Below are 288,358 nucleotides of genomic sequence, written 5' to 3'. Positions count from 1 at the left end.
CGCTGGTGGCAGTCTCTTGTTTGCATTTAGATGACATGGCAATATCACACTGCAATGAACTGTTTAAGATGTTTACAGCATATTTGCCGCTGGGACTTCACCGCAGGCATAGCAATGAAAGCAACCTCTCTGCTTTTGTGACCTTTTGGATGTTTTAGAAGAATATTAATTATCGCTGTCTTGACTGTTTAGGTCTGTATGTCGATACAGAGGAATCAATGAAGTTATACTGCTATGGGTGTAAATTTATAACGGGTTACATAGACTTCACATTCTGGCAAAGATCTTGTATTTTTTACAGAGTGATTGTTGTTTTTGGTTCTGGTTGTGTTTTTTTTCTCTGACACTTTCTTGTTTTGGGTCTTTGGAGTAATTTTTTTCTTAATTCTACCAACTGGCATCTTTACTTCCCTGTCTACCCCAGCTGTCACTTATGTTCTAATCTAGCATCATCATCCATCCATCTTTTTCCGCTTATCGGAGGTCGTGTTGTGGAGGCTGCAGCCGACACACGGAAGCCAGACTCTGCCAGGCTACTTTGTACAGCCACTCCCGGCGGATCCCAAGGTGCTCTTAGGCCAGTTGAGAGACATAATCTGTCTAAAGTGTCCTGGGTCTTTCCCAATGCCTCCTACCAGTCCTGAACATCTGCTCAGGGAAGCGTCCGGAAAGCATCGTGAAGAGATACCCGAGTCACCTCATCTCGCTCCTCTCAATGTGAAGAAACACCTTATTTAAGCAACGCGCCGGCCACCCTACGGAGAAAAATCTTTCGGCTGCTTCTACGCCCAATCTTGTCCAACTACCCAAAGTTCGTGACCATAGGTCAGGGTAGGAACGAAGATTGACCGGTAATTGAGAGCTTTGCTTTGGGCTCAGCTCACTGTTCACCACAACAGAACAGGATTAGCAGAGTCCGCATCACTGCAGATGCGGCACCAAGCCGACAGAATTGTAATCAGTTTCCTGGTTTTGAGTTGTCAGATCCTTGTGTTGGTGCCTCTAGGTCATTGTCACTTGAGGTACCTTATCTTATACCTTATACGTCTGGGCATTTCCATCATGGAAAATCTTTCTTTCTGGGGAATGTAAAACTGTACAAGCTATACCTAAGTCTTCTTTGTGTTCTTTGGTGCAGTCCACAGCCTCCAAAACAGTTACATCTATTTTGTAATCAAAGGATGCGTATTCCCACATCGTTATCCGACACTCCAGATGGGGATTTTTTTTCCAAGCCAGGTAATACAGCATTTGGGCATTTCCATGGGCCAAGCAACACAATACATATCCACTACAGACAGTTGGGTCGCCGGGTATTTCAGATTCCTTCAGGACACAGGACATTCCGAGGATACGTTGTAGACTTACCTAGGGTGCCTTGATTATCACCTGTGAAACAGGAGGACAGACATGTCTGGTTATCCTTGCTAAGACCAGAAGTACCCTGATCCACAGATAAGATCCATCTCATGTGATAAATTCCAACATGGAAAGGGTTTTGTTCTGTGCATGAGGTACCTGAGGGTATCTTAATATCTGCCTTCTATCTGCCGTAGCGCTATATTTGAAAATGCTAATCTGATGGATATGAACCCGTTTATACTAATCCTAGCAACCCAGCAAGAGAAAAGTCATTAGTAGGGCAAAGCCTTGCAAGCTCATCAAATGCGCCGTTTCCATGTCAGCCTCCACGTAATTGAAGTCCTCTGCCGTCACATGACAGACTTATGGCGCCTCCTGGGAATGTGATGCCACTTATTAACTACACTCTGTGATTTGGTGCTGTGTAAACACCCTCTGGGAGGGGGGGGGGGGTGAGTGTGTGTACAAAGGAACATGGCAGATATTTCTTCACCTACATCCGCAAAATAACATCAGAGAAGCAAAATGATGTATGTCTGGCACTCGCATGGTATAACTTTTAAATGCCACATGATAGTCATCGCAGGCATGATTTTTTTGTGTGGGGGGGGGGTTGAAGCTGAAAGGTCACATAGTGGAAAAGGCTCAATAGGTCATCTAAGGTAACCCAACATAACTTCAACAGTTGGTTAAGCGTGAAGGTGAGATGCACTGTTTCGATCGCTGTTGGCTTGTTAGTTGGGTCATGGAAAAAACTGTCCATACTGTCCCACAATACCAAGAGCTAAAAATATGGTTGCCAACCATACAAATAAGTAACAATCTAGTTTCGGGATCAGGCATTCGGGATTATAAAATCATATAACTCCGTATTTGGTATTAAATGAATTAATAACAGGCTGCACGGTGGACGAGTGGTTAGCGCGCAGACCTCACAGCTAGGAGACCCAAGTTCAATTCCACCCTCGGCCATCTCTGTGTGGAGTTTGCATGTTCTCCCCGTGCATGCGTGGGTTTTCTCCGGGTACTCCGGTTTCCTCCCACATTCCAAAAACATGCTAGGTTAATTGGTGACTCCAAATTGATGTGAGTGTGAATGGTTTGTTTATATGTGCCCTGTGATTGGCTGGCGACCAGTCCGAAGACAGCTGGACTCTAGCACCCCTCGTGAGGATAAGCGGTAGAAAATGAGTTAATAACATTTATTAATACAAAATGTGGGCGGCACGGTGGTCTAGTGGTTAGCACGCAGACCTCACAGCTAGGAGACCAGGGTTCAATTCCCACCCTCGGCCATCTCTGTGTGGAGTTTGCATGTTCTTCCCGTGCACGCGTGGGTTTTCTCCGGGTACTCCGGTTTCCTCCCACATTCCAAAAACATGCTAGGTTAATTGGCCACTCCAAATTGTCCATAGGTATGAATGTGAGTGTGAATGGTTGTTTGTTTATATGTGCCCTGTGATTGGCTGGCGACCAGTCCGAAGACAGCGGTAGAAAATGAATGAGTTAATAACATTTAACATTTTTATATGTTAATATAAATAACATTTTTTTTTTTTACCATTTTTCCACCTTTCAAGCCAAGATCTCTCCAATGGCAAGACACAGCAGTGCTGCTTCAAAGAAACCTGTGCAAATATATGACTTTACCTCGCTGTAACTGCCGATTTTTCCCCCAATAACTCATGTCACTTGGCCGCGTCCCAGGTGAGCGGTTCCGGCGTTCAGTCGGTATCACATTTCACCACAAATGTCCTCTTGCATTTGTTGACATTGCGTGACAAAGACACAGAACGGAAACAAATGCCTTTTTTTTGTTCCTACGGTGTTTACACTCGGATTATGCAAAAGTTGAATACCATTGAGGACCAAGCAAGAGAGGGGAAGCGGAATCTAAATGAGAGATGAGAGGAAAGTGAGCGAGGGGACGCAAAGATGAGAGACGCAAGAAAGCGGAGACGCTGAGAAAGAAGAACTAAGTGGAGAAGAGAGAAGGTTCTTGGCTGAGCTCGGCCCAAGACGACGTGCTGTCACCACGCATCATGGTGACAGACAGCAGACCTGCCACTTTGGGGGGGCGCGACAACAATGCATGCACATTCAGCACACACACGCACCAGCATACCATAAAAAGACACCTATGCAGCCATGTGGTCACAAAGACATGCAAATGACGAGCACCTGCGTTTTATCATAATTGGCCATACGCACCTTCATACACACAAAACGCATCATTCACGTTTATGACCTCAACACTAACAGGACCTGTGCTCGGTCCTCTGTGTGACGTGATCACATGACAGTTGAGTGTGTGTGTGTGTGCCATCTCTTTTGTGTCAGATCATGATGACACGTCTGACGTGCATGTTCCAGTTTGCCCTCCAGGGACCCTGCAGCCAGTCAGACTTAAGATCTGTGTGTGTTGGGCAATCCTGTTAGGACCCTAATCAAGTAATTAAAAAGCTAAGGGGGATTGTCATCACTTCTTCACAGGACAAGCAGTAATTACTTGGAAAATTATCGGAACAACGTCATGATGTGAGAATTGAGGAAAAATTTGGAATCTTAAACTAAAATATTGTCTGCGTGGTGGCTTCCGTGATGGGTCATTGGACACTGTTTGCAACACCTTGTGTCGTTTGTTGTTGTGTTTACCAGCCTGCAGTTCATCTTCTATTTGGCAAGAACATTAGTCAGCTTGTCAGTCACATATTTGTTCACTTCCTGTTTAGCTTGGCGAAAAACTTTCCTTTACTAATGACGTCACATTTGCTCTTGCGTTGATGAGGTAGGCTAAACTTGAACAGCTTCAGTGGTAAGCAAACTATTTCTTACAAAGAATGGTGCATTTTGGAAATGTCCATTTCCAATTCAGCCTTTCACCCAAAGACAGCTGGGATAGGCTCCAGCACCCCCCGCGACCCTTGTATAAGTATAAGTGGTAGAAAATGAATGAATAAATTTCCCATTCATTGGTCCGTTTTCACATGTCCTCTCCGCTACTCACCGCTCCTCGCCTTGCCTTCCTAACTCCAATGGGCTCAAACCCATTGACAGCCAATCGGTGTCCACTTCAGGGTGTCACTGACCATTTTTCCACCCCCAACAACTCAAACAATTGAAGCCTGATGCGTGAAAACAGATTTTATAACAAACGTGACTCGCATGCATAAGTGAGAGTAAATGACCCGAGCCCGCTAGATGATTTTATGTGACCCATAAAAGCGTGGAAATAATGCATGTCAATGGGAACCTCATATTTATTGTTAAATGTATCAATTCTTTCAATTTTGACGGGGGTGTTTGCGAACTTAAAGTGACCATTTTTACCCATCAAGTTGCCTTTTGAGATAAATTGCTGTACACAGTACGGTAGTTGTATTCTTAGATACATGCTTATTATCTAGTCCATCAGTTTGATGGTAAACACAAATTGATTTACAAATAAGTTTGCTCCAACGACCAAACGCTTTTTCTCCATGCAATATATTCTGTTTCCGAGTCTATAAAAGTAAAGTCCAGTGTTTCTGTGTGTCATAACATTGACAGGGTAAACGGCGACATCATAACAGATCAATAAAGAAATCACGCTCCTTTTATGAATAATTATATGTCATCTGTGTGCATATTTCACAGATTACACCAGAAATTCCCAGTAGCATTCCAAATGCTGATGTGTTCAGCACATCATTTATGATATGATATGAATGTCCCGAATGTCTGTTTTTCATTCATCATCTGTACGTCGATGGATGGTTTTTTTGTTCAGGTTAACAAAATGGTCACGGTCAAGGTTGGTGCTGTAAAAAACACTTTTGTCAAGGTTGCTTATGGACGGCTCACAGACCGGCCAAAGAGAAGCTCTTATTGATGTGAGAGGCTTTTGGAGGTGATTGACTCCCGAGTTGTTACTTATACGTACGTCAGCGTCGGGCGTGGAGGGGCCTTGACCAAGCTCATGGTGCTGTGTCATTACTAGTGCTCAGATTTCAGTATATAATAGTCCTTCACATTTACAGGTTCCAAAACAATCCTTGAATGTGATGCCAAAGGTTGTGGTATAGTTAAGACATTCAGCAAGGGATTGTACCTCGTGTACGTGCTGAGGTGTCGTTGTTGCCTCGTTAAGGGCAGAGTCAATTGTTGGTTCTGTTATTTTTGACTCCTGTTTCATCCACATTATCACATATCCCAGTGATGAAAATCCATGTCATAGATTCCATAGATTCTTTTGTATCTCCATTTAGACATACGTCTGTTTGTCCGTCTGCATGCAAGGGGTACGACGGTTTCCTTCCAAGTTGCATGTTTTTCATGAGTTTAATAGACCTCTGTCATGTGTATCCAAATCACATATTTTGGTCTTGAAATCATTTTTAAAAATATGAAAAAAAGTGATGTGAAATTTATGCTTTCAACCAAAAGGCGCTATTTCCACTTCAGATTTCAACCAAAAGGAGCTAAATCCCTTTCATTCATTCATTCATTTTCTACCGCTTTTTCCTCACGAGGGTCGCAGGGGTGCTGGAGCCTATCCCAGCTGTCTTCCGGCAAGAGGCGGGGTACACCCTGGACTGGTGGCCAGCCAATCACAGGGCACATATGAAGAGCTTGCAACCAAAAGGCGCTAAATCCAATTTTCACTAAGTTGTATGTTTTTCATGAGTTTAATAGACCTCTGTCATGTGTATCCAAATCACATATTTTGGTCTTGAAATCATTTTAAAAATATGAAAAAAAGTGATATGAAATTTATGCTTTCAACCAAAAGGCGCTATTTCCATTTCAGATTTCAACCAAAAGGAGCTAAATCCCTTTCTTTATTCTTTATTCTGATTGGCCCAAGTTTCCCATCTATTAATAATCTGACCAATCAGAGAGAAGAATACAATTATCATTGCACATACAGAAAGCCAGTATCAGTGCGCATCCTGTTTTGTTTGTGTACATTAAGTACACGTATGATAGTTACAGTATGTTATGCAATTCAGGAGAACACAAATTGTGTTTTTACAGTATTCTGTAACATGGAAGTTTTTTTTACGCCATAAAAGGCATGTCTCTATCTTGACACAACAACAATTCAACCATGCCAAAACAACCATTCACACTCACATTCATACCTATGGACAATTTGGAGTCGCCAATTAACCTAGCATGGTTTTGGAATGGGGGAGGAAACCGGAGTACTCGGAGAAAACCCACACAGAAATGGGATTGAACTCGTGTCTCCTAGCTGTGAGGTCTGCGCGCTAACCACTCGACCGTCGTGCAGCCCTGGTTTGAAATCATTAAGAGCAATTCCACTGTATACAAACTGGTAACATCTGGAAGTAAAAAGAACACATATGTTAATTCGTCACTTTTTTTTTTTTAGTTTTAGCCTGACAGTCTGGAGTTTACCATACTTAAAAGTAAGCCTTACAATGCATTAATAGAAAATGGACGCAGTTTTGGGGTGACATGAAAAAGCTTTTTTAATGTTATTATTCATGAATGCCAGATACAAAAATAAGGTGCTCCCTCGCCTTTACAGACTAATAGCTTTGAAAAGATGAAAAGTAGTTTTCTGTGGAGCACATCCACCATCGCTTATCATATGATTTTATAACACTGTGGATGTTTACCTTTACAGAAATAAGTTTATAATGACCTTTACCCCATAGTGCATTGGGGGACACAACACATGTTTCTATCTTTTGTAAATAAATAAGTGTATTGAACTATATTAAATAAAGCCATAATGTTTCACCCAAGAGTCCATATGACTACAATATTACACCCAACAAAGTCTCTGCGAGCATATTTTTTCTGCAAGGAACATCTGCTCCACTGCAATTTTAAATTGTACCCACTCGAACCGCCATCACCCCTTAACAGTGTCTCCTGTGTGCGTGATAGAATTCCAGTGTCAGACAATCAACCTTGGTAGACCAGCACACTAGCAGGTGTCCGTGCCCTTCTCCTATTCCCTCCATTACTTAGCTAGGGTGCTGTATCGTCTTATTCTTCCTTACCCGCAAAGGCAACAAGCGCCGTCCATCTTTATATTTAGCGTTCTCCGCCAGAATAATCCTAGCATCTGGAAACGAAGGAGAAGATGATTACCAGCACGGTGCTCCAATGATCAGTAAAATGATCCCACAGCAGCTCTCATAAACTTTTATTTCATTTCTTTTGCAAATTAGAAAATCTGGACTGCTAAAGTGTCCGTTGAGACTGCCTGACAAAACCCAACTGGGTATAGTACAGACTCCAAATGAGGACAGTGAATCAACTTTTTGTTTCCTTTGTTTTGGACTTTGTACAACAATGCGTTATGTGAGGAACAATGGCAAGGAACCAAGCACAGATATGATACGCAGGCATTGTTACCTCATGTGCATGCATCATAATTTGGGGCTCTAATTTTATGGCGCAGGGAGGCGCAGTGGTAATTTGGTTCAGCGCACCACTGTTGTAGTCCACCTTTTCAGTTTGGCGCAGTGACAATTCCTGACAAAACAGTGCAACAAAGGTGCGCTGAAAGCTCACCAGCTACGACCCGGTCTATACTTGGCGCAGGCGAAGCGCACCCCACGTAGTGGTAAATTGTCCGTTGTGGGCAACGAATAGTGGATAGATGAATAGGTTGGGTATTTCGTGGGTGGCTGATTGACGAGTGGGTAGTTCAATGAATGAATGGATGAGGACTAACGCCACAAGGAAAACACTCCACATCAAACAGAGCCAGGTGGAAGTTTCCCATCGTGAGATGCAAAGAATGAGATTCTTAAAGGGAAAGAACAATATCAGATGGTTATAGGTTATGCAGAAAACAGCCTGCATATTTTTGAAAAGGGCTGAGACAGCCAACCGGTGATCCAGAAATGCTGGAATGAGGATTCCAAAAAAAAAAAAAGAAACAGTGTATGTGATCATTTCAGGCCAGCTATCTCGACAGGGGAGCGTCCCTGCCGAGCCAGTAATCCTCTCCCTGTACAAAACAGAAAATAGAAATATCCTGAGAAATGAAGTATGTGCTGACTCCAGTGGCTCGTTGAAATCTAAGACTCTACATAGTCATCGGACCAGCCGACACTGCAGGTTTACAGTCCATTACTATTAGCTATTTTTATGTACACCTCTACAGAATCCTAGTAGCAAGTTGGTGTGTGATTGTGAGCTAATTGCGTCCTAAGACAGGTTGTACTAATAGAGATCTTGGAGCAGCTTGATTATATAACATTACATTTGGACATTTTGCCTCATCATTAGGGAGTCATATTAAATAGAGCCAGTTTGTTAAGGTCATGTATTTCCATTTGCTGACCAGTCCAAGTGTTCGAGTTCAACCTCTCCATTGCATAGTATATTTGGAAGAAAAAAAAATCAAGAATATAAACTTTGGTGACCTGCAGGGATCTTCTAATATCTAATTCTGATGTGCAAGTGAAACCATAAATCAACAACATCCTGAAACGCCACAACTTCTCTGCACTGAAATTCATCTTGGAATGGTGTGACACAAAATACAGGTATAAATGTATGCTGCACGGGGTGTGAGCGGGATACATTTTGTATTTAAATCATGGATATGATTTCCCTCAGGATCCACTTCACCCAGCAATGCTATCCAAAGCAATGTAGGATTCAAACTCTACCGCTTATCCTCGTGAGGGTCACAGGGGTTGCTGGAGCCTATTCCAGCCATCTTGGGGCGAGAGGCAGGGTACACCCAATCACGGGGCACATATAGACAAACAACCATTCACACTCACATTCATACCTATGGACAATTTGGAGTCGCCAATTAACCTAGCATGTTTTTGGAATGTGGGAAAACCCGTGTATGCACGGGGAGAACATGTAAACTCCACACAGAATTGAACTCCGGTCTTGTAGCATTACAATGTTGTAATTTTATAAAAATAAATAATACCATAAAGTTGAAAAATTAAAGAAAAATATTTTTTAATCATTGCATTAAGAAAAAACAACAAATACAGTTGTCATTTTACGAGTATAATGAGTATAACAATATAAAATCAGAATAAAGTCCTAATATCACAAGACAAAAACGTCAAAAAAAGTCTCTAATTTTACGAGAATTAATTCAGAATATTACGATACAAAAGTTGTAGTCCAACAACAAAACAAAAACTATTTTCTGAGAATAAAATTGTGAAACAAAATAATGTCTTTTTAAGTGCATATGGTGGTAATATTAAAGAACATTACTTTTATAAGTCATAATAATATAAAAAACAAAAAAGTTGAGGTGGACGAATGGTTAGCGAGCAGGCCTCACAGCTAGAAGACCTGAGTTCAGTTCCACCCTCGGCCAGCTCTGTAAAAGATAATCCACCACATTGTGCTGTACTGTCTGCCCTCCCTTGTGTAATGTGTACATTTACTTGTATTTATCATATATTATACAGTATATACAAATATTTGTAAATATGCAAATATTGTTTTGTTCTTTTTATTCCCTTTATCAGTTTTTTATTTTACAAAATTTCATTGAAAATGCATTGCATTTTATTTATGAGTGTCATTATTAGCATTAGGGCAGCATTGCGGACCGTGTTTTGGTTAGCGCACAGACCTCACAGCTAGGAGACCCGAGTTCAATTCCACCCTCGCCATCTCTGTGTACTGGTACTCCGGTTTCCTCCCACATTCCAAAAACATGCTAGGTTAATTGGCGACTCCAAATTGTCCATAGGTATGAATGTGAGTGTGAATGGTTGTTTGTTTATATGTGCACTGTGATTGGCTGGAAACCAGTCCAGGGTGTACCCCGCCTCTTGCCCGAAGACAGCTGGGATAGGCTCCAGCACCCCCTGCGACCCTTGTGAGGATAAGCGGTAGAAAATGAATGAATTATTAGCATGTTCTTCTCCCTACTACTCCCAAGAACTCTGCCATTTGCTAGATTCATCAACACATCCAGCTGGTGTAAAACGGGACTCGCTTTGTCAAGTTTATTGATTATATATTGCGGGTGTTTGCAAGGGGAAATGACCTTACACGGTGTTACACAAAGTGGCATTTTGAATGAGCCTGCAGTTGTTAAAAGTTAAATAAACAACTTTAAGTTATAGCAGAGGTACACTGACTTTTAAAGGGCACACAACAAACCACACATCATTGCTTGAAATGCTCCACTGTTGACATGCTCATTACCTCAAAACACACACACACACACACACACACAAAGTGTTAAAAATATGAAACATGTTGGTTGCTTTTACAGAGCTGCATTGCGTGAATAATCACCTCATTCAGGGAAAACTGCTCCCATTGATGACATTTTTAGTTATGAGCTTTAATATTCTATAATGTACCTTCACCCATTCATCCATTGTCTGTACCTTTGTCCTCATTGGAGTCGAACTGGAGCCTATCTCAGTTGACTTTGTGCGACCGTGGACTATTCACCAGCCAAGTACAGGGCACATGCTTTATAATGTATACTGTATGTAATGGTGGTTACTCTTTAAGGCGTCAGGGAGTAGGTTTTTGCAGCCATTACATATAGACACATTCACAGGCTGCAGAAACAGGCTTGTATTGTAGGATTGCGTCACTTCCTGTCCCCGAGCATGGACACGTTGACAGCAACACACACGTATGAGTCTTAATCATGTCTTAAATGGCTTATTTACTTTTATTATGTCAACTATGTTGGGTAATACTAGTGTCAAGGTGACTATAGGGATGCTATTTCATGTCTAAAGGGCTCTAATAACGCATAACGGTTTCCTATGATCTAATTACAGTAATAGGCCACTTATAAATAAAAAATCTTAACCCAATTAACCACTACAAACGAGCTATTGTCATACAATGAAAATGTTATTCATGTTCACACCTGAAATAAAACAGCATCAAATCTAAACGTGTGATCAGAATGCAAAGTTTCCTAAACAAAGCAAACCAGTGAGGGGGATCAAGCAATTAAAAGTGAGTGTTTACTCATGGCTCAGCTGTTTCAAGGCCTCCATGCGGAGCAGAGTTAACCAAATAATAGACTTTGAAATGCTGCTAAATCTGCAACGACATGTATAACGCGTCATTTCATTCATGAGGCATGAAACTCAAATGTACGATTATTGAACTACCCAAGGGCAACACGGTGGAAATGTGGTAAGGCATGTCTGGGTTAGAATCTGGGCTAGGGTCTCTGTGTGGCGTTTGCGTGTTTACAACCTGCAAGTTTGGTTAATTTGATGCTCTAGATGAGTGGTTCTTAATTGGTTTGTCTGCGGGACACACCATCACTATTAAATGAAAAATCGCGACCCAAATTAGGGAAAGTCAGCTCGACTAGCAAGCCTGCAGCTCACCCATCACTCAAAATGGATAAATGAGTGAACCACCCAAGAAATCAGTGATCTGTATTTGTTGGTTCATTTCTGTTGACCCATGCTGTTATGTCCAGACGTGCATCCCGTAAGCGCTCTGACCTTGAAGTTTATCATCATATGCACCTTCAAGTTTCATCTGGTCATGAGCCCTGACACCGGAGAGGGAAATGAGCCGTGGAAGAATTAGCGTGGCAGCTGTAAAGGTCAACAGAGTCACTATAAAGTAAAAGAGGACTCACGGGGAGACGGATGAGTGTTGGGTGAGCAATCTGAGGCTTTGCAGGGACCAAAGTGAAAACGAATTCCCTGTATCTCACTAAACATCTCATTTTCATGGTTATTTGTACCATTGAAACATTGCCTGTACAGTTAACAAAAGGTTGTATAACATTAGAAGTCATTATTTCTATAATATTTCCAAATTCAAACAAAGGTCTCCAGATGCCCTTTAGATTGGATTACAGGATGCAAGAAGTTAAACACAATATACACAACCAAAGAAGGGATTGAGGACTAAACAAGGGTTGTCATCTAGGGGTGCTAAATTAAAATGGGCGGTGATGGGATTAAAATGGGCTACGGCGAAGATAAAAAAACAGGAAGTTTTAAAGGATTAACAAGGAAAACAAAGAGTTAAGCAGCAAAGAGATAACGCTGACACACTTTTTTGGCTTGAGGACAAAAAGGGCCGGCCCATATGAGAATGTTCCTGCGACTATTTCTGGTCATGTGATAGCGATGTGTTTGTGACGAGCCGGCGTTCTCAGATTTTTACTCTTGGGAAATCGTTTTCCTGAACGGATGATAAAATACCGCGACCCAATAGATACAGGTGGCATAGATTAGGACTGTGCTGGGCCTGGTTGTATAACGTGTACTGTATTGTGGTTGTCATATACCATATGTAGCATTCCACTACAGCTTTTATCAACATTAGATCCCCTGAGACTGTGACTCGCCATTATTCTAGAACCGTCTCCTGAACTTTTCTGCTGCTCTACTGTCTAATTTCCAATTCCAGTTCTGCCCACCATAGTCTTGAAGCTGCCCGGTTGTCTCCAGATGGTCTTTATGTTGTCAGTGCCAACAATTTTTGGTTGCTTCCCTCTGCGGCCAAGAGAAACGTTGCCCTCGGGGCTGGCTTTGACAGGCTATGGTAAAAACATAAGCTCTTCCTCCAGCAACAACTGTCAAATCTGGACGGTTGCCAGCATTCCTGACACATCCCAGGTACCCGTTGACTCTTGACCTAGCTTAGCGTGGATACATCAGGGAGGGGAATTTGACTCCACTTCTTTGATCAACTTTAAGACGACAGTACAGTATCCATTAATCATTCATTTTCTGACAGGGTTAGAGGGGAACTGGACCATTTCCGAAGGTAGGGTCCACTCTGGACGGGTCACGAGTTGATCACATGACACAAACAAGCATTCATGGACAATTTGCATGCATGTTTTTGAAAGCGAACCTGCAGTAAAACCTCACAACCGCATTGAGGCAACTGATGAATGTTGGCTGCCTAACATGCACTCCCTCCAATTACAGGACCTTAGGGGTACCAACACAGACCCAAACGGACAGTGTGAGGAGTCAAAGTGTAATTCTTAGGGGGTTCTGGAAAGTTCAATTACATTTGTGTTGTGGTTCACCAACTAGACTGGCATCCATGCATCCAACACAGTTTCAGATCCTACTCTTTGGGTGTAATATTGCTTGCTGTCACTAAATGTGCCCTGGGATTGGCTCCAGCTTTGCGACCTTGAACATTCCTTTTTACTTGATATTTTATAAAAACATCCCCATCTTAAGATGGTCCTTTTTTTGGATCACTTTCAGGACTGGTCATAAAAAATAAAGGTCTGCTGGAGCCCTGACATTGTATTAGGTGTTGAGGTTATATGGTTTGAAAAGCGCCTGCAGCGGGAACTTTATGCGTGACATAACATGTCACTATCTCCACCAGATATGACAGACCATGTGACATTGGTGTCAAAATTGGGCTCCCCTTCTGCTTCACCTGATGATGTCCAAAAAGTCACCCTCAGCTCTGTTGTTCATTTGGGTTTGGATTTCTTCTTTTTTTAAATTCTCTAATTCATTTGTAAATAAATCAATCATTTCTTTACCCTTAGTCACCTCTTCCACACCAGCCCCACCCTTTGAGGTCACACTGTATGAGATTGATCAGTCTCATTGATCCTTCAGCATCATCGCAGGCGTGCCTACCATTTCAAGTCAGAGCGTCCGTAATCATTAATTTAGATCAGGCCATTAACCAATCATTAATCTGGGTCGCTGTTTGAAATTCTGGGGCTCCTGATTAAGTCAAGGCTGACCTTTTTGACACGAGGGTTAGCGCTGGTGACATATTATCTGACTTTCTTATTTGGCAGCTTTATGATCTCATCGCCATGTTAATGACTTAGCAAAAATATCAGGCCGTTGTTTGCGTTGTTTGTGTAATGGCGTTTTTACGAGTTTGTATGGCATCTCCAAATTGTCCATAGGTATGAATGTGAGTGTGAATGGTTGTTTGTCTATATGTGCCCTGTGATTGGCTGGCCACCAGTCCAGGGTGTACGCCTCTGACCCGAAGACAGCTGGGATAGGCTCCAGCATATCCTCTGATGAGGATAAACGGTGTAGAAAATGTTCTTGTTTTTTCTGTATTTATATACCAATGCCGGTGTTCGAGTGGTTAGCGTGCAGACCTCACAGCTAGTTCAATTCCACCCTCGGCCATCATTGTGTGGAGTTTGCATATTTGGGGACTCATCCCACATTCCAAAAACATGCTAGGTTAATTGGCGACTCCAAATTGTCCATAGGTATGAATGTGAGTGTGAATGGTTGTTTGTCTATATGTGCCCTTTGACAAGACAAGGACGGACATCAGAGTTTAAGAGTTGAGTTTCAGCTTGGTCTAGATCAGGGGTGGGCAAACTTTTTGACTCGCGGGCCGCATTACAGTCCACCTGGTATTATTGTATCTGTAAAATTGTCATGCAATCTGCTATTATTATTTATTATTTTATATTTATATTTAAATATTTTAAAAATAATAAAATATTATAGTAATTACAATAAAATTAAAATAATAATTATTATATTATTATTATGTAAAATATGCAATATAACAATAATATTATATATAATTAATATAATAATTAGCATGAATATAAGAATTATAATAATCATAATAGTTCTAATAATAATTATAATAATCTAATACTAATAATTATTATTATTATTATTATTATTATGTGCTTGTGTCCCTTTTTTCAGGAGCACTTTGTAAACAACAGACCATGTCAAAAAAGGAAATTGATAAAACCATCAAAAGGTTGCCTCAGGCCATGATGCCAGGTTGTATGTTGAGTTTAAATGAAATACTTTGGAAAGATTGGGCGGGCCGTATTCAAACACTTGGCGGGCCGGATGTGGCCCCTGGCCCGTAGTTTGCCCACCCCTGGTCTAGATTATGGCCGCAACAGGACATCGTCTACAGAGATGATTTATGACTTAATTAATTAATATGTTTTTGGAAAAAACGTGATCAAGTGAAGCTGCAAAACTCAAAACCCAAAGTGGTGATGAATTATTGTAAATTAATAAAATGCACCAAAGTGGCCCACAGTGTCTAGTTCAGGTATGGGCAGGCATACTGTACATTATGGATGACAGACACGGGTGCATTTTATAGATGACGAGAACCCGAGGCCGATTGTTATGCCATTCAGCCCTCACCTCATGTTGCGCATTATAATGCACGGCATCATGTTGTAAGGATCCCTAAAACCTGAAAGTTGAAAAGATCCCACTTCTTGCATGGCAAGCATACTGACAGGACATGTGACCCACTGAGCAGTTACTGATTTCAGGCAAGACACTGACCGCTTTTTGGATGCCCCCCCCCAATATTATTACTATCATCATTATTCTTTTTCTGATTATTACTACTAGTAGAAGTAGTAGGCTAGTATTAGCCTGCTCATTGGCTTACTTATTAGCCTGCTTTTATTATAGGAAATTTGTCAGAGATTTTTCTTGTAGGGGCTGCACGGCGGATGAGTGGTTAGCGTGCAGACCTCACAGCTTGGAGACCCGAGTTCAATCCCACCTTCGGCCATCTCTGTGTGGAGTTTGCATGTTCTCCCCGTGCATGTGTGGGTTTTCTTTGGGTATATTTCCTCCCACATTCCAAAAACATGCTAGGTTAATTGGTGACTCCAAATTGAATGCATTTTTCTTGTAAGCAAAAAATAAAAATCTATAAAAAAAAAATTAAAAATCAATAAAAAATATTTAGGCGGGTTTAAGAATATTTCAAGGGGGCTGAAGCCTCCCTAAAATAGGCCTAATGACGCCATGGTGTACATAGAAAAAGTTGTAAATATCTTAAGTTCACATCATGAAAAATTGGAGCCAACAAAAAGTGTTGCATTTGTATTTTTTATGGAGTGGGGGGGGGGGCAAGATGGGGGGTAAAGCAAGTAGAGGGTTAAATCTTGCAAATACAGCCAACCCACTGCGCTCTTGTGCCGGCACCAGTGTCACACTTGTGTTGGACTCGAACCAGGCAACATGCACTGTGGAAAATTATCATTTGTTCATGTACATATTTTTAAATACCTGTTGAGGGTGCTGCTCCGTGGATGATCATTTTTCTTTTTCTTTCGACGCCACGGAGCCAAAAATGGGGTTTCCCTCTTTTTGGAATGTGCTTAATAATGCGCAGTGGACCCGTTTTGTCTTCTCCTCCTCCGGTGGAATATGTGAATATGTCATCTGATCACACAACCTGTTCCAGACTTGAATGATGTCAATCTTTTGAGATGAAAAACGGCACTTTGGGGGATATTTTCTTGCCTGTGCGCGGCTCCTGTCTGTTGTTAGAGTCTGCGAAGGAACGCACAAGTTTGTCCAAAACTGGACCAGGATCTGGACACAGAACCGGAGCTGGGTCCGGGGGTGCAGCGGGTCTGAGCGGCTCAGAAGGGCCACACTCTGGGGGCCAAAGGAGGGGAGATGAGGATGAAGATGGGGCTATTGATGATGATGGTGAATGGCACCGGCTCTTGGCTGTGTTTACTTGTGTGCGCAATAGTCTTTCTCCCGCATGGCTCTTACTCGCACCCGCAGCCGTGTCAGGTTCTAAAACGGATCGGCCACACGGTTCGGGTCGGGGTTCTGCACGTGCAGCCTCGCTTGCTCCCGGACACCACCGGTCCGGATGTCTGGAATAACGCGGGGCGTCCAGCAGACACCAGAGATGGGCGAGTGCCGGTGGACAAACGGCTTCCTAAAAGTGTCGCTTCGGAGTTCGGCAGCCTCCGGAACAGAGGTTCCGCTCACAGCCAGCGGGGTTCGAGCAGGGGCAAAATCAATGCAAGGCAAAGGGAAGACAGCACGACGTGGGATACTCGTTTATTCTCACCCAGAGAATCCATCCTGCTCGCGTCGGAGGCTCTAAACCGAGCCGGGGTTCTTCCCTTCAATTTGTCCCTGGAGCTGGTCATGGCAGTTGGGTCGGGACTCGGCGAGCTCCCCGCCTTCTCCTTCTCCTCCCCGGGCAGCCCCGAGGACGAAGACCCGCTGTCTTTCGTGGAGAGCGTGTGTCACACCGTGGTCGTGCAGGGGGTGTCCGCCATGCTGTCGTTCCCACGGAACCGGGACGAGTTTGTTAAGTTGGAGTTCGTGTCTCAAGCGCTTCAGGTGCCGGTGGTCAGCGTTGTTCCGAGGGAGTTTAGGCGCCACAGCGAGGTAATAAAAAGTGTTGGTGTTTTGATTTGTAACTATGTCTCCATCACATTTACACCACAAGGATAATACTTAAAAAAAAAAACAGCAGTGCATCATGGGGGGGACCATTAACACTAAAATGTTGGACCATTCCATCAGGTCCTCACCACTTCAAGAGGAACAGAACTGTCCGTGGTTCTGAACCACACACACACATGTATAATGGGTCTCCTCTTCGCAGTTACACCAGCTTGGCTTATCCTAGAAAGACTGAAAAGTCTCAGAAATCCTTGGCCCATTCACCCAGAAGATTATTTTAGAGTCACTGATGTTAGTTTACAATCTCTGTGGCATTCAGTCCCAAAATGGGTTTCATGGGGTTGAGGTCAGAGCTCTCAGATTCTAATTCGTACTGTCTCTCGTATCAAACTCATCCAAGTTTGTCTTTATGTACCAGGGTACAGAAAAGCACCACGGCTGATTAATGTATTGATGTGTATGTGCTTGTATACACTCCTTATGGAGTACTGTATAACCACAACACTTTCATGAAGCTATTCAGATGAAAACAGAAAATAAAAGCATACATGACAACAGAGTTGTTAAGTGAAAATAGTAATTGTGTAGAATTGACTGAATTAAATATGTCTATAGGTTGTCATCCGACTTAAAAAATGATGTCATGCCATTAAAATACTTACTATCGCTCATTATTTAAGTCCTCCCAAAGAGCCAAACCTCTAGTGTGAAATATGGGGAATATTATCTCCCGACCAAGTGACTAATAAAGTCTTGCACATATGATTAGGTTATCTCTGCCTTATGGGGGAGTTGGGGAAAGACTGACTTTGAAACATCCTTCACTGTTGTATTAGAAGAGAGGGATAAGTACTATCATTTGCATTACACCAAGACTAGACTTCATGTCTAATGCATCGTGTGTAAATATGTAAACATGAGGTTTAGGACATTACACACACCATTACCATTCTGGTGTGTGTTTGTGTCTGTTCCACAAATTAGACAAGAAATGAAAAACTGGATGAATATACACGACCGCTCAAAATCACTTGGAAATTATTTTGGCCAGACCTGCCATCAAGTCCAGCATCCTACTTATACTCAAACTGACCCTGGTGATTGACGGGTACCATTTCGTGCAGCTGCCAGGTGATGACCAGTGAAGGGTCTTTGTCTTAAACTACACACTCTCAGATATGTGTCTTCTTGCACAGTTGTGCATCGTTTTTCTGTCCTTGTTAGACCCAGTTTGTGCTGCTCTCTGAAGGGAGTAGTTAACAGCATGGTAAGATAATTTTTTAGATAGGTTTCTAGTAATCTATTATCCTTATAAAATGATGGACTTGGATTAGCAGCCATACCAGGAGATTGATGCAGAGGACTGACAGTTGTTGATAGCAGGCCTCTATGCAAAAATGTACATCATTCTTTGAAAATAATCTGTTAAATTGTAATTGTTTGTGAAATTGATGACATTTTGTGAAATAGAAAAAAATGTTTGTGAAATGCATGTTTTTCTTGGCACGTGATCCCAAACCTTTGAGCAGTAGTGTATGATCAGACGGTTGGTCAGTGAATGAATGTATGAAAGGATGGAGAGGTGGTGAATAGATGAATGATGGATGGGCACTGGATGGATGGATAGTGTACGTGCAGAGTGGGTGAATACAATGATAGATGGTAGGATTGATGACTTGAAGCACACAGAATAGGTGAATGGTGGTTTAATGCCCGGGGATAGGTTTTGGTTGGCTAGTGGCGCAATATAGAAAGACGGGTAGAAGGACATTTGATGATACGGTAAACAGATGAATTGACTGATCCAATTCAGAGACCGTTAATATGCTTGATATGTAAAATGCTAGACTGAGCAAAAACAACTTGTGAAGTCAGTGAAAAGCTAACAGAAGGACAAGAGCTAAGGCTAAGCTACGTCCTAACCAAAAACCATGTCAGCCCTAAAAAGGCCTTAAAGATAGAACTAATACTGACTGTGACTACATTGGACAAGGAATACTCAGTGAACTGCACAAAGCAAGGAACAAACAGCAAAACGACTCAGCAGGAAATCCAATAGACAACTGAGGCTATATTCTCAGTAATACACATGACTTAAGGTCACACTAATTACCATATTTTCTGGACTATAAGCAGTTCCGGAGTATAAGTCGCACAAGGCCAAAAATGCATAATTTGGTTAAAAAAAAAAAACATACATAAGTTGCACTGGAGTAGAAGTCGCATTTTTGCGGGTAATTTATTTTACAAACTACTTGACCAAAACCGACATTACATCCTCTTGGAAGGCAAGTTCTAATAATAAAATAAAATAAAAGAATAGAGAACAGGCTGAATAGGTGTAAGATATGCTAACACAATGCTTATTCAGATACACATAAAATAAACATGAACAGAAAAGGTGTCCAGTGTTTATGTAACATAAACAGTTTTTTCATTTATAAGTTGCTCTGGTGTATAAGTCGCAGGAACAGCCAACCTATGATAAAAAGTTTGACTTATTGTCCGGAAAATACGGTACACACAAGTAACAGGTAAGTCTCCTTGAGAAGGAAACACAAACAAAACCAGGAGCTAGAATAAGAAGTATTAAAATAAATAGTATTATTTATTTTATATATATATATATATATTATATATATAATAATAAGAAAATGAAAATGTGACTTTCCAAACCTTCATTAACTTGAGGATTAAAAGGGAACCAATCAGGTCAGGCTTGTGTTTGTAGGATTGAGTTGTGTGTGTGGAGACTTGAGAGGAAAGGAAATAAATCCAGGGAAAAGTAGCTGGCACACAACATCTGGGTCAGACGGAAAGCCAGTCAGACATCAATTCTTTTGAGCTGTCAATATATCCGAAAATGACAGAGAGCCAGCTGACTCATAACTTTGAATAATGGTGGCCGGGTGGCATTCAAATTCAAAGGTTGATATGAAGCCAAACAACCGAGCCACGATTCTATATTATGCAATTGAGAAAGGATCAAGTGAGAGTAAAAAAATTTGTGATAGAAAGACACCAGTCTTAATCAATATTGACGTGTTCAGCAACTAATCAGCAGATACGGAGACGATCAATCTAAATAATTCATAGCTTGATTTGCTGGCATCGGGTAACGACATTTCCTGCAGCGTGGTAAAACAGGCGGTGTTCCTCTCACATCACTTCACGGCAGATGGATGTGTTGTGTGGAAACGAGTGGAAGAAAGCTCAGTGGCAACACAGTGGGGATTTCTAGCTGAATCTCCAAATGAATATTTCTCCAAGAGAGCAGGTAACTGCACTGAGGAGCCATCTTTTTTTTCCCCTGATTATATTCATGACATCAGCAGATTAATGCATGAGCAGAGAATATGTCGTCAAATCACCACATATTCTCTGACGTGGTCTAGTAGGTCCTGATATTTGTATCTTTATTCCGGTTAACTGTGCAGTCATCCGTTTCATACACACAGGAATGATTACACGCTTATGGAGTCACTAATGTGATTACAGCCTTTGGCATGGCAGCTCTGTGCTTTCCAGGTTGTCTCGAGTCGGGGAACTCTACACTAGCATGGATCGGAATACAGTTGTCCCTCGTTTATAGCGCTTAGCTATCATCACCTTTAAACTCATATTGGAGGCTACTGGATTTCTGAAGTACTTTACACATAACAATCCACTGAGCTAACTAGTTAGCTTCTAATTCATTTATTCTAAATGTGAGAATGGGCTTGGATGGGGAAGGAAGAGAAAGTAAGAAGCTAAAAATGTACCACTTCCACACAGAATGAGAGGGCAACTTTTTTTTCACTCATGTCGGACTCTGTGTCCATGGCTGTAAGTTAAGTAAGCTGATGTATTCAACTATGAATTAGCGAGGATCCTCATTAGAGTTGCAGAGGTATGCTGGAGCCTATCCCAGCTGTCCTTGGGTGAGAGGCGGGGTACACCCTGGGCTGGTTCAGTGAGAATGTATGAATTAATATTAATTGTGATATATTAAGGTACGACTGTACTATATATTTCATATACAGTATATTTATTTTGAAATACAAATTGATAAATTAAACACCAATCTAAGATATTTACTGTACATCCATTAAATATATACTATATACTATACTATACTATATAAATATATACTATAAAAGAGTAAGTGTAAACAAAATATTGGGAAATATGCATCTGATAGATTACTATATATTTCTCAGCTGTGACAATATTTTTTTTCAATACAAAGATCTGTTTATTTCCCTTTTGAGTGTTGTGTTTATAAGCATGTGTGTGATGAGCAGCACGGCTGACACAACCAACTGGCGCCCTTGCACAATGTGCCAAATCGTCACTGGCTATGCTAAACAGCTTATTCATCTGTTGCTATGATGTCTTCTTTGGTGTCGTGGATGATGGGGCTCTTACGAGCAACAACAACACATTGTGGGAATTTTAGCATTTATGTTATTGATCCAACACATGGCATTGTGTGAAACGATGACAAAAGCGACAACAGCCTGGCAACTGATTTCCATGCTGCTGTGGGATGGCCTTGACTTCTCCACAGAAAGTCTGGGTCTGGTCTCTGATAAATACCACTTGGTTTCAAAAGGCATTTGTGATGTCACAGAGGGGCGGACTTCCTTATATGGTTCATTGTTAGGAAGCACTTTGTGGGCATGCCTGGAGGTGGGCTGTGGGTGGAATAAATTACAACAGACCGTTTTGGCAAGAAGCACAAATCCAAGGAAATACAGCGAGAATAATAAAATCTAAAAAGTTTTCATTATTTCATTTTCTTTCGTTTATCCTCACAAGGGTCATAGGGGTGCTGGAGCCTATCCCAGCTGTCTTGGGGCGAGAGGCGGGGTACACCCTGGACTGGTGGCCAGCCAATCACAGGGCACATATAGACAAACAACCATTCACACTCACATTCATACCTATGGACAATTTGGAGTCGCCAATTAACCTAGCATGTTTTTGGAATGTGGGAGAAAACCCACTCATGCACGGGGAGAACATGGCTGAGGGTGGAATTGAACTCGGGTCTCCTAGCTGTGGGCCTGCATGCTAACCACTCGACTCCCGTGAAGCCTTAAAAAGTTTTCTGTGCGGGTTATTGTGTGTAGCTGCTCTATAGGAGCCCACAACTCAATACAAAGGGTCGTAAAATTGAGCATAATAGGTCCCCTTTAAGTGACATGGGCCAGCACTTCTTATTCTGAAGGCTCTGGGCGGATGACATTAACATGACAACACATGATTGGACATTAGTACAATTTATACAATTTCATGGATCAAATATTATTAAGACCGCACGGCGGATGAGTGGTTAGCGTGCAGGATACACAGCTAGGAGACCTGAGTTAGATTCTACCCTCGGCCATCTCTGTGTGGAGTTTGCATGTTCTCTCTGTGCATGCGTGGGTTTTCTCCGGGTACTCCGGTTTCCTCCCACATTCCAAAAACATGCTAGGTTAATTAGCCACTCCAAATTGTCCATAGGTATGAATGTGAGTGTGAATGGTTGTTTGTCTATATGTGCCCTGTGATTGGCTGGCCACCAGTCCAGGGTGAACCCAGCCTCTCGCCAAAAGACAGCTGGGATAGGCTCCAGCACCCCCATGACCCTAGTGAGGATGAATGAATATTATTAATACATTTTTGTCATGAATGTAGGTCAGTGCTTCTGAGTGTTTAGGCCAGCAGAGAAGGCTTTGCTGGCCCTGACGACATGCTTTGTTTTCTCAGTGTTTGAGATGCCGCCCCACACGTCGACACCGTCTCCACTCGTTGCAACAATCGTCATTATATTCCCATTGTCTTCTTCACATTCTGACCCCTACGATCCAACGTCTGCAAGCAACATCTGGACATATTGCTGAACAGAATGTTCCTCCACGTTTGTGTTTCATTGCAGACGTTACTGGAAGCTCCAAACAATAGTCAATAGCAACAGCAGAATAAGCTGTTTGGCGCAGCCTGTGAAGATTTGGCACATTTTAGCCACAGCAGACATATTCAGTTGTGCTGCACATCCCCGTGCAAATGGGAGTTTAATCGGAAAATAAACAGTATTTTTGGCCAAGAAGCATTGAAAATAATCTCCTCAACACACATTGCGCTGATGACCATGGTTTCAGACGTATTTAGTATAAAGTGAGTGATAATTTAGTACTTTGTTTTTATGATTTGCCATAAATACATGGAGTGTAACTTGTGATGTGAATAATGATATTCATAGGAGCAGGTAAGTGGAGGTTGAAATCCATTCTTTTCACCACCGTGTCTGGTCTCAAAGAACAAATTGAATGTCGAGGGAGAAAGTAATTCCAATGCTCAATTCGTAAGCCATTTTTTATTTCCTCCTACACTTCACCCCATCTGTTTTGGAAGCCCCATCTTCAATCGTCCATACTGTAACGTACCCCGTTTTACCATTCTATATTGCCTTCATCGACTGTAATTCAGTGTCATTTCTCCCCCAATATGTTTTTTCTCATCTCCTTGCCCCCTCGGAAATCCAAATGACCCCTTTGAACGTTTTATCTGCCTCATTACCATTTGTTTATCACTGCCATCGCCCTAATGTTACCATTTGCATTCATCACATCCAACCCTTATCTTTCCATCCATGTTCTTAATCCCGTAAAACTCACCTTTACCTCACCTGCCCCTCGCTGTTTGTATATCTTTTCCTTCCTCTTGCTAATTTATTTAAAAAGCACCCTTTATTTTTGAACAGAATGATCTTCATTTCCAAATGGCCATGCGGACGGTGGAGGCACCAGCGTCCCGTCTTCTCTACTCTTTGTTGATGATGAACGGATGGTGGGACATAAGTGTTCTTCTCTGCCAGGAATGGGACATAAGTGATTTTTTTTTCCTCATCAAGAATAACACCCGCTTCCACCTGGGTGCTCTCGTCAACCTGACAGCATCAACCTCAGCACTGCCTTCGTCGTCTTTACCAAACACAGGAGGAACGTTCACGTCGTCATCATTTTTCCACCATTTATCCTCATCTTCCGATTCAACCTCCTCCACTAAAATGGACCAGCAGCAGGTTCTCATGAGGCAGTTGGAGGCCCTGAGAGAACCTTCATCCACAATAGGAGTGGTGACGTTCGGGTGTGAGATTCGGGAGGTGCGGCGCTTGTGGACGCTGGTGACTCGGATGACTTTACCGGAATTCCACTGGATCTTGGGGGACAGCCAGAATGTGGCTGAGTTGAGAACAGAGGGGTTACCCCTTGGGCTGCTGGCTCACGGGGTCATGGCGTCTCCTTCCTTGGATCACTACGTCCATGACTCGTTGGAGCTGGTGGCACGGGCTGTGGGGAACGCAGCCCGAGAGAATCCAGGCCTGGCGCTTATTCCTGGAACTACCAATTGTATGGATATACAGCAGAGCAACGGAAGCTCAGGGGGATATTTGGCAAGGTAAGGAATTCTATCCATACACTTTGGGTTATTGCTTTGTTTACTCTGAAACATCAATGTGACGCTTCAGTCATGTCAGACAGGAATGGTTTCGCTCTTTTGTCGTTGGGATCCATTGGAGTAACGATGGCCGTTGAGTGTCATCCCCTTTGTTAGCATTCCATTCAGATGGAATGATGGTCATGGACCCACCTGGAACCAAGATGCATGCGCCTTGTTTTGTTCTTAGAGGCGAAGGGATGGAATCTTTTAGGAAGGAATGAAACTGACAGCATTGGTGGTGTCGCAGACCTCCCCGCCCATGTTCAGGGATGACTTCTCAACCTTAACATCTCTCACTGAATCATGTGAAAATGTCTTACTTTCTGTCTTACTTACACTGCCGCTCAAAAGTTTGGGATCACTTGCAAATTTCTTGTCATGTTCATGCATTTCACAAACAACTTTTTCCATTTCACAACATTTTTTATCAGTTTTACAAACAATTAAAATTCATCAGATGATTTTCAAAGAACGATCTACATTTTTAATTAGAGGCCAAATATCAACAACTGTCAGTCCTCTGCATCAATCTCCTGGTATGGCTGCTAATCCAAGGCTAAGAGATTATTAGAAAACCCATCTAAAAATCTAAACTAAAACTAAAATCTCTTACCATGCTAACCATGTTAACTACTCCCTTCAGAGAGCAGCACAAACTGGGTCTAACAAGGACAGAAAAACGATGCAAGCAAACTGTGCAAATATCATATATTAGACAATATATATATAATATAAGACAAATATTAGACAAATATAAGACAAATATCTGAGAGTGTGTAGTTTAAGACAAAGACCCCTCACAGGTCGTCAACAGTGATGCTGGACTTCATGGCATGGTTGCCAAGAAAAAGCCATATCTCAGACTGGCCAAAAAAATTACCAAGTGATCCCAAACTTTTGAGCGGTATTGTATATGAACAGAAAATTCTCACCAGAAAGAACAGATACCCCAGTTCTAAACTGAGCTAGTTGTTTAGTCAATGGTGACAATCACAATTTAAGTACCATTGATTGAACCCCCTGACGTTGTTATCTTAGCTATTTTGCTTAACTAATTAGACTGGAGCACATTGCACTAAATAGCAGTATTTAGTGCCTGTCGGGGACATACTGTGGGCACACTGGGGCTGTTAAGACCTTTTTAAAAGCTCACTTTTGTTGAAGAAGACCCCGGTGAGTGCCAAGAGTACCCATTACACTCAGGGACAAGAGCTCTTCAATGGAGCCAAAAAAAGCCCGATACATTAGCTTTAGCTGTCACGGTGTCTGGTTTTAAAGCCAAGTGGAAGCAAAAGCAGTAGCAACAAACTCGACTCTGCTGAGCTTGTTCCTGGGCAATGTTTCCATACTGATGTCTTGGTGGCTGTCACTCAATCGGGGCCAATTGCAAGTCTGGTCGGACCGTCTTCATTGGATCAATTTCTGGTCTGAATGTTCTGGTCCATCAACCAACCCAAATGTAACATGTAGTCACTTCAGTCGCTAGCTTCAGCTTTCCGTCACAGGCAATTAAACCGTACAACGTTAAACATAAAACATAAAATTACACAGTATTTGATCAGCTTTAGCGTTTCCGTACTTGGCAGAGGTCATCAGATGTTAATGGGTACATTTTAAATTGCTGGAAACGTGATTGGTCAAACAGGTCGAGGTGATGGCGAAACTAGTAATCGCACAGAAAAATGGTTGAACGCTTGGAACCATTAATCGAACTGAAGGAAGGTCAGGCCAAAGTCAATGAAAAGAGAGTGCAGAAGTACACATGGAACATTGTGGCAATGTGCTGATATACTCGTTGAATGATGATGTTTTTCTCACCATCTTCAAAGGCTCGTTCATTTCCACAGTCAAAGTACAGTAACTGCAGAAATGTATTAAATCAGGCTTGTAATCTCCACCGCTCCACTTGAAATCACTTTGATGAGAGGGTGAGTGTGATCACAAGCGTCTGCATTACAATAACCGTGTGCCTTCCCTGCTGCGATTCCGCTTAAAACAACTGAATCAGCAGAGTGATCATCTCATGGAAGGAAGGTTGTAGTAAAATCACTCTGCTTGTACAAGCCTATGAATTATTGATTGCTCTCTGGATGATTTACATATCATTAGACAAAGAACAGGCAAACTCGAGAACTGTCCTCAATGACACATGAGGACTTAATGTTGGAGTCAGAGCTCAGTTTAAACGGGAACAAAACGGGGATTTAGGTTGTGAGGGAATGAGCTGTGGAGGGTGGCCAAACCGGAGTCCGGAGGAATGGTAGTTTGCTGAGACATTGTTTATAGCCTGCACCTCAGCTTTATTTTCAATATTAATATGAATTTTTATCCTTACATTAAACATTTTTGCTCTTTGTTTATTTTTACAATTATTTTTTTATTTTGTTCTTGTAATTTTTTTCATAGTATTATTAATTTTAAAATTATTATTTTACTTTTTAAAAAATGGTTTGTTTCCCATATTTCACCTTTTTTGCTTTTAAAGCTTTCAATTTCAATACTGCTTATCCACACGAGGGTCGCAGGGGTGTTGGAGCCTATCCCAGTTGTCTTCGAGTGAGAGGCGGGGTACACCCTGGACTGGTGGCCAGCCAATCACAGGGCACATATAGACAAACAACCATTCACACTCACATTCATACCTATGGACAATTTGGAGTGGCCAATTAACCTAGCATGTTTATAGAGGAAACCGGAGTACCCGGAGAAAACCCACGAGAACATGCAAACTTCACACAGAGATGGCCGAGGGTGGGAATTGAACCCTGGTCTCCTAGGGCGCTAACCACTAGACCGCCGTGCCGCCCTATTATTATTATATATTATATATTATTATTATTTTGTTATTAGAAAGTGCTAAGGGACGATAAAAAAACAGACAAAAAACAGCTGCTCTGCATGCGCTTTAAAATAGTGTTTGTACTACTCAGGTGTTGGTGTGAAAGTCATGCATGTTACATTTGCCTTCCCGTTGATGACCATGAACTCATCAGCGGTATTAATGCTGGTTTAGCAGTTTCTTCTTGGCGGTATTACAACATTGGTTCAGTTTTGTCTGTGCTGTGCAATGCTTGTGCTTAAATACCTTGAGGTACCCTTGTGTCATCAGTGAGAAGAGACGAGATTACTTGTTGTCTATCACTCTTGCAGTGTGGGGACCTTGTTTTCCTTCTGCATCACAGCGTCGAGGTATCAGGTGTTCCAGAGGGTGGATGAGCTGCCCTGAAGGGAACTGTTGGCATCACACCGGTGTTGAAAGGAAATACTATGTGACAGATGAGCAGCACAGATGCATTAGCTGCTCACAAAATGGAAAGAAGAAAAGTCAATTTTAGGAGCACGTAAGGATAAATATTCAGGTGTGTAACATCAGATAAGCAAAGACGATTTGTTCCAGCGGTGACGTTTGGCCAATTTGTCCTGATGCTAATAGTTGAACTAAGTCCGCAGTGTTGTTAAAATGCAGACATACCAATGAAGTAATGGTGGAAAGGATGGTGGAAACTCACAGTTGAAGTAAAGCAGGAGAAGAAGAAGAAAATACAGGCTGATGTGCATGGATTTAAAGTCGACAGTCATTAACAAACAAACTGATAGGCACTTGGATGTGGATGACTAAATCAAATAACGGGCTTGGCTCTGTAAGAGAGAGATAAAGGGAAAGATAAATCTCCGGATTAGGGTGATTTTCAGAATATTATACAGTCTCTAAAAAGTACATTTGCATGGAATACTGAAGAAGGGATGGCTTGGGGCTATTTTTTGACTCTTGGGGAATTTATCTGTTTTTTTTACAGTATATAATCTCAGTAAAATAGCACGTCATGTGTCATTGATAGTAAAATCAGAAATAGGACAGTAATTACGTCCCCAATAGTCTTTGCCTTGTTGTGCTGTTTATTTGTTCAATAAAAAAAGTTCAAGATAAAATAATTAGGTAATGAAACATGGAAAATTGTATTGTATTGCATGTTACATAATAATCCGTTTGTCCTGTAGTGTGGACCTGATGCCCAAAAAAAGAGTGACTGCTAAATAACCATCCATGGGGCCAAAGAAAGTTGTCAGTGCCAACAATTTGCTAAAGAAGTTGAGAAACACAATCAAATTAAAAAAATAACTCATCACTTGGGGGGGCTGCACGGCAACCGAGTGGTTCGCACACAGACCTCACAGCTAGGAGACCCGAGTTTAATTCCACCCTCGCCCATCTCTGTGTGGAGTTTCCATGCTAGGTTAATTGGCGACTCCAAATTGTCCATAGGTATGAATGTGAGTGTGAATGGTTGTTTGTCTATATGTGCCCTGTGATTGGCTGGCCACCAGTCCAGGGTGTATCCCGCCTCTCGCCCGAAGACAGCTGGGATAGGCTCCAACACCCCCGCAACCCTCATGAGGATAAGCGTAGAAAATGAATGAACTCATCTCTTAGGTTGGGTTAACATTCCAAATTTCATACTACAGTAAAGTTATATCGATATTGTCGGGGGTCGGAAAAAATATCGATATAACCGGACTAGCCATATATCCAATCCTGCGCTGAACTGCATTAAAAGTGGGCAATAATGCACTTGACATTGTTCTATAGTATAGAACAATGTTGAGCAGCTTAAATCAATCTTTGCTTAAGGATTTCAATACCAAAGAGATGAAAAGGGCATCATAGTAACCGGATTATCATAATAACCGGGTATCGTACAAACGGAACTAATTATATCATAAAAGACTAGAAATGAAAAATAGTATCGTAATAAGCAGTAATTCGTTATAACTGATATCGATATAACGAGACTTTACTGTACTACTATTTATTTATTTTGAGTGCTAGTTTTGATGCCCAGTCTCCCAACCAGAAGAAAACAGCCATTCTGGCCAGGTTCCAGGCACTATTTGCAGGCTGCTGGAGGTCCATATCCCCTGTAGCCTCTCTGGGCGTGCTCCAGGCGTCACGCCTCACTGTTCAGGCTGAGCTCCACGCACCACGTCCAGGCACAATGAAACCCCTTCCCCTGCTAAACTTGCCCACCTTCCATGCAGCCTCACTGGGCATGCTCCAGGCAGAACACCTCACTGCTCTGGCCTGCCTCCAGGCAACATTACCGACCTGCTGAAGGCTCCTTTTCCCACACTCCCCTACCTTTCATGGGCCCTCTCAGGGCGTGCATAATAGCCTCAAAACTCACACATGGGGGTTGATTTCTGTGGGAAAAAGTGCTTATGTTTTATGAGCTTGAATGGGGACAGCTACAAAATCTCCAACAGGATAGTTGTGTTAAACTTCTTTCTATTTACCTCTCAGACCTTTTGGCTGAGCACCAAGTGCTGCGTCATTGGACGTTAATTCAGTTGGTCCTGTGGGAAGATTCATTCAAGGCACATCACTTAGCATTATGATGAAGAAATAGCCCGAAAGGGACACTGGAGTGTACGGCGAGCGAATACAGTAGCTGCAGCAGGAATGGCAAAGAGTCTTTCATCTCGGCTCCAATTTGTGGACTTTACATTTATGACACAAAGATTTATCCGACAAAACATTCCATTTGAAGTCCAGAGGAGTATTAAGGCCACACTCGACAGAAATGAGAACAAAGGGTCTCATTCAGGAACTGTTCTGAAGAACAAATTGGTTCTAAAGTCAGACAAAAGACAAGAATGTTGCATTCTGGGATGGAAAACTGCGTCACAGTAGAGTAGAGTTGGAACGACAAACTACACAAACAGTCCAATCATAATGTGTTTGTGAGACACAGATAGTACAGATTTTTTTTTTAAGTAGGACCAAATCTGTGGCGTTCTGAATTTATTTGTGGCGGGCCACCATAAATACATGACTATATGGGAAACGTTTGACGTATTTTGTCGTTTGGGAGTCCAAGACAGACCTAGTCTTTCATATTTATTTTGACAAAATCTGAGTATGTAGCCATGAGAAAATTCCTGAGCTAGAAAACGTCCTTAAAATCCTCCTGAGGGATTATTATTACCTAACAAGTTAATCGACACGGCTGCACGGTGATCGAGTGGTTAGCACAGCTAACACAGTCTCCTCACAGCTAGGAGACCTGAGTTCAATTCCACCCTCGGAAATTTCTGTGTGGAGTTTGCATGTCCTCCCTGTGCATGCGTGGGTTTTCTCCGGGTACTCCGGTTTTCTCCCACATTCCAAAAACATGCTAGGTTAATTGGCGACTTGTCCATATACTATGTATATACGTATATATACATGTACATATATATATATAAAGTAAAGTCTTGTTATATCAATATCGGTTATAACGAATTACTGCTTATTACGATACTATTTTCATTTCCCGGCAAATTTCTAGTCTTTTATGATATAATTAGTTCCGTTAGTACGATACCCGGTTATTATGATAATCCGGTTACTACGATGCCCTTTTCATCTCCCGCCAGCCAATTTGGTCTGCTTATATCGATACAAAAGCAGCTTAAATCAATCTTTGCTTAAGGATTTCAATACCAAAAAAGAACACGGCGAACGGCTGCTTCCAGTCAACTTTATTTTTCACACTTCCACCACCAGAGCGCAGCACACACACCGATTCCCGCACTTCCTGGTTCACAGGTCATGCTCAACCCGCCCCACATAGCTGGCCAAACACATGCCTGCAACAGAAGAACCAACTGACATAGCATACACACCTATTCCAACGAAGACACAAGCGTACAAATACATGTATTTAATTGTGTTGTATTCAGATATCTTTTCATCGCTTGCAATAATCACTGTTTTTCATATGTACATGCTGGCGTTCGTGGCATGTGTTTGGCCAGCTATGTGGGGGAATCGGTGTGTGTGCTGTGCTCTGGTGGTGGAAGTGTGAAAAATAAAGTTGACTGGAAGCAGCCGTTCGCCGTGTTCTTTTTTGGTATTGAAATCCTTAAGCAAAGATTGATTTAAGCTGCTCGACATTGTTCTATACTATAGAACAATGTCGAGTGCATTATTGCCCACTTTTAATGCAGTTCAGCGCAGGATCGGATATATCGACAGTCTGGTTATATTGATATTTTTTCCGACTCCCGACAATATCGATATAACGAGACTTTACTGTATATATATACATTTATATGTGCCCTGTTTGGCTGGCCACCAGTCCCGGGTGTACCCCACCTCTCGCAAAAAGACAGCTGGGATAGGCTCCAGCACCCTCCGCGTGACCCTCGTGAGGATAAACGGTGGAAAATGAATGAATGATTCGAATTAAGCGACATTGAATACCGCTTTCATACTCGTTTTGGTTTTGGTTTGTTATGAATGTGAAAAACGCCGACACCTTTGATCGGTAGGACATGGAATAGTCCATCGCATGAGAAAGGAGGTCAGCGGTTCAAATGCTTATGACAGATAATGCATTCTCACAGTAGTCTATATTGAAAAAAAAAATCAATGATCAGTTCTTATGAGATGTTTGGGGGCACCAGGAAAACAATTGCCTGTGTTTGTCAACACAATCATACTCTATATACATGCCACACATCACTGACAAATGACAGTTCATTGTTAAAATATTAATGAACAAGGTTTGTAAATGTATAGTCAGGTTGTCTGGTTAATAATAAATGAGTCCAGTCATAAATTCTATGTACTGGTGTTGTTGAATCATTTAGAAGCCTCGAACATGGAACTTCTTGTCCAAACATTAATGGTACTTATCAGCTATTGATGAAGTTTGTGTACTTTTCAGTTTCCATGCATTCTGTCAAAGATTTTGCATTATTCCTTGTACTTAAAGGGGATGACGAGTGATAAATGAAACATGTATGTACTGTATATGATTGATTTATCCTTGGGTTTGCGGGAAGAAGCTGTAGCATATACAGGGGTACAGCCTGGACTGGTGGCCAGCCAATCACAGGCCACATATAGACAAACAACCATTCACACTCACATTAATACCTATGGACAATTTGGAGTCGCTAATTAACCTAGCATGTTTTTGGAATGTACCCGGAGAAATCCCACACATGTACGGGGGAGAACATGCAAACTCTACACAGAGATGGCCGAGGGTGGGATTGGGGATTGAACTCCGGTCTCCTAGCTGTGAGGTCTGCACGCTAACCACTCTTCCACCGTGCAGCCCCATGTTGATAATATTTTTAAATATTATTGATTGAAGTCAACCACATGAAACCTTTAGTTCACTTCCAAGGGATGATAATGTAGTTTGTATTAAAGTAAGGATATATCTTAGCTGGGTGACTCCGCTTTATTGATCACCACGATATCCTTACAGTGGCATCATCATTTTTCCTGTGTTGTTTGCTAACCTTTCTAGCGGGTCTCTTTGTCACAGCTGCATCAGTCGAAGTTTGTGAGTGATAGGATTGTGCTTGTCGCTGCCATCTTTCTACACACAGGAAAGGCCAGCAACGCCGGCTTTTTTTTCTGTTCATATTTTCACATTATTTTTTAAACAACTGCTGATTTTTCAGATTTTTACTATTGTTGTTAAAATAAATGTTTAGAATGTGCAACGTGCCAATCATTGCCAATAATGATACCCTGGTTATAAAAGAAAGTTGGGTAAGTGACAAACCAAACAGCTGCCGAGAGCAGGCGTTAATTAAAAATGATCAAGATCGGAGGATATAAAAGTAAAAGATCTCACAGAGGCGGTATTCCTGTGTGAGCACACAGATGTAGCGATAAAGTACAGCAGCAAACATCTGGATAAACAGATTAGGTATCGCTATGAGACAAATGTCAGCAGGTTATCTGTATTTGGTGTTTTACCTAACAGAGACAATCCATTCACTGAGACATTTAGTACCCTCGGTGTGCCAGCTAGCTGAGTTACAAAGATAGAAAATCCTACATAATAAATGTTCCCTCTGCGGCTTGTATTGAACATGACTGTGTAAGTAAAACACTTCCCTGTTTGCTCTGGGGGTGTAAGATTGTTTTAAAGCCGCCATAAAAGCAGCTGCGCTTCCTTACTTGTGTATCTTCTGGCATCAGGAACACAGAGCTGACATGGCAGCCAATGAGGTCACACTGGTGTGAAATAGATTTGATTCACCCAGCTGTCACTCTCCAGCTTAAAATACCGGCTTCAGTTCATCGTTTTCGACGCCATCAGTCTTCCATTTATGAATCACATAGGAAATAATAAAAATGGCACTTTTATGTGGCGTGCAGGAGACGTTGACAGCAGCGACCCTGAAAAGAAAGTTACACTTTATTATTACTTGCAAACTTCTTTTGAGTTAAGTAGTATTTTTAGGACAACACATCCCCCAGCGATGGACATTAAAACCAGCGTCCATGCAAAGGGTGAAATGAAGTAGAAGAATATATTTGTACTAAAATTCCATGAGCGGGGGCATTTACACAAAAAAGAAATTGGGTTTACGACATGGAACATCACCAAATGTTTGGATTTCATGAACTGCTGTAATGTGAATTACCAGGAACAGATTGCGCCTCGGAATATTCTCAATATTCTCCGGTTCATTGTATTCTCAGGGCATGCCATCCATCACAACTGGACTGGTCCGGTTGTCTTAGAAGATGTTTCACCACTCATCCCAGTTGGCTTCATCACTCCATGCTCAAATAAGTGGGACAGACACCAGTCAGACTAGATAGGACAGCTCTCGTCTGGTTCTGGCACATAGACGAGGTGGGACACACAGCAGTCAAACTAGAAAGGACAGCTGTAGTCTAATTTAAGCAATTGGACTAGGTGGGACACACCAGTCAGACTAGATAGGACAGGTCTAGTGTAGTTTAAGGTCAAAAACTAGGTGGGACACACACCAGTCAGACTAGATAGGACAGCTCTAGTCTAGTTTAAGGTCAAAAGCCAGGTGGGACACACACCAGTCACACTAGATAGGACAGCTATAGTCTAGTTTAAGGTCAAAAACTAGGTGGGACACACACAGGTCAGACTAGATAGGACAGCTCTAGTCTAGTTTAAGGTAAAAAAACTAGGTGGGACACACACCGGTCAGACTAGATAGGACAGCTCTCGTCTGGTTCTGGGACACACAGCAGTCAAACTAAAAAGGACAGTTGTAGTCTAATTTAAGCAATTGGACTCGGTGGGACACACCAGTCAGACTAGATAGGACAGGTCTAGTGTAGTTTAAGGTCAGATACGGGGTGGGACACACACCAGTCATACTAGATAGGACAGGTCTAGTGTAGTTTAAGGTCAAAAACCAGGTGGGACACACACCAGTCACACTAGATAGGACAGCTATAGTCTAGTTTAAGGTCAAAAACTAGGTGGGACACACACCGGTCAGACTAGATAGGACAGCTCTTGTCTGGTTCTGGCACATAGACGAGGTGGGACACACAGCAGTCAAACGAGAAAGGACAGCTGTTGTCTAACTTAAGCAATTGGACTAGGTGGGACACACCAGTCAGACTAGATAGGACAGGTCTAGTGTAGTTTAAGGTCAAAAACTAGGTGGGACACACACCAGTCAGACTAGATAGGACAGCTCTAGTCTAGTTTAAGGTCAAAAACCAGGTGGGACACACACCAGTCAGACTAGATAGGACAGCTCTAGTCTAGTTTAAGGTCAAAAACCAGGTGGGACACACACCAGTCAGACTAGATAGGACAGCTCTAGTCTAGTTTAAGGTCAAAAACTAGGTGGGACACACACCGGTCAGACTAGATAGGACAGCTCTCGTCTGGTTCTGGCACATAGACGAGGTGGGACACACAGCAGTCAAACTAGAACGGACAGCTGTTGTCTAATTTAAGCAATTGGACTAGGTGGGACACACCAGTCAGACTAGATAGGACAGCTGTAGTCTAGTTTAAGGTCAGATACGGGGTGGGACACACACCAGTCAGACTAGATAGGACAGCTCTAGTCTAGTTTAAGGTCAAAAACCAGGTGGGACACACACCAGTCACACTAGATAGGACAGCTATAGTCTAGTTTAAGGTCAAAAACTAGGTGGGACACACACCGGTCAGACTAGATAGGACAGCTCTCGTCTGGTTCTGGCACATAGACGAGGTGGGACACACAGCAGTCAAACGAGAAAGGACAGCTGTTGTCTAACTTAAGCAATTGGACTAGGTGGGACACACCAGTCAGACTAGATAGGACAGGTCTAGTGTAGTTTAAGGTCAAAAACTACGTGGGACACACACCAGTCAGACTAGATAGGACAGCTCTAGTCTAGTTTAAGGTCAAAAACCAGGTGGGACACACACCAGTCAGACTAGATAGGACAGCTCTAGTCTAGTTTAAGGTCAAAAACTAGGTGGGACACACACCGGTCAGACTAGATAGGACAGCTCTCGTCTGGTTCTGGCACATAGACGAGGTGGGACACACAGCAGTCAAACTAGAACGGACAGCTGTTGTCTAATTTAAGCAATTGGACTAGGTGGGACACACCAGTCAGACTAGATAGGACAGCTGTAGTCTAGTTTAAGGTCAGATACGGGGTGGGACACACACCAGTCAGACTAGATAGGACAGCTCTAGTCTAGTTTAAGGTCAAAAACCAGGTGGGACACACACCAGTCACACTAGATAGGACAGCTATAGTCTAGTTTAAGGTCAAAAACTAGGTGGGACACACACAGGTCAGACTAGATAGGACAGCTCTAGTCTAGTTTAAGGTCAAAAACTAGGTGGGACACACACCGGTCAGACTAGATAGGACAGCTCTAGTCTGGTTCTGGGACACACAGCAGTCAAACTAGAAAGGACAGCTGTAGTCTAATTTAAGCAATTGGACTAGGTGGGACACACCCGTCAGACTAGATAGGACAGGTCTAGTGTAGTTTAAGGTCAAAAACTAGGTGGGACACACACCAGTCAGACTAGATAGGACAGCTCTAGTCTAGTTTAAGGTCAAAAACTAGGTGGGACACACACAGGTCAGACTAGATAGGACAGCTCTAGTCTAGTTTAAGGTCAAAATCTAGGTGGGACACACAGCAGTCAAACTAGAACGGACAGCTGTTGTCTAATTTAAGCAATTGGACTAGGTGGGACACACCAGTCAGACTAGATAGGACAGCTGTAGTCTAGTTTAAGGTCAAATACGGGGTGGGACACACACCAGTCAGACTAGATAGGACAGGTCTAGTCTAGTTTAAGGTCAAAGACGAGGCGGGACACACACCAGTCACACTAGATAGGACAGCTCTACTCTAGTTTAAGCTCAAAGACTAGATGGGACACACACCAGTCACACTAGATAGGCCAGCTCTAGTCTAGTTTAAGATCAAAGATGAGGTGGGACACACAAGTCAGACTAGATAGGACAGCTCTAGTGTAGTTCTGGCACATAGACTAGGTGGGGCACACGCCAGTCACACTAGATAGGACAGCTCTAGTCTAGTTTAAGCTCAAAGACAAGGTGGGACACACCAGTCAGACTAGACAGGGCAGCTCTGGTCTAGTTTAAGGTCAAAGACAAGGTGGGACACATCACTTAGACTAGATAGGACAGCTCTAGTCTGAACAGGAACAGCTTGCTAGCTCTACAATGACCTTGGGGATCCAACCCCCACTTGGAAGAATCATGAGTATCTTTTAGAAAGTAAGTTTTAGAAAATGTCCACTTTGGCCGTATTTTTCCATCATGGCCAAGTATTGCAGTCTCGTGGGAAACACCAATGCCCAGCATTCTCCTTCGTCTTCTCTACAAACTTCAGTGTAGATGTTGACCTTCACGACTGACACTCTCCTCAAAGATTAAGCTAAATAAAAAGAATAAAGAAGCTGGTGGGGAGTGAAACACCATGGCAGATAATATAGAAAAAGTTCCCATCCTTTCATCCTAAACTTCTGATGAGTGCATCTCGGAGGTGTGAACCAGCCTTTAGAGAATGGATGACTGCTTTTCTTCTCACCTCCATCACTGCGATCTTTCCACCCCGGTGGAGAAGGATGTGTTTGTGTATGCTGCCGTTCTCATGCTAAGGTGAAATGTGAAATCATCGCATTTGAGTGCTTGTGTCGTCAAGTTATTGGCCAAGTGGCGATTCAACTCAGGAGACATCCTTGTTATGTCGGCTAATGTGATGGAAAACATGACTGAGAGGGGCTGCGTTTGTGTGCGTGTCTCCTCTGGTTCCTGACACTCTTGGACAGCCAGTAGCATGGATCACTGAGAGGCATGGCGTGAGCATGGACCCGTGCTCTGTCTTATGCTGTAACACTCACTCACACACACACACTAAGGTCACTGAGATCCCACACCTCTGCTCCGCGGCAGGAAAATAATAATAATGAAAAATAATAATAAAATTATTATACTCTATGAAAAATAATAATAAAATAACAAAAGTTATCCATTCACTTGTAGAAAAAAACAGTGACTTCTCCTCATTCGGTGTGGAAGTGGTAAGGTTCAAGAAGAAATTTGTTTTTTCCACAATTCCATTTGTCACACTATTATTTCATAATTAACTGGAAATGGTGCCCATTGCTGAAACCTTTTTTTTTTTGCATAATCATTTTTATATCTTGTATATCTGTAATGTGTGATAGCGAAGGCTAACTAGTTATTTTTTGGCTGATTCCGGTTAACTATTGAGGAATTATGTGTAATGTTGCCATATTGAATTGAATTGTTCATTCATTCAATTTCAACCGCTTACGCTCAAGAGGGTCGTGGGGGTGCTGGAGCCTATCCCAGTTGTCTTGGGGCAAGAGGCGGGGTACACCCTGGACTAGTCGCCAGCCAATCACAGGGCACATATAGACAAACAACCATTCACACTCACATTCATACCTATGGACAATTTGGAGTCGCCAATTAACCTAGCATGTTTTTGGAATGTGGGAGGAAACCGGAGTACCCGGTGAAAACCCACGCGTGCACGGGGAGAACATGCAAACTCCACACAGAGATGGCCGAGGGTGGGAATTGAACCCTGGTCTCCTAGCTGTGAGGTGTGCGCGCTAACCACTAGAACGCCGTGCCGCCCTGAAAATGGTATTATACTCTATGAAAAATAATAATAAAATAACAAAAGTTATCCATTCACTTGTAGAAAAAAACAGTGAATTATCCTCATTCGGTGTGGAAGTGGTAAGGTTCAAGAAGAAATTTGTTTTTTCCACAATTCCATTTGTCACACTATTATTTCATAATTAACTGGAAATGGTGCCCATTGTTTGGTGCCCAAACCTTTTTTTTTTTTGCATAATCATTTTTATATCTTGTATATCTGTAATGTGTGATAACTATATAATATATAACTAACTAGTTATTTTTTGGCTGATTCCGGTTAACTATTGAGGAATTATGTGTAAACAACTATTCACACTCACATTCATACCTATGGACAATTTGGAGTGGCTAATTAACTTAGCATGTTTTTGGAATGTGGGAGCAAACCGGAGTACCCGGAGAAAACCCACACATTTGTTACCTGTGAACATTAAAATACTAATCATTAGTATCCACTATAGTCTTTTCAAAGTTGACTTGTGACTTAGTGCAAAAAAATGTAGTGTACTAGATACTAGATAGATATAAGCAGAAAAGCAAGTAAACATGTACTACGGGTTGTTTACTTGTATAATTTAAGTTAAAGCCCTAATCATATTTCCTTCTGTATTTCAGATTTCTTTCCAATGCGTCGTTTGAGGGCCAAAGCGGCTTCATATCGAGAGATCGTCAGAGCCAGAATGTCCTCTCAGAGGCCCATCACTACATCTGGTCCCTCCAGCTGGACCCCCTTGGCCAGCCAACCTGGACGAGGCTTGGACGTTGGCGCAGGGGGAAGGTTCTGATGGACCAGGGGGCCTGGCCGAGTCACCAGGGCTCTGGAGGGGGAGGTGACTGGCGCCGACCCACAAGGCTCCATTTACGCGTGGTGACCCTGGTTGAGCACCCGTTTGTTTTCACCCGGGAGGTGGACGGGGACGGTCTGTGTCCTGCTGGCCAGCTGTGCCTCGACCCGCTCTCCAATGACTCATCGGTTTTAGAGGGACTTTTTCAGAACCTTGCCGGGCCGAACGGCTCCATACCCACCGACTCAAAGAAATGCTGCTATGGTTACTGTATTGACTTACTGGAGAAGCTGGCCGAGGATATGGGATTCACCTTTGACCTCTACATTGTTGGAGACGGGAAGTATGGAGGCTTTAAAAACGGTCGTTGGACGGGATTGGTCGGCGACCTTCTCAGTGGTGCTGCTCACTTGGCCGTGACGTCCTTTAGCATTAATTCAGCAAGAAGCCAAGTCATTGACTTCACCTCACCCTTCTTCTCTACCAGCCTGGGAATTCTGGTGAGTTATCGTCTTTGGTTTTCCTTTTTTTCCGTTCTATCCCCTTTTGTCATTGACCGGACCTCAACTTTCGCTGGTCGATAAGTTATACTTTTACTTTTACAATAAAATTGCACAGGCAGTTTATAAACAGAAATTTGAACATGGTCCCCTTTGCAGGTCCGTACCCGTGACACCGCAGCTCCCATCGGTGCCTTCATGTGGCCTCTCCACTGGTCCATGTGGCTGGGCATCTTTGTCTCGCTCCACGTCACCGCCATCTTTCTCACGCTGTACGAGTGGCACAGTCCCTTCGGTATGACGCCACGCGGACGGAACCGAGATCGGGTCTTCTCCTTCTCCTCGGCTCTCAACGTGTGCTACGCTATTCTTTTTGGGAGAACCGTCGCCATCAAGCCCCCCAAGTGCTGGACAGGTCGTCTGCTGATGAACCTTTGGGCAATCTTCTGCCTCTTCTGCCTGTCAACCTACACTGCTAATCTGGCGGCTGTCATGGTTGGAGAGAAGACCTACGAGCAGCTGTCAGGGATCCATGACCCAAAGGTAGCGGCATTACGCAGAAAATAAACAGTACTACTTGATATTATCATAGTAGGCAGATATTTATTAGTTATGGTCAATTGTGCACACATTTATTAGTCTGTTGTATTGTGCCATGTGTTTACTTCTCATTTCTACTTTAATAATCTAGAAAGCAATACATAACCATAGAAAATCAATAAGAGACGGAAGCTGGGAAATGAGTGATATTAAAGCTCTTGGATGATACTTTAAACGTCTACTCCGTCTTTCTTGCAGTTGCACCATCCCTCTCAGGGATTCCGATTTGCTACGGTGAGAGAAAGCAGCGCTGAGGACTACGTCAAAAAGAGTTTTCCTGAGATGCACGAGTACATGCGGCGATACAACGTCCCGGCGACGCCAGACGGCATACACAACCTCAAGTAATTCCATTTTATGCATCCTCCACAAATAGAAGCCACTTTCAGGTATGCAAATATGACTTTTTTATCATGACCATAAACATTTGCTTTATTGTTTTGGGGAATAAAACATAATTGCCAAGGTGAGCACATGTGAAAGAAAAGAAGAATACTGCTGTCATTTCCTACCGTGAGTCTTCCTTCGCATTCAGCTCTCACACCAACTCCCCCCCCCCCCCCCACCCCCACTCTACCCCGCCATCGCTGTCAACCTAAGCTGCTTCGTCATTCCACCGGCGTCCTCACTGAGCAAAGCAAAAATAAAGTGAGAAATGGCAGCTGGGATACAAACAGACGTTGGAGAGAATACCATTTAAATGGATGAAACAAGATTTGATTTTTTTTTTTTCAGCTGAGCCTCTAAAATGCTGATTAGAGGGTTCAAGGAAAATGTCAACCTTAGGAAATTACAGCTCAGGAACAAGAACTGTGCATCTTAAGGATTCACACCCCATAGGTCCACACATTCTTATCAGTCACGTAATATATTAATAACATTGCGGTGTTGCTATAGGGAATTAATTCTACAGACTCAATTCTACGCTGATAGAAGAAACCCGCCATGTTAGTAATCATCGCTGCAGTAATGTATGGCTATTCTTACATTATCATCTCAATAATGAAGCCAAAACAGAGCAGTTGCATTTCTTTTTTAGTTAACCTGCCTATACGTGTCAAATGTAAAGATGTCACATTCCGATTATGTGTAAAGCGTAAAAAGAAGTGGCGCCTCCCCATTATGTAAATGTGTGGATGCAATTCGATCCGTCTGCTTCCTTGTTTGTCTTGTGTGTGTGTGTGTGTGTGTGTGTGCTGGGGGGTTAAAACACCCTGTTAACAAGAAGTAAACATGTCCTGAATATTTCCCCATCCCATCTCTTTTGGATTCCCAACACATCCCTCAACTTGCACGTCTCATTGTCAATGAGCAGCAGCTCCAATCGGAGTCCCTCCCTGATGACCGGGAATCTCACCGACCTCCCCGCGGAAGGAACTGAGCATTGCGAGGGGTTGGAACTTGGATAACCACCAATGAATTAAGAGCTAAGCCTTTTGGCTGACGTTGCTCACCGATACCGGTTTGCACATGTGATAGCATGACCGTGGACACGGGAGGCTGTGATTGGACGGACAGGAATGGAGGAGAGCTGTACCAGATGGCTTTATATCAAGTCTGGTCATTAAAAGGCAGCAATATGTGATCTTACTACATGCTGTACCTTTTACAAGTATCGCATGATATTATGAATGTACCTGTTACTACATGGTCACAGAATGTTTTTATAGATGTAGAACGCACGGAAAAGAGAAAGACGTGTTTGTCTCACATAAGCATTGTGGCTGATTGAATGAATGAATGAATTTTTAAAAGTCAAGTTTTACTTGAAGAAAGTGAGTGAGGAAGAACCTTACCACTTCCACACCAAATGAGAGGAGAACCTTTTTTTTGATTCGATTTTGGCATGTCAGGCTGCACGGCGGTCGAGTGGTTAGCGCACAGACCACACTGCAAGGAGACTCAAGTCAGTCAAGAGAATGCTATCTCTGTGTGGAATTCTCCCCGTGCATGCGTGGGTTTTCTCCGGGTACTCCGGTTTCCTCCCACATTTTTGGTGGCATAGCAAGCAATGGAAACCTTGGTTAGCGTATGCCTTGGTTAGCAAACATTCCCTCCAAAATTTTGTCTTGATTCATCTTCCGGTTAGCGTACAATGTGGCGCCTGGATAAGTGGTTAGGCCACACAACTAGGGGATCCGGGTTCGATTCCCTGCTCGGTCATGTCTGTGTGGAGTTTGCATGTTCTCCCCGTGCATGCGTGGGTTTTCTCCGGGTACTCCGGTTTCTTCCCACATTCCAAAAACATGCTAGGTTAATTGGCCACTCAATTGTCGAACAAATTGTCCATAGGTATGAATGTGAGTGTGAATGGTTGTTTGTCTACAAATATGTGCCCTGTGATTGGCTAGCGACCAGTCCAGGATGTACCCCGTCTCTCGCCCGAAGACAGCTGGGATAGACTCCAGCACCCCCGCAACCCTTGTGAGGATAAGCGGTAGAAAATGAATGAATGAATGATTTTGGCTCAATCTCCATGCAATGTGAATCACAAGATGCGAAAAATATAAAACCTTTTAAGAAAAAGATTTTTCCTCAGTCAGTCATTGCAGGTGTAACTTATTTTGCAGAACCGTTTTGCTCGGATCAACCAATCAGGACCGGTGGTCTGCCTATTTGCCAATGTTTTTGGCCATAACTGTACTGTCCATACAGACTTGGCTTTAACACCGGAATTTGTTGCCTTATGTTTGAAGGGCCGATCCCCAGAAGCTGGATGCTTTCATCATGGACAAAGCTCTGCTCGACTATGAGGTCTCCATAGATGCAGACTGCAAGACACTAACGGTTGGAAAACCATTTGCTATAGAAGGTAAAGTAACACTATTAGCTTTCATTCAAAGTATTCATTAGAGAAATACAGTTACTGTGGACTTTTCAGTCAGCAGTCTTATTCCGGCCCGAACAAATGTCTTTTTTTTAAGTATCAATTTCAATTTTTCAAAGGTGTCACTGTATGAGTGTCCAGGCGCCTCTGTGAATATCAATCAGTCAGAATTTAACAGTCTTAATCTTCTGTATTTCAAAAGCTTACACTCGTCGCAGTGTCCTGTTAATCCCTGGCCCATTTAGAGAGCGTCATTCACCCACAGTGAAATTGTTCCCGTGATGGTTCACGTCCATTACAGGCCTCAGTAGTGCCACATACCTGCGCTGCTTTTAATTACTTAATGCAGCCTCGAGTTGTCAGACTTCAAAATCACATTTTTTTGAGCCAGACAGGATGTTTTTCTAATCTTTTCAAGGGAAAAAAAACATTGCGTTATCTGGACCGCCCATCCATTTTCCTCCGCAGTCTCAGTCGGGAGGTCCATACTTCCCGGTCCCCAGCCCCTTCCTCCAGGAGGTTCAAATGTGAAAGGTACCCATCCTAAGTGACGTCACATGTAAACTGGCCAAAGCCAAAGAGTCCAGTGAGTGCAGGCCATAGTGGGACATGATAGGGAGGTGGCATCATAGGTTCCAGTCCCTAAGACCCAAGACATAGTAGCTACGGTGAAGTGATTGTATCATTGTGCGTGATATCACTCTCATTTTAATCTGTGACTGTTATCACTGAATGCCCTTTTTGTCCTGACCGTATGTGTATGTTCATCAACAGGCTACGGGATCGGGCTACCTCAGAACTCTCCACTCACCTCCAACTTCTCGGAGCTTGTTAGTCAATACAAGTCGGACGGTTTCATGGACATGCTGCATGATAAATGGTATAAAGTCGTGCCCTGCGGGAAGCGCAGCTTTGCTGTGACCGAGGTAAGAAGACATCACCTTCACCTGTAGAAGCGTTTTAAATAAGACTTACTGTTGACATAATTTGTTGATTTATATGTCGGTGGTGTTTTGTTTCTATATTCACCCGGGCACACTGTTGACGCTCTGTGAATTGGGACAGTCTGTCCCTGCGACCTGCCTTAAAGCTAGGCAATACTTAATTGCTTTCCTTCCAAATTTCCATTCAAATTTCTGCATGCTTGTTTTAATGGCAGACATGAATAATGGATTACTACTATGTGCAATCAACCAATGCATATCACACTAATGTATTAGTAGGTGCAGGATGGATATCTGGTGGCTTCCTTTCTAATTGGATTCATTCATTCATTTTATACTGCTTATCCTCACGAGAGTTGCAGGGGGTTGGGGGCGCTAGAGCCTATCCCAGCTGTCTTCAGACGAGAGGCGGGGTACACCCTGGACTAGTCGCCAGCCAATCACAGGGCACATATATGCAAACAACCATTCACACTCACATTCATACCTATGGACAATTTGGAGTGGCTAATTAACCTAGCATGTTTTTGGAATGTGGGAGGAAACCGGAGTACCTGGAGAAAACCTACACAGAGATGGCCGAGGGTGGGATTGAACTCGGGTCTCCTAGCTGTGAGGTCTGTGCGCTAACCACTGGACTGCCGTGATAAGAAGGTTATTACTATGATTTCCAGCCACAGTCAAAACAACAGCTTTTTATCATCAATAAAGGTCTTTGTACGAGTCTATTTAATTCTAAGTCTGCCCCCCCCCCTCCAGCAGTTCATCAGACTGTACATCCATAACTTTTGTCCTTAACAGTCAAATCGGCCTCTGAGGTCCATCCAGGAACTGTACCTGCCTCGGAGAAGTTAGCGCTTTTAACGGCCATCTGTGATTTGGGATCTCGTAAAGTGTCTCCTTGCTCAGAATGGGCTGCCCAACCTTATTTTGTACTGTGGATTGGAGACCTGTTGGAACTAATTGTCCCCCGCTGTCCGCAAAGGTGCCATTACGGCTTTAATTGTTGCGTTCATTTTATATGGGTTGAGATGAAGCATAACCTACGTGCTTTTAGTCATTCTATCAGAAGCAAAGGGCGGGATATGGGTTGGAACAGAACATCTCACAATCACAATGTTTTGCAAAAATAGTTGCGACATATTAGAAGAAAAGTACCAACATAAATAAATGTTTGGTCCAATGAATTGTGCTATAATTGTATTTTCTGTATGATTCCAATTGTTTTTACAAGTTTCTTCAGTTTCTTAGAAAGCACATTACATTCTTGATGTAAGGCTGTCAGCACTTGGTGGACTAATAGAGTTCCTTGCTGCAGCAAGAGTCTGGTAGAGATGGTGTCAGTAGTTGCGGACATTCAAATGGCTCCAGGTATACATTTCATTTTGATGCATCACACCCCACCCGGTTATGACTGCAAGCATTTAGCGCAATGCCATTCAATTTTACACTCCATATCTGTCAGAGGCCCGGCAGAAATGACTAGCAATGACATGTGGGGGGGGCAAGATACAGTGAAGAAAATAAGTATTTGAACACCCTGCTATTTTGCTATTTCTCCCACTTAGAAATCATGGAGGGGTCTGAAATTTTCATCGTAGGTGCATGTCCACTGTGAGAGAGATAAACTAAAAAGAAAAATCCAGAAATCACAATGCATGATTTTTTAACAATTTATTTGTGTGATACAGCTGCAAATAAGTATTTGAACACCTGAGAAAATGAATGTTAATATTTGGTACAGTAGCCTTTGTTTGCTATTACAGAGGTCAAACGTTTCCTGTAGTTTTTCACCAGGTTTGCACACACTGCAGGAGGGATCTTGGCCCACTCCTCCACACAGATCTTCTCTAGATCAGTCAGGTTTCTGGGCTGTCGCTGAGAAACACGGAGTTTGAGCTCCCTCCAAAGATTTTCGATTGGGTTCAGGTCTGGAGACTGGCTGGGCCATGCTAGAACCTTGATATGCTTCTTACGGAGCCACTCCTTGGTTTTCCTGGCTGTGTGCTTCGGGTCGTTGTCGTGTTGGAAGACCCAGCCACGACCCATCTTCAATGCTCTGACAGAGGGAAGGAGGTTGTTCCCCAAAATCTCACAATACACGGCCCCAGTCATCCTCTCTTTAATGCAGTGCACTCGTCCTGTCCCATGTGCAGAAAAACACCCCCAAAGCATGATGCTACCACCCCCATGCTTCACAGTAGGGATGGTGTTCTTCGGATTGTACTCTTCATTCTTCTTCCTCCAAACACGCTTATTGGAATTATGACCAAAAAGTTCTATTTTGGTCTCATCTGACCATAAAACTTTCTCCCATGACTCCTCTGTATCATCCAAATGGTCATATGCAAACTTAAGACGGGCCTTGACATGTGCTGGTTTAAGCAGGGGAACCTTTCGTGCCATGCATGATTTCACATCATGACGTCTTAGTGTATTACCTACAGTAACCTTGGAAACGGTGGTCCCAGCTCTTTTCAGGTCATTGACCAAGTCCTGTCGTGTAGTTCTGGGCTGATTCCTCACCTTTCTTAGAATCATTGAGACCCCACGAGGTGATATCTTGCATGGGGCTCCACTCCGATTGAGATTGACCGTCATGTTTAGCTTCTTCCATTTTCTAATGATAGCTCCAACAGTGGACCTTTTTTCACCAAGCTGCTTGGTAATTGCTCCGTAGCCCTTTCCAGCCTTGTGGAGGTGTACAATTTTGTCTCTGGTGTCTTTGGACAGCTCTTTGGTCTTCGCCATGTTACAAGTTAAAGTCTTACTGATTGTATGGGGTGGACAGGTGTCTTCATGCAGCTAACGACCTCAAACAGGTGCATCTGATTCAGGATGATACATGGAGTGCAGGTGGACTTCTAATGGGCAGACTAACAGGTCTTTCAGGGTCAGAATTCTAGATGATACACAGGTGTTCAAATACTTATTTGCAGCTGTATCACACAAATAAATTGTTAAAAAATCATGCATTGTGATTTCTGGATTTTTCTTTTTAGTTTATCTCTCTCACAGTGGACATGCACCTACGATGAAAATTTCAGACCCCTCCATGATTTCTAAGTGGGAGAAATAGCAAAATAGCAGGGTGTTCAAATACTTATTTTCTTCACTGTATATGTATAGTATGCTTGGCAAAATGAAACTCTCGCAACATGATTTAGCTGAACCGTACTTGTGTTTCATTGGAAAAAAAAACAACCTCGTTATTACGCTGAAATCTTCGTCATTTCAGCCGTTACTGTCAAAACTCTTACAGAACAGCATGGACAAGAGATTCATGTGACACAAGCGGGGAAATCCTGACTCTACCGCCACGTTTTTGACATGCTCAGCATTTTTCCAGCGTTACAACAAAGAACTGATAGATCTGCTTCAGGGATGAGGCCAATCTTTCTGCAGCCTCAGAAAGGTTGACTTGAATTAATACAATTAGTCATATTATTGCATGAACGGTCATTGAATGCGACTTAATACAATGAAACGATCCACTCTCAAATAATTGTCAGAATGACTTGCATTAGATTACAAAAAATCCACAAAAAACTTTACAAACATAGCGTGAGTGTACCTAATTTTTAAAAATCTCATTACCATCTCGCTCTCAGAATGTTCCTAGTATTCAGACAATTTCCTCCCAGCTTTTGGAATAATTGGCTCTACCTGAAAAGTCATTACAGCCAGCTTAGGGAACACTATACAGCCAATCACCAATTTAATCCATCATGTATTTACTTCCGACGTCACTTGATAATACATGGAGAACTGCTCAATGCACGGCCGTAAAAAAGATTCATACGAGGATGAGCGCGAGCAAGTGCGCCATTAAGAAAAGTGCAACCTTTGTTGATTGCTACTCTGCACTTGTGAGTGACACATTCGAGTTTGAAAACTGGGACATGAATGTTGTAGTTTTGCCTGTTTTAAAAAAAGTAGTTACAATCATTGAAATATAGTTTGTAGGTTTCCATCATTGCAGAAAGCATGAGATGAACTTGACCAAAGAGTTCATGTTAAAAACTTTAATCTTGATCATCCAGGTCATGGTAATGCGCCAAGGTTTGAAAAGACTGTTTTTCACCTGGAAGAGTGGCTGTTCCTGATCAAAAAGACATATGTTAGGGACCATCTGTCCCCAAAAGACTGTTTTTCACCTGGAAGACTGGCTGTTCCTGATCAAAACGACATATGTTAGGGAACATCTCTCCCCAAAAGACTGTTTTTCAACAGGAAGAGTGGCTATTCCTGATCAAAAAGACATATGTTAGGGAACATCTCTCCCCAAAAGACTGTTTTTCACCTGGAAGAGTGGCTGTTCCTGATCAAAACGACATATGTTAGGGACCATCTGTCCCCAAAAGACTGTTTTTCACCTGGAAGAGTGACTGTACCTGATCAAAACGACATATGTTAGGGAACATCTCTCCCCAAAAGACTTTTTTTCAACAGGAAGATTAACTATTTCCAATCAAAAAGACATATGTTAGGGAACATCTCTCCCCAAAAGACTGTTTTTCAACAGGAAGAGTGGCTATTCCTGATCAAAAAGACATATGTTAGGGAACATCTCTCCACAAAAGACTGTTTTTCAACAGAAGGAGTGGCTATTCCTGATCAAAAAGACACATGTTAGGGAACATCTCTCCCCAAAAGACTGTTTTTCAACAGGAAAGGTGACCATTCCTGATCAAAAAGACATATGTTAGGGAACATCTCTCCCCAAAAGACTGTTTTTCAACAGGAAGAGTGGCTATTCCTGATCAAAAAGACACATGTTAGGGAACATCTCTCCCCAAAAGACTGTTTTTCAACAGGAAAGGTGACCATTCCTGATCAAAAAGACATATGTTAGGGAACATCTTTCCCCAAAAGACTGTTTTTCAACAGGAAGAGTGGCTATTTCCAATCAAAAAGACATATGTTAGGGAACATCTCTCCACAAAAGACTGTTTTTCAACAGGAAGAGTGGCTATTCCTGATCAAATTGTTCAGACCACCTATTGTTATGAAGGATGATTGTTCACCAGCCACACCAGGACTGAATAAGACAAATCTTCATCCATCTTCTTCCTCTTATTCAAGGTCAGGTCGGTAGGGCAGCAACCTACGACGAGAAGCCCAGTTTCCCTCTCTCTTGGCGGACCGTGAGGTGTTTGAGAGGTATCCTAACCAAATGCCTGACTCTCCCCATCTGGTCACCCTATGGAGGAAACTCATTTAGGCTGTTTGTACCCATGATCTTGTCCTTTCGGTCACTACTAAAGCTCAGGACCATAGGTTAGGGTAGGAAGTGTAAGAATCGAGTTTTGCCTTTGGGCTCAGTTCACCACAGCTTCACCACTACAGACTGCAGATGCCGCAAAGATCTCAGTTTGATCTCACGTTCCATCGTTCCCTCACTGTCACCAGTATTTTCCATCCCACTTTATTTCTTTTCCGGCCATTGCTGCAGCACATTTATATTCCAACTGTTGAGGCTAGCCTCTCAAGTAAAAAAAGACAAGTCAGAGGGGAAGAAAAGTCATTGGGCAGCGTGACATTGTGCGTGTTCCCGGGCATCCCAGCAGCAACACTGGAACGTGTGCTGCATTTGCCAAGAGATACGTCCTTCACCTCTTTGCCACTCTCGGTCCAAAAACAGCTCATAGTGGTTGTATTACATGACACCCTGTATGACGTGGTCATGTAGAGTGAATGTACCAGTGTACTCAGTACTACGCCCTGCGGGACGCCTTGCTAGGTGGTCTGTGAGAATTTGACAGTAATGAAGATTTTCAGATTTTTGTGATATCAAACTGTTGATCTTTTCTATGTCTCTCTCTCTCTCTCTCTCTCTCTTGCTCTCTCTCTATCCAGACACTACAGATGGGAATAAAGCATTTCTCCGGTCTCTTTGTGATGCTGTGTGTGGGTGTGGCCTTATCTCTGCTGACCACCATAGCGGAACACATCGTGTACAAGCTGGTCATCCCCAGAGTCAAGGAGCCACGCTTAAAATACTGGCTGCACACCAGCCAGGTATACCGCACCCCCCACCGCCCCTCACATATCGTAGCATCCAAATGCATAATTCTATAAAATATGCGCTACTATCTGAACATTTAACTTACATGTTTTTTTTTTTCGTACAGTCATCCAAACAAATTCAAACAAATGAGTCAGCATTATGTGTACACTCCCATCATGAATTTTTTTTTAAAGTTTCAAGCATTCATCATTTAGATTTATTTTAGTGTTGTTTTATATTCTCTTTAAAATGTGTTTTGTGTTCATACCTGTTGGTATTCGATTTTCATATATCAAATGTAGTTTTTTCAGGATTTAGTGCCTTCATCATTGTCGCTAACAGTCTTATCTATTTGACTGCTGTTCTCCAGAGATTACACCGAGCCCTCAACTCTGTCTTTGCTGATGACAAGCTGCAGACTGTCACCACCGTCAAAAGGTACTTTTCTTTTATTTACAATGTATATTGGAATTGTACTTGAATGTATTAATTATTTGCAGAGTGTTGGGGATATCAGCGCATTAGGCAGGAAGCCATCTTCCTCAAACCTTCAGGATTGGACGGCTGAGATATTATTAGGCTGAGAATACTAAGTGACACCAATTAACATCCAAGTGGCAGTTAAGGGACCCATTTTAATGGGGAGCTCAATAGAAGTCAGTCTGTTGGAAGCTAATTATCAGCAAGGAAAATTGAGAGTAATAATCTCCGGTTGACATCACATAATGTTGTTTAGCGCATCTGTTGAAATATGTTACTGCCCGCTTGTTCTCTAGTTGTCAGCTGGTGGGCCGCTGGTCTTTGCCTTGTCCAAAAAAAAAAAATCGGACAAAAATAATCTTATGCCCCCCCCCATGCACACACACACATTTACAGCATGAGTAATATTTATGTCTTAAATGTCTACTATACGAGTGTAAACATGAATATAGGGGTGCTATTTTATGTCTAGAAGGCTCTAATACAATATATGGGTGATGTGGGTCCCACAGCAAAAACCCGTTGAGAACCACTGCCCTAGAATAGTCATTTTGCCATGTGGGGTATTTCCTCATGATTCAGTATCTTACCAGATAAACATGATTCGAACGTAATTTTACACTTCCAAGAGGAGGTGCTTCTGTTTTGTTCTTTCTGTGCTGCTGATCCAAAATTGTCCCGGCTTAGTTCTATTGCAAGCCTGGAGGACACTCCAAATCAAGAGGAACGTCTGAGTAATGAGGATGGATGACTCCGCCTGCATAGTTCTGCCCATTCAATCAGGCCCTTCTGCACCGTGCTCCTCCAATTGAAATGATAACCGCCAACCTGTCAGTGTCTGACAGAAGTGATGTGTTTTGTCCCCGGTGACTAAAATAAAGACTTTCAATTACATCATTGGGGCTATGAAATGTAAATATTGTTGAAAACTTGCATTTGGCCTTTTCACCATAAAAGCTTTTAGCCATTATAGCTACAGGGGTGATGATGTGCTGTGCAAGCATTTCTGTTTCATCAGCATGATCAAATTAGGAGGTATTATGAAACAAAAGAGCCTTCGGGGCATAAAGTGTATTGGCGTTAGCAACCAAAATGTGCGCACAGAACTATACATCTGAGAGAACAATTTCAATTATGCAGTCACTGACACGTCATTAAAGGGGACTTATTATGCTTTTTCAACTTTTCTGACTTATAAATGTAGTTAGAATGTTGTATTCTCTTGTTAAACGATTCCAAAGTTTCAGATAATGAGCTTTGCGCGTTTGGAAGTGAGCCATAAAAAACGTTTGTTATGGCTCAAAACGCTCCGTTTCCAAAGGCGTGGTCAAACTGCCCCTTTGTGATGTCACAGAGGGGAGGATTTCCTTATATGGGTGTGGCTCTAAGGCAGTAAAGCTTTCTGCTCTCCCTCAAGCTCTGCTCCTCTGTTGACTTGATAGCAATTTCTCGTACGGAAGTTCCTGATTTCCTACCAGCAAAAGAAATGCATTTTAATCTGTCAACGGCATTTTCACATTCATCATCTTGGAACAGATGGGATGTTTTGTCCAGCGGAGCCGACAGGATGTGTTTTTTGTTGAAGAAGAGAACCTCCTTGCTCACTTATTTATAATGTATGTGAGGGTTCAAAGTGTGCAATGTCTTCCACATGGGTCAGATTCTATATTCCGCATTTCTATCGAGTCTGCGTAGATTTACAACAAGCTGCAAAAACATGTGTAAAACCTCCGAACAAGGGTGGCATTAATATTTATGAACATCACAAATGAATGAATGAATATTTAGAGTCGGACAAACTGTCAACTCTCGTTGGAAATAATATGGTAAAAACCCCACCCACTAAGTCTGAGGGGGAAAAACCTTGGGATGACCAACTCTGAGCCCTTGTAAAACTAAATTAATTATTGCAGTTTAAATGATTAATGGAAATATAGGCGTGCATATGGGCTCCAGGCCTCGTGTTATATGGAATATTAAACCACCCAGTTCCATTTGTCTTTTTGTAAGATAATCCTTCTCACAACACAATTACTTTAGAGGCACTTGATGGATAACTTGTGTAACATAAACTGCAAAAAAACACAGTCATAAATTCATAGAATGAATTAAAAAGCCATTGTTAAGATGACTTCCAAAGACAAATAGGGAACCAAAGGCTGATTTATATAACTGTTTACTTTGAATGAATCTGCTGACCACAACCAGGGGCGTCACTTGGTTCTAAGGACGGGGGGGCTTAGCACTCCTGGAGATGCACAGGATATGAAAGAATGTAGTAGAAGACGTTCAAAAAAAATCCAAAAAACAAATAACGAACAAGAACCGGGATATAACTTTCCTACTTTTGGACAGATTTAGTAGAGATACTCAATTGTTTTAGGCCACCATTAAATTTACAGGGGGGTCTGAAGCCCCCCTAAAATAGGCCTAATGACGCCACTGACCACAACTACAAGCCGCTTATAGTGTCAAACTACACTATTTATTTTTGATTTTGCTGTGTTGTATATTACAGTAAAGTCTCGTTATATCGATATTGTCGGGAGTCGGAAAAAATATCGATATAACCGGACTATCCATATATCCGATCCTGCGCCGAACTGCATTAAAAGTGGGCAATAATGCACTCGACATTGTTCTATACTATAGAACAATGTCGAGCAGCTTAAATCAATCTTTGCTTAAGGATTTCAATACCAAAAAAGAACACGGCGAACGGCTGCTTCCAGTCAACTTTATTTTTCACACTTCCACCACCAGAGCGCAGCACACACACCGATTCCCGCACTTCCTGGTTCACAGGTCATGCTCAACCCGCCCCACATAGCTGGCCAAACACATGCCACGAACGCCAGCATGTACATATGAAAAACAGTGATTATTGCAAGCGATAAAAAGATATCTGAATACAACACAATTAAATACATGTATTTGTACGCTTGTGTCTTCGTTGGAATAGGTGTGTATGCTATGTCAGTTGGTTCTTCTGTTGCAGGCATGTGTTTGGCCAGCTATGTGGGGCGGGTTGAGCATGACCTGTGAACCAGGAAGTGCGGGAATCGGTGTGTGTGCTGCGCTCTGGTGGTGGAAGTGTGAAAAATAAAGTTGACTGGAAGCAGCCGTTCGCCGTGTTCTTTTTTGGTATTGAAATCCTTAAGCAAAGATTGATTTAAGCTGCTTTTGTATCGATATAAGCAGACCAAATTGGCTGGCGGGAGATGAAAAGGGCATCGTAGTAACCGGATTATCATAATAACCGGGTATCGTACTAACGGAACTAATTATATCATAAAAGACTAGAAATTTGCCGGGAAATGAAAATAGTATCGTAATAAGCAGTAATTCGTTATAACCGATATCGATATAACAAGACTTTACTGTAGTTGTTTTAAATGTTTTATATTAGTCAAACAATGACTTGTAGGACCGGTGGTGTGGCAGATAACACCACTGTTAAAATCCAAAAGTGTATTGTTGCATGTGGAGTATAAAAATGCTGAGCGAGCCCGGATCGTGTTGGTTTTGAATCAAGAGAGAAAGTGGTGACGATGGAAGTGACTGAGACGAAGAGGAGTCACTGTTGTGGCATCTTCAGTCACAAAGAATATTCAACCAGCTCACACGTAATTCCTCTCAGTCACATTTCAGGCCTGAAAAATTCAAAGTTATATGTCTCTTTTTTAATTTCATTGGCTCTTTTCTGCATTTGCAGCTTCCAGTGCCGCTGTTAACATTTACTGTATCCTTTGTCACTCTCAATCTCAGCCCTTAGGCTTTGGGAAGATGATGCCATAATAACATAACAATCTCATTTTATTTTTATGGGCTTCCATAAGCTGTTTATGCACGTTACCTAATCCTTTCCTGAAATATATTGACCCCAAAGGGACACTCCCCTTTTATGTTGTTAGTAGAGATGTCAGAGTGCTGGAAAAGCAAACGGGGATCTGTCCAGCAACAATTCTTTATGTTGCAAATCTGGTCAATTTTCAGGTTTGTTGGTATGAGCCATCACCAATGGTTGGCCAGCAATCCAGTACTGTGCAGTACTGTGCATCAATTAATCAAGGGGTCATTATCCACTTCCTGTTTCTCTAATGAGGCTAGTAACAGTCTCAGATGAATTATTATTATTAGGAGTCGTACCATATGTTGGAAACAAGTCCCCGTAGGTGGGACCATAAGTCTTTAATCCCAAGTCTCGAGTCAAGTCCCAACTAAACAGGTGCAAGTCCCTGTCAAGTCTTGAGTCAAGACAAGTCGAGTCAGGTCTCAAATCGTAAGCTTAATATTTATCAGTCCAATAAGATATTAAAGACATAAATAGACTCATGCTTGTGTATGTTTCCGTAAATGTGTTCCGTGCAAAGGGACCTGAGTAGAGTTTTAGCTTGGCATGGGTTACGGTGCTCAAGTCTGGTGCTTGTGTCTCACTATACGTGTACAGTGACCATGTAGAATATGTCTTATATTTGTATTGTAGTTCATTTAGCCAGTCTTATTATTATTTTAAACGTCAAATTTGCTTGGATATGCCTATTTTTGGATGGACGGATGGATGAAAAAATGCAATATTTGAAGTGCAAAGGGAAAAGGTGAATTGTAGTTCTTTGTAGTCCCTTTTTTTTCTGGGCATCGACTTAGTCTGTTTGAACAATGATGCCTTACATTTCCTTCTTTACCTGCATCTCCAGGTGCAATGAAGGAAACAACCAGTCGGCATCCTGGAATCCGTCTGAATCATCTCTCTGCAACAGGCGTAGGGTTCTTCCAAAGGAGACACAGAACGACTTGGAACGGCCATGCTCCCAGGATCTACCGCTACCGCCACCAACGTCTGCTCTTCCTCTTCATCATTCTCTTCCTTTACTGGAGAAACATCTCCCCATAGTGACCACCTCGAACGGACGCTCCAACTTGTTAGGTCGTGTGTGTAACCAAGGATTGGGGCAAGGGCATGGGAGCTCTGTACTGGGCGTGGCCCCAGGCCAGTGTCGGGGTTTGGGTGTGGGGGACTGCGGCCCTGGCCTGGGTGTGGCTCAGAGCTCACTTGTGCAGGAATTGTCAGAACTGGAGAGCCAAATCACTGTGATAAAGCAGCAGCTGCAGTCGGCCATAAGGAGGAAGCGAGAGCTAGAACAGTACCAATCGGAGAACCAACAAACAAAGCAGACTGCACTTAGTCAGGCTACTACGCACCAGTCTAACCAGTTCCCACAGTACACACAGTCCCACCAGCAGACTAACCAACACCCAAACACACTCCCGGAGTTCTGAAACATTTCCCATGCTTTATCCAGGGAAGCTTTCCTACATGTTTTGTCTTTTCCAAAACCTCGCAATGGTTCTGGAAGAGGATGACCCAGCTGGAACATTCATAGATTCTGAAGGAGAATGTTGGACTCAGATATTCCGGAAGGATTTCCAGACATGTGAATGCAATAGACAGGAAGTACGACTGGACACATTTCCTAACCAAGCACCGAGTCAGCCCCTCCTTGCTTGTTGCAGTTACTGGTGAGCTGGACCATTCTGTCACCTCCTTCCCACCTTTCATTATCTTCCTTTCCTTTCATCCCTCCTCTCTCTCACTCCTCCCTCCCGCTCTCTAAGCTTACCTCGAAAAGGGAACAGATTTGCTTTGCAGTGATGATAAGCCCGATCCTAGATATGAACACCCGTTGGTATTTAAGCCTAATGGGCTGAATCACCTGAGTCTGAGTTACGGCTCCTTGAGAATATCAATGACCTGGGCTTGAACCCAGCCGGTTAAGTCTCGGTATCCCATTGGTCTTGATGAAACCTTGTCTTTCAGGGGGACAGAGGGGGGTTACTGTCATGAGAATCAGTCAATTTTACCAAATTTTTCCAATGATCTGATGCTTTGATGCTTGGTTGGTGACCGTGAAAGAACTTTGGGAAGACGTGCGCAGATTCATGAAGAACATCTGTTTGGTAGTTTGTGGTAAATTATTGAATAAGTTGTTATTTTACGGATCACTTGTCCTGCACTTCAGTGATGCACACTTTGTTTCTTAAAGAAATCTTCACCTATAACACTAGAATTGGAGTTTGACTCCAGGATCACAGGAAATGGCTTCTTGGGCTTTTTTTCCATTAAGTACTATTTTACTGTTGGTTAAATAGTACCCCCACCAATCTGCACACAGAGCACCCTGACACAAATGAAACCATCCCTCTGTGATGAGACCCGTTTTCTGTTCAAGTTTTGAGTTCTGTCATTAAAATAATTTCTCTTGTTCCCACTTACGACGGTTTCAACATTATTTCCCCTGCAGTTTGCTCGCATTGTTGACCTTTGCACTTACAACACAGCCAACAACTCATCAGTCGATAAGTGTCCGGCTCCTGTAAGATTTATTTCCAAAGATTTTCTTTCACGGTGGCACTGATGTTCACTGACAGCTACACACGCCCTTCCGTCTAAAAACTCCATTATAATTTAAACCAAGACCTGCGGCTACATAGCCGACCCCCACGCTACAGCCGACCTTGAACTGAAATTTGGCTGTTGTGCTATCCCTCACTTCTATCGCTTGGAGAGAGCAATACAGACAAGGAGGCAGAAAAGCCAAGGACTGCGACACACACACACACACACACACACACACACACACACACTATCTGTTTCGCCAGTGTGTCTGCAGGGCAAGCAAAGGCTGTCACCATTGAAATGAACACCTGACAGAGCAGAAGGGCGAGCGCACTGGCACAGCAGCCAGCTTTTTTTCTGTGTGGATCTTTGTGCTGACGTGCGCGTCACTACAGTTGATAAGGCCTTGACGGGATGACTTAACCAAAAAGAAAACAAAAGTGCCAGGTTTTGGCAGATCTTGTTCTAATCCCCTGTCTGAGCAGCGTCCATTGAAGAAGAAAGTACCATTGGTACATGAGAAGAATAAAATCTCTTTGTCCAATTCCTCACATCTCCCTGCAAATTGTCATAACACCAAACACCATTAGCAATTCCATTTTAGGGTGTGAATTCATCAACACATGCACCTGGGTGCCATCTTTGACCCTTAGGATCTGCACAATCAGTAGAAAGTACCGTCTTTAGTACATGCATCATCACCCTTCGTCTAAACAAGCAATCAAATCAATGAGCTGCGACATCCAATCATTTGAAACATGGGAAGTTCATTTGGATCTGACATCCGAATGAAATCATTTACTCCGGAAGAGACTTCACGTCAGCTCTGACCGCTGTCTCTCCTCCAATCTGCATGACTGCATCATGACAGGGAAAAAATTCAGCTCACTCCTCTGGCTGCTGTCAATCAAAATCAAGGACTGCCCTGCACCATAGACCCCCCCCCCCCCCCCAAAAAAAAAAAAAAACAGTGAAGCTCAGCTTCTATGGAAGTGGCATTTTTCACCCGTTTATCCAATCAGGGTCTTATTTTCTTGCTGCGAGCTTCCATGACCTGACGCTAAAGTGTCAATAGCGCTCCCGTTTATTTCCAATAGCATCCGCGGTGCTGCCGAGGGAAGAGAGATCTTCAGAGAAGTCTTTCATCTGTGGTTCATTGGTTTGTAAAACAGTCCGTTTTGGCAATACAAGGAAATACAGCTGGAATAGGTGCAGATTCTGGAAGATCTTTCTATTGTGTGTAGCTGCTCTATAGGAGTCCACAACTCAATACAAAAGGCCGAAAATGAGCATAATAGATCACCTTTAAAGAAAAACAACACATGTTCTTTCGGGCTGGTAGAGAACCATTCAACAAATAAAAAATAACTGCAGTCTTTAACTCCAAAATGGGAATAACTGGAGGTTTAGCTGTACAGTATATTATACAATCACATGCAGAAACATTTCAGACTAATTCAGCTTTAAATTTAATAGAATTTGTGTTTTGTTTTGAAATATTATTTCATATTTTGTATATTTTGTTTGTTATTGAATGCCTTAAAACTGATGAACACACACAGGGTTGCTACAGACGATTTAATTTGAGAACAAACCAAGAAAATAAAATATATGCAGCATTTTAAATGAAACAGTTATTTTTTTTAACTCATCATAAAAGACATATAATCACAATGTTTAAAGAGTATAATTCAAATCATGAATATTTATAAAACATCTTGACTTCTCTCTTCATGCTGGGCGTTTTTCTTCCAATAGGAAATGGAGTCACAACATTGCATCACAATCCACTGGTGGGTGGGGGAGGGGGACCTCAAGGAGGAAAGGTGAAGCGCTTGTTAGCCTGGTTTACGTTTGGAAATAAAAACAAAAACACAGGGCTAGCCAGGCCTTTTTAGACAGACATTGGGTTCATTATGATTGGGAAGATGATTTCCCTTTTAAGCGTTGCCCCATTTGCTAGAATCATGCATTTTGGTAATGAAAAGCACAGTTTTTTGTGTGCAAAACTTATTTCATGCGATTGCTCCTCCACATGTGGCGGCCCTGATAGTGGTAGAGTTGTTGTCTCCCATCCTGAAGGTTGCTGGTTCAGTTTTGGCTGGTCCCACTACCTACCTGGCCCATAGTTTGGGATTAAAAAGGTCTGTCAACAACCCTGATTTCAATCCAATACTTCGATGAAAGTGTGAGCTTTTCGTGTTAGGGTGATCAACAAAACCATGACAGTTCCAGGTTGTGTTGTGTGGTTTTTCCTTGAACTGTTGAAGCTCCTGGCTGATTTTATTGACGACTTTAATCCTCCAATCCACCAGATTTGGCACATGAATAATAATAATAATAATAATAACTTGACCTAGGGCTGCACGGCGGAGGAGTGGTGGGGTCTCACAGCAAGGAGACCCGAGTTCAATCCCATTCTCGGCCATCTCTGTGTGGAGTTTGAATGCTATGTGTGACAAACGAAAGTGTGGAAAACACACATTTCTTGGACCTTACCACTTCCACACCGAATGAGAGGAGAATTCACTTTATTTTTCTACAAGTGAATGGATAACTTCTCCTAGATCTGCCACATGGCCTACTCTTGGTTGGGCATGGTCGGAACACCTCACCAGGGTGGTGTCCAGGAGGCATCTGGACTGGATTCCCAAGCCACCTCAACTGGCCCTTCTCAATGTGAGCTCCTCTCGGGTGACAGAAATCTCTTAGGGTGAGTTTGGCCATCCTAAGGCAGAAGCTCATTTCGGCTGCTTACATCCGCAATCTTATTCCTTCTATCACGACCCGAACCTCATGACCGTAGATTTGTAGATTAAGGTGGGAACATAAATCGACCAGTAAGACCTTGAGATTCCTCCACCTGGGACATCGTATGATTCGATTTTCATCAAAAATTTGACCCTGATTTTCATACAATCTCGTTTTTTTTGTGCAGTATAGCACGTAACTAATCCGTTAGCGCTGTACTGGATCATTCTGCCATATCCAGTGCCCAAACAAAGCGTTGCTGACTCATGTCTCTGCATTTTTTATTGATTTGACTTTATTGCCCAGCCATTGGGCCAAAGAAAGTTGCGAGTGCCAGCACTTTGATCAAAAAGTTGAGCAACACTATAGAATTCCATCTCACCAGGATGTCCCATCCATAATTGTTCATATATTTGAGTGTAGGGGCTGCTCGGCGGTCGAGTTGTTAGCACGCAGCTAGGAGACCCGAGTTCAATTCCACCCTCGGCTATCTCTGTGTGGAGTTTGCATGCGTGGGTTTTCTCCGGGTACTCCGGTTTCCTCCCACATTCCAAAAACATGCTAGGTTAATTAGCGACTCCAAATTGTCCATAGGTATGAATGTGAGTGTGAATGGTTGTTTGTCTATATGTGCCCTGTGATTGGCTGGCCACCAGTCCAGGGTGTACGCTGTGGATAAACGGTAGAAAATGAATGAATGAATATTTAAGTCTCTATCGTGTTCCTGACAAATGGGGCGACATTCAGAAGGGAATAGTAGCCTTGTATGTCAGAGTAGTCATGTTTCTTATGCTTCTATGGGATTTGGATTTGGATTGTTGTGGCACAGGCTAGCCCAGCAGATCATCTCTGAAGAGAATTTCCCGGAAAGAAAACCAAGAATCAGGACACATACATGTGGCTGATCCAGCACTCCATGAGTCCCCACTATGATACCAAAACATATCCAAGTTTACAGCAGGCAAACAGGTCCAAAAAGGATCGTAATAGTAACAGATTAACAAAAATCTTTACAAAATATGACCCGACACGGTCAATTCATACACAGCCATCATAAAAAGAACAATTCTATCTGGGATTTTTTTTTTTCTGTACAAATGACATCACAGAATGACAACATCAACATTGCTAATTTTACATAGCAAATTTTCAGACTTAGTGGGAGGGGGGGGGGGTGGGGGTAGAGACAAGGTGATCGGAGGAAAGTCACCTGACAGGATGTGATGTAACACACATGTGTGCAGGTGAAACACGGTCAGGGTAGGATAACAGCAATCGCTTATACAAAATGTGCAAAACACCATCCTCCAACGAAAAAACACAACACCTCCCATGTTGCAATGACTTGTAGGAATATGAGGAAACAATCTGTGCTTGTTTTGGAATACGTAACCCCGACGTGAACCATCCCCGCCGGGTGGGGGTTGGGGGGTGAACTAGACAGATATATCAGTGTTTGATTTTTGTTAAGCAATCGAAGCCACGCCACATGCGTCCTTATCATTGTGTCTGGAAGTGCTGTGGAGACGCAAACGTGACCCGGTGCTGCCCCCTTAGTCATGTGACCTCCGTCATTGATGCCGAGTGGTTCTGAAAATGGACGTGGGAGGAGGGAGAGAGCATGGAGAAAGATTATTGGGACAAGAGAGGGAGAATGGAAGGGGGTGAATGCAAAGAGGAAAACATCAAACAAGTGTTAGGAGTGCTCCGCCTGAGCTGCTGTTAGTGTTTCATTAGGGAGACACGGACAAGGTGCATGCATATGCTCATGCCCGTGCGTTGTTGATGAGTCATTTGTAAAGAAAGAAAGAAAAGCACTCTCTGTAAATGATGACAAATTGCCGTGGATTTCAGTGAATTAAGCGTCCACCAATAGAGCCTGAAAGCCTGGAGGGAAGGCGGCCAATTAATGAAAACAATAGATTGTGTGTTTTTCCAAGCTACCTGTGCGCTGAGGGTCTCCAGAGGACTCTCCACACGAGGGAAAGTCATCAGGGGGAGGCCGCGGTAATCTTCGCTCTTCTGTTTGGTTGTCGCACCGTGGACGCCTTTGAAGTTGTTCACAACGCAAACGCCCTGCAGTGTTGGGACACACACGTAAATGGATCGTCACACCAGTGGAGATTTTCTTCAAAAAATACGCACCAGGCAGTCTCATATGTTACACTTAAGCAGTACAGTTAAACCCCGGTTTTGGTATAATTCAGTCAATGTCGTCCTATATTGCATGCAACAAACTGTATTATTCCACTAAATCTAATACCCCCCGAAAACGCACCTACGACTGCTAAATAAATTACAATTATTATTATTATTATTCATATTTTTTGGGGTGTTTGATCAAATGTAATAAATTGTTACATTGTGAAAACAGCATCTTATTTAGGAGACACTAAGCAGTGCTTGGGCTGCACGGCAAGCAAATGGTTGGCACGCAGGCTTCACAGCTAGAAAACCCGAGTTCAATTCCACCCTGTGCGGAGTTTGCGCCGAGACCCCGTGCATGTGTGGGTTTTCTCCGGGTACTCCGGTTTCCTCCCACATTCCAAAAACATGCTAGGTTAATTGGCCACTCCAAATTGTCCATAGGTATGAATGTGAGTGTGAATGGTTGTTTGTCTATATGTGCCCTGTGATTGGCTGGCGACCAGTCCAGGGTGTACCCCGGGATAGGCTCCAGCACAACCCGCCACCGCCCCCCCCCCCCCCCCCGTGCGACCCTCGTGAGGATATTCGATAGAAAATGAATGAATAAGCAGTGCTTATGACTGTTAAGGCCTAGTTCAACATGACTTTGGACTTGACTCGATCTGCCTGTCATGACTTGAGACTTGACTTGGACTTACACGTCTTTGAGACTTGCCCCCACCTCTTACAAAACGGTCACTTTTGTTGACAGATTACATCTACACCTACAGAAAAAAACCTAACCCTAACCCTAACCCTAACCCAAAACTCATTTTCGGTAAAGCATTCATTTTGTTGTTTAGATAGTGAAAGACAATATCTTCTTCCCATTGGTGTTTCCTGTCATCCAGCCTCAAAGAGATTGCTTGTTTGGCAGTAGCATAGAAAATCCCATTAAACATCTAGCGACACTGCAGACTAGAAGATCGGAGATTTTTGTCGCCTGCATTGAAACGAACCAGGATGGACTCTTATCTTCTCGAACTTTGGCTACCAAAAGTAAACTTGAATGACTGGAGAAACACGACTTTGAACAAAACTCAAAGCAATGCAGGAATGTAACAGGATTGTATGTGAACAGTATGTTTCTCCAAAAGTGTTTCAAAGCCAGAAAATGGTACAGACGCGGAAAGCAGTTCCCATCCAAGGTATGTTTTACTATTAACATCAGTTCCTTTACCGAGTGTCATTTCCTAGCTCTACATGAAGTACATTGAACATGTTCACTGATTTATTCTCCCATTAATCAAACTCGTGTCTTCTTAACATCAGCCTTTAGCTCCATGAAATGCTTAATAGGAGCGTTCGCTGGCTGGCAGTGAACCGGCGATCTTTTCTACGTCTGAAGCGGTTGATTGGATGACTCAATTCACTCCTGTGTTGCGAGAGCCCGAATCGTAGAGGAATTTAACCCGGATTGCCTTTAAGAAGCCGTCCGTCAGACTTCATCCGTCATCAGAAGACAAGGCAAGCGATGAGCTCCATCTGAACCGCTGGTCCCACGTGGAGGTAAGAAGCAGTCCTCCTCAGTTCAAGGTCGCTAGTTGATAAGCTAGAAATAAGGAGGTTTCAAACTGCTTTTTTTGGTGTTCATCTTCCCCCTGAGATCACTGACTCGATGTACGTTCATTTTTATCGGTCAGTCATGAAAAGCTTATATTCTTGACCGGTCTCAAGGACAACCCCCCCCATATAAACTCACAAAACAAGAGACTCCAAACTACTGCACATTGTGGGCTGGTGACGTTAAAGAGACCTTTAACACATGTGACATTTGGGTCGTACCAAATCCCAGATGATGAATTTCAATCTTGTGAGTGTGCATTGTGTGTTGCAAAGCGAGGCAATCAAACAGCTTATTTTCTGCATCAGTGAAAATAGTGCTCCAACATGTCTATCGACGTTCTTACACCATTAATCTGTCTGCATGGATACATATTTGCATGATAATATCTAACATTAGCCACGTTTACATGAGGAGTTTTTCTCTTTCCCAATGACTTTTCCGAAAACACTGGTATACATGGAAAGGAATATTCCAATCTTTTGTCTACATGCGGCGCTATAATCAAACAGAATAGTCAATAGGGCATGCCCAGTAAAACGTAAACATCAACATCACATGATACCGACTGAAATAATTATGTATTGCCAGTTTTTTGTTCGTCCAGTCTTGAAATTAGTTTGGATCCAAAACACACAAACCGATTGCTCGTCTCTATTTTTAAAACTGAAGAACGTCTGGAGCTGCGTGTTACGTCATATCTGAGCATGCGCTGAAAGAACGCACCCGGGATAAATAATAAAATTCCAATCTTGCTAATATTTTATAATTAAACTCGGGAAATGAAGAGCTTGCAACCAAAAGGAGCTAAATCCCTTTCTTTATTCTTTATTCTGATTGGCCCAAGTTTCCCATCTATTGATAATCTGACCAATCAGAGAGAAGAATACAATTATCATTGCACATACAGAAAGCCAGTATCAGTGCGCATCCTGTTTTGTTTGTGTACATTAAGTACACGTATGATAGTTACAGTATGTTATGCAATTCAGGAGAACACAAATTGTGTTTTTACAGTATTCTGTAACATGGAAGTTTTTTTTACGCCATAAAAGGCATGTCTCTACCTTGACACCTCCAACTTTCATGAGAAACATTATTTTACTTGTACTAAAAAACATACAATGTAAAGAGTTTGTAATGAGATGATTTTTGTCACTGTCACCTTCATGGTGCAGTCAAATATGAGCACTGCTTTTAATAACATTTTTATTAATTTAATGAATAATAATTATTTTGTATTGTATGTTGAGAATGGCTTCTGTGTTGTAATTATTTTATTAGCATAGCACATTAAAGCACCTTACATTCTTTTACAACAATGCCATTGAAGAAGTTAAAGGTGACTTCAAATTTATTTCAGCCAAAAGGCGCTAAATCCATCATTTCAGCCAAAAGGCGCTAAATCCGAAAAAAAAATTAATTAAAAAAATTATATAAAATACATGGTGTGTGCAGGATTTTTATAGCATGCATTTTTATGACCTATATTGATAGCTCTTTCATTTGCAATATAGACTTGATGACCAAATAGATTGATATGTGCGTAATTAAAAATCATTGATTTTCTCGAAATCAGTCAAAATGGATTTAGCGCCTTTTGGTTGCAAGCTCTTCATATATAGATATATATTTTCTTTTTTAATAAAACTGGACTTGTGAATAAAGTGTTTAGATTCTGTTCCACAGATGGCGGTAATGCACACGAAAGCTGCTTGCCAACCGCCAATAAACAACAGAAGAAGAAAAACACGCCAAAGAAGAACAACTTTAAGCGGGTACAAGATACCTCAATCGGATTGGGGAAAGGGATATTCCACCCCTGGGAATCCGATTATATATTCATTTGAATTGGCACTTTTCATTCGGAATGAGGTGTATACAAAGGTTCAATTCTTTCCGTTTCAGCAAATAAATCGAATGCAATTGGAATATTTGGGTCCATGTATACGTGGCTACTGTAAAAAAACTAGCATATCCCTTCTACCTTTCACATCCTGGTCTTAGTCTGTTAACATGCATGTCCCCCCTTGACTGATAAAGTCATGAGTTCCACATCAGCGGCTAACATTCCATGTTAATTAACTTAAAGTGTAGACGTTTATTGACAGCAGGCCAAAGCAACCTCCCCCATGAGGCAAATCAGCCTGATCGTCTTTGCAGGATCTTCCTGACAGACAGCCCGACTAACAGACAGGTGCGGGTTAAAACCTTGGCAAAGAGACCAATCTAATCCCCCTGATTAAAATGATGCCGCCTGCCAGGAGGACTTCCTTTCCACTGTACTATAATGTCACTCTTCCCTGGAGGACTCCTTCCTGTAGTAGCATGACGCCCCTTAGACTGCCACCTTGCTTCTTTGTCAGCAGGGGTTCCAACTTCACCGAAAACAACTGACGTGCTTTCAGTGCAACATCGACGGAAATTGTCATTTGGTTCAATGGCCCAAAAAAACATGGCTACAAATCTCCTACATTTTCTGTGGTCCTCACCAGAAAGAGTGCGACCGCCGATCCCAGTATAAATCCAGCCACGACGTCTGAACAGTGGTTTCGGTACTCTGAGACCCGGTTGAGTCCTGTAAGGAAGGCTGAACACAGAGTCCCCAGACACAGTACAGGTTTGGCAAGGCGGCTGGACTTGGTCTTGATGGTACTGGTAATGTACATCTGGAAAAGGAGCATATTTAATATATTTGGTCATGAATGTGCTGTACATTATTATTCTTATGTGGAAATACCAAATACTAAATGTTACCATGTGAGTCTGTTATGTCTTATTAATGTAAGATGCCTTATTTTTTGTTATTATAGCTACTATTTTGGCTAATACAAGTATAAAAGGAGACTATAGGGGTGTTACTTCATGTCTGGAGGGCTCTAATCATGTTAAAAAAAAACATATTTAGAAGGTCCTACACTGGTTTTCTATGTTCTAGCTGCAAAATATTGTATTTATGAATAAGGAGTCTTACTTTGTGCCTATAAACAAATAATAATAATGGATGTAATATCACAAGAGTCATAATTAAAATGTAAAACTTTGTTAATATGTTAATAATAAAAATGTTAATATGTTAACAGGTGAGTCTGTTATGTCTTATGTCTATGTCTGTTTTTCTATGTTCTAGCCACAAAATATTCAATTTATGAATAAGGAATCTTATCATCATGTTAAAAAAACATATTTAGAAGGTCCTAGGTTCTAGGTCCTAGGTTCTAGCTGCAAAATGTTGTATTTATGGATAAGGAGTCTTACTTTGTGCCTTTAAACAAATAATAATAATGGATGTAATATCACAAGAGTCATAATTAAAAAGTAAAACTTCAAGGGTTGAAATGTTAATATGTTAACAGGTGAGTCTGTTATGTCTTATGTCTATGTCTGTTTTTCCATGTTCTAGCTACAAAATATTCAATTTATGAATAAGGAATCTTACATTGTGCCTATAAATAAATAATAATATCACAATAGTCATAATTAAAATGTAAAAAATCAAGTGTTGAAATGTTAACATGTGAGTCTGTTATGTCTTATTAATGTAAGATGCCTTATTTTCTGTTATTATAGCTACTATTTTGGGTAATGCAAGTATAAAAGGAGACTATAGGGGTGTTACTTCATGTCTGGAGGGCTCTAATCATGTTAAAAAAACATATTTAGAAGGTCCTACACTGGTTTTCTATGTTATAGCTGCAAAATATTGTATTTATGAATAAGGAGTCTTACTTTGTGCCTATAAACAAATAATAATAATAATGGATGTAATATCACAAGAGTCATAATTAAAATGTAAAACTTCAAGGGTTGAAATGTTAATATGTTAACAGGTGAGTCTGTTATGTCTTATGTCTATGTCTGTTTTTCCATGTTCTAGCTACAAAATATTCAATTTATGAATAAGGAATCTTACATTGTGCTTATAAATAAATAATATCACAATAGTCATAATTAAAATGTAAAAAATCAAGGGTTGAAATGTTAACATGTGAGTCTGTTATGTCTTATTAATGTAAGATGCCTTATTTTTTGTTATTATAGCTACTATTTTGGGTAATGCAAGTATAAAAGGAGACTATAGGGGTGTTACTTCATGTCTGGAGGGCTCTAATCATGTTAAAAAAAACATATTTAGAAGGTCCTACACTGGTTTTCTATGTTCTAGCTGCAAAATATTGTATTTATGAATAAGGAGTCTTACTTTGTGCCTATAAACAAATAATAATAATAATGGATGTAATATCACAAGAGTCATAATTAAAATGTAAAACTTTGTTAATATGTTAATAATAAAAATGTTAATATGTTAACAGGTGAGTCTGTTATGTCTTATGTCTATGTCTGTTTTTCTATGTTCTAGCCACAAAATATTCAATTTATGAATAAGGAATCTTATCATCATGTTAAAAAAACATATTTAGAAGGTCCTAGGTTCTAGGTCCTAGGTTCTAGCTGCAAAATATTGTATTTATGAATAAGGAGTCTTACTTTGTGCCTATAAACAAATAATAATAATGGATGTAATATCACAAGAGTCATAATTAAAATGTAAAACTTCAAGGGTTGAAATGTTAATATGTTAACAGGTGAGTCTGTTATGTCTTATGTCTATGTCTGTTTTTCCATGTTCTAGCTACAAAATATTCAATTTATGAATAAGGAATCTTACACTGTGCCTATAAATAAATAATAATATCACAATAGTCATAATTAAAATGTAAAAAATCAAGGGTTGAAATGTTAACATGTGAGTCTGTTATGTCTTATTAATGTAAAATGCCTTATTTTTTGTTATTATAGCTACTATTTTGGGTAATGCAAGTATAAAAGGAGACTATAGGGGTGCTACTTCATGTCTGGAGGGCTCTAATAATGTTAAAAAAAACATATTTAGAAGGTCCAAGGTTCTCGCTGCAAAATGTTGTATTTATGAATAAGGAGTCTTACTTTGTGCCTATAAACAAATAATAATAATGGATGTAATATCACAAGAGTCATAATTAAAAAGTAAAACTTCAAGGGTTGAAATGTTAATATGTTAACAGGTGAGTCTGTTATGTCTTATGTCTATGTCTGTTTTTCCATGTTCTAGCTACGAAATATTCAATTTATGAATAAGGAATCTTACATTGTGCCTATAAATAAATAATATCACAATAGTCATAATTAAAATGTAATAAATCAAGGGTTGAAATGTTAACATGTGAGTCTGTTATGTCTTATTAATGTAAGATGCCTTATTTTCTGTTATTATAGCTACTATTTTGGGTAATGCAAGTATAAAAGGAGACTATAGGGGTGTTACTTCATGTCTGGAGGGCTCTAATCATGTTAAAAAAAACATATTTAGAAGGTCCTACACTGGTTTTCTATGTTCTAGCTGCAAAATATTGTATTTATGAATAAGGAGTCTTACTTTGTGCCTATAAACAAATAATACTAATGGATGTAATATCACAAGAGTCATAATTAAAATGTAAAAAATCAAGTGTTGAAATGTTAACATGTGAGTCTGTTATGTCTTATTAATGTAAGATGCCTTATTTTCTGTTATTATAGCTACTATTTTGGGTAATGCAAGTATAAAAGGAGACTATAGGGGTGTTACTTCATATCTGGAGGGCTCTAATAATGTTAAAAAAAAACATATTTAGAAGGTCCTAGACTGTTTTTCTATGTTCCAGCGGCAAAATATTGTATTATGAATAAGGAATCTTACTTTGTGCCTATAAACAAATAATAATAATGGATGTAATATCATAATAGTCATAATTAATATGTAAAAAAATCAAGGGTTGACATGTTTTTAGCATCCATACCAAACAATAGTACAGTCTCACCGTCAGGTAAACAGCAGAATAAACACTCAGCGAGGCGTCTTTGGACGGGAAAGATCGGCGGGCGTTCTCCACAACGATGGGGTTTCCGGTGCAGATGTTGCCGTTGACGATAAACTGGTGGTTCAAACGACACTCTGTGCCCGTGTAGTTGGGTTTGCACACCGACAGGAAGTAGGGCGACAGACCTCCTGTGACCACCTGGCCGGCGTTGACAAAGATGTCTGTGGCAAACAGGCCGAATGCGAACACGCCTGCAGACACAGATAGTGTAGGCCACGTGAATAAAAGCATCGCATCGCATTAGATAATCACACTGAATGTGCGCCTTGACTTTTAGTGTAAAATTGGCCTATGTGCGCCGTGCCGTCGCCAAAATCATCATTTACACTGGAGAAACCGCCACTATTTCAACACCTTTATTTAATTAAAGTAATAACCGAGATGATATACACTCAAATAAATGTAGTTTACACCACCGGCTGTGGCGTAGTGATGTAACATCAAGCCTGCATCCCGCTGATGAAAGCCTTTTCATTTGCAGTTATTACACACTAAACAAGCAAAGGCAACATTTGCGGAAAAATAAATAAATGCTTATTAGTTCACAGCTAATAAAATCCAAACAAGTGTGGCACATTCTCAATAAAGTCTTCAACAGGCAAGGAAAAGAGTGGAATTTGATTATAAAGTTTGTAGCTAAGTTTAATACTGACTGCTGGCGTTCATCAAAAAGGACTCATTTTTGCTCCTTTTTTGTCTGCAGGATGGTTACAAATCGAAAACAATAAGGCGCTAAGGTATACGTACAAAGCTATTCCATTTCCCAGTAGATAGCAAGAAGAAACATTCTTTGGAGGTCTTTGTTTGACGATATATTTATGATGTATCACTTCTTTTTGCATTTTGAACATCTACTGAGAAGCCTCTTCAGATCTAACAGTACAGAATGTATTTTTTTTTTCACTTTTGCGACTGCCTTAGAAATTTAGACCTAGTGTATATAGTCACTCCCTGACTCACGCATCACAATCCAACAGGATTGGACATTAACCCAATTGCCTATCTCACTCCCGGTGCAACGAAAAGTAGCACAAGTGGAACACATAATGTAACTGTACCACACGGACTATGCGGGTATCCAAATGCTAATGAATGCATGCTAATTCACATGCAAAACAATACACTTTTATACAAATGTGTAACCCGCAAGGCATGCTGGGTAACCTCCTATTAGGAAACTGTGCATGTGTGCATTTTGGGGTATAAAGTGGTATTAAATGGTATTTTAAATGGTATTTTTCTGAATGCGTACTAGTGTGTAAGAGTCGATTTTCATACCCGCGTTCCATGTGTGTTTCTTGTTGTTATTTTTATTGTTGCACTGTGAGTGAGAGAGGCGTTTGGTTTACTAACTAGACATTTTTATGGCCGTCTTAATTACTTTTTTATTTTTTTTTGCATAAGAGGCAAAAAGAGTTGACGACACAACTCTCCACTAATGGATTTGACTTCAGAGCCATTTTTAGCCATAAAAACGGCCACAAGGTGGCAGAAGTGCATTTGAGTGCAAAATCACACATGACAGGAAGAAGGAAGTGAGAGAGCGCGGAGGAGAGTAGAGGCTAATTTTAACAGTAAATAATTAAGTAAATAATTCATGGTGTTTGTAGTTCATATTTTTAAACAGATGATTTCTTATTTGGCGGCACAGTGGACAAGTGGTTAGCACTCAGACCCGAGTTCAATCCCACCTTCGGCCATCTCTGTGGAGTTTGAATGTTCTCCCCGTGCAAGTATGCGTTTCCTCCCACATTCCAAAAACATGCTTTTTTTCCAACTCCCGAGAATATCGATATAACGAGACTTTACTGTATTTAGATATTTGAGCTGTCACAGAAGCAAAAAAAATAAAAGTGAAAGTTGAAATGTATCTTTTAAAAAAAAGTTGCGCTCTCTCTTTTATAGTCAGGAACTGATATTTTCCTGAAACCTCCCTATGTTCTACTGCTGAAACTGATGAAACATGGGAGTCTTCATATTTCTTTTGGTTTATGTTTACGTAGCCAAAGCCAACAACGTGTGCCTTGAAAGATCAGTCAAAATCATCTAAAATGTCCCGGATTGAATGAGTTAATACAGAATAGCCTGTAACCTTCCGTAATTGATAAGTCATCATAACAACCCGACGATGAAATAAATAACAGCGGACGGCAACAACAAGCCTGGCACACAAATGCATGCTAAATATGCGTGTTTGCACTGACACCTTCAGCTCAGTCAGTCAATCTGACCAGCGTCTGCATTCCTTTCCATGTGAAATATGACTGCTGATTATCTGAGCCGTCTCGCTCGCTATGAAATAACTCTGCTTTGTATTCTCATGCGGTGCGGGTGGCTTGTGATGATGATGCAGAGATGTAATTGTGTTTACCGGAAGATTTACTGGCAGCTTAAAAAGTTCTAGTCAGTGTTTTTATGAATGAAAGGGAACACGTATATGAATTGAAAGTATTGTTTTGTTTTTTTTTAATGCCAAAAAATCAGCTCAGGTGGCTCCCAAAGTGAAACTTTTGCTGCAGAAAAAAAGGACTCAATTTAAATCCACTCATGGTAGCAGTGGGTGGCTTGTTAGTGCTTTGAGAAAAGTAGACGAGCAAGTGACTGACTTTCTAATTTGCTTTTGCGGCAAAGCTTCCTTACTGTAGCAATGAAAATTGATTAAGGCAAGTTAATTTATGGAGCTCATTTTCGACGCAAGAGGAATCTGATTAGCATTAAATGAGTACATGTGCAAAATAGCTGGAAAAAAACATTAAAAATGCAGTACAATAAAGTGTAAAGCAATGACGTGCTACTTTTGGCAATAAATTGCTGCATCAAGAGTCAGTACATCAGTATGACTTAACTACTTAATTAGCTGTATGGAAGCAACACATCCCCGCATCCAGTAAGTGTTGCCATGGGAATTGTAATATGAAAGGTTAAGTACTGTACACCCTTCATGCTGGAACTGGATTTTTTACTGTAGAAAACACACTAACTCCTTCAATACCATTTTAGATTATTTGGACTGATCTTTCAGGGAACACAGATTATTGTGTTCTATGATTATATCAACCAAAAGAAAGATTAAACCCCCGTCTTTCATCAGAAAAAAAAAGTTTGTTTCTGTCTATTTCTGTTCTTTAATAATCAGCAGTAGAAAGTAGGTAAGTTTTAGGAAAATAGCAGCTCCTAACTATAAAAGTCAGAAAAAGTCAGCTTTCACTTAGAAATATTTTTTGTTTTGCTTTTATGACAGCTCAAATATCGAAAGAAATTTACCATCGCAAAAAAGGGCCTGTTGGACAATGTCGGCATATTGGTTTTGGGCAAAAAAAAAAGCCGATATCGGACATCCCTATTAAAAAGACACTAACTAATAAAATGCTAACTTAAGAAGATTTGCATTGGGGAGTATTTGGAAGCACAAAAATGTCTAAATGCTTTAAATGACATGGCCACTCGATGTCAGTAATGTTACATGGATGAGACAATAGCTACTGTAGGAAGTACTGTACACAAACAAGAAGTAAAAAAAATGCTAACATGCAAGTCTATATTTTCTCTTTTAATGTCTACTATATTGGTTATTACGAGTGTAAAGGTGACTATAGGGGTGTTATTTTATGTCTAAAGGACTCTAATAAAGTAAAAATGCAGGTTTTGTATGCAAATATTCCATTTATAAAAAGGAAACCTGGTTTACAGGAATGGACTGATCACGTTCGGGCCTGGAACCAATGAGCAAGGGATCACTGTACAACATTCTAAACATACAGTACGCAACATAAGTCGCTAAAACAGCTTTGTTACCTATGAAGCGTATGATGCGGCGGATAAGCGGGTTGAGGTAACAACAGTCGCCGGTTACGATGGTCTTCTCCTGGGCGAGGAGCGATTCCCTCGTAGATTTCATGGCATACATGGACACCTCCCCGACGAAAATCTAGACGCACACACGAAGAAAAGATGATGTTGTTAGAATGTAGACGAGATAACGCTGTTTCTTAACGCAGCCTTTTGTCGGCTCCATTTTGGTGGTGACATTTCATTACCTCTGATGGAAAAACTGCTGCTGGACACGCTAAATGGAATTCCTATAGTGAGGCTGCATGCAATTGTGTGTGTGTGTGTGGGGGGGGGGGTGTTGTTTTGAAGAGATGCTGCTGTGACCCTCACAATGTCCTTCACCAATGTTCCCAAGGAGTGTGTTTGTTTGTTACCATGTTGTTACAGAGAAACCACCTCAAATTGTGGCGGCTGGATTTTGAGATGGCCGAGGGTGGAATTGAACTAGGGTCTCCTAGCTGTGAGGTCTGCGCGCTAACCACTTGTTCGCCTTGCAGCCAGTAGGTCCAAAAAATATTTCCACTAAAAATATATAGGGCTTGAAAAAGTCACACATACTGTATTTGAATGGGCAGTTTTTTCCCCCCAACTCACTGGCTGCTGGGTCAATCCTCAATTGTCCATTCATCAAACCTTGATGAAGGTTCAATACCTGTTGGTGGAAATCCATTTTACATTTGACATTACATGGTGAGATGGCTCAGGTTGTAGAGTGGGTGTCTACCAACCTGATGGTTCGATCCTCAGTCAAGGATATTCTAGAATATTTCATATTACATTCCATAAAGTCCAATTGTCCATAGGTATGAATGTGAGTGTGAATGGTTGTTTGTCTATATGGGCCCTGTGATTGGCTGGCCACCAGTCCAGGGTGGACCCTGCCTCTCGCCCCAAGACAGCTGGGATAGGCTCCAGCACCCCCCCGGGACCCTCGTGAGGATAAGGGTGTCTACCAACCTGATGGTTCGATCCTCAGTTAAGGATATTCAAGAATATTTCAGCATTCCGGCTGCACGGCGAGTGGTTAGCACCCAGGCCTCACAGCTAGGAGACCTGAGTTCAATTCCACCCTTGGCCGTCTCTGTGTGGAGTTTGCATGTTTTCTCCGGGTACTCCGGTTTCCTCCCACATTCCAAAAACATGCTAGGTTAATTAGCCACTCCAAATTGTCCATAGGTATGAATGTGAGTGTGAATGGTTGTTTGTCTATATGTGCCCTGTGATTGCCTGGCCACCGGTCCAGGGTGTACCCCGCCTCTCACCCGCAGACAGCCAGCTGGGATAGGCTCCAGCACCCCCTTGTGAGTATAAGCGGTAGAAAATGAATGAATGTCAGCATTCCTATGCAACTTGTAGGGGAATTGCTTCATCTACTTGAGTCTTTGAAAGGAAAAAAGGTACAAGAAGACGGATGAAAACCCCACAATCCGGTTGTGACTGTTTGAAGGCTTCAAAGAGGTTTGAATCATGTCTACATTCATCAGCATGAAGGAGGATTAATCGGCATTTATCAAAGGTTTTTTAAACTGGCTGATTCCTGGCGTCTTGACGTACACCAACCCTCTGAAAATTATGAAACACACCATGACAGACCTGGATACACCTAAAAGGGAATTCATTCAATGGAGAATAGAGGCTAATGATTTTTATTAGCGTAGGAACTCAAATTGTGTCCCAATCAAGTGAGTTTGTACCTCTACAAAAAGAACACAGAGGAGCCTAAATCTTCCTGGTCAATGTATCTTAATAACGCTGACATCGCCATCGCAGTAATTAATAGAAGCGCAGGACCGTCATACCCTTGAAAGTCCATAAAATGCATCACCTGTGACATTAAAATGACAGATTGCAACTGCGCACCATATTCAGGCTTAGCCTTTTTATGCATATCACCTTATTCACACGCTAGGCACAACACCTTGACCGCAGGAAAACCATCATTCATAAATGTTGCATCGTTCCATCCCAAGTAGGCTCTTTATGAGCAGCACATCTAGTACACACTTACACTTACATTTGATAGGATTCTCTTTGTTATCTGATTGTGAAAAATAATCATCATAGGAATCTGCATTCCCAAAATAGAAGTGATGTGTAATTGAAAATAATATCATCACAGAATGGAACAACATCCATTTACTATCACAGCTGATGATGGTGAAACCAATCAGATGATGTTTTCTTTCGTATTTATGCAGAAGCATTTTGCTCAATTTTGCCATCGAACCAGATGAAGCTCAAACTGTGAAACAAATATTTGTCTCCCCTGAAGAAAGACAAGAAGAGCTGTGGACAGAATTATGTTATGCAACATTTGTCATTTTACATTCATTCATTCAAGGGGTGCTGGAGCCTATCCCAGATGTGACTGGTCACCAGCCAATCACAGGGCACATATAGACAAACAACCATTCACACTCACATTCATACCTATGGACAATTTGGAGTCGCCAATTAACCTAGCATGTTTTTGGAAGAACATGCAAACTCCACACAGAGATGGCCGAGGATGGAATTGAACTCGGGTCTCCTAGCTGTGAGTCCTGCATGCTAACCACTCTGTGCAGCCTGTCATCTTACAATGTTATTAAACGTAAACATTGTCAGATGTTATTATTGCACCTTTACATTGACTCACACTCACGCAACACAATCAGAGAGTTGCTCAACACTTACAGATCACTCACACAAGCTTAGCTTTCACCTCACTAAACTTTCAGTTTAGCTCCAAATGTGAAAATTGTACATAGTTGATGGTGTTATATTTTGAAATGAACAAAAACATAGGACGGTAGAGAGTGGTTAGCACGCAGGCCACACAGCTAGGAGACCCGGGTTCGATTCCCTGCTCGGGCATCTCTGTGCAGAGTTTGCATGTTCTCCCCGTGCATGCGTGGCTTTTCTCCGGGTACTCCGGTTTCCTCCCACATTCCAAAAACATGCTAGGTTAATTAGCGACTCCAAATTGTCCATAGGTATGAATGTGAGTGTGAATGGTTGTTTGTCTATACGTGCCCTGTGATTGGCTGGCCATCAGTCAGCTGGGGTAGGATCTAGCATAGTGAGGATAAGTGGCATAGAAAATGGATGTTGGTATAGTTTCTATTATGAGAGCTGTTCTCCCTATTTTAGTCGGGAACTGATATTTTCCTGAAATGTTCTACTGCTGATTACTAAAGAATGAAAAAAGGTATATGGTGTTTTTTTCTGTTGAAAGACAGGAGTCTAACCTTTCTTTTGGTAGGTTCCATGTTTATATAGCCATACAACACAATACTGTGTGTGCCTTGAAAGATCAGTCAGTCAAAAAAAACTTTTGTTGGAAAAACGTCTGGGATTGCGATGTTGGCACAAAATACATCGCGTACCTTCTTTGTGTGATTTGCTGCGTGAACACGCCGCTTCTTCCCCTCAAACAAGATCCTGCTGAGCCCATCCTGCATAAATTACAGGCTGTTTGCTAATTGGCTAACATCCCGGGCCTGCCGTCGTTAATTCCGATCGGCCGTTCGCTTGGTTTATGACGCATGAAGAGAGGAGCAAAATGCCGAGTCAACTGTAACACCTGACAAGGCACTCTCACAGGGCGCAATTAGGAAGTTGGGGAAATACACACGTGTAAAAAGGGGGGTAAAACAGGAAGTGTTGAAGCTCAACTGCTGACATGGCACTCCTCACCGATAAATAGATTTATGTCAATGTTTACATGTAAAATGAAAATCCCGAGAGAGAGGAGATAAATATAGCATGCGCACGCAGCCGTCCTATGAATGTGTGTCTAGCTTTGGAATGAAGCGAACAACAAATGACAATACGAGAACATGATTCAGAGCATTTTAGAACGGTTGTACAAAATATATTTTGTGTATTTTTTTTTTTTTTGGGGGGGGCGACCATAAAGACCTTTTATGACAACAGTATTCCTTAACATAACCCAAAAGTCCACTTCTAAAAGTAAAATGAATGAATGCCAGAAAACAGGCCGGTTAGAATGTAAGGCGCCACAGAAACCAAAGCCAACGTGCAACAACACCGACACCTGGTGGAAGAATTTTGCCACTACTGTTGAAGACACCCTGAAGCGCCTGATTGGTTCTGGTCATGTTGTATGATTAAATTCAACCCGCCGCATTCTGAGCGCTTTTAGCTTACAAATGAAAAAGGCCGGAATGAGGAGTTGCGTTTATCTATGCAAAGATGAAAATCCTTCACGTGTATATGAACATATTATATATTATACATTTTCCTCTATGCGTGTCAAATTCATTATCTCATTGCTTGTCTATTACATTCCATTACTTCCTGTTTTGGTTTTGACCAGCAATATGGTCGGATGGGAAATGCCAATCCAACTAGAGAGTTAAAAATGATCATATTTTCAGTAAAATTATTCTACATACTCGATTAGAACAGTATTGCCGTTTTCCCATTTATACAGTAAAGATAACACTGGCAGAACAGCACCCCCACCTGGCGATAAAGACGCACGTCAGGCAAAGCATAACATCAGCCATGCAGTGATGGAGTTGAATTGTTGTACATTATGGCATGTTTTCATTGTACAGAGGGAGAAATTATCATACAAATACAATAATACGCAAATTATTGTATTTTGTTTCCTGGTTTCTGCTTTGATTTTTGAGACCGCTTAATTGCGTCGTTGGGTAAAATAAATATATTTTAGGAGTAATGTGTACATTTAAGTTTTAAAGGAGCTTTAACAGTGTCATTTTACCTTTCTGGCACACATACAGTATCAATGTGTGTCAATAACAAACAGTGTCAATAACAAAACTGCAGAGACTGTGGCATTTATTAGGGGTAAGGCATCCATTATGACTTTTTTGTACATATTATCTATTTTCTCGGTATTCTATGACAATTAAATAATGATAAAAAAAACTGTTTGGCATGTATTAAGGTAAGGCATTCATTCTGACCTTTTTTGTAATTTTAGAATCATAGCACAAAATACTGTCTAATATATTAATATATTAATATAATGATGATTAAAGAAAATATGAGAAAACTGCAAAGACTATCTGCCATTTATTAGGTGTAAGGCATTCATTCTGACTTTTTTGTACATACTATCTATTTTCTAGGTATTCTATGGCAATTAAATAATGATAGACTATTTGGCATGTATTAGAGGTAAGGCATTCGTTTCTGCCTTTTTTTGGAATTTTAAAATAATAGCACAAAATATTGTCTATTTTCTAGGCATTTTTGCCATTTAAAATAATGATGATTAAAGAAAATATAATAACAAAACTGCAGAGACTATTTGGCATTTATTTGGGGTAAGGTTTGTTCTGACATTTTTCTTTATATTTTAAATTCTAATAATTTTTTATAATTTGATTTAAATTTGATTAATTGGTCGTAGTTTTTTGCAATTACAAATAATGATTAAATAATAAAATAAAATAATATATAAAAATATAAATAAATGATAAATAAATAAAATAATGAAAATGTTTTTAAAAAGCCCAAAAACATATGCTATAAAGTTAGTTTTTTTAACACAAAATGCAGATACTAATAATTAATATTTTTTAAAAATTCAAGCTTTGTCTTTAAATATAATTTTTTTTACAAACTTAACTTTAAAATATCAAAGTGGCCTCCCAGTATCAATACATTCAATATGAGCAGTCATATATGCACAGAATAAATGCCTGTAAAAGAGTAACAATGACTTCAATGTGACTTACAATAGCAGTTGGAGCAGCAGCCACCACACAGTACAAGATGAGGGGGGGTACGAAGCTGGATTCGTCCGTCCCGGGGTACGGCTTCATCAGCTCAGCATCATTACAGAAGAATCCCTGCACGTGCACGCTGAAAAGGTCCGTGCACTCCATGTAGTAGGCCAGCAGCACCGTGCCGGACATGATGACGAGCTGGAAGAAGAACATGTCGGATGTGGAACTTTAAAAGTCTTTCATCATTCACTGTTTTTAAAAAAAAAAGTTCATCTCACGAGACCAGATCTTTTCCTGGTCTTTCCTCTGCTCAGCCGCGCTCCTCTAGCAGATTTTAACACACAACAAGCCAATAAATCCTCAGAAATCATCTCTCTCTCGCTCTCTTTCTCAAGCTAACTCACCAGCAGCATCACTTACCACCACCTCTCCTCCTCCTCCTGCACCCCCTCATCCTTTTCATCCCTCCAACGTCAAGCTTTTGTCTCTGTTCTTTTTCCCTTTCCAGAATCAGCTGCAGGCAACCCAGCTTCTTTTTTTAAAGTGTGGTATCTAAAGTGCATGATGCGGAGAATCTCTCTTTTTGTTATTTTTATTTTTTGTGTGCATTTTTTATAATTCTGCCGCTAATGTGCTGAAATAGCAGTGGCAATCTGCTACGCTGTTATATCAAAGGAGGCTGAAATCAAAGGATTTGGTTTACAATATAAATATACGTGGTGGGAGATATCTTAGTCACACTGTAATGCAGCCAAGTATATCATAAGGCTTGCACGTAAACATGCAAAGCTTTTTTAGAAATATGAACATATTGGCTCCTCCGCCATGTTTCTAAATAGCATTCATCAACCAGGCACCGCCTCCACATTTCAAACTGGCCAATCGTGAAATGAGAAATTCACCCAGAAGAAGCCATCACAGGAAGTGGCATTGGCACTTGGTGGGTGGCTCGCAGAAGTGCTTGAAATTACCCCAAACAATAAAACTTCATTCATATGAAACACAACAAAGGTAAGACAAGATTCGTCATTAATCTTCAAAGTTTAATGTAGACTTATTGACAGATGTTGGTCTCTGCCTGTTTCTGACCTTTGTCCATTGAAGTGCCTGTGGTTTGAATTCTCCTTAAGTTGGTGTTGTTGAGCTTTCAGCTGACGTTTGTGGCAATACCGAGCTGTCCCGTGGTCAAATATGGCAGATGATCTAACTAAACAAACTAAAATACTCATGCAAAGCAGATAAAGAGTTGTAATTGTGAATTCGGTACTGTATTCTCCGTTGGCCACTAGGCGTCGCTGTTCGGTGACACAGGAACTATACACCTCACTCGGGGAACACATTTACTGTAACACACTGCCCTAGCAGTTTTATTTATGTCTTAAATGGGTTATTTACACGTCTTCTGTCGACTATATTGGGTAATAAGAGTGTAAAGGCACAAAGAGGTACGTATCTGTCAGTCGATGTAGCTATATTTTTATATATTATTATCGTATTTGTGCAATAATGGTTTGAAAATTATAGCCATTGTTTTGCTTATTCAAGTCAGCCACTGCAATACTGGTTTGTAACGCCGGGTGTCGCCAAATCCCTTCTGTACTATCATTTCAGGTTTAACATGACAAAACGTCATCAATAGTAAACTTGATAATCCTTACAAAACTTCCCAAATTTGATTTCTTAAACATATATCGAAATCGAAATTAAGAATATTTACTGAGGCAGGCCATACTTGTTAAGCATCATTACATTTCCCAAATTCTACATTTGTATTGGAGGCATATGAACTTGTTATGGCTAGTTAATCAAACTGCTGTGTAATGTTTTAGTATTTGTCATGGTGTCTGAAGCAGACTGAACAAAATAACCAGCAGGGTGCAGACTGAGACTGCAAGAAGGAATGATTGTTGGCACATGTACAGTTTCCCACAGATGGCCATGCTGATACAGTACGTGTGTGTGTGTGTCGCACAAAATTACCGTCAATACGGCCATGGATGTTGGCTTCTGCATTACTTTCGTTATTCATCTTGACTATATAACCAAGTCATACAATTCTGCACTACGGTACAGTATATGCAAACATACCATTGTCACATGTAGGTCAGTGTACCAAAATAATCAGTGTTGTCGCACCACTGAAGCGCGACTAACTGCAGGACTCTTTGTGTTGCTTGTTTCCACTCCACATCAGCACACAACACTGTGTTACCTTCCTTTTCTTCACTAAATATGTTGCTGCTTGTGTCGCCGCACAATGTCACACCATATGCACAGCAGTCACAACTATTGTGTCCTCATCCATAAACACAAGGTGTCTCCTTGAAAACGGTACTGCTTGGTGGGTACCTGGATTATTGTACCAAAATACCTTCAGCCAGGGGTGTACAAAGTGTGGCGCTCAGGCCAATTGTCACCAAATTGAACAAAAAACAGCAACAATGGGGAAAAATAAACAAAAGGCTATGTCCCACATGATAGAGGGAAAAAGCTATCCTCTATTTCCGTGTGGAAGTGGTAAGTTTTGGGCTTCTTAAGATGAGAAGAAATAAGTTCAAGCATAACTGGTTAGCTTCTAAGCTTGCAAGCTCAAATCCCTGCAGAGTTGTACAATTTAATATTTATGATATATTTATAATATAAATAAATATATTTATATTTATAATATATTTAATATTTATTTATTTAATTTAATGTCAGTGTACAGGAAGCGGAGTCTACCCCAGACACCCCTGATCAGTGGGTCATTTAGAATTGAACTAATTTGCATGTTTTTAGTCTACACTGATGACCTTTCAATAAAAAAAATTCCATCTCATGCCATATATGCATTCATGAATGGCGGCCTACCACAGATTTGGACCGCCACAGATATATTTGCCGTTATTCTATAAGAACACATTTCAAGATGATTTAACAATGAAGGTGGACAACTCAATCCAGCCTGGACAGACACCTTCTGGAGAGAATGTCTGAGGAGGGGGTGGGAGAGGACAGAGAATATGAATGTCAGACTCACATGCCTAGACACACAAGGTTATTTGAATTAGGTGATAAGCATTTGGAGGACTTTTTTTCATTTCCTCCCCCTGTGAGGGCCAGAGACGATAAAGGGCAGAGTCACATGTCTAGACACCCCAGGCTATTTGAATTCCCTGGTCTTAGTGGACACTTTAGGAGTCTCTAACATGAAACCACATACAGTAAAGTCTCGTTATATCGATATTCTCGGGAGTCGGAAAAAATACCGATATAACCGGACTATCCATATATCCGATCCTGCGCCGAACTGCATTAAAAGTGGGCGGATCTTTGATATGGCATGTAATTTTCTCCTTGAGTTCATGGATTGCGTATCTAGCATGCTTTTGTACTACAATACATTTTGTACTACAGTACATAAAAATAAACTTACGCTGTAGTGATTACCGGTTACCGGGACATAATTCACCCCAGAACTATCGATAGGGAAGGTGTTGCCACCCGGAGGGGTAGGCGCGAGGGACGGGTGTTTTCCGCTTTGTGTGCTGCACTCTGGTGGTGGAAGTGTGAAAAATAAAGTTGACTGGAAGCAGCCGTTCGCCGTGTTCTTTTTTGGTATTGAAATCCTTAAGCAAAGATTGATTTAAGCTGCTTTTGTATCGATATAAGCAGACCAAATTGGCTGGCGGGAGATGAAAAGGGCATCGTAGTAACCGGATTATCATAATAACCGGGTATCGTACTAACGGAACTAATTATATCATAAAAGACTAGAAATATGCCGGGAAATGAAAATAGTATCGTAATAAGTAGTAATTCGTTTTAACCGATATCGATATAACAAGACTTTACTGTATATACAAATAGATGGCAGTCCAGTAGGTACAAAGTTACTGCAGCAAGACACTACCCACCTGGTGCAGCCATCTACCAGTACTGCACTTCATAGTTCTAGTTGAAAAATACTGTTCCTTGCAAGTTGCTGTGTTTATATGCAGACCACAATCTTTCCACCGGAGGCCTGCGCTTGACTGCGCTGCCAAATGCAATCAGCATATGAAATGCATGACCTGCTGTAAGAACCAAACATAAAGTAGAAATTATGGCGTAACTTTCCGAGCTCACCAAACAATATAACAGCTCCTCGACTTGAATTATTGATCGGTTGTAATGCGGTTTTAGAGCTAACTGGAGAGAATTGACTGAGAAGGAAATAATCATTAGTGTTTATTATGTTCAAGGTCATGATTGGGCTTGAGTCTACACCACGGAGCGGCCAGCAGTCAATCATAAACACCGCCATTCACACCGGCACCGTCACTTATCTGTGTTAGTCCACAGATAAACCTTTTTTCTGCAGTCCCCCGGGTGGTCACGTTGAGAGCAGCCAACAGTGAGTCACACCTCCCTCCCGGAGGAGAGATTTAATTTTGGGAGAAATAAAAGATGAGAACATGATTGATGGCTTTGCATCACAGAGGCTGCATGCATCCCGGTAGAGATGACTGATAAGGAACGGAGCTATCCCCGAGTCTTTTCTAGCCAATAGTTATAAAGGGCCTGCTGCTGCTATTTTAGGGGCTTTGGTAGGACTTTCAGCACAGAACCTGAATTTTATTCAGCCTAAAACTGCACCAAAAGTGATATCATATGTTGTGGAGTTGCAGCATCACCTCTTTGTACACTTCCTCCTTTTAATTAGTGACTCCCTCTTCCTTCCACCTCACTTCATTACACCTTTATCATTCTACTTTTCTACTCTCATCACACCTCCCTCGTAATTCCGGCTGAACAGCTGTTTTTTTAAAGAGTTTCAATGATTAAGAAAAAAAAACAATGCTTCAGAGGTTGATGATAGGAAGGAAGTGACAAATGGCCACGAGCTGTCAACACTGCCTCTGGGGTTCAACTTCACAGGCCAGCTGCTCCGCTTGGGATAGAGAGGGGTTTCTGTGTCTAAAAACGTCCCGATGTGTCGCCGTGTAGCTTGGGTGAGCAAAATAAACCCACATGCGGCGATACATGGGAGGATACGGCGTGGGAAGTCCTGGTCAGAGCATCGCTGATAATAAAGTGATGATAAAGAATCTTGAAGATGTCCACTGCTCTGTCTGACTATTTATCCACCTGGAGCAGAAATAAGTACATCCCGCTTATGTCGACAACCCATCGAAGTCAGGGGTGTCCAAACTTTTTCCGGAAAAATTAAAGGATGAAAGGTTCACTTTGATATCTGGAAAATATACACAACTTTTTTATATTTTTATAATATACATAATTTTATTATTACATATACTAAAATAAAAAAAATATTCTCATAAAACTCAACTTTTTTCACTTAATATTTATTTTTTATTCTCCTAAAATCCCTGCGGATTTTTCCATTTTGGCTGCTGTTGGTTGTTTTTTTTTTAGTTTTCTTGTTAAATGAAATTATATTATATATACAAGACAAAAATGACTTTTAGGAATTTATCAGAGTAAATACCCTCGTTATTTTGATGCCGTGGGTCATGCATCCGTTCAATAACTCCAGCGACTCTTATTCCTTACCACACTTTTAACGTTTGTATGAATATTAGCGTCTACACTTGAAATCATTTGCAGCTTAGTCAGAGGATGCTGTCACTTATCGACCCCACTCTCATTAAACACGCTAACGATACAAATGACATGATTAGCTGATGAAGTTCTCATACTAAACTCAAGCCAAGATGCTAGAAAACTGCTAAATATGCACAAAGGCCATTTTATAGAAGCAGCAGTGTTTTTTTGTTTTTTTTAAGTCAACGCCAGCTGGAGAGCTGTCACACTTAGAGCTGTCACACTTAGTAAATCTGAATTGACAGTAATGGGAATTTAATGGAATCTTTTATACAATGATCAAGGTGACGATTTCAAAGCTGTGTTTGTGCCCGTTTTTATTTGGTTCCTTCCGAACTTTGTGGGAATAACTTGGTGAAGGTCCACGACTGTGCTTGGATGAGTTGGTCAAACATAAGAACCCTGACCTAAACCCATCCGATACTTTTGGGATGAACTAAACTGGAGATAGTGACCCAGTGTTCTCTCTGAGATCCAACTCCAGTGACATCTGACTTCTTCTGGATCTTCTCAGAAGAATGAAAACTGGTGGTTGCAAATAGGAGAGCAACACTATGGCCGCGATGGATTCAGTCTGAGCCCGGGGGAACATTCTCTGACACTGTCCCTGCTCATCCTAAACCTGTATTGGGTTTGGGGTTGGTGGGAGGAGCCTTGTGTCAAAATCAGATATTTTTGGGAGCACGTGGTCCGGAACAGAACACCATTTAAAAAATGGGGTTCTACTGTACAGTGTTTCCTCATTTATGGCGGGAGATAACTATTATAGGCTGCAAAACATATTTATCTCGTATTTAAATATTCAAAAAACTTCAAACCTCAGTTTGAATTTTAACAATCAACCTACAAGGTTGGATACAATAAATTATTAAATGGCTCTCGTGTATTACAGCGTATACAGCGCAGTGTATACAGCGTTTTTGTATCCTTGTTAAAACAGAACGCTGCAGTAATGCTGCTTCGAAGAAAGCAATTCGTTTTTTTTGTTATTGACCATAATACTGTTTTGTTGATCAACTTTTATAGTACATTGTAGTTGTCTCCAATTGTGCAATCCCACAGCGACTAATCAATCCTGTCAATTTCTACTCTTTTCTTAATGTCAAGTATGGCGTAGTGATGGGATCAATGAAATGACACGTCTTTATTTTCACTTTGTGAGTTCTTTTTTGTTGTGTTCCTATTGTTTTCTATTATGAGAGCTGGTGGTTATCAAATACACGAGAACCCCGGTCGTAAAAGGAGAAATAATTTTAGGAGCATAAAAATGATATATATGTTCATTACTTGGATTATATTTATCGGAAAAACAGAATCTCATCAAAATAGTCACAGCGCTGGGCACATTTTCACCCCCTTTAGTTGCTTTCTCAGGAGTGTGAGGCAATGCCGAGGTGTCATGTGATGTGTTGTGTTACATAACGCGTGCAAACGGCATGAGCTCTGCTCAACTATGGAGGACCAAAACTGCCAAAATAATAAATAAATAAATATGAAAATAAAAACAAAAATGAAAAAAAAATTTAAATACAAAAAAATAAATATAAATGGAAATAAAAACAAAAATAAAAAAATATATACATAAATAAATAAATAAAAGCAAAACTAAATACAAAAATAAAAAACAAGATTCAAAAATTAAAAATAAATACAAAAATAAATGTAGAAATAAATACAAAATAAATATATAAATAGAATTACATATCAATAAATAAATAAAAGCACTCTGTCACCTCTTGCTGTGGCCGTTTGCAGGCATACCTAGTCAATTTTCGCACTCATATGTCGATCAACCAATAGGCGAACAGTTCAACCCAAGACACACTTAGGACCGCCCCCTCATTTGAATAGTTTTTCCTTCTGCATTTCAAGCTGACATTGTCTGCAGCATGAAATAAATACATATGAGAGCAGAGTGCTTTTATTTATTTCTACATTTATTTTTGTATTTATTTTTAATTTTTGAATGTTGTTTTTTATTTTTGTATTTATTTTTGCTTTTATTTATTTATGTATATATTTTTTTATTTTTGTTTTTATTTCCATTTACATTAATTTTTTTGTATTTAATTTTTTTTTTCATTTTTGTTTTTATTTCCACTTTTATTTATTTATTTATTTATTATTTTGGCAGTTTTGGTCCTCCATACTCGACATGCAAGGGGCCGCCTTGTGAACAGGAAAAGAAATAAAAATTTACAAGAAGGGCCGCATTAAGTACCACGTCAAGAGTGTCGGAAAGCCAGAGGTCAGTTGAGAAGAATCCCTGAGCTAAAATAGACAAACTACGCTCATTCAGGGAAGCAACATCAAATGTTTTTTTTTGGGGGGGGGCAGAAAGAAGAAGCAGGGAGTCCTGAGACATCCCCCCTGATTAAAGACCTTCCGCTAACAAGGTAATTAAATATGAAGGAAGGCACACACACACACATTTAGCCTTCCACTCATCCCAACACTTCACGCTCCAGTTAGCCGTTAACAAGTTACCGCACAAGGTCATTTTGCTCATGTTTAAACTTCCTCTCACACACCTCACGTGCACCACAATAAAAAACCCCAGCCAACACGTGCATACGACTCACCTCTACGAAGATGAAACACGGGATGATGGAGTAACTGCGCAGGATGTGGTTGGACGCCATCTTGCCTCCCCGTCCGGAGACTTCCCCTCTTAGGATTCACGGCGTCTCACTCTGTCAAAGACGCCCAACATCACATATCAGAGCTCATTTTATTATCAAGTCGGATATGCACCAACGTAGGTAGTAGTGCGCAAAGCTACCTTTCATATCGCCCGCAGCTTGAAAGCGTTGATAAATATTCTAGATCAGGGGTCGGGAACCTTTTTGGCGAAGAGAGCCATGAAGGCCAGATATTTTAAAATGTGTATCTGTGAGAGCCATATACATTTTTTTAAACATTGAATGCAATAAAATGTGTGCATTTTTATGTAAGACCAACAGTTTTAGATATAATGGGCTCTAATTACGTAGACCAGGCACACTACCCCACGCCAATGGGGTGTGGCCAGCACACTTTCGTGAGCAGCGCAGTGTCTAATAATAAATCAAATACTTGTTGCCATTAATACAACTTCTGCTGCTGCATAGTTTTGCACCGTACTCCGTAGACGTATTTCATTCTTTTGGCCATCTTCGTCAGAAGGCTTGGTTCTGCAGCTTTAGCTATTTGACTAAAGGAGGAAAGTTTACATTTACATGTTTTTTTGACATCTCAATGACCGAGGTAGACTACAGCATTACTCAGTAATAATCGAGTTTTGGTGTTTGACCTGGAAAAAATCAGGAAAGATAGATATGGTTGGCCGTATTGCAGTAGAAAATAGATGGACGAATTAAAATGCATAAAAAAGTTGTTGATTTTTAATATTATTTTTAACAGTCATTTCTGTTTACTTTAAAATGTTAGCAAAAATTAATTTTTATTGTGGTAAGAAATGCTTGAGAGCCAGATACAGTCATCAAAAGAGCCCTACCTGGCTCCCGAGCCATAGGTTCCCTACCTCTGTTATAGATGATTACATTGCAGAGACTCAGTCAGGACAACCGCCTTGCCTGTTGCAGGGCTCACCCAACTATTTTGAAGTGTAACAGATGGCGGTAAACGCTGCATTGTGGTTAGCGACGGTTTACGTCACACAGACATGCACACATTATGTGTGGAGGCAATATGTCAAAACGTGTAATAACATCTGGAGGGGCTGATAAAATAGCACTTTAGCACTTTTGAATTACTTGAACACTTTAGCACACAAGCACTTTGTCTCCTCAAGTCAAGTGCACGTTTTTCCTCCTTCTTTACCTCATCCAATACCAAAGTGGCAGTTACAGTGCATCCGGAAAGTATTCACAGCACTTCACTTTTTCTACATTTTGTCATGTTACAGCCTCATTCCAAACTGTATTAATTTAATCTCTTACCTCAAAATTCTACACAAAATACTCCATTATGACAATGTGAAAAAAGTTTTTTTTGACATGTTTTGAATTTATTAAAAATAGAAAACAAACAAATCACATTTACATAAGTATTCACAGCCTTTGCCATGAAGCTCAAAATTGAGCTCAGGCGCATCTTTTTTCCACTGATCATCCTTGAGATCTTTCTACAGCTTAATTGGAGTCCACCTGCAGTAAATTCAGTTGATTGGACATGATTTGGAAATATAATAACTGTCTATATAAGGTCCCACAGTTGACTGTGCATGTCAGAGCACAAACACCAAGCATGAAGTCAAAAGAACTGTCTGTAGACCTGCGAGACAGGATTGTCTTGAGGCACAAATCTGGGGAAGGATACAGAAACATTTCTGCTGCTTTGAAGGTCCCAATGAGCACAGTGGCCTCCATTATTCCTAAATGGAAGACGTTTGGAACCACCAGGACTCTTCCTAGAGCTGGCCGGCCTTCTAAACTGAGCGATCGGGGAAGAAGGGCCTTAGTCAGGGAGGTGACCAAGGCCCCGATGGTCACTCTGTCAGAGCTCCAGCGTTCCTCTGTGGAGAGAGGAGAGCCTTCCAGAAGGACAACCATCTCTGCAGCAATCCACCAATCAGGCCTGTATGGTAGAGTGGCCAGACGGAAGCCACTCCTTAGTAAAAGGAACATGGCAGCCCGTCTGGAATTTGCCAAAAAGCACCTGAATGACTCTCAGACCATGAGAAACAAAATTCTCTGGTCTGATGAGACAAAGATTGAACTCTTTGGTGTGAATGCCAGGCGCCATGTTTGGAGGAAACCAGGCACTGCTCATCACCAGGCCAATACCATCCCTACAGTGAAGCATGGTGGTGGCAGCATCATGCTGTGGGGATGTTTTTCAGCAGCAGGAACTGGCAGACTAGTCAGGATAGAAGGAAAAATGAATGCAGCAATATATAGAGATATCCTGGATGAAAACCTGCTCCAGAGCGCTCTTGACCTCAGTAGACTGGTCATGTACCTTGACCATATAGACAGTAGACATTAGCACACAGCCAAGATCTCAAAAGATTGGCTTCAGAACCACTCCGTGAATGTCCTGGAGTGGCCCAGCCAGAGTCCAGACTTGAATCCGATCGAACATCTCTGGAGAGATGTGAAAATGGCTGTGCACAGACGTCTCCCATCCAACCTGATGGAGCTTGAGACTTATTGCAAAGAAGAATGGGCAAAACTGCCTAAAGATAGGTGTGCTAAACTTGTGGGATCATATTCAAAAAGACTTGAGGCTGTAATTGCTGCCAAAGGTGGATCAACAAAGTATTAAGCAAAGGCTGTGAATACTTATGTAAATGTGATTTTTTTGTTTTCTATTTTTAATAAATTCAAAACATGTCAAAAAAATCACATTTTTTCACATTGTCATAATGGAGTATTTTGTGTAGAATTTTGAGGTAAGAGATTAATTTAATACAGTTTGGAATGAGGCTGTAACATGACAAAATGTAGAAAAAGTGAAGCGCTGTGAATACTTTCCGGATGCACTGTATATTGATGATGGTATTTCAGCAAAAAAAAAAATTGTGTCAAAGGGGAAGTTATACTTGAAATGTATATTTTCTCCCTTTTTTAGTTGGGAACTGATATTTTCCTGAAACTTACATATGTTCTACTGCTGATTAACAAAGAACGGAAAAAGGTAGAAACCTTTCTAGAGTCTAATCCCTCTGTTGTTAGGTTCCACCTTTTTATATAGCCATAGGACACAATATTCTGTGTGCATTGAAAGATGAGTACAAATCTTCTAAAATGGCAGATACTGAAGGGTTTGCGATGGCTGGGATTGAATGAGTTCTAATTAAATGGTATTATTATTATTATTATTGTACTTAACATGGACCAATTAGCCCCTGGCTATAATCTTGATTATTCATGTTGAATAATTGAATCTATAAATCTACAGGCTAAAAGCTTACAAAACTGATTAGTGTTGCAATATCATATCTTGAAATCAACGTTGATCAATTTAGGGGAGGGGCGTCCAAAGTGTAGTTCAGCCTCGGCTCATGGCACATTCTTAAAAATATTATTCATTCTTTTATTCTCAACCGCTTATCCTCAGGAGAGTCGCGGGGGTGCTGGAGCCTATCCCAGCTATCTTCCGGCGAGAGACGGGGTACACCCTGTGACTGGCCGCCAGCCAGTCACAGGGCACATATAGACAAACAACCATTCACACTCACATTCATACTTATGGACAATTTGGAGTCGGCAATAAACCTAGCATGCACAAGGAGAACATGCAACTCCACAGGGTGGAATCAAACTCGGGTCTCCTAGCTGTGTGGCCTGCGTGCTAACCACTCGTCCAAAAATATGATTTACTAAAGTAATTTTTGAAGAACATCATTTCAGTAGAATGAAGTTCAAACATGTAAGAGACTTAAAAAAAATATTCTGAAAAACAAAACATCAAATAAAGTTGCAATTTTTGGAAAAGAAGATTGCAAAAAAAAAATTGGGAGTGAAAATGTTTAGGGAATTAAGAAATGAAAACAAGTAAGAAAAGAATTTAAGAATGATGGATACTATGATAGTGTGACTCTTTCCTAAGGGAAAATGTCTCTGTACACACATTTTGTTGTAAAATGACAACATATTGCTGCTTAGCAGCGCATTATCGTGTCTATTAAATGACATAAGAAGGCAGGGATGACCTTGAAAACCACAAGAGGCCTCCCCGAACATCTGTCCGCTCACATTTGAGCTGCTTATCCTCGCTCTCAGTGGTACAAAAGAACAAACAGAGCAGCTCAAATATCCTTTCAGCTGAGCTAATTTCCTTCTGGGGAATCTCAAAAGCTCCCAGGGACAGCTGGGAAATGTCGTCTCTCTGTTTGGCCTGAGGTCAGCCTCCGTGGTTACCTCTCACCACTGAGGTAATGGCTTCCCTCCCATGCCATCACCCTAAAAAAAGAACTGAAGTCCACTAGCGGGGGAGGACTTTGTCGCTGTAGCAAACGGGCAAAGTAATGGATCCAAATAGACCAGGGGTCGGCAACCTTTACTATGAAAAGAGCCATTTTACCCAATGCCCACTGAAGAAAAATAGCCTGGAGCCGCAAAACATATAGTATGTTTAAAACAACATTGGAGGGAATTTGGGGGTATCAAAGTAGTTCAGATAAGAAAAGACGAGTTGGAGTACTCTTGCTAGTTTTGGAGATAAACTTACATAAATGTATGTGTAAACTACTGTAAACGTAAAAACAAGTTCCCATGCCGCTGTTTTTAAATTATCTCGAATTTATTTTTTAGATTTGTAGGTAAGTATTACTTGTTTTTCTTCATGTACTGAACTGGATAGCAGTCAGAACTCACTCAGGATGCATTCATGGTCTCAGACAAAGTTGGATTTTTTAAAACTCATTACAAAAGACGTGCATTTTCCCCACTCGGGTGTTAAAAATATTCAAGCATCGCAAAGGGAGCCACAATAAAGAGGCTGAAGAGCCACATGCGGCTCTGGAGCCGCAGGTTGCTGACCCCTGAAATAGACCGAGGTGTTCTCTCATAGCTTGTCACAGCATGAGGCAAGAGTCAAATTTACATCACGCATCAATGTATTTACATTATTGACTATTATCATTATTAATAATATGTCGTACATAGGTGCAACCTCAAAGCCACACACATGTGTAGCCGAGTCATAGAAAAACTGTATTTTTTTTACGTTTTTGTACGCCCCAGTTACGATTTTTTTGTTTATTGTCTCAATTTTAGTACAATATTGCACGTAACAAATTAGTTCTGTGTCGATCCACAAAATCAAGTGCCCAAATAAAGCACCCTATGCATTTCTGACTCACTGTCAATGTATTTTTCATTGAGCGTGTCTGGAAAAACAACCCGCCACGGGGACAAAGAAAGTTGTGAGTTCCAGCAATTTGCATCATTTGCATGTAAAACTGTAATTACTCTTTCTTTTTGTTCATATTTTTTTGGTGTAGAATGGATTAATTGGATAAAAATTGCCTTGGTCAAATCAATAACAAAAATAAATATACCACTGTATTAAACATCCATTTTTGTAAAGGAAATCAACAGAAAGACTAAAATGAGGAGAGAATTCTAAACACGCAATGGCAAGCCGTTGTGTATAAAAGATAATCAAGATGAGACAACTTTGTTGTGTATCCTTAAAGGACTTCTTTGTGCTCTGTTGCCATATAGAAAATTAAATTAACTTGACCTTCGAGGGAGGGTGGGAGGTTAAATAGGGGGATGGGGCGCCCCCTGAATATAATAGTAGGGGTATATTCTCAGTTATCCCAGTTAGGTTATTGTTAACCTACTTTGGAAGAAATAGAGTTCCTACAGTGATTGGGGTATTGCCAAATCGATTTAAACAGCATCAGACTGAAAACAACAATTTGTTCAATTACATTGCCACCACTACAAAACCCAAACGGTAAAGGTGTCTGCGAACAACACACAACTGAAAGTGTTCTACAAATTGAGTCATTAGACGCAGACAAGGCAGTGAAGATGATGAGCCTTAATCAGTCCTTAAGTGCCTGTCCCATCTCATTGCAACGTTCCATCCGCACCCATCAAGCTGACACTGGATGGCGGCAACCTGACCGTCACGCTCACATCTGTCTGGAGGCCTCATTCACCAAACGCACAGGACACAAACGTCTGCTGATGTCAGCGTAGCAAACACCAGCGGTTACAAAACATGACAATGTGACGACTTGGAGTCGTTTGTCGTGTGGCGGCGCGAGGCTTCCCGATCAAGAGCGCTTCAGCTGTAACCGAGCGATGGTTTTCCACACCATCTCCCATTTCACTAAAACAGCAAGCGTCCTCCTCAAATGACATGTAAATTGAATTGCTTGCTGCAAATCCTCAAAAAATGCTGCAGCTAGACATTCATTGGATTCGTCTCAGCGCACTTCAACTGCGGAATCAGCCTCTAGTGGCTTAGTGTCTCTCATATAATGGTAGGTAGGAGTGTCTCTACCGTGGGGGGGACAAATGTTTTCCTTAGTCAATATACAGATATTTTTGTGTCCTCACCTCACAAAGATTTTTGGTCGAAAAATTTGTTTTATTAAATATATATACAGCAAAGTCTCGTTATATCGATATCGGTTATACTACTTATTATGATACTATTTTCATTTCCCGGCAAATTTCTAGTCTTTTATGATATAATTAGTTCCGTTAGTACGATATCCGGTTATTATGATAATCCGGTTACTACGATGCCCTTTTCATCTCCCGCCAGCCAATTTGGTCTGCTTATATCGATACAAAAGCAGCTTAAATCAATCTTTGCTTAAGGATTTCAATACCAAAAAAGAACACGGCGAACGGCTGCTTCCAGTCAACTTTATTTTTCACACTTCCACCACCAGAGTGCAGCACACACACCGATTCCCGCACTTCCTGGTTCACAGGTCATGCTCAACCCGCCCCACATAGCTGGCCAAACACATGCCTGCAACAGAAGAACCAACTGACATAGCATACACACCTATTCCAACGAAGACACAAGCGTACAAATACATGTATTTAATTGTGTTGTATTCAGATATCTTTTTATCGCTTGCAATAATCACTGTTTTTCATATGTACATGCTGGCATTCGTGGCATGTGTTTGGCCAGCTATGTGGGGCGGGTTGAGCATGACCTGTGAACCAGGAAGTGCGGGAATCGGTGTGTGTGCTGCGCTCTGGTGGTGGAAGTGTGAAAAATAAAGTTGACTGGAAGCAGCCGTTCGCCGTGTTCTTTTTTGGTATTGAAATCCTTAAGCAAAGATTGATTTAAGCTGCTCGACATTGTTCTATTCTATGGAACAATGTCGAGTGCATTATTGCCCACTTTTAATGCAGTTCGGCGCAGGATCGGATATATCGACAGTCCGGTTATATCGATATTTTTTCCGACTCCCGACAATATCGATATAACGAGACTTTACTGTATTACGATGCTCTCTGACGTGAAATAAGGCATGTTTTTTGGTTTAAAAACGCTGTGCCAAAATTTTGCCTCGGTTTATATACATTTTCTGGTTAGCTTACAATATGGCACAGGTTTTGTGTTATTAACATACCGCATGAGTCTAATTCATCAGTTAGCAGCCAATTAGCTTGCTAACAACGTTGGAAACAGGAGCCGGAAGTCAGTTCCCGTGGTTGACTTTGCTCTATCCCAATGCCACAAGTCTTTACTTTTGATCATGGCTACAAAATAACCCACCACGGAGCCAAAGAAAGTTTGTCAGTTTTGGTTTCAGTCAGACCTTCTGGAACAGACTAATGATGCTAACCAAGGTTCCACTGTACATTCCACTTCCAACAGACGACACATAAAAAAACATTTTCTGACGATGCAAATACCCCAAGGGCAAAAATACTGTCATAGGTACCACTGCCATAGGTACATTTCCGACTTCCCACTATGCATCCCAACAACACAGAACTATGAAGTGAAGACGGACGTGAAGTATTAGGTCAGCACTTGCCACTTGTGTGAAAAACAGGATTGGATATATGGATAGTCCGGTTATATCGATATTTTTTCCAACTCCCGAGAATATCGATATAACGAGACTTTACTGTATTTATTGATAGTGATATTGCTTTTTTTGTGGTTAGCATGTAGGCCACACAATCAGGATATCGGGAAGACTAATGTGTTTACTAATGTAAATGGTTGTCTATATGCGTCGCCCTAAGACAGCTGGGATAGGCTCCAGCATACCCGCGACCCTCATCAGGATAAGTGGCAAAGAACATGAATGGATGGATGGATGTCACTTTTGCTTTGGCAGTCCTTGAACGCAACATGGTTGCGTGCTGCAGAGCAAAAGTGACATTTTAACAGCATGGCGACTGTGGCAGCTGCCACAGCTTCATAAATTCATTTGTTCAGCAATCCTCCTACATTATCATGCATTAGTGGTGAGTACCTCTCTATTTTATACTTCCACGTGCGTTTAATACGTGTGTGAGGTGTATTTATAATAATACAAATAATGGATTTGATTTTTATAGCACATGATTCGCACCTCCAAACATTTGTACGCCCAAAAGCACAATGGCAGTGACTGGGTGGAGGGAGCGACTCCCAATTTGTGCCAATTAGTTATCCCTTCATTCATTTTCTACCACTTATCCTCACGAGTGTCGGGGGGGTTCTGGAGCCTTTCCCAGCTTTCTTCGGGCGAGAGGCAGGGTACACCCTGGACTGGTCACCAGCCAATCACAGGGCACATATAGACAAACAACCATTCACACTCACATTCATACCTATGGACAATTTGGAGTCGCCAATTAACCTAGCATGTTTTTGGTATGTGGGAGGAAACATGGGGAGAACATGCAAACTCCACACAGAGATGGCCGAGGGTGGAATCGAACTCGGGTCTCCTAGCTGTGAGGCATGCGTGCTAACCACTCGTGCAGCCCCAATTAGTTATTATTATTATTATTAGTTATCTACTACATTACATAATATGGGTATAAAGGTGACTATAGGGGTGTTATTTCATATCTACAAGGCTCTAATGTTAAAAAATACATTTTAGAAGGTCAGAAACAGGTTTTCTATGCTTTAACTATGAAAGTACTCTATGATTAATTTAATTGAGTCCTACTTTGTGGAAATTCACTTATTGCGGTCAAATCTGGAACCATTGGACTGCTATTTCTAAAATGTGTGTACTTTTTACAACAAATGCAACCATTTGTATGGTTTTTAATATGTGAAATCATGCAGAGAATATTAAAAACTGTGCTTTGACTGGAGGCGTGTGACATATTATTCAAATCAGGGAATTTACAGGGGGGGTCTTTAATTATTGTGAATGAATTTACCGAAATCCAATCATATCTTACACACAAGAGCAGCCTTCCAGTGCTGATGAGGTCACAAAGTGGACCAATTGAACTTCTTGACATGATGTCTTCTTTTCTTCGACTAACCTCCGGACATCACAAGGATTAAAACCAAGAGGCATTTTTCTTCCGACTGCCAGAGCAGAAAGGTGATCAGACAGCCCCCCCCCCCCCCCCCCTCAGGCAAGCTCATCAAACCTGAAGCCTTGAGACTTGTCACATTTCATCACTTTCGTCCTCTCGGCTCAGCCAAGCTGTGACGACTTTGTCAAAACGTCGCTGCCTCCCTGTCAGAGCCGGCGAAGAACTAGCTGTAAAATATTGAGCGTGGAAATATCTGATTGAACGCCTTCTCCTCTCTCGCTGACGTCCTCTCCCAGTGAAGATAAACTGCTACAACGGCAAAGTCTCTCGCAGACACCAGTCATTGATGTTGGTAACGTGGATACAATTCATTTATTCCATTATTCTCACGCTACCTTACAAATGTTATTTATTCTCCAGGCTTTACATTAAATGTGAAAATCATAAAACGGGAGAGAAATGTCCACAAGTCATATTCCATTCCTCATTTGCACTTCACACACTCTAATGCAGACAGAACTGTCCCATGGCTGCCTCTCTTGCCAATGGAGCATCTTTGCTGCTAAAAATAGCATGTTTCATTCCTCCCTTGTGTCGCTCTCTTAGGGCTGAATCATGTTTGAGGTTTAGGCTGTTTCTCACGTCACAAGGCAAAATAAAAGTTTGCTAACTAACATGCCTTCACAGCAGATCAGCACAACATACGTCAATGTGGGCTGTTTTGGCCGAGATTCCAAAGTAAACAATCATACCAAACTCTACCATTACATAGAATTATGTTTTGTACAAAATGCTGCAACGTGATCTATTCTCTCCAGCTCAAGTCCAACTAGCATTAAATACGTATCTGTAATCCAGGTTGGGGCATAATATTCAATTAACATTGAAAAGCACCCGCTTTGCAAAATTAAATATTCTTACTTGAGTGAGGAGCTTAACCTTGGAGAAAGCGAACAAAAGCCCCTTGACTCGCGGTGAATATCATCTGCCTTATTAGCACTCAATCTGGCCGACCTATCAAGACAGCATTGTGGGATTATACCGCACATTAACTTTTGAACTAATTGATCACGAGACTCGCTCGAGGAATAGTTACAACGCGGGAGAATAGCCGCACTCGTGTCAATTGCTTAACTGTCACGACCATCATTAAAGATGGAGATGGCATGCCAAAACAACATCAGCAAACTCGACGATCTTCTCCGTCAGGATGCATGACATGTTCACAGGATACAAAGTGCTAGCAGTTAGCCTCGTGAGGCAACATAGGCACAGAAGCGGTGGTGTGCTTTTTGCGCCTTCACAGACAGTGTCGCTTGCTATATTGCAAAAGAAATACATTCAATACGGCATACATTTTATGCCATATAATTGTGATGTTTGAATTTTGAATTGTTCTACGTATGCATGTAAAACAATAAACATGCATTTTTCTGCTTTCTGGAACGGATTAATTGAATTAACTTGAATTTAATAGTAATGTGTTCTGAAATGTTTCTATATCACAGAATATATCATGACATATATTGTTATTGTAAAAGGCTGCAATGTATATCACAATATGGATTCTCTATCGCTATTGTGTGGGTGTGAAAGCAAGATTGTAAAGTGCTTTGCATAGCATTTCAGGAGACATAAAGGCACCACATGAAAAATGCATTGCAACATTGTCTAACAGGTGCAGTAAAGTGGTCATAAATAACGTTGCCCACAATCTCAAATCGAATGCATCACAAAAAAAATCTAACTATACTTTTGATTTAGGATGCTTTGTGAACCGGTGAAGTGGCACATATGATAATTTAATAGTCCAACTGAGGGACAAAGCTATAAATATTGATGTTCGGCTGGATATTAGTCAGTCAAAAGTTGCAAAAGTGGCATAACTCGGAAAGGCTGGAGGTTATAGTTTTCCATGCCAACAAATATCACTGGTAAACAGCTGGAAGCTGCAAGTACATTTGCATAATGTGTAATAAAAATATTTAAAGTGGGCAAAATGCATTTCCTCAAGCACTGCAAGTACAGTTATTTATGTATTTCCCCCATTTTGAAAAGCCTCAGTAGGCGCAGATTATCAGATTAATTACTATGTAACCTCACTAGTTTATATTTAGGTAGATCTATAGTTAAAATCCGCCAATCAAGCCCTCAGCTACAGTACTTGACAGCTCAACAACAAAACAACCAACCTAATGTACATTTGGACACATGTTCAGTCGGCTGTGTTGACTTTTTGTTATTAAGGGACAAAAAAAAATCTAAATCCCCTGTTAAAACATAACCGAGATGAATTAATTTTCTACAAGTCTGGGAAAGGTTATAAAGCCATTTCTAAAGATTTAGGACTCCAGCAAACCACAGTGAGAGCCATTATCAACAAAAGGCGAAAACATGGAACTGTGGCGAACCTTTCCAGGAGTCGCCGGCCAACCCAAATTACCCCAAAAGCGCAGCGACGACGCATCCAAAGAGGTCGCAAAAGACCCCACAACAACATCATAAGAACTGATTGAACTGGTGATTCTCATTGGACTTAGTTAAGGTCAGTGTTGGGTAACCTCTGGACAAAGCACTGAGATCTTGCATGAACTGCACGACTGTAATAATAATAATAATAATAATAATAAGGTCTGATGTTGTTACTGGATATTGGGCATTTATTGTTGGACTAGTCAAACCATGCATATGATGAGTGTTAATTATCAGGCTGCAGTGATTATTACTTGCGTTTAAGATGAAATATACCTCTGAGCTCTGTCCATAGACCAACATTGACATTCTGGCTCATTATAAACGGAAGTTCGGGCTGTAAAGCTTAGCTAAAGATTTTGGCAAGCTTCAAAACAAGCAAATAATCCACGATAAAAGCATGAAATCTATCAAGCTTGAAAAGCTCCAGCCAGCCACACAGTACTATTTGCTGACTTCCTTTTCCTCTCAGAAAACCAATAAAAAGTGGGGGGGTCCATTCACCGCAAGAGCAGTCCTTATCTCACCTTAGGGCCCATCACTCCCCTGAGGGATCACAGTGACAGATCTATTACCCAATCAGGGAACCCCCCTCCTCCCGGCCCCAAAAACTGCCCACCCCCACACACACATGTCTAGAGGTAATCAAATACCTGCTATCACTAAATCATTTGTGAGTGTGATGTAGTGTGTGTGTCTGTGTGAGTGTGATCAATAACTAGTCTCTACCGTAGGAGTCCAGGATGCTTTACATATCACATGTGAGGTCAGAGGTCACGCCTTCCTGCAGTGAGCGTCTGGCCTTTTATAGCAACACAATCTGAAGTAAACATGCGGAATATTTTTGATAATATTAGACAGATTAAAGCCATTATACATGAATACACTTACTGTATCTATATGTACCGTGCCCCCTCCCACCCCTTACCCCTGGCCGCTGCCGCCCTGCGCTTTCGTGTCCCGTCCCATCACTTCTACACTGCTGTATTTCCCCGACTTTATGGATTATTTCCAGCTTCTTTTCCTGCCATATGTCCTTGTAGCAGCGCACCGAATCCATGACCCCCTCCAGCCTTGATGATCAGTATTGGCGGGTATGTGTCCTCTTTCTGAACTTTTGATGACGTATTCTTGGTTGCTTGTATTGCTTGATGAAAATGAGCTCCCATATGTTTATTATTGTGGTTATACTTTGCGGCGGTATACAATACTGCGAAATGTTTCTAATATTTACAAGTACAAACACTAAAGCAGGGGTCGGGAACCTTTTTGGCGAAGAGAGCCATGAAGGCCAGATATTTTAAAATGTGTATCTGTGAGAGCCATATACATTTTTTTAAACATTGAATGCAATAAAATGTGTGCATTTTTATGTAAGACCAACAGTTTTAGATATAATGGGCTCTAATTACGTAGACCAGGCACACTACCCCACGCCAATGGGGTGTGGCCAGCACACTTTCGTGAGCAGCGCAGTGTCTAATAATAAATCAAATACTTGTTGCCATTAATACAACTTCTGCTGCTGCATAATTTTGCACTATACTCAGTATATTTCATTCTTTTGGCCATCTTTGCCAGAAGGCTTGGTTCTGCAGCTTTAGCTATTTGACTATTTGACTAAAGGAGAAAAGTTTATATTTACATGTTGACATCTCAATGACCGAGGTAGATTACAGCATTAATCAGTAATAATCGAATTTTGGTGTTTGACCTGAAAAATATCAGGAAAGATAGATATGGTTGGCCGTATTGCAGTAGAAAATAGATGGACGAATTAAAATGCATAAGAAAGTTGTTGATTTTTAATATTATTTTTAACAGTCATTTCTGTGATGTTTACTTAAAATGTTTACATAAATTTTTATTGTGGTAAGAAATGCTTGAGAGCCAGATACAGTCATCAAAAGAGCCCTACCTGGCTCCCGAGCCATAGGTTCCCTACCTCTGCACTAAAGCTCTTACCGCCACCCAATGCTGTTATTTTGCACCATACCAATGTTTAAATGTGATATTCTAGGTTTCCTGGCCCCTGATCCTGCAGCAGTGCATTTTTTAAAAAAAACACAAGAGGTGCACATGTGCATCAATTTTAAGAGAAGATGGCATTCCTGCACTTTGTAATCATTGCATTGTTGTGAAAATGCAAACGAGGGTGATGCCCTGAATGAATTCCAAGGTTACAGCTCATGGATTCATCTTAACAAGCATGAGATTTCATGCTGCTTGAGAAGGGGGAGTCAGCCTTTTAGTGTTGGGGGGTGCACATTTGTTTTAGCATACGGGAGACAACATTTACTGTGCAAGAAAGGGGATACATTTGCACCAAATCCCTGTGAGAAGATGCGCACACAGTGGCGTATAAAATGACAAATAATGCTAATGTTGAGGGCGTGTTTGGCCACGCATGCACGGCCGCTGTTGCTGGTGGAGAGACAGGTGTCTGCCTCCTAAACACCAGCTTCCATTCTTTGCAATCATTTCAACACCATTTACCGAACACCGTCTACTTCCTGGGCCTCAAGCCGGTTGCATGCATTGCGTTTTTTTTATTGAAATGAGAGCACAACTTGCCTCAGAAGCAGACAATAGCACCACATCAACCCTTGTGTGTGTGTGTGTGTGCTGATTTCTCCCCCACAGCACGCACGGCATCTTACACACACACACTCACTCAGAGGCACACACACTTACCGCGATGGGATGGAGCAATATTCCAGAAAAAAGACGAATCCATGAACGAAAAGGATGAAAAGGTGAGAGGAGCAGTCTTGCTACTACTACTACTACAATTCCACGGGCGGCTCTGCGTGGATATGAGGGGCATCACGCGGCGTGGATGAGGACGGATACTGTGCTTCGTCGGAGGGCGGGGACAAGACGCGTAGTCGACTCCAGTGGAGCGTGTTTAACTGGCTGGAGGGACCTTGTGTTCCGTGCAAGCGGGCTGTTCGTATTCCCAGCCAGGCTGCAATTTACGGCACCCGGGACGTACGGGAGTCGTTTTCTTTTTTCTTTTTTTTTATTCATCTGTGTCAAGTCTTTCAGCGCACATGGAAACCCAATGAAGACGCACGGTTGAAGTACTCGTTTTCGGCACACGGTGGCAGCAGGGGCGTGGGGAGACGCTTGAAACGGCGCTTACTCTACGGAAGTTGCGCTTCCATGAGGCAATCCATGGTGGTGATGGTAAACTCCATTCCTTTCACTGACTTGACTTCTAATGAGTCACAAAGAGAAGTGAACCGGGTTTTCTTCAGCCCAAAACCCTGCATGTGTGTAACAAGTTCCCCCTCGGTACTCAATTCACCCGGCACAGTGCAGGCACAGACACAGGAACATATTCACCAAAGCGTCTGATATCATTTATCCCCAATTCATCAATGTATTATTAACTAATGAATAAGACGGTGTCTGATATCATTTATCCCCAATTCATCCATGTATTATTAACTAATGAATAAGACGGTGTCTGATATCATTTATCCCCAATTCATCCATGTATTATTAACTAATGAATAAGACGGTGTCTGATATCATTTATCCCCAATTCATCCATGTATTATTAACTAATGAATAAGACGGTGTCTGATATCATTTATCCCCAATTCATCCATGTATTATTAACTAACGAATAAGACGGTGTCTGATATCATTTATCCCCAATTCATCCATGCATTATTAACTAACGAATAAGACGGTGTCTGATATCATTTATCCCCAATTAATTCATGTATTATTAACTAACGAATAAGACGGTGTCTGATATCATTTATCCCCAATTCATCAATGTATTATTAACTAACGAATAAGACGGTGTCTGATATCATTTATCCCCAATTCATCCATGTATTATTAACTAATGAATAAGACGGTGTCTGATATCATTTATCCCCAATTCATCCATGTATTATTAACTAATGAATAAGACGGTGTCTGATATCATTTATCCCCAATTCATCCATGTATTATTAACTAATGAATAAGACGGTGTCTGATATCATTTATCCCCAATTCATCCATGTATTATTAACTAACGAATAAGACGGTGTCTGATATCATTTATCCCCAATTCATCCATGTATTATTAACTAACGAATAAGACGGTGTCTGATATCATTTATCCCCAATTAATTCATGTATTATTAACTAACGAATAAGACGGTGTCTGATATCATTTATCCCCAATTAATTCATGTATTATTAACTAACGAATAAGACGGTGTCTGATATCATTTATCCCCAATTCATCAATGTATTATTAACTAACGAATAAGACGGTGTCTGATATCATTTATCCCCAATTCATCCATGTATTATTAACTAACGAATAAGACGGTGTCTGATATCATTTATCCCCAATTCATCCATGTATTATTAACTAATGAATAAGACGGTGTCTGATATCATTTATCCCCAATTCATCCATGTATTATTAACTAATGAATAAGACGGTGTCTGATATCATTTATCCCCAATTCATCCATGTATTATTAACTAATGAATAAGACGGTGTCTGATATCATTTATCCCCAATTCATCCATGTATTATTAACTAATGAATAAGACGGTGTCTGATATCATTTATCCCCAATTCATCCATGTATTATTAACTAATGAATAAGACGGTGTCTGATATCATTTATCCCCAATTCATCCATGTATTATTAACTAACGAATAAGACGGTGTCTGATATCATTTATCCCCAATTCATCCATGTATTATTAACTAACGAATAAGACGGTGTCTGATATCATTTATCCCCAATTCATCCATGTATTATTAACTAACGAATAAGACGGTGTCTGATATCATTTATCCCCAATTCATCCATGTATTATTAACTAACGAATAAGACGGTGTCTGATATCATTTATCCCCAATTCATCCATGTATTATTAACTAACGAATAAGACGGTGTCTGATATCATTTATCCCCAATTCATCCATGTATTATTAACTAACGAATAAGACGGTGTCTGATATCATTTATCCCCAATTCATCAATGTATTATTAACTAACGAATAAGACGGTGTCTGATATCATTTATCCCCAATTCATCCATGTATTATTAACTAACGAATAAGACGGTGTCTGATATCATTTATCCCCAATTCATCCATGTATTATTAACTAACGAATAAGACGGTGTCTGATATCATTTATCCCCAATTCATCCATGTATTATTAACTAACGAATAAGACGGTGTCTGATATCAATTATCCCCAATTCATCAATGTATTATTAACTAACGAATAAGACGGTGTCTGATATCATTTATCCCCAATTCATCAATGTATTATTAACTAACGAATAAGACGGTGTCTGATATCATTTATCCCCAATTCATCAATGTATTATTAACTAACGAATAAGACGGTGTCTGATATCATTTATCCCCAATTCATCCATGTATTATTAACTAATGAATAAGACGGTGTCTGATATCATTTATCCCCAATTCATCCATGTATTAACTAATGAATAAGACGGTGTCTGATATCATTTATCCCCAATTCATCCATGTATTATTAACTAATGAATAAGACGGTGTCTGATATCATTTATCCCCAATTCATCCATGTATTATTAACTAATGAATAAGACGGTGTCTGATATCATTTATCCCCAATTCATCCATGTATTATTAACTAATGAATAAGACGGTGTCTGATATCATTTATCCCCAATTCATCCATGTATTATTAACTAATGAATAAGACGGTGTCTGATATCATTTATCCCCAATTCATCCATGTATTATTAACTAACGAATAAGACGGTGTCTGATATCATTTATCCCCAATTCATCCATGTATTATTAACTAACGAATAAGACGGTGTCTGATATCATTTATCCCCAATTCATCCATGTATTATTAACTCACGAATAAGACGGTGTCTGATATCATTTATCCCCAATTCATCCATGTATTATTAACTCACGAATGAGACGGTGTCTGATATCATTTATCCCCAATTCATCCATGTATTATTAACTAACGAATGAGACGGTGTCTGATATCATTTATCCCCAATTCATCCATGTATTATTAACTAACGAATGAGACGGTGTCTGATATCATTTATCCCCAATTCATCCATGTATTATTAACTAACGAATGAGACGGTGTCTGATATCATTTATCCCCAATTCATCCATGTATTATTAACTAACGAATAAGACGGTGTCTGATATCATTTATCCCCAATTCATCCATGTATTATTAACTAACGAATAAGACGGTGTCTGATATCATTTATCCCCAATTCATCCATGTATTATTAACTAACGAATAAGACGGTGTCTGATATCATTTATCCCCAATTCATCCATGTATTATTAACTAACGAATAAGACGGTGTCTGATATCATTTATCCCCAATTCATCCATGTATTATTAACTAACGAATAAGACGGTGTCTGATATCATTTATCCCCAATTCATCCATGTATTATTAACTAACGAATAAGACGGTGTCTGATATCATTTATCCCCAATTCATCCATGTATTATTAACTAACGAATAAGACGGTGTCTGATATCATTTATCCCCAATTCATCCATGTATTATTAACTAACGAATAAGACGGTGTCTGATATCATTTATCCCCAATTCATCAATGTATTATTAACTAACGAATAAGACGGTGTCTGATATCATTTATCCCCAATTCATCCATGTATTATTAACTAACGAATAAGACGGTGTCTGATATCATTTATCCCCAATTCATCCATGTATTATTAACTAACGAATAAGACGGTGTCTGATATCATTTATCCCCAATTCATCCATGTATTATTAACTAACGAATAAGACGGTGTCTGATATCATTTATCCCCAATTCATCCATGTATTATTAACTAACGAATAAGACGGTGTCTGATATCATTTATCCCCAATTCATCCATGTATTATTAACTAACGAATAAGACGGTGTCTGATATCAATTATCCCCAATTCATCAATGTATTATTAACTAACGAATAAGACGGTGTCTGATATCAATTATCCCCAATTCATCAATGTATTATTAACTAACGAATAAGACGGTGTCTGATATCATTTATCCCCAATTCATCCATGTATTATTAACTAACGAATAAGACGGTGTCTGATATCATTTATCCCCAATTCATCCATGTATTATTAACTAACGAATAAGACGGTGTCTGATATCATTTATCCCCAATTCATCCATGTATTATTAACTAACGAATAAGACGGTGTCTGATATCAATTATCCCCAATTCATCAATGTATTATTAACTAACGAATAAGACGGTGTCTGATATCATTTATCCCCAATTCATCCATGTATTATTAACTAATGAATAAGACGGTGTCTGATATCATTTATCCCCAATTCATCAATGTATTATTAACTAATGAATAAGACGGTGTCTGATATCATTTATCCCCAATTCATCCATGTATTATTAACTAATGAATAAGACGGTGTCTGATATCATTTATCCCCAATTCATCCATGTATTAACTAATGAATAAGACGGTGTCTGATATCATTTATCCCCAATTCATCCATGTATTATTAACTAATGAATAAGACGGTGTCTGATATCATTTATCCCCAATTCATCCATGTATTATTAACTAATGAATAAGACGGTGTCTGATATCATTTATCCCCAATTCATCCATGTATTATTAACTAATGAATAAGACGGTGTCTGATATCATTTATCCCCAATTCATCCATGTATTATTAACTAACGAATAAGACGGTGTCTGATATCATTTATCCCCAATTCATCCATGTATTATTAACTAACGAATAAGACGGTGTCTGATATCATTTATCCCCAATTCATCCATGTATTATTAACTCACGAATAAGACGGTGTCTGATATCATTTATCCCCAATTCATCCATGTATTATTAACTAACGAATAAGACGGTGTCTGATATCATTTATCCCCAATTCATTCATGTATTATTAACTAACGAATAAGACGGTGTCTGATATCATTTATCCCCAATTCATTCATGTATTATTAACTAACGAATGAGACGGTGTCTGATATCATTTATCCCCAATTCATTCATGTATTATTAACTAACGAATGAGACGGTGTCTGATATCATTTATCCCCAATTCATCCATGTATTATTAACTAATGAATGAGACGGTGTCTGATATCATTTATCCCCAATTCATCCATGTATTATTAACTAATGAATGAGACGGTGTCTGATATCATTTATCCCCAATTCATTCATGTATTATCAACTAATGAATGAGACGGTGTCTGATATCATTTATCCCCAATTCATTCATGTATTATCAACTAATGAATAAGACGGTGTCTGATATCATTTATCCCCAATTCATCCATGTATTATCAACTAATGAATAAGACGGTGTCTGATATCATTTATCCCCAATTCATCCATGTATTATCAACTAATGAATAAGACGGTGTCTGATATCATTTATCCCCAATTCATCCATGTATTATTAACTAATGAATAAGACGGTGTCTGATATCATTTATCCCCAATTCATTCATGTATTAACTAACGAATAAGACGGTGTCTGATATCATTTATCCCCAATTCATCCATGTATTATTAACTAATGAATAAGACGGTGTCTGATATCATTTATCCCCAATTCATCCATGTATTATTAACTAACGAATAAGACGGTGTCTGATATCATTTATCCCCAATTCATTCATGTATTAACTAATGAATAAGACGGTGTCTGATATCATTTATCCCCAATTCATTCATGTATTAACTAATGAATAAGACGGTGTCTGATATCATTTATCCCCAATTCATCCATGTATTATTAACTAATGAATAAGACAGTGTCTGATATCATTTATCCCCAATTCATCCATGTATTATTAACTAATGAATAAGACGGTGTCTGATATCATTTATCCTGAATTAATTCATTTGTCAATATTCAATTATTACTACAGTGTCTGATATCATTTATCTTGAATTAATTCATTTGTCAATATTCAATTATTACTACAGTGTCTGATATCATCCATCCCATCCATTTTCAATTGCGCTTATCCTCACGATGGCCGCGGGTATGCTGGAGCCTATCCCAGCTGATCTGATACTATTTATACTGACTCACAAATGCGATCCAGAGTGTATCCTACAATAAACCACCTCCGCCTTTACTGAAATGTACTTTTCAAAAGCGACGTTGGCATGTAACCTCCCTGAATCCAGTTTTTCATTTATTTAAAGCGATGTGTTATGTTTCTTTTCAAAGTATACACAAACAAAAATCAATACAGCGGCATACTATGACGCAATTCTTTATGAAAAATTGTGACTGTGTGAATGGGGCTGTAATAATAACATCCAAAGTGGGGCAGAGAGACACATGGCCGTAAGACCGGGGTTGCCTGTAGCTGCTACAAGAAGCAAGTGAAGGAAAGCATTGGTGTGTTCAGTGATCTAGATACAAGAAAGCACGCTACATTACACTGCCCTCCTTCAAAATCTTCTGCTTTTTCCTGCCGTCTGAGGCCTTCTGTCACATTAACCAAACTGAGCTGAAAAACTCTGGCATGAATGTAAAACTTTGACATTTCCTGACAGGAAATGATTGTTGGTTTGATCGGATTTAGGAGAGAAACTGGCGTCATTTAGTTTATATTTGTTGGAGCTGTACTTTTGTAGCATTCCTGCAGGGCGGGGTCTCCTTTTGCAATAATTCATTTGCAAATATTTTGATGGCACCCTCAGCACAATGTATTTATTCAACACGACACATGTATTATTCCTTTTGTATAAGTGGCGAGCAATTGTGCAAAAAAGCTTGACGACTGAAGCGTTCATGTCCAAATAGATCAGTAGGTATTAGAAGAAAAACATTTAAACCTAATAGCATTTCTTCACATGCACAACAGCCGACTTGATGCATTTTTCTGTGTTTCCTCCGGATGCAAAAATAAAGGTCAACTGCGCTCATGCGGGGGTTTGAGAGCTTTATTTAAAAGAGAAAAGCCACATGGGTGTCGTCCAAGTAGATGACAGAGTTCCATGAACACAAACCCACTTGAATGGCGACACAGAAGAGCAATGTGGGTTTTTTTGGTAGCTTGGCAGACCCCCGCTTTGATACAAAACCTGTGTCCTACAACATTATTAGAGCCCTCCAGACATGAAATAACACCCCTATAGTCACCTGTATACGCCCACAACCCAACAGTAAGTTCTATTTGTTTGTCATTTCTCATTTAATCTAGTTTTCTGCAGGTAAATCTATAATTACTCTCTATAAAATGTATTTTTTGAGTGTCTGGGATGGAATTATTTGATTTACAAATGTCCCCATTGGCTACACATACGACTACTGTACTCATCCAGGAGTCATTTTATTATCAGAAACTTTTGCACACCATATATATTGTATTGTGTGGTGAAGTCACACAGAGTAATATGAGCTTACACCTCATCTTAGAGCCCGTCATCCCAGAAACTGGAAGCCTGGCAGTAGTCTCTTAATCTGCCGACAAAGCTTCACTCAGACTCAACAGCTTGGTGTCGACTTCCCCTAATGTGTATGATGAAGAGTATGGAAAATGAAAAACACAAGGAGAGATTAATGCAGGACTAGTTTGATAATCTTGATAATGGGATCTGTCGAAGCGTTTAAAATGTGTTGCTGAAAGTGTCTAATAGAGGATCTTTACATAGTTAATAAGGATTTAGAGCAGTGGATTACCTCGGCTCATTCAGAAGAATATGTGTGTGAGGTCAAATGAACTTGACAGCCTTTACCACTTATGCAGATGAATGCCTTTCATGCATCATGTGACCTTTTTTGAATCAATTTTCTCCCATCTGAGCAGGTTTCTCAGGTGAGCTCTCCTCACACTGCACTGTGTTTGCGTAGGATGTTGAACATGTGTTTGAAGATGAGCTGCTATCCGAGTACTGATAGAGCACGTCGGGGCTCGGTGGGGGAACACAGGCTCATTATTTGAGAAGAGTATTGATCAGACGGTGTTTGGTTTCTCAGTGGCTCTTGAGCTTTGAGTGCCACGTTTCCATGGCGACGGAACAGACTGACCGTGAAAAGCCGGCCTTGGCTGTGATGAGCGTTGCTGAAGAGACTTGCAGATGCTTGCTCACACACACACACACACACACACACACACATGTCATCATGGACTCTATCTTCAAGCTATTTGCATGGCAGAGATGAATTGAATGCAATCAGCAAGAGATTATGCATGAATATTGGTTATCATTTAGTCCAGTGATGATCTCTGGGTCACTGTCTGACTTTGACTGTCTGGCCCTTACATGCTGGAAGTGTCCCAAGTTAGCCTCGGGCTCAGCATGTGTAAGGTAAAACACTGGACACTATTTATAAGGTGTGGGACAAAACTCCCATTTCACATTATATTCACTCTAGTCACTGTACAATAAGTACACAAAAATAAAGTAGTTACTGAGGAACTAATAAAAACTAATGACTAAGGCGCATATACTTAGAGTAGTTATTGAGGAATCAATGAAGAGGAACTAATGAGTAAGGCACATACATTTAGAGTAGTTACTGAGGAACTGAGTAGAGTAGTTACTGAGGAAATCAGGCACAACGTTACTGAGTTCCTGAGGAACTAATGAAGAACTGATGATTAAGACACATGAATTTAGAATAGTTACCGAGGAACTGGGGTAGTTACTGAGGAACTAATGAAGAATTGATGACTAAGGCACATACATTTAGATTAGTTGCTGAGAAACTGAGTAGAGTAGTTACTGAGGAAGTAAGGCACACCTTTAGAGTAGTTACTGAGGAACTAATGAAGAATTGATGACTAAGGCACATACAGTTAGATTAGTTGCTGAGAAACTGAGTAGAGTAGTTACTGAGGAAATAAGGCACACCTTTAGAGTAGTTACTGAGGAACTAATGAAGAATTGATGACTAAGGCACATACATTTAGATTAGTTGCTGAGAAACTGAGTAGAGTAGTTACTGAGGAAATAAGGCACACCTTTAGAGTAGTTACTGAGGAACTAATGAAGAATTGATGACTAAGGCACATACATTTAGATTAGTTGCTGAGAAACTGAGTAGAGTAGTTACTGAGGAAATAAGGCACACCTTTTAGAGTAGTTACTGAGGAACTAATTAAGAATTGATGACTAAGGCACATACATTTAGATTAGTTGCTGAGAAACTGAGTAGAGTAGTTACTGAGGAACTTAGGCACACCTTTAGAGTAGTTACTGAGAAACTAATGAAGAACTGATGACTAAGGCACATAAATTAAGAGTAGTTACTGAGAAACTGAGTAGAGTAGTTACTTAGGAAACAAGGCACAGCGTTAAAGTAGTTACTGAGGAGCTAATGAAGAACTGATTACTAAGACACATAAATTTAGAGTAGTTACAGAGGAACTGAGTGTAGTAGTTACCGAGGAACTAAGGCACAAAGTTAGAGTAGTTACTGTGTGATGAATATGTGATGAATACTAATGAATAATTTATGACTAAGGCACATACATTTAGAGTAGTTGCCAGGGAACTGAGTGGAGTAGTTACTGAGGAACTAAGGCACAGAGCTAGAGTAGTTACTGGGGAACTAATGAAGAATTGATGACTAAGACACGTGCATTTAGAGTAGTTACTAAGGTACTAAGTAGACTTGTTACTGAGGAACTAGGGCACATACATTTAGAATAGTTACAGAGGAACTAACGAGTAGAGTAGTTCCTCATTAGTTCCTTAGTCACTAAGAAACTAATAAGAACTTATGAGTAGTGGTTAAGGTCTCATTACTGTAATTTTGTGTACCTTATTGTGAAGTGTTAGCATATATTTTATCATTATTTATTCATCATTCATCATTTATTCATTATTTTATTGTTATCGTTCACAGTAAGATATTACTGGAAGAGACATTTTTGACCATAAAAATTGTGTGGTTGTGTAATTCCACGCTGTTCAGGGAGGAGCCTATCCCAGCTCACAAGCGCTGGATTGGTTGCTAGCCAATCACAGGGTAAACATTATAGCATTATTCTTATTTATCTCAAATCGAATGATTTTAGTCTTCATCATGTTCCCAACTGTGTTCTTCTGATTTAAGCTCACAAACTAAAAAGTACTTCATCCATGTCTTTGTTTTGTAGGTAATCGTGCCGATATGCTGCTATAAATATCTTGGCTGCAAGGTTGCCTTAGCAACCAACAAACTGATGCCAGGGGTGGGAACGCTCAGATCCTTTAGAAAAGCAGATTCAGAGAAGGGATGATGAAAAGAAGAAAGAATGTAAGGCTATAAGAGAAAAAAAGGTGTGTCAGAAACAGCAATCCTTAAATACCAAATTGCGATCACATGATGTCGTGTTGTTGTTGTCATTTGTTATTGTTGCTAGGAGCACTGACTTAGTCAAGTCCTCCTTGGCCTTTACTCTGAATTTAGAATAATTACATCTATAAGGCTCACATGTTTTCACATCTTTGTAGCTGTCTCCCTTGAGTCTTGAAATACGAGCGTTAGAAGGCCGCCTTCCATGAACAGCATCCTTTCAGAGGCAAAAATATCAATACATTTTTTCATTCATTTCCGTACCACCTCTCAATAGACTGACGCAGAAAGACGCAGGGTTCTGACCTCTAGCCTCCATCTGTCGTCCACTATCAGCCTCACACAACTGCCATCCTCCTTGACACGTAGCATAGCCTACCCCGTGTGCATAGACACTCAGGCTGACATAAAGCTTAACACAATCACAGGGGAGGAAGGGGATTAGGTCACTGTCGGGATGCAAAGGGTGCAGGAGGGCAGGAGTGATGCGGTGGATTGATGTTTAAATGATTGGGAGACATCAGAGAGGACGGGTTAAAGGCAGGGTTGGATTACGGAGCGGCTGGGGGGGATATATAGAGGGATGATGGGAACTTGAAGACTTGGTGTGTTGAGGGAGGAGGTGGGCTTAAGGGAGCACTGCGATGGGGGTGCAGGAGAGGATTAGTTAGACCAGACAAAAGCCCGCTACCATATATTTCTTCTGCTCCAACCTTTGTTTCTCAGAGCACTTTTGTTTTTCTAATGTAGGAATCTCCACCCAAACAATCATAGGGGACATATGAATACCAACACTGACAATTTCGACAATTATCCTAACGTTGGTGTTGATGTTTTGGTTAGAGTCAGACCTTCTGGAACAGCCTAATGACGCTAACCAAAGTTCCACTTTACTGCACAGTATATGGATAATACAGTAAAGTCTCGTTATATCAATATCGGTTAAAACGAATTACTACTTATTACGATACTATTTTCATTTCCCGGCAAATTTCTAGTCTGTTATGATATAATTAGTTCCGTTAGTACGATACCCGGTTATTATGATAATCCGGTTACTATGATGCCCTTTTCATCTCCCGCCAGCCAATTTGGTCTGCTTATATCGATACAAAAGCAGCTTAAATCAATCTTTGCTTAAGGATTTCAATACCAAAAAAGAACACGGCGAACGGCTGCTTCCAGTCAACTTTATTTTTCACACTTCCACCACCAGAGTGCAGCACACACAGCGGAAAACACCCGTCCCTCGCGCCTACCCCTCCGTGTGGCAACACCTTCCCTATCGATAGTTCCGGGGTGAATTATGTCCCGGTAACCGGTAATCACTACAGCGTAAGTTTATTTTTATTTACTGTAGTACAAAATGTATTGTAGTACAAAAGCATGCTAAATACGCAATCCATGAACTCAAGGAGAAAATTACATGCCATATCAAAGATCCGCCCACTTTTAATGCAGTTCGGCGCAGGATCGGATATATGGATAGTCCGGTTATATCGGTATTTTTTCCGACTCCTGAGAATATCGATATAACGAGACTTTACTGTATATCAGGCTGTAGTACCCCAGATGAGTTCACATTTCAGATGATATCAGAAGTAAATTATCATATTTTCTGGATTATAAGTCATTAGGTAAAAAAAAAAAAAACATACATAAGTCGCACTGGAGTGTAAGTCGCATTTTTTGTGTTAATTTATTTTACTGCTACTTGGCCAAAACAGACATTACATGACGGGTGCATTTGTGTTCTGTCGTTCTCAGTTGTCTTTGTAAGCTAACGTCTACTGTTTAAATATTGAATTGTTAAGGAGTTGGAGATATTGGTGTGAAAGTCTAGATTGCCCTCTTGTGGCTGTCTGTGAAATATATATTTTTATTTATAAGTCGCTTTGGAGTATAAGTCGCAGGAACAGCCAACCTATGAAAATAAGTGCGACTTATAGTCCGGAAAATACGGTATGCTTCTTCACTAGGAGAAAAGATGTTGTTTGAGGATGCATTCAGGGTTGAATTGCTTACCTGGTATAATTGACCCGAGGCAAATTGGTTTTAATCTGCAGCAAAACTACTTCTCATGAGCAGCTGATTTGGTTTGTAATCCGAGTTCAGTTTCTGTGTTCATTTTCCTGCATTAAGGGCGAAGGGTTGATGAAATATTGATTAAACTGTAGCAAAGGGTGCTAGCGTCTCGTTCTCCATAATAGCGGATACACATTAAATGTCTTTTAGGACTACAAAAATGTGCATCATGCTCTAAAATACTGATTTCTAGCATGTTGTTTAACCTTGTGAGGACGAATATGCATATCGGAAACTATTTCATAAAAAGTCAAATTCATATGCATGCCTGCCAGTGCCGTCTCGGGATATTGTATGCATGGGACATACACAAAAAGGTGAGTGTGTCAGCCTATTTGTGTGATTAAATCAGCAATGTGAGGTGGAGGAGGCGACATTCATCTCCATTAGGGCTAAATGCTTATGGAGGCAACGTGACTCAACACACACACACACACACACACACACACACACAGCAGAGTTGCTCAAGGCAGTCCGGCGTCAAACAGAGAATGATGCAAACAGAAGTTTTGTGAGCTTATTTTTGCATGTGAAAACTACTGCAATTTATACGAGTATTGCAGTATGAAAAAAGATGCTGCCCTCTGTGATAAATCATGTATATTCACATGTGTAGGAATTAATAATACAAAATGACAAGCCTGTGTTCGCTTCTCTTCCGCTTCTCCCTCTACAAGCTTCCTCTCTCACTCTCTGATTTTGTCTTCTCCCCGCCCCTTGCAGTCTTTTTACAGGTCAGTGAACACAGCACGGGGAAATGTAAATTCAAATCTAATGCACTCTCATCCTGAAATTTCTTGTAAGATCCTCAATGCTAGCACAGTAGAATAAAATTGTAATAAATCATTGATTGTATTCACAAAAGGGCAATATTTTTATGAGTTGATGACCGCAGCAAAGGTCAAAATGTCAAAATCAGCCCAACGTTTACATCATTTATATCGTGAAATGGTGTGAACGTGACACGTACTGTATGTCTTTGTGTTCACTCATGCAACTTCATGCTGCTAATGAGAGCCCTGTTGCAATTAAAGGAGACAAATGCCAGGGTGGCATCACGTATCATAAATACAAGAAAAAGACATATGCTGTACAAATGTTTGTTTTTTGTCTTATTTGTCTTTTATGACCATGTTTTAGGTCTGGGAGCGGCACACCCAGGATGAGTTTTATTATTTGGGCAAAAGGGAACGGTCATTTGCCCCACCCCCAACCCGATTCTGATTTTTCCCGCAAGTGTCGCCAGTCACATATTATTTGACTTTAACCCATTACCTCTATGTGTAGTATTATTAGTAGTATTAAGGGAAAAGAAGTGGTTTTCTGGCAAAATACTGAATAACATTTTCATTGTGGGCTACGTGAGTGGTTAGTGCGCAGGCCTCACAGCTAGGAGACCCGAGTTCAATTCCACCCTCGGCCATCTCTGTGTGGAGTTTGCATGTTTTCTCCGGGGACAAAAACATTCATTAAATCATTCATTCATTTTGTACCGCTTATCCTCATGAGGGTTGCAAAAGGTGCTGGAGCCTATCCCAGTTGTCTTCGTGCAAGAGGCGGGGTACACCCTGGACTGGTCACCAGCCAATCACAGGGCATATATAGACAAACAACCATTCACACTCACATTCATACCTATGGACAATTTGGAGTGGCTAATTAACCTAGCATGTTTTTGGAATCTGGGAGGAAATCTTGAAGTGGACACGAACAACAAAATGATACACTAATTAATCTCTCAACCAAGGCTTTGCTGTTTTCCACTTTTTCCCTGGTGAAAAGCTTCTTTTTAGCCTTAATTGAACAGAAAAACAGCTTAATGAACTGTACTTAAAATTCTGGTCAGCCCTGGAACACAAAGGGATCAAAAATGGTGCTTAGATTATATACCACCAGTCAAGCGACTTGGACTTGAGTCAGACTCGAGTCACAATCTGATTACTTTGGACTCCACTTGACATTATCATCAAAGACTTGCAACCGGACTTGGACTTTGACTTCAGTCTGATGACCTTCAGATTTTCTGTGAATGTGTTGGGTAAAATGTGTTTCCATTCATATATTCATTTTCTACCGCTTTCTACCCAGCTGTCTTCGGATGAGAGGCGGTGTACACCCCAGACTAGTTGGCAGCCAATCACAGGGCACATATAGACAAACAACCATTCACACTCACATTCATACCTGTGGTCAATTAACCTAGCATGTTTTTGGAATGTGGGAGGAAACCGGAGTACCCGGAGAAAACCCACGCATGCAAACTCCACACAGAGATGGCCGAGGGTGGGATTGAACTCGGGTCTGCTAGGTGCTCGCCTCTTGCCCGAAGGCAACTGGAATAGGCTCCAGCATTCCCGTAACCCTCATGAGGATAAGTGGTAGAAAATGAATGAATGTTGTCGACCTTTTCATTATGCTTTTTATTTACTGCTGGGCCTTATAGTCTGGGAAATAATAAACTCAGCACTCGTGGAGTCTCTAGCACAACCGTTGCTTTCACAGATGATACCAGCAGATAAACACTGACAACCAAAAGGGACTTTATACTTGACTTGTGGTTCACACAAACATGCACACAAAACATCTCAAGGGAATGGTGTATTTAAGTGTTGATCAGACCACTCACAATGCTATTTTATTTGTCTTCACGTCAATGTGTGTGTGTGTGTGTGTGTGTGTGTGTGTGTGTGTGTGTGTGTGTGTAGGCATGCAGTGGTGTGCTGCTCTCCATTTTAATGGCAATTCCGACAGAGCCTTTCCCGTCTCCTCGTCACCATGGCAACCAAGCGGGTAAGCGGCCACGTTTGTCCCGGGGGCCCTGGCCTTCTTTTGCGTGCTACAGCTGCACACACACACACACACACACACTTAAACACATTCCAGGACACACATATTTACCCCACCAGACATGCAGAAACCCCTATAATGAATTTATTAAAGACGACATTGGCATTTATACACACACAGCTTCATACTGTATGCACTCACGGCCCCTCCAACATTCGTGCACAGAGCTTTTCCCAATCCTCCCCCCTCCTCTTCCAAAGCAGGGATTTCTGAGTCAGTCGATTTAAGGGTCTTCCCAGCGAATAGGAATCCCCCTACTCAGATTTATTCACCCATCCATGTCTGCTTAATTAAGCTTGTCTTTGTTTCTAACCCAGCTTGTAGGTCAATGAGTAAGGATTAAATATTAAAATGTGTCTTTTTGAACAGTCTGGAGGACCAATCAGCATCTGCTATGATTCCAACATCACCTCATCTCACCTCAAACACCAAAAACCTAGCCCGGCAGGGGTGCCAAGTTGTTTCATGTTTTATTTGTTTTAATGACCTGCACTGACAAGACGGATGTCATCATTATATTTCTTGGATGCGGGTGAATTTTTTATCACCACGTATTTGCTGAGCTGAAATGGCTTGCTCAGCTGCACTGCTTCTCCGATGTTTGAATCCGTTGGGATAAAGGAAGTCACTGGAAAGCATGTGTTTAATAATTGAATGCGCCACCCTCTGTGTCAGAAAACATATACAGTACATAATAATGATAACAAAAAGCAATTATTATGTAAAGTTCCACACGCGGCTTTGCTTTACTACATGATCACAATGTATGATGAATAGAAATAATAGAAATATTGCCCTCATTAGGTGGTTAAAATTATTTCCCATGTGCAATGCTGAAATGATAGCGACATATTTTGTTTACAAATGCATGGGAACCCGGACTGCACCTTTATGACATAGAGCAGGGGTGGGCAAACTTTTTGACTCGCGGGCCGCATTGATATGACAAAATTTACGGGGGGGGGGGGGGGGGGGGCAGACTATATATTTTACACGTAACAGTCCACCTGGTATTATTGTATCTGTAAAATTGTCATGCAATCTGCTATTATTATTTTATATTTATATTTAAATATTTTAAAAATAATAAAATATTATAATAATTACAATAAAATTAAAATAATAATTATTATATTATTATTATGTAAAATATGCAAATATAACAATAATATTATATATAATTAATATAATAATTATAATAATCATAATAGTTCTAATAATAATTATAATAATCTAATAATAATAATTATTATTATTATTATTATTATTATTATGTGCTTGTGTCCCTTTTTTCAGGAGCACTTTGTAAACAACAGACCATGTCAAAAAAGGAAATTGATAAAACCATCAAAAGGTTGGCTCAGGCCATGATGCCAGGTTGTATGTTGAGTTTAAATGAAATACTTTGGAAAGATTGGGCGGGCCGTATTCAAACACTTGGCGGGCCGGATGTGGCCCCCGGGCCGTAGTTTGCCCACCCCTGACCTAGAGCGATCAAACATTATGATATTTGCTGTTCACATTGACAAGCTACAGTATAATGCGCGCTATATCATGTTTTGCTGTTTCATGGATTTACTATGGCATATTATTAGTGAAAAATATTGAAATACACGTTATACTGTATGTAGTATTGTGGTCAGTAGGCATCAGTAATGTTATGAGACATTACTTTTCACACTGCACATCGACCAACATGCCATGGCTGAGAGAGTGGAAAAAAAGACCCTCCTCTTCGGTGTGGAAGTGGTAAATTTTCGGCTTCTTCTGTATTTTTTTCAGTACCTTGCTATGCTAGCAGAGGCCGTCTGGGATGTCCCTGCAGGCATCCCGTAGCCTGTGCAATATAATGTAAACAAAGAATAATAGGAGTGTAAAAGTGACAATTTTATGTTATGTTAAAGCACTAATAATGTTAAAATTTGTATTTAAAAATATTCAATTTATTAATATTGAATCCTACTTCGGTGGTGTCTGCAACTCAGACAGACAGCACACTCTAGTGGTTACACCCTGAAAGTACACCAGCATGCTGATTTTTAATGGAAAAGGTTCAGTATTGGTTATGTATGTAGGTAATATATCATTTAAATAATATAATATGTGAGCCTGAATCATGCATCACGAATGCAGTTTTTGTTTTTGTGTGTGTGTACCGGATCGCATTACATTGTGCAGTTTTACCATAAACCTGAAGTTGGGACTATACAAGCGAGGGTATTTTCCGCTATGTTATAAAAGTCCACAAGAGAGCAGTGTGCTGCATTTTTAAACAGTGTCATCAACTACATTGTTCTTATTGTTCAACTGTCCAGATTGTATGAAACTATAACAATATGACCTTGATGAGCCTTGATCTAAGGCTCTAAGATCATAATGATTTGAATATGTCTTCAAATTAATGCATTCATGTGAGCAGTGGCATCCTTAGGCCAATTTTAGGGGGCCTTCAGCCCCCCTAAATAATTTGATATTTTTTATATTAATAAAAAAAATATTGATTTTTAAAAAAAAAAATTACAAATAAAATCTCTGACAAATTTCATATAATAAAGCAGGCTAATAAGCAAGGCTTAGTAGCTAATACTAGCCTGCTAGTACTAGTAGTAGTAATAATAAGAAGAATCAGAAGAAGAATAATGATGATAATAATAATAATAATAGGCTAATTAATAATAAGAAGAATCAGAAGAATCATGATAATAATAATAATAGGCTAATTAATAATAAAATAGTGATTATTATATCATTGATCGCTGTCCTCTGGACAGAATGGTTGCTGAGCGGTTTTGCAGTGTACATTGTGTGTACTTCTATGCCGGAGACCGATTATGCTCATTTTTCGACCCTTTGTATTCACTTGTGGACTCTTATAGAGCAGCTACACACAATAACCCGTACAGAAAACATTTTATATTTTGCAGAATCTGCACTTATTCCAGCTGTATATCCTTAGATTTGTGCTTCCCGCCCAAACGGTCGTATATATAGTCGTATATCCTGCACCTTGGTATGGACTCTTGCTGTGAAAATGTTTTACACTAAGATGGACGCTCCAAGTGTGGTGCAGGATCCATGCAGAGGCTGTAAATCCTCAGCAGATAATGTGTGCCGATTCTTTTAAGTGGCTACATCTGGAAGAGCTTGCCACATTCTTGCGGCTTTAAATGTTTCCTGTTGTTCATGCAGCTGGTATCCCTTTTGGATTGGATGTATGTATTATTTGTCAATAAACACTCCATATGTCATGTGTATGTTTAGGTTGTAGTACAGAGGGTGCAGGATTTGCAGCAATGGAGTGTTTTGTGCACATGCAAATACAAGTGACCCTGCTACCTCTCTTATGCACACACACACACACATCCAGTGTGCTCCCTCCATCCCTTCCAAGGCAGGGCGATGCAGGAGCTGCGGCAGCATCTCTGACACAAAGCGTGACGAACACAGACACCGAAAAGGCAGGAGGAGGAAAGGACGAAGAGAGACAACTCTGTCAAAAAAAGGAAGGCGGCGCACGGGAGAAGGAGAGGAGGGTGAGAGGGTGGAAATGGAGACGAGAAGAAGAGCAGAGCGTGTTGCAGCCATGATGTCGGACACACCTTTGCAGAGGAACGGCACGGCAACAGTACGGTGAGTAGTACTTTTCATCCCGTATTTCTATGCCTCCTTGTCTCCTCTCCTTGCATGTACCACTCCATCCCTTTCCCTTCCATCTGACAGGGGTTGTCATGGGAACAGGAGCCCCGTCATGGTGGGGCTGCTGCTCAGTCATGACTGGAGAGGAGAGGAGACACGCGGGACACAGAGTACACTCCCTCTGCAGAGCACTGTGCATCTAGCAAAAGGGCGAGAACATTAATGTCATCATCTGAATTAATATGATATGTCATACAGTGGAGCGTGTGTGCACGTGAGTGAGCATGTGTCATGTTGCACGTTCAGCATTCAGGCTGCAGGCTGCAGGCCCGGTCCAGCCATATTGTATCAGCAAAGTCAATTTTACTGCAGACCTCTCCATGTAATGTGTATTTGTGTTTTGTGCATATTTACATTTTCCTCTGCTGTACTATTACTATTAGTTGGCGAGTTTATACAAAAATACTCCCGCAAAACTTTGTCAGAGGCGGTTGAGCTAAGATAGGTAATCCCTAGTGAGATAATTAATTTCCCAGTAAATTATATATGATATACTTTTGGTGGTGATCCAATATGGGATCGTGCAGCCTTGATGGAGCTGAGTGATTTTCTAATACAACCTGACAGCGGAGGTGTGTTGTCTGTAACAGAACTGGTCTATAACCAAAACTTTACCAACTCGGGGGCCACTTGAAAATCAAAAAAATGTCCACGGCCCACCTTTGTCCTATAAACACTACATAGACGAAATGTTGCGTTCTCAGAGCACTTAATTATTATCATTATTATTATTATTATAAAGATTCAGGATTTAAACGAAAGTAGGGGGATAAAGGAAGCCCAAACTTTTAATCTAATTAATTCTCATACTTTTCATAACTGCATTCAAGACTGGCATGATGACCAGAGAGTGGCGTTCCAATCATAAACTGTATAAGGTTCCTAAAATATTGTGACAGGTCAATAACACTCAATAGGTTATTACTTACATATATAAATATTTTTTTAAATCGGGCAATAAACATTTTACAATAAAATTATTTCTTTAATCATATTTTTAATGACCTCTAATGGCCCACCTGCAGTACTACCACGGCCCACCAGGGGGCCGCGACCCACACTTTGGGAATCACTGATCTATAATATCAAAAGACAAAAGAGAAGTGATCACAATAGTTGGACTTCAGAATCAAATAAATAAAAATATCTGGTGATGCCCGTCAAGTCTGATGTCTAACCCCTCAAGACTCCAAAACCATGTCAGCAGTTCTTGCAAATCCACGCAGCCCTTTAGCTGCTACGTCAGTGTTCATCTCGACAGCTTTGCAACCTAAATGTATGCTAAAATATGAGCATTTTATCTGAATTTTTCAGTTTAAAAAAGCAGGATTACCTTGTTGAAATGTCACAACGATCTGATTTCAAAAGGTGAACACTGTCGCTTTAAGAGACTGGTGCATTGTGGGTTGTTTGTAGCATCCACCATTTTAAACTAACCCGACTAGCAGTTTAAGTTAATGTTAAGTTTCAGAAAGTTACGCTCTAAATATGTTTTTACTACAACCCAAGCAATCAGGTGTAAAATATGTTCAAGTTGGCAAGTCAAAAATGTTGGAAGTGGTTCAAAATATTTGAAGCAGTGTTTTCCTAAAACATTCACTTTCTTCAGCTGAGGCCAAAAGGAGATGGCGTGTGAAGCGGAAAAATCTGTTATTATAGAACAGAATTCAACAATCCCTCATTTATTGCGGTTAATTGGCAATAAAAAAAGTGAATTTCCACAAAGTAGCAAGCATTTTCATAATTAGAGCAAAGAAAAGTTAGGATTATAGGAGCCTTGTAGACATGACGTAATATTCCTATAGTCACCTTTACACTCATATCACGCCATATAGTCGACATAAGAGATGTAATCAGACTTGTGTTCCTGTTGCTGTAAATATGTTCCGGTGCTGAATGGAGGGCAAACAGGAAGTGACATCATGGTTTTAGAGTTGAGTTTTGAGCTTGTGCTTAAGTGTAGGTTATGACCGCAACATGTGTTCGGGGTTATTATCCCTGTTGTGACATAATTCAAACCTGCAATAAAAGCTGTTGTTTTTGCTGTCAAGGGGGGATTTATATGTACAGATGACATTTTGTTTTACTTTTTTTTTTTTTTTCAGTTAACAGTGTCAGAATTAAGACACTGAATCTGTAATTGCGCCAAATGGGCTACCTGGCGCCTCACAGATGGCAGCCTCAGCTGACAGTGGCAGAAATCCCAAGATGTTTTACACCGACTGGTCTCTTCATTAGGTACCCAAGCACCACCTAATGAGATTCATTGCAAGGGACCGGATATAATATGCTTACAAAGATTATTTTACTCACTTTTGGTTGTCAGGTATTAGTTATTATTCATTATTCCGGAAACTAATGTTTTTGGTCAACAAAAATTAGTGGAAAACTACCGTAATTTTTTTGTGTATAAGCTGCTTTGAACCCTGCAGTTTAGACAACGGTGCGGCTAATTTATCGTTATGTTCTAATGCACGGAGATCACAAACAGATTCTTTTAGCCCTAACCTACACAATTTGCTAGCGGTAAGCTTGCATGCATTGTCAGCCGAAAATGATACAAAAAAAACAAACTAAACGCTTCCAGATTTGTTTCAACGTTCTGATTGTCATCCATTCTAGTGTTCAAGCAGAGAAGAAGACATGCAGGCGGTGTCACGTGTAAACAAGCAGACCTCCCTGATGAATGAAATATGCATGTGAGTCAAGCTTAGGCAGTCCCATTAGCAGAAAGAGTAGCTTCTTGAAGTTAAGCAATTCACTCACGCACATGCAAACTTTTCTAATTTACTTTTTTGGTTGATATTTACTATTTCCTCTTGTCTCTGCACACTCTGTGTATGTTGTTATTTTCTTCTGTGTGTGTGTTATCCTGTTTCTGGTTCCACATCTGGAGGCCATTACTTCTGGGTCGGGATTGAGGGTGGGCGGAGCTGGGCTGACTCTGCAGTGAGGTCATTGTGTCGTCGTGGCGATGCAGAGGAACAATGATGCTGTTGTCTCCGGAGGTGGGCAACTAATGTAACTGACGCCAGAACGAAGGGCGTGCGAGGGGGAAGGGATGGTAGCAGCATTTTAGGAGGTGAAGACGAAGTGGGATTGACCGTATCGCAACATGTGCTGTGAGGAATTAACACTGAAAATGGCTGCGATAAGTAGACGAAGCATGTGGATAATGACAGCGTGCGCTGTCCAACTTGGAGTTATGGTGTGATTGGTGTTAATCCAGGTCTCTGAGACAAGCCAGACCCAAGTATTTCACTGGTGCTGGCTCTAAAGGCCGACAGCTGCACAACTCAGTCTGGTATTGGGGCGCTATGAGTCTGAAGTGCATGTCTCAGTATGCAGACACATCATCACGTTCTCATAATTGGAATGCTGAACATGTTCTAGAGACTTTCTCTCACAAATAGCATGTAGCAGAATCATTGAAATAGATGCTTTCTTATCTTTTAAGCACAAAAAAAGGCCAGGTTGTGTGGTTGGGGTGCACCAATCTGATAACGGCAACAACGGAAAAAAACATTAAAATTCTTCAATACAAGAAGTCCATTCGTATGGAGTCCACATGTGCTAGCAAAGTACCAAGGAGAGCGATGTCGGCTTTGTGGCAGCATTTTTTGTTACAGTTGGAGAAAAACTTGTAATGCACAAGTTTCCTGTGGTGGCACAGAACTGGAGAAGTACAGTAAAGTCTTGTTATATCGATATCGGTTATAACGAATTACTACTTATTACGATACTATTTTCATTTCCCGGCAAATTTCTAGTCTTTTATGATATAATTAGTTCCGTTAGTACGATACCCGGTTATTATGATAATCCGGTTACTACGATGCCCTTTTCATCTCCCGCCAGCCAATTTGGTCTGCTTATATCGATACAAAAGCAGCTTAAATCAATCTTTGCTTAAGGATTTCAATACCAAAAAAGAACACGGCGAACGGCTGCTTCCAGTCAACTTTATTTTTCACACTTCCACCACCAGAGTGCAGCACACACAGCGGAAAACACCCGTCCCTCGCGCCTACCCCTCCGGGTGGCAACACCTTCCCTATCGATAGTTCCGGGGTGAATTATGTCCCGGTAACCGGTAATCACTACAGCGTAAGTTTATTTTTATTTACTGTAGTACAAAATGTATTGTAGTACAAAAGCATGCTAGATACGCAATCCATGAACTCAAGGAGAAAATTACATGCCATATCAAAGATCCGCCCACTTTTAATGCAGTTCGGCGCAGGATCGGATATATGGATAGTCCGGTTATATCGGTATTTTTTCCGACTCCCGAGAATATCGATATAACGAGACTTTACTGTATAATATAAACAACATCAAACAGCATGAAGACCACGTAGGCAAAGAAACAAACCTCTGCCTCCCTCAAACCCCTCAAACAACCAATGCTCTTCAAAACCTATGCAAATTGCAAACAGTTCCCTTGATGCTTACTTAGAATGCAGATTCAGGAAGTAGTGAATTGGAGTAGAAAAGTGGACAATAATATCATGTTTTGACGTCTGATGCAGGGATTTTGTTTGAATCTGACAAACCTTAAGAAAGTTTGATCAAGTTTATATAATTACTAGTTGGACTGTTTGGACCGTGGCAGCTGTTTTAAAAAAGCATATCATGTTTCACACATCGGAGGTAGCGCAGTGTAGCTGGAATTGCAAGGTTTATAGTATGCCATTGTAGCCATCAGTATAAATAGCCCATGTTACAATGTGGACATCTGTGACTTGCGGAATTGCGGTCTATTTTTTTTCCTCTTTAAATTTGGTGGGTGCGTCTTAAATTCAGGTATGCGCAATAGTCCGGAATTTATGGTAAATAGTGTGGGATTTCCGATCATCGAGTATGCAACTTTTTCCGGTCAATTAATCCGATCCTTAAAAAGCGGCACACAGATTAATTGCGGTGTTTATACATGCGTGCATACATGTTTATACAACCAAATTCCATGCTAATATGCATAAAGGTTAATAATAAGCTAATGCTAATTCCATGCTCCATAATTGAAGTTTTCGTGTAAACATAGTGACTGATATAACCGTGTATCATGGTGGACCACTTCACCACAACATCCAGTGTCTGCACAATACACATGGCATTGGAAAATTGGGGAAAAAAGTCGGAAATTTAGGCGCTGGTTGTCTTTACAGTTGAATAAATATTCAAATTCAAATGATCTTATATGGTTAATGCAGTCCATTCTAGTGTATCTTTGTATTTTTGCTTTATTAGAGCGCAACAGCCGCCCAGTCGCAAACTCTCCAGCCGCAGTTTTACTTTGGTTCCCTCACAGAGTTACTCAGCGGTTGTTATGTCTGAGTGTGTTTGCATGAAGGTGCGTGTGTATGTGTGTGTTTGACATGCTTCTGTATTCCCCAGAGAGTTTACCGGCGCTGCTGTTATTTCTCCTTATAAGGACGTTTTCCTGTGGAAAGAGGGAGGGAAAATAGGACCAGTGAGTATGTTGGGGGTACGAACAAGGGTAGGAAAAGAAAGTGAGGGGTGGAAAGGGTTGGGAGGAGACGCAGGTAGGCATCAAGGAGGAAAGGACTGTATCGTTTTGGGGAAAGGTGAGACCTAAAGCATTTTGATCTACTGTTTAAGCAGATCTGTGATCTTTCCACCAACCTCATCAGACTAGATGTCAGAAGATTTAAGAATGAGGTTTTGTTTCTCAGCTTCCATGAACCTTTCTGGCACATTTATTGAAAATAGAAATTGGCGGCCCAGCTTTGGACGGGGCACGTAAAAATGATGTCACCCATATGACTACTACTGATGAGGGTGTGGGATAAGGAAATGGTTCTGCTTGTTGTTACGAGTACAAGGGAACTGTTGAAATTGAGATGATTCATGCTAGTACCAGCATTGATTTAGTTGGCTGCTCATTAACTGATGGCCTTGATCTATCATTGAATTACGGTAGAACATCAAAAGTTGAAAGGAGCTGGTCATTGCTCAACCTCTGATTTGTTCTTTTTTTTTATAATTGAACATGTTTCGAAATGTTAATTTATACCGACTGACTTGAACCAGGCTGCACGGTGTTCGAGTGGTTAGCCCTCGGCCATCTCTGTGTGGAGTTTGCATGTTCTCCCCATGCATTCCTTAGGTCCATAGGTATGAATGTGAGTGTGAATGGTTGTTTGTCTATATGTGCCCTGTTATTGGGTGGCGACCAGTCCAGGGTGTACCCCGCCTCTCGCCTAAAGACAGCTGGGATAGGCTCCAGCACCCCCGCGACCCTCGTGAGGATAAGCGGTAGAAATTTAATGAACGAATAAATGACTTGAGCCAAGGAGTGACCTTTTCCACTGACAGCTGTATGAAGGCAACCGGTTGATCAATGGATTCAGTCATGTGGAATGAGATCGGGAGCTTGGTGAACTTACCAGTTACTTGACTGTTTTTATGTTAATTTAGCATATTCATCCTCCCAGGTACGGTCCTTATGCTGTTGTGTAGCTGAATGATTGTTAATGTGTTACGTTAACATACCGGACATGTCTTCAGCCTGTTGTTCTGATTTTTTCTGGTTCTGGGTCTTGAATTTAGTGAAATTAATTTCTAAATAAATGTGACTTTTAGTCCACTGCAACTTGCATTTTTTTCCTGTGGGACTTTTTGAATGGGTTGCCCAAAAAAGCCAAAGAAAAAGAAAAAAAAAACATAAAGTCAGAATGAGTCATTCGATGCATTTTCACACGCCAAATTATAGGACTTGGATGTTCCACTCTAATCACTTAGTCATTCCAATGGGGATTTGGGAAGCCATTTTCACCTCAGTCTCTCTCTCTGTGTTGAATGCAACTTGTATTCGTACCACATACGGAAAGTTTAGCGTTGACTTTTTCCAGTCGTGGGAGCCAGGAGCGATGCCAGGAGATGGCAACCAGATTAATGAGGTTGTATTTGGTTTCCTCTCCGACAAGAACCACATGTCTAAACCACTCAGCTTTAAAGATACTATGGACTCTCAAAATCGGATCTACTGATGCGACAATATCGGTTCAGAGACATCCGGTGGAACTTTTTCCCACTTTGTGTTTACTCTCCCTCCCGTCTCAATCCCTGCTTGACGCTGTCACTTCCCTCCCTCTCTCAGCTGCTCCTCCCAGCTGTTTAATCACACATGGCGCTTGCCTAAAAAAGAGAGAGGGAGGGAAGCAAGGGGCGAATGGGAGGAGAGAGGGCAATCCAAAAGAGAGAGTCTCTGATAGAGACGGAGAGTGGGAGACACATGGCCAGTGAATGAGAGATCTTTGCTAGCTGCTTGGATTACTCCTGAGGAAGGACCTCACTGGGATACCTTCCCCACTCTCCTCAGCTCCCCAAAACTCCACATCCAGACCTCTGGCATTCAGAACCCCAGCTCTCCCGAAGTCTCACCTCTCGTTCTCCTTTCACCCTCCCCATCTCCCCTCTCCCCTGCTTTCCCCTCTCAGGATGTCGTGTGAGGAGGCTCAGCTCCACAAAGAGAGGCTGCAGGCCTTGGCGGTAAGTCAAAGTGTCTTCAAATGGTCTCCTCTTTTTTTTTTTTTGTGTCGCTTCGGACGTCTGTCCATTTGTGATTCAGAGCTAATGGACAAGACAGACTGATGAGGGCTTTCATCGTGTCTCACCTTTCATCTACCTGTGCGTTTATTCATGACACCATTGATGGAGCACCTTTGAGGTCCTACAGTCTTCATCTCATTAGACCTTTATGCGCATTCATGTTTCTTTTGCTTCATTTTGATGCAATTATCCATTCTAAAAAGCAGCAGGGGGAAAAGTATGTGCTTGACGGTTAGCTTTCTGTCAAAAGTTAGACTTACAGGTTCCGGGTATTGAGGTTAGGATTACATTTGGGGTTAAGGTGAAGCTGTTTTTTTTCACTCGTCATTTTCAAAACGTCATCATAAAACACTCGCTGGCATTAAAAACATGTAAACACACTCGTACAACCTGAGTTGCAATCACACAGCTACACTAGTATGCTCTGCTAAACTAAGCTAGGTGGGCTAGCTTAGTTGGGTCTTTCAGGTCACCGTCTCATCATTAGTTAAGAAGGGGTTTGGGTGGTGTGGTCCGCTGAGAAAATACCCAACACAAACGCTCCTTCTCCTCATTATGACAGCGTTTTATTCACATCATGGCAATTTCTGTTTTTATTGGCTAATTCCGTCTGTGATTCTGTTCATTGGGCCCTCCATGTTTTCATAAATGCTTCTGACTTTCTCACACAGCATTGCATTGATGTTTTACATGGAAGCGAAGCATAATTTCATTTAAATTTGCCTTGCGTCCATCAGTCAGACTTGGTTCAGCAAATGTATACCTTTTTAGTGTCAACATAGATTGTAGGCACCTGGTTTATTACATCATCTTGGCCATGCAGACAGTCTTTGCTTATTTTTAAAAATAAAGTGATTGACGGGGTTGTGGTCTGAATGTTCAGTCCCTAGCTTTATAAAGCTTGTTTTCATTGCTTGTTGTGAGGCAGACTTTCAATAGTATACAATAGAACACAGAGACTGTAGGATTTTTTGAATCAAAGTGAATGAAAGGGATTTTGGGGTTCAATGAAATAGTGAACCTGAGCTGGATTCTTACATCTTTTCTTAGTCGACCAATTGGGCGGGGGGGGGGCTGCTTCTCCACGTTATGTTTGAGTCATCTGGGGATGGCTGATAGGACGTCGGACCAACAGTCAGTCTCGGGGTTCCGTGCCTGTGACTAAATTTGGCGCCAGCAATAACCACAGCATACCACACACACTCAAAAGTCACAGGAACACACACACACATCCCCATAGCTCCCAAGTAAAGGGGAACAGCAGCGGCGGTGGCAGATGGAGAAACTATTTTGGCCACAGCCGTACCAGGCCTCGTTTATGTACACCAGCAAGGCACTTTACGAAACCAAGTGGAAAGTTCCCACTGGTGAAAAAGACGTGGACAAACCCTTTATAGTTTAGCGTGATGTGCGGGGCCAAGAAAAACGTACAATTTCTGCAACGTGCGCAGTTGTTGTAAACTTTCCCCTACAAAGATTATGCCGTGTAGTCATCATCGAAATATCCTATATGAGGTTCAACTCCAGGAGACAAAACCTTCATTCTGATGTAGGATCCTGGTAAATCATTTGAGCTTCTCAGCCTCGTCTCTCAAAGACAAAAACAGCACTAATGGCTCTCGAGCAAACCCACCAGAGGGTTACGATTACTCCGCTGACAACTCTCTGAGGTAGCTAAGTACTCTGTAAGCCTTAAAGTGTGCTAAGCATCGCACGTCCAATATAAATACAGGAGAGGCCAGATAAGAATGACTGAAAGATAATACTAACAAACTACAAGCGTGCACACCGACTCATAATAATAGAATAAACGGTTCAATACTGTGTGCATTGAAATCTCATTATTGTCTTTTTTAATAAAAATAATATGCTTAACTTCGGCCTGGGGCTGCACCGCGAACCTCGTGAGGATAATCGGTAAAAATGAATGAATGAATGAACTTCTGCCTGACTAAGCATCAGTCCAACCTCCCAGGGAGCTTTACAATGTCTACGCTCAGCAGCTGACAAGCAAGTGATTACATCAATAATTCATACTCACAGATTTCATTTTCATTCATATGAGTGTCCGTTTTCACTGCCTCTTCAGCCAACGGGAAGTCTTGAGACCAATCACCTCTGTAGCTGACATTCTTGATTGGTCCTTGGTATAAAACGTTTGTGTTCCTTGTCGTATTCCTATCGTTTTAAGTGAAAACCAAAGGTTTTATATATTATTTCACATTGATGACATAATACCCATCACTACGATATCATTGCTGTGACTTGAAAGTACCATAAGTAGGCCATCACAACAAACGCTTGTTCACATTCTAGGATATTACTAGAACACTAAATAGAGTTGTAAATACAGAGAACTGGCTTCCTCGGCTGTAGGCTGAACCTCACAGTTTGAATTTGAGAATTTCCAGAAGAACTGTAAATGACTCAAACATTGTCAGGGCTACGTTGAGGGCATTGATCATTCATTGCAACAGAGGATGCACTGTGTTATGTTTGTTCATCTGTCTGATAGTGATTACAGCCTATCAGATGCCAGCGATGCTGGTTTCTGTGGTTACTAATTGGTCAGATTAAGTTGATGTCATGCTTTTAGATTCAGGCCTGTAATCGGCATGTTCCGAACATGTTATTATAGTAGTTGGGGGAGTATAGTCAGGGTTTCCTAAAAGACTGATTACATGTGTGGGTGAGTGTGTGTTTGTATGTGCATGCGTATATGTGTGGTTGAAGATCGGCCAATGAATGGCGAGCGCTACGGCTTTCAAAATAGCCACCAGCCACGGGACAAGGAGCAGCATGGAGGACTAAACTGCAAAAACACACTCCTAGCCTGGTCACTTTGGTGACACATTGAGGACACATTTACACAGATGACCTCAGCACTTTGGACTTTTAGCTTCCCTTAAACACACGTCACAATCATCTTTCCAGTTCACAGTGTACATGGTTTTGGGGGGCGGAAGAGAGGGGTTGACATCCGGAGGCATCAACCACCAGACAGGAACCTTGACGGATCAAAGTTTTAGATAAAGTAACGAACTTCTGTAGGACTCATATTTGCAGACCTGTAAAAATAATGAAGCCTTAACTACTAAAGCACCCGGCTTCAACCACAGATTGCTCCCAGTCTGACTAAGTTGTGATTGTAACGGATGGCGGACGTTTTCTGGATCCACTTAGTGGGGTCTTACAGCGGGAAGTGAGTGGGACAGGGTGAGAGGAGTGTGGGGGGGTGCAATAGTTAGACATTGGCATGTGTTGAGATTTGTGGCTGCTGTGGCGTAATGGACTGCTTCAAAAGCAGTAAATAGAGTTGGGGGGGCTGGGCTGTCGATGGTCTACCTACTTATGGACAGTAGTTCCTGATCATAAATATCATATTTTACTATACTGTGTATTAGAAAAGGACAGGAAATGGACACAATTGCGGGATCTAACATATTTTGTTTACATTTTGTTGTGGCGTAGAACTGCGCTATGGATACGTCGTTTGGCTATATGTGCTCTGTGATTGATCGGTAACCAGTCCAGGGTATACCCCGCTTGTATACCCCAGCTGAGTGTGCCCAAACATAGCAGTCAAACCTTGGTTTTCTACGTCCCAGTTTGTACTGTACTGTATTGTTCCGTGAAATTTTGAGCCAAAACAAAGCAAAAAAATGCAGCAGCAGATGCTTGCCAATGACAAAGCATGGATTTGGGCTCATTTGGTCAAAGTCTGTCGGAGGACTTTGCCGAAATACGGGCCCAGGTCAGTAGGTTTGCGTTTGGTGTGTTTTGGTCACAGCAGAACAAGCATGGTAATGAGATGTTTGGTTTATGGGCAGTTTATGAATGTGTCTATGGGGGAGTGCATGCTTGGGGCAAAGTCACTGGATAGGCGTGGCTGTTTTTTAGGCAGTGGGGGTTCTGGGGGCACGACAGGCATTACGTGCCATCTAAAATTAGCAGCAGCTGCTTTGGGCCTAGTGAATGGTCATGTCTGTGAATGTGATTGGGTAGCACCGACATGACACATGCAGGAGACGATGGAATGTTGATCAAAATGAGCCTGATTGCTTTGAAGGTATTTTGATGGTATTTGAGTATACGGACAGAAAGAAGGGATCCTGCCTTGTTTTGTTTTTTTACAATATGTCCTATGATGTCCGAAGGTCTGACATCAGGAAATAAGATCTTGTTGATAAGTGATACATTGTGAACATGCAAATTTCCACCTGAAACCAAAGTTAAGGTCCATTCTGTTAAAGCACTTATCATTACAATACACCGTTGATCTTACTGTTGTGTTATCTAGTGTTTGGTAGCGGTGTCAGATTGTGACCAATACACCATTTTCCAGGAAAAGAAAGAAGCATGTGTGTGTTTACAGAGATATACAGGGTCAGGCAAAATGATCTGACACATTTGTAAGTTAAATAAAAGGCAAATAGAGTAAAGAAAAGTACATATAATGCCATTCTGTTTCATTATGTTTTAAAAATTAAATCAGTTCTGGCAAGGTGGGAGGTCAGTCGGTCGGTTGATTTTCATTTCAATACAGATCCAGTAGAAGTTGGTAACCCATAACAAGATGGTGATTCCAGCTAGTACGGGATCATGTCTACCAACATTGAAGTCCAAACAGAACGCTGGTTGTGTTGCAGTTACAGATTTGTTTGTTTTGATAAACGTTCCCACAATGAAAGCGCGATGCTCACCAGTCCAATTCATGGCAGAAATGTTATTTAACCTACAAATGTGTCAGGTCGTTCTGCCTGACCCTATACATGCTCCTGTGTTCCCCACCATAGACTTGATGAGTGTAGACGACACCTGCTGCTATCGGATGACCATGGAATGCAAGGCATTTCAGTCGTGTGCTAGGTTTGCATTTACTGACGCCGTTTGCTAAAAAGTTACCAGGTTCATCTTTGTACAGGTTAGGTTACTCAACAAAGTTGCATGTAAATTTCCCCACTGAGGGACGAATAAATGTATATTTCATCTAATCATAAGAGGTTATTATATTGTGCAGGTATTTGCTATGTAGGTCCATCCTGGGCTATGCACTTTCAGAGTACAATTCGCTGAATGGGAAGATGATCTTCATCAGGGAGATGTTTCTTTTGGGTGGTTTGGAATGTGCAGAATGTGAAGCATCTGGCTTGTACCTCTCATCTCTTCACAAGGGAAGCATCAGCAGAACTTTATATCACATTTCCCAAGCTCATCGTGGCCGTGAGGGAATGTTACATGGACATGTTTCACTGACAAACAGTCCAATTCATATGTATGTTCAACTTTGGTTGACTTGAAAATTGACTTGTGATTTGTTCACATTTGGAACCACAATTTCCCAAAAGGAGCATTTTAATAATCAACTCTGTGGTCAAAATGTCCAATCTCAAAGACATTAGGTAACATTTAGGTAACACGTTAATAGGGATACAGTAAAGTCTCGTTATATCGATATCGGTTATAACGAATTACTACTTATTACGATACTATTTTCATTTCCCGGCAAATTTCTAGTCTTTTATGATATAATTAGTTCCGTTAGTACAATACCCGGTTATTATGATAATCCGGTTACTACGATGCCCTTTTCATCTCCCGCCAGCCAATTTGGTCTGCTTATATCGATACAAAAGCAGCTTAAATCAATCTTTGCTTAAGGATTTCAATACCAAAAAAGAACACGGCGAACGGCTGCTTCCAGTCAACTTTATTTTTCACACTTCCACCACCAGAGCGCAGCACACACACCGATTCCTGCAATTCCTGGTTCACAGGTCATGCTCAACCCGCCCCACAGAGCTGGCCAAACACATGCCTGCAACAGAAGAACCAACTGACATAGCATACACACCTATTCCAACGAAGACACAAGCGTACAAATACATGTATTTAATTGTGTTGTATTCAGATATCTTTTTATCGCTTGCAATAATCACTGTTTTTCATATGTACATGCTGCAGTTGGTTCTTCTGTTGCAGGCATGTGTTTGGCCAGCTATGTGGGGCGGGTTGAGCATGACCTGTGAACCAGGAAGTGCGGGAATCGGTGTGTGTGCTGTGCTCTGGTGGTGGAAGTGTGAAAAATAAAGTTGACTGGAAGCAGCCGTTCGCCGTGTTCTTTTTTGGTATTGAAATCCTTAAGCAAAGATTGATTTAAGCATTATTGCCCACTTTTAATGCAGTTCGGCGCAGGATCGGATATATGGATAGTCCAGTTATATCGGTATTATTTCAGACTCCCGAGAATATCGATATAACGAGACTACTGTATTTTAAAAATATGTATTGTTCTATGCATTTAGGCCTCTTGTCCACATACTAGTTGTACATTATACATGCAGCAAAAATATAAATACCATCAGATTATCTGTGGTGCGATCCACCTCTGAGGTGTTAGAGCTTCCTCTGTATAACAAATCATTAGGTCAAGTAAATCATGATTTAGTCTAAGCACCTTACTTTGCTCCTCTTAAAGGTTTATTGATTGTTGTCTGTTGCTGTCTCATTAATGTATGAATGAGACAGTCAATATACTTCCATGCCAGCATGCACTATTGTAATTATATGAATTATATGAATGAGAGTGTGAATGAAACATTGTAATAGCTCTTAGGGGGTAGCCGATTGACTACTTTGGATTAGCATCCTCTGAAAAATGGAAATTAAGTTATGATAATATACAGTAGAAAAAAATCATTCGATTCATAAAGTGTGTCAACAGTAGCAGAGTAAAAAAAAAAAAAAGAAAAAGTGATGATCTGTGTATGAGAGCCATATAGCTGCGAGCCAGCCAAGTTTGGCCCGTGAGTCAGAGTGTGGGAAGCCATTAATGTGTCTTCAAGAATGTCAACATATTTTCCTGAGGAGGAGGATGATGATGTGCTCTCTGGAGGAAACTACTGTGAATTTTATTTGAATCCGATATCCTCAGCGTGATGGGTCATGATTGCATTTGTTAAAGCATCCACCGTGTGTAAAAAAATGAAGTGTAATCCAGATGTTCCGATGAACAGAGTAGCTGACGGCAAGGCTGAACATCTGTACATTAAGAAATGTTTGACTCCAGAGATCTCCATAAAAGCACGAGAAGCCACCTGAGCAAACAGTTTGGTCTGATGTTAAGTCTGGATGAGTCTCCCAACTGAATGTTTTGACATACAGTAGAAATGCTGCTATTTCTGCTACTGTGCTAACCACTAAACAGATTTTCCCCCCTTTGAGGTGTGTGTGTGTGTGTGTGTGTGTGTGTTTTATTTGGTGTGAGGTGAAGATTATATTGCATTGTACAGCAGCCAATGAAGAAGCAGTGTCAACTTTTCCGACAAGACAACCCTCCTGTGCTCCCCAAATCGCTCATTGCACATGCTTCCATTCCATTACATCAGTGGTGTCCAAAGTGTGGCCCGGGGGCCATTTTCGGCCCCACATCTGTTTTTTTTAATGACCCAAGAAAAAAGGAAAAATTACATTATGGGAATAAAGTCAAAACGTCATGGGAAGGAAGTCATAAAAGAAATTGGGGGGGGGCAAAGTTTGGAATGATTCCACCCTCGGGCAACTCTGTGTGGAGTTTGCATGTTCTCCCCGTGCATGCGTGGGTTTTCGCCGGGTATACCGGTTTCCTCCCACATTCCAAAAACATGCTAGGTTAATTGGCAACTCCAAATTGTCCATAGGTATGAATGTGAGTGTGAATGGTTGTTTGTCTATATGTGCCCTGTGTTTGGCTGGCGACCAGTCCGAGGTGTACCCCGCTTCTCGCCCGAAGACAGCTGGGATAGGCTTTATTTTTATTTTTTTACTGTTTTTACTGTTGGTAAAAGGGTGAAAGGGGACAAACATATATGTCAGTGGAATAACAAAACGTTCAATTTAAGGAGAAAATGAAAGGTTGGGAATAGCAGACTCAGCAGTGAATGTTTTTTTTGTGTGTGTCTTTTCTGGTCTCATCGCCAGGACTCTGGCTCTCTGTCTCTTAAGCTGTTTTCTGCATCAGTTGTCTGTTTATTGTCATTATGATACTTTCTCCCATTCGGTTCCAGTTATTTGGAAGATGAGTCAACATTTATGCACATTTTAAGGGTTTCACCCGCTTCCAGTGTTATTTAAAGTAAGCCGGAAGTGTGCGAGTGTGAGCGAGACATCCACAGTATCCCATGCCCTTCTGCCCCACGCGGGGCAATGCTGTGTTGTTTACATTCCCATGCATGTCAAAGTAAAACCAAGGACATGGAACTTCACGTTGCCTTTGTTGAGTCCGTTACCCAACAAATCCCTCACCCTCATCCACGTCCCGGTTCAAGGTCGACCCCTATTGAGAGAGCTAAAGCGGCTCATTCCTCTTAAAATACTCATGAATCCTCATCCCCTGCCCTCCTTGGCAAGTGCTGACCTAATACTTCACGTCCGTTTTTACTTCATAGTTCTGTGTTTTTGGGATGCATAGTGGGAAGTCGGAAATGTACCTATGGCAGTGGTACCTATGACAGTATTTTTGCCCTTGGGGTATTTGCATCGTCAGAAAATGTCTTTTTATGTGTTGGAAGTGGAATGTACAGTGGAACCTTGGTTAGCATCATTAGTCTGTTCCAGAAGGTCTGACTGAAACCGAAACTGACAAACCTTCTTTGGCTCCGTAGTGGGTTATTTTGTAGCCATGATCAAAAGTAAAGACTTGTGGCGTTGGGATAGAGCACAGTCAACCACGGGAACTGACTTCCGGCTCCTGTTTCCAACGTTGTTAGCAAGCTAATTGGCTGCTAACTGATGAATTAGACTCATGCGGTATGTTAATAACACATAACCTGTGCCATTGTAAGCTAACCAGAAATTTTATATAAACCGAGGCAAAATTTTGGCACAGCGTTTTTAAACCAAAAAACATGCCTTATTTCACGTCAGAGAGCATCGTAATACAGTAAAGTCTCGTTATATCGATATTGTCGGGAGTCGGAAAAAATATCGATATAACCAGACTGTCGATATATCCGATCCTGCGCCGAACTGCATTAAAAGTGGGCAATAATGCACTCGACATTGTTCTATAGTATAGAACAATGTCGAGCAGCTTAAATCAATCTTTGCTTAAGGATTTCAATACCAAAAAAGAACACAGCGAACGGCTGCTTCCAGTCAACTTTATTTTTCACACTTCCACCACCAGAGCACAGCACACACACCGATTCCCGCACTTCCTGGTTCACAGGTCATGCTCAACCCGCCCCACATAGCTGGCCAAACACATGCCTGCAACAGAAGAACCAACTGCATTCGTGGTTTCTCTCGTGTGTATAGAATCTATACACACGAGAGAAACCACGAACGCCAGCATGTACATATGAAAAACAGTGATTATTGCAAGCGATAAAAAGATATCTGAATACAACACAATTAAATACATGTATTTGTACGCTTGTGTCTTCGTTGGAATAGGTGTGTATGCTATGTCAGTTGGTTCTTCTGTTGCAGGCATGTGTTTGGCCAGCTATGTGGGGCAGGTTGAGCATGACCTGTGAACCAGGAAGTGCGGGAATCGGTGTGTGTGCTGCGCTCTGGTGGTGGAAGTGTGAAAAATAAAGTTGACTGGAAGCAGCCGTTCGCCGTGTTCTTTTTTGGTATTGAAATCCTTAAGCAAAGATTGATTTAAGCTGCTTTTGTATCGATATAAGCAGACCAAATTGGCTGGCGGGAGATGAAAAGGGCATCGTAGTAACCGGATTATCATAATAACCGGGTATCGTACTAACGGAACTAATTATATCATAAAAGACTAGAAATTTGCCGGGAAATGAAAATAGTATCGTAATAAGCAGTACTTCGATATAACCGATATCGATAAAACGAGACTTTACTGTAATTGTAAGATGAAGTGTAACATGTTACGGCGCTGCATCATTTATTCTGCTATATTTGCCAACCGTGTTTTTCTTTTACACTTGACTCGTATATATTTATTATCACTCATGTTCCTCTTTTTTTTCATGCAGGAGAAGCGAAAACGTCAAACTGAAATCGAAGACAAGAGAGGCCAGCTGGATGAGTTGGTTTTACAGCTGCAGCATGTCAAGGTTAGTTTTTGTACACGCGTTATGTGATGCTTTCAAGGCCATTAAATCATCCATAAACACACACAAATAAGGGAGCAGAGAACAGACAACAGTGTGATAGTGGAACATAAACACGTGACAGGTTATTAGTGTTAAAAGTAAAGTGAAGAGGAGTTATTTATATTGAGTTCTTGAACCCTTTAAGAGGTCACTTGATCTTAGGGACACCAAATGGGAATACCTTCTTAACATGTTTAATACTTAATAATGCTGTGTTGGGACACCATCGTATCAATATTATGCAGCTATGTGCCAAACTCTATTATGATTTTGAAGAAACATGCTGCTGAGATGTAGAATGTGTGGGAAAGTGGCACTGTTTCTTGTTTGGCCTATAAATACCCAGCCGGCTTTACTATCCGAAATAAAAATACATTCCTTTCTCTAATGAAAGACCTTTAAACACTTGGCATGAAAAAGTATTGTATTAAATAGGTTTGATTCGTGACTACTGTTGTTTTCCAGCATTAAACACCCACTTAATGGAAACACTGACACAGAATTGGTCATTAAAGCCATGCGTACCTTATGTTGGAGGCCATTAAAGTGTCATGCTCGGTGCAATAGAGCCCTTCAGGCTGAAACACATGTACTTGGTAATTTGGTCGGGCATTGGACGAAAAGTGAAACACTATATTAAGTTCATAACTGGACTATTTTCCAGCAACATGAGCTCTGTGCAAAAGGGGCACGTTCCAAAACATTGCCACACACATGACCGTGATCCGTGATGATTGACTACAACTCATGTAAAGGTTCTATTCGACCATTTGGATGGCGATGACTGCCGTATATGCATGATTGAACACTCTCTTGAACACAACACCCCCCCTAGAGTCAGAACACTGCTCTGTTTAGTTTTCACGCGTACGGCACCAGCAGACCTGATGTAATCAGCATCTGCTCACATAGCCCTATTAAATGGCCATTACCTCTGAAGGCCACGCAGCCAAGCAGCATGAAGCAGGCTTTGTAGTCTGCTCTCTAGGGGGCCTGGTGCCCTGACAGAGGAAATGGGACACTAGAACCCAGTGATGTGATAAGGACAGCTGGCCTGTATGGTCATGGACTCTGACCATTGACTCACTGGTCTGCAAGCAAGTAAACGTCATAGCGAATTTCTTAGTCAAATATACCCTGCAGATGCAGATGTATATTAGTGCGATAAGTTGAAGCTTAAGTAAAGGCGATTGGGGCCTTAAACTGTCTGGCTGCTTGGAATGGCTGGAGGTCAGGGCTCAGCAGGAAGTGGGAGGTTTGTCAAACAGCACGAGAAAGTGTAAAGGGCAAAGTCAATCACAGAGGAAGCAATTTGTTGCTTAAAAACACTACTTGGGCTGCACGGTGGAGTCTGGACTCTGGCTGGGCCACTCCAGGACATTCACGGAGTGGTTCTGAAGCCAATCTTTTGAGATCTTGGCTGTGTGCTAATGTCTACTGTCTATATGGTCAAGGTACATGACCAGTCTACTGAGGTCAAGAGCGCTCTGGAGCAGGTTTTCATCCAGGATATCTCTATATATTGCTGCATTCATTTTTCCTTCTATCCTGACTAGTCTGCCAGTTCCTGCTGCTGAAAAACATCCCCACAGCATGATGCTGCCACCACCATGCTTCACTGTAGGGATGGTATTGGCCTGGTGATGAGCAGTGCCTGGTTTCCTCCAAACATGGCGCCTGGCATTCACACCAAAGAGTTCAATCTTTGTCTCAATTAAACTGTAGAAAGATCTCAAGGATGATCAGTGGAAAAAAGATGCACCTGAGCTCAATTTTGAGCTTCATGGCAAAGGCTGTGAATACTTATGTAAATGTGATTTCTTAGTTTTCTATTTTTAATAAATTCAAAAAAAGTCAAAAAAAAAATTTTTCGCATTGTCATAATGGAGTATTTTGTGTAGAATTTTGAGGTAAGAGATTAAATTAATGCAATTTGGAATGAGGCTGTAACATGACAAAATGTGGAAAAAGTGAAACGCTGTGAATACTTTCCGGATGCACTGTATATACGCATAGTCTTACTGGCTTGTACAGACACAAACCCGTAAAACTACTTGGCATTTGCTGTGTAATTCAAACATCAAAAGCGACTATCACACACAGCAGATGTGGTGTATGTGCGGTTTTGCGTGGTTATCTGGAAGGAAAGCAACCACACACAAACAAACAAATAGCCCAGCTGTCACATTCTGACAGCAGGTGGTGAAATATCTGGGAATCATTTATACAGAGCTCCTTGTGTGGTGTGTTCTGCCCGCATGTGTACCGTTTGTACTGTATGTGTTCTGTGAGCGTGGACATTCACAGACAAGCAACTGACTGTGTGACAATAAACAGCCAGAGTTGAAGCAAAGTGATAACAACACAGAGACCTGGACACTCCAGTGAAAACTGGCAGCTTTGGTTGTCCCTCTTTAAAGTAGTACAGTGTTGTTCAGTAGTTTTAAATAAGATCCTTGAGTAGGCATAAACCTGCCTCTGATTCGGGAATTTAAAGACCTTTAATGCTAATAAGCCATTGTTCACATTGCGATAAATGTATTTGCCCCACGCTATTATGACTTACCTCTCTAATGTCAAAAAGCCACCTTGGTTTTTATCGATTGCAGCTCCTGTGTCTGCTTGAAGAGAATCTCCACATTTAGCAACATCATCACCTGAGATATCTGTGTTTGCAGTCCAAAGCCATGCGGGAGCGATGGCTCCTCCAGGGAATGGGAGCGCAAGAAGAGGAGGCACGGAGGAAGCAGTTGGAGCTGGATGAAGAGCACGGGAAGAAGATGGAAGACATGATTCAGAGGTATTGCTGTCTCTTCTTGTGGGTTGTAGCACATTTCTTGGTTCACTTGGATTAAGCAGAAATTGATAATAATAACATATCTTGGGCGGCAGTGGCTCACAAAGTAGAGAAGGTTGTCCGGAAACCAGAAGATTGGCGGTTCGATCCTTGCTCTTGACACCCACTCACTGTCGTTGTGTACTTGGGCAAGACACTTCACCAACCTTGCCTCCAGTGCTGCCCACACTGGTGTATGAATGCGAATTAATGTTTGGTGGTGGTTGGAGAGGCTGTCGGTGCGAATTGGCAGCCATGTTTCCGCCAGACTACCACAAGGCACCTGTGACTACAGATGTAGAATACCACCAGTGTACAAGTGGTGAGCGAATAATGGGTTCACTGACTTGAATCAATTATTACCATATTTTTGGTAAGCCAAGTCTTAGTTAGGTGTGTGTCACAAAGCCTCTCCCTCTAGTCTTACGTACTGTCTTTAGTTCTGCGAGCCAAGGTCACATGTGCCCACCGTATGACTCACAAAAAATATGAGAACATTGTGATTGGTCTTCCTATTACAGCTATGCAAACTGTTCAACAATGGGTCTGCGTGTACACTTTCATGACATCCGTCTTACATCAGTCTGTTATTTGAAGTATCACACCACGCTCTTAAAATAGAAAGCTAATTTTGTATTACCACGTGTGGCACAGTACAAACGCAGTTGTTAAAAAGCCAAGTACAAACGCACACATATACTGTAAAGAAAATAGCCTCTGGGTATTTGGGTTCTTAAAACCCAAGCCACACAAGCTGAAGGAAAGAGACCACTGCAGGGAGAGTTGCCAAAAAAGATGATGCAAGACAGGCAAGTGAAAGTGGGAGGTCGTTGGCGATGCAGCCAGAGACGATGTGATTCCGTGTGCACTTCCTGCTTTTGTGTCTTCGGGAGGAGCTTCCTGATTCCTGTCAAGCATCCCCAGATGAAGTTGGTGCATATGAGATCACTGGTGAACTCACCTCTGACGGAGTGAAAATGGAAACTGATGGGATTAGCTTCGTATAGCAGGCCATTCCAAATCAAACAAAATTCCAAACACCAATTCTTACCAATAAACCCTGCAGCGAGACAAAGCATTGCATTGCGATATTTAATCGTTCAGGTGCTTGAGGGATGGATGTCATAACAAACTCAGCGCTCATTTCCACACCCATCAATGTCTTCATGAAGGAGCTTCTGTTAGCCAACAGCTACTAAGCTTATCATCGGTGCTGAAATAACAGAAAGGTCACCCGTGGACACAGACGCCAGGATAGCGTTGGCGCTAAAAGGTAAACAGAGCAGCTGTGAATGGTCAAAGCACTGTGGAGGTACTGTAGATTGTCGCTTCATCCACCTGAATAGACTTGTTGTTGTGCTTTTCTTCAAGAGGAGATGTTGACGTTTGTGGTTTATTTGACTTTCATTAGGAAAAATCACAAGGATAACAGTAATTGTGCTACGGCCACGTGTGTTTTAGAATGCCTTCAACGCTGATTTATGAGGCGTCACAGGACGGCTGGAGACAGAGTAGTCAAAACATACAGCACACGAAAATGCACAGGTTTATAACCCCCGCGTGATACGCTGTTACAGGACGGAAAATGCAAAAGTTCAATTGATAGAATAACAGAACTTATCAAACAATACATATTGAGAGAAACATTGAACCTAATCTTGAACTTAATATTTGATTGCATTAAATTTACTGTAATTTTAGTCGAATAAACTAAAACTAAATCAGCTTAGATTCCTGGGTTTTACGGGTACAGTAAAGTCTTGTTATATCGATATCGGTTAAAATGAATGACTACTTATTACGATACTATTTTCATTTCCCGGCAAATTTCTAGTCTTTTATGATATAATTAGCTCCGTTAGTACGATACCCGGTTATTATGATAATCCGGTTACTACGATGCCCTTTTCATCTCCCGCCAGCCAATTTGGTCTGCTTATATCGATACAAAAGCAGCTTAAATCAATCTTTGCTTAAGGATTTCAATACCAAAAAAGAACACGGCGAACGGCTGCTTCCAGTCAACTTTATTTTTCACACTTCCACCACCAGAGTGCAGCACACACAGCGGAAAACACCCGTCCCTCGCGCCTACCCCTCCGGGTGGCAACACCTTCCCTATCGATAGTTCCGGGGTGAATTATGTTCCGGGGTGAATTATGTCCCGGTAACCGGTAATCACAGCGTAAGTTTATTTTTATTTACTGTAGTACAAAATGTATTGTAGTACAAAAGCATGCTAGATACGCAATCCATGAACTCAAGGAGAAAATTACATGCCATATCAAAGATCCGCCCACTTTTAATGCAGTTCGGCGCAGGATCGGATATATGGATAGTCCGGTTATATCGGTATTTTTTCCAACTCCCGAGAATATCGATATAACGAGACTTTACTGTATATTACTATTTAGAAATAGTATTTTTTTTGTGCTGCACAGCGGGCGAGTGGCTAGCACGCAGGCCTCACAGCTAGTTCAATTCCACCCTCAACCATCTCTGTGTGGAGTTTGCATGTTCTCCCCGTGCATGCGTGGGTTTTCTCCGGGTACTCCGGTTTCCTCCCACATTCCAAAAACATGCTAGGTTAATTGGCGACTCCAAATTGTCCATAGGTATGAATGTGAGTGTGAATGGTTGTTTGTCTATATGTGCGCTGTGATTGGCTGGTGACCAGTCCGGGGTGTACCCCGCCTCTCGCCAGAAGACCCCCGCAACCCTTGTGAGGATAAGCAGTAGAAAATGAATGAATGAACTTGTTAATAGATCCCTTATTTATCACAGTAGAAAATTGCCAGATTCTGCTGGAGCAGCGTTTTTCAAAGTCTGACACAGTGAGCCTCCTCTGATGGAATATAATACAACCCATGCCTCTTGAGTGTATTGCTAACCCCAGCTTTTTATTTTTCTCAAGCTGCATCGCATCCCTTGAGAAGACTCTTTAGTCTCACGGGACACCCGCCGCAAACTTTGAAAACTCCTGTGGTAGAGATTTTCTGACGCTAATGAAGCTTTTTGTGTTGGCATCTACACTTTCCCAAAATACCCAATGGCGTCAGCAAGCAGAGTCTTTCCACTGCAGATAGCGGTGTGGTGAAGTGAGCTTGCAAGAGCAGGGATAAGGTATGACCATGTGCGCCTCCTTCCCCCTCATAAACATCTCCAAATTAGGCTTCGCTGCTCTTCTGACGAATGCACAGAAGCCCAAGCATTCGCTCCCATCTGCCTTTTACAAGTTTTAAAGTCACAGCGCGTGCCCCGCTGGACACTTTAATGGCAGAAATTGAGTGAGAAGAAGCTCTTTTATGGCCGTTTGTGTCTTTTCACAGTCTGGTGAGCACATAGGCAAGCGGTAAGAAGGGGGTATAAAGTATGTCTGTGCCGCTGTGCCGTTGAGCTTTCCACCAACGTAGACAAGAAAGATTAAATGAAGCCAGAAAGTAACAAAAAAAATTCAGATTTTCCATAGAATTCTGCAAAGCGATTGGAAACTGCATTATGACAAATAAAACACCATGGAGGCACGACGACATCTCTCAGCGAACATACAAAAAATGACATAAAAAACAGCAACACTGTGTTCTTTGTCGTATTCCACTAAAAGATCCATTCATTTTAAAAGCAAACATATTGAAAAATATCCAAAAAGTAATTTTGCAAGACGTTTTGGTCATAAACCAACTTTAAGACACGCACACCAGCCTTCAAGACGGGGCAAAGAAAGAGGGGGCATTGTGTAAGGATACAGCGGACATCGCCTGCGAGGACAAACATTGAGTGAGAGAGTGTGGCAGTGGGAGTTTTACAAAAATCCCTATCATTACACGAACAAGCTAAGTAAACAAGAAAGAGCAATACAGCAGTAAAAGGCCCTTTCACAATGTGGCGCTGACCTGCATGTACCCGTACTACTTTTGGACCGCTGCTTTTTCACCTTCATTGGCATATTTAGCCATCATTATAGAGCAGCGTGAGTAGTTTCTATTTTTATCAGATACTGTATTGTACAGTATATTTGGCATAGTGTATTGCCGCTATAATTGCTCGACATTTTCACCCTATGGTTTGTTTCTTTGTCACGTGGTATTTTTGAGGGAATTGCATTTTGTGATTGGGTAGTGATATAAACAAGTTTACTTTTTTTTGTTTATGTTGTCATGCATTCCTAATCTTTTACCGATATGGACATCCTGTCAGTTATTTAGCAGAATAAAGCATCGCTCCTTTAAGCTGTATCCAAAGTATTCCAAAGAAGACAAATGGAGCCTCTGGGACAGTCTGCCAGAAGCAAACTATACTTTGAAATAGCCTTTTCCAAGTTGCATATACGCTTTGAAAATCATCTTTTCCCTCACAGCGTGACGCACTGGAGTTTAGATGGTTTCTCTGTATGGTTACCTCTTCCAAGAACTTAACATTTGGGGAACCGAGGTCGTTAAAACTTTGCTCCGTGGACAGTTGAGAACTCTAGGTTTATGATGTGGTAGGGGCCCACTGCTTCAAAGTTTAAATGTTGGGAAAAAAAAACATTTTGTGTTCTCCGGTTGCATTTGGCCAATTATACTGCGACGGCTTTATTTCTTTTAATGCAGACTTTGAACGAAACGCAATAGCAGTGAAAGCAAATGGCAGCTGCTAACTTTGGCCCGAGAAGTGCTCGAGGGTCCAATCGCTGAAATGTGACCTCCGCTCACGGGCAGCACTCATTGCCATTACAATGACTGTAAAGGGCAGATTAATTCGTTGCTGGGTTGCAACCATGTGACCTACAGGCAGACTGCATCACTTCGAGCAAACATGCAGCATAATATGGCCACATACAAACACGGTACCTTTTCCCTAATGGGTTTTGAGTTTTTCCTTGCCCTGATGGGGGTTCAGATCAGGGATGTCGTCTATTGTCTATCACAGGGGTGGGCAAACTTTTTGACTATATATTTTACACGTAACAGTCCACCTGTTATTATTGCATCTGTAAAATTGTCATGCAATCTGCTATTATTATTTATTATTTTATATTTATATTTAAATATTTTAAAAATAATAAAATATTATAATAATTACAATAAAATTAAAATAATAATTATTATATTATTATTATGTAAAATATGCAAATATAACAATAATATTATATATAATTAATATAATAATTAGCATTAATAGTTCTAATAATAATTATAATAATCTAATACTCTAATAATAATAATAATTATTATTATTATTATGTGCTTGTGTCCCTTTTTTCAGGAGCACTTTGTAAACAACAGACCATGTCAAAAAACGAAATTGATAAAACCATCAAAAGGTTGGCTCAGGCCATGATGCCAGGTTGTATGTTGACTTTAAATGAAATACTTAAAGATAAATAAAGATTGGGCGGGCCGTATTCAAACACTTGGCGGGCCGGATGTGGCCCCCGGGCCGTAGTTTGCCCACCCCTGGTCTATCATCTACTGTGTCTACTGTTGCCTGCTTGTTAAGCCCTTTGAGGCTCTTTTGTGATTAAGGGCTATATAAATAAACTTGACTTGACTACCTTTGCACAATACTTGGCATATTAATGTAAATAATGGTGCATGCTGTTTAAATTATATTCTGAAATTGTGTGTGTGTGCATGGTGTGTTGCATAATGAATGCAGCAGATGAAAACAGTACTTCGAACATCTGCGTTCATACACCAAGTCATTCTTGTATGTGTCCTTCATCGTTGCAGTTTTTCCATCTGGGTGGAACAATTGATTTGTAAAAAAAACAAAAACAAACAAAAAAATGATGGGTTCAAGTACTGCCAGTGTGGCACATCCTACAAATATAATTTAACAAGAAAACAACAAGCACATAACAACAAAAACGGAGAAATCAGAAGTAATTTCACAAGAAAAAGTCAAAATATGAAGAGACAAAAGTCACATTTTTAATAACACACAGTATTGCTTTACCTCAAGCCTCTGTATCTCCAACACATGTGGGTATGCGCACACAGGCTGTCAAACCCGCACATAAAATCAGATATGTACGCTTCCCCGTCCTGTATGATGCGGAAAGACAGGCGTATCCATGGCAACTGGCCTGCGGTTGACTAACAGGGTGGGGTGGCGACGTCACATTTCTCTTTTTGGATTATATTCTAAGGAGGTGGCCATGAGAAATGAGGATGGCAAAAGCTATTTCTTTGCTTTCACTCCAGTGCTTAATATAGTCACTAGGGGGCGCCAAGCACAAATACTATTGACTATGGCTGACTAGTTCACATCAACAGTAATAATACCTTGTTGTTGACTGCTATAATTAGATTCATGATAAGTACAGTATTATAACTGTATTATTATACCTCTTTATTTTGGATAATTAGCCTATTTCATTGAATAGATTGCCTGATAACATTGAAACCGGCTTGTTTGGAGTCATTTTATGCAAGTGGCAAATTGGTCTATTAGATTTTTCATGTGACCGTCAATGGAAAACGTTCAGCCCCATCGAGCTATTCCACTAAATCTGTGTTTATCCCGCCTCATCACAAACAACAATATGCGAAGGACTCTAAAAATGCTTCATAAAAAAATGTCCCCTGGATAGACAGTCAGCCAAATACAACAATGAATTCTGCGTATGGTGCTGAAACCAAGAGTGACCTTTGTTTATTCTGGAAAAGTGTAGGAAGAGCAATTGTTTATAGCCGTGTAATGAAGCTCAAAGCCGTCTTTTCTTCACACATAATTACGGCACATGCATTCCACGCATCCCTGAGGAGTAGACTGAAGTGTTGCAAGTGTTGGCAGGCTGTGAGGAAGCCGCCATGGTCCTCCTCCCTGACAGCTTCCTCGTATTGTTGTTGCATCCACCTTTTAATGTGTGTGCGTGTCCTTGTGTGTCTCAGAATGAAGTGTGTGGGATCACATCTTAAGCCAAATATGTATTTTTTTTTAAGTTTACGGAGTTTAGCGTAACACTCATATTCCAAAAAATTTACAAAAAATTATTGATATGTTGAATTTTGTAGTGGCAGTCGAAAAATAACCACCAAAAGCACAACACATTATGCAATTAATGTTTGCTTATTCATTCATTTTCTACCACACAGAGATGGCCGAGGGTGGAATTGAACTCGGGTCTCCTTTTTTTTTTTTTTTTTTTTTTGAACTCGGGTCTCCTAGCTGTGAGGCCTGCGTGCTAACCACTTGTCGACCGTGCAGGTGGTGGCAGTTAATGCTTGCTTATTCATTCATATTCTACCGCTTTTTCCACACGAGGGTCGGGGCGGGTGCTGGAGCCTATGCTAGCTGCGGGGTACACCCTGGACTGGTGGCCAGCCAATCACAGGGCACATATAGACAAACAACCATTCACACTCACATTCATACCTATGGACAATTTGGAGTGGCTAATTAACCTAGCATGTTTTTGGAATGTGGGAGGAAACCGGAGTACCTGGAGAAAACCCACGCATGCACGGGGAGAACATGCAAACTCCACACAGAGATGGCCGAGAGTGGAATCGAACTTGGGTCTCCTAGCTGTGTGGCATGCGCGCTAACCACTCGACCACCGTGCAGCCCTATTGCTTGCTTAGGTTTTGTTAAATCGTATGAGTTCCTGGTTGTTGAACTGCATGTGAAATTGCTCCCGCACATCCAGACAAGCGCTTAAGTGATTACTTATACTCTGAAAGGCGGCAAATAGGATTAAGACTCCAGAATGTTTGGGATGGATGGTGTAATTCTTCTGCCATCATCTGGGATTAATGAACTCATTCAGAATTAAACTGCTTTAAACCGTCACAACATGATTGTGCTGTGTTGCAGATATTGTGCAGTGTTGTAACTGCAGCCGACATCTGTATCCACATCAGTCAGTTGGGGTTGGGATTGTTGGGGTTGTCATTTCGGCTCTCATCAGACTAGGATTCATCAGTTCATGACTAGACTAGGTGGGACTGAATATAGTACAACTCTAGTCTGAGAACTCGATGCAAGATCCAGTGTATTTATCTTCTACAGGAGGAGGTACATTGGTACATTGGTACATTTTGGGTTGTATTGTTTACATTATGATTCCATTCCAATGTCATGACGGACCCACCTGAAATGATAATGCCTTGTTAATTTGTTATATGCTAAATTAATCCTTTAGTAAGGCATTCTAGAGACAAAGATGGCTTCTCCAAATTAACATAGATGGCTTACCTCACTCCTGTCAAAAGAGATTGTTGGGTATGGGGCGTCCCGTCTAGGGTGTACTATGTCTCAAAGTGTGGGCATCAATCAGTGCGTTTTAATGTAGATAACTGGCTTGACATCCTTTTGTGTCATGTTCATCTGCCACATTGCTGTTATTTCATGATGTCCATACTGTCCATTATAACGGCCTGTGTCGTTGAACGCCACATCCTAAAATGGAAGCTTCCTTATAAAAGATGGCAATGAGCTCAGATCCAAGCCACCACTGCTGACAAGACTGTAATTGACTCGACTTCACTGTCACACAAACCTTATGTTTCCAATGTAGCCGACTTCTCAACAGCTGCAGGATTTGGGTCAACAATCAATCAAAAATGTTTTTTTTTGTGCGTGTTTGTGTTTGCAGGCTGGAATCAGAAATCGGCACACTTGAGAGTGAAGAGTCTCTGATTTCTGCTAAAGAACAAATTCTACGAGAACGCTTGAAGGAGACGGAGCGCTCGATAGAAGACCTCCAGAAGGTACGATTCATTCATTGGACTGAAACTGGGGAACTTTGTCCTGTAATAAGATTATTCTTGTCTCTGTTTTCCCCTAGAGTTTGATGTCCCGTGATGGAGGTACGGTCAATGTCACACATGCATTATATCACATACAGTAAAGTCTTGTTATATCGATATCGGTTATAATGAATTACTACTTATTATGATACTATTTTCATTTCCCGGCAAATTTCTAGTCTTTTATGATATAATTAGCTCCGTTAGTACGATACCCGGTTATTATGATAATCCGGTTACTACGATGCCCTTTTCATCTCCCGCCAGCCAATTTGGTCTGCTTATATCGATACAAAAGCAGCTTAAATCAATCTTTGCTTAAGGATTTCAATACCAAAAAAGAACACGGCGAACGGCTGCTTCCAGTCAACTTTATTTTTCACACTTCCACCACCAGAGCACAGCACACACACACCGATTCCCGCACTTCCTGGTTCACAGGTCATGCTCAACCCGCCCCACATAGCTGGCCAAACACATGCCTGCAACAGAAGAACCAACTGACATAGCATACACACCTATTCCAACGACGACACAAGCGTACAAATACATGTATTTAATTGTTCTATACTATAGAACAATGTCGAGTGCATTATTGCCCACTTTTAACGCAGTTCGGCGCAGGATCGGATATATGGATAGTCCGGTTATATCGATATTTTTTCCGACTCCCCAGAATATTGATATAACAAGACTTTACTGTATAGGGATGTCCGATAATTATCGGCCTGATATCAGCATACGGGCTGCACGGCGATCGAGTGGTTAGCGCACAGACCTCACAGCTAGGAGACCCGAGTTCAATCCCACCCTCAGCCATCTCTGTGTGGAGTTTGCATGCGTGGGTTTTCTCCGGGTACTCCGGTTTCCTCCCACATTCCAAAAACATGCTAGGTTAATTAGCGACTCCAAATTGTCCATAGGTATGAATGTGAGTGTGAATGGTTGTTTGTCTATATGTGCCCTGTGATTGGCTGGCCGACCAGTCCAGGGTCAGCATGAAAATATGGTTGATTCCACCATGGGAGATATGTTATGTTGCACATATCGATATCGGAAATTGAGAGTTAGACAATATTGCCTTATCGATTTTTGGCAAAAAAATCGGACATCCCTAATTATATTCATCCTTTGTTGTCTTTATTGTTTTCAAATGTGTGTGCATGTACATGTCTACGTGTGTGTGTTTGTTTGGATAATAATCTCGCTGAGACAGGGCCGATTCGGGCCAGAGAGCGCCCATGAACCCTCAAACACACACACTGATTGCCACGGACAGAGCACACAGACACTAAAACACACACACACACACTCACACACCATGCTCAGCAAGACTATTGATGCTCGCACTCGCACAAGGCCATGACTCTGCAGCCTGCAGTCGCTGGCTTTATCCCCCCGCTATTCTCTAAAAAGCCCTGTAAGCCCCTGCCGCTTTGTTCTTCACACCAAACACACACACGAGTAAAAACACACACACACACACACATGCTTCTGCTGCATAAGCACTTGAACCTCTGGGGTGCTACAGTTGCCGTGGACACAGAAGTGAGACAAGGACAGTGAGACGGTGTGTGTCTGTGTGTGTGGAAGGGATATGCATCACTGATGTGTGTTTATTTGTGTACCCAGCGTGCGTGTGTGTGTGCGTGTGGATCACTCTCGGCCTCTTAACATCACACTAACTATCTCTCCGACCACCCCGCCCCTTTGTGCTCTTAGAGGCCACCGCCTGCACGTCCGCTCCTCTCTCGGACTGCGCGGACCTCCATCCCGACCACCTCGCCCCGGCCACGTTGCCCCGGACCAGTCCACCTGCGCCTGCAGAGAAGGCCGCTCCGAGACCCGGTAAGGTTGGAGAGGACGGCAAGGAAGGTGAAGGGGGAAGAGGGGGTGGAGTGAGGGAGGAGGAGAGGGCACAAAGGGTTTTGGGACACGGCCAAGTTGGATTACACACACACGCACACACACACACACACATACATACACAGCACAAAGACATAGATACGACTTGGGCATCCATGCTTATTAAAATCAATTAAAGCGTGATGATGTAACATGCTTGATTTTTTGTTAGTAACTATTTATTTTATGAGGACTAAAAAAGGATGAGTTTTTGGTGCATGTCTTTCTAAATGAGTAGCATTTATTTTGAATAATTTATATTGTATCATTTAGTGCTGATTCTATTTTTTTAGATTTTTTTTTAGATGTAATTATATAATTTTATTATATTGTTTATATTATATATATGAATTTTATTATATTTTCATTATATCTGTATTTACTGCAGTCTATTATTTACCGGTAAATCGTGGTAAAATGTTTTTTAGAATTTTTTTATTTTATTTATTTATTTTTTTAACATTAAATACCACTCTTACTTTCTGGGAACTATACTAATACATATATATTTTTTAATAATTGTTAAATTAAAGTGCAATGGACAACAATCTGGGTACAAATAACGTATTTTAATCAATATATTAACCAGTGAATGGTAGTGGAAGGATTAAGGAAGGGGCTTTTCTGTTCCCGGTGCATGTATAAAGTCATGCTTGGATGAGTTTGGTGTGGAAGAACTTGATAGACGTCAACTTCATCCGTATAGTACTTTTTTCCCCCACTTTTTGTTCTAGCGTGTTTTTCAAAAACTACTGACTATTGCGTGCTGAACTGGACTAAAATAAGTCAGTAGTACAAGATAAAATATGGAAAACGTGCATAAAAATAACAATGAAAATGCTCAGTTATTGAAATAATAATAATAAAAGTAATACTTTTTATTTGCATATGCTGTGGCCTGCAGGCTACCAGCATGAAACCCTGGTGATTTTTATCAGTGTACTATGCCCCCATCTTCACGCTTCACACCCTCCACCTTCTCCACCCCCCCTCACTCTTCCTTCACACCCCCACCCCCTTCTGCCTCCACCCCTCCTTCCCCCTTCTAACAGCAATGTTTGCCATGGAGATCAACGTGCAGCATGACCCTCAGACCGGCGAGCAGCGCATCCTGTCGGCGAACCGCGTCAGCCCCTCGGAGGCGGGGACGCGCGGCATCAAAGTCTACGACGACGGCAGGAAAGTCGTCTACGAAGTCACCTCCTCCGGGGGCGTGTCCACCACTTCCATGGAGAATGGCTGGAGCTCCTCGCAGGTCGACCAGCTCATCCAAAGAGCAGCCAGACCGGTTCGAGGGGGTGATGACAGGAAGGGTCAGGTGTTGGTGACCCCCGCCGCCCCGCAGGCTTACGTGTCGCCGGCCGATGTGAACGATCTGTCCCCGCCATCCTGCGCCCCGCCTTCCATCCCGTCTAGCCCGCCTGCACAGGTCACACTCCAGAGGGAGACTCGGCTCGGCATGATGCCCCCATCCTCCGCCCCCATCATGACACAGCCCGGCCCGTCGGCTCACCCGGAACCAGAGCTCGGGTCCTTTCCCCAATCCGGCGCCGAGCACCCAGTCACCATGGTGTTCCTCGGCTACCAGGACCTGGAAGACACAAGCGAGAGCAGGCGGCTGCTGGGCTTCGACGGCACCGTGAAGGCTGAGGTGGTCCTCATCGATGAAGACGACGAGAAGTCCCTGAGGGAGAAGACGGTCACCGACTTGTCCGTTATCGACGGCACGGCGGCCGACCTGGTGTCGGGCCGGCCGGTCACGTCCGAGGCCGCCAGCACGGAACTCTCATCCGACGGCCGCGAGCCTGACAGCGCCGCCTCACCCCCTCCCAACCCCGACGCCAACAAAGCCCCGCCTCCTGGCCTCACCCCTGCTACAGGTACAGACAAGAGGAAACGCTGCAAGTGCTGCATAGTCATGTGACTGAACCTTCTGCTTCCTTTTTTATTATTATTATTATTATTATTACCCACAACACCCCTCTTTCCCCTCTGTCTCTGGATGGTTACTAACCGAAGCCCCGCCTTCCTTCTCCTCCTGGGGACTCTGAGCGGCTGCCGCACTCACGCACATGCACGGGGTCGTCTTTTGACTTTTTACGCCTTCACTCAGCCATGCTTTTATGCCAACATGGTCGCTCTGTCCTCTTGACACACACCTTCGGTAACTCACCTGTTGCTATATCATTTATTATTATCATCAGTACACTTTACTACGCACATCACACTGAATTAGCAAATCTGTTTTTTACAGTAAAGTCTCGTTATATCGATATCGGTTAAAACGAATTACTACTTATTACGATACTATTTTCATTTCCCGGCAAATTTCTAGTCTTTTATGATATAATTAGTTCCGTTAGTACGATACCCGGTTATTATGATAATCCGGTTACTACGATGCCCTTTTCATCTCCCGCCAGCCAATTTGGTCTGCTTATATCGATACAAAAGCAGCTTAAATCAATCTTTGCTTAAGGATTTCAATACCAAAAAAGAACACGGCGAACGGCTGCTTCCAGTCAACTTTATTTTTCACACTTCCGTTCCGTTCCGTTCAGTTCCGGGGTGAATTATGTCCCGGTAACCGGTAATCACTACAGCGTAAGTTTATTTTTATTTACTGTAGTACAAAATGTATTGTAGTACAAAAGCATGCTAGATACGCAATCCATGAACTCAAGGAGAAAATTACATGCCATATCAAAGATCCGCCCACTTTTAATGCAGTTCGGCGCAGGATCGGATATATGGATAGTCCGGTTATATCGGTATTTTTTCCGACTCCCGAGAATATCGATATAACGAGACTTTACTGTATATTTATAGTCACATATTTCTTCCTTGCCTGTCAATTCTTAGCCCACTAGCTTATGTCACACACACACACACACACTTGCACGCAACCTCCAAATAAAAGGCATGTGTCTTAGCAGGATGGAGGGCGGGTGGAGGGTCCTTGTTGCCTTGGTTTCTTCATGTGCCTCTGTATTCTTCCACAATCACAGTCCTCACAAAACAATGGAACAATTAGTCTTCTATTCCACTTTTCATTTCATTTAGCTCTCTGTTATCGCAGCATTCGTTTCATAGACTCTCCCGAGATGCTTCTCTCCATGGGAAAGAAAGCAAGGTTGTTGTTTTGTCCCTTCATTGACTGAGTCCACTGGTGAAGTCATTTCCTCCCATTCAATCACTTCCTTGCTCAGCAGCCAATGAGAAGCTGTGAAACACTTGTAGGAACGATGCAGCCATTTGCTTTCTTAGCGTGTCCAAGAACTAATGAGCACATTTGCAGCGAGGAAACACCGCCAGTGAAAACACGGGATACTGCCGATAGCATGCACTAGTGATGGGCAATGCCCCATTTTTTACTAAACACATGAGAAATACTGTGCATTTAAAAATGTATACACATATTAGTCAATAATAAATTAAAACATTTATGTCTACATAATGTAATCTAAATATGAAATCGACAAAGATTTCTTCTTCAAAAAAATCAGGGTAATATTTTTGATAAATATTGATTGACTTCAATTCTGAAATCTGTATATTATAGTACTATTCGACTCTTGTATTAAATGTATACATTTTATAGTAATTTTTTAAAATTATTTGACAAATAATAAATTATGTATAATAAAACAATCTTATATTAGAAATATTAAATGTATATATTTTAAAATAGCATGATAAATAATAAATAGTAAATAATAATAAATAAATAAATGCATCTTTAATAATAAATATTAACTACAAATTATTTTAATTAATTTTATAATTATTTAATAAAAAATAAATTATGTATAATTTAAAATATATAATATTAAAAATAATAAATACATATATTAAAAATAAAATGACAAATAATAAATGAATAATAATACACAATTACATCTTTATTAATAAATATCAACTATAAATATACAACAAAATTGATTCGCCCATCACTAGCATGCATACAAAATATTAATATTGATATTTCCAATGTTCATTCGTGTCATTCGCAGCAGAGGAGCACCACAACACTGCCACCTCGTTTATAATGGTGCTACCGTAATAATCAAGACCTGGGTGACGTCTTTTCTATAAATATATTGTAATATCATATACAGTCCACTGTAAAGGTCATTTCCTTGGCTGGAGGTCAGTCCCTTACTGCTTAGTGCTCATGAATGCCTCAGAGGCAACAGATAATTGATATATATGAGCGTCAGAGCAATAATATTACAGTATTCCCTCAAATAGTGGACCACATGAAAGAACTGAAATCATGGTCAAAAGTGATCATTTCTGTTTTGGGGCATTTTATCTTGGACCAATCAGCTTATTTAAAGTATGCTGTTATTATTATTATTAATTAGAGTGCGAGACTAGTGTCCAAAAAAATGATAGGAACAGGTTCTTAAATGAGGTTTTCCAAAATAAAGGCCTGAACATTCTTAAAAATGGCACTTAATCCTTAAATCCACTACTCAAAAAAAACGCAGATGCTATATTGTTTATGGAAACTTACTCACTATGGAAATGGTTTATACTGCATATGTAAAAATAAATCATAAGAAAAATTCTTAAAAACAATATTGATATACAGCCATCCCTCATTTATTGCGGTTAATTGGTCCGAGACCCGACCCGTCATAAGTGAATTTCCGCCAAGTAGGATTCAGTATTAATAAAGTGAATATTTCTGAAGTTAGAACATAGAAAAGCTGTTTATGACTTTATGTGGGTCATGAAATTATTTCACATGAAATAACACCCAATAGTCACTTTTACACTTCTCGTATTCTTTGTTTACATCACATCGCACAGGCTAACGGTATCACTGCAGGGACGTAACAGATGACCACAGCTAGCACAGCAAGCTAACAAGTTAGCCTATGTATTCTAAACCTAAGAAAGCATTTCAAACGCAGTGGGGAAGAAGGACAAAGAAGCCAAAATATTACCACTTCCACAAGGAATGAGAGGAGAACCTTTTTTTTTTCTCCACTCGATCTCAGCCATGGCATGTGGGTTCGGCTCTGCAGGCTCAGTAGCCAGTCTCCATGCATCGGGATAGGTAATGTCTTTTGGGGGTGGGGTATGCAATATAGCGAGAGAGCGATATTCAAACCACGACATAGCAAGGGACGACTCTATATTTATCAATGAAGTGCCATTATTTGTGGAATAAATTCTTTACAGCCAATCGATGCTGCGCAGTTGAGTAAAAGACCTGAGGAATACGGTATTCCAGGCACGTTTAGGCTCAAAATGAATTAAATCCATGATATTGTAGCTTTCAGTGGTGCTTGTGTGCTTCAAATCTGTACTCTGTTCATGTTTGGAACAAATATTATGAGTGGAAAATGATTTCTACCTAAGACGACAACAAATACAGTAAAGTCTCGTTATATCGATATCGGTTAAAACGAATTACTACTTATTACGATACTATTTTCATTTCCCAGCAAATTTCTAGTCTTTTATGATATAATTAGCTCCGTTAGTACAATACCCGGTTATTATGATAATCCGGTTACTACGATGCCCTTTTCATCTCCCGCCAGCCAATTTGGTCTGCTTATATCGATACAAAAGCAGCTTAAATCAATCTTTGCTTAAGGATTTCAATACCAAAAAAGAACACGGCGAACGGCTGCTTCCAGTCAACTTTATTTTTCACACTTCCACCACCAGAGTGCAGCACACACAGCGGAAAACACCCGTCCCTCACGCCTACCCCTCCGGGTGGCAACACCTTCCCTATCGATAGTTCCGGGGTGAATTATGTTCCGGGGTGAATTATGTCCCGGTAACCGGTAATCACTACAGCGTAATTTTGTTTTTATTTACTGTAGTACAAAATGTATTGTAGTACAAAAGCATGCTAGATACGCAATCCATGAACTCAAGGAGAAAATTACATGCCATATCAAAGATCCGCCCACTTTTAATGCAGTTCGGCGCAGGATCGGATATATGGATAGTCCGGTTATATCGGTATTTTTTTTTTTTTTGACTCCCGAGAATATCGATATAACGAGACTTTACTGTATATACACATGCCAATCATTCATTTCCTTCTGGAAATGGTCCCATTAGTGCTGAGTTGTAGTTTCTGCCTTAAAAGTAGACTTTATTTAGCGGGATTCCTGTGTAGATAAAGAATGTAAATACTGTATGCGCCATAGCCTAATCAGCGATTCATTTATTTTTCCACATCTATAGAAAAGGAAACTATTCTAGACATGTTTACATGTGCAATGATGCCATATGAGAAGAGCTTTCTATATTTTCATGCTACGTCACCGTCTCCCACTGCTAATTCCTTCTGCAGATGTGTCATGTTGACTCCTGACCTTTACTAACCGTTAGCAACAGATTTGCATGGTTGCCCATTAACTGCATGCTAAACTGATTTTTCTTTGCACACCCCCCCCCCCCCCCCCGCCCTCCCCACACCAACCAAAGTTTTTTACGTCCACGTTGTGACAGTCATTATTATTATCATCAAGATAATTTGGATAATTAATTGCTAAATCAACTGTATAAGTGGTGACTTTTCTTCAATGTCACAGAGACAGTTGTGCACCAACAATAAGTTACGCGGTCATCACATTCAAACATATTCTGGGCCAAATTAGATAGCCTAAACCCCACTGCCACATAGTGAAGTACACATTTACCTCTCAAGGGGGCGCCCTTTCTTCCCGTCTGCCTGCCCATGTGGTTGTATGGACTTGCAACACACACAAAAAAAGGATCCCTTTTCTACTGTTCACATGATTCCTTTCTCTCTTATTGTTCCAACAACTCACTCCAGTCTCACTCTATCACATCTCTGATGTTTGTATACTCCCTCTACTCTATCTTTACTCAAATAAAGCTGACTTTTCTCCACTTCAGCTCCTTGCTGTGTCTTTCTGGCTGTCTCTACTTTAACATTCACCGTCTCTTTGGCTGCTGACCCCAAAGATCACCAATACTCCTCCCTGCCCCCCTATCTCTTCTTGTAATATAGTAATAATAATAACCCACCACCACTAACAAACACCAATGAAGCTCATTTTGAGAGAGATCTCATTTTATGTGTTGTGGTTGCAAAGGTGCTCCTATCTTGACACCTCTCAGTATGATACAAACCGCAATCATCAATGTAGTGTAATGATAAATGAATGATAAATCATACATCTCTGCAACTGTCAAACAAACTGACGCTCTATTGCTGTTGCAAGAGCAGAATTGCAGACAAGGCCGCAATGTGGGTGGGGGAAGTTGGGACGATGCAAATGGCCTTGATTCACAGAGGCCTCAAAAATAGGTAATTATTCAAAAGCGAAAAGGGGGTGGTACCAGTGGCTCAGGATTCCTGGCTGCACCCTTGAAAAAAACAATAATAATTAAAATAATAATTAAAAAAATAGAAAAATTTAAACTTAAATTAATTTAAAAAACTAACAGATTTAAAATAATTAAAAAAAAATAGAATTAAAACAATTTAAATTTAAAACTTAAATTAATTTAAAAACTAACAGATTTAAAATAATAAAGAAATTATTAAAAATATTTAATTATTAAAAATGAATAGCCAGAGACTGTGCACACCCATGTTTTCCAACATAACTAAAAATGGATCAAATATATCAGTGTTCTTTCATCAAATATAATACAATGTCAGAAAAGATACAAATAGGAACTAATTTGCATAAATACAACTTAATATAAAAATAATATTGTAGGGTTTTTTTTGTAGTAGAGAATATAATAACTCCCCAAACTGAATGTCAACAAGTATATATTTATGACACGTTCTCTGAACATGCCGAGATCTCCATGGTTGCATAGTGATGATAAAATAAATCGTGAATAATATTTAGTCTTTTCCTGATTGGTGAGTTAATCCTGTATATTGAGGGGAGAGAACCTTAGCAAAATAAGCACGCCATTTCTGCTTCACAGATGATATTCACCAAATACAGGAACATCGGAAATCCGATGTGTCCACCGTCACCACGCGGATTAATTAGCGTGGGAAGTGCCTTGAACGCTTGAATGTTTTGCTTCAAATACACACCAGCTGCAAAGACATGGCGCCCAATGACTCAATGTGAAAAAAACGTTATCTAAAAACGATATAGTGTCCAATCATCACAACTGTTATCACTGACGTGAATGTTTTGTCAGTGTAAGATTTTATTTGGCGCTATTTTTCATGAACTCAGCTTTACATTTTGACTCCCTTGTCATTGAGCCTAGGGGGTTAGGGGGCTGTTATTTATTTTTTTCAAGCAGCCACACCTCTTAAAGTCTTCCTCCAAGAGGAGGCCCGTCTCACACTTTGAAAGCTGTGTTCTATATGATCAGTAGGTAAGTAGGAAAGTAGTAGTACTCGGGTGAGAGGCATGGTTGGCTTGTCTATAGTTTGTTTGATATTATATTTATGCTTTCAGTTTGTTACATTTTCAGTCTAATAGTGTCTCATAATACTGTAGTTTCTTGACCCACACTCACATAGCACAATCAGAGTTGCGCAGCGCTTGCATATTACTTAAATAGGGAAAAATAGACACAATATTTTTGGCTGGTTGCACTAAACCAATAATTGTGGTTTATTTATTTAATGACAGGCCATGGGGTTGCCATGACAACGACAAATGGACATCGGGCCGCAATGCCGAGCAGACATCCTCACACTGCCATGGTGAGTGTTTGTGTTTATGAAACACATTTGGTGTTCACCTTGTGTAACTCATGAAGCACAGCCCTCACAGAACGCATCTGCTTTATCTCAGAATATGATTTCATCATGTAAGTATTGGCTTTGTGTGAAGAACACATTTTAAGTAAACAAAGCTGTAAGACCCTCGGGTTGTGGAGTAATGGCACGCTTTGCTTGTTCTTTGTCTTTTGCCCCTCAACAATATGGGACAAAAAGATGTGTCGGACTTACACATGTGACAGTTAATCTTGGGGATATACAGTATTTACTGTAAATTGAAGTTGAAGTTGGAAATTGTTGACTTTGTGGATTATTTCTAAGGGTGCTGATGATTTCCTTTGTGCAAGCTCGCAACTATCTTTATTTAATTCCATTTAATTACAGCAGAGTGGAAGTGACAGCACAGGCAAACAGGCTAATGAAAGCCTCACAAGTTATTCAAGTACAGTAAAGTCTCGTTATATCGATATTCTCGGGAGTCGGAAAAAATACCGATATAACCGGACTATCCATATATCCGATCCTGCGCCGAACTGCATTAAAAGTGAGCGGATCTTTGATATGGCATGTAATTTTCTCCTTGAGTTCATGGATTGCGTATCTAGCATGCTTTTGTACTACAATACATTTTGTACTACAGTAAATAAAAATAAACTTACGCTGTAGTGATTACCGGTTACCGGGACATAATTCACCCCGGAACATAATTCACCCCGGAACTATCGATAGGGAAGGTGTTGCCACCCGGAGGGGTAGGCGCGAGGGACGGGTGTTTTCCGCTGTGTGTGCTGCACTCTGGTGGTGGAAGTGTGAAAAATAAAGTTGACTGGAAGCAGCCGTTCGCCGTGTTCTTTTTTGGTATTGAAATCCTTAAGCAAAGATTGATTTAAGCTGCTTTTGTATCGATATAAGCAGACCAAATTGGCTGGCGGGAGATGAAAAGGGCATCGTAGTAACCGGATTATCATAATAACCGGGTATCGTACTAACGGAACTAATTATATCATAAAAGACTAGAAATTTGCCGGGAAATGAAAATAGTATCGTAATAAGTAGTAATTCGTTTTAACCGATATCGATATAACGAGACTTTACTGTATATTTATTGCTTAATTGTTGGCCTGGCTTATAAGTCACTGCAAAGGCTTCGGAGCTCGTTGTTCAACTGAATAAATGAATGAAGGTCCCAACCCCAACAGAGGGGAACCCGATCCGTGCCGGTCGGCCCCCATTGTGGCGCTCTGATTGTCTCTAGAAGGGCTCAGAACACCCTGCACACTCCCGCCAACAGGACAGCCCTGCATTATTCAGCGCGCGTGCCTCCGGAGGGGAGGGAGGGAGAGCCGGGAGAAGGAAGAGCGGGAGGGGAACAGCCCGGCTGGTCAAAAGTGGCGCGTACGCTGTGCGAGCGCGTGCCACTCTCTGTGACCGCTGGCCGCTTCTCGCAACATCCCGACGGAGCTGTAAAAGATTAGACTTTTTACAGCGTTATCGGACACACAGCAGCCACGGAGGTATAAGAATTAAGGGCTACTTTCGGTAAGCTTGCTTCTATGTGCTTGAATTGCGGTCATTGTTTGTCTTTTACATGTTCCATGTATCCTCATAGGAGTGAATGATAACAAAGCCGGCGGCGGCGAGGCGACACTGAAAGTGCCGTTGCCGTATATTTGAGTAGTTACGGTAATGCAGCAGTAACAAAAATGAACCTGCTGATTGGCTTCAAAGTATGAAGGACGCTGGATTCTGCTGGAAGAGGAGGTCAGTGGGATAGAATGAGCCCTCACTGCAGTCTTCCTCTTTGTGCTCCTCATCTGCATCACTTTAACATACATTGGGAATGACCTTAACCCAGTTTTCATCCCCGCAGACTAGACACTGTCCATGTGTCTGTTGGTAATAACAACTAGCAGTTTGTCATGATTTGTGTGTACATATATCAGAAATGGCAATAATTACTGTTTGCTTAGAAGAGATGTCAAATGGGCACAATATTAGGAACAGCTGCATAATCCAATGAGATGTAGACAATGTTTGTCGTAAAACTATTGCAGGTGTAGTTTTCAGTGGTGTGTCTACTATTCTAACTATACTGCTTGGCCTCTTTTGGGCTTTTTTTATAGAAGGTACCAGGTATTATAGAACCCTTGTTCGTCAGAGGCACCAAAATACTCAGAATAATAATAATAAACAGAATAAAGGGCAATAAATGAAGTAGGTACACAATAACAACCCATTTGATGCTGTGTAAGTTATAGTTCATTTATAGTGAATGTGGAGAGGCTAACTAGTTAGCTCGGTAGCATGCTATATCTGATCCCGGGCTCACACTGGATCCGTCGCATCTTGATAGGCGGATTCCACTGAGAACGTTGTGACCAATTCAACTTGTCCGGAGGGATTCCAAGTTGTTAAGGTTAACCGTCAAGGGGACAAAAACAGCACCTTGAAGTACACCACCCAGTGACAGTCTTTTTGTACCCCTAAAGGCACAATGATGTCATGTTTTGAGTTTTGTTTAAAGTACATTTTCCTTCCCCACCCATCTTTACACCGCCAAGAACAAGAGCAGGAACAGGAATAAGAATGTTATCAATCCTGTCTTCTTCCTTCCAAACCTTTCCCTTTTCCCAGAAAGCCCAACACTGACATAATCACATCTTATACAACAGACGTGTGGCTCATAGGGCTGAAGGTCGGGAGGTGAAATGTGGTTCCGAAGGGGAGCGGATGAGAGGGGCGGACGTGTTAACAATAACAGAAAAAGCTCCAAGGAGAGATAAAGGGTGGTCCAGGTGTGAGATGGGCGTAGTCGCAGTGAGAGGGTGGAGGGTTTGTGTCGTGGAGGATGCAAGAAGGAAGTCTGTTCAGCCTCACACAGCTCCAAGTGTTGTTGACATTAACAGCCTGCTGGCCTTTCAATGGCCCATCTGTTCATGTGCCTCCACTGGCCGCCTTCCAGGAAGGAATTGCATTCACAGTTTTAATGGCATTGATGTTGTGTGATTGATACAGTTGGTGTTGGGCTTTGGACTCTGTTCACAAAAATAACATGCAGACTGTAAGTGAAGAACATGAATAGGAAAGACAACTTGTGGCCTATTAAGTGTTAGTCACCAGGAAACATGTGAGAGCACTTCAGGCAGAACAGTCCAGACGTTATATCCTGGGTGTTTTTCCCGTCTGAAGAAGCTGGTATTTTAAGTAGTTCTTTAAAGAGTCATTGTCACTTTGTGGCTATTTTTGTCTTGTATGATGGAATTGGATGTACCGATACGTCAGGATGCTGACAAGGCATGAAAACATATGATTATAAATGAAATCTGTCACAAAGTTAAGGTATTTGCCTATCATTAGCCACGTATACATGGACCCAAATATTCCAATTGCATTCGGTTTATTTGCTCAAACTGAAAGAATTGAACTTTTGTATACACATCATTCTGAAAGAAAAGTGCCAATCCGAATGAATATATAATCGGATTCACGGAGGTGGAATATTCCTTTCCCAATCCCAATCTTGTACCCGCTTAAACGGAAAGTTGTCAGGGTGCGTTCTTCTTCGTTGTGTTTTTCTTCATCTGTTGTTTATTGGCGGTTGGCAAGCAGCTTTTGTGTGCATTACCGCCATTTGTGGAACAGAATCTAAACCCTTCTATACTTTATTCAGAGGTACAGTTTTATTAAAAAAGAAAATATATATCTATATAATACATGTCCCGAGTTTAATTATAAAATATTAGCAAGATTGAATTTGATTTTTTCCTGTTTAAATTTATCCCAGGTGCGTTCTTTCAGCGCATGCTCAGATATGACGTAACACGCAGCTCCAGACGTTCTTCGGTTTTAAAAATGAAGGCGAGCAATCGGCACTGGACTGCTGCGGAAAGTTTGTTTTTGATTCAAACTAAATTTCAAGACTGGACGAAGACTGGTCTCGGAATCATCATGCAGTGATGTAATTTAGTTTTGGTTTAGGTGAGGTCAAGTCCCAAGTCTGGATAGGATCTTTAGCTCCACCCAACCCATAATCATTACACAGCTCAACAACAACAATGAAAATTAAGCATGTACAAGGTCAATTGTTTTGCATTCCATTCCAGAATGGTATTTTGTTCAGTGTTGTTGGTATTTCTGGTCTATTGAGGCAAAGAACAAGAGGGATGCAGGAAATGAAACAATGCAAGCCAACCACGTGACGACAACCGTGACACAACCTCGGCCAAGCGCTATTGTGCACAGCATCCAATTGCTATTGGTGCGCTGTGCCACGCAAGTCATTGGTTTTACACAAAGCAAAGTGCAAACGCTGACATCCATGATGAAAAAGCCAGAGAAATTACAGTGAGACAGTACATCATTGAAATGCAGAAGAAATGTGAAGGTTGAACGCAAAACAGGAACAGGCATAGGTTAAATAGAGGTTAGGATTTAGGCTTGGACTCGGGTTCAAATGCTTAAGTATCGCAGTTTTGTCAAAGAAATCGGAACATTTCTTTGGTAACCAATGCCATGCATATTTAGTGCAATATCCTTAATGTAATATCAGGGCTGTTGCTGAAAAACGCTTACTTTCTTGCTGAGTTTTCTCTCAAAACCTGCCTTTTCTCAAGACTTTTGACAGATGGATGGACAATTCTATTTAAATAACGGAGGAATACAGTAAATCTCTAGCTCAGACATGTTGGCTCATCAACTGTTTTCTTCCTGTGTGGAGTCTTCTAGCTTATGAGCTAGTTTCCTGAAATAGACAGGTGATTAGCACAATGCTGCTCTCGACGTGCACCACAGCAGAGTGGCTTAATGCAGTAAGATAGCCCCGGGAAGAGTTCGAGCCTGCCATGTTGTCCACAGGGCTTTGAGAAGCCGTCAGACAGTATGGATTCATTGGGACTGCAGAACACTTTGTGGATGGATGATAAGGTCAGACTCTAGTATCAAATCCTTCATACAAGTTTGGTTTTTATAATATATGATATTAAAATGACTTCATGTGTTGGCATAGGTGTTGAGTGGTTACGTCTTGACCCACTAGCTGTGTCTGCCAGCTAGCATTTATACAATACAGGCTTTTCGACTCATAAGAAGAGGCATTGGATGGACATTGGCTGCTGAACGAGCTAACTGGTGCTATAAAAGAAGACTATCAACACATGCTATGCAAAAGTCTTTTATCGCCCTCAGGAAACACGGAAAAAAAACCTCTCCAACAAATGACAAAGGCAGGAGAGCCTGGACAATGTTTTGCTTGGATGTAAACAAGCTGCTCCGGGAGTTGTAGCCTAGGATACAAACCCGATATTGGAACAAACTGACCAACCTGAGGTCAATGCAATGCAAGAAGTAGTCCCTAGTTGATGAAAAAACTAAAACATATCCATCCTTTCTGCAGGGGTTGCACTCTGGGACCATACACAAATGGCGAAAAATTATAATTTTTGACAGGATTTTATTTACAATTTGTAATTTGCAATTTTCCAGGAGATTCCTCATTTAACAGTAGAATCCATTTTTATTGGCCAATTCCTCAATGCCATTAACCCAGAAATCATAGATCATGGAAACTCCAAACGATCGTATTACTTTTTGCTAAGAGTACCCTGCGGTGTATTTTGCAAGGTGCATTAAGCTGTCTAAACATAGCTGCCATCCTGTTGTCACTAATCTAATCTTGCAGCACTCGGGCCTCAAGTAGTTCATTTAAGTCTAGGCTGATGTCAAGCAGCTAATTAGAGCTTAATGATTGGTTACCAGTACCATGCACAGTTGTGGCTGGGCTCAGAAGGGCTGATGATGTTTACTTTGCTAATTCAATGCGATGGAAAGGAGAAGACTCAAGAATCAACATATTGTCATACAGTGACATAACTGTAATGTAGTTGAATTGCCATCATTGGCTATGGGATACCAATGAAAATGAGCAAATATGGTGGTGTTTTGTTTTTCGAATGTGCCACAAACAACCACTAGCCACACTTTTGGCACCCCTGGTCTAGGGCCTAATTGATTACTTGATTCATATTAATCCACTAAGAAAATAATTGTCAGTTTCAGCGCTAAATAAGGGTATGAAATACCAAATGAAAATGGAATAATCCAACGATAAAATGTTCCGTTATAGGTTCCAAAATCCTTTATTATGGTATGGCAAGTCAATGTGCAAGCAATGGCTGGTTTGGGTTTTCAACTGGGGGTTATGTTGATGACTTTTAACTATAAGTACCGATGTTTTACAGTCACATGAATCAATGCACAGCATACCATTGCCAAATAAGGAACTTTAGAACAGCTTATTTCCCTGTCGCCCTTGCATCATAATTAATACGCAAAGTACACAGTGTCACCGAGTCAGCAGCCCGGGAAAAAGCACGGCTTGTTATTACTTTCCCGGTATAAATGATCATTCTTCACATAGATCTGGGCTGCAGCTGCAAAAAGCTAAACAGGCAATACTTCTACTCGGCTCAAGACATCGTTAATAATAGATGTGTGTTCAGAGTTATCCTAGACTGTGCTTTGTCCCAGTTATCCCAACACCGGTGTTCAGTGGTGGTAGTTCAGACAGGCATACGTTCCATCGTTGTCCAGTGCTGACGTACACAACTGCTACTGCAGGCTTCTCTGCTCCAAAAGAGCACTCCATGGCTGAGAGTGTTTCAAGTGTGGCATTAGCATTCAGCCTGGAGAATCTTACTTCAAGCCTGCACGTCGGACCCTTTGTTGTTGTTTCACCGAGGGGTCTTATTGGGCAGGGGGGTGGGGAGCTCTTGTGTTGAAAGAGACACAAACAGCGAGCCATGGGTTCAGACATGCGGTGCATTCCTCTTGTCACACAACTTGAAAATCCAAAGAGCAACTTAACTTACTTGCAGTCTGGTCTAGTCGCCTGACGCAGCGGCGAACTGAAATGACCGTCATTGTTATTCTTTCAGAGCGCTGCAATATGCATGGAGCTCTGACAAGATGTATAATACACACACAGGACCACTTTAACGGGAATGGATTTTGTATATTAATACTCCCTAGTGGTCTGTGTGGGATGCTACTGTTTCATCGCAACAGTATGATTTAATACTGGGTCTCATCAACCATGTAATTTATCTTATGTTAGCCTCCATTCACCCCAATTTCACCCCACAGTTATCTGCAAAGATTAGCCCAAGTCTTGTATACGTATATTCTAGGGACCTGGTACACTTTGAATACTCGTCTTTAATCAATCAGAATCAATCAAGTCTGGTTCCTTATACTATGCAGTTCATTGGCATAAATCTCATCATTACGACTTCCCAAAGACATTTGTGTGGTTTATTTTGGAGTTTCCTGATGAAGGTTTGAGCCGCACCGCACATTGTTTGTGTGTGTTGTAGTGTCGTACAGGTGGCCTTTTGTTTTTGGTGCATTTCCTGTATTGCAGGGAGGCACTTCCGTGGATAGTGCAGGTTTCCTGTTGTGATGAGGATGATGGGCTTTTATCCAAAAAGTTCCAACTAAACATTGGATTGAATGTGTTGTTTTTGTAATATAGCAAAAATGATTCCCTTTTGTATAAGGCAGTCTTCTATTCAAAAGTATGCGGGTTATGTTTTTATTGTTTGGAAATCTAGGAGAGTACTATTTAATTCAAGTTTTACTTCACCTGTAATGAGACCGGAACAAGATTACATTTCATATTTAAATAATTACAGTAAAACAATAATTTCAATGCGATATGATTCTAACGTTCTGGAGCGGTTTAATGATGCTAATAGAGGCGCAGCGAAGCTCATTTTCCAACAGACTCCTCCAGTTCCGTTCCCACAGTGAATGCTACAGGTCTTCATTTAATCCATACGTCATACGTCAATTCATAATAAAATATAGCAGAATCATACAAAAACTGAGGTTTTACTATTCTTAAATTCACCTCTGGATTAGTCTACCCCCCTTCCCAACCAACCACCCCCCCACATGCAGCCGCTACAATGTCAAGCGTGTCAATTGGTGCTTTTCTGATCAATCATGACCGACTTCCATGACATAAGACTGCTATGGGCGCTGCTCTGTATCGACCCGACAGCAGTGACCCGCACATATGACTGTAGCGCTGCGTGTGCTCTTGTCGTCTTCTGAAAGCCGCTGATACTGGCGTGATGACCATCAGTGGCATGTTTAACGATCCACCGAGGGATTGAACAATAATTAGGTTACTGTCCCATTTTCTGGCTGGTTTATTTTTAGCTTGGCCACTCAGAGAAAGGTGCCTTTCCAAGGGGTTGCAGTGTACATGTTTTTCTACATGGGTTCTTGGTAGCAAAAGCGGTCAGAATATATCATAAGCATTAAATTGATGTACATAAATAATGATTTAACCAGTCTGGCACATTGGAACTGCTTACATACATACTACATTTTTGGGGCAGTATTAGTATCCTGGAATGTTTACCTTCTGCATGGATATGGCGTGTTTGAGGTAGGACTTTAGCTGTGTGAATATCCATACCTTTTGTGTACACATTTTTGTATACTGCATGCATTCCATTCACTGCTCTCCAGGTGTTTCCACAGTTTCAGTTTCCAGTTCAGTCTCTGCATGTAGTGTGATATGCACCTCCAAAATAATCATCAAGCTTCCTGTCTTCCTTATATATAACAATTGACAATTGCATGTATGTATAGTAGCAGGAAAATTCAATTCAGCAATGTTATATCGCTAATTGGTGCTGTACATTGGAGGAAAGTGTTTCCATGTCGATGTGATGCCTCTGAGCAGCAGAGAAAGTGAACCGTGACTCCGCTCATCTCTGGTTTCAACTCAGTGTGATCTAATTACCAAACACACGCAACACAAACACACGTGTGTATAGCTGATAGTCGGACACGACACCCCTTTATACACCGCTGCAATCTATTTGTATTGGTTGGTAGTGGGGGGTGAGGGTGGGGTGGTTAGATGGCAACAATTTGAGTGAAGAAAACATGAAAAGCCAAAGGTCGTCCCTCGCTACATAGGAGTTCGAACAGTTTTCAAAAATGTTTTCATTAATAAATAGTCGCATTTCCGTGGTTTACTGTGGCCTATTATTAGTCAAAAAACTAACATGAGACAAAAACGAGAAAATAAAACAACAAAAAAAGGTTCTCCTCCCATTCCGAGTGGAAGTGGTATGTTTTTGGCTTCTTACTTTGTCTTTCTTTCACACTCCGTTTCCCACAACCCTTTAAGATTAGAATAAATAGTTTGGAGGCTAACTGTTGACCTCGGTAGCATGCTACGCTTAAAGCAGCCGCTGTCTCTTGTGTCCCTGCAGTGATATACCATAGCCTGCAATGTGTGCAATGTGATGTAAACAAAGAATAGGAGTGTAAAGGTGACTATAGGGGTGTTATTTCATGTCTACAGGGCTCTAATAATTGTAAAAAGTGTATTTAGAAAATCTTTGCGATGAATGGAAACTATTCCATTGATTAATGGAGCCCACAGCAGCACGCTCTGGTCGTTGAGAAGAGCATATAACGTGCTTTCAGAGTTTGAAGAAGCCATTTGTCACACGGGTTTCAATACACGCTGTATAAACTTGTCATGTTGTGGCAACACTGATCCTTCCTGCTACATCTTCTTATTCTCCGGCAGTCCAGGTGCGTACGAGGGGTGTGAGGAAGCCCAGTTATGATGCCACCTACTGTTCGGAGTGGTAAAGACAAGCTACGTTCACAGACAGTACCGTTGTAATGTGTTTATGAGTAACAACCACGAATGTATGAGGAACACTGTATACCATTTTCAAGCCTCAAGCCCTCTCACACTGGATTGAAGTTTAAATGGAAGTTTGGGAGCTTTATGAGGGTATTTCAATAGACCTTCATATGAGGCTAAGTCAACAGCCCGACGGTGATGGTGACAGAAGAAAATACCATTAGCCTCTTATCATCTCCTCCTTTCTTCACTCATCATTTGTTCATCAGCGGGAAAGTGGGAGGGGCTTGATTTTAAACAGGAAGGGAGGAGTGGGCAGCAGCAGGGTGGATGGATGGTTGACGTGCCTGCACAGAAGGGATCTTTGTGCGTGAGGGCATCTGGAGAAGTGAGCGTGCGTGTACACACACGCACACACATGCTTGTGCGCCATGACATCACAGCGTAGCAAGCGGCCAGCAGGAATGCTGCTGAGAGAGGAGAGGCTTTGTGGAGGAGAGGGAAAGAGACTGGAGGGGAGGAAAAGGAGGAGGAGATGAAGAAGAGGAAAAGGCTTGGCCAGGGAAAAAGTCCGGCACTCCCACAATCTGGAGCAGGAATGAAGCCAGCCAGGCTGGAGTGAGCAGAGCTGAGGAGAAGCATAAACCTGTAGAATACCAACTTTAGAACAGGAAGTTGATGGATAAAGAGATGACCATGAGATAGACATCCATACGTCTGCTATTGAGGCGGGTGAGTTTCAGAACTTTTCTTAGTATCTCACCACACTGATATTAATAGTGAATACAATTTTGTTTAACATTCAGTTGATTGTGTTAGAAAACAGGAAGTGACATCACAGCTTGTCCAACCGCCTTGAGACAATGTTTAGTCACATCCTGAAATACTTGACGGTCGAGTGGATAGTGCGCAGACCTCACAGCTAGGAGACCAGGGTTCAATTCCACCCTCAGCCATCTCTCCGGGTACTCCGGTTTCCTCCCACATTCCAAAAACATGCTAGGTTAATTGTCGACTCCAAATTGTCCATAGGTATGAATGTGAGTGTGAATGGTTGTTTGTCTATATGTGCCCTGTGGTTGGCTGTCGACCAGTCCAGGGTGTACCCCGCCTCTCGCCCAAAGACAGCTGGGATACGCTCCAGCAATGAAATGAATGAACATTTCATTTAATTGCTGGAAAAACATGACTACACTTTCAATTCAATTGCGTGAACCTGTACCTTTTACAATACACCTCCATTCAGGTCTGTCTTATTCTGTCTTATACGTTGTACCCCTGATATCCCAGGTTGTCTCAGTAGTAATGGATAATGTAAAAAAAAAAAAAACATGAAGGTCAATGTGCGTGTGTGGATGTCTGTGATTGCGTCTTGAATGCGTCACAGTCGGAGAATAAGTATTTCCAGATGATGACAGCCGTGTAGTGAGCCAGCATTTAGACATGAACAGCTGACTCACACATGCCTACATTTGTTTATCGGGCTGTGATTCCTTTCCTACTATATTTTTGTCCTCCGGTTATGCGCCATTTCTTCAAAGTACTGTACCCTCCTCTGTATTTTTAAAAAGATAGATCTTCGATGAAGCGTGGCTGTCTCATGACTATGTGTCTGTTGGATGAATAACACATTTAGATGTTTAACCGGAAAGCACTTTGTGAGTCATGCTCTTTAAAAGATGGTAGTACTTACTCACAAAAGTGTGGTCAAAAACATAATTCTCATTATAACGCTAAGTAGAAATGCTAAAAAAAAAAAGCAGAACTATTAATCTATGATTAATAGATAATTGAATTAACTATTTTGGTATATGAGTGATGGGTTTTTGCTGTTCATTCATTCATTCATTCATTTATTTTCTAACGCTTATCCTCAAGAGGGTCGCAGGGGTGCTGGAGCCTATCCCAGCTGTCTTGGAGTGAGAGGCGGGGTACACCCTATCACAAGGCACATATAGACAAACAACCATTCACACTCACATTCATACCTATGGACAATTAGGAGTCGCCAATTAACCTAGCATGTTTTTGAGTAAAACCCATTTTGATGTAAAAATGCTAATATTTTCTTTAATCTCTGTAGTCATCCATGAAAGAAAACAAGCAAATCAAGATATTCACACACATCAGCTTTGACTTTGAAAAGCCATGATGGACATTGTTGTCTCTTTTCTGACAAACTGTTTGTGTTTGATTCATATTGATTTGTTAATTGATTTTGTTAAAAATCCCATTTTTTATGTGATCGTTCACATTACCAAAAAATACAGCTTTATGGAAGTAAAGTATGGTGCATTTATGGGGAGTTATATCTCGATTTCCACGCTCCTACGTGCTGGCTACATGCAAAATTGAGGAAAATCAAACCTCCAGACAACATGCAAAGCCCCTAGGAGGAAAATTGAGATGCAAATTATATTCTGTGTGAACGCAGCAAAACCTTGCATGCAGACAGGTTGCAAGGGCAAAGCAGAGGAGGAGTTCGTGACCCTTACGTGTATCTCTAGTATGCACGAGTTGCACGCCACACTCACAACCTAAAAGCTACCAATTTGGAGAGCAACGCGCATGTGGGTATCACAAATCACTTTGTCCGTAAGTACGACACACTTGTAACCTGTCTGACTACTGACTACTACTACTGACTGTCAGGCAATGAATTTCCCCAAAATTGTAGAGACCGTCAGGATTAACTCCCGCTTTTGTGGCACATGATAGTTTGCACCTTTTAACTTTTGCAGGTAATGGACAGTGTCCTTCATCACATTCATTATAGCGTCCGAGCTTTGATGTAGCTATGTGTGGAATGTCAGCTCAAACAGAGATACACACCTACTATACAATGACACACACACACAACATCAACATGCACCACATCCACAATGTTTGTGCAAAAGTTACATTGCATATGAGACATTCTTGTCGTCTTGTCCTCGGGCCGTAACAGGATATCCTCTCTCCTCTGTTCAATCCTGTTTGATGGATATTCACTCCTCCTACACATACACACATTCCTGCGCTTTACAACTGGTCAGCCACAGCAAGATAGAAGACTTTGTGTGTGTATAAAAGTCACATGCACTAATAACATCAACGGTGTGGAATCATTTGACTTGTTGATGTGTGTGGGAAAGTGGGGGTGAAAAAAAAAACAACAGCACAGATAAGATAATGAAGGGTACGTTTTTAGGTTGCGGCCATGCTTGGCAATTGTACACTTCTCAATGCATTCGATTATTTAAAAAGTTTTCACCTTTACAGCAGCGACAGTCAGTGTACCCCATTGGGTGTGGTGGCTACACCTCGGTTCAGGACCAGACCTTGGGTCAGGACATAGGGACATTTGTTCCTTTTACACGCCATCAAATTCCATGTTTACATAGCCATAGAACAATATCCTGTATGCCTTGCCTTGAACGGCCAATCAAAATGCTCAAAAATGGCCAGTACTAAAAGGCGCTGTCTTTTGCAAAATGTCTAGAATTGAATGAGTTAAAATAGTTTCCAGTATGAAATGTCATGTGACTCGGCAAAATGGGTCACGAAGATGCCCTTGAGATGGTTTTTTTTTTGTCCTCAATAGAAGAAACAAGCGAGGGTGAGCATCCCGGAGAATGTGGTTGAATAGTATGATCGAGAAAAAGGCTTTTTGTGGAGAGGCAGTTTGGATAATCCACCATGTGACTGCACTGCCCACTGTTTCCTTAATAGTCCCACGGAGGAAGGAAGGCTGAGAGGGAGCCCGGCAGGAAAGCAGGGGGACCAAAAGGGAAAGAAGGGGTGTAACACTGTACTAAATATGTGGTTTTGAGGCGACACCACGTTTGCATGTTATGACTTTTTTTTTTTCGAAACAACAAAATAACCAATATTTCTCAATCTTGTTTAATGAAGCCCTGTGGAATTAGTTTTCAATTACCCTGTACCTTCTAGAGAAAAAGTTTTTTTTTGTTGAAAATTTATTATATTATTATTTATTTATTCTGGTTTATTTTGCTTTTGATTATGTTCTTCAATACTATTTCTATTGTTCAGTGGTTAAACTTACAAAATCAGCAGGGGATCAAATACTGTATTTTCCAGACTTCAAGTTGCACTTTTTTCATAGTTTGGCTGGTCCTGCAATGGACGTGTGAAAATATGTAGAGAATATCACGTAACGTGCTGTCTTTAAGCTAAAGTAGAGGGGTCTTTGTTTTGTGGCGACATCTAGGTTATACGGTATCCGCCTGGATTGAGAAGTGTTGTTTAATTAGAGCACTAATTATGTCCGGCTTCGAAATTGTAGCAAGTGACCAACTGACTCTTTGTAGGTATGAACATTGTGAACATTTAATGTTATCATACATATAAACATTTATTACAGTTACTAATAGTACTAATCAAAAGCCATTTGATTAGTAAATGTCCCATCGTAACAATAAAGATAATTGGGAGGCTGCTCAAAACAAAACAAATATGCAAACAGCTTTTAGTGCAAGGGAAAGTAAAACTGAATTGCAACCCATGAGTGACCCAATTCACTGAGGTGATGCTCATTAAAGCCGCGTACACGTTCAACAGCTGAGCGTACTCGTGGAAGTCAAGCCATCCGAAGAGCGTAAATGTACGAGGCAGTAAAACAAGAAAACCAACAGAGGATTTTGTTTGTGGCCTGTGGTGAATGAAAAGGGTCTACCACCATGGGGCTTCTGTTGGGTCTGGAATGTGTTGGGTCACAAAACCAGAGGGGTACTGGATTTACGGCTGCTTGTTTTTAAGGACAAAACCTCACTCATTAATCATGAGACCTTTTATTTCAACGGTGCCGAAGTCAATTGGCTATACTTTTAATTGCTAAACTACTATCAGTATGTGACGCATTCATACCCAGAGTTCAGTGTGCATTCATGTTAATCATAAGCCAGCGATTCTGAGAAGTCATTGCCAAATATGTGATTTTCAGCTTCATTGTGAGGACAGAACTGGAGTTGGCTCCACTTAGTGGACAGACTGAGCAAAGACATACTCCACACATTTACCATATGCTATCACTGCAATGCAGACCCAGTATGAATGTTTAGCTCATGCATCCTTTTTTCCATTCACAGAAATCCTGGCAGGCACCCGAGGATGTCAGTGGCACAATACCAAAGGAGAGAGCCTTGAAGACTGTCAGTTTCCAGGAATCGGTCAGCATCATAACCGACAGACCGCTCATCATGGAAGTGGAGACCCAGCAGATCCAGCATGGCTGCCTGAGCAGATCCAGCGACCGAGGCCACAATGACAGCGAGGTGGAACAGGTACTGCGTGTTGTATGAACAATGTGTACTTGTGTTTGCAGCTGTTGAAATCAGGGGTGTAACACAACGTCCATAATCCATAAGTGCTTCTGTATTAAAGCCACGGTTTGGTTCATTTAATGTACAGTGCCAAAATGCCAAACAAAACAGCATAGCTTTTGTGTTTTTTTTTTTTAATTTGGCAACCAAAAAATATTTATAATCTAGTTATCCCTTGCTGTAGTGCATTTTTTTCCAAAAAAATATCAGTTTTAAATTAAATTTTTTTTTAAATTTAAATTATTAGTCAAAAAATGTTGAAAGACGTCATATCTGCATTACCGTCACACTGCATGGAGTCATGATAAAGCCCAAAAAAAACCCTGTCTCCTCTCGCTCTGTGTGGAAGTGGTACTTTTTTGGCTTCTCAGGTGGTCCTTCCCAACTCTGTTTCAAACACCTCAAGGTTAGAATAAATAAAATGGAGGCTAACTACTGAGCTGGGACGTTTGTAAAAGGCTCATTGACAAAAAACATCTTCCCAATATCAATTAGTCATATTTACCAGCTGTTGAAAAGTTCCAAACTGCAAGTTTACGTTGTAATATGCTCTCTAAAACTTTGTGGAAGTATCATACAAACAGTTTGACTGGTGCTTGACCACTTATTTTAACTTATCTAGATGTACCAATATTTTATGTGTATAATTTGTCAGAAACCTCCCGTGGGATTTTACATCTAATCTTTTATCGTCAGATGAAAAGAAGCCACACAATCGCTTCCATTAGCCTTCTATATTCTCTATGAAACATTCAGTTGAGAACAGAACACAAAGGTATTTGCAATGTACATGGTGGATACTGACGTTGAACTTCAGAATAAGAGCCTTCTGGGTTTGTAGGGGTCACTCAGCTGGAACAATCTGCTGATTGTCCTTCCCCATCTCTATAAAGTCATTTTGGAGATCCCCCCACAGCATCTCATTTAAGACCAGATCGTATGTGTCTTGGACTAACGAGTCATCAGAAGACGTGTCGCTGGTTTCGGCAGAAAATGAAGAATCACTTGTGTCTGAGGAAGGCGAATCACTGGTGGACAACGTATCGCTGCTGTCCCCCAAAAAGCTCCGATATGCCTGAAAAGGATTGTTCAGTTGGAGCATAGTTCCGTCTCCCATTTCTCCAAAAACGCTGGTCCGCAAACGTTTTTCCCAATAGCCGTGTTCCGGTTCCTGTTTGGTCTCTTTCGGCTTACTGTCGGTTTGGACCTCATTGGTTAAATATTCCACCTGGTCCCAAAGAATCTTGTTTTCATTCCCCTCTGATTTCAGCTTGGCAGAAAGAGCTTCTAATTTTTGTCCTTGACAGCTTATTTGCTCCTTTGCCATTTTGAGCTGAACCTTCAGGTCCTTCACTTGACTCTCCAGAGATGCTTTGTCTCCGTCGCAGAAAACGCTGAGGAGCCTCTGCTTGGCCGAGTGATAGCCGCCAGAGGCTAGTTCCCTCACTCGTGACAACATTTTTTTTGATCTCGCAGAAGAGACGCACTCACATGAGAATGTGGGAAGTACATTTAGATTTTATGCTCTCTACTGATGCTGCAGAGTCAGCCATTACTACAAAAGCGCTCAACTGCTTACAGAGCTGTGATGTCATCTTACAAAGGACATTCCAAACCTTTGTCAGGTCAGGCCTTCTTAGTCCTAGCACCACCATCACACCCTCAAACTTGATTGAGACGAACATAGTGTGTGTATTTCTGTCAGTCACACCTGCACAAAACCTGAACCTCAAGGATTGATTACCGTGGGTATTGTGCTAAAAGAATATTAGGGCTGAAACTGAGACATTCATATTCTTACCCTAAAAGGGCGGATTATCACTCGACTGGAGCCATCTGGTTATTATCTTGCCGTACGTCTGTGAGTTCTTTTTGTAGTTCCCTCCACCAGCATTTCTCTTGGGAAATCGGATCAGGCTTTTCCTCAAAAATCGAATCACTTGACTCCACTGAGAACTTGCATATTACTCGGAACCGACTGCTCTGACGCTGTTGCAGCATATTGTCCTCCATTTTGTCCTCCTCTTCTTTCAGGATGCTCTGATGGTTTTTCATGAAGCTCTTATTTCCTGTTTCCTCTTGGTGTTGAAGCGGTTTGGCCTCATTCTGTGTTGTTTTGCTTCCAAATTTAAACTCATTGGTCAAAAATTCCACCTGGTCCCAGAGAATCTTGTTGTCATTGCCTTCTGACTTCAGCTTGGCAGAGAGATCCGCCAATTTTTGTCCTTGACAGTTGATCTCGTCCCTTGCCAGTTGAAGCTGACTGTTCAGGTCCTTTACCTGATTCTTCAGAGCCCTTTTCTCGTCCTCAAAGAAAACATTGGCAAGCTTCTGCTTTGTCTGATTATACGCGCTAAAGGCTGATTCCTTCACTCGTGACAACATCTTTCATTTATCTCACTTTTGAAATTAACATTGCAACCACAATTACTGCAGCCGGAAGACTGCGATGAGGTCATAGCTTAAAGTCTTTTAATTTCCCAACCTTTGTGAAGTCACAACTTCATCAGTCTGTAGTTTTAGCACCATCACCATGACAATCACTTGCAATGCATTACAGTACACTGTGCAAATATAGCATGGAAAGAACTAGAACGGCTATCTATACGGTTGACTCTACGGCTGGTGTGACAAAAACTAGTCAGATGTTTTGAGACTGTTTTACTGGTTGAACCTTAAAAAAAAAGATTTTCATACAGAAAGGTGTAACAAAATGAAACTTCTATGTGTTCTGTCCATAGGAGATTCGGTACCTGGACCAGGTGCTCGATGCAGCCTCAGAAACACCCACAAATGGAAACTCATACCCCACACCAGTTAGCATAGATGGAAAACATTCCTCTGTGAATATGTCCCATTCGTCCCCTGGATATCACCAGTCCATCACTGTGGAGGGGCAAAGACAAACCACGTTCGTACATCAGGACGACTCCGGTGTAAAAACCAACGGGCATGGGCCGAGGGAGGACTCCAGCCACAGGAGCGCAAAGTTCGAGCTGAGAGCTTTTCAGGAAGACAAACGGCCAGCAAAACTCTTTTCTCCGGGAGAGGAGCAGCATGTCAGAGTGACAAGGAGACGGAATTCCGAGGAGGTAATCATTGGTCAAGTAATCAGCGCTCACAGTTTAAACACGTTACACACAAACTTGTCAAATTTGTCAATAATCAGTGCGGATCTTTGCACACAACCGAACGTTTAGCTCATGCTAACCTGTATTTGTTGCATGGTGGAAGCTTGATATACCATGGAGCTAGACCACTGTGTGGCTTTCATGGTCATTGTTGCGTCACAGGTCCAGGAGTTGGAGCGTGAGCGTCAGGAGCTGATTAGAGATCAGGCCGTGAAGAAAAACCCGGGCATTGCTGAGCGTTGGTGGAACCCTCCGCAAGAGGTAGATCATTATTATCAGACTCATTGATCCGATCGCTGATTGAGTTGTCCGTTCTTCCAAGGTTCCTTTGGAACAACAGCTGGATGCAGAACAGCTTGAATCTCTGAAAAAATACCAGGAGAGAAAACAACAGAGGCAGAATCAAACATATGCATACACGCAGGTAAGAAGATACGCATGGGCAGTAGGCACTTTTGTAGGTTTATGAATTTTATTAGATTATATTATTTGATGGTGAGTTCTCTCTGACTTTCAGTATTCTTTGTTTTTGTTCTCTTTTTGTTCTCTATCCCCATTGACAGCCTCAGGTGACTGGACCGCCCACGTTGGTGACTTTTGACCCGGAGCTAATCAGGAAGGAAGACGTTGTGGACAAAAAGATTGACTTCTCATCTGCCAGGAGGCAATTCCTGCAAGGGGACGTGACCAAGAATTCCATAGCTCCTCACATATACTCCGCCAGACCCTTCTCAAAGTCCGTAGCCAGGACCAACAATGGCAGCAACAACATTGTTACAGAAACCGGAGAGTGTCATGTGACCTGGTATGATGAAGGAGTTCCAGGAGAATTTACGAGTGTTCGAGCTGTCATGACAAATTTAAGCGATGAAGAAGAAGGGAAGAGCCACTTCCATACAGGCTTTCACCCAGAGGAGTCCGACTCGGGACTGGAAGAGTTATCAGTCCGCTCTCAGGATACAACAGTGTTTAGCTTGGATAGTGTATCAGATAGTGGAGCCTCACTCCCCCCGACTCCATTGCCGCTTACGCCGGTGTCGCCACCTACCCCCCAGCCCACTACTCCAGTCAACGGGCGAGCCACTAGCAGTGGAGCTGAGGATGAGCTGGAATATCAGGCGGGAGTACTTGTCCAGAATGTCATCCAAAATGCCCTTTCGACCAATGGAGGTGACTGGCAGTTGTCGCTGTCTAATTTGGATTCTTCACAAATGAGCAGCCCCGTGTCTTCATCCTCTGCTTCAACAAGTAGCCCAGTGCCAGTCTCCTCCTCCCCTCTGTCGTTTGGTGAATCTGATCGTCTCCAGTCACCTGTGTCCTCCAGCTCTTCCAGCGCTGCTACATTTAACCCATCCCCGCAGCCAGACCGGCCACTAGACGCACAGGTTGCTTGCCAAGAGAAGCCGATAGAAACACAAGATGCTCTGCAGCAGCGACACTCACCTAATCCAACTCAGCCTTCGCAACCATCTCCAACATCTCAACCCACCTCTCCACCACGGAGACCCAAAGAGGGAGGACCGAGGATCACAATCCAGTCTTCTTATACCAGAGCTCTTGCTTCGTCAGCCCCGGTTTCTGCTCCAGCTCCAGCTCCAGCTCCATACTCTGTCACAACTGCTTCTGTCCCCAGGCCGCCCCCTGTCTGCCGCCCCCCTTCCCCTCCGAGCCCAGAAAAATCAGAGTTCAGCTACTTCAGTAAGTATTCCGAAGCGGCTGAACTTCGTAGCACGGCAGCAGCAACAAAAGGCCCCGAGGTGGAGGTGGCAAGCGGGCCCTTCCGCCTGCGCTCCAAGAAGCAACGCACGTTGTCCATGATCGAGGAGGAGATCCGAGCAGCTCAGCAGCGAGAGGAAGAACTAAAGAAACAGAGAGAGGCTCAACCGGCTGTTATCCCTCGTGCCGGGAACGCTACCAGCAGCAGTCAAGTTCCTGCGAGAACGGGGATGCGGAAAACCACCATCAACCCGGCAGACAAGCTGAAGAGCAACAGCCTGCCAAGTCGACTCACGCTGACAGCAAGGACAGCACCAGGTTCGTTAGCAGCATGACGTCTGGTTCTAACGATGAAACCCATGCCGTATTTTGTTATATTCTTGTGGCGCAGGAAAGATCGAGAAGGTTCGACCTGCTCCGCCTGTCTCGCCATCGCCTTCAGAAGGAGCCTTGTCTGACGCCGGCAGCGAGGACTCTGGAGGATCACGGCCCAAAAACTTCATGCAGACACTCATGGAAGACTATGAAACACATAAGGTGAAGAGGAGGGAAAAAATGGAGGACAACAGTGTAAGTATTCATCGCACTTCTTTATATACAATATTTATATGCAAAGTGGACAGTTATGTTTACAGTGTGATTATTGTAGTTATGGTTGGTCCTAGAAATGTATTAATAATGAACAACATAAGGTAGGAATAGGAAAGAAGCCAAAATATATGCTTGCTGGTCTGTGTTGGGATTTACTGGAATTTGCCATTTCACTGACTTCACTTTCATTTCCAGTTAGTATGAGCGAATAATTTAGCAAACAAATGGAAAAATTCCAGCCTCAAAACAGGAAATGAAAGTAAAAGTCACAGACACTGCGGATTTCACTCTCATAAATGTGCCGACCTGTTCCTTTGTCTGGATGGATACTGCATATAAGATTGTTGTTGATCATGTTTGATCATGCTGACATCACATGTCTTGACTATATGTACTGTTGCTTCTCTCCTGCTGGTCGCTCAGTATGCCCGTTTGTTGCTGGCTAATGAGGTAACCACTGAGGTACCTGACGCCCCCTCCTCCGAACCTGCTCACTTTTGTTTGCCACCGTTAATGGCAGACCTGGGTCAGACTGAAATGAATGCATTGCAATGTTTATTTGGATCGTTCCCAATAGAATTGACATCTTACAAATGAGTGCAGCAGCGATGTGTTGTTGGGTTACTGTATTTATTTTTAATCGATTTTGCTTGGAGTGAATCCTAAGAGAAACCGATGTCTGGTCCCAGGTCTGTGTGTGATCTATCCAACTGTGGTGTTAACGCTGCATGTGCTTGTCCATGGATTTGGTATGACCTTTGAACTTACCCCAACCCATCATGCACAAAAGAATATGTTGCTTCCCCTGTTGATGTTGAATGCAACAGTAATCTTTAAACGCACCAATCACAAAATAGGAGAAAAACATCTTTTCTGATAATGTACATATACAGTAAAGTCTCGTTATATCGATATTCTCGGGAGTCGGAAAAAATACCGATATAACCGGACTATCCATATATCCGATCCTGCGCCGAACTGCATTAAAAGTGGGCGGATCTTTGATATGGCATGTAATTTTCTCCTTGAGTTCATGGATTGCGTATCTAGCATGCTTTTGTACTACAATAAATTTTGTACTACAGTAAATAAAAATAAACATACGCTGTAGTGATTACCGGTTACCGGGACATAATTCACCCCGGAACATAATTCACCCCGGAACTATCGATAGGGAAGGTGTTGCCACCCGGAAGGGTAGGCGCGAGGGACGGGTGTTTTCCGCTGTGTGTGCTGCACTCTGGTGGTGGAAGTGTGAAAAATAAAGTTGACTGGAAGCAGCCGTTCGCCGTGTTCTTTTTTGGTATTGAAATCCTTAAGCAAAGATTGATTTAAGCTGCTTTTGTATCGATATAAGCAGACCAAATTGGCTGGCGGGAGATGAAAAGGGCATCCTAGTAACCGGATTATCATAATAACCGGGTATCGTACTAACAGAGCTAATTATATCATAAAAGACTAGAAATTTGCCGGGAAATGAAAATAGTATCGTAATAAGTAGTAATTCGTTTTAACCGATATCGATATAACGAGACTTTACTGTACTTCAGAATCTGCAATTTGATGTTGTACAATATGATTCCTACAGTTTTTGGTGCACGTGTGTGTCCTGGCATGTGTGTGTTAACTAAGGGAAGGTGATTGGAGGAAACAAGAGACAGGTCAAACACTGCTCTCTCAAATGAATAAATTATCGCTCTTGAATACGGACTTCTATGAGTAAAAACATGCATATTTAAACAAATTGTACTTACACTTGGCCTAAATCTATCATTTTCAAGCATAACATAGCTAAATCACTCATAACTAAAACTAAAATGCAGTACTGTATTCCGCCTTGGCCACTGAGTGTCGGTAATTGCTCGCTGAGACAGGAACTAAGATTCCCTAGGGAAGACATTTACTGTGACACTGCTCCATATTAAATTCATTATAACTGAATCCTACTTAGTGGGAATTCACTGGAACCAATAAACCGCCAGAAATGAACGAGTGTATAGTGATAATGAGAATAAAGCCAAAGTATTACGAGAACAAATGTGGGGAATTCATGATTTTAAAGTTTGCAGGGGGAAAAAAAAATCAAACAATGTGATATGAAAATGACCATGCATGCCTAAACACAACAGTCTTGAGATCAGCAGGTCACTGTCACTGTGCCCCTAATAGCCCTTCATAGTTTGTATTTATACTGTTCTGCTGTTAAACTAGTGATTTGTACGTATTTTATCTTTAAATTTGACAGGTGTTGGAGGCCACTCGCGTCACCAGGAGGAAAAGCGACATGGCCCTGAAATGGGAAGCCGGTATCTATGCCAATGAGGACGGAGAAGAGGAAGAAGAAGAGGAGGAGGAGGAGGAAGAAGAGGAGTAAAAATAGAATGGCGATGAGGACAGGCAGAGAGGAAGTAGTATTTATTCTACAGATCACATGACCCCCTCTGGTCTGACCAGCGGCGCTCAACAAGGACGATGTGTGATTTTGAACTTGGATTCTGAAGGTATAAATGGCATGTAGTGAGTATGTGAGGCAAACGGAAGGTTGATGCAAGGCACAGCTGAAGGAACTGCAAAGTATTCTTAGGATGTTTTAGAAGCTTGGATTGTATTTTTCATTTGAGGAGTCACCACCAATCATCCTGGAAATGAGTCTGGCTTGTTACTGAGGCCTCATGCGTTCATCATTGCACAAACTACAGGTGGGTTGGTGTCTTATTCCCTAGGTCCCTCCTGGTTTTGCCTCGTTGCCTTAGACTCTTGGGTGCATGATGGTTATTTCATTTTCTAGCCTGCATCTGTAAACGCAGAGACAAGTAGAAAGGTTGGTCAGTGATCACAATTACTGGTGTGTCGTGTTTGTGCAGGGAGCGATATACAGTATATTATAATATCACCCGTCTTTTGTAAGCAGTTGTATTATACGGAGGTAGGACTGTATTTAACATGTATTCCAGTCTATCTAATATTTTGTGACTATTGTGTGATGACAAAAAAAAACTTTTAAAAAGTTGGAAGAGAACCAGTTTGCCTATTTAAGACAAAACGACCGCATTTTCCGGACCTTGAGTCGCATCAGTCAAAAAATATGTCATGAAGAGGATAAATCCAACATCAAGCAGAGACATTTACAGTAAAGTCTCGTTATATCGATATCGGTTAAAACGAATTACTACTTATTACGATACTATTTTCATTTCCCAGCAAATTTCTAGTCTTTTATGATATAATTAGCTCTGTTAGTACGATACCCGGTTATTATGATAATCCGGTTACTACGATGCCCTTTTCATCTCCCGCCAGCCAATTTGGTCTGCTTATATCGATACAAAAGCAGCTTAAATCAATCTTTGCTTAAGGATTTCAATACCAAAAAAGAACACGGCGAACGGCTGCTTCCAGTCAACTTTATTTTTCACACTTCCACCACCAGAGTGCAGCACACACAGCGGAAAACACCCGTCCCTCGCGCCTACCCCTCCGGGTGGCAACACCTTCCCTATCGATAGTTCCGGGGTGAATTATGTCCCGGTAACCGGTAATCACTACAGCGTAAGTTTATTTTTATTTACTGTAGTACAAAATGTATTGTAGTACAAAAGCATGCTAGATACGCAATCCATGAACTCAAGGAGAAAATTACATGCCATATCAAAGATCCGCCCACTTTTAATGCAGTTCGGCGCAGGATCGGATATATGGATAGTCCGGTTATATCGGTATTTTTTCAGACTCCCGAGAATATCGATATAACGAGACTTTACTGTAATTTGAAAAATCACAATAGCACACGGAACAACAGGTGTCCGCTATGTTAAGCAAGTTACTGGAAAGCAGGTTCGCCAAGCTCCCGATCTCTGAACCCACTGATCCTGCAGCACCCTCTTGTGGCTGTTGACAGTAATGTTCCTGCTTGCAGTCAGTATAAAATATGTAAAAAATGTTTAATTATATTTAAGTTGCAGGACTAGTCAAACTATGGGGGGGGGGGGGGGGGGGGGTGCAACACATTGTCCGGAAAATAAGGTATTCAGTTTTATTCTTTTTTTTTCACTGGATGTGGAAGTGTAGGACCAGATTGGCGAAAGAAGGAAACAAAGAGCACAAGGAATGAGTCTGAATTAAGCGTGTTTATATTTTAGTGTGGCTCCAGATTCTAAACCACTTTAACTGAAAAGTAGCAGGATTATTCTACTCTTCGGTCTGCCCCACCCCCGCCCCAGCGTGAGAATGTCAGGAGGATGATGAAACTGTAACCAAAGGTCACCGTTTCCATCTTACCCGTGTATCTTGTCCAAGTGTCCTTCAGCTTGGCACTGACCTGCCTGCTCCAAGGTCACGCTCGACTAAACCCTCAGTGACATACAATGCAAACACAACCTGAGGTAACAACACACGTTTTGTCCAAAAATAACCAGAAGTGAAAGTCAAGTTTAAGTTGTGTGAAGTCCTCATTCACAGAATCCCAGTGATTGTTTTTTTCTATACATTTAATAATATATAAAATGGCTAGTATTTAAATCACAAGTGTCCCTTTTGTTGTGAGATGTTGATGCCATTTGACGCAGGTACAGTGATGACACGAAGCCAGTGTGAAAGGACCGGGAAAATACTGGGAAATGTGTTTTAATGACTGCGCTGATGTGGGATATTCTACTTTTCTATATTAAAACACTCCACAGGATGACTCATTGGCGCTTGGATGGGAGTTTCAGTGACTTCATTTCCGACGCCCAATGAGCAACTAAATCTGCCCTTGTTGCCTTTTGGGCGTCCACATGTCCAATGACACAAACTGACGATATAATTAACACGATGGTGGTTTGAATTCCTGATGCAGAGATGATTTATTTATCATTTGATCATTCTGTGTGTAATAATAATGATGATGCAATGTTATGACACAAATAATGTATAACCTCTGTCCTTATGTTAACCACTTGTATGTTCATATTGTGCTCCATAGCACTTGTACGGCTCACATTTATTGGCTTATTATACATATTATAAATATTTTCTCATTAAATACAAAAAACCTGGAAATAAATTGAGTGGTTTATTTGTGTAACAAATTCTTAACAGGTTTTTTAAATGACAGACACATTTTTCAACTATACTTAGCTGGTTAACGTATATATTATATATCTCTTTGCGAGTTAAAAACAATGCTCTTGCATGCTTTCATGCTCAGTTTTGATTTGAACTGTCAAAAACCTGCAATGAATCATACTGAGGCGTCTTTCTAATGCCACCATTCACCTGGATATGCAATACTGTGTGAATAGGAGATCCATATTTTTAGAGAATATATATAGTTTTGAAACAATGCTTTCAATATCAGTAAAATACTAATTGGTCATGCACTAAATATTATTTAGAGACTTTTCGGGGCGGAGGAATACTGTTTTATACATTATTTAGGTCAATACAGTATTTTGGTTATCCTTATTTTGCTGCACGTGCGTGGCATTTTTTTTTACATATTTAATGTGTATAGAATTGTTTTATTATCCATAATTTTTGTCATACCCATCAGTGTATGTGCCTGCACAGGGCTTTCATTGTGTATGTATGTATGTATTGTTGTTAATTGACTATTGTTCATAGTTTATTAGTCATCATTGTATCTGAGATGTATGTATTTATTAGATTACCGTAATACTTCTACGACGACTTCGATGAAAACAACAAACTGGACACATTTGAGCTGAAAGTCGTTGGAGAAGTACCGTACTTGGATGCGGAAGTGAAACCTTCCCACCTAAGCTCTTGGACTTCCCTGACTGCGTAATTTCTTCACTTTGTGTCTCTATAGTTTTGGTTTTGTCTATTAAATGAAACATGGTGACGCCGAATTGTGGCCAAAGCGTTTTGGCGGTTTTCCGCCATGTTGAGCCGCTCGTCGTGCTCGAGCAGCTGGGCACGTCTTTGTTCAACACCGCCCTGCTGATGGTGGTCAAGGCCAGGTGTGCCAACACTACCGACCCCGCCACGGGCACCCCTGCCTCCCGAGAGGAGAACCAACAGAGAGCCATGGCGGACTTTTACATGGCATACAACCTCATCGTCCAGCTGATGCCGATAGTGTCCGCTCTACTCCTTGCCAGGGCAGGCGACCGCGGGTGGAGAAGAGCCCCAATCGTGGTGCCCTTATGTGGGTATCTGCTGTCCAGCGTCTCCCTCCTATTGGTGGTTATTCTCCGCCTCCCCATTCAGGTGATGTTTGGGGCGGCGGTTGTCTTCGGTGTGTCCGGGGGATTCTGTGCTTACTGGCCCGGCGTGATGACAATGGCGTCGCTCTCCTCGACCACTGAAACTCGCTCACAGGTCAGAGAAACGCATGACACAATTCTCTACTGATACAGCAGATGGCGCTGTGGTATTGTATTTGTATATGTACATGTTGCGCCTCCTCCGTCCAAACACATAGGCAGGACTGTCACGTTCATGGCTTCGCTGAGTGTTGGAAATCACAAAACTCTAAACACTACAAATAACTGCCAGGTCGCTATATTATCCTTGAACATGTTAAAGGATCTGCTCCGATGTCATAATATCTTTGTGGTACTGTCAAATTCTCGTATTTAGTGTTTTGATTGCAGTATTTTATGTGTTTTGTACACAGAGCTGCTTTTACAGGCAATGTACTGTAAGTCCAGGTTTAGCCCATAACAGCATCACAGCAGCATGGGTGTTACTGTTTATAAAATGCAGGTCATGATGAGAGTAGAGCTGATGTATGGAGCTGCAGGCCTGCTCGGCAGTGTGCTGTCCGGTCACGTGTTCTTGCTCTACAGCTCCAGAGTGGGACACGGAACTGTCCTGCTCTCCGTTTGCACAATTCTCCACTTTCTGAGCCTCGTGCATGCCACATTTCTGCTGCAGGTCAGTGGACATTTGTATTTGGATGTGACATTGCTATTATTGACGTTTCCCTAACTTTGCAAAGGTACAGCAAGTGGCCAACCAACCTGATGAGAGCAGCCAGCTCCTCCCTCTCTCCTCCAGTCGTGTTCCCGAGGAGACGTCTTTGACTAAGACCAAGGTGAACGTGGTTCTGCTGTTTGCAGCTGCTGTCATATACGCGTCCTCGGTGGGTGGAGCCGTTGAGATCCTGGGCATCTTTGTCATAAAAGAGCCGCTCCATTGGAACGCCGCACAGGTGACACTTCCGGCGTCTTTTGTGATGAAAGATTCATTTGTTGTTCAGATCAGGTTTAGGACAAATTGAACTCTACGCCTTCAGGTTGGTTATGGGAATGCAGCAGGCTTTGTGATCTTCCTAACCAGTTACCTGGGTGCCGTTATTTTCCGTCGTTGCATGACTGATGCGGCGCTCATTCTCATCGGCATGCTCTCATTTGCCTGCGGAATTTACTTCACAAGCTTCGTCACCGTGACCTATATGTTCTACATCGGTAAGACGAGATTCTTATTGTTCTGCACAATTTTTTTTTTTATGACTTTTTAATGACTTTCCCCACAGCCCGCTCACTCAGCCTCTTTGGGCTCATCCCAATGCCCACCATGAGGTCACTGCTCTCACAACAGTTTCCAGCATCCTCATGGGGTGAGTTGCATGTTCTCATATGCATGAGCGCCCCCTTGTGTTGTCTCCACCTCCTTCCCATCAGGCATCACTCTCACCACCCTGCAGCTGGCTCTGAGGCTTGCTGCCCTGGCGTACATCCCCGCCTTTACTAGACTCTACCAGAGGACATTGGACTGGTACCCGGGTTTCATCTTTATGCTCTCCAGCATACTGGCAGTTCTGGCGATGATACCCATCAGGTATCTTTTTAACATTTATTCATTTTCTGACGCTTATCCTCACGAGGGTGGCAGGGGGTGCTGAAGGTTATCTCAACTGTCTTCGGGCGAGAGGCGGGGTACACCCTGTACTATAAATCAGCCAACCAATCACAGGGCACATATAGACAAACAACCATTCACACTCACATTCATACCTATGGACAATTTGGAGTCGCCAATTAACCTAGCATGTTTTTGGAATGTGGGAGGAAACCGGAGTACTCGGAGAAAACATGAGAGAACATGCAAACTCCACACAAAGATGGCCGAGGGTGGGATTGAACTCGAGTCTCCTAGCTGTGAGGTCTGCATGCTAACCACTTGAGCGCCGTGCAGCCCCTTTTTAACATCTACACTGTAAATCCTATTCTTGGTAGGGATTGCATGGATGGATGTTCTTCCAAAGGTGTAAGGTCTTTTCTGGATCGTCATAAAAATGCTTGAAAATTCACATCTGTATTCATTTCTGTGTTGACCTAAAATTGACAAACCTATTGATAAACCTACTATCTTATCTTACTATACTATCTTACATATTATCCCCCTTGCAGTGCTGTGGGATGCAGGTTGTCTCAGCAGGGACCTTCCGAGGAGACGGCGGTGTCAACTGAAAAGCGTCAAGTGGAAAAGGAGAACTGAATCTCACTTGCTCCAAAGATAAAGCCACCAACACGACAGGAAAAGGGGAGCTGAGGAAACGAGGTGTGTTTAAACAAGCACTTGATGTAAACAATGCAAACAACATGCGGAGACGTACTAGGGATGAGCGAGTACTCCACTATCTGTATATGTTCACCCATCTAAATTATCTGTATTCTATTTGTATTCAGAATGGGCGGGGCATGAACCACAAGTGGGTGTGGTTTAATCCGAAATGGGTGGAGCTTAAAGCTGTATATTATTTTCATTCTGATTTCTGATTTTCGAGTTATAGCATTTTTTTTTAAAGATGAGCAGATGACTATCAAATCAATTTTATTATTGGTCCAATATATCCCAAAAATAATTTGAGGTAAAGATAATTGCATCAAAACAACATCAATATACAAGCTTTATATATGTTCAAGTGTACAATATGTAAAAACTGGCAAACAAAAGAACAGAAAGTATTAATACTTCTTTCAATAAGTTAGATTGATCATCTTGTGATTGTTATGACGGGACATTTGGGTTTTTTTTTGCTCTTTACATTCTTATATGAATTAGCTGTCATCTTGTCCCATTTGTGGATTCAAGAAAAAAAAAACAAGAGTTGTCACAATGCAAAGTTGCCATGTCTTAAAGGGGGAGGAGTCATAAAAAGGGGGCGGGTTTGTATAGTGCAGTGAATCAGCAGGCATTTGTGTGGAGCTTCACTAGGGCTCAGTAAAAGCACAAAAAAACATTGTTTTGTAAATTTACTAGCTTATTATTGTTATTGCAAATGTCTCGTCCCGTCTTAAACATTTTGACAAACTGACCTGACTTGTAAACAAAACCTTTGAGATAAATGAAACAGAACGTAAACACAAAAAGTAAACAAAGCTGTTTATCAGCTCTTTTGTAAAAAAAAAAAATAATAATACTTGCTGCGTTTATTTAACTAGATTTGTCAACATCTGTGTGTCTCTGCTGTATAAGTTTTATTATTTCTAATAAAAGCCATCTGGTGGGGGCAAGGCTCATTATCCCTGAGCTGTACCTTTAAATCCAATTACTACAATACTGAAAAACATTTAGCATCAGCACAAGTACTACTGTAAAAAAAAAGTTATTGTTGTAAAATGTGAGTTATCTAAATATATATTATTTTAGTAGTTTGTGTATGTTCTTTCAGTTGTTGTTAGAACTGAACAGATAAATATTTGTAATCATATGCACTTAATTTAAACGTTTTTTCACCGCTTCAAACTCCACAACATAAAGCAAGAAATCCCACAGATGCAATTGCTAATCCCTTCTTTGCCACTAGGTGTCACTATTGCACCCCAACCACTGTTTTACTTTTAAACTGATTGTACCTATCGGGTTCCTTTCCCTGGAGCCACAGCAGACGTGACAAACTCGACGAGATTTTCTAATTAGCAAGAGTGATTTAGTCTCAAACCAATCGAAGGCCGAGATCGATCGCTCCCCTGATGGAGCTCGGCCTTCAACTCAAAACACCCTAGTCGTGTGAGGGGGGGGGGGGGGGGGGGTCGTCATTGCTAAAAGCTGCTCGCTGTCCCGTGTAACTGAAGGATGGGGAGCAAATGGGAATCAGACGGTGGGGTTGTTACACAAAACTGCCGCGGAATCTCCAAGGACGTGTTGCGAAACACAGAGGCAGGTTTCAGGTGTCTGCAAATGGATTTCTGAAGTAATCAAACATAACTGGAAGTTAAAAAAAAACACATTTGAACCTTTGGATAACAATCTTTAAGAATGGTAAGTGTAGACATTTGGGGGGGAATTGAGGTTGTAAACATAAGTACCCTTTGTGTCAAACTTAAAGTAGGAACAAGACTGAAAGAAACACCACTTAGCTTGTGGTTAAACAAGCGGCATTGGCAACTGTTAGCAGGTGACGTGAAGTAGAAAAAGGGAAAAAGCAACAACATAAAAAAGAATGTCTGTACATAGCATGTCACTGCTTGCCCAGTGGTCACTGTCAGTGCCTCCAATCTTGATAATGTCATCTCGGGAGACAAAAATCCTGCAGTGTCCCCGGTCCTCGGCCCTTCTTGGCGTGACAAAGAATGTGAGACGATATCGAACGGGCCAGCGAGATACGATGCTTCAGTCCGTCTCACTGGTTTGGTCGTCAGTCTGTTTGTCCTGCAGGATCGTTATGAGCGACTCCCATGCTGCTTGGCACTTCAGAGGAAATAACCATATGGAGTTAGAGCGTCCAACCTTTTCTAATGTCAGCATGAAACATACCTTCTTTGGAATGTAAACAAAGTCATTTACTCAGAGAACAAGTCAGCAACTCATTGGGGTATAGTTTGATCCACGATGTAGTGGCAGCTAGGCATAATATGGCGTGGTTTCTGGTGCTCAGTCAAGCGTTTAAACCTGACATTACTCACCAGTGACGGGGGCAGGCTCTAAATGTACGATGAGGTCGGTCCTATTAAACTTTCTATGCACACTGTTTTGACATCAGATGCAACAGCCTTTTCTGGACTTTTAACGGACAATAGGGCCACATGACGGACGTCACTCCTACTCTTTTTTTTTTTTTTCCTGGACAGCATACTTCCTGCAGTGGATGTTGTCTCACCAGTGTATTGCAATGGCAGCTTTAAATGGCTTTACACTCTTACTACCCACCATAGTAGACAAAATAAGAGTAACTAAGCAATTTAAAATGTACATAAAACTCCTGCTCTTACAGTGTCACGGTAAATGTGTACCCTAATGGACCCTAAAGTGGCAAGAGAACAGGAAGTTTTTATTATTTAGTAGTTATTATTATGATTATTATGATTATTATGAATAGTCACGGCTGCACGGCAGACGAGTGGTTAGCACGCAGACCTCACAGCTAGGAGTTCAATCCCACCCTCGGCCATCTCTGTGTGGAGTTTGCATGTTCTCCCCGTGCATGTGTGGGTTTTCTCCGGGTACTCCGGTTTCCTCCCACATTCCAAAAACATGCTAGGTTAATTAGCCACTCCAAATTGTCCATAGGTATGAATGTGAGTGTGAATGGTTGTTTGTCTATATGTGCCCTGTGATTGGCTGGCGACCAGTCCAGGGTGTACCCCGCCTCTCACCCCAAGACAGCTGGGATAGGCTCCAGCACCCCTGTGACCCTCGTGAGGACAAGCGGTAGAAAATGAACGTCTGGTGCTTGTCTCACAGAACAATTACTGATACCTAGTGACCAATGTAGAATACTCCATTCACAATTAGAAAGCTTCTTCTGCCTTGTATTTTAGTACAGTTCATTTATCAATGTTTATGCTTAAATGATTAATTTAGGCCAAGAATAAGTAAAACTGTTGAAAGCCGGTCCTACATGTAAAAACAACTGCATTGCAGCGTACCTTCTCATAGTAGCTGATGTTCTTATCAGCGATGCCGCTCAGAAGCTGCTTGAAATCTTGTCGCTTGTTGCTCTGCCAGCGCTCCCAGTCCGCCTTCAAGTCGGCGTTAAAACACTCCATTTTGTCTTGGCACCGCTCCACCTCAGCCGGCATCTATAGTGGGATACAGAAGGACTAGTGCTTCAGGGGCCCCGAGGGAGCTACATGCTAAATGCTAGGGTAGAGCAGGTAAAGACTGAGATTAATCCAGATTCATTTGAACGGACACAACAAAATAGATGCTTACCGGCATTCGGTCTTCTGGTTTGCGCTGTATGGCCGCTTCTAGTCGTCCCTCGTACTCCGCCTGACTCTGGTCACGTTTCTTCAAAACATTCTGAAAATCCGGTTGACGCATTCAAGTCTAGACGAGAGTGGAATGTTCGCCCATTCAAATCAATCTCTCTCACCTTCATGGATTCGATGTAGAGGACGTACTCTCTTAGCACAGGCAGGAAGTCCTGGCTCATGCTCTCACTAAGGTCATCCATCGCCCCGCAGGACGTCGTCAGGGAGCTCGCCGCGCCCTCCAGCGGGCGCTGCAGCTCCTCTTCCGAAGCCGCCCAGCTGGAGTACACGGTGCTGTACTCGCGTAGCTCGGCTAGATACTCTAGTGGACGTGAGAGGAGGACAGACCAAAAGTATTTGTTGACTGCAGATGATTTAAATATCATGAGTAGGCAACAATGAGCATTGAACATTGGATTCATGCAGGAGGATGAGGCCCACAGCAAACAAAGCCAAGCAAACAGCTGACAGGACTGAAGGGGTAAAAAGGCTGTGCTTGTCTTTCTGTTGCTTCCTGTTTCACAACATCAAATGTGTGAAAAGCAGCTTCCTAACTTCAGCTGCAGACTGCAAACTAATCTTGCTGGGCTCGTCAAGGAAAAAAAACAAGATACACCAGTCTCACTTTCTGTTGCGTTTAGTTTAGTGTTTTTATCCTTTGGAACCGCTGAGGTCAAATTCAACCTGTTGACCTAGCATACAAGTGTAAAAATAAGTATGCATTTCACAGAGAGTGACTGCCTGGATGGCACTAACTTTCGAACGTGCCGCTCCCACCGTCTTCCGACTCTGAGTAGGATCACATGCATGTTACTGTAATGTTCGGTGAGACACACAAACACCAGACTTGATAGCCAAAACAACAGGCTTTTGTTTCAGGTTCTAAGTACCTCACAACAGGCACAATACCCCCAAACACAGGCAACTGTTGCAGACGTAATCCTAAACTAAAACTCAACTATTGTCCCCCAACGTTACTTCCTGTCACACATGAGGACAGTAACATCAATACAATAATTGGGGTGTTATTTCATGTCCGGAGGGTTCTAATAATGTGAAAAAACATATTTAGTAAAGAGATTTTCAATGCTCTAACCATGAAAATATTGGATTCATAAATAAGGAATCCTACTTTGTGGACATTGACTAATCACGGTCGGGTCTGGAACAAATTAGCCTAACAACATCATGGCTGCAAATTCTTCATCGCCTTTGTGTGTGCCTGAACGCACGTGCTTCCAGTCAGCCGTGAGTGACCAATTATGAAATTTTACGCCAATTTGAATGCAATTTATCTCATAATTGTAAAATAAGTCTGTTAATTATGTTCTCTTATCCCAAAATTGGCAACATATGCTAGTAACGTGAGACTTGCGGCTGGAAAATGACTTCAGACGTCCCGACTCGGTCGGTTACCTGACTGCTCCTTGAGGATCCTCTGAGCAATGCGGTCGATGGTGCCAAGTTTCTGGCTGAAGGTGTCCAGGTACTCTCCCATGGCGCAGAAGTCGGGCGGTCGCGCCCGCAGCTTGTAGCCTCCGGCCACGTGCTTCACCGACTCGCCCACTTTGGTGAGCAGCGCCAGACCTTGACGCTTGTTTAGATCCTGGCGACACATCGCAGGTTGAGAATTGCGTAGAATCAAGAAACATACGGCAGGGGGTGCATCTGTCATATGGAATCACATTGTCAAGTTGAATATGGTTTAATCCACTGCTTTCAATAATGTCTCCGGGTGAGAGAACCCATTCATTTTATTGCTTTTTGTAGTTTATCACGCATCGTAGTTCCCTGATCCATGAGAGGCGTCCCAACTGGGGCAATGTAATGTGACCAAGAGCCAAATGACCTAAATTACATGTGAGCATTTGACAAGGAAATGGACGATTTGATTGATGACCACTTTATAGCCTTCAGAGAGGTCATTTGTCTACTTGTGCTGGGAAAGTCTAGCAAATTTATTCGGGATTTGCTACTTCTTTTTTTTGTGCATCAGCAGTCAACTTGATTTATTGTTGCAGCTGACGTCTGCAAAACAGTTTTTGTTGCATTAAAATGGATTGCAGTAAACTCCAGCTGTCTCACCTTGGCAGACAAGAAAGCGTTAAGATGTGGGTTGAAGGAGAGGACCGGGTGGTCGGCGACCCGCTTGAGGAACTTGTCCAGTGCTTTCATGCGCGTTTCCACAAACTCTTCCGAAAAACGATCCACCACGCCCTTCATCACAAACTTCTCAGGCAAAGGCTGAAAGAGGAGAGGGACGAGGTGAACGGCGGTTTTGCATTTTGAAAGGAGGGCAGCGTGGATGTGGTCACCTACGGGGATGAGGTGGGTGGGCTGGCTGTCCTCCAGCTTGATCCTCAGCCAGTCAAAGTCTTGATAGCGGCGGCGCACGCAATAATCGGGCAGGTCAAACTCGATCCGTGTCGTCTGGAGGGAAGACACACGAGCCCATTAACATTAGTCATGTCATTTTTTTTTCTGGTTAGATAACTTTTTTTCTATGCAGACTTTTCCATTGATACTGTTTTTGGGAAAGTGAGTTGTATGGGGTAAAGATCACATAAATATTTTTTTCAGTATAAACAGGGATGTGGTCACTTTCCATATCAACTGCTACTCAAAATGTAGTGCTGACAGACCACTGTTAAAAAAAAAACCTCACACAGGCTCTCCTAATTAACACTGTGCCTTCATATTTGACTGTGATATTTGTATAAGGCCTTTCACCCTAAGCACCCTAGTGCACACAGCAACGGTCGCCATGACGCCATCAGGGTGGCTGCTGGCAGCGTCTCTGACTCAGCTTCCTTCATCAAGGCTGAGAAGCGGGGCGTAAAAAGTGAAGCACCATTGTTATGATATCACAACTATTAACTAAACACTTTTAAGCGTGTATCTTCATCGACGGTGAAGGGCTGGTCATCTAGCGCCATTGTTCCCTCATGAAACCACAGATCGCTTTAGCCCTCGGGTCGTCTCTGGCAAAGGTTTAGCATTTTTCCAAGTGCTGCGGCGATAGAGACAAGCACCGGGCCACATGTGCAGTAACAGTGCTGACGTTTCATCATTTTGATCAGGTTTGATCATTTGGTGCAAGTAGCATGTGAAATGTGAAACTCCTCAAATTCACGATTTAACACAGATGATTCTCAGGCTTAAAAGCCATGAACAGACCTTGGTGGACACTCTATAGGTGATGTAGGTCTCCATGGTGGAGACGTGCTTCTTTGGGTCATCCACCGTGACAAACAGGTCACGGGTTTCGGTGGCGGTGTAGTAGTCCCGTGGGTCGGACTCGAGGTCGTCATCCAGCTGCAGCCTGTTGAAGAGCGAGGACGCAGAGGCGGGACTCGGTGTGTCCACCGGCGTGCCATTGGACAGCCCTGCCTCCTGAGAGCACAGATATTTTATTTTTTTTAGAAAGCCTCAAGAAGAGGAAGGGCAAAAACAAAGAGGGGATAGACAAATGCTGATTCAGTTGTTTGTCGCCGTGAATGAGTCTCTTGTTGGGGTCACGGCTGTGTGCTCGCACCATGCATCATGTGACACAACATCTGCATAGTCGCCCTAACTGAATGATGGCTGAAGACGAACACTGCACTGTACACCACAATAACGCCATCCCATTATAGCCAAAGAGAACACTATGTTATTGCAGTTTTTCCCCATAGACTCAAAAAATAATTAACTCCACACAAGTGTTTTGCTTTGTCTTGGGCTTTTTGCGTCTTGTGGTGCTACTACTTAAAAGGAAGACAAAAAACATAACATCAGTGAAATTGGACACTGTATGACTTTTTCACAATACATGTACAACATGGCTATAGTAGATACAGTAAAGTCTCGTTATATCGATATCGGTTATAACGAATTACTACTTATTACGATACTATTTTCATTTCCCGGCAAATTTCTAGTCTTTTATGATATAATTAGTTCCGTTAGTACGATATCCGGTTATTATGATAATCCGGTTACTACGATGCCCTTTTCATCTCCCGCCAGCCAATTTGGTCTGCTTATATCGATACAAAAGCAGCTTAAATCAATCTTTGCTTAAGGATTTCAATACCAAAAAAGAACACGGCGAACGGCTGCTTCCAGTCAACTTTATTTTTCACACTTCCACCACCACTTCCTGGTTCACAGGTCATGCTCAACCCGCCCCACATAGCTGGCCAAACACATGCCTGCAACAGAAGAACCAACTGACATAGCATACACACCTATTCCAACGAAGACACAAGCGTACAAATACATGTATTTAATTGTGTTGTATTCAGATATCTTTTTATCGCTTGCAATAATCACTGTTTTTCATATGTACATGCTGGCGTTCGTTGGTTCTTCTGTTGCAGGCATGTGTTTGGCCAGCTATGTGGGGCGGGTTGAGCATGAGCATGACCCGCCCCACGACATTGTTCTATACTATAGAACAATGTCGAGTGCATTATTGCCCACTTTTAATGCAGTTCGGCGCAGGATCGGATATATGGATAGTCCGGTTATATCGATATTTTTTCCGACTCCCGAGAATATCGATATAACGAGACTTTACTGTAATAATAAAAGAAATAATAAAAGAAAAGAATGTGAGGTGTGTTTAGTCTTTACATCACCTCTGCACATTTGTCACATGTCGTCATAAAGTTTCAAATGAAACCACAAATTAGATGTTATTCTGGCAATAGTTCCAACTAACTTCCTTTTTGCACAGTTGCTAAAAAGTAAAATGCATTACATCTTCCACTTCCGCAAACGTGTTTTATTGTTTAGGTGTTTTTGTTTCACCCCAACATGGTCACTTTCACTCCTGAGCGATTTAAATATACAGTCTCCCAACAGTAAGTGTCCCCACTCGAACACGCCACGGCCACTCTCACGGCTTCACTCTTTCCCTCCTCTCGGGTTCTGAGTGTGTTTTTTTTTACACTGCGGTGCAAAACCTTAAGCTTGTAATCACAGCCCACATAATTGCATTGCCTTGCATCATTGCATCACAACCAGGCCACTCACTCACTCCACAGAAGTCATGCTCAGGCACAAAATAACACTTTGGGAAAATCCAGAATTGGGTTTGTTTCTTTAAAAGAGCTGATAGCGTCTTTGTAGAGCTGTCATACTGGCATAAAATTAGCATCTTTGTTGCACATTTGCTTGTCGTAAGTGTTACTCAGACGGGTAGATATGGCAAACAGGGTGTCCCTATAACAGAAAGCGTTTTCCCATGATGGCCACATTCCGAAAAATGAAAGGATGCAGGGTCCACCTTGATATTCTGCAAATGTGTGTTCCGAAAACACACTATAACTAAGCAGTTATAGTTGACTCCATACAAAATACAAGATAGTACAATTTCCTCGTTATCCAAATTGTATATAAGTATAATTTTTTTTGGTGTGTGTGTGGCCCTTATCATTGTTCATAACCCCACATTCCCCAGCACCCTGTTATGTGCACACATTCCACTGCACATACTATGTAATACACACAAACGTTTATCTCCTGGACTTCTCTTGTATGCACTGCACTTTAACTATTCAATGTAATGCGCGCAGACTGCACAAGTGTTTACTATTTTTGTTTTTTTTTGACAATATTTTATCAATATCAATATTTATCAACAGCTCCTTTTATGTCCAATCACATATCACGTGTCACAAATGTCATTAAAAATGTATACTTTAAAGTAAACAACTGCATAAGTATTCAACCCCATTGGGTTGTTATTCAGTAGATGCCATTCCTCCTTGCAAAACAGCTCAAACTCTTCTAAGGCTGCATCAGGATTGGGCATAAACAGCTCTTTTCAATCCCAGCCACAATCTATTGATTGGCATCTTGTGGCCATCAACTGTCCTAAACTTTTCAAGTTACCCTAAGGAGTGTCCTTTTGTCGCCATGCAGCAATTGTAACAGCAATACGAATGATGCAAATCAAATCAGTACCATTTATTGCAGCTGTAAATCATCAAGCCGCCTGTACTGCTAATTTATTATGTAATTTTCTAATACATTCTGTATTTAATGGGTTGTTATTTTTTAGACAAATATGCCACAGGCCAACAAAAACCAAGCTATAGGCTCCAAACGACCCCTGGGATGGACTTTGGACACCACTTCATGATGACTGGGATACAATATTGAATACAAACAAAATACGTTTTTGTTAGAAGTGCCTCAAGCGTGCATGATGGCGACAAACTGCCGAGTTTGTAAGTGTTTGTAAGTATAACTTTATATTAGTGTTAATTTCAATTGTGTAAGCTATAGCTTAAGTTACTATGTTGTTTTCCTCTCGCTACAGACAATTTAATGTGAATCATATTTGACGCAGTGATGTCTGTTTATCATAATTGGTAAGTTGTAAAGCTTTCCCTCCATATCTTTGATCAACAACAGGTTAGTAAACATGACTGAATTAAAGCACAACTGCTGCTTCAACTGTCCGTTTTCGAACCGCCGAAGAAGGTTTGGTACAACCGGGGTCGAGCCTACCTTGTCGCCCCCAGCGGTGACGCTGACATCTGGCCCCGGGGAGAGCGGCTCTTCGGCGGCGGACAGCGGGTGGAGAATCTCTGCGATGTGCTTCTGCCCCGAGCTGGCCAGGCCTCGCGGAGCGCCGACACTCATCGTGCGGCAGGCGCTGGGGCTTGGCTGGAAGTGGAGGCTAACGGCTGTCCAGTTTACTGTTAGAATTTATCACGTATTTCTTTTTTTCTCGGCTTCTCTGTCTTCTAGTGAAGCCTTGAGCCGCTATTTGGTCCCAATAGTGAGCTGAACCCTACGGCGCAGCTGCGGAGGTTAAACGTAAAAAGTCCGGAAGTAAACACTGTCTGTGACACCGAGACGCGGAAAATGTGTATTTTGAGTAACGTAAAATCATTTTAATCTAAAATCGCGATTAGAATATTGCAATTTTACAATATATGTGTGGAAATATATACATATGTTTTCGTGCGCCAGCATGAATAGAAATTTTTAACCTTTTTCTCATTTTAGTCAGGCATCAGCACGGACACCTTATGGGGGGCGCCCTGAGAAATCACTAGTCCGGTGTTCCCAACCACAGTGCGCGGGCAAGCGGGAATGACGGGTGGACGGACAGAAGCAGGCAAATAAACCAACGACATACGTTTATTCACTCAATTCATTCAGTGTTTTGTCGGCGACATGACTGCCAATCCTCCAGGACCGGGTAAGGCTACTCCTTTTGCCTGCATGACCATCAGTTGTGTCTTTTCAGTCGTAGTTCTTTGTCATTAGCAACCCCAACTATTAGGCGTAGGGTTATTATCTTGGCGTCTGTGCTCTTTGGACTGATGGACTCACTACAAACATCCCAGCTGACACAAAAAAATCGGTTTATATTGTGGAGCTCGTGCCAAATCTATTTAAATCAATTCTGTCCTTTGACAGACTAAAATCTATACACTTTTCGTAAATTATAGTCAACGCTGACGTCATCATTGCGCATGGAGTTTTCGTGTATGGTACGTCAGGACTAGTGTGATGTCTGTAAGTAGCACTGTATTTATTTATGACATTAGACTGTTTCAAGATGACCTGGTGGGCTTTGAAGAAGACACAGCAGTGGACTGCTTTCCTGATGACAACTTTTGAGTTTCCTCTCAGATAAACACACACTGGAGAAATAATTTAGGACTTGAGTAGTACTAGAGACATTTTGTTCAGATAACATTTGGTACCATTGTTTTATCAAATATCTGCAGAAGAATAGGTCAGCCTCCAAGGACGTTGAAGAGGTAGCCTTGAAGATGCCCCAAGGTCAGGACGTCTTGCCATAGCCACTACCTAATGGTGATGGTTCACATACGTGTAACAGTTAATGGGATAGCTAACGCCGTGGGCATCACAAACAAACAGAACATTCTGCACAACAAACTTGCCACATTGAAGGGTTTTTGTTTTTTGTTGGAAAGCACACCAGCCTGGTCATGACGCAGGCCGTCCAGCAGCAGATGCAGATGTTTTTCTTGTGTGGGCTTCCCCAGTTGGAACCAGAAGCCACATAGCAGTCCGTGTGGTGGAAACACCCGCCGTCTTCCCCATCAAGGAAGGGTTGCATGTAAAGTAATTCTCTGCTCTCTGGCTCCACACAGTCTTCCAGAATAAGGCCCGAGTGCAAATCCTGGCTGAGTTGGAGAAAGAGAGGAGACGGTTAATGCAGAGTCAGTCCACGGCCACTCCAGGAGCCAGGTACCGGGGTATTAGCCATAAAATAGCCATAAAAATCACAACCATGGAAGCAGGGAAGAACAGGGTTAGTTGTCACAGCCTTGACCCTAACAGCAACTTGAACTAGCTTTCCCTTCACCATTTTAACATTTTTTAAAGTTTTACTCGAGTAAAAAGACAACATGGGGCTGCATGGCGGCCGAATGGTTAGCGCGCAGACCTCACAGCTAGGAGACCCGAGTTCAATCCCACCCTCGGCCATCTCTGTGTGGAGTTTGCATGTTCTCCCCGTGCATGCGTGGGTTTTCTCCGGGTACTCCGGTTTCCTCCCACATTCCAAAAACATGCTAGGTTAATTGGCGACTCCAAATTGTCCATAGGTATGAATGTGAGTGTGAATGGTTGTTTGTCTATATGTGCCCTGTGTCCAAGGTGTACCCCGCCTCTCGCCTGAAGACAGCTGGGATAGGCTCCAGCACCTCCGCGGATAAGCGGTAAAAAATGAATGAATGAATGAATGAATGAATGGAAAGACACATAGGTAAGCAATGATCCCAAGCCGGTAAATGTTCCTACCACAATTTGAGAGACGGCGCCCTCCGATGATGAGACACAAGTGTGACAAGTAAGCCAGTTCTCTTCTAGTATGTTCAAAAGTCCTTACGGCAGGAAGTAAAAATGATGGTTTGTTTTGTGAGGATGTGAATCGTGGTAGTAAAAGGTATTTGAAGTGCTCGATAACGGTACACCTCATCTCTCTCTGCTCCCATTCATCTTGTAGCATCCCCTTATCTCGGCCCAATATGAAAGACTTCCGGGACAATGCAGAGCAGCAGCACATTGTTGCCCAGCAGAAAGCAGCCTTGCAGGTGAGGCACATTATTTTGTGAAGCTCTTTGCCGAAAAAGTGTTCTTTGATTACCCAAGGCACAGATGCTGAAACTATTTTGTACTGTTCCCCCGCCCCCCCCCCCCCAGCATGCACACGCACATTCATCAGGCTTCTTCATCACTCAGGACTCGTCATTCGGTAACCTCATCCTCCCTGTGATTCCACGCCTGGACCCCGAGTCGTGACCCTTTGCCAACACCCAGGTTTCATATTTAGGCTCTGTGAAATGTGGACTCTCAGGCTTGTCAGGCTTTTACCTGACATGTTGTTACACTGTAGAAGACTGTATACCATGTATGCAGTCATATGAATGCATCATGATGACCATATATCGGACTCATTATTCCATACATATTTCTTTGTAATGCTGTTTATATAATAAAATTGTAATAAAAAAAAATACTGATGAGCAAGAAGCTTATCTGTAAATCTTAAAACATTCAGTGCGGATTGGAGCTGTGATGGACACTTTCACTGGAAGTACACTTGCCTACAAATCTCATGAGATCACATCCACTACTGATGATAATTGCATTAGTGATGATAATAGTGCTTTATTTCTGCCTATCTATATATTTTTTGTTGCACCGACTGCACATTTTTTGTACTATTTACTTATTGTTGATCAGGAAGTCATACAAACAAGCCTGACTCCAGCTTTACTGTAGTGCAGTCAAATCATATCATTGAAGGGTGCACTGCACTGTGTGGCCACCAGATGTCAGCAGTGCACTCTGTTTGCTTGCTTTCTTTTAAAATACATTTTATGGTCAAAGCTAACATTTCAGAAGGGTCGCAGTCACAAATGGCGGTCAGCGTTCGTTGAAACGTTCAGTGCCATAGGCGATTCTCTGCTGTTTCACAGCGGGACCCTTTGCAATTATTCTGGCTGTTAAAATATGCATGTCCGCTCCAGCCTCTCATTTTTTTACAGTTTTAATCTTGCCTTCTGTAACGATCTGACCGGAAGGTACGGAATTCAATATGATTGCAGTTTTTACTTGCACTGCTAAAATGCTTCCATAGCTGAAATATATTTGGCTTTTTATGTCTGACCTTTATCTTCCATCCAACCATATTATATAAAACGACAACAAAGCATAAAATAGCATTTTGCGTTGACAAAGTTGACATTTGTTTACACTGGCAAAAATGGAAAACGAGTTGGTGCGCTGTTAAACGTCACTGCTTTATATGACCACTAGATGGCAGCATTGCTCCCCACACTCACCTTCCCTCTATTTTCGCTTTCTCTCTCGTCTCCGTCTGTCTCCTTCTTTCTGTGGCAGGATCCCACCTTCCGTTGGGCTGCAGGTTCTGGACAATCCAGCTGGAGTATGAGAGCATCTCAGCGCACCTGGACCGGAGGAACGGGTGCGAGGAGCCTGACACAGGTGAGCAACGCACACCGGCTTTCTTGGGGAGTTCTCCATAGAGGAAAGGCTTAGAGTGAGGAAGGAAACCATTTAAGTTTGAATGTGATGCATTGACAGATAGAACCCAATAGAAACGTCTTCTTTAAGCGGTACTCTGGCCTTGAAGGGGTTCTACGGGGTTAAGTGTGCATTAGGTCGACTCATTTTATATACATGTATGCTCAGAATGTTTAGTCAAGTAAAGCTTTGAGGGCATTATTAGTAAAATTCACTTTTTCCCAACCTAATTTTCCAAAAATCACACATTTATTTTGTTTTGGTTGTTTCTCATAATAATACAACTTTTATTATTATATTGCGATTTTATTGTCGTAAAATTGCAAAACAAAAATGTTCTTGTTAGAATTGAATTTTTTTTCCATGTCTGCTGTTTGTTTTGTGTTTTTTTTTAATTTAAAACTATTTAAACTCTCTTCTTGGAAATGAGTTCTCCAAATATTCTCACTTTTTTCCTCATAATATTTTAACTTTATTCCCATGCTACTATAACTTTTTCTGCCATCTAATTTTTCAACTTTTTTTGTTTTTCTAATAATGTTACATTAAGTTTTTTCTTTAATATTTGCTAAAATGATGTCATCTTTCCTCGCAGAGTTATTCTCCAGACATTTTCTCCTTAGATTCCAACTTTGTTCTCAATATTTTTTACTTTATTCTTTTAATATTACTGCAGATTTGTTGTTTTCTCGTTAAATTACATTTTTAGAATGTGCTGTGGGGCACAAATGGCTGCGGGGCCGCACGTTGGACAACCCTGTTCTACTTGTACGGCACAGGTGCTTATAAAAGAGCTGCGAGGTGTGTTCTATATTTGACATGCAGTTAGTAGACTGCTCTTAATTCCATTGGTGCACACATGAAGGCCTCTTCTTCTTCTTCTTCTTCTTGTCTTAAATTGAACTTACATTCATAAAGGTGTTCCATCATGCCGGGCTTGATCTTGAGCTGAACTTCTGCTGGTTCATGTGTGTCGTAAACGTGTTTGGATGGCTAACAAAGAGACACCAGTAGAGTCCCCTGATGTCGTTTGTTTGTTTTGTCAAACCACGTATGGTGTCATCTGTCACCTGCTAGCTGACATTTCATGGCTCTCGGTAGTGTGTCACTTTGTCGTTTCCAACCACACAAGGTACTGGTACTTTTGGTGATGAGGAAGTGTTTAAAAGTTCATGCAAGGTTCCATGAAGGCACAGATGGAGTCATAACCAGAAGCACTCGGTAGTTTGGCGTTGAAATAATGTTCTCTCGGCAGAGCAGTACACCCCCTGGACGCCCTTTTAGGATGAGAGAAAACTCATTTCAGCCGCTTGTACCCACGATCTCGTCCTTTTGGTCGCTACCCAAAACTCATGACCGTCGGTGAGGGTAGGAACGGAGAGCTTTGCATTTGGATTCAGATCCCTCTTCACCTCAAGGGACCGTTGCAGAGAGGATGCCGTACCAATTAGTTTGTTCAGAAGTGTTTTGAAAGTTATGGCGTCTTTGCAAGATTTGGCAAATATTTGTCAAAATGACATTCTCCTTGGGGGCTCCTGATGCGTTTGTGTTTCTTGTGATAACCAGTACTGTACCGATGTCTGCCCCGTTCACCTTCAAGGTGTGTCGATGTGTTTTAGATATTTGAGCAAACTAACAGCGCCTCATTCATGCCGTCACTCCAGGCTAGTGTAAACTGGGAAGTTTACTTTGGAACTAATTGGCAACACGGCATTAATTAATTCGCATGAAAGCGCCGCTGGTAGAAATATGGAAGTGTGAAGAAAAACCAACTAATAATTCTTTATACCAGGTTGATAGGATATTAGCGTGATAATGCAATCGACTAATCACGTCACATATGGAGGCTTTAACTATGTTTAGACTTGATAGTAATGCAACTACTCGTTGTATCACTTATAATAATTATAATAATAACAATACAAGCAGATCTGCTAGCATAAACACATTTTTTGTCCTCTGCACGCATTTTGACCCTTAAATAACTCAAATATTTTGACAATAAAGCCACTTTTTAAAATGTAGCCGCGCTTACTAACTAATGACACTTAACATCAAAATGAACATTAACGGCTACACGGAGGCTGAGTGGTTAGCGCTCAGGCCTCACGGCTGGGAGACCCATCTTTCATCAGAGAAAAAATGTTTGGTTCTACCTTTTTCCGTTCTTTAGTAATCGGCAGTAGAACATGTGGTCATTTTTACAGCATAAAATTCGCCGAACATAATCTCTTCTATTGTGCAGTTGCATCATCAGCTTTTTTTTGGCTTCTCACGTAAAAAAAAACATGAATATATAAATGTATAAATAAGGGGCTGCACGGCAGACTAATGGAGAGGAGTGGTGAAAAATGAATGAATGAATGACCATTAACAAAGAAAAAGTTTCATTTCATTTAAGACACATTTTTCCAGTGTGGAGAAATGTTACTTTTGGTCGCTTATTTTATAGCAACACATCAGTCCAAAGTAAAATACATGATGGCAGGATATACTGTATGTTCTATTTCCTGCAGTTGTGCATGTACTTTATGGTGGTGTGTGTGAGAGAGAGCATCATTATATTCCAGTCATTCCTATCCCACACACTGAGCTGGTCACTGTATTGTGTGACTAGCTCAACACGCTCAATTACCCCCTCACTCGTCATTACCTTCAGCCACTGAGCGAGTGCGGTGGAGCTCCAACCGTGCATGCATTTCCATGCCCGCGTGCTGTTGGAAGCGTGGAAAAGTCATTCCCCCTCCACAATAAGTAGCCGTGGCCTGTTGAATATGCAGTCCAATTTCATTGAAGGAATGTATTCATTCAATTTTCCGGTTGTACGGCAAGTTATTGTTATTCTTGACAGATGCTATTCATTTACTTTTAGTCTATGTTGACACAGCTACATTTCAGTAATATTGTTTTCGATGTGTCGCCAGCCACAGTTTGGTCACCTTGGTGTAGGTGTAGGACCTAACCCAGGGGTAGGCAAACTTTTTGACTCGCATTGATATGACAAAATTTACGGGGGGGGGGGGGTATTATTGTATCTGTAAAATTGTCATGCAATCTGCTATTATTATTTATTATTTTATATTTATATTTAAATATTTAAAAAATAATAAAATATTATAATAATTACAATAAAATTAAAATAATAATTATTATATTATTATGTAAAATATGCAAATATAACAATAATATTATATATAATTAATATAATAATTAGCATTAATATAATAATTATAACAATCATAATAGTTCTAATAATTATTATAATAATCAAATAATAATAATAATAATTATTATTATTATATTATGTGCTTGTGTCCCTTTTTTCAGGAGCACTTTGTAAACAACAGACCATGTCAAAAAAGGAAATTGATAAAACCATCAAAAGGTTGGCTCAGGCCATGATGCCAGGTTGTATGTTGAGTTTAAATGAAATACTTTGGAGCGATTGGGCGGGCCGTATTCAAACACTTGGCGGGCCGGATGTGGCCCCCGGGCCGTAGTTTGCCCACCCCTGACCTAACCGATGAGCCGATTTAATCAAAACAACAAGCTTCAGATTAACTGACTGAGAAAACAATTGTTAGCTACAGCAGCCCTATTTTTGATTGAGTTGTATTGTCTCGTGTACCTAATATATTGACCACTGATGTTTTTTTTTCCCACCTGTGGCCCACCTGTCTAAAAGCAGAGCACGGTCGACGCTATCAGACAGGAGAGGAACATAACAGTAATTAATGGATCACATTTTGACTGCTTTAATTTTAGCAGATGCCAAGATTAGCTTGAGAGATTTATATAGCCCAGGGAACATTCACTGAATTGCGAAATTCGAAAATCCCATCCCTCCGGAGAACACAATCCGTTGTACAGCCTCAGTGGGGGAGGGCACGGGCGGAAATCACTAATATGCCTCTTTATGTCAGCTGCCAAATATGGTCCTTAAGCTGGCTAAAGTGTCTCCAAATGTTGCATGCTTTTTCAGCTGCTTGTTACACAGGCATCGACTGTCCCGTTCGCACATCGTATGCGTGATGCTTATGTGGGCTCAAATACGCAACATCACCACCTCCACCCCGCGGCTTGTGTGCTGTGTTTTGGATTTCAAATCTATTTCCCAGCCAGCTGTAGACCTTTTGTGTAAGATAATGAATTTATTGGAATGTAAAATCTGTCCTGGCTTATATGGGCCAGTTGTCCACAGAGGATTGAGTTCAAAGCCACCGCTACCATTAGCATACTGACCCAACCCTCTTTTTTTTTTAATAGAGTCCCAAAAGGCACATGGAGGGTTTGAATTTCAAAATTTCACAAAAAGCTAAAATATAAATAACAATATTTGAGCCCTCCAGGAATGAAATAGCACCCCTATAGTCACCTTTACTCTCATATTACCCAATATAGAAGACATAACAACAGAAAATAAGGTATTTAAGACAGAAATAAGACTTGTGCTTGTGTGTGTTGCTGTAAATATGCTAGGGGGAGCTGAGTTGGGTGCGGACAGGAAGTGATGTATGGGGTTCAAAGTTGAGTTTTAGGGATTATTATGCCTGGTAATAATAATAATAATAATAAAAGTAATTCAAAACTGCAACAAACGTTTCGGTGATCAAGTCTGGTGCTTGTGTGTCTCATCAAACATTAACATAACATTACTGACTTAGTGACCAGTGTATGTAGAATAATACATATATATTTATAACATCTTTGAATGTGTCTTCTGAATGCCTTATATTTGTATTATAGTTCATCTAACAATACCTATGCAGAAAATGCTGAATATAGGCATGTTTTTGACGTATTTGTAATAATAAGCCAAATTGCAAGGTGGCGAGTAGTTACTGAGGGATAGAATGTTGAGCATGACACCACACGGTCTCCCCGGCAACCACATCAGAATATCCTCCACATCCAGAACGACACACACATGTCAGATCGCCGTTATGATTTCCTTCAATGGAACAATGGAGCTTGAGGTTGTGCAGGGGTGTCAAAACGGCAGCTCTTAATGTGGAGATGTTGCGGGGATGACTGGCCCTCGTCTGTTTGGTAATGGTGGGGTTTTTTGTGTTCCCCTGAGCTACGTCCAATTGAGAACATTCGGGGATGGATGACGAGGGAAGTTTACAAAAATGGCCATCAGTTCCAGACCGTGGCTGCCAGTTATTCACATATTGCTGTTATTAAAAAACATAACTTTCTCAGTGGTAGAGGAGTAGCGGTTACTGGCACACAAGCCTAGAGCGCCCTCCCATGGCTGTCACCGGCTGTGGAAGTTTAAATCATCTGATGAACAGCCTATATGAAGAGCTTGCAACCAAAAGGCGCTAAATCCATTTTGACTGATTTCGAGAAAATCAATGATTTTTAATTACGCACATATCAATCTATTTGGTCATCAAGTCTATATTGCAAATGAAAGAGCTATCAATATAGGTCATAAAAATGCATGCTATAAAAATCCTGCACACACCATGTATTTTATATATTTTTTTTAATTAATTTTTTTTTGGATTTAGCGCCTTTTGGCTGAAATGATGGATTTAGCGCCTTTTGGCTGAAATAAATTTGAAGTCACCAGTAGAGCGACACATGAAAAATAACAATTTGCAGACAATAATACAAATTTTATTATTGACTGCACCATGAAGGTGACAGTGACAAAAATCATCTCATTACAAACTCTTTACGTTGTATGTTTTTTAGTACAAGTAAAATAATGTTTCTCATGAAAGTTGGAGGTGTCAAGGTAGAGACATGCCTTTTATGGCGTAAAAAAAACTTCCATGTTACAGAATACTGTAAAAACACAATTTGTGTTCTCCTGAATTGCATAACATACTGTAACTATCATACGTGTACTTAATGTACACAAACAAAACAGGATGCGCACTGATACTGGCTTTCTGTATGTGCAATGATAATTGTATTCTTCTCTCTGATTGGTCAGATTATCAATAGATGGGAAACTTGGGCCAATCAGAATAAAGAATAAAGAAAGGGATTTAGCTCCTTTTGGTTGAAATCTGAAATGGAAATAGCGCCTTTTGGTTGAAAGCCTAAATTTCATATCACTTTTTTTCATATTTTTAAAAATGATTTCAAGACCAAAATATGTGATTTGGATACACATGACAGAGGTCTATTAAACTCATGAAAAACATGCAACTTAGTGAAAATTGGATTTAGCGCCTTTTGGTTGCAAGCTCTTCATATATTACTTACTCATATTCTTTTTGCATTTTGAAGCCCTACTTAGAAGCTCATTCAGATCCAAACGTGTACATTTTCAACCGGCATTAAAATTTTGGAGTAAAAATGCATCTTCCCACCACTGGAGACAGCAACGTATGACTTTAGCAAGTTCCAATGAAAAGAAGACAGACACAAACGTGTAGTATTTCAAACTCTTTCATGCTGATGATTCAATTTGATGCTATTTTTAAACAATTGTAGGATTTCTTTGAAGTGTTTTTCTCCTTTGAGGTCTCTTTTTATTTATTTTTTTTGGCTTCCGTCACCATTGCAGTGCTTCTTCATCTGGTCTGTCCTGGTCCAACCTCAGGGTTTCTGCATGTAAATACCTCTTTATATCCTAGTGTGTTATTGTGTATGATTTAATATGATAGTTAACTTGAAGAAATATGTTAGTAAAGCTCAATATATTCATTTAAAAAAGTGCATATGTGTATCAAGGGTGTGTAGTTAGCATGCAAACTAATACTTTCTATTCCTTCAGAAAGCGGTGGACTTCAAGAGAAACAAAAATGGGTCATAGATCTGTCATGTCGTTGACTGGCAACAAGTCATTGTGTCAAGTATGTATTTAAATAAGCTTATTAAACTGTGAGTGGATTTGATTTAGTCTCTGACTGCAAATCTAACATTTGAATAGGCGCCTGGCCACTATGAACGGGAAAAATTGAGGGGCCCCGAGGTCAAAAAGTGTAATGTAATGTACATAACACGGGCATGTCATGTGACTACAATGTGTGGAGCAAGAATTCTTCGACTGCTCTTGCTGCATAGACGGCATGAAAAAGACATTAAATGGAAGCCACAAGCCTTTTCTCTCTGGCAATGTAAACATGTTCCAAAAATAGGTCACCCGCTGTAAAACCTTCATTGCTGTCCTGTGCATTTTGCACATTTTGATCATTGAGAATTGTGTGTTTATTTATCACTGGCCTTGCAGGAGGTATGCACATAAGGCTCTTACTGATGTACGACTCCTCTATTGTAAGTCACTTTAACGATTAAAGGTGACGTTTAGATGTTCTGCAAGAGATTTTTTTTTAAAAAAAACAAAAGTACTTTACTGAACCTGCACCTGCATAACGAACTGATGTGACCTGTAATTGTAATTTGTAGAGTCAACGGGGGTGCGATTTTCTTCCGAATAAGGCAAAGGCTGTGTTGTAGTATTTGTAGGCCAAATGAGGACATGTCTTTCTCACGTCATTTTTTTTAAATGTCCGTTGCACATAAAATGTGTGAGCTGTGAAAAACACGTCTCCCACTTTGTATTAGATTGTCGTCAAGCTGTCGGGATGCGGATTGGGGGGGAGCAAATCTCTCATTTGGGATATTTTGTAGAGCTGTTCGATATCGGCTTTTAATATCGTCCGGCACTTCATTATCGATGCTGATGCAGATTTTTGTAATGCTTTTTTTCCTCTGATGCCTCACTAGCACTATCACTGCTCTGAGATGGCATTCCAATGACTGTCTCAAAACAACACATATACACCACATATACACATAATACAAAAATCTTTTTTTTTTTTACCTTTTTATTGTTAATTCGATTCCCAGAAAGGTTTTGAGGCCTTACAGTGTAAAACGTCATCCAGCAGCAGGGAAGAGGATAAATAAATGCGGTTCCATCTGCAGGAAGTAGGGATTGACAGGATCGCCGGCTGTCACTTTTAGAGGACTGTGTTGACACTTGAGTGCGATAACACCTCACTGTGGTCATAAAAATACACAGATGAAGTCGTAATAGGTGCTTAAAGCTGATAAGCCCCCACCCCCGCCGCTGTTGATACTCGACGAAAGACCGACTCAGAGCATGGCGTGAAAAACGTATCAAGGAACGGAGATTGGGATGTGATGATCACATGATGTGAGCGCGTACGAAGCACGTGGACAGGTCATGTTTCTGTACTTCCTCGTTCCCTCTTGGAGGTGTCACCTGCAGTATTTGGTCAACACGAGACAGGGAACGCCGCCACATAACTCATCTGTTTGTGCAGTAGACTGAAACTGGAATGTTTTGTCCCATTTAGGCATGCTGGAATTGCACCTGCAGGGATGAGTGAAGGTCACACCTCCAAAATTATTCTATTATATGACATTTCTGATGTCAAACAGCCATGATGTGGAGACTAAAGCGTCATGTTTTGACAGGGCAGCAGCATGGGGTGAAGAGGACTCTCCTCGGCTGACCTGAAGGCAGATGACCAGTGATGGCCACAGCATCACCTCGACTGTAAGTGCTTCACTCGGCTCTGCTCCATCAAAACTAAACCAAAACTTACATTGGATGTTTTATTTATTTTGTCGGTAGTTCGGTGGACAATGTGAAAAACACAGAACAGGAAGAAGAGCGTCAGGAGTTCCTGAGATCGCTGGAGAGCATCCTTCTCATCATCGTGCTGTCCATCATCATCATCATGACGGTGTTTGGAAACCTGCTGGTCATGGTGGCGCTCTGCAAGGATCGACATCTACGGTCGGTCTTTTTGACAAAAGCATCATTCAAACAAATGAATGGACAATTAAAATTGAATTGGCTTTTATTGAAAAACTATTCCAAGACTTTCCCTTTTTGTGTGTTTCTCATCCCAGGAAGAAAAAGACCAACTACTTCATTGTGTCGCTGGCTTTTGCCGACTTGTTAGTGGCGCTGGTGGTGATGCCCTTCGCCGCCATCGAGCTGACCACCGGCGTGTGGCAGTACGGTGAGATCTTCTGTCTGGTGCGAACGTCGCTGGATGTCCTGTTGACCACAGCATCCATTCTGCATCTCTGCTGCATTGCACTGGATAGGTGTGTGTGTATGTGTGTGTTGTGTGTGTGTGTGTGTTTAGGCTAAAATGCGGTGTGCCTTCCAGGTACTACGCTATCTGCTGCCAGCCGCTTGTGTACAGACACAAGATGACCCCGCTGAGAGTGGCGGCGATGCTCGGTGGCTGCTGGCTCATCCCGACATTCATTTCCTTCTTACCCATCATGCAAAGTTGGAACGCCATTGGCATCGAAGATATAGTAAGTCCACACTCACTTGGAACGCTCCACTGAGGACAAGATCATGAACTTACACATACACGCATATATGGGTCTCACGGTAGCCTAATGGTTAGCATTTTGGCCACAACACTACAGTAAAGTCTCGTTATATCGATATTCTCGGGAGTCGGAAAAAATACCGATATAACCGGACTATCCATATATCCGATCCTGCGCCGAACTGCATTAAAAGTGGGCGGATCTTTGATATGGCATGTAATTTTCTCCTTGAGTTCATGGATTGCGTATCTAGCATGCTTTTGTACTACAATACATTTTGTACTACAGTAAATAAAAATAAACTTACGCTGTAGTGATTACCGGTTACCGGGACATAATTCACCCCGGAACTATCGATAGGGAAGGTGTTGCCACCCGGAGGGGTAGGCGCGAGGGACGGGTGTTTTCCGCTGTGTGTGCTGCACTCTGGTGGTGGAAGTGTGAAAAATAAAGTTGACTGGAAGCAGCCGTTCGCCGTGTTCTTTTTTGGTATTGAAATCCTTAAGCAAAGATTGATTTAAGCTGCTTTTGTATCGATATAAGCAGACCAAATTGGCTGGCGGGAGATGAAAAGGGCATCGTAGTAACCGGATTATCATAATAACCGGGTATCGTACTAACGCAGCTAATTATATCATAAAAGACTAGAAATTTGCCGGGAAATGAAAATAGTATCGTAATAAGTAGTAATTCGTTATAACCGATATCGATATAACGAGACTTTACTGTATTTGGGCTGTATGTATGTATGTATATATCCTTATGAACATGTCTTTATTTTTAATGTCATATATTTAAATTGTTTTATCATTTATTTAAATTTTATCTTTTTTTAAATTATTAAGTATTATTAGTATTAGTAGTATTTTTAATTAATTAGTATTTCTGATGTATTTTATTTTTATAAAAAAAAATTGTATTATTTTTAAATCAATTATTTATGTATTTTATTTAATGGTATTTAATTATTTGGTTTTTTGGGGTTTTTTTTTGCATGGCCTTTGTCATTGATAACTGACTCAGTACTTGCTAGTCCAGAGTTTTGCACAGGTCTAAATGTAATGATCCTGAACTGCCCGCCCATCCATTCTCAGTGGACCACATCAGAGTTGTGATGTTTCATCTGCAGTCATATTCATCTGCGGGTTTATATTATATTTTAAAGAAAGGGCTCCCCCACTGCGTTTTGGAGAGGTTCATATGTGGTATAGTCCAGTCACTGTTAAAAGTCCAATCTTTTTTTTTAAAGAGTTGATAACGCTGTATTTGTTTAAATGTTTGTCTTCTTCTACGGCTGCTTCTCTGGGATGCGTACTCCTCACTGTTGCCCCCTGCAGAGTGTTGGAAGTATTGCATGAGTTATCATTATTTAGGTGATGTTTTGGTGACCAAATGAAAAGCTTTAGCAGGCCATCCTGAAGAGTCAGTTTATCCTCCCTTTAAAGAGGAATTTGTTCTTCCAGCGAGGGCAAACACAACAAAAAGCTCTCCGGCTTCCTAATATGTATGTTTCTAATAACATTCCCAATCCCTCCAACAATGACACGCTAATGCAGTGATCGCAAAACAATTTCATCCTCAGCGACGGCGGCACTCGGGCAGACATTTTCTGCTGGTGTGCCGGCGTTTTGTGGCCAGGTTTTTTCGGAGCTACCTTGAAATGAGCTGCATAAATCCCAGGGGGCATGACAGAGATGGACTTATTCATTCAGCCTGATTTAATGAAATACACATCTCTTTGCGCTCTCCCTAAGCTAGACTGCTTGCCAACAACGTACAGGATGTGTCAGAAAACGTGAACGTAGAATTAGGTCACATGTACTGTATCGCGTATTGAAGTGGATTCATTTGTGTGCCGTTCAAATCCCATGGGGAAACAATCAGTTCAGTTGTGGTGCATGCTTGCGTAACCTCATATTATTTTACTGTTAATGGTATAGATGCAAGTTTGCAGTATATGGCAGGATTTGTAATGTAAGAAAGGGGGGGTGTCACAAGATTTTTTTTATGATTTTTACACATATTTATTCATCATATTCTAATAATTCTTAGTAATATAAACATAGTAAGTACAGTAAAGTCTCGTTATAGCGATATTCTCGGGAGTCGGAAAAAATACCGATATAACCGGACTATCCATATATCCGATCCTGCGCCGAACTGCATTAAAAGTGGGCGGATCTTTGATATGGCATGTAATTTTCTCCTTGAGTTCATGGATTGCGTATCTAGCATGCTTTTGTACTACAATACATTTTGTACTACAGTAAATAAAAATAAACTTACGCTGTAGTGATTACCGGTTACCGGGACATAATTCACCCCGGAACATAATTCAGCCCGGAACTATCGATAGGGAAGGTGTTGCCACCCGGAGGGGTAGGCGCGAGGGACGGGTGTTTTCCGCTGTGTGTGCTGCACTCTGGTGGTGGAAGTGTGAAAAATAAAGTTGACTGGAAGCAGCCGTTCGCCGTGTTCTTTTTTGGTATTGAAATCCTTAAGCAAAGATTGATTTAAGCTGCTTTTGTATCGATATAAGCAGACCAAATTGGCTGGCGGGAGATGAAAAGGGCATCCTAGTAACCGGATTATCATAATAACCGTGTATCGTACTAACGGAGCTAATTATATCATAAAAGACTAGAAATTTGCCGGGAAATGAAAATAGTATCGTAATAAGTAGTAATTCGTTTTAACCGATATCGATATAACGAGACTTTACTGTATAATGAATTAAATGCTAAAAATAATGGTTATTATTATGATTTCATGATCATCACTTAATAACTTCATGTTATTTTCACCTTTCTTCCAGATAGAGGAGCGGCGAGCCTTGGCAAGAGACTCCAACGACACAAGCTGCGTGTTTCTGGTCAACCGTCCGTACGCTCTCATCTGCTCGACGGTGGCCTTCTACGTGCCGTTGGCCCTCATGGTCCTGGCCTACCAACGTATCTACGTCACCGCCATGAGCCACGTGCGGCAAATTGAGACGCTGCAACGCGCCGGCTCCGCCCCAGTGACCGGGACTGCCCCCGCCGTCACCGTGAGGTCATCGACATGCTCGGACCCGGCGGATCACTACCATCTCAGGACAGCGGGGAGCACCTCTTTCCCTGAGCCGGCTCCCATAACGAACAGTCGCATGCGCATTGAGACAAAAGCGGCGAAGACCCTGGCGGTCATAATGGGGTGTTTCTGCCTGTGCTGGGCGCCCTTCTTCATCACCAACGTGGTGGACCCCTTCATTCACTACTCAGTTCCCTGGCAGCTATGGACAACATGGCTCTGGCTCGGGTACATCAACTCAGGCCTGAACCCCTTCCTGTATGCCTTCTTGAACCGGGCGTTTCGGAGGGCATTTCTAATGATCCTTTGCTGTGGGGACGAGCGCTTTGTACGGCAGGCCAGCTACTCCTACGGACCCGCCCACAGAGTGTGCTCACCAACATCTGTCAACGGGACCTCTATGGCACTAAGGTAGGAACACCCGTTTATGTCTTATCAATACTGTGCAGCCATTTTTGCTTCAGGGACAAGTCAGTTTCCCGAATCTTCCTGAAAAGGCCATGAAAAAATGCAAAGGAATGTTATGATAAAAGAGTCGGTGTGCGTGTAGGACAGGGATTGTGTCTATAGACCGAGTGTCTCAAGATAAAAGACCGAACCCCAGACACAAACCTTCTAGACTTTGCTCTTATTGCTCATTGTTTACAATCTCCTAACGGCCCAAAGACCATCACATGTTGGGCAAGATGACGTCACATGCATGCATGACTGGGCAACTGGTGGCAATGCTGTAGATTTAGATTCAAGGTCATGATTCAATCCAGTCATTTTTATGGACACGCACTTTTTAGTGCGCATAAAAAACGCCTCACTGAGGTGATCCAGCCACCGCGGCCCCTCCATCTGGTCCATCGACAGCATCTCTCACATACGCTCGACTCACTGCAGTTCTATGATGTCTTGGTGGCTTGTCTTTATTGGGCCGAGGCACATTGGAGAGATAAAACAACCCCCGCCCCCCAAAAAATAGCAGAAATGGAAAAGGGAGCAAAAAATACATAAATGTAACAAGAAAAAACTGAAATATCTGTAATAACTAATACAACGCATAACTATTTTAGCCTTAGTAAAGGCAAGGAAATAAGACAAACTAACAAACTGATGTTTTTTCTCTAATGGTAAAAAATGTACTTAGAATGTCGTAAATGGGTTTTCTAACTAGGTGGAAATTTGGGTCTTGAGCCAATAAACAAGGGATGACTCTTTTCAACATTTTTGAATCGACTTTTAATCCAAAAACGGTACTTATTTCATAATTGCTTGCCAGCAATTTGCCATTTTTTTAACGATTCTTTTAAACAAATACAGTAAAGTCTCGTTATATCGATATCGGTTAAAATGAATTACTACTTATTACGATACTATTTTCATTTCCCGGCAAATTTCTAGTCTTTTATGATATAATTAGCTCCGTTAGTACGATACCCGGTTATTATGATAATCCGGTTACTACGATGCCCTTTTCATCTCCCGCCAGCCAATTTGGTCTGCTTATATCGATACAAAAGCAGCTTAAATCAATCTTTGCTTAAGGATTTCAATACCAAAAAAGAACACGGCGAACGGCTGCTTCCAGTCAACTTTATTTTTCACACTTCCACCACCAGAGTGCAGCACACACAGCGGAAAACACCCGTCCCTCGCGCCTACCCCTCCGGGTGGCAACACCTTCCCTATCGATAGTTCCGGGGTGAATTATGTCCCGGTAACCGGTAATCACTACAGCGTAAGTTTATTTTTATTTACTGTAGTACAAAATGTATTGTAGTACAAAAGCATGCTAGACACGCAATCCATGAACTCAAGGAGAAAATTACATGCCATATCAAAGATCCGCCCACTTTTAATGCAGTTCGGCGCAGGATCAGATATATGGATAGTCCGGTTATATCGGTATTTTTTCCGACTCCCGAGAATATCGATATAACGAGACTTTATTGTAATTCAAACTGCTTACACAAACACTAAGCAGTTGTGTGTTGTACACTTAAGGAACCGAGGTACACGCTGATCCATAACAAAAGGCACAGTCCAAAGCTAAAAATACCAAGTCAGTGACTCGATAAACAAAATGTCTTCTGTTTATATCACGATTGTATTGAAATAAACATTATACCATTTTAGTCAGTGCACAGCTAAGTTTGTAAAGGACGCAGCAGTAACATGACGTCTGTCGCTAACTCTGGGGCCAGCATAACGTCATAATAATCATAAGAATAATGGATTATATTTTATAGCGCTTTTTCAAGGCATACAAGGCACTTTACAATGAAGTCAACCCATAATTCATTCACACACTGGTGGTGGTAAACTATATCTGTAGTCACATCTGTCCTGGAGTATTCTGACGGAAACATGGCTGCCAATTTGCACCAACGGCCCAGTGACACGACGACAGCAACTGGATGTAGAAAGCGAAGCTCAAACCGTCAACCTTGGACGACCACTGCCGCCATAATGACTTTCTTGTTCTGAACTATGACTTCAGCTACTTATTGTCTCTTTAACACCAATCGGACAACAACCGGAGTGAGTGGGAGTGTTGGTTGTGGACGTGTGCCCCGAGCTTGGCTGGCGACTAGTCCTCTTACCCAAAGTCAGCTGGTATAGGATCATTCTAATGAATGAATGAACATTTAGGCTAGCCTGCATGAGCGCCGGCGACCCAAAATGTGGGCCTTACAGGGGGGAAAAAGCACTACAGTGCGTTGCTACCCCCTTAAGGAATATCAATAGATGACAGCCTGTTGCGTTCATATGAGAAGGCCCTTGAAGTCGTGACCCAGTAGTTGAAAATCACTGGCCCAGATGACGCCATTCGTCATAATAATGACCGTGAGCACTGCTTCTTGTTGCAGCGTGGTTTACATGGACGTTAATGGCGATGACTCCATTGACAGCTGTGTTTGCGTTCCCTCCTTCAAGTGGACAGGCGACGACTCGCTCGCGTCTGGGTTGTTTAACTTTTCGCACAAGCACTCGGCCGACGCGACGAAACCAAGACAAAGCCGTGCATGTTCGCACATTCCTCAAAGAATGGACACACAGCAAATATGGAGATGCAGCGTCTCGGAATGATGGCTTGTGTGTTTTGTGTCGCATCCTACCTTCCTGATGTGTGTCCCTTCACACATCCACTCGTATTTATTATGATTAACACATTCTGTAGTGTTTATCTCTTCTCCAGTGTCCCCAAAGGTGCTAGAAATGTTTGAAGATGCTTCAATTTAATGTTGCACTCTGTAGGGATTTTTTTTCATAAATGCTGGAATTGTGGGTAAATTGCCTCATTGGGTTGAATTTTAATAATTTTTTTTTAATGAGACAATCATCTTTACATACTACTTTACATATTTTCAGCATAAAAAGCGTCAGTCATCCTTAAACAGTGCTTCAGAAACGTTCACATTCAATATCTAACTTATGAGATGGCCAATGAATTGATCAGGTTGATTGATTTTTAGCGATGTCATCGGTTACTATATTGACAAAAATTAAATACAGTAATCCCACCACCACTCATTTTTCCAGCTTCAGTCCGTCACATATTTTAAATTATATTATTTAATAAACTGTACTGGTTTGTGTTTGAATGCCGTCTATTATTAGTAGCATGTTCAACTACAGGAACCAAAATAGTGACCCCTTTTTCCCAAAACATTCCTCCGGGCTCATGGTTCCAAATTCCATAGGGAAACTTTGATCCTTGGAATCTGTATGAATGCAGAGCTTATATTTAGGATCCTACAGGCCTCAGGGCAGGACACACTACACTAGTTTGTTATTAGACATCACATACTGGAGGTCTGAATGTCGTGTAGATCATCTAAAGCAGGTTAACGTGCAGTATTTTTGCCTGTTTTTGGGCATGAAAAGGACGAAAATTTTGATTTCAAATGGTCGTTTAACATGAAAAGTGTCCGAAAAGTGGGAATAGCATAATACAGTAAAGTCTCGTTATATCGATATCGGTTATAACGAATTACTGCTTATTACGATACTATTTTCATTTCCCGGCAAATTTCTAGTCTTTTATGATATAATTAGTTCCGTTAGTACGATACCCGGTTATTATGATAATCCGGTTACTACGATGCCCTTTTCATCTCCCGCCAGCCAATTTGGTCTGCTTATATCGATACAAAAGCAGCTTAAATCAATCTTTGCTTAAGGATTTCAATACCAAAAAAGAACACGGCGAACGGCTGCTTCCAGTCAACTTTATTTTTCACACTTCCACCACCAGAGCACAGCACACACACCGATTCCCGCACTTCCTGGTTCACAGGTCATGCTCAACCCGCCCCACATAGCTGGCCAAACACATGCCTGCAACAGAAGAACCAACTGACATAGCATACACACCTATTCCAACGAAGACACAAGCGTACAAATACATGTATTTAATTGTGTTGTATTCAGATATCTTTTTATCGCTTGCAATAATCACTGTTTTTCATATGTACATGCTGGCGTTCGTGGTTTCTCTCGTGTGTATAGATTCTATACAGGATCGGATATATCGACAGTCCGGTTATATCGATATTTTTTCCGACTCCAGACAATATCGATATAACGAGACTTTACTGTATGTCCCCTTTAAGGCTAAATCAAAGGCAAAAAAAGTAGTCAGCGGTGCGGCTGCATCTTATCTAGGTCACTGGTATGTGTGAGTGACAGGTAGAAAAGCTTTGATTGACTGGAGATCAAGTCAGTTGATACTGTATTAGTATTTTTTTTTCATTTGCTCAATATAATGTTAACATGAAGCACACTTGTTCAATTGGTGCAATGCGAGGTTAATGATGGATACATCAAATGTGCAAAAGGTAAGGCGCCGTCTGCTTTACATTCTTTCAATGTAGCACATTTGCTTCATAAATAGTAGTAACCCAGTTAAATCTACCCTCAGGCACTGTGTAATATCTCTGTGATTTTTATCAGCTTTTTGCCATGAGAACCTAAACGAGAAGCACAAGCAATAAAGAGAAATGGAAAAGACACATATACTGTATATTAAAAAAAAGGTAAATCCAAGTAGCATGCCGTTTAAGCATGTAAGCCAAAAGGCTATTATGCAACCCGGTTCCCGTGTGTGTCACATTTCTGCTCGGAAGTATAACAACTACAACTCAGCATGTCAAAGTCTTCCTGTGACAGTAAATCTGGTTCAGTAGGCTCCATCCTGAATTTACCTTATTTCCTCCAAATGACATCATCAGCCACTGGCATGGATCATGTCTGCGGCAGCTTTTAGTGGTCATTCGAACTACAGTAAAGTCTCGTTATATCGATATTCTCGGGAGTCGGAAAAAATACCGATATAACCGGACTATCCATATATCCGATCCTGCGCCGAACTGCATTAAAAGTGGGCGGATCTTTGATATGGCATGTAATTTTCTCCTTGAGTTCATGGATTGCGTATCTAGCATGCTTTTGTACTACAATAAATTTTGTACTACAGTAACTAAAAATAAACTTACGCTGTAGTGATTACCGGTTACCGGGACATAATTCGATAGGGAAGGTGTTGCCACCCGGAGGGGTAGGCGCGAGGGACGGGTGTTTTCCGCTGTGTGTGCTGCACTCTGGTGGTGGAAGTGTGAAAAATAAAGTTGACTGGAAGCAGCCGTTCGCCGTGTTCTTTTTTGGTATTGAAATCCTTAAGCAAAGATTGATTTAAGCTGCTTTTGTATCGATATAAGCAGACCAAATTGGCTGGCGGGAGATGAAAAGGGCATCGTAGTAACCGGATTATCATAATAACCGGGTATCGTACTAACGGAGCTAATTATATCATAAAAGACTAGAAATTTGCCGGGAAATGAAAATAGTATCGTAATAAGTAGTAATTCGTTTTAACCGATATCGATATAACGAGACTTTACTGTATAACTACATTTATAGGTCACAAAACTGGTATGGAAAACTGCATATGAAATGGACTAAACATGAATATCACAGTCTCAGCAGCAAGGTAGTATTTTTTTTTTTTTACACGTCTTATTATTTAATGTATGACATGTCACCTTTATTATAGACCTGCCGGCACAGGATAACTTTTCAGTGAAATTGAGTTTGCACACTTGTTTGATCGTTATAGTACCAGATCATGGTGAACTTGAGACAGCGTGATGGAGAAGCATTTCACTTGCTCCAAAGGAACTATGTCATGTGGAGCGCAGACACACAGGCCGCTGTAGTGTAAACGCTGCAGCCAGTGATTTATTATGAGACACGTTGGATTTATTGTTGTTTGATTTTAAACCAAAATCCTCCATCTGATCCACTGTAAATACTCTAAGTACTTTCTCTCTTTCACTGTGGCTTGCTTAGATTTCATCCTCCTTTTTTCCCGACTTTGTGTTCAATTATTTTGAAAATCTTGCTGTTATAATAAGTTCGAGACCAAACATTTTGATAATAATTTTTAGGCTGGATTCTTTTGTTTGTGTGCACATTGAATTAAAAAAAAACTTGACTTATCATGACAGCCCGCACCGACTTTTTCCACTGAGGTCCGCATACAGAAAAATTGAAGAATACTTGTGGCGTAACCGTGTTAGTTACTCACATTGTGGACAGAGAAGACAGATGAGGGAAGCCATCTACGTTAACTCATTCGATCCCAACCAGCCATCTCGGTTATGGCCATTTTTGATGATTTTGACAGATTTTTATTGTGATATTATACACAATAGAATATTGTGTTCTCTGGCTATATAAACCAGATACGTACCAAAAGAAAGATTAGACTCCCATTTTCATCTGAAAAAAACTGTTTGGTTCTTCCTTTTTCTGTTCTTTAGTCATCAGCAGTAGAACATGTGGTCATTTTTATGGCCTAAAATTCCCCAAACATAATCTCTTCTATTGTGCAGTTGCATCATCAGCTTATTTTTGCCTCTCACGCAAAAAAAACATAAAAGATGTATACATAAGTCTTTGGTAGCAAACAGTGATGGGTATAACGGTGTTTAAAGTAACATTACTCACGCCTTTACTTTTTTCAGTAACGGGTAATCTAACTAATGACTTTTACTGTCAGCATAATGCTGCTACCATTTTAAAGCTAAATTTACAGTTCATATTTTCACAGAAAACCGACACCACCTTTCACCCGCATAAAATGTTGTCTTTCCATCCCTTCCCCAAAGTTTCAGGCATTTTTTAGTTTCTGAAAAGTTTCAGTCCGTTTTTAATGTCTGAGAAAGTCCTCTTTGTTCTGGGTGATGGCTCGGTAAAAGTACAGTAACAGTATTTAGCGCTTATAAGTCCTTGAAGCTATTAAATATTCCATTCATTCATTTTCTACCGCTTATCCTCACGAGAGGCAGGGTACACCCTGTACTGGTCACCAGCCAATCACAGGGCACATATAGACAAACAACCATTCACACTCACATTCATACCTATGGACAATTAACCTAGCATGTTTTTGGAATGTGGGAGGAAACCGGAGTACCCGGAGAAAACCCACACGTGCACGGGTAGAACATGCAAACTCCACACAGAGATGGCCGAAGGTGGAATTGAACTCCGGTCTCCTAGCTGTGAGGCCTGTGTGCTAACCACTCGTCCGCCGTGCAGCCTGCTATTAAATATTTCTAGAAGCAAAACATTTTCTTGTGAATAAAATGGAGCTGAGCGGTCTCAATATGCTCAGAGTTAACCCCCATGTCTCTCCGGGGTCTGATGATGAATTGGATCCAAGCTGCAGCCCCCGTGAACGCAGCCCCCAGGACTTTTGCCTCAGCTGACCGATGACCTGAGAGATAGGCGGCTGAAAACAACACGGCGCGCTAAAATAAATCCTAACTTCATTTCAGCCCGTTGAAGCACACTCGCTGTTGCATCAGATCTCTTGCCAGGCTTCGGACTGCGGGGCCTCAGAGGGTTTGTGCTATCGCCGTTTCCCATCACTCCGTGAGCGGCTGGAATTACCAGCGCTGGTAACGCCGCTCATCTTTTGCCGCTAATCTCATTAAGAACACAAGCAGGATGAGCAGAAAAATGTGTGGCAGCTTTGCATACACTTTTGTGTTTGTATACTTGGATCTTGTTAGGTTTTTTTTTTTTTTCGGTACGCCAGTTGGTTTTCATTATTACTTATCAAAAGTGGAGTACTGGCCAATACTGGTGTATTAGTAAGAATGTCGACATTAAGCATCTCTAGTTTAGACGAGCATTAGTGTAGCTGGTCTAGCATTGCTGGTAAGGTTAGTCAAGAGTTGGTGATGCACAGCCCCGATGGATTCAAGAGGCGTGTACACAGATAATCGTACTTGCGTCATACTTGTAGGGTCCCAAAATGGTGGCACAATCATTCATGCTGGGGATAACGTCAATGACAAATCTCCATGAATATCACGTTTAACGGGATTGGGCTTCACTGGCGTTTCTATGCGGTATTTAGTGGTGATCTTGTTGTAGCTGCAGGTAAATTGTAGACTTATCTAATAAAGTAATAGTCCCAGGTCTGAGGCAGCACATGTATTCTATTTGGGAATGAGGTCTGGATAGTTTGATCTGTGGTGGTTTTTTTTTGTTGTTTTGTATGCGCACAGAGCAATGACAATGCTTCAATCGGCTATCCCTGTATGCCAATCATTAACTTGGCTTCCAGTTGTTGTTGTTTGATAAGCGATAAAGTCTCCTTATGGTGTGTTTTAGTGCCTTTTAAAATGCACGGCCAATTGTGTGCATATAAAAGTAACAAACGGAAAGCATATTGAAATGAACAGTAGATTGCTTAGACCGGTCTCAGTTTGCAAGAAAATGTTACAGCCTCATTCCAAACTGAATTAAATTAATCTCTTACCTCAAAATTCTACACAAAATACTCCATTATGACAATGTGAACAAAGGTTCTGAAGCCAATCTTTTGAGATCTTGGCTGTGTGCTAATGTCTACTGTCTATATGGTCAAGGTACATGACCAGTCTACTGAGGTCAAGAGCGCTCTGGAGCAGGTTTTCATCCAGGATATCTCTATATATTGCTGCATTCATTTTTCCTTCTATCCTGACTAGTCTGCCAGTTCCTGCTGCTGAAAAACATCCCCACAGCATGATGCTGCCACCACCATGCTTCACTGTAGGGATGGTATTGGCCTGGTGATGAGCAGTGCCTGGTTTCCTCCAAACATGGCGCCTGGCATTCACACCAAAGAGTTCAATCTTTGTCTCATCAGACCAGAGAATTTTGTTTCTCATGGTCTGAGAGTCATTCAGGTGCTTTTTGGCAAATTCCAGACGGGCTGCCATGTTCCTTTTACTAAGGAGTGGCTTTCGTCTGGCCACTCTACCATACAGGCCTGATTGGTGGATTGCTGCAGAGATGGTTGTCCTTCTGGAAGGCTCTCCTCTCTCCACAGAGGAACGCTGGAGCTCTGACAGAGTGACCATCGGGGCCTTGGTCACCTCCCTGACTAAGGCCCTTCTTCCCCGATCGCTCAGTTTAGAAGGCCGGCCAGCTCTAGGAAGAGTCCTGGTGGTTCCAAACGTCTTCCATTTAGGAATAATGGAGGCCACTGTGCTCATTGGGACCTTCAAAGCAGCAGAAATGTTTCTGTATCCTTCCCCAGATTTGTGCCTCAAGACAATCCTGTCTCGCAGGTCTACAGACAGTTCTTTTGACTTCATGCTTGGTGTTTGTGCTCTGACATGCACAGTCAACTGTGGGACCTTATATAGACAGTTATTATATTTCCAAATCATGTCCAATCAACTGAATTTACTGCAGGTGGACTCCAATTAAGCTGTAGAAAGATCTCAAGGATGATCAGTGGAAAAAAGATGCACCTGAGCTCAATTTTCAGCTTCATGGCAAAGGCTGTGAATACTTATGTAAATGTGATTTTTTTGTTTTCTATTTTTAATAAATTCAAAAAAAGGAAAAAAAAAACTTTTTCACATTGTCATAATGGAGTATTTTGTGTAGAATTTTGAGGTAAGAGATTAAATTAATACAGTTTGGAATGAGGCTGTAACATGACAAAATGTGGAAAAAGTGAAACGCTGCGAATACTTTCCGGATGCACTGTATATTTACACTTATTTTGAACAGCACCTGCAACTTTTATATTTATATTGTTATTCCTTGTTTTATTTTTATCCTTGGATCGCACCGTGGAGTTGCGATCAAAATTTGTTGTATGCAATACAATGACAATAAAGGCGATTCTGATTCTGATATATTCAAGCTTCGAAAGATAACGTTCTGGTCCGTTTTCCATTCACAAAGTCCGCTATGATTAGTCAAAAAGAACGGGCTTGTTGTTGATGGAAGTGTGTTACTACTCTGTTTTGTTTTTGTATGTTATCAAGAAGGACGGTGGATGAGTGGTTAATGCACAGACCTCACAGCTAGGAGACCCGAGTTCAATCTCTCTCTCTGTGTGGAGTTTGCGTGGGTTTTCTCCGGGTACACATTCCAAAAACATGCTAGGTTAATTAGCGACTCCAAATTGTCCATAGGTATGAATGTGAGTGTGAATGGTTGTTTGTCTATATGTGCCCTGTGATTGGCTCGCAATCAGTCCAGGGTATACCCCGCCTCTTGCCTGAATACAGCTGTGATTGGCTGCCTGGACCCTCATGAGGATAAGCGGTAGAAAAAGAATGAATGAATGTTATCAAGAATGTGTTACAGCATGCATATAAAACATTGTTGGTTCAATTCCCATTCCCTGCCACAAGGCAAGAGAAAAGGCTATTGATGGTGGATGATGGGCACAATTCCTTAGAAATAAATAAGACCTGCAGGCAAGCTTCCTGTTGAATTTGATTTGCCTGTTCCTGGGATTTGAGTTGAAGCGATACGCTGATCTAAACATGCAGAAATCTAAGTGCAATGGACTTGGATTGCAGTTGATGCAATTAGACTCCAGCAGAGGCCAAACAGGGTCACCTCTCATCCCCAATGTGATTAGCAGGTGTCACACGTCCTTTATTAACCCGCCTCCGTAGCAACACACATCGTGACCCACATGTCTCAGGTCAGCTTTCACGTGGAAGAATAGATCCAGCTGTTGTTGCATTTGTCAAGGCTACTGATGCTGGTATTTATCATTTTCCTACTCTTGAAAATGACGGCAAATTGTAGCATTTACGTGGCAAAATATGAAAAGTTCTTTGTCCGTCATCTTTGTTGAGTGTCGTATTTGGATGCAGGTCTCAGCAATTATTTTCAAGTGTGCCACTACATGTAATACTGTAGTATTCTCTCTGGGAAATAGTCCACTTTCATTGTATTGTATCACAGTTTCCTACTGCTGCTATATATTAGTAAAAATGTCTGAGATTAAATGAGTTAAAACTATTTGAATATACAGTAAAGTCTCGTTTTATTGATATTGTCAGGAGTCGGAAAAAATATCGATATAACCGGACTGTCGATATATCCGATCCTGCGCCGAACTGCATTAAAAGTGGGCAATAATGCACTCGACATTGTTCTATAGTATAGAACAGGGGTGGGCAAACTACGGCCTGGGGGCCACATCCGGCCCGCCAAGTGTTTGAATACGGCCCGGCCAATCTTTCCAAAGTATTTCATTTAAACTCAACATACAACCTGGCATCATGGCCTGAGCCAACTTTTTGATGGTTTTATCAATTTCGTTTTTTGACATGGTCTGTTGTTTACAAAGTGCTCCTGAAAAAAGGGACACAAGCACATTAGATTATTATTAGATTATTAGATTATTATAATTATTATTAGAACTATTATGATTATTATAATTACTATATTAATGCTAATTATTATATTAATTATATATAATATTATTGTTATATTTGCATATTTTACATAATAATATAATAATTATTATTTTAATTTTATTGTAATTATTATAATATTTTATTATTTTTAAAATATTTAAATATAAATATAAAATAATAAATAATAGCAGATTGCATGACAATTTTACAGATACAATAATACCAGGTGGACTGTTACGTGTAAAATATATAGTCTGCCCCCCCCCCCTGTAAATTTTGTCATATCAATGCGCTCCGCGAGTCAAAAAGTTTGCCCACCCCTGGTATAGAACAATGTCGAGCTGCTTAAATCAATCTTTGCTTAAGGATTTCAATACCAAAAAAGAACACAGCGAACGGCTGCTTCCAGCCAACTTTATTTTTCACACTTCCACCACCAGAGCGCAGCACACACACCGATTCCCGCACTTCCTGGTTCACAGGTCATGCTCAACCCGCCCCACATAGCTGGCCAAACACATGCCTGCAACAGAAGAACCAGGAAGTTCTTTTTTGGTATTGAAATCCTTAAGCAAAGATTGATTTAAGCTGCTTTTGTATCGATATAAGCAGACCAAATTGGCTGGCGGGAGATGAAAAGGGCATCGTAGTAACCGGATTATCATAATAACCGGGTATCGTACTAACGGAACTAATTATATCATAAAAGACTAGAAATTTGCCGGGAAATGAAAATAGTATCATAATAAGCAGTACTTCGATATAACCGATATCGATATAACGAGACTTTACTGTATTTTTAAATACTGTATTTGCAGCATGATCAGGTATGGTCTTGTGAGGTTTGACCCTAACACGCTAGAAAGATTTCCCTTTTATTGCACAATACATTGAAATACATGAAAATGACCAATCATTTGTCAGATTTCAATGAAAAACACAAAGCCCCTGTGAATTGCTTGTGCAGTTGTCACATTTGAAAAGGACTGACAGATTCCTCATTGAGATTTGTGCTTGAAAAGAAGTAAGCCTGACACATAGGGGACATTGTGTCCCAGAAACCCAGAATGAGACACAAAGTGTTGATGGACTTTTCAACAGTATCATTTGGTGAGAATCAGCCCGTGGTTATTGTTTTAAGGTGACCTGAGGAGGTTTACTGTGCAGCACCCGCGTCTTAACAATGTTGACAGCCAGTCATCCGTAATGTTCAAACATGTTGATTTTAACAGTTATACACATATTTTCATTTCACGCTGTTTCTCTTGCTCCCTCAAAGTTGCACTGTGGTGACAAAAACAAAGCTTGCAACCTTTGAAAGAAGTACTAAGTGTTTAGATATGAACCTAGACAAAACCTGCTTGTATAACTCTCTTTTCCCCTTTTTGCAGTTTTTGCTATTTTTTAGTTTTTTGTCGCTTCTTCTGCTTAATACCCATGGTCCAGTTCTAATCTTGGTGACCTACTTTTTGTCAAACAGTGCCCTAGAACAGTGGTTCTCAACTGGTTGGGCTGCGGGACCCACCATCGCCCCTTAGTGACAAGTGCTGACCCATATTGCGGGAATTTTTCAACTCAAAACACTGCGCTGAGACGCTGTCTCTTCTCCAGCGGTTATCTGCAGCTGTGTGTTGGACGGACGACACATGTCGCTGGGTCATTGGGTCATAACATTATTTTTGTTCAGGAAAAATCCCCAGGAAACGACCACTTTTGTGGGTCTTGATTCTCTTTCCGAATGGAATCTTTCCGAATGACCTTTCCGAAAACAATGGTATACATGGAAAGGAATATTCCAATCTCTTGTCTACATGCGCCGCTATAATCAAACAGAATAGTCAATGGGGCATGCCCAGTAAAATGTAAACATCAACATCACGTGATACCGACTTCTTGCCGGTATCACTGCTTGCCAACCACCAATAAACAACAGAAGAAGAAAAACACCACGGAGAAGAACAACTTTGAGCGGGTACAAGATACTTCAATCGGATTGGGGAAAGGAATATTCCACCCCCGTGAATCCGATTATATATTCATTCGGAATGAGGTGTATACAAAGGTTAGATTCTTTCAGTTTGATCAAATAAACCGAATGCAATTGGAATATTTGGGTCCATGTATACGTGGCTATTGCCACATTGCCATATTATCATGTTAAACTTCAATCCACGACAAAACGTTTGATACTGTATATAAATCCATCTATCCATTTTTTTTGCACCACTGTGGTGGTGTCCACCAGGCACATATAAACAACCAACCATTCACACTCGCTTTCACACCGATGGACAACTTGTGCTTGATGTGTAAAGTATTGGAAAACGGCTCTAGGCCAATAGTTTTATTATACGTGTTGTAAGTTACACGGATAGTACTCTAAGAATCTGTTTGCAGATGCTTATTATTTATGGGGAGAACCTTTACTCCTACCTGGCATGTCCGAGATATAATATTTCATGGCCTGGAATCTTTTTCTAACTGCTATTGGAGATGCTCGGTGCAAGACTTCAGTTCAGTGAACAGGAAAAGGATTAACTCCTTTAGAAGTAGAACTATCAAGGGAATTGAACTTGTTGTGGTCAGTGTTGCCAGGTCCGTTTTTTTTTTTTTTTTTCTAAAGTCGCTTGCAAATTTCCTGAGGTTGAGGTTTTTGGAGCTTTCGATGATGTAGTTGTTTATTTGGGCTGGCTTTTCCGTCTGTGTTGAATCGCCCCAATTACCTCCCAGCTCCCCTCAACGGAGCCCAACACGAGCGTTAGCAGTTTGGGAGTTTATCCTTTTCCACACCCCCGTTTCCTGGTCATCATCGCGCCCGCCCATTTGTCTCAGCACATCCCCAAACACGCTCAGGCACATGGCGCCTGTGCTGTTCCTCTCAAAGTATTCTTATTGTGTACTTTTTAGAAGTCAACCGGTGGTAACTCGTTTTGTATCAAGGAATTACAGGCAGCGGTTTTAAGGTAAGATTTGGATCAGGATAACTCAAACTTTCACATAACAATTATTTTTCAAATATTATGTAAATATTATAATTTCATTCGGCTGGTGTTTTCATTGTCCCAAAACTAAAAAATTAAACAAATTAAGTAAAAAAAATATTCCCTTGCCCTGCCTGTCATCAATCTTTTTTTTTTATTTTTTTATTTTTATATATTTCTTGTCATATACATAATGCATTAATAAATGTATATATATTTTTCAGCACGTAGTTGGTTGCCTTTTGGGATTGTTTTCAGAGAGCTGGTTGCCAGATCTGGCAACACTGGTTTGTGGTGTAGGAAAGCTGTACACTCATCTCCGTCCTGGCTGCTCAGCACAATAAAAAATGGAATTAAAATGTGGTCCACAATAATAACAAAAGAAACCATGTATACCAGCGACATGCAGTGTGGTTCATGGCTGATGAGGTGACTCCTTTGGGGGGGTCCAGGAATTTCTGAAAGGAAACAGTAGAGTAACAGCCTGGAATTGCGCTTCTTTGATAGATAGGATTGAACCTGCAACCTCCCTGATGGCGTTCCTGTGAGAAAACCCACCTTATCTTGCATCGCCATCAGTTCGGCAGCTTTCTCACTTCTGCAGCTCCTCTGGCAAAGAGATAAGAGTGAAATTTGATTATTTAATGTTCTTGAAGGATATTAGAACCAAATGAAAGGAACACAAATGTCTCCTGTATCTTGTGTCTTATCTATCTCTCTTGGGGTTGCATGCTTTCAGTCGAGTGCCTTGCAGCAGTTGAAGTGTATCCAAAATAAATGATGTCCTAATGTTCTTCCACTGTGAAGACAAGTTTCTGTTTCCCCGGCTGTGTGGATCTAAGTACAAAAAGCTGGAAATAGCAGGTGTTTTGGTTCATGCACAAATAAAGAGAAGTGGAAAAAGAACCGGTCTTCCGCAAAACTACGAGCCGCTACACGACCTTTAAATGACCTGAAACAAGAGAAGCTGTTTTGACAACATAAGCAAAAGTAGCCAACACACACAAATGGCTAAATGAGAAGGAAAAATCCTAAGGGTATCTTTTAGCTGGAGATGGCACAGGAAAGTGCAAAAAAAATGGAAATAATTTTTTTTAGGGCTGTAAAATTATTAAAAATTTAAATCAAATTAATCACAGTTTTCAAATTAATGAATCGTGATTAATCCCCACTGGCCACAATGCTTGATATATGCTCCTTTTTATTGCATTTTATGATCAGAAAGATGAATGATGAGACACAATGAAATATATTTGTATTTATTAACAGCTCCAAATGAACCGAGAATTTAAATCCAGCTAAAAGATACCACACATGTCTGAAAATTAAATATTGCTGATATTGTCCTACTTTCGATGTGTTTTTTTAATACCGGTTTTCATATCAAAAAATCTGATACAACATCAACCAATATTGCATTTTTATGCTGATATCGGGCCAATAATTATCGGTACCGATATCCCTACTGACGATGTATTCACCTTACAATCGCCTCTTTTAATAGTAGCGCGACATTTGAATCACACTTTAACCGTGTTATTATGAGCCATGAAAAGTTGCGTTCAAAGACACCACATAACGAAAGTGGAATTCACATGTGTGTCACATCTTTGATATTTCTGCTACTCAAAACATCTGCCTAGGTTTTAAAGTACAAGATTTAAGGATGACATCTTAGTGTGTAGCCAAGAATCATACCATATATGTACAGGATACTCACAACAGTGACCTGGATTTCAACTCGGTGGGGAAATTAATTTATACTGATAAGAAGTCTTGACAACTGTTTTTTTTTTTTTTGCTTCCTCTAAGTGGCGTCATAGATAGATTAATTATTACATGCTTTTAGCTAGCCATGAGACGTTCATAAAAATGAGACCTTCTTTTTGAAATGTCTGTGTTGCTAGGCAGAATTAGTGGGGCAGAAACCTTTGTTGCCTGTCGGCCAATGGAAAATACACTCTGCACACTCACTATCATTATAGGGATTATGGATTGTTTGATAATAAAATGGTGCAGTCGTCCATTGTAATATCAAAACGAGGGATGTCCCATAATTGGTGCCGATAATTCTTTAAATTCTCGACCAAAACGCTAGGGTGCAGTTTTTTGAGAATGAACAACCCCAACTCTTGACTAGCTATTTAGCTTCCTGTGTAGTCGTAATGAACAATTGCGAATGAAGCCACATTCAGATTGTTGATATTAAATATAAATATTGATAACTGATAAATAAAACTTGTAAATATCTATTTAAAGCAATTTGTATATTTTATTAATAATAAGGGTCGGTAAGAGTTTGTTGTTACCTTTGGACTTTTCGGCGATTCACATTTAACTCCAAACTAGGCACACAAACCTAATATCCATGCTAATATTTCAGTCCCAGCTTTAATCCGTCCATGTTTTTTCTCAAAATATGTGATGCCTGTCCAGCATTTTAGCACCGCTGCAGTACAGTCACAGCTATGGTTATTTATGAGCTGTGTTCTTGTCAAATTAGCTCATAAATGAATAAGAAATAGGCCACCTACTGTCATGTGATCAGTATAACCTGGTTTTGACTCATCAAGAGGTTGGATCAAAAAGAAATAAATTGTTCTTACATATATACGGTAGCTTTTAAATCAGACTGTACAAGTATTCTTCATGACACTTGTTGGAACTTATGGTCTGACCTGCAGACCATACGTTCCTTATTTATGTCTAATAATGATGACAAGTTCCCTCAACTTCAGACGCTAAATCCTCCAAAGATTGTTTACTACTGCTGGAGGTCTCCACTTCAGGAGAGGAGGACAGAGACTGAGCTTTTTGTTTGGACAGTAAACACTCTCCTTGGACAGAAAACACAGGAGCCCAAGTTGAAGAACATCTCTGTTTTTCTTTCCCTACGCCGGATGGCCCCGCCCACACAATGTGGGACAGGGCATGCTGTCACACAAAATGAATTGGCTTCACATGTGGACTGAAAGAAAGGTGTAAGAAATGAGTGGTGTTCTACTAATACAGCGATATGTAATAATCAAAATAAATAAAAACAAAAATGAAAAAAAAAATTAAATACAAAAAATAAATATAAATGGAAATAAAAACAAAAATAAAAAATATATACATAAATAAATAAATAAATAAAAGCAAAAATAAATACAAAAATAAAAAACAAGATTCAAAAATTAAAAATAAATACAAAAATGAATGTAGAAATAAATACAAATGTTTTTATTTCCATTTATATTAATCTATATTATTTATATTAATTTTTTTGTATTTAATTTTTTTTTTCATTTTTGTTTTTATTTCCACTTTTATTTATTTATTATTTTGGCAGTTTTGGTCCTCCATATTGCAGAGCATTTTGCAGCCTACTATGAGAAGACTATTGACTATAAGACTATAAGACATTATTGACAAATAACATATTTGTCCAAATGATTTTATGTCTTGCAGATTGTCCTTCCTGCCGAATCGGAGCTACTGTGACAACGGAAGAACGATATTGGCCAACGAGCAGGAATCCCAGGACTTTCTAGAACCACTATGAGGAAAGACTAGCTATGATGCCAAGTGTCCTCAACTGGCCTGCCTGCTTTAATTAAGCGTGGTGATTAGTTTTTTTGAATATATATATATTTAACAAAAGCATCGTCACTGGTGATCACTCTAAGACAGGGGTCCTCCATTTTCATTTGGCCTCCTAATATCCCAACGCTAAACATTCAGTCCAAGTGATTGTTTATGCAGTACTGCCTTCGCACCGCAGGGGGCAACAGCGAGGCGTACACGACGAGTCAAAATGAGGCAGCAGTAGAAGAAAACGGGCGGGCTTTAAACAAATATGGCGCTGGCAACTATTTAAAAAAAGAAATCGAAGAGTAGGTTTTCTGTTACTGGAAATCTCACTTTTAACATCGACTGGGCTACAGAACATGCAGTGAGGAAGCCGATGTTTTTACTTTGTATCGAAGTATATCCCGTTTTGAAGGCGCTTTCAGAGGAAACATGGCAACTTTGACGATGTCCATCGGTAATTATTTGAAATAATTGAAGACACTGGACTTTAGTGGCTTGTTGCAGTACAGGTAATATAAGTCACTAATATAAATACACACATGTATACGTGTCTCGGTTTAAATATTGTATTTATTTTTTAACGATACCATCTGCCCCTCACAGTGTCTGCTGAGAAAAACATTGGCCCTTGGACAAATGTAATCGATGACCCCTGTTCTAAGATCTCAAGTGTGGATCAAAGGATTCAAAGAAAGTACAGGTGCTTTATTGTTTTTATATCTTCTTTGAAAATAACCCCAAGTCCAATTTTAACTCAAGTTTTGCTTCTTTTTCGCCATTGACTGTCTTTAAATGGCCACACAGATGCAACAAGTCTTTTTTTAGATTGACTTTTAAAGCACACGATATTCCAAATGCCCTCATAAAAATTGTTGCACTTTATGTATTAGTTTCAAGATGTGTGCTTGTTTATGGGTAAGGTATTTATAGGAAGATGATAAGATCATGTTTGTCCTTTTTGTGCTTTCAAATCAATGTGCCCCAGGCAGGACAAAAGCCAAGCAAAGACAGGAAGTGTCCCACATGCTAAATAGACCGTTTCACACACAAAACAATTTAAATAGTTAGGATTCCGGAATCTTGGAATGCACGCTTATTGAAGCCCATTTTCTGCCACTGAAAGAAAAATAATTCAAACGGCAAGGCATGATTATTATGAGGGGGAAAAAGTTGAAATTATGAGAATTCAAAAATGATAATGATGAGATGAAAAGTTTAAGTGATGAGAATTAAAGTCATAATTATGAGATAAAAACTTGGAATTTAGATTTCTAAATGTCATGATGATGTAATTAAGTCTGAGTTATGAGCTAAAAAGTTAACATTTTGACTTTTTATCTCTTAAATTTGCCTTTTCTATCATTTTTTTCCTCGAGAAGCTGAAACTTTTTTCTTTGAGAAGCTGAAACTTGTTTCCGCAGACACTTGATCAGTTAGAGGAAATATTCCACTCTGGATTTTATCCTTCCAGTCTCTTTCCCTGGTAGTTAAAAGTATTTTTGGATCTTCCACACTGGAGGCCAGAATTCAATTTGATGTAATTGGATTGCAAAGTGAATAACACACATCCATTTCTATGGAAATGCAATTAAAATGGAGGGGTGGGGGAATCGCTTTCGGGATATTTATCCATCTACATGAGTAGATACATTAAAATCCCCGATCTTCCCAGTATTCTTTGTCTTCATTGATGCAGTAAGGAACAGTTAGTAACAAAATGTGTAATAAATGGACTCTACATTCCCGCAAATCATTAGTGCTTATTTGTATTTGAAGTGTCTTGCAAGGTGGCAGATTCCCTCGAACACACTGGCCACAACATTAGGTACACCTGCCTATTCTGAGAGCCAAAGAGTTGCGTTTGTATTTAACATTATGAAATGACTACAACATATTTAACGTAAGTGGATGTGTGTATTAATGTGGTGGTTGTTTGCACTGCAAGCTATTCAGTTCCCTTCTGGTGGTTGTTGTAAAGACGGATTTGATCCACTTTTTATACTCATGCAGGTGTACCTAATGCAGTTGTACAGTGGAAGTCAGCCAAAGTTTAACGTTGTTCTTATTCAATGCATTTTGCCCGTGGGGAAATCATGTAAAGCGAATGAAAAAGTGAAGATATGATGTTTGTTTGTTTTTTAACTCATAGAGATGTTAACCATTGTATAAGAAAACAAATTAAAACACCAATACAGTAAAGCTTCACCATTTGAACATGTCCTTTCCCATGTCCGTTTTTTCTATTACAGGTTCTATATGTCTGATTTGGTCAGTGCAGGGCCTAATCGATTACTCGATTAATCAAAACGAAAAGCTTCAGATTAATTGACGAAGGAGCTAATCGAATTTTATCATCGTGCTTTGACATCGCTGGTTTGTTGACACCACCAAACACAGAGAAATCCAAACACACTTGTGGAGTTTGTGATTTACATAGATATACTTAAGTAATATATCATGTATTTTTTTAATATCGTATAATTTTTATACTTTTTTGATAAATGTTGATGATACATATTTTTTTACATATATTTTACATTACAGCTTTTTGTTATTAGTACCAATATTTCAGCCTTTTTTTGTTTGACATTGTGTTTTTTCGCTCTCGTTTTACCCATTTTTGCTGGAGGGGGGGTTTCTATATTTATTATTCTATTATTACATGGCCCATGTAATAATGACTGCAAATGGTCCCCAGGTCAGACTTTGGATACCTCTGGTTTAGATGATCCCCAAGGTGAAGTATCCTAGAAGTAATGAGTCATTTTGCGTCATATTTCTCCTGAAAATGTTTTGTTGACATCACCATTGAACTTGAATTTTATTCATCAACCTTCCTGACTGCATGCATGAATAATGTGTCAAAAAGAGAAGAAGCCAAGCTTTTGTTGTCCATTGTGCCCTTTTTTGCAATGTCTATTGCAGGGTACGAGGATTATTGTTGCAAATTGCCTTTTTACTCCCACAGGCTTGCTCCCTCAGTCACCATACATTCTCTTAGTGTTCTTTTTGAAGCCAGAGGAAGCAATTTTAGCGAGAATCGATCAATTGAGCTCCATTTTCTAAACATTTGAGGAAAGTAGAAGACTCCCCAAGTCTTTGTGTCACCGCTCCTCTCATTAAAAACAGCACTGGCACAAATGAAAGCACATTAAAACAACATGAGCATGTCTTCCGAGGAGGGACTCATTATTCTGTGCGGGCTTGAGACATTTTTAACAAGCCTTTGTCGGCTTGCACACAAAGGCGTCATCAGGCGGCCTATTCAGCGACAGTAAACACTCTCATCAACAAAGCAGTGATTGGCACTGAAGCCGGCCATTAACCAATCACAGGAGGGATGTTTTATTGTGTGAAGCCTCTTCACATCCTCTTACTGCTGCATTGTGTCACAAAAAGATCATTTTCCAGCATCACTTGTGTTTCAAAAAGTGCATTCACATGTTGACACACTTATTTTTTTTAAATCTTGATTGTGGTACTGGTTTTTGAGGAATGAGTCATCGCCTGTTGCTCATAAGCAGATTTTCCCAAAAAGAGGTGGAAAGCAATTTGCTGTAGAGTTTATAATGTTATTTGAACAAAGTCCAGGGATTTGGGGACTTTTCTGCATCCATGTGGAGGTCAGGCCTACTATCAAAGCGGTAAAACTGAAGGCCTTGCAGGCAAGCGACTGTAAATAGATCTTAAAATGATTTGTTTGGAATAAAACTAAAATACGAGCAAGCATGAAAGAAGAAGAGTGCATGAAAAGGTCTGTTTAATAAGTCCTACAACGCATGAACATGATTATATTTGCTTATCTTTGCATTCCAAGCATTGTGGACACCGCAAATGTAAGCGCGTGTTCTTTTTTCACCACTAGATGTCGCTGTAAGTCACCAAAGAGCCTCCAGAGGTTGACCTTGTCTGCCTGGAAAAATGTCTTAATGAGACTGTCATGTCATTTATCCAAGTACTGTATTTAACTGAGGGGTGCATCGTGGAGATGGGCGATACTGCACACCAGTGCTGTCAAATTCTTACAAATTTGAATCAAATGAATCCATTTTCAAATTAATTAAACACCGTTAACAACTGTGTGTGAAATATGGCCATTTTACTGTTTGCGTTCAATGACAACAAGTAATGTAAGTTGAGTTCACATGTTTTGGTGTTGATCTGGTGTTGTCATTAGGCCATTTTAGGGGGACTGGAGCCCCGCTAAAATGCCCCCCCTAAATAATTTGATATTTTTAATGATTTTTTAAAAAAAAATTATATCTATCATTATCTGACAAATTTTATATAATAGGGCAAAGGCAGGCTAAAAATCAAGCCAATTAAGCAGGCTAATATAGCCTACTACTACTAGTAGTAGTAGTAATAATCAGAAGAATAATGATGATAGTAATTAATAATATAATAATGATTATTATATAATTGATCACTGTCCACTGGACAGAATGGTTGCAGAGCTTGAGCAGCGGTTTTGCAGTGTCGATTGTGTGTACTTGTGTACATTTAATGGTGGCCTAAAACAATTGAGTATCTCTGTCTTCCTGTCCTCAGAACCTAGTGAGGGCCCTGGTGTTGATGAATTTCCGAGTGTACTTAAATGCATCAAACTGTACTCCCTCTGTAAGGGCTATGTTTGTAAGTGAATGGCATATCCACTTATTGTGTTTCTTATTTGTTTTTTTCGACCATATATACATGCATAACAAAGACCTTGTTGTGATTTTCGGAGTGTCAGTGAATGCATCACGCGTTCTTGTACCAATGAAGGGGTTTCGTTTCCGAAGAGGACTAGAGACGTGTTTGTGAGTTTGAGATACATATTTTGTGTTGGTGTTGCACCTCCGTTGATGTATTCAGATCAGAATAAAGTTATAAAAGGGCATCAGTGTTATTCTGTGGGGACACTACATGTCTTCATAACAGAGGTGTGAGAGCCAGGATGGTTGATTGTGACCAAACAATGATGGTTACCGCAGTTAATGAGCTATTTTTTGACAATCTTCACAGAAATAGCACCAACAATGCCGTTGCATCAGTATTTGGATTGATCCCTCCACCTGTAATGCTTAGCACAGTGTAGAAATGATGTCACCGTGTTCTTGTTATTTCCTAGTCATGTGTGTTCCACTCAGCAGAATACCTTTTTAACCTTCCACTGTAGTCATCAAATGATGATTAAAGCGAGCTGCTCCCCTCACACACACACACACACACACGATGACAGCGGTTTTGTCAGGGTTAATAATGAAACATGATTGCACTTTACTCTCCACTGCAGCTGTTAATAAAAAGAAGATGGTTTTGTAGTAGTAGAGCAGCTTAACATAGAAGATAAATGTTTTTTTTTAGTAATGTAATGTTAACAAAAGGCATTTTTACCATTCTCTTCTGCTGGTACAGTTTGTTTTGAACCGCTGGTGTGCAAAAAACAAGCAGACCACTTGGGAGAAGTGTAAAGAAATGTGTGTAAGACGCAAGGTGGCACAGAACTGTGGAAATTTGATGTGCAGTACTACTACACAGGGAAACTCCCACAAGAGAACATTAGCTATAACAGAAAAGATGACCGGTCCCTGTCAATGGGGAATACAAACAGGTTTAAATGCTTATTTCAGCACACCCAACTTTGCTATATTATGCCTAAAACTATACCCCACATGCCAGGTGTCGATTGGCCATCAGGAGTACTGGGAGTTTTCCCAATGGGCCAACCAAAAATTGGGCAATGGACAGCTGTTTGTTTACTTTTTTTATTTATTGCTGCACGTTACTCTTCCACAATATTTAATGGAAATTGATACAAGCCAGGCACTAGGACCAACTGCTGAGGCAAAAGCCCATTTGAAGCCTGTTTCCCTTTGGACCACCGACAAGCTCATCAATTGACTCTTTTTGTGGTACATTGTTAACTGGCGCATCGTTTGTGTTCCTAGCAAAGGCCATTCCATAATTACCTCCGCCAAACCAAGTGCTAAAAATGCTGTTTGTCTGTGTTTAAAATAACTCAAAATTGATTTGGATTACATTTTCAGGAATTGGAGGAAATGGGATATGGAGAGCTGATAAAATTTTGGGGGCGATCCGGATTTTTTTCAAGGATTCTCCAACATTGCGAGATCGGACCATTTTTGGCATTTGTCTATATAACTCCACAAAAAAATGGTCAGAGCACTTGTTCAAGACATTTAGCCTTTCTGGTACATAGCGCTATCATGCTAGGTGTTAGCATGTTAACATGTTAGCATTGCTAGCATGCTAAAAATAGCATACTAGCATTTTGTTTTTGCTAATTTTATGGGCAGACACATATAAACACCAGTATCATCCTGGGTGTTAACATGCTAACATTAACATGTTAGCATTGCTAGCATGCTAAAAATAGCATACTAGCATTTTGTTTTTGCAAATTTTATTGGCAGACACATAAACACCAGTATCATGCTAGCTGTTAACATGCTAACATTAACATGTTAGCATTGTTACCATTCTTTAAGTCATTCAATCCCTTCGATTGTATGTTTTCATTGTCAAGGAATCTAAATATGTAGATAAGATAAACGTAGGACTAATATCACAATATGGTGGGAACTATGCCACTTGGCAGAAGTCTGTGCTCACTATGTGCTTTTCTAGTCTTACTATAGATAATTTATATATCGAAATGCAAAGTGCGTAGGCATACAGATTTTAAAACATTTCCCCCTGAGGTTGTACATAAATTGCACACAAAAGAAATTCCATATTGACAAACAAAACAAACACACTAGCATGTTAAGCAGGTTTCACCATGGCAACCATCACCCGCTGCACTCTCCCTCCTCCTCTCCTCTCTCCCCGCCCCCTCTTGCTAAGCTCCAGACAAGCGTATGGGAACAAGGCGGGGGGGCTGACAGTTCCCGTCCTGCTTTGCGGTCGGAAGCAGGAAGAAGAAGAATCCAGTGAGAAGCAGACTGAATGAGGATAAAAGATGCTAGCACGGCGGAAGGAGCGATGGCCTCCAAATGCCATCCAAGCTGCACCTGCTCTCAGGGTGAGTCCTCCGCCACCCCCGCCCTTTCTTGTGACATCCTAGCATCCTAAAGTCTGGTGGAGCTTGTACACATGCATGCTTGCATGCAGATGCATTTAAAGGGCCAGTGCACTAATCCTCTATCAGGTTGTCACTGATGCACAGTGACGGGTTAACCAAGGTGACAAGATGATTCCAGCATCTTGTGGTCGTTTGTCATGTCCTGTAGTCATTGACAGTCAAGTCTAAGTCGAGCTCTTCCACTGAAATGTTGCTTATCTCTTCATCTATTTGTGTGTTGACGTTGTCACACTCATGTCGGCTGCAACCTTTCCTGCTGCTGACCAACAACCACAAGATGATGGGCTCTTCTTGTCAATTTCATGAGGAAGGAAATCGATTATTGTTAGGTGTACCTAAAGTTATGGCTGCCGAGTATACTGTGCTGTACTGTCCTGAGTGACATGAAGAGGGAATAACAGGAATGTCTTTGCTCCATCAACACAAACAATGACACCATTCATTCTGACATATAATGTATTCAGGAACGCACACAAACTTTAGCCGAAGACAGTCTTTTTTTTCTTTCATCATTATTGTCCTCTTTTGCGCAAATGCAATGTGGTACGCATTGTGGTACGGTAGAGCCTCTAAAAAGGGAATGCCTCTGAGGTTGTCTTATTCAAAATGTCACAAAGCTAAGTAAGAAAGTTACAAATAACACAGAAAAAGTCCTCACAAGCATCACGGGGGTAGGCTGGAACCTATACCAGCTGACTTTGCGCGAGACACGAAAGATTAACATTAAAATATTTAGGAAGAAAGAAAATTATATATTTTTAAGTCGTAATAATGAAACAAACAAACCAAAAAAATTAGCTTAGTTTGAAGTTTATAGGAATAAAGTCATAATATTAAAAAAAAAGAAAAAGTGATTGCATTTGTTTGTGGTCTCCACTGATCAATCACCTCAAAGGTCAAACATATCTAAACCTGCGTGTAATCAACGCTGTGTGCAGACATGCTTGACAGGCTGCCAGATAAACGCCTCAGTTGGGTGAAAAATTCACCGAGGTTAACCACAGGTACAAGCGTAATACAAACGATAACAAGCCCCTCCCAGTAGGAAATCTTTGTTCAAATGACTCTTCTTATCTTGCGATCACCGCACTCACTTACTTGGTGCTACTCAGTAAACGGAGCAGACTTGAACGCCTCACATCACATTTTGCAGGTGAGTACAAGCAAACTTTGTTGGTTTTGTTTAGCACAGGCTAAGAACTGGGCTTTGTTTATGCAAGGCTTATTAGTGCATGTTACAGTCAGGTACCATGGCAAAGAAAAAAAATCAATGATGGAGACTTCAAAACATGGAAATATTTTGTTCTATTTTTGCTCCATGACTGGGTATAATCTGTGATGATTCAATCTACTGTAGCGTGATATTTAGGCTTTAAACCAGGAGTGTCTAAATGGCTACGGACTGAAAAATGATGGGATGCAAGGGCCACTTTGTAGAGGTTATACACATTTCAAGACAAAACTGTATCTCAGCTTTGTGGTATACAGTCAGTGAAAATCTGAGTTAGTATGAATAGTTGCTGTTTGTGTTTTATTTTCAAAATATTTACATTTAATTATACTTTTTTCATAATTAATACAAATTTCTTCTCATAATATTTTGCCTTTATAACTTTTTTTGAAACTTTATTTTGTTTTTCATGTTATGACTTCAATGACCCCCTGCGACCCTTGTGAGGAAAAAGCAGTAGAAAATGAATGAATGTTATGACTTCATTTTTTTCCTGTAATATTTCAAATTTATTAATCTAAAATGGCATTATTTTCTCACCTAATGTCATAACATTATTCTTGGAAAATTGCGACTTTTTCTAGTTAGTTTTTTTTCTTTTTATTTTTACTTCTAAAATTACTGCTGATTTTTCTATTTTTATGTTATAAATTGTGTTTTTTTATTTTCATTTTTAAATGATATTTTTTTCAAACGTGCACACAAAAAAAAATATCCACAAAGAGAACAGGCATACTGTGTCAGCACTACTTTACTGCCTTTACACCACATGATGAAAAGCTGTAAAGATTGATTAAAGAAAGAGCCATGGCCCATTGTTTCAGTGTTTGACACGGTGATAAATCCTACTTTTGCTTACAAAAGATCATCAGGGTGTCCTCTCTCATGTTCAGCTATTTTGCTTTGCCAACGACAAGGAAAGCCTCGGTTTAGCAGGAAATGTTAGTGTTTTAGTGTGTAGCCTTTTTTTGTATTTACATCACAAAGCTACGCTACATCGTCTCATAATTTGTGTCCTACGGCTTTTAGTTCTACCACTTCAATATATCTCCAGAGGAGCACACTATTGCTTTCATTTTGTGGTCCAGTTGCCTTCTTTTACTACCAACTTTTTCAAAGCTTCTGGAACAAGTAACAATGCAAATAAGACAACAATCTGCATTGCGTAACAGTCCCGTTTACAATATCATCATGAATTGAGTAAAAAGTGTAAAAGCCAATCCTACATTGCTACATATAACTGGACTATTTGTATAGTACTTAATTGGACTGAGCTTCATTTTTCAAACAACCTAAGCAAAGATGTGGCAATCTGTCCAGTTTGTGCCAAGAGCTTACATGAAAGAGAACAATTATCGCCAAAACTAGGGTCAGTAAAGTCAGTAAGATATGATGTGACATGACAATATATCCATAAATTATATTCCAATCTCAGCTAACAGAAACAACCTTTCTACTCCGTGACACATTTGGGAGCAACAAGATTGATGAGTCCATGCTTTATATTTATTATACATACTTTTACAATCCTTTTGAAGTGTCATAGGCTAATGTGGGGAGGGGGGACATTTGAGACCACAGAGTACAGATCACACAACTGAAAAGGAACTTACTTGTACTTTGGTGTTTGCCAACAGCAAACTATAGAGCATTACACGCTCCCAAGGTATCTCTCATACTTATGTCATAAATTGACATATGCAAAGTCGATTCTACAGTCTGTTGGGGCCTTGGGGCCCCTTTGCTTAGCATCGCTGCTGTAAAGGTTCAACGTTTGTCAGCCGCTTGAATATTCTGTTCAATGGTTGCTTCTAATTATTCATTCATTCATTTTCTACCGCTTATCCTCACGAGGGTCGCGGGGGTGCTGGAGCCTATCCCAGCTGTCTTCGGGTGAGAGGCGGGACACACTGGACTGGTCGCCAGCCAATCACAGGGCACATATAGACAAACAACCATTCACACTCACATTCATACCTATGGACAATTTGGAGTCGCCAATTAACCTAGCATGTTTTTGGAATGTGGGAGGAAACCGGAGTACCCGGAGAAAACCCACGCATGAACGGGGAGAACATGCAAACTCCACACAGAGATGGCCGAGGATGGGATTGAACTCGGGTTAGCTAGCTGTGAGACCTGTGTGCTAACCACTCGTCCGCCATGCAGCCCTGCTTCGAGTTAGAGCTTCAAAATGCAAAAAGATGAAATGGGAGTGAGACAAAAAATGTTTTTTTGTAAGCCTTTTTTGGAGCCTATCCCAGCTGTCTTGGGGTGAGAGGCGGGTTACACCCTGGACTGGTCGCCAGCCAATCACAGGGCACATATAGACAAACAACCATTCACACTCACATTCATACCTATGGACAATTTGGAGTCGCCAATTAACCTAGCATGTTTTTGGAATGTGGGAGGGAACCGGAGTTTTTTAGTGAACAAGTAATTGCAGTAGTGTACATGTACAGTATCTATTGCTTTCACATTTGATGATCAGATGACTACCTCGTCTTCAATAATTCCGTCCTCCTCTCCATCAGCTGCATCCTCTTCCCATCTGACACCATGGAGGAGGTCATCAAGCTCAAAGAAAGCCTGCCAGCTCATCCACCTGCTCTGTTGGAGCGGCGGGTCCGCCATCAACAACCTCCAGTTTCAATACTCAAGTCCAAGCTGAAGCAGGGCGTGAGCTGCTCTGTGCCCAGAGTAAGCTCCACCTTGACCGGCTTCTTCCCTGTGGTGCGCTGGCTGCCCAAGTACAAATTCAAAGAGTACGTTTGGGGCGATGTCATGTCCGGTTTGATTGTGGGTATCATCTTGGTTCCGCAAGCCATCGCCTACTGCCTGCTGGCTGGAGTGGAGCCCATCTATGGCTTATACACTTCTTTTTACGCCAACATCATCTACTTCCTGATGGGAACATCCAGACATGTTTCTGTTGGCATCTTTAGCCTGATGAGCCTCATGGTTGGACAGGTAAGCATTCACATCTCAACCAGCTGTCTTCTGTTGACATTCATGACTGACTGCTTGTCTGCAGGTGGTTGACAAAGAGGTGTTCCTTGCTGGATTTGACCTCAATGAAGAGTCCTCCGGTCCTCAAGTCTTCAATGGTTCATTCGGGATCAACCTCACCAGCAGTGATGCTCATAGTGTGGAGATACTGGGTGTGCAGTGTGGGAAGGAGTGTTATGCTATTAGCATTGCTGCTGCCCTCACCTTTCTGGCTGGTATCTACCAGGTAAATAAATCCAGTAGTATCACAATATTTGGCCTTCAATAATACAAAAATATATATTATAAATAATTCTTATAATAATTGTGAAGAAACAACCTTTCCCAGAATACAGGGGTGTACTGTAGATCCCCCTAGTAACAATTTTAGATGCTCTTTGCAAAATAAGTGTAGCAAGACATGCTGGGAAGTCGGAAGCACTCCCAGCCTGCTTTGCAGCACCTTCCTTGTAATTGTAATTGGTTGCTCAAAGTACATATTTGGTAATGGTAATGGTTTCATTTCATTTGAACATGCATCAGATTACAACTGAGTGCATCCCATAATCAGTTCCCAGTTCCACATGTCCAAAAGGAGTAGGAAGAAGCAAAGCTTATTAAATCCTACCCCTCCATCTGGTACTTTTACAATCACTAACTGTTACATTTGTTCACTTCCTGCTTTCTGAACATAATTTAATTTTTTTATTATTATTTTGTATTTTAATTTATTTTTTAGAGGTCCTTACTCAATCCAGTCCATAGTTTGATTTCACATACTGATACATATTCAAGTCAACTGTAACTTACCCCCTCCACAGGTCATGATGGCCATCTTTCGGCTGGGCTTTGTCTCCGTCTACCTTTCGGCTCCCATGCTGGATGGTTTTGCCACAGGAGCCTCTTTCACCATCCTGACCGTGCAAGCCAAATACCTCCTGGGTCTGAAGATTCCTCGTCATCAGGGCTACGGGACAGTTCTTGTAACCTGGTTCAACATCTTCGCCAACATTCACAAGACCAACCTGTGCGACCTTATCACCAGTGCCATCTGTATCGCCATATTAGGTAAACATGGACCTCTAATGAGGTAACGCCTTTTTGGATGAAACACTTTAGTCAATTGGGGTTCTGTAGTGGCAGGGAAAGAGATCCAGGAGCGCTACAAAGATCGCCTAAAGATCCCGCTGCCGACTGAGCTGGTTGTGGTCGCCGGAGCCACGCTGGCCAGTCACTTTGGCAATCTCAACCAGCATTATGGCACCAGTGTTTCGGGACACATCCCCACTGGTTTCATCCCTCCTCAGGTGCCCAGCTTTGGTCTGATGTCAAGGGTGGCCCTGGACGCCATTCCTCTAGCTGTCATCAGGTAATTTGGAAATCATTTCATCTGATTGTTGCTTTGTGTTGACACACGTCTCAGCAAACACTGGCTTACTGTCTAAAATTAAAATGGGATGTCATGCTGAAATCAAATTTATGATAAAATTATGGTAAATGTAATCCTCTTTGGCAGTATCGTCCTTGCCCTTTTGGGGGGTATGGATTGGTTGACAAACAGAAAACATACAAAAATGTAAATATAATGACAATACTAAAGAAAGGATAACAATTTTAAACCTCTTTTAGTGCACGCCAATATTTGCCCAAGGTTGACATTTCAAGAACTTCATTCATTCATTTTCTACTGCTTATCCTCACGAGGGTCGCGGGTGTTGCTGGAGCCTATCCCAGCTGTCTTGGGGCGAGAGGCGAGGTACACCCTGGACTGGTCGCCAGCCAATCACAGGGCACATATAGACAAACAACCATTCACACTCACATGTAGTGGCCAATTAACCTAGCATGTTTTTGGAATGTGGGAGGAAACCGGAGTACCCGGAGAAACCCCACACATGCACTGGGAGAACATGCAAACTCCACACAGAAATGGCTGAGGGTGGAATTGAACTCTGGTCTCCTAGCTGTGAGGTCTGCGCGCTAACCACTCCTCCACCGTGCAGCCCTTCAAGAACTTCATGTTTTGTTAAAAATAAATTAAAATGTCATCTTATCGTCCAGCTTTGCCTTCACTGTGTCGCTGTCCGAGATGTTTGCGAAGAAAAATGGCTACACAGTTCGTCCCAACCAGGAGATGCTGGCCATCGGCTGCTGTAACATCATCCCGTCATTCTTCCATTGCTTCACCACGAGTGCAGCTTTGGCAAAAACAATGGTGAAGGACTCAACAGGCTGTCAGACACAGGTGATGTTCAAATTTCTTGATGTTCAACTTCTGATTTGTTGCTTCCTTCAGAAAGTCAATTTGGCCGCTCTTCCATCAGGTCTCCAGTCTGATCAGCGCCTTGGTTGTTCTGCTGGTCTTGCTGTTCTTCGCGCCTTTCTTCTATGCTCTCCAGAAGTGCGTCCTCGCCTGTATCATCATTGTCAGCCTTCGCGGCGCACTCAGGAAGTTCAAGGACGTCCCCTCTAAGTGGCGTGCGAGCAAGAACGACGCCGTGGTTTGGTTGGTTACCATGTCAGCCACAGCTCTGATCAGCATTGAGCTTGGCCTCCTGGTCGGAATCACCTTTTCCATGATGTGCATCATCTATAAGACCCAAAGGCCTAAGGTAAGTTGTAATCATTAGCGTAAAACTACCTGTTTTTGGAGCGAAAAAGCAAAAAAAGCCATGTTAAAGGAAAGTGTACAGGGCCATGAATGTTGAGTTGCAAATAGTCGAGGATCCACTGTACACATGGTACACAACATCGGTTAGCCATTGGAGTGTTCCTTTCAAAGAGATTGCTTTTGAACCACTTTTGAACCGCTTTCATACCTTTTTAGGTTTGGAAATAAACAGTTCCCATTTGATTCCAAGGCCAAAATGGACTACCACTGTACCGTCTGTCTGATAGTTCATGAGCTCTTACACAGTACCCTGATTAACCCCAGCTCATCCAATGTCAAACATCAGGTCTCTCTCCTGGGTCGGGCCAGTGATTCTGATCTTTATGAGGATGTGGAAGAGTACCAAAACCTCGTCCCACCATCCCACGTGAAGGTCTTCCGCTTCCAGGCTCCCCTCTACTATGCCAACAAAGAAAGCTTCCTGAAAGCGCTCTATAAAGCTGTCGGCGTGACGCCCTTCTTGGAGAAAACCAGGAGGAGAAAAGCGGAGAAGAAGGCCAAAATGATGTCCATGACGCAGGCGAACGGGGACACCAACAACGGAGAGGTAGTTGTAGGACTCGTTGAGAGAGAACTTGACTTCCACACCATCATTTTGGACTGCTCGGCCATCCCTTTCATAGACTCCACCGGCATGGCCGCCTTTAAAGGACTGCTCAAGGAGTTTGAAGAGATTGGCGTAAGAGTGGTCCTCGCCAGTTGTAACACCTCCCTCATCGATACGCTGAAGAAGGGACAGTTTTTTGGGAAGGATGGCAAAGACGTGAGCAACATGCTGTTTCACACCGTCCACCATGCGGTCCTACAAACAAACAAGCAGCCAACAAACACAATATGTGACACGGCAGACAGAAATTCCAACGATGTTGTGGAGAAGGAAGACGTCTAAAAGTATGGTGGCTTGTTCGGGACACAAATGGCAAAAGGTCCATTTGACAGCTTTGATGTAAGTTTTTGTCCTGAAGAGAACAAACCAAAGGTCCATAGACCTCCTCCAAGGCAGTGGTGCAGCAATGGTCAAGTATTGGTGGCAGTAGGACTCCCTATTGCATACATATTCTATAACTACTACCTTTTTAGCAAAGAGTTAGCATTTTTGTTGCATCAAGTAACTGTCAGTTCAGTCACATACAGTCGTCCCTCATTGGGGTTTGAACTATGGCTTATGATTAGTCAAAAAATATTGAAAGACAAATGATATGTAGCTTTCTGTTCGCTCGGCATCAGTAATGTTACATTGATGAGATTTATTTATATTACATGACCTTAACTTGCAGCCTTGGATTCTTGCAGTCCGAGATGACTTAGTGGAAAAACAGTTCTACTCGCATTTGTGTGGAAGTGGGTTTTTTTTTGTTGCTTCTTTCTTTGTCCATATTTCCCACTCAGTTTAAAACCTATTCTTAAGTTTAGTTTAGTTGAACTAAATTGGAGGCTAACTTGTTAGCTCCGTAGATTATTGTTGTTAAAGCAGCAGCGTCTCTTGTGTCACTTCAGAGATCTCAGTGTTGCGCAAAGGGGTATAAACAAAGCTATCTGTATTGTCAGGAGTGTGCGTCAATGTATGGCAAATTAATATTAGGCTGGCTGTTATGTATATCAATCAAGAATGAGTGAGAGGCTGATGTCTAGCTTTATTTTATTTTGATGCCATGCAATGGACCCACATTACTTTCGAGATACAAGAAGAAGGCTAATGACAATGCTAACTGTGAGTTAAAATGTCTCCAAGTATAAGGTGACTATAGGGGTGTTATTTAATGTTGGCAGGGCTCTAGTAAATTAGAAGGTCTTAAACAGGTTTTCTATGCTCTAGCTAGAAAAATACTACATTTATTAATATTGAATCCCACTTTGAGGAAATATATCTGTCAAGGGGCAGGAACCAATCAAATTTAATAATCGAGGGACGGCTGTACACACAGTAAGTATCTCTTTGACAAAGCAAAAAACTACAAATTAATTATTTCAATGATCACATTGAATCAGCGAATGCCAAACATGGCCTAGTATTTGAACAAGTTGAGTCGATGCCAAAGAGGTCAATTTCGGTCTCATCTGACCACATCCTCCGAAGCCTCGACTGAGTTGTGTCATTGTCAAACCTCAGACTGTGACGTACAACTGTCTTCCCAAGCAGGGTGATCTCGACCTGTTCTTCCTGCTGACTGCGCTCCCAACTCCCTTGACATCATTTAGCTTATAATTCTGGGCTGGTTCCCCACCTTTCTCACATTGTTCTTTACCACTTGAGATGAACTTTTGCATGGTCTTGACCATAAAAATGATTGAATTTTTGAAACGTCACACAATCATCAGGAGATGAAATACTGCTTGCGGTCCAATACATTACAGACATTATCATCTACAAATAATGCTTTATGTTTATAAGTTCATTTCATCATTCATGGTGCAAATTGGTTGCATTTTCCACATTTCTTAAAATCATTAGCCGACGATGCAGATGTTTGCTCAGTGTGTCAATAATAGCACTAATCCAGGTGGCCGGAGTTCACACTTTGTTATTTAACAGACGCCAATTATTACCTAGGGCCTAAAAATCATTTCTTAAAATGTTCAACTCATGATTGTGTTGCAGGAGAAAACACGCACTGAGAGTTCTGCCTCAAAATCTCTATTTTGTGCTAACTAATGGAATTAATATTGCATGTTTTCTCATATAAATAATGTTTTAAAAAGTTTTCACTGAGAGCAAGACGGTTTATTTTGTTATTTAGTATTTTTCCTAATCAAACTGATGTGTTGGAATAATACTCGGTTTGTCCGATTGTGCAATCTAGATTGAACATGATTAAGGAATGTAATTACTTTAATGACATGTTAATGTGAATAATTCCCATTTTATATGTTTCTGTATTTTTCTTAGCAAATGGTTTTTTATGCATTTGTACAAGTTTAAATGTGTGATATCTTTTAGTCGTTCATTTTCGGAATAATGTTAACTTTCACGTACAAGCACATGCTCAATACTTGAAATAAACTCCTTTTTTAGACATACAGTTGTGGGAATGTGTTAAAAGAGATGAATTACTGCTCTGTTTGGGCTTCATGTCGAGTGAGTTTGCTAACATTAGCTTCAAGCTAGGCAAAGTTTGTTGTGGAAGGTTTGTGATTGGTGGACTTTTTAATTGCACGTGCAGGTCTTGGAGTGTTCGGGTTCAAGTGACGTGTAGGAAGACAGTGTGGTTGTCATGTGACAGTCATGTGACCATTCGAGGACTAGCATAGTAGCCCCCACAATAGCATTTTATTAGGCAAAGTCATCAGTCGTCCCACACTACATCCCCTCCATCGGATACGGCCCATTATTAGTTTTTAAATAATGCATAATTTTACTGATTCTTGGCCTAAATCAAGCATTTCAATAATAAAAATGGCGACATGAGCTAACTAAATGAACTAAAAAACAACTACGAAGCTACGAGGTAGACTCAGCCTTGTAATGAATGAAGAAGTGAATGTAGTATTCTACATTAGCCACAAGGTGTCAGTGTTCGGCGAGACAAGGATCACCGGAAATGCAAATTATCTCAGAACAGGCGCAATACGAACACGAACTACTGCTGGTAGTTAATTACAAACTCAGCCCTGACCCTCCTACGTCACTTCCTGTCTTCTACATGTCTGTCCGCCCACCTCTAAGGTCCCATCGGAACACAATTTGTGACACGCACAAACCAGCAACAGTTTTATTCACCTCTTAAATGGCTTATTTGCTGTTATTATAGAACTACGCTGTCCGGAAAAAACAAGGAATTCCTCACATGTGAGTCTTATCTTATTTATGTCTAATGTGTTTTCTCGGATTAATTGAAAAAGAAGTGTTCACGTGTTCCTGACAACAGTATTTTTTTAACATGCCAAGTGAATCATGGGGTTAAAACGTTGACCATTTTCCAAAAAGATGAGTTATTAATTTTCACAGAGTGCTGAGGTGTCACATTCTTTCGCCATAATGCTATTTTTCACCTTAATGACTTGTAGCGTCTTGTTAAACATCACTCTGAGTGTCAGACTGCAGTAGAATTGCTTGTTAATTATTTAGTGCTAAGTTATGAATGTAACAATCAGAACACAAACATGTCTTACTCTGTCCTGCACGTAGAAAAATAGCTTATTTTACTTTGAGCATTACGACGCTGCCCTCTAGCGACAAGATATACAACTGCAAGTGACACAACTTTAATAAGACCTTCAAGATATTTTGCAACATTCTTTATTAATTCAAAATAGCTTCAATGGCATTTCTTTGTACACAACATTTGGGAAAAACACACAAGATGAGTTGAAAAAGAACAAGAAACAAGAAACATTAAATCACTGTGCTTTCAGCCTAGTTGTCATGCATTGGATATTTTTAACACAATTGTAGTGGCATTGGTGGTGGAAAAAAAAATCATATTTTTTGTGTTCTAGTTCAGCATAAGGCAAATGAAGTAAAACAAAGATTGAGGGAAAATATGAACAATTAAAGCCCTTCAGGCAACCTGCATCACTTCACACTGGCCTTATTCAAGCATTACACATATGATTGTGTCAAGTACAAAGCTGTTGTCCTGTACAGGAGTGCCAACTAACATGCAACCAAATGTACAAAAATAGATATCTATACCATGCAAAGAGATATTTTTTATATGAAACCAATTCAAGTTGTCAGTATGTTATGACCAATTTCATTAAATGTTCTTGTTCTATGCATTTATAGTGATTTTCTATACGTACAACCAACAAAGGACATATCATTGATAGAGAATAGAATATAATCGCTTAATTTTATGAGGGAATACATATGATAATGATTGATAATTGTTTTTGGAATACAGTTCTGCCTTAAATGCAATTATTCCAGCAATGCAGTTGATTGTGTAATACTCTCTCGACGTCGAGTCCATTCTTCATGGTCATTCATTCATTTATTTTCTATACTGTCCCAGCTCGTGAAGAATCCCAGCTGTCTTCGGGTGGTAAACACACAAAAAAAAATCACAAATCAAGTCGTATTAAGAAATTAAGTGACAGTAATTTCCCCCCCCCAACACATGCACCTCATGCTTCTGAACACTTGAGGCAGCGGTGTGCTCCGTGCCGTTCACAATGTCACTTTGTTCAAATAGGCTCCGTCCGCAGATATTTTTTCAATAGTCTGTGCAAAAAATGATATGTCCTTCTCAAGCGGCCATGAGATAATTACCAGCAAAAACAAAAAAAACTCTTATTCTATACATAAATGAAATTCTTCATGCATTGATTTACTGTTCTGTATACTGGCAATTGCCGATAGTGACACATAAAGGCTCAAGGTGAACCCGCCTGTTAGTAAGTATTCACCAAATGTTTAGGCTTCCAGTACAAACCTAGGGATATCTGTTGTGCAAGTGCATTGATACGTTGTTTGTTCCTTGTCATTTTGTCCGTGTCGGGCAGGGCTGGCTGTGCCTGAACTGCATGATTTCAACTGCGGTTTGATGCCACCAGTAGAACATAACAACCACCAGGACGTGCCACACCTGGTGACTGGCACCAAGGTAGTTCATCTGGCCTAGGATACGTAAGGAGAAGAACAAAATGTATTTACTGCACACGTATGCCTAACTGCTGAAATAGATGCTACTATCTGCTTTTGTCAGGTTGAAGTCTTATGCAGTGATTTTGTTTTGTGTCAAAAATATTGAAAGACAAGTTACAGTATCTGCTGTATTCTGGTCACTAGGTGCCAATAATGTTACATTCATGAGACATCACCTTATAGTAGATTACATTACCTTAACAGTACATGGAGTCTGCCATGGCATGTTCAACATGAGAGTAAAAAAAAAGTTCTCCTCCCATTCCATGTGGAAGTGGTACGTTTTTGGCTTCTTAGTTTGTGCTTCTTCCCCCATGTTTTCTACACCCTTACTACAAAAATATTCTATTATTAATATTGTGGTCCAATGTGGAACCACAAAGGACGGCTGCATGTTGTATTTTTGCTAAGCATAGACTGACGTGAACTAATCATGTTCTCTTGTTTCGTGCATCAGCTGGCGACTAGCGGATGCTCGGTGCCAGAAAATGTGAGACGCAACACAGACTCACCAGGGAAGTAGCGCTCAGGGATTTTAGTAACGTAGAATATGAAGGCAGATCCAGCAAGCAGGTACATGACAATCATTCGAGGCAGGAACCGCTGTACAAACAACAAAATGCAAAGTTTGAGTATTTTTACATTACGGATCTGTCTTAGTTTCCTTATTTGTGTGTTTGACTAGCCAAACATTTGTACTAAGAGAAACGTCTTGTGTATCTAGAATTTATGCAACGTGAAGATCTGGTCATCATTTGCTGACCTGAACAACATAACAGGTAAATCCCCCGTTGAGCCACACCCAGTGGGTCGCCGGAACCACACTGATACCAGCCATGCAGCAGAAGATGGCCACCCTGATCCACCGCCAGTCATCGCTAAGGTAGCGGGGGTGAACCTGGGTGCAGAAGACAGCCAGGATCAGGGACAGCACCGTCATGAGGTAGACCTGCCGCCAAAACTAGCAAAAAAAAAAAGAAAAAATGTATTAGATATTAGTAAATATTAGAATTCTGGGATAGCTCCAGGAGGTTTTAGCAAAAACTTACAGCGTTGCAGTAGAAGGCGTAAAAGATGCCAGGCACATAACATCCCAAGATGCCAACAGAGATGCCTGCGTAGTCCAAAGCCAACCAGCGACGACTCGTCTTCTCTGAGCGGTGGCATGAGAACAGATGATAACCCACGGAACACAACATGCACACCTGGGAGGATGAACACAACGCTTACAGACAGACGGTAATGTTGCCATCCCTGAGGTGTACCTAATGTTGTGGCTAGTGAGTGTACATCCAAGCTGGTCGTTCTACTGTACAATCCACCGACAAAAGCACTCCTACTGAAGCTATTTACAAACAATACAATACAATACAAACAAGTTACACACCTGGGTGGGGGGAGTGAACTGAATGAACCTGTTTTAGGAAACAGGAGCTACATGAATGTCTGTTTTGACACATGATCGTTTCAGAGTACAGTATTAATTACATGTTGAGGTGGAAATCATTACAATAATATTGGAATTTTAATTAAGTGACCCATTCATACAAATCAGTATGTATTATCTTGATAACATCTTTATCACGCAACATCAACTCAAAGTATGCTTATGTATTACCTGGAAGCAAAATAGTCCGATGGTATAAATGACATAATCCTCTTTGTTAGCTCCAGAGGCTGGCAGCACCGACGTGACGTCGTTGACGCCAAGGGAGAAGAAGAGAATGAAGCCCAGCAGGTGACTCCAGATATTCACCGTCTCATTTGACATCATAAAAATACTGGAAAAAGGTGAGGGAATAACACATAGTTCAGGTTTAATTGAACTATTGATTTCCAAAATATTTCCAGCTGAACTCCCACCTTCTCAGGCAGAGTTTGGAAGGCAGGTGGGCCCTGTAGCCATCTGTGATGTAGGGGTTCTCCTTCAGGAACAGGGGGATTTGTTCGTAGGTGTACAGTCTTATCCTCTGCTGTGCGAGCACCGGCCAGTGCTGATAGCTGCCCAGCTCGATGTAGTGAGCTGTCCTCAGCAGCTTCTGGGGCACCTTCAGCAGCATCTTCATGTGTGCTTCCCTACTATCGGGCAAGTCAGGGAGAAAGGGGAAAGAAACCTGATGGAAAATACAAATATTTAGTCATATTCTGGTGATTGGAGTGGTAGCAAAACATGATATATAATATTATTATGCTTTTTAATACTTGTGAATATAATTATGTTGCATTTAGATCCAATAATAGTGATTTACATAAATATTTAAATATACAAATGATGTATTGGGGATATTAAGAAGACAAATATTAGACGCAACATAGCAAGTGATGGGGAGATGCACCATCATTAGCAGCTAAGCTCGCCTATCGACCGATTTTTCCTTCAAATGTTTTTTTTTAATACTACTCACAACAGATACCACCATGACAGTTTAAGAGTAAAAATATGACTAACACATGCCGTATCAAGCCAGTTTTACGATAAAGACGTATGGCTGTCTGGGCATGTTTACGTATCAAGCTAGCTCCATGCTAACACTAAAATGGGACAGGCATCATTCAGGGCAGCTAAAATGATGTGAAAACAACTGACCGTTAGTCCCAATGCCAAAGTCCTTGTTCGGCTGACTCAGCCATGGCCCTGTGGCTGTACAGCTCTGGTTATTCTAACAAGATATTACATGTTTGTTCAATAATACGCGTACAGCATGCGTCAGCAACTAATACAAAGCTGGTTTTCTTTTTATTCACAGTAAACAATGGCGCCGAGCTTTACTGCCACCTTGTGGCCAGAATGAGTCATTTCACATGCACTGGTAACAGCAAACGGTAAGTAATAGCTAAATCAAAGATAAAAGACAATAATAGGTTTACATGAGTAATTTCTGACAAAATAGAATTGAGTTCGTTTACATAGTCTTGAGTTTATATGACAAGGAACCAGTTTATATGGACCTCACAGACCTCACCACTACAAGGCAGTGAAACCATGTGATTTCTCTCAGCCAATCAGCAAAGCTAATTATGATAATGATAAATCTGATTCTACATTAATATTATTTTACTTGGTAAAATGATGTTAAGTACAATAATTGTGTGTGTATACAAATTTATAATAATTAATATTCATTATTAATATGAATATTTCATTATTAGGATGGGTTTACCTCCATGAAACCTAGATGAGGTTGAGTGTAATGGGTACAATAAAGAAAGCATGCAACTAGTTGACAAGCCAAGAACATGTTAGGTTTGTTGGCTGCACACAATGTTCAGCCCCTTCACTGTGTGCATTGAGGTGGTTATGCATACCAACCGGGGCCTTGGGTGAATACGTTGCATGTACAATTAGTTGGAGGAAAACCCAGATAGAAGAGAAAATATGGGGGGAACATGAGGCCCCGGCCTACAGCGTGACGGTTACACCCATAAACAAAACAGGCATTAATAACAGACGTCTCCAAGGGGCTTCAGTGTTCTGACCAAATGACATTGGTATGTATTATTTGACATGTCATGACCTCATTGAATAAGAACTGTGTCTCATAGTGGTGACATGTAAAAAACATCATTTAGAAAAATAATGTTGATTTATTATAGAGACCGGGGTCATTTTTGTCAGTTTAAGATGTTTACCAGAATTGATCACAGCAAATCTAGTCAGCTCATCTCTGGAGACCAATAATTTGATTTATGTGTTGTGACTCAATAAAACAAAATAGTCTTAAATACTTTTGGTCTTTTGTTAAAATGATCAGCTTTGTTTCCATCTGCGATTCATTTTGCAAGGAGTTTATGCAACCGTCCTGCAGACATTGCAGTGCCTTCAATATGAATTGTAATAGGACATCATCATAAACAGATGGTACAGTTGCCATCCAATTGAAGTGACTTGAATATTTTTGAATCCCAATGTACATAAATGTGTATATAAATGCATGATAATTGTAGTAGTTATATTAAGCAGGCTCGACAGTCGTGCTGTCATGCCTGGCATATTTTTCGTCCCAGTCAGTCACTGTTTATTCTGTTGATACAGTCAGCTGTCACGTTTTACAAGAGGCAGGAAATGGAATGGTGTTCATTTCAAAATAAAAGCAAAGGAACGTATGTCCAAAGTTTTAAAAATGTTAAAATTGTTCAAATGTTTCAAATGATACGCACAAATATTTCAATAATTCAATATTATAAGTCACAGCATTTAACACTTACACAGAATTATAACAATTACAGCATAATTGCACATTTTCTTTCTACTGACAAGGGTTTTCAATTTTAAATAATGTTTAATGTAATTATCTAAAACAAAACCATTTAAACAATCTAATTGGAGTTTTAAAATATAAGTTATTATATTATTTTGTTATTATATATATTATACAAATGTATTATATTGATATTATCTGAAAAGATATTACAGCTCTTGTATTGGCTAGGTTGTACAAATGTACCTAATTTCGTGTGTGCTTGTGGATAGAAGCCCCGAAAATGAAATTTATTCCAACACACCGTAATAGCACGGCTTTTATTTTGAAATTCAGTGAGGGTGGTTCTTTTCGGGCGTGACCGCAGGAGTCAATGAATGCAGGAGTGGCAGGATGCGAGGCACTTAAACGCACCACGAGGGAACATGAAGCCTACAATGAAGATGAAGACTTCTTAACAAGGAAACATCTTACCGTGGTTCTGCCAGAAGAACACCCGTGTCGGATTATGGCTAGTTCGTGGTTCTGCTGCACAGTCCTTGTGATGACAAGTGCAGTCATCAACTCCACGTTGACGGACACTGACGAGTCGTGCAATGGTGCATTCGATGTTTATTTTGTCTTGGACAGGTGAGGATATGTGTAGATAGGAGCTGTGTAAGGACATTTAAAGTTCATCGTGCTCAGGCTGCTCGGTGCCCATGTATGGTTGTGTTTTGGTTCCCAAGTTCCCGCTGCTGCTCTGCAACTTTGCAGCTGCATAAAGTTAGCTCGACAAACCTTAAGTTTGAGGGAGCAGAACATTTGTCGGTATTAGACAATACACAATAATGATGGTAAATACTACAGTAAAGTCTCGTTATATCGATATCGGTTATAACGAATTACTACTTATTACGATACTATTTTCATTTCCCGGCAAATTTCTAGTCTTTTATGATATAATTAGTTCCGTTAGTACGATACCCGGTTATTATGATAATCCGGTTACTACGATGCCCTTTTCATCTCCCGCCAGCCAATTTGGTCTGCTTATATCGATACAAAAGCAGCTTAAATCAATCTTTGCTTAAGGATTTCAATACCAAAAAAGAACACGGCGAACGGCTGCTTCCAGTCAACTTTATTTTTCACACTTCCACCACCAGAGCACAGCACACACACCGATTCCCGCACTTCCTGGTTCACAGGTCATGCTCAACCCGCCCCACATAGCTGGCCAAACACATGCCTGCAACAGAAGAACCAACTGACATAGCATACACACCTATTCCAACGAAGACACAAGCGTACAAATACATGTATTTAATTGTGTTGTATTCAGATATCTTTTTATCGCTTGCAATAATCACTGACTTTACTGTATTTTGATTGGCTACACTCGTGAAAATGTCTATTTTTGGCACACGGCTCACTCCGCCCCCCTCTCCCCGCCATCCTGCTACCTTTACGTTGATGTCTCTGATTTTCAGGTCAACATTTGCAATAAAAGTGACTTGTAATTACAGTATTAAATTAGATTCCTTCTCTCTTCAGGGTTGGCCAAAGCCACCACCGACCATAACTTGCCTTTGCTACTGTGTCACAGTAACCACGGTGCCTTAAATGGCCGCCAAAGAAAGTGCGAAATTTCAGTGATGCATGGAAAAATATCAGTGAAGACATAAACATGTAAAAAAAATGTGGTTGAAGCATGCTGTACATTTTACCTGTATTATGACATTCATTTTAATTTTTATTAAATAAATTAGATAAATCAGAATTCTAATAAATTAGAATTTTATTTTCTTTTTAATGCTAAATTGCAAATGTGCAGCGATCCACTATCAGTTTTGATTGACACTATCTGTGGGCAGTTTGTGTTGTGTTTGTAGTCTACAATGGTGACCGACACTGCATCGCACTGAAAGCACTATAGGACAAGCACAATAATAAATTTATTGCTAAATAAATGCCTCAAAACTCTTGTGCTGGTCAACCTAATGTTGTGGTTGTAGTCTAGCATGCCAGGGTGGTGACAGACACTGGATTGTTTTTCTGCTGCTATTTTTGTGCTTGGAATAAGTGACATTTTCTTGTTTGTGTCGTCATTGTGTTTGCAGGTCAGGCAGTGTGTCGGGACACTGGCATGAGATCTACGGATTCGTGGAGCAGCTCACCAACAGGTTCGTCAGGTAGGTGAGGTCAAGGTGACTTTTCTTTTCTGGAATTCTTAGCCCGGATGATGTACACACAATACTTGCACTTCACTACATTCATAACAAAAGTACTTTAATGGTCTTTAAAGTACAGGACAACACAAAAGTAGGGCACGTCTATTTTGGATGGAAGACACAACACCAGGCCACCAACAGTTCCAAACCCCATCTGGTTAATGGTGGTGTCTGCGTGTGATATATTTGGGTTTAATACAGGTTACTAAATATAGGCACAGGAAGTGGTGCTGGAAAGACGGGAGTGGATTGTTATGTTATTTTCTCCCACATTTGTCATCCATTTGTATGTACATACTTTATATGAATGAAGTACTGTATCGAATGAATGAAAATACTGCACGTTCTGCACGTCTGCTTGGGCCAGGGAGGTTCTTGCACACTGAAATCCTCCACCATGCACCTCTGCCTCATGCACTGTCTAAGTCAGGGGTGGGCAAACTTTTTGATATGACAAAATTTACGGGGGGGCAGACTATATATTTTACACGTAACAGTCCACCTGGTATTATTGTATCTGTAAAATTGTCATGCAATCTGCTATTATTATTTATTATTTTATATTTATATTTAAATATTTTAAAAATATTATAATAATTACAATAAAATTACAATAATAATTATTATATTATTATTATGTAAAATATGCAAATATAACAATAATATTATATATAATTAATATAATAATTATAATAATCATAATATTTCTAATAATAATTATAATAATCTAATAATAATAATAATAATTATTATTATTATGTGCTTGTGTCCCTTTTTTCAGGAGCACTTTGTAAACAACAGACCATGTCAAAAAAGGAAATTGATAAAACCATCAAAAGGTTGGCTCAGGCCATGATGCCAGGTTGTATGTTGAATTTAAATGAAATACTTTGGAAAGATTGGGCGGGCCGTATTCAAACACTTGGCGGGCCGGATGTGGCCCCCGGGCCGTAGTTTGCCCACCCCTGGTCTAAGTGCTGACGAGACGAGAGCAGAGAAACGCTCTGTTGTGAGTTGTTGCGTTGTACTTGTACATGATGACTCCGTATGTTGTGTGTTTCAGTCCCAGGATGAGGGTGTCCTACATTGTCTTCTCAGCCCAATCCGTTGTCATCCTGCCCCTAACTGGAGACAGGTATTTCCTCCTTCTCTTCTTCCGTAATGGAAAACATGGCATCACATAGAAACTGGTCTCTTATCAGCTCTGTGTACATTTTAACCCACGTTGTTGTCCACATTGTCTTATCTGGTTTCACAGGTCCAAGATTGATGAAGGCTTGAATAAACTGAGCCAAATCAACCCTGCTGGTGAAACGTATATGCATGAAGGCTTGAGGGCGGTAGGTAACAATTCAATTTTAGGTGAAAACAGCTCATTGAATTTAAAAAGAACACACAACGTGGCAGATAGATAAAGGCAGAGGTAGACAATCACGCTTTCACTCATCAGGTGTCGGAGCAGATGAAAACACAAATGACGCCATCTCGCAGCATCATCATCCTTCTGACTGATGGCAAGCTGGAGGTTTATCCCTTTGAGCTGAGTGTGCAGGAGGTGACACACACACACACACACATGTTACATTATTGGATTGAGTAAGGAAATCAAACAATGCACAACGATGAGCCAATTCAAGAAACAATACAAGCAGTTGATGTTTGCTAAATACAAGGATGAAGAGTCTTGAACCAGTCATGATGTGCTATATATATCACTATATTGACACTTACTATGGTACCCATTATGGCATTGGATGCTCATATCACCGAGTACTTCGGTACGTGATTAAAAAATATATAAATGTAAATATAAATAAATACATGAATAAATAAAATTATATTAGAAAGTCAGGAAGTGAACAAATGTAACAGTTAGTGATTGTAAAAGTACCAGTTGAAGGGGTAGGATTTAATAAGCTTTGCTTCTTCCTACTCCTTTTGGACATGTGGAACTGGGAACTGATTATGGGATGCACTCAATTGTAATCTGATGCATGTTCAAATGAAATTAAACCATTACCATTATTATGAAGAAAGAATGAAGTACAAATTGTTAGGAAGTGATGGCGCTCCTTCGGATGACATTTCTAGTCAAACGTCGGTATCCTTCCGTTTGAATGGGTTGAATTTGGGAGTGTTAGGCGCTAATTGTTTTTCATTTTTATTCCCTGTGACAATTAGCATACCCTGCTTTGGGAAGCAACACCAGCACCATTGTATTGTTCATTTCTTTGTACAGTAAAGTCTCATTATATCGATATCGGTTATATCGAAGTACTGCTTATTATGATACTATTTTCATTTCCCGGCAAATTTCTAGTCTTTTATGATATAATTAGTTCCGTTAGTACGATACCCGGTTATTATGATAATCCGGTTACTACGATGCCCTTTTCATCTCCCGCCAGCCAATTTGGTCTGCTTATATCGATACAAAAGCAGCTTAAATCAATCTTTGCTTAAGGATTTCAATACCAAAAAAGAACACGGCGAACGGCTGCTTCCAGTCAACTTTATTTTTCACACTTCCACCACCAGAGCGCAGCACACACACACACCGATTCCCGCACTTCCTGGTTCACAGGTCATGCTCAACCCGCCCCACATAGCTGGCCAAACACATGCCTGCAACAGAAGAACCAACTGACATAGCATACACACCTATTATGCATTATTGCCCACTTTTAATGCAGTTCAGCGCAGGATCGGATATATGGATAGTCTGGTTATATCGATATTTTTTCCGACTCCCGAGAATATCGACATAACGAGACTTTACTGTAATTCCCTGACCATCTCCAATGTTTGTGTTGCTTCCAGGCCGACCAAGCCAGAGGTTTTGGTGCCAGGGTGTACTGTGTCGGGGTCATGGACTTTGACCACAAACAGGTACGAGCTGGAGACTCTGTCACAGTGTGGGGGGGTTAGTTCTTTGTGTGTTCTAGGCTGAGTTCCCAGTGAATAACAAGAAGAGTACAAGGCGTTTAAAGTTTGTTGTCTCCATCTTACTGAGCTTCTACAAAAACATTTAGTTAGGCAGCGTGTTTGACTCATCTTTTCCTGGGAGATGCTTTGAGTTCTTCCTGTGCATGTGTGTGATGCAGCCAACGAATACAAGGATGAAAAGATACAAGATGCCCTCTAGCTGTTTTCATGCTAAATCCAGCCAAAGTGTGTTTTACCGCTGACGGTGCTCGTTGTAGCACATCGGCAGGAAACGTGTGAGTGTTGCCATGAATGAGCCTCTAAGGATTTCTTACTTGTCAAAGCAAGCAAGGACTGTTGATTTTGAAGCGAAACCTAACGCAAAACAACCATGCTAGGCCAAAGTCACTTAAGTGCAGGCATTGCATCAACTGAAATCTTAATCATGAAATATTACGTTTAGATTTAGATTTGATTCACTTCCTGTGTGCAAAGAAGGAGGGTGTTAAGGACATTGTTAAGGCATGTTTATAAGTACAGTAAAGTCTCGTTATATCGATATCGGTTAAAACGAATTACTACTTATTACGATACTATTTTCATTTCCCGGCAAATTTCTAGTCTTTTATGATATAATTAGCTCCGTTAGTACGATACCCGGTTATTATGATAATCCGGTTACTACGATGCCCTTTTCATCTCCCGCCAGCCAATTTGGTCTGCTTATATCGATACAAAAGCAGCTTAAATCAATCTTTGCTTAAGGATTTCAATACCAAAAAAGAACACGGCGAACGGCTGCTTCCAGTCAACTTTATTTTTCACACTTCCACCACCAGAGTGCAGCACACACAGCGGAAAACACCCGTCCCTCGCGCCTACCCCTCCGGGTGGCAACACCTTCCCTATCGATAGTTCCGGGGTGAATTATGTCCCGGTAACCGGTAATCACTACAGCGTAAGTTTATTTTTATTTACTGTAGTACAAAATGTATTGTAGTACAAAAGCATGCTAGATACGCAATCCATGAACTCAAGGAGAAAATTACATGCCATATCACAGATCCGCCCACTTTTAATGCAGTTCGGCGCAGGATCGGATATATGGATAGTCCGGTTATATTGGTATTTTTTTCCGACTCCCGAGAATATCGATATAACGAGACTTTACTGTATAATGAGGAACTTGACGATAATACAACTAGGGATGTCCAATATTGTCTTGCCGAAAACCAATATGCCGATATTGTCCAACTCTCAACTTCCTATACCGATATCAACCATACCGAAACCGATATGTGTAACATGACATGTGTTGATCGGTTTTCATGATCAGGGAAAAATGCGATAACAACATAATTTTTTCGCTACTTGGCCCTTGGTGAAAACGTTTCGAACAGCCCTGGCGTAGGCCAAGTGGTGTTCAGCACTGCTGACCCAAAGTGCACAGAGGAAGTCATTAGTGTGCTCTAATTCAATCATGCCAGACCAACTTCCTGTGCTGCTGTCATTAAAGCAGATGAAAGCCTGACAGTACTTCCCTCCTTAAATGCTGGCCGAGGTTAAAGAGCAGCCACCGAGTTAACTCCGGGATGTAAACAAGCACGCATGCAACTTAGGTCACCGTCGTTGTTATTTGTGCCGCAGCTTGCTGAAATAGCGGATGGCGCGGAGCAAGTCTTCCCAGTGCTGTCGGGCTTCCATGCTCTCAAAGATGTCGTCAGCTCTGTGAGCCCTCACCCCAAACAGTACCGCGCATTCATGTGCGAGAACGCATCTCACCATCACGTCTGTTTTGATCCTCTTTGACCGCACGCAGATCCTCAAGCAGTCCTGCTCAGAAATCTTCACAATAGAACCATCAAGCGTTTGTGTAAATGGTTAGTAGTGACACAGAATGTGTACAATGTTTGCATAGTACACAAAACGTAGTATTTGGCTTTGTCTGCAGAGTCTTTCAGTGTGGTGCTGAGAGGCAGCGGCTTCAGCGGATCCAAAAGGACCGACAACGTTCTTTGCGTTCTCACAGTCAGCCACAACACATACAGTGAGTACAAGCGGTAACCATTCATTCATTCATTAAGAATCAATATTACGAACATTCGTAGACCAGTATGGCAAGGTGGGGAAGTCTTGCCCAGGCACAACGGTGACTGGGTGGAGGGAGCAAGGATCGAACCCCCAACCTTCCAATTTCCAGACAACCTATCCACGCTTCACTGTTCTTATTTTTATTACTTGTCAATTTACTGACACCCGACAATGCAAACACACGTCTCGTCAGGTTTGCTGTAAACATTACTTGCAGCTGTTGAGGTTGCAGCCTCGTCTAACATAATTCCAAGCTATCATCCTCCATGAAGTCATATTATTATGTGCACAGGGGGAGTTAGCAGTGATAAACAGTAGCTGCTTTAGTCGGAGGACAAGGGAGTCATTATGAGAGCAAATGGAGGGAATGGAAGGATTCGGTTCACAAAGGTTCATGCTGCCATCTGATTGGATCATATTTCTCTTTTTGCTGTTTGTTTATATTGAAACATATAAACAAACAAATAAAAGTGACTGATATTGTGTTTATCCTTTTAAGGGAACAAAAACTTGGAAATGTTTAAATTGCTGCAAGTGACTACCAAGATACTTGGGTTTTGATACAGTCAAGCATGGTAGTGGTAGTGTCACGGTCCATTGGGGAGCTGCGGTTCATTAAGAGAAACTGAGATTCCAACATACAGTAAAGTCTCGTTATATCGATATTGTCGGGAGTCGGAAAAAATATCGATATAACCGGACTGTCGATATATCCGATCCTGCGCCGAACTGCATTAAAAGTGGGCAATAATGCACTCGACATTGTTCTATAGTATAGACCAGCTATGTGGGGCGGGTTGAGCATGACCTGTGAACCAGGAAGTGCGGGAATCGGTGTGTGTGCTGCGCTCTGGTGGTGGAAGTGTGAAAAATAAAGTTGACTGGAAGCAGCCGTTCGCCGTGTTCTTTTTTGGTATTGAAATCCTTAAGCAAAGATTGATTTAAGCTGCTTTTGTATCGATATAAGCAGACCAAATTGGCTGGCGGGAGATGACAAGGGCATCGTAGTAACCGGATTATCATAATAACCGTGTATCGTACTAACAGAGCTAATTATATCATAAAAGACTAGAAATTTGCCGGGAAATGAAAATAGTATCGTAATAAGCAGTAATTCATTATAACCGATATCGATATAACGATATTACTGTAACACAACAGCAAGGAGCGGACACGTGACTGACTTTTCTTTGCTTCTTCCAAGGCCAGAAGGCAACAGTAGTTGCAGATGGTCATCTGCTGTGTCCAGCTCCTTTGCTGCATGAGGTTGGACAGTAAGTCACACACACACACACACACACACGTTTGCAGAAGAATCCCAGGTTGTCCTATAAACCAAACCAATAATGAGTCAATTAGACAAAAAAAAGATGCCTTCCTTGAGTGTTAGTTGGCTCAACAGTTTTTTCACGACATCACCTCGTCTGAATTTATGACGCCAGCTTGGTTTAGCACCAATATGTATTTATTTGAGGAACACCCACACAGCTACACCCACAGCTGAAATAATCTCAGCTGCTTCAACGTCAACAACCAATGGAAATGACTTCAAAGTTTTAGCACTGAACACATTACAGGAAACCAAGATCTAAGTGTGGTAGGCTGTGAATTCATTGTTGTGTCCAATAGAATTGGTAATAATTCAGAATTTAAGGACTTTAAGGACTTGGCTTGGTGTGTCCCTCTGATTTACCCCCCCTCCCGGACTGCAGGTCCACTTGGCTCCAGTGCAAACACGAGTTGTGATGGAAACCGCTTTTATACATACTGAACCAGCGAAAACTCAAAACCTTTTCTGATGTTTTGCAGGCCACTTGAGGTGCTGGTTAGCTTGAACGACGGCCAGTCTTATATTTCGGCTCCCATTACTATCTATGCCACAACCTGTGTGAGTACTCTTGTAGCAGCAAAGGAACACTAGATAACGTTTTTTTTTTGCGGATGATACTATGAAAAATATTGCTAAAAAAATAAAATAATGTACTTAATAAAAAATATTTTTTTACATAATATTGAGCTTATTCTTGTACAATTGTGGCTTTTTTTTCTCTTAATGATGCCTTGGTTAACGTCGGTTAATCCATTCCAGAAGGTCCAACTCAAACCAAAACAAACTTAAACTAAAGCAAATGTAATGTCAATCCGATTCATTTGTTCCAGACGCCCAAAAATCTTAACACTTAACACATTTTATAGATAATCATTGAATAAATAAATGAATTAAATAATTGCAAAAATTATTACGAATGTAAAAAAAAAATGTATTAAGCCAAATACCAACATTCTAGAACCAATAAACACGAGCCTTGTCTTTTAATATAGAATTTTTTTTCCGCAACCTCATTTTCCAAAAAATTACGACTTTATTCATTCTTTGTTTTACATAATATTACAACTTTTTCTTTAATATTTCAACTTTACTCTACCAAAATGATTATATTATATTTAGACACCCCTGCGAAACACCCAGAAAAATGAGTTTAATTCTTAGATTCGATTCGGCTCCAGAACTCTATTTGTTTGTCACAGTCAGACGGGAGTTGGGTGTTGTGGTTGCTGTTGGCTCTTCTGATTTTGCTGCTTCTGGGTTTCCTTTGGTGGTTCTGGCCTCTGTGCTGCACCGTGGTGAGTCCAAAGTAGGCCACATGAACCTGAAACTCAATACTCATCATTTCAATACTCATAGTCAGGTGTCGTTTGTCCACGTGACAGGTGATCAGAGACCCTCCACCCGCTCGTGCGCCTCCTCCCCCTCCAGTAATTGTGAGTAGACCACAGAAAATAATGGATTATCTTGCAAAACACTGAACTGCATTGCTGTATATATTATGTTTTTTAAGCATTTTAACACAATATAAATGTATAAAAATATCAAAGTGGCCTCCTGTGCCTACTTTGTTAATATTACAAAATCAATTCATAATAACGAATTGTTATTGCAAATGATGAGGTAATTGTTTTAAGGGATTTTTATCTCAAATTATAAAACGATGATAATGTATAGTGTATGTAAATGAAATTAAATAGAGCAACATTGCCATCTCCTGGCTATACCAGTAATGCAACTACTGTAAATCAAACAGCGCAACATTGACATCAAGTGGCTTTCGCTGGTACTGCAACCACAATAAGGGGTAATGGAGGCTAAAGTGTGGTAAAAATGTTTTCATTCTCATCGTTAAGGAGGAAGAGGAAGATTTCTCCCCCAAACACAAGTGGCCCACAGTGGATGCATCATATTATGGCGGGAGAGGTCCTGGCGGAATCAAACGCATGGAGGTGAGATAGGATGGATTCTAAGTAATAATATTAAAATATATACAGCATAGCAGTTCGCTTCCCTTTGATCATGTCAGCGTGTTGTAGGTCCGCTGGGGGCAGAAGGGGTCCACAGAGGAAGGCTCCAGGTTGGAGAAAGCCAAAAACGCCGTTGTCACCATGCCGGATGACGTGGAGGAGCCCGTCATACCTCGACCACCGCTAAGACCTCCTCCACTTTATAACCCTCTCCCGCAGCACAGATGGTACACTCCCATCAAGGTAAAGATGTGGGACATATGGGAAATATGCTTTCAGCTGCTGGATGTGGAATCACGTGACCTTGGTGTGACCTTCAGGGGCGTTTTGATGCGTTGTTGGCGTTGTTGAGAAGACAGTACAACAGAGTAGCGATCATGAGGCCGACGCCACATGACAAGGCAAGACACATTCATGACATTTCTATGAAATCATTAACAGGGCTCTCGTTCAAATACTTTTTTTCTACTTTAAATATCCACATTTGAACCTATGTCCGGTGTGATGCGTCTTACATATGGCAAAAAAATTGTATTTTTCGGACACATGGCTGGCCTTTCACTTTCCAAAAACCACAAAGACAAACAAAATCTTAACAAAACCACAATTAGCCACTTTTAGCCACTTATGGGTAGGCTAGCTTTAGATTAGTGAGGGCTAGGGCTACACACATAAAACTAGACCAGGGGTGGGCAAACTACGGCCCGGGGGCCACATCCGGCCCACCAAGTGTTTGAATACGGCCCGCCCAATCTTTCCAAAGTATTTCATTTAAAGTCAACATACAACCTGGCATCATGGCCTGAGCCAACCTTTTAATGGTTTTATCAATTTCCTTTTTTGACATGGTCTGTTGTTTACAAAGTGCTCCTGAAAAAAGGGACACAAGCACATAATAATAATTATTATTATTATTAGATTATTATAATTATTATTAGAACTATTATGATTATTACAATTGTTATATTAATGCTAATTATTATATTAATTATATATAATATTATTGTTATATTTGCATATTTTACATAATAATATAATAATTATTATTTTAATTTTATTGTGATTATTATAATATTTTATTATTTTAAAAATATTTAAATATAAATATAAAATAATAAATAATAATAGCAGATTGCATGACAATTTTACAGATACAATAATACCAGGTGGACTGTTACGTGTAAAATATATAGTCTGCCCCCCCCCCCCGTACATTTTGTCATATCAATGCATAATCGCATAATCGATATGCATAATGTGCATATCAAAGATTCACACATGGACCCAAACGTTTTAACTCTACACACACAGAAATGCACAAACAGGCCCACACATACAGTTCTATGTGTAATTCTAGATTTGTGGATCTACATGTGATTCTATGTGTCTAGGTCTACGTGTAATTCTGTTTTGCTGACATAAAGGATGTGTGATTCGATGCCTGTGGATCTATGTGTAATCTCTGTGTGTGTGTGTGTGTGTGAGATCTTTGTGTCTAGTTGTATATATGATTCCATATTTGTGTATCTAGTATGTATAATTCTACGTGTCGAGTTCTGTGTGATTCTATGTATCTAGTTCTATATGTGAAATACACACACACACCGCTATTTTATGCAGTTTCCCCTGTTTTATTTTTACCAGAAAAAAAAGAGAATTAGAAGCAAGTTGAAAAACGACATACCCCTTACGTTTTTTGTCAAATCACCGCCCTCAAACATTGGCATTTTATGCCTTTTTGGAGTGCTTCTGGGCCCCTGTTGAGTGTGTGTGTGAGGTTTCCCCTGTTTTTTTTGACCAGAAAGGTGCATTAGAAGCAAGTTGAAAAAGTGTGTGTGGGGGGTTTCGTATATGTATAGTTCTATGTGTAATAGTATGTGTCTTATTTGATGTGTGTTTGTTGATCTCTGTGAAATCATGTGTGTCTAATTCAATGTGTGATTCTGTGTTTGTTGATGTATATCAATGTCTATCAATTCTAAACACATACAATTACACAGATCAACAAACATAGAATCGCACATCGAATTAGACGTACAATTATACGTAGATCAACAAACATAGAATTCCACAGATCAAAACTTGTGTTTTTTGTATTTGCAGGGCCGCTGCATCAACTTCACCAGAGTTCACTGAGACTGAAACACAAATTTATCTGGACTTCACACCATCGTCCTGTTTTGTGATTAAATGTAAATAATAGTTATTAAATATCTTTTTATGTATCCTGGTGTTTTCACTTGGCTAAAAGCAAAATAGATGGAATTTGTGATTCTTATTGTTTATTTGGGAGAAAAAAATATATATTTCTATATTCACAAAGAATTCAGTAAAAGTACCCAGAGACACCAAATACACAGGAAAGACTAAACATAAACACTTTACAAAACATTTCCAAGAGAAAATGAGTTTTTTTTTCTATACACAAAGAAACTTCACAGTCATCAGGAAAAGAGACGACTTGTTTCCCATTTAGTGTTAAAGCTGTTCTCCATTCACATCCAAACACTCACCAGCATGGCGATAACATACGTGAAAACATTCATTGTTATACATTTGATACAAAACACAATGGAATACTGTAGGAAGATGCCTAAAAGCACACATAAAACCTCCTTGACGAAGGGAGGAAGTGCATTGTTCAGCTTGCATGACGTCACGCCATTGTTTCACCAAAACATGGTCAAAGTGCGCTAAGGAATATTTAGAGCCGTGCTCGTGTACATACTCACATTTTTAACTGATGCCATTAAAAATGAAGACGACGAGGCAGACTGTCCACTACCTGCAAGCAGTTTGTCTCCGTGGTGTGGGAGTGGCCCACCGTGACCGCGTGTGTGTATTTACATCGTGTGGAGTGGAAGGGATTGTCCTCATCACCGATTCTCTCGATGCAGCAGAGATGATCTTTAAAAAGAAGAAAACACAACTTTAACTGTGGTCGTCGTGCGTTTTTGTTCCAGCGGCGTGTAAAAAAAAAACAAAACCAACCGAAGAGATCGCCGGCTGTCCTTCTCCATGTTGTTCTCTGGTCCTTCGCTCTCGTAAGACGCCAGATGGAGCTCTGGAGAAATAAACATGCACAGGCATGATGTGATGTTCCTTATGATACATATATTTTACATAAGGTGATTTTAGGATATGATGTACAGTATGACGATTTTTAACATATGTTGTAAAGTATCATGGTGAATTGCAAACCGTTTTATGTCAAATTATTATATGTCGAATTCCTTGTTTGTTGTGTTTAACATGATTAGAGCCCCCTAGACCAGGGGTGGGCAAACTTTTTGACTCGCGGGCCGCATTGATATGACAAAATTTACAGGTGGGGGGGGGCAGACTATATATTTTACACATAACAGTCCACCTGGTATTATTGTATCTGTAAAATTGTCATGCAATCTGCCATTAATATTTATTATTTTATATTTATATTTAAATATTTTTAAAATAATAAAATATTATAATAATTACAATAAAATTAAAATAATAATTATTATATTATTATTATGTAAAATATGCAAATATAACTAATATATATAATTAATATAATAATTAGCATTAATATAATAATTATAATAATCATAATAGTTCTAATAATAATTAATTATTATTATTATGTGCTTGTGTCCCTTTTTTCAGGAGCACTTTGTAAACAACAGACCATGTCAAAAAAGGAAATTGATAAAACCATCAAAAGGTTGGCTCAGGCCATGATGCCAGGTTGTATGTTGACTTTAAATGAAATACTTTGGAAAGATTGGGCGGGCCGGATGTGGCCCCCGGGCCGTAGTTTGCCCACCCCTGCCCTAGACTATAAGGGTGACTATATAGCACCCCTATAGTCAGCCTTATGCACGTATTAGCAAATATAGCAGACATAAACAGCCCATGTTCGGGATGAGTGTGGCTGGTGCAAGGCAAGTTAAACCTGCAATAAAAGCCTGTTGTTCCGTTTTTCCAAACATTACATTAACAGTCCTGACACCTAGTGACCGATGTACAATACTACATATCATTCATAAGTATCTTTGCATAAGTATGCTTTTGCATGTCACAAAGATGAGATGACATATATATAACATCTCAACATCTTGACAGAATCTCAAAGCGACCCTTGCATCCTTTCATTTCCCACTAAGAGGTTGTGGCTGGAAACAGTTTAGACGGCCCTAATGTATCGTATTCACTTTAATTCTTCATCCTAAAAAGATAAAGTTGGACATGCCTCGCAGGTTGCGTGGAGGATGAGGATGTGCTACTACCTTTTCCTCCTAAAGTAAGAAAAAAGCCTACTAAGGCAGGTCGGCTCACCGTCTTCAGTGAAGACCGGCGTGGTGACGAGGTACTGAAGAATTCTGCGATCTCTATCAAATGGACAGATCACCTGACGCCAAACCAGGAACTCGCTCACCTGCTTGGCCAAATCCCACAGTTTCTGGAAAGACAAAAAAAACAATGAGTGGGAGTGACATTTCAACAACAGGTACTATATACTGCACACAAGCAATTGTACATGACGTGTTCATCCACAAGGGGGCAGTGTTACAACACATTGTCATTATGGCTTTACTATAGGCGGGGTGTCTGTGGTTTTCTATATCCTGATTTTTATGGACATAATATGTTGACTTTATTGTAAAATGATGGCCGTTTTGTCCATTTTTGCTGATGCATTTTCTTGTTAAATTGTTCTATTTATAGAATATGCCACATGCCAATAAAAAGGTGGTGTAGTGTCACGGTGTCCCAACCTCAAAGTTGATGTGTCCATTGGGCAGCCTGCTGGCGCAGCCTTCGTTCAGGAAGTAGATGTCTTTAATGAGGAGACTGAAGAAAGGAATGACAATCTTCTCCTCGACGCTGTGTGCCGTCTCGGACCTCTGAGTGGCGCCGCGGAGCGCCGTGCGATAGTTGCTGAAGTTGCTGGACGGGTCCATCTGATGCTGGATGGAGACGGTCGCAGGTGGTCGGAAAGGCAAGGAGCTGATTGTGTACTGTGTGGTCCGTGATGACGTTTACCGCATCATACGTGTGGGTTTTCTCACCTCTAGGATTTCAAACTTGTCCGTGTTGACTTTATTCCAAGTCTTTTTCAGCCTGGCAACAGGACTCATGTTCATCCCGGCTGAAAGACACAAAGAGTTTGTCTCCGTTTATACACAACTGCAAGTATAAATCACACAAAGGGTGCTCGGTGTGGTAGGTGCCACTGACAGGCCACCAGTACAAATCACACAAAGACACACCAGAGGGAAAGACAGCCTGGCGGTGATAAGCCTTTGGCACGCAGGCGGCCATAGCAACAAAGTGACAGTTGTAAACTTGGAGAAAATGGTGGCTGTGAGAAAATCCAACCCCGTGGCCGCCTTTTTCTTCGTTTCTGTTCAAATGAGAAATCTGCACGGGGTGGAATTGAATGCTTTGTGAAAGGTTCATGAGATGTAGCCACAATGACTATATTTCATATGTTCTTTAGACAATAAGGTGGAACCTCGATTTCTGTACGGCCGGGTTTGGTTTTCAATGAACTGTGCGCCTAACAGACGACTTGGAGGAAACGAGTGGCCAAACAAAGCATCCACACGTTGGTGACTCAGTCTGTGTGAGGAACTAAGTGGGAACTATCGACAAATTAGACCGAGGGAATCTTTTAATCCTTATTATGTGTTTGTGTGGGTGCTTTATTTGTACAATGGACAACTCGTATCCGTCTCCTTTCTTCCTACTAATCAGCAGCACTAATGAGGCATTCATGAGTACTACACATGGTACTACACATGGTACTACACGTGATAGAGGAGGCTGATTTGTAAGTGGCTGCCACCTTTAATGATGTGATGTCATAATCAACGGTGTGCTATCATGACATCTTGTGGCTAATGTTGCCGTTCCGTGGCAAATGGTGGGGAAAAAGGCAGTGGAGTGTACCCCCCCCAATCCCCAACTCACTGATGATGGCCATGAGGGAGTTGAAATTGCCAATGTTGAAACACTCCTGCGCGACATCGATGAAGAACTCGATGATCCGCGCTCTGTGTTTCTTCTTCATCGGCTGCAATGCGAGAAGGCGAGCGTCACGAAATGTTTGTGCACACGAACGGCCTGAGGCGGTGTACAAAGACAAAGTACCATGCAGATTTCCGTGGCCACGAGGAAACTCAGCCTGTTGAACCAGCTCACGTAAGCCTCAAGGTTGCTGGTCTTTCGCTTTCGGAAGAAACCCTGAAAAGAAGTTGAAGAGAGGAAACGGGATGGTTCAAGTCTGAAGATGAACATTGTTGCACTAGCAATGGAAGACAACCACAACAAGTGTCCTTCAACTGCACATGGACCATAAAAGTGGGCCCTTTTTTGTGATGATGATAAAAAGATAAAAAGTGTGCCTATTTGTCACTTCCTGCTGGACAGAATCTTCGGTCTTTACTCCCACACGAACTCTCCTACACAATGAAATCAGTGACGCATCAGCTGTTATTTCTATCTCATTTGCATTTGCGTCACCTGGCCTAGGGAGACTTTGTTTGCCAAAGACACTTACTGCATGTAGAAATGCATATACTAATAATAAAGTGCTGTAAAATTATACTTGACGCGACCATGATGATGTAATGCTTACACAGCAGTGGCGGCACACTTCATATACTGTATACACATTTATAGAAAATGGGTCTTATGTAAGTGGTAAGGGTTACGGCGGAGTACTGACTGCAAGCCACTCTTCAGCTGACTGGCAGCACAACCGCACGGCAGGGAGGAAGAGCGAGTGTTTCACACACACACACACACACGCGTGCGCACGCAGGGAGGCTCGGTGTGTTTGATGCGTTTTCAAAAGCGACATCAAATGTAAAAAAAAAAAAAAAAAAGTTGAGGAAAAACTCACACACGTCAGCCAAGCGGACGCTTCATGTGGGTTTGGAAAGCAAATTAACTTTGCAAATTAGACGCACGGCCAAAGACAAAAATAGAAATGAAAAATATTGAAGTGAAGCGCTTGCCTTATTTGATGTTGTTAATTACAAAGCCAACAAAGCACATACGGCACGTTGTTGACTGCCCGCCCTACCCAATGTGGCGCCTGAAGCGAGATTTTATATGGAGCCCCCCCCCCCTACTCCAGACCCGACCACCATATATAATAAATGGAATTTTCATAATTACAGCATAGAAAACCTGTTGATGACTTACTTAATACGGTTCTAACATTAGAGCCCTGTAGACATAAAATAACACCCCTATAGTCACTTTTACACTCCTGTTATTGTGTTTTCTATGCTGTAAGTGTGAAAATATTCCATTTATAAATAGGGAATCCTAATTGACTTAGCACAGTCAGGCCTGGGACCAATTCACGGCGATAAACAAGGGATGACTCTGGTTGTTGTAATGTTGCTTTAAATCCAGACACACAGAGACGTAATACATGACAACTGTCACTGCACACCGACCTTATGGTTCTCCAGAGGGTCCTTCATGGCAAATGTCTGGATGAACTCCTCAGGCCCAATAAAACTCAGCCTGTCCTGTGAGTGGAACACAGGATGAAGAGCGGAGGAGGAAAAAAAAACAAAAGAAATCAACAACCGTAATAACATAAGCGAGATGATGATGATGAAAAATCTTTATGAGGAGGGTGTGTTTAAACTTTAATGAAAGGCTAAGCTAGTCTGCAAACACACATACAAACAGTCACACAGGCTTTAAAAAAAATGCCACAGAAACGACTCAATGCATTTAACTTTTACGGAAAATGTAGATAAACATAATGCTCTGCTTTATGGCTCACTAGGAAGCCAAATAAAATAAAAGCTTTCGTGTAAGTCTATCAAAGTTGTCTTTGTACACTGCTCTAACCGCATATTTACTGTATTTACGTAGATTAAAACAAGGTTCTGTTAATATGAAACTGCCTATAAAGTTAATAAGATACTATAAAACCCAAAATATACATACAGAGAACAAATAAGCGCTTACCAGTTCAATGTGCGTGAGCTGCTGGGCGAGGACGAAGGGGTCATCGCATAAGCTCAGTATGTCGTTTCTTTGGGCTGATTCCCTTTTGCTCTTCAGGGAGGCGGGACGCTCGGTGGCCACAGAGTTCAACGCAGCTATTGCCTCTTCGTATTGGCCCAGAGCCGACAGGCGTTTGATAAGGCGCTGGGTCATCTGCTGCATGGCTCGCCATGAGTACTGGGGGCAAAGATGCAGTAGAAATATTCAGATAAAACAGAAAGCATCATCAGTTAGTCCCAACTAGTGGTTGAAAATTAGTGCTTCAAAAACAAATGTTTTTGAACTTTTTTGGGTGTCTGGAACGGATTAATTTGATTTACATTATTTTCTATGAGAAAACTTGCCTTGGTTAGAGTCTGTATTGGATTGAGTCCAATGGATTAAAGACGCTGACCAAGGGATCGCTGTATTTGCCGTCCTTGTGCTTGCTAAACATCGGACTGTGTTTCACACAAAAGATGCGGCACTAACCTCATCCCCTCTGGCCACATGGTGCGTCATGTCCTTGAGACAACGCATCATTCGCTCATCCCGGAAGTCATACGGGAAGGTCTCAGTCCACTCGGTCAGCAGCTGCACCAGCTTTGGCGCCACTTCACGGAAACGTATCTGAACAAACATCATACTGTATGTCAACATAATAAGACCTCCTCATAGGTGTGTCCTATCTACATTGTTCTACTGAGCTGTGCCAAAGAGCCTAATATTTCTCATATATAACATCCCCACTGATATTAAGAAGAGTCTTTTATTCTTTGCTTATGAAATTGTAAATATCTCCTGCCAAAAATGTGTATGCAAGTGTGGGAAAGAGTGAAGCCAACTGTGTGTGTGTGTGTTGCCGCTATTCATCATCCTGTGGGGACATAAATCTGTTTACATGGTAACCAAAAAAAAAAAGTATGTGTGAACATTGTGTGTGTGTGACTGTGTATTATCCACCTACCTTATCCAGCAGGGCGTCTCCAGAGCGCTGCTGCTCCACACACAGGTGACAAACTCGTGTCATGAGCTCATAAGGGTGCAGGAAAAGGCGTGAACTCAGCAGGAAAGTAAACACATACGACCTCTGATGAAGGACACAGAACAAGATGGTGAGGACCAGTGAGGTTGGCAAGTGCATTTAGAGACAATAAAAAAGTGTGCGTGTAACTCACATCAGGGTAGTAATCCACTGTGGGAACCAAATGTTGGATCAGGGCCTCGAGAGATGCTGAAACCAAACTGTTGTCATGGTAACACATTTCCCCGTAGCTGGCAGTGATGCCACGTCCATAAAGCTGACTTTTTGCAGCGGGGTTGCTACGACAGGACTGCTCGCTGCCGCTGCTGTTGCTGGTTTGCCGGTGCACTCGTGCGGGACAGGAAGTGCTGTGCTGGCGCGGGCTGTGAGGCCTCACGCTGGAGTACAGGTTGTCCAAAGCGGAACCCCTGCTGTTGTAATGATGCTCCTTCATGCTGGAGGAGTCCACAGGTACGCCGCAATACGTGTGATGAGCGTGCGGTATGTCATACGGGTTCTCTGATGCAGAGTAAGCGCCCTGGTAGACGTTGCTTTCCTTTGGGGGTCTTGCACAGGTGGCATGGTGATATGGGCTGTGAGGCTGCGGGTAGTTGTTGTTGTTGCTGTACAGGCCGCAGGAGCTAAACTTTCCAGCATATGGGGGGGTTGTGGGAGGCATGATCACCTGGGGAGAGAACAGAATAAATAAAAAAACTTTTAGCTTCTGTCTATTCAAGTCAAAAAATTTGAGTGAATCCCCCGCTAGTCACAATTCATCATATTTGGAGATTTTTGCCCCCCCCCCTCCAAAAAAAAAATATATATATATTTAGTATTTAAAAAATATAAATTTTTTTTATTTTAAAATAGGCATATTTTTTCGCAGGAAATACATCTCATTCATCACAACAATAAGTCATTAAACAGGTTTTTTCATCAAGTGCTGAGAAATCACACTTTGTTGGCAAAATGCTCCTATTGGCTAAACAAAAACGACTCTTTGTGTTGGCTTATCCTGTTCTTGTGCAACAGGTTGCCTATACCGTGCTTGGAATGTGGTCAATCTTTAAGCAGCACTCGCAGGTTGTGCAAATATCGTGCAACCTGATCACTCAAAGTAGAGACTCAGAAGTGTTAGCGTAATTACGCTAAGTCGCATAATTGTAGCCCTCCTCTGTGCATTCCTTCGGGCTTTGAACTTGGTGAAGACATCCCCCCAGTGGAAATTCACTCAACCTTTAAATATGTTTTTATCCTAAGTTGACAATTGTGCTGCAATTGCACTTTTGTCAGTTGTTTTGTTCAAACTTAAATCAGAAAAGTGGACAAACAAAACAAGCAGACGGGACAGATGCGAGCTCTAGGGACAGCAGTGGGTTTTATTGTCTTAATGGTGAAGATAATTGGATCTGAGCAAGGTAAGCTGATCTCAGATCACCACCCAGGCATGCTTTAACTCTGGAGCCATCTTCATCCTGTCTCAAGACCATATGCCAGTGGAAATCGAGCTTGGCTCGCACACACATACCTCAAGCACTGATGTGCATATGCACCGCAGGAATCCAGCAGGCTTTTGTTCGTCCATCATGGGCCCGAGAGAGAGAGGAGTGTCTGCTTTAGCCAACATCGTGCACACACACTCATAGACACACTCGGCGCCATGCCAGTGCCAGCCAGTGCAGCGGCAGTTTGTCTACAGAACTCTACGATCTCTCTTCCTCCTAACTCGGTTAAAAGATTACTGTGGCTTCAACTTGCTCGACTTACAATATGTCATCTATGCCTGAGAGTGGTGGTCCACTCCACATAAGAATCCACTACACAAGGGTTGACGGTCTTTGTCGGAGAATAAAAAAAACAAACATCTAAAGCATTTGGCTGAATTCCTGAAAAGTTGACCCCTGTGAAAGTTACTACTTCCATACTGCAGTTTGAACTCTTCCTCTAAATTGTAGGTTAGACAACTTAATGACGACATTGGGAGTATAATTTCAAGTTTGCATTCTCCTGGATTCCAAACCCTGAAAGACTACAGCCTCAGAAATGTAGTTTGATGTGGGAATAAAAGTACAATAAATGGCTAAACTAAAAACCACAACTCTTGTATGTGCATTTAAACGTTTCAAGTACATTTACCCTGTAATCTGGATGCATTTTTTTTCATGTCACTGAAGACAATAACGCCTCTATAGGTTAAAGTGTAGTCAGTAATTGAACGTAAAAAAAAGAGCTGCAGGCTAATGTCAACTCTTAATGGATTTAAACAAGCCGGTTGTGTGTGAAGTGCTTCAAAGAAACACAATAACACAACACAGTCTTGTGGTTTCAGCACGTGCCTGTTTTGGGGTAATGATGGTTGAGGGTATGTTTACACAACAACATGGTAAATATGTCAAAGTTTTTTTAATGCCTATTAGGAATTATGTGGCAAAATGGAGTGCATGTGTTGGCTAAAACCTAGACAGGTTAACCTGTTGATGTTGTCTCAATTACTGTGCAGTAAAAAGAACAGCTCCTTTACGTCTACTATACAGCCACACACACGAGGTATATTTTTCGACTCAATACAACACTGACATTGAAATAGGAGCTCAGAACATTCAGAGGAAGATTCTTTCAACCCTTTAACCAGCTACCACTGGCATGCTACCTTGTCCAAATCACATTATGAGATTTTTTTTTTTTTTTAAAAAGGTGCAGCCGGCTATGTAGGGGGTTGGAGGCTGGAGGATGAAGAGGGGTGGTCTATGACAATGGAGGTATTATCTGTCCTGTCATGGCGTTAACAATCGCACAAAGACCCGCGGGAAGAGATCAGAGCAGATCACACACACACACACACATAGCAGCTTTCACACACTCGCTACTGTCAGGCTGTGTGACGCCAAGCCTCTTGTAGGCTCACATCAGTCTGGCAATAAATGTGCAAATATATCCTGTATTATTCTCACATATATCATCTGCAGTGACCTGGTGAACGGTCACAGCCACGCTTCTATTTGCAAAAGGGCCACAAACAAACGAGCGTGAGTGCTGGCTGCAATGAAAAATGGGCCTATCGAAACTCATTAACTGATCTAAGCAGATATGGCAAGCACACGCTGTGAGGAGCAAGGGTCGGGCTACAATAAAGTGACTTTATGGCATTAAGTATAAGCAGCTGGCTGGGCCATGGGACTATAAATTGCACTTTTTGGAAGCCAGTTAACCTCAGAGAACATTTACCACATATGACCCAGTAACTGGCCTGTGATGCAAAATTGTTGCATAAGAGAAGGCAATACTCTTTTGTGCATTTACTCCTGTTTTAGGCATTCCATTTCTCTTTTCAACACTGTTTGCTTATTAGATAACAAGTTTGCGCATGGGTGGGGCTTCTCACATTTTAATATTGTAATGTGATGTGGGACAGGGTGAGGTAATGCAAGGTGATGTTGAAACTACTCAGAAAAGAATGCATCAATGTATTACTGACAGAAGGAGGTGGATATCCATGAACAACTGTAGATTAGTTGGGCTTGGATGGGGTCTATTCATATTCTATTATATTCTAAGTCGGTCCCAATGAACAGTAGTTCTAGTTAGTCTGTATAAAAGTACAATTTAGAGAAAGGTTGCGTATGACTTATCAAAACAACAGTGTTCTTTATATCTCACAGTACGGCCAAGTGTAATGAAACACTATCTTCGTTCTACTTTGTACCACATGTCCTGTACTTTGGCACGAATAAGCTGCAGCAGGTATGTAAGAGGAGGCTTGTTTTTCTCATGGCAAAAAAAAAAAAACTTTATGGTCAGCCGTATTAGTGACAATAAACGAGGTTAAAGTCCAAGCGTATCGCAAAATACATGTTTTTTCACAGCGACAAACCTTTTCAAAACACGTTGCGGAGATGCACACCCCATTTATCAACCATGCATTCCAAAGAAAAACTAAGCAATGAAGGGAGAAGAGCTTTGACTTAGCTAGTGCTAAATAGGTACACTTGACTTATGGGCGGTTTGTGTGATTGACTTCCTTATTGTGGCTGGAAGTGTACAGTGGTGTTTTGATGCACGCCATCAAAAAAATAAACACTTTTCAGTAGTCCCCTTTTATCTCTATGTACCATCGGTGACTATAGGGGTGTTATTTCATGACCTCAGGGCTCTAATAACGGCAAAACATGGATTTATTTTCTATGCTTTAAATACAAAAAAGTCAATTTATTAATATTGCATGCTACTTCACTTATCATGGTCAGGTCTGGAACCAATTAACCACGATATATGAGCGACGACTGTATAGTCCTAGTACATGCCACTCACACCCCCTGACACCTCATAGTCACCCCCACTATTTGACAAGCATTTCCATAAAGAATGTTGAATCTGGTGCTAGTCGTCGTCTATACCACCAATCTTATGGAGCCCATACCAGCCAAGGACATTAAAGCAAGTTTCTGCAGCAGATCACCAGCGTCACTCCTGATATCGATATCGATTTCTCTACTTGTCTGTCCATGCGTTAAAACCTGCATCCGTTTCCAGACACTGCCATGCTATCTGATGTCTAACATTCCAGTTCCACTACCCCAGCTTGACACAACCATCCAACTTACACTAGCTGGACACACACGTACACACACATGCAACCCCCCAGTGATCTGGTAGGCTAGTACAGTATTAACCTAGAGTCAGGAGGGATAAAGACACATTATCGCGTCTCCTATGAGGATATAACAAACCTAAGCTTTGCACATGGGCTTTTCCCCTGTCACTCTCACGTTATGTTGTCCTAAAATATGACAAACATCAACATGCTAAAAAACATGGATTCTAAAAACGAGTGAGGGTGTGTCACTTTAAAAGGTGAAAGCAGTGGATTATTTTTAGACCAGGTGGAGCACTGAGGGCTGCCTTAATGTAAATTATTTAAGTGTTTAAGAGTATAATTTTAGGATTTTCATGCAGTCTGTCAGGTAGGCCGAAATAAGGAGATGTTGGAAGCCTTTCAAGTGTTTTTTGGACTGCTTGGCCTGGAGTACAAAATTTTTTTTTTGGTATTCTCCCCATTTCTTTTCCCTGCAGGCACACACAATCTGTTATTCCCTCTCTCTCTCCCACACACACACACAGGGCACCATGCCTGGTCCACATTATGGTCTTGTGAGTGAGTCAGAACACTGTAAAGTCAAGGGCTGACTGTGAGAAAAAGCCATGCTGTGCAACCACAGTCCCATCACAGGTGCTGGAGAGCCATGTTTGTTTGTGTGTGCATCACAAGCCTGAGACTATTCACTGTGGTAAACAAACAACTAATGGGACAATTATATAAAACAGAGGGGGGGGGGGTGTTCACAAGCATACAAAGTTAGATCATAACACTTTCAATAACGGATTTATGATTCAGTTGCGTTTTTAGCAGCAAACGAAGAATGTACCCGGAGTTAAAAACAAACTTACTCAAGTACGGCAATTAGAAAACAACCTACCTTGATGTGATGCAGCTCACGTCAGCCGTAAAACACAAAACTAGCCAAACTACGTTCGTACGTTCCACCTGTTATCACACACACATATATATCCACACGGCCAAACTTAATAAATACAAAGGGAGTATTTTTAGCGGTTTATCCGTGCGTCTCTTCTCTTGATATTTGAGTAGGTTTCAAGCAGCGGCGACTTGTAGTGAGTCTCTCTCGTTGCAAGGGCTATTCAAATGACTTTCAGAGAGCCGGGAAACCTGACCAATCATTGTTAGGAGGCGGGCCTCACGTGGGACTAAGTGGACCAATCGGAAGAGGGTGTAGAAAATCGAAATCAAGGCAAGTACTGATTGGCTACCGAGCCGTCAGTCCAGTTTTTTTCAACCCCCAATAGGCCGGAGGCAGGCAGCAATGTTTGTGTTGGAGCTGGAGAGAAGGTGCAAGCTTTCCTTTAAGGTGTTTTTTTACACGTCTTCAAGTTAAAATATTTGACACACTTACAGCTCTAAAGATATAAAGACATATACAGAACTGTAAAAAAAAAAACGTTCTTTACAGTAATGGTCCTATTGCATTAGTCGCTTTGACTGTCAAATGAGGACTTTAAATCACATCCATTCATGTAATAAAGATAAGTGGGGAAATAAACTGATGAATGATAGACGCAACCGGTGGCATCAGCTGTCCAGGGGAACGGCGCCAACTCGCTCTGACCGGGGGGCTTGCTTGGGAGACGCAAAGAAGTAACGTCCGTCATGCCAACCACAGTGCAGTGTGAGTCCTGGAGTAAAATGGCAGTGTTAGTGTGTTGCTTGTTAAGCAGTTTAAAAATAGCTTGTTAAATTCACTGACATATTGCTCCCACCAAGTGGTTGGAAGCTGTATTTGAAGTGATAACAGTAGTATCTGTAGTGTCTTCAATTGATAACGCATGACAGCGGCCCAAGTGTGGGTTTTCCATTCCATGCACGAGCTAAGTAGCCACGTGTAAAAGATCAGGATCATTCCTCGCAGGTTCTTCAGGATTTTATAAAATTGAAACAAACACAAAATAATCCAAAAGTCAAACCCACGGCACGCTTGCTCATTCGCTACTACATTCATAAAGCATTTAATTAACACTCAACAAAAGGAATATTGCTGTGTTACTTACTATAGCATCACTTCACTTGTCCTATTTGTTGCATAAACACCAAATTATATAAACACTGGTTGAGTTTGGTATGGCCTGGCTCTAAAGTTGTGGGATGCATTCATGTTTTTGATCGTTGACGCCTCTTCCACTGTGACACATGGTTGTTCAGGCAAGAATAGATGATCTCTGACTCTATCAGGCTGCAGGGGTTTCTCATTACAATCACCCAACACCTACGCACCACACACTCCAGTGCTTGTTTTCCGGTGTGTGGATTTGAAATGCATTGAAGCTGAAGTACCTCCATGCATGGACACACACAAGAGCATGTGTACACCCTCTTCCGGTGATACTTCACCTTGAGGGGTCTGACTTGATGACTATCTTTGACGCCGTTTAGGAACATATCATGTCAGGATGTTGTATGAAATGAAGGATTTTGATATCAGTGAAGCCAGCCCTGATGATAATAATGGTGAGCATCTGAATTTTAGCTTGAAACATTATCAAAGTGGCCCCCATGTCCTCCTGTTTCTTTGCTGTAGGGGTCGACAATACTGCAAATTCTGGTGTACAGTCGTCCCTCGCTATATTGCGTTTTCGAATATTGCTCCCTCACTATATCGTGTTTGACTAAGGTCTATTAGTAGTCAAAAATATTAGTATTCTGGTGATTCAGCATCAGTAATGTTATGAGATGTGATGCGATCAACTGAAAAAAGTTCTCCTCTCATTCCGTGTGGAAGTGGTAAGTTTGCAGCAATCTGTTGCCTGCACAATGTGATATAAACAAAGAATAATAGGAGTGTAAAAGTGACTATAATAATAATATACTCTAAATAATATACTCTATACCAGGGGTGGGCAAATTTTTTGAGTCGCGGGCCGCATTGATTTAACAAAATTGAATTTGAACAAAATTACACGTAACAGTCCACCTGGAATTATTGTATCTGTAAAAGTGTCAGGCAATCTGCTATATGTGCACTTTGACATCATTTATTTGATGTAAAGTGCGTTATAAATTAACTGTCCTTGGGTCCTCTTGTTATTGTTCTTCTTCTTATTATTATTATTATTATGTGCTTGTGTCCCTTCATTCATGTGCACTTTGTAAACAACAAATGAAAAGAGCCTTTTATTTATTTTTTTTGGTCGGGGGGTTCTTGTTTTGCATTTCTGGTAATCATTGACCAAACAAATGATGTCAGCTGCCTGCCACCAGTGTGTTGTGAGTGTGGGTGGGATTACAATGACAACTGGGTGAGATCATTACGATGGGGGGGGGGGGGGTGTTAAGGTGGGGTGGGGGGGCCCACAATGCTGAGGGGGGGGGCTCTGGGGGGGGGCAATGTGGTTTTAGTGTGGCATTCTTTTCTCGTGAAGAATGCTTTCACGCGACTCTCCAGCCGCACTTTCATGTTTATTTCCATGGCCGACCTGCAGCGGGTGACAAGGGACTGGATAGTCCGGGATCAGAGGCATGTCAGGATGAAGGAGAAGGGGTGGGGGTCGTCATGTTGAGGCGGGGGGGAGAGGAGGGAGAGGAAGACGGGTGACTCACTGGCTTCCAGTAAGAGCTCTGGTTCAGCTACTGGAAGCCCCCTCTCCCAGTCTGCATGGGGACAATACACGGCCAATCATCTGTGTTTTTCAATTTGCACAATAGAAAAAGCAGAAAGGTTGTAAAGATATGAAGCCATCAATCATGGAGGCAGGAGCTGTCAGCGGTCTTTCTTTAACTAATGGACCTAAATGTGTTTGCAAACAAGCCTCCATGAAACCAGTGTCACAAGGTTTTAGTATTTCTGCAGGAAGATAGATTTTAACAGAACCATGAATCATCCGTGCACACTCATCACTCCTCTCTTCCACAGAAATAGCTTCAAACGCATGCATGATAGCCACCATTCACGCATTTGTCTACTCGATCTGTTCCTTATTTGAAATGACCTATCACTTCCTGTGACCCACAAATTGCATTTCCATCGCAACTCTGACACAACGCCGCCACCATCTTCCGGTTTTGTTATTTCTTGTTTTTAAATTTCACAAATTCTATTCAAACTGTGCTTTTCACCATCTTTATCATAATACTGGCACTTGAAACACAATTGAATTCAAGAAATAATTCATGGCAAAACAGGAAGGTGGTGTCCGTGCGGTGTCTCGCTGCCTCACTGTGTCTTTGGGAAAAGTCACATCAACAATCACGTCTTCATTGAAGTTAAAAGTAACCTTAGATGTTCATTTATACCTTTCATTCATCATTTGTATTTGGGACTGTTTTACTGCATGTAATGTCATAGTAAAACTATTAAAAATATGTTTTGTATTAACAATTTGGCTTTCTGGAACAGATTAACTGGATTTGCATAATTGTTATTGGAAATTTAGATTCGGTTAGCGTATGTTTTGGTTAGAGTCCGACCTTCTGGAAGAAATTAATGATGCTAACCAAGTCGTGGACATGCTAACCAAGGTTCCACTGAATTTTCTCCAAAATGCGTCGTAATACATAATCTACATAATCTGAAGTGCTTACTTGTTCCTGTAACACTTCAGATCATACATCATTGTGTTTTGACTTGGCTGCGTGTTTTGAGGCCTGATTGTAAGAAAGTTGTGTGTTGCCACGCGGTGTGTAACCACCACCCAATATCAGCCGGGATGGGTCCCAGCTCACCTGTGACTCTAATTACCATAAAATGTTGATTGCCCATTTGTTTGTTTCCACTTTCTGCATAATGACAAATCACCTCCACTCACCTCCCCCACTGTTTTTACTCCTCCGCCTCATTCTGTGGGACTCGGCTCAAGTTTGCTATTGATGGATGGCAGGCAGACAGAAGGCCCATTTCCTGCATGTGCCCTTAACTTCCATGTCACACACACAGATATCCTCAGAGGGAGGGGGGGGCACTTTCACATGCATGACCTACATTGGCACATAGGACACCTAACATCCTCTATGGAAAGAAAACCTCAGAGTTCCTATTTCCTTAAATGCTACATAAACATTCCAGAACGAGACAAAAAAAAAAAAAACACAGCATTTTGGATGCATTTAAGCAGTCAGCGTTTAATGCAGGATGAACTCCGGCGCAAAACCTTTAGAAAACATCCAAACCAAAAAGGTCTTGTATTATTTTTCAGTACAATACAAACTGATTATTTTATCTTCGGCTTTTTTGTTTTCATTTCTCATGACTTCCTGTCCAATTGTGGCGAGCAACGCATGAAAGAGAGCCGTGGATTATATAAAAAGTGCAGACATGGTCAGCAGGCATCACACATTGGTTTTGTAGAATAATGTTGAGGTTTGCCTTGGCCATATTGTTGTTGCTATTTTGCCAGAAGCAAAATACTTTTCTTTGTTTGTGGGGTTGGTTGTTTGTCTGCCATAAATGTTTCTATTTCTCAAAATC

The 288,358-nt window shown here is 41.1% G+C and overlaps 11 protein-coding genes across 33 annotated transcripts; 7 read left to right on the top strand and 4 right to left on the bottom strand.

The window, feature by feature from the left end:
* The first annotated feature begins 16,265 nt into the window (after positions 1–16,265).
* grin3a (glutamate receptor, ionotropic, N-methyl-D-aspartate 3A) lies at positions 16,266–58,228 on the top strand. Of its 2 annotated transcripts, XM_058064553.2 has the most exons (10): positions 16,266–17,480; positions 24,229–24,926; positions 39,559–40,228; positions 40,388–40,771; positions 41,027–41,172; positions 43,525–43,640; positions 44,430–44,581; positions 50,459–50,620; positions 50,980–51,047; positions 55,787–58,228. In XM_058064553.2, exons 1-10 carry the CDS (start codon positions 16,746–16,748, stop codon positions 56,367–56,369), a joined length of 3,714 nt encoding a protein of 1,237 aa, XP_057920536.2. In that variant the 5' UTR covers positions 16,266–16,745; the 3' UTR covers positions 56,370–58,228. The 2 variants fall into 2 exon arrangements, with proteins under 2 accessions (XP_057920536.2, XP_078650431.1); XM_078794305.1 differs by lacking the exons at positions 50,980–51,047; positions 55,787–58,228 and adding an exon at positions 49,685–49,762 and having other exon boundaries at positions 50,459–50,565.
* An 822-nt stretch (positions 58,229–59,050) lies between these two features.
* Positions 59,051–102,399, bottom strand: plppr1 (phospholipid phosphatase related 1). Of its 2 annotated transcripts, none has more exons than XM_058064559.2 (8): positions 102,113–102,399; positions 87,596–87,706; positions 79,437–79,625; positions 73,684–73,816; positions 69,829–70,079; positions 66,481–66,657; positions 62,182–62,313; positions 59,051–61,827 (listed from the first exon to the last, which is right to left on the bottom strand). In XM_058064559.2, the coding sequence occupies exons 2-8, from the start codon at positions 87,653–87,655 to the stop codon at positions 61,795–61,797; spliced, it is 975 nt and encodes a 324-aa protein (XP_057920542.2). In that variant the 5' UTR covers positions 87,656–87,706; positions 102,113–102,399; the 3' UTR covers positions 59,051–61,794. The 2 variants fall into 2 exon arrangements, with proteins under 2 accessions (XP_057920542.2, XP_057920541.2); XM_058064558.2 differs by having other exon boundaries at positions 59,051–59,298.
* An 18,774-nt stretch (positions 102,400–121,173) lies between these two features.
* palm2akap2 (PALM2 and AKAP2 fusion) lies at positions 121,174–185,943 on the top strand. Of its 6 annotated transcripts, none has more exons than XM_058064548.2 (17): positions 121,174–121,317; positions 128,847–128,898; positions 138,948–139,028; positions 141,746–141,867; positions 150,488–150,602; positions 150,680–150,701; positions 152,364–152,489; positions 153,599–154,426; positions 161,165–161,238; positions 176,023–176,217; positions 178,998–179,348; positions 179,550–179,648; positions 179,710–179,811; positions 179,951–181,421; positions 181,495–181,673; positions 182,118–182,144; positions 183,940–185,943. In XM_058064548.2, the coding sequence occupies exons 1-17, from the start codon at positions 121,235–121,237 to the stop codon at positions 184,066–184,068; spliced, it is 4,056 nt and encodes a 1,351-aa protein (XP_057920531.2). In that variant the 5' UTR covers positions 121,174–121,234; the 3' UTR covers positions 184,069–185,943. The 6 variants fall into 6 exon arrangements, with proteins under 6 accessions (XP_057920531.2, XP_057920529.2, XP_057920532.2 ...); XM_058064546.2 differs by having other exon boundaries at positions 182,118–182,156; XM_058064550.2 differs by lacking the exon at positions 121,174–121,317 and adding an exon at positions 126,903–126,971 and having other exon boundaries at positions 182,118–182,156.
* A 1,404-nt stretch (positions 185,944–187,347) lies between these two features.
* slc46a2 (solute carrier family 46 member 2) lies at positions 187,348–200,048 on the top strand. Its single transcript, XM_078794303.1, has 8 exons — positions 187,348–188,018; positions 188,406–188,576; positions 188,641–188,853; positions 188,938–189,109; positions 189,178–189,261; positions 189,326–189,482; positions 190,055–190,205; positions 199,893–200,048. Exons 1-7 carry the CDS (start codon positions 187,533–187,535, stop codon positions 190,140–190,142), a joined length of 1,371 nt encoding a protein of 456 aa, XP_078650429.1. The 5' UTR covers positions 187,348–187,532; the 3' UTR covers positions 190,143–190,205; positions 199,893–200,048.
* On the bottom strand, positions 190,462–200,678 carry snx30 (sorting nexin family member 30). The gene is made up of 9 exons (XM_058064557.2): positions 200,345–200,678; positions 197,021–197,236; positions 196,163–196,273; positions 195,929–196,087; positions 195,260–195,449; positions 193,966–194,165; positions 193,803–193,892; positions 193,517–193,669; positions 190,462–192,338 (listed from the first exon to the last, which is right to left on the bottom strand). The coding sequence occupies exons 1-9, from the start codon at positions 200,477–200,479 to the stop codon at positions 192,261–192,263; spliced, it is 1,332 nt and encodes a 443-aa protein (XP_057920540.2). The 5' UTR covers positions 200,480–200,678; the 3' UTR covers positions 190,462–192,260.
* Positions 200,193–203,535, top strand: inip (ints3 and nabp interacting protein). 4 transcript variants are annotated; one of them, XM_078794304.1, is made up of 4 exons: positions 200,193–200,205; positions 201,970–202,066; positions 202,827–202,914; positions 203,024–203,382. In XM_078794304.1, exons 2-4 carry the CDS (start codon positions 202,032–202,034, stop codon positions 203,120–203,122), a joined length of 222 nt encoding a protein of 73 aa, XP_078650430.1. In that variant the 5' UTR covers positions 200,193–200,205; positions 201,970–202,031; the 3' UTR covers positions 203,123–203,382. The 4 variants fall into 4 exon arrangements, with proteins under 4 accessions (XP_078650430.1, XP_057920544.1, XP_057920545.1 ...); XM_058064561.2 differs by lacking the exon at positions 200,193–200,205 and adding an exon at positions 200,304–201,044 and having other exon boundaries at positions 203,063–203,535; XM_058064562.2 differs by lacking the exon at positions 200,193–200,205 and adding an exon at positions 200,316–200,537.
* A 345-nt stretch (positions 203,536–203,880) lies between these two features.
* On the top strand, positions 203,881–237,224 carry LOC131107364 (5-hydroxytryptamine receptor 4). Of its 8 annotated transcripts, none has more exons than XM_058057375.2 (9): positions 210,875–210,946; positions 211,110–211,188; positions 212,659–212,693; positions 212,785–212,861; positions 212,940–213,104; positions 213,221–213,421; positions 213,487–213,640; positions 216,477–217,141; positions 234,888–237,224. In XM_058057375.2, exons 4-9 carry the CDS (start codon positions 212,839–212,841, stop codon positions 234,979–234,981), a joined length of 1,302 nt encoding a protein of 433 aa, XP_057913358.2. In that variant the 5' UTR covers positions 210,875–210,946; positions 211,110–211,188; positions 212,659–212,693; positions 212,785–212,838; the 3' UTR covers positions 234,982–237,224. The 8 variants fall into 8 exon arrangements, 6 of the variants coding, with proteins under 6 accessions (XP_078650428.1, XP_057913366.2, XP_057913298.2 ...); XM_078794301.1 differs by having other exon boundaries at positions 212,780–212,861; XM_078794302.1 differs by lacking the exons at positions 210,875–210,946; positions 211,110–211,188 and adding an exon at positions 203,881–204,331 and having other exon boundaries at positions 212,780–212,861.
* Positions 237,225–241,688: 4,464 nt separating this feature from the next.
* Positions 241,689–251,974, top strand: slc26a1 (solute carrier family 26 member 1). Of its 2 annotated transcripts, none has more exons than XM_058064912.2 (8): positions 241,689–242,040; positions 245,869–246,304; positions 246,369–246,569; positions 247,144–247,390; positions 247,460–247,691; positions 248,384–248,567; positions 248,647–248,934; positions 249,280–251,974. In XM_058064912.2, exons 1-8 carry the CDS (start codon positions 242,012–242,014, stop codon positions 249,880–249,882), a joined length of 2,220 nt encoding a protein of 739 aa, XP_057920895.2. In that variant the 5' UTR covers positions 241,689–242,011; the 3' UTR covers positions 249,883–251,974. The 2 variants fall into 2 exon arrangements, with proteins under 2 accessions (XP_057920895.2, XP_078650426.1); XM_078794300.1 differs by lacking the exon at positions 241,689–242,040 and adding an exon at positions 243,211–243,253.
* Positions 251,975–253,320: 1,346 nt separating this feature from the next.
* LOC131109825 (progestin and adipoQ receptor family member 3-like) lies at positions 253,321–257,362 on the bottom strand. 2 transcript variants are annotated; one of them, XM_078794299.1, is made up of 8 exons: positions 257,168–257,362; positions 256,444–256,694; positions 256,199–256,361; positions 255,630–255,785; positions 255,344–255,541; positions 255,093–255,183; positions 254,369–254,553; positions 253,321–253,969 (listed from the first exon to the last, which is right to left on the bottom strand). In XM_078794299.1, exons 2-7 carry the CDS (start codon positions 256,644–256,646, stop codon positions 254,417–254,419), a joined length of 948 nt encoding a protein of 315 aa, XP_078650425.1. In that variant the 5' UTR covers positions 256,647–256,694; positions 257,168–257,362; the 3' UTR covers positions 253,321–253,969; positions 254,369–254,416. The 2 variants fall into 2 exon arrangements, with proteins under 2 accessions (XP_078650425.1, XP_057918187.2); XM_058062204.2 differs by having other exon boundaries at positions 253,321–254,553.
* Positions 254,497–271,812, top strand: LOC131109803 (anthrax toxin receptor 1-like). 4 transcript variants are annotated; one of them, XM_078794298.1, is made up of 21 exons: positions 254,508–254,539; positions 255,038–255,153; positions 255,305–255,819; positions 256,249–256,371; positions 257,328–257,403; positions 260,882–260,953; positions 262,056–262,127; positions 262,251–262,332; positions 262,443–262,547; positions 263,813–263,881; positions 265,565–265,645; positions 265,737–265,797; positions 265,869–265,964; positions 267,213–267,282; positions 267,818–267,896; positions 268,538–268,633; positions 268,721–268,771; positions 269,192–269,287; positions 269,375–269,548; positions 269,626–269,706; positions 271,409–271,812. In XM_078794298.1, exons 5-21 carry the CDS (start codon positions 257,369–257,371, stop codon positions 271,439–271,441), a joined length of 1,353 nt encoding a protein of 450 aa, XP_078650424.1. In that variant the 5' UTR covers positions 254,508–254,539; positions 255,038–255,153; positions 255,305–255,819; positions 256,249–256,371; positions 257,328–257,368; the 3' UTR covers positions 271,442–271,812. The 4 variants fall into 4 exon arrangements, with proteins under 4 accessions (XP_078650423.1, XP_078650424.1, XP_057918157.2 ...); XM_078794297.1 differs by having other exon boundaries at positions 254,497–254,539; positions 255,038–255,819; XM_058062174.2 differs by lacking the exons at positions 254,508–254,539; positions 255,038–255,153; positions 255,305–255,819; positions 256,249–256,371 and having other exon boundaries at positions 257,192–257,403.
* On the bottom strand, positions 271,297–284,039 carry LOC131109795 (ras-GEF domain-containing family member 1B-B-like). The gene is made up of 13 exons (XM_058062153.2): positions 283,802–284,039; positions 278,482–279,012; positions 278,271–278,393; positions 277,796–277,933; positions 277,286–277,501; positions 276,760–276,834; positions 275,441–275,533; positions 275,261–275,363; positions 274,357–274,436; positions 274,063–274,254; positions 273,623–273,746; positions 272,297–272,369; positions 271,297–272,212 (listed from the first exon to the last, which is right to left on the bottom strand). Exons 2-13 carry the CDS (start codon positions 279,004–279,006, stop codon positions 272,182–272,184), a joined length of 1,773 nt encoding a protein of 590 aa, XP_057918136.1. The 5' UTR covers positions 279,007–279,012; positions 283,802–284,039; the 3' UTR covers positions 271,297–272,181.
* Between the last annotated feature and the right edge of the window lie 4,319 nt (positions 284,040–288,358).

Source organism: Doryrhamphus excisus, linkage group LG10 (assembly GCF_037039965.1).
Source record: "Doryrhamphus excisus strain RoL-2023G ecotype Guam linkage group LG10, RoL_Dexc_Guam_v1.1, whole genome shotgun sequence".
NCBI lineage: Eukaryota > Metazoa > Chordata > Actinopteri > Syngnathiformes > Syngnathidae > Doryrhamphus > Doryrhamphus excisus.
Note: the sequence above shows the minus strand (reverse complement) of the source record. Positions and strands in the feature narration are given on the sequence as shown.

Excerpts from the sequence above, each read along its gene's own strand:
- slc46a2 (XM_078794303.1), top strand. The coding sequence starts at position 187,533 with ATGGTGACGCCGAATTGTGGCCAAAGCGTTTTGGCGGTTTTCCGCCAT. Across the intron at positions 188,577-188,640 it reads ATGCCACATTTCTGCTGCAG|GTACAGCAAGTGGCCAACCA; the intron begins GTCAGTGGACAT and ends AACTTTGCAAAG. Across the intron at positions 189,483-190,054 it reads CTGGCGATGATACCCATCAG|TGCTGTGGGATGCAGGTTGT; the intron begins GTATCTTTTTAA and ends TCCCCCTTGCAG.
- LOC131109803 (XM_058062174.2), top strand. The coding sequence starts at position 257,210 with ATGGCCCTGTGGCTGTACAGCTCTGGTTATTCTAACAAGATATTACAT. Across the intron at positions 257,404-260,881 it reads TGCACTGGTAACAGCAAACG|GTCAGGCAGTGTGTCGGGAC; the intron begins GTAAGTAATAGC and ends TTGTGTTTGCAG. Across the intron at positions 262,333-262,442 it reads TGCATGAAGGCTTGAGGGCG|GTGTCGGAGCAGATGAAAAC; the intron begins GTAGGTAACAAT and ends TTCACTCATCAG.
- LOC131107364 (XM_058057383.2), top strand. The coding sequence starts at position 212,839 with ATGGCCACAGCATCACCTCGACT. Across the intron at positions 212,862-212,939 it reads GCCACAGCATCACCTCGACT|TTCGGTGGACAATGTGAAAA; the intron begins GTAAGTGCTTCA and ends TTTTGTCGGTAG. Across the intron at positions 217,142-234,887 it reads GGGACCTCTATGGCACTAAG|ATTGTCCTTCCTGCCGAATC; the intron begins GTAGGAACACCC and ends TATGTCTTGCAG.
- palm2akap2 (XM_058064546.2), top strand. The coding sequence starts at position 121,235 with ATGGAGACGAGAAGAAGAGCAGAGCGTGTTGCAGCCATGATGTCGGAC. Across the intron at positions 179,649-179,709 it reads GGTGGAACCCTCCGCAAGAG|GTTCCTTTGGAACAACAGCT; the intron begins GTAGATCATTAT and ends CGTTCTTCCAAG. Across the intron at positions 182,157-183,939 it reads CTAATGAGGTAACCACTGAG|GTGTTGGAGGCCACTCGCGT; the intron begins GTACCTGACGCC and ends TAAATTTGACAG.
- plppr1 (XM_058064558.2), bottom strand. The coding sequence starts at position 87,655 with ATGGCGTCCAACCACATCCTGCGCAGTTACTCCATCATCCCGTGTTTC. Across the intron at positions 73,817-79,436 it reads CTGCTGCTCCAACTGCTATT|ATTTTCGTCGGGGAGGTGTC; the intron begins GTAAGTCACATT and ends GTGTGCGTCTAG. Across the intron at positions 62,314-66,480 it reads CGGCGGTCGCACTCTTTCTG|GGCGTTTGCGTTGTGAACAA; the intron begins GTGAGGACCACA and ends CCAACACTGCAG.
- LOC131109825 (XM_058062204.2), bottom strand. The coding sequence starts at position 256,646 with ATGAAGATGCTGCTGAAGGTGCCCCAGAAGCTGCTGAGGACAGCTCAC. Across the intron at positions 256,362-256,443 it reads TCCAAACTCTGCCTGAGAAG|TATTTTTATGATGTCAAATG; the intron begins GTGGGAGTTCAG and ends ACCTTTTTCCAG. Across the intron at positions 255,542-255,629 it reads ACGCCTTCTACTGCAACGCT|TTTTGGCGGCAGGTCTACCT; the intron begins GTAAGTTTTTGC and ends TTTTTTTGCTAG.
- inip (XM_058064560.2), top strand. The coding sequence starts at position 201,020 with ATGACTGCCAATCCTCCAGGACCGG. Across the intron at positions 202,067-202,826 it reads ACGGCCACTCCAGGAGCCAG|CATCCCCTTATCTCGGCCCA; the intron begins GTACCGGGGTAT and ends TTCATCTTGTAG. Across the intron at positions 202,915-203,023 it reads AGCAGAAAGCAGCCTTGCAG|CATGCACACGCACATTCATC; the intron begins GTGAGGCACATT and ends CCCCCCCCCCAG.
- LOC131109795 (XM_058062153.2), bottom strand. The coding sequence starts at position 279,006 with ATGCCTCCCACAACCCCCCCATATGCTGGAAAGTTTAGCTCCTGCGGC. Across the intron at positions 275,534-276,759 it reads ACCCTCTGGAGAACCATAAG|GGTTTCTTCCGAAAGCGAAA; the intron begins GTCGGTGTGCAG and ends ACTTCTTTTCAG. Across the intron at positions 273,747-274,062 it reads ATGGACACATCAACTTTGAG|AAACTGTGGGATTTGGCCAA; the intron begins GTTGGGACACCG and ends TTGTCTTTCCAG.
- snx30 (XM_058064557.2), bottom strand. The coding sequence starts at position 200,479 with ATGAGTGTCGGCGCTCCGCGAGGCCTGGCCAGCTCGGGGCAGAAGCAC. Across the intron at positions 197,237-200,344 it reads TCACCGCTGGGGGCGACAAG|GAGGCAGGGCTGTCCAATGG; the intron begins GTAGGCTCGACC and ends CTGTGCTCTCAG. Across the intron at positions 196,088-196,162 it reads AGCCCACCCACCTCATCCCC|CCTTTGCCTGAGAAGTTTGT; the intron begins GTAGGTGACCAC and ends CTCCTCTTTCAG.
- grin3a (XM_058064553.2), top strand. The coding sequence starts at position 16,746 with ATGAGGATGAAGATGGGGCTATTGATGATGATGGTGAATGGCACCGGC. Across the intron at positions 40,229-40,387 it reads CTACCAGCCTGGGAATTCTG|GTCCGTACCCGTGACACCGC; the intron begins GTGAGTTATCGT and ends TCCCCTTTGCAG. Across the intron at positions 41,173-43,524 it reads GACGGCATACACAACCTCAA|GGCCGATCCCCAGAAGCTGG; the intron begins GTAATTCCATTT and ends TTATGTTTGAAG.
- slc26a1 (XM_058064912.2), top strand. The coding sequence starts at position 242,012 with ATGCCATCCAAGCTGCACCTGCTCTCAGG. Across the intron at positions 247,692-248,383 it reads ATTCCTCTAGCTGTCATCAG|CTTTGCCTTCACTGTGTCGC; the intron begins GTAATTTGGAAA and ends CTTATCGTCCAG. Across the intron at positions 248,568-248,646 it reads CAACAGGCTGTCAGACACAG|GTCTCCAGTCTGATCAGCGC; the intron begins GTGATGTTCAAA and ends CTCTTCCATCAG.